The sequence below is a fragment of the Mustela nivalis genome (genome assembly GCF_964662115.1).
Source record: "Mustela nivalis genome assembly, chromosome: 8".
In the NCBI taxonomy this organism is placed as follows: Eukaryota; Metazoa; Chordata; class Mammalia; order Carnivora; family Mustelidae; genus Mustela; species Mustela nivalis.
The window spans coordinates 7,525,472-7,807,963 of NC_139027.1; the positions used below are offsets into that span (position 1 = coordinate 7,525,472).

The 282,492-nt window shown below is 50.5% G+C and overlaps 4 protein-coding genes and 2 long non-coding RNA genes across 23 annotated transcripts in view; 3 read left to right on the top strand and 3 right to left on the bottom strand.

The window, feature by feature from the left end:
• The first annotated feature begins 4,242 nt into the window (after nucleotides 1–4,242).
• LOC309872115 lies at nucleotides 4,243–8,732 on the top strand. Of its 2 annotated transcripts, XR_014315673.1 has the most exons (5): nucleotides 4,243–5,280; nucleotides 5,971–6,130; nucleotides 6,602–7,781; nucleotides 7,972–8,203; nucleotides 8,333–8,732. It is a non-coding gene; the product is annotated as an uncharacterized lncRNA (long non-coding RNA). The 2 variants fall into 2 exon arrangements; XR_014315672.1 differs by having other exon boundaries at nucleotides 7,972–8,732.
• Nucleotides 8,733–9,253: 521 nt separating this feature from the next.
• E2F6 (E2F transcription factor 6) lies at nucleotides 9,254–29,068 on the bottom strand. Its single transcript, XM_082745770.1, has 7 exons — nucleotides 28,663–29,068; nucleotides 21,777–21,831; nucleotides 17,879–18,095; nucleotides 15,706–15,861; nucleotides 14,134–14,248; nucleotides 11,303–11,450; nucleotides 9,254–10,486 (listed from the first exon to the last, which is right to left on the bottom strand). Exons 1-7 carry the CDS (start codon nucleotides 28,768–28,770, stop codon nucleotides 10,437–10,439), a joined length of 849 nt encoding a protein of 282 aa, XP_082601896.1. The 5' UTR covers nucleotides 28,771–29,068; the 3' UTR covers nucleotides 9,254–10,436.
• Nucleotides 29,069–40,037: 10,969 nt separating this feature from the next.
• GREB1 (growth regulating estrogen receptor binding 1) lies at nucleotides 40,038–173,949 on the top strand. 8 transcript variants are annotated; one of them, XM_082744346.1, is made up of 33 exons: nucleotides 40,038–41,089; nucleotides 102,053–102,233; nucleotides 106,944–107,063; nucleotides 109,311–109,487; nucleotides 117,065–117,247; nucleotides 118,587–118,730; nucleotides 119,700–119,828; nucleotides 123,170–123,283; nucleotides 123,719–123,862; nucleotides 126,269–126,454; nucleotides 129,872–130,222; nucleotides 131,126–131,254; nucleotides 131,873–132,001; nucleotides 132,818–133,015; nucleotides 133,720–133,900; nucleotides 135,543–135,738; nucleotides 137,252–137,388; nucleotides 145,390–145,729; nucleotides 146,755–146,870; nucleotides 148,742–148,941; nucleotides 150,423–150,524; nucleotides 153,250–153,878; nucleotides 156,579–156,681; nucleotides 158,986–159,144; nucleotides 160,082–160,224; nucleotides 163,325–163,486; nucleotides 165,209–165,413; nucleotides 165,779–165,953; nucleotides 167,982–168,200; nucleotides 169,108–169,243; nucleotides 170,196–170,396; nucleotides 170,867–171,005; nucleotides 172,133–173,949. In XM_082744346.1, exons 2-33 carry the CDS (start codon nucleotides 102,077–102,079, stop codon nucleotides 172,294–172,296), a joined length of 5,868 nt encoding a protein of 1,955 aa, XP_082600472.1. In that variant the 5' UTR covers nucleotides 40,038–41,089; nucleotides 102,053–102,076; the 3' UTR covers nucleotides 172,297–173,949. The 8 variants fall into 8 exon arrangements, with proteins under 8 accessions (XP_082600472.1, XP_082600471.1, XP_082600470.1 ...); XM_082744345.1 differs by lacking the exon at nucleotides 40,038–41,089 and adding an exon at nucleotides 41,567–41,638; XM_082744344.1 differs by lacking the exon at nucleotides 40,038–41,089 and adding an exon at nucleotides 42,183–42,274.
• LOC309870674 lies at nucleotides 54,324–58,606 on the bottom strand. Its single transcript, XR_014314735.1, has 3 exons — nucleotides 58,289–58,606; nucleotides 56,308–56,682; nucleotides 54,324–55,160 (listed from the first exon to the last, which is right to left on the bottom strand). It is a non-coding gene; the product is annotated as an uncharacterized lncRNA (long non-coding RNA).
• A 4,452-nt stretch (nucleotides 173,950–178,401) lies between the features above and the next one.
• On the bottom strand, nucleotides 178,402–187,206 carry NTSR2 (neurotensin receptor 2). 3 transcript variants are annotated; one of them, XM_082743644.1, is made up of 4 exons: nucleotides 186,564–187,206; nucleotides 181,600–181,756; nucleotides 179,936–180,026; nucleotides 178,402–178,940 (listed from the first exon to the last, which is right to left on the bottom strand). In XM_082743644.1, the coding sequence occupies exons 1-4, from the start codon at nucleotides 187,185–187,187 to the stop codon at nucleotides 178,772–178,774; spliced, it is 1,041 nt and encodes a 346-aa protein (XP_082599770.1). In that variant the 5' UTR covers nucleotides 187,188–187,206; the 3' UTR covers nucleotides 178,402–178,771. The 3 variants fall into 3 exon arrangements, with proteins under 3 accessions (XP_082599770.1, XP_082599769.1, XP_082599771.1); XM_082743643.1 differs by having other exon boundaries at nucleotides 181,600–181,849; XM_082743645.1 differs by lacking the exon at nucleotides 179,936–180,026 and having other exon boundaries at nucleotides 178,818–178,940; nucleotides 181,600–181,849.
• Nucleotides 187,207–195,121: 7,915 nt separating this feature from the next.
• The window catches only part of LPIN1 (lipin 1), a 125,965-nt gene continuing 38,594 nt past the window's right edge, over nucleotides 195,122–282,492 (top strand). For 2 of the 8 annotated variants that reach the window (XM_082745644.1, XM_082745645.1), the window contains exons 1-8: nucleotides 195,122–195,308; nucleotides 227,091–227,147; nucleotides 269,464–269,664; nucleotides 270,540–270,635; nucleotides 273,758–274,065; nucleotides 276,059–276,184; nucleotides 278,457–278,561; nucleotides 281,783–281,912. In XM_082745644.1, coding sequence (XP_082601770.1) covers nucleotides 195,231–195,308; nucleotides 227,091–227,147; nucleotides 269,464–269,664; nucleotides 270,540–270,635; nucleotides 273,758–274,065; nucleotides 276,059–276,184; nucleotides 278,457–278,561; nucleotides 281,783–281,912 — 1,101 coding nt within the window. In that variant the 5' untranslated portion in view covers nucleotides 195,122–195,230. Of the gene's footprint in view, nucleotides 195,309–227,090; nucleotides 227,148–253,393; nucleotides 253,478–253,510; nucleotides 253,555–269,463; nucleotides 269,665–270,539; nucleotides 270,636–273,757; nucleotides 274,066–276,058; nucleotides 276,185–278,456; nucleotides 278,562–281,782; nucleotides 281,913–282,492 lie in introns of those variants that run through there. The other 6 variants (XM_082745648.1, XM_082745646.1, XM_082745649.1 and 3 more) reach the window with 4 other exon arrangements.

Sequence of the window (282,492 nt, forward strand, 5' to 3'; positions counted from 1 at the left end):
GTGGGGAGCCTGTTTCTCCCTTTCCCTCTGTGCTTTCCCTTTCTCTCTCTCTCTCAAATAAATAAAATCTTTAAAAAAAAAAAAAAAAAACCAGCCTTATTTGTGAATTAGAAACCCAAACCCAGAAACCAGCCCTAGTGATTTAGCCCGTGTTGCTTCTCTTCACCTAGGGTCCTGACGCTAGGTGCGTCCATACCCGTGCGGACTGGTCGCGGGAAGAAGAAAGGAACGTGACAGCATGGCTGTCCCAGCTTACTAGCTAGTATTTGCCGCAACTTCTGAAGAGTTGTCCAAAAGTTAACGCATGTTCTGGTAGCTACGGCATGAGCCCAAAGAATTCTAGAACCTCAAATCATGCAGTCTGAGAAGGGGGTCACCTTTGTTTCTAAAGGAAGTCTGGGACTGAATCCTACTGTCTTGGGTCCAAACCCTGACCAGGGCGCTAACTAGCTGTGGAGCCTGGGGTGGACATGTCACTTTCCTGCTGGAACCTTGACTCTCTCACTTCCAAAATGAGGAAATCATCCCCACCTGATAAGATAATGTGGGGACTGAGCTATTTATATCTTGTACTCTAGGGACTGGCATGTGATAAGGGATCAATAAACGTAATTACTAGGAGTAGATAGTGGTTATAAAAGTCATGAAATGTAATATGATTCCTAAATGCATGCCAGATCTGGGTGTGGCCTGGAATTGCTACAATCCGTTATCCAAATAGAGTATTTACCTACAGTCCAATTTTCCTTTGGTGCCGAAATAAATCCAGTAGTGCAAACGAGCAGGATGATTCTTTGGAAGGACTGTAAATACATTTTTGAAGTTAAATATAGCCCGAGAGCCTGCCTATGCACAGCCAAGTTGGCTTGGTTGACATCTTCTACTGAACTTATCATTAGAGGATCCCAAACAATTCTGCAAAGTACTGGACATGATGTTCAGCTTCTCCAGAAAGCTGACAAGTACTCGCCAATATAAATAGCAAGTCAGCGCCCTGACCTCCTCTCGCATTCCCCAGCCTATATGATTTGAATAAGTAACCGTGTGTTCAATGAAACGTTTTTGCAAAGGCTATGAACTAAGCAACATTTCAATGTTCCTTTCAGATCTGATTTTTTCCAACCACATTTTGTCAACCACAGGCTAAGAAATCGCCAATGTGAAAATATTTTCCCAAATGGGAAATCAGTTCAAAGTATGGATTCTTTACACGGGCTATGGCACAGTCCTGGGAGGACGGGGGAAAAGAAGATACTACAGAGACACAGAATTATTAACCACGTTTGTTTTACTCACAGGAAGAGGCAAAGACCTGTTACTTCAAAGTTCTAATTTATACTCTCTCATCTCATAACATATAAGAATTATATAATTTATTTTTCCTCCCCCTTTTTTTGAGGAAAAATGAGATTAGGAAAAAAAAAAAACAAAAACCAATACCATTTTAGTGAAAAGATCATCACACCTGTTTTCTGAGAGACGTGTCCAATCTTGGGCACCCAAGACTGTCTCGATGCTGCTAATCAAACACCCTTCAGTTAAGCAGCCAGCTGGTTTCTGAGTTTATATTTCATTTTTATGTTCTGTATTTGCCATTAGTACAAAATTCATGGCTAAAATGCTTTATTGATAAGCACGTTGCTAGATAAACCAGTTTAACTACTTTAATAACTTTTTTTAAAAGATTTTTTTTTTAGCAATCTCTACACCCAGCCTGGGGCTCGAACTCACAACCGCAAGACAGTCACATACTCTACCAACTGAGCCACACACCCCTAATAGCTTAACTTCCGAGTAGAATCCCTGTGATTAATCTTTGACAATGGGACATCTCTTGATTAAATATTTTACATAATGAAATGTAATTGGTGAAGTTATAATGTATTAACATTATATTACATATTACATATAATATAATGTACTAACATTATATTATATGTTGGGGGGTTGCTATAATAGGCGTTTATAGAATTTTGTTTCATAAATCTTTCCTGGAGACAAAAATGTTCTCTGCGCTGTCCAGGGTCAGAGCTAACTCCCAATTCTGGCCACTGAACACTTCAAATTTTCCAAGTGAGACTCAGGAACTGAATTCTGCATTTTATTTAATTTTAAATTAATTACATTTAGGGGCACCTGAGTGGCTCACCCTGCTAATTATCTGACTCTTGATCTCAGCTCAGGTCTTGATCTCAGAATTGTAAGTTTAAGCCCCATGCTGGGCTCCATGCTGGGCACAGAGCCTACTTAAAAATTAACTAATTAGATAATTAATTAATTACTATTTAGATTTAACTAGCCACATACAGCTAGTGGCTCCTGTATTGGATAGTAAAGGTTTACACAGTAAGGTTTAAAACCTAAATAAAAGTCCTATTTTATAAAAAGCATTCTGTCCTCTATGAATTGGAAATTCAGTCTCTCTCACAGAAATTTGTAACTTTGTAAGAAATACGAGGCCTGCTAAGACCAAAATACTAAAATGATGCAAATCTTACTTTTATCCTAATGTGATATCTGAACAGATTAGGCTAACGAAGAATGTCTTCCTTTTCTGCTCCAAAAGGAAGAGATCACCTAAGTGTAGCTCACATTGCTTTAATTTCCATGTAATTAGCGAATTTATTAATCTTAAACAGCCTGAACAAGATAACCAGGATGTGCTTTGTGTTTGTCACTTATTTCTTTGCAATATTTTATTTCATTTATTAATTTTTATTTAAGTGAGCTCCACACTGGGTGTGGAGCCCAATGCAGGGCTTGAACTCATGACCCTGAGAGATCAAGACCTGAGCGTAGATCAAGAGTCATGCTTAACTGACTCAGCTACCCGGGCGCCCCTATAATTATTTTAAAAATGTGAAGTGTGACTTCTTACATTACTGAGAGAGGGACATTTTCTGAGGATCACAACAAGCCATGAGCTGCACCATCCATTCTTCACTTGATCTTAGCCAAAAAGCTGAGAAGCAATGCACCATCCATTTTTCATGGAAAGTCCACTTTCATCCTTTTCTTCATGAAAATAGACTGCTCTTTTGCATATTTTCTGTCTTACTCTCCATTCCAGGTCCAGAAAAAGCCTTTTGGGAAGGCCTGCTTTGGGTATTATCAAGATGATGACGTGGTAAGCCCCAGGCAGGAGTCTGGCAGTTGGGAGTGACCACACAGTCTCAACTCCTGCCCTTGTGGCTTTGTGGCCAGGTCACTGGACCTTCCCACACCTTTGGGACCACTGTCATGTATGCCTCACACCTCTGCCATTTCTCAACACAGTTACTCAAGGTCAACCGTTAGACGAGAGTGACAGTCTCAAATCCTTATCTGTCATTCCACATCCCGGCTTTCCACTCAGACCTAAGAATCTGTGTTCAGCTCATCTTCTTGACGGACGGCCGGTCTAGGTTTGCTTTGCCTGGTTCTCCTTCCCTAGAAGGTGCACTTTTTCCCCTGGAGATTTCTGTAGGCCATCAACAGGAGCCTTAGCATCCAACAAGGTCCTCCTGGGTCTTGCGGATCGCGGTAACGGAAGCGGTGCACTTCCCCCAAATGTTTGGCCTGCTCCTGAGTCGGCCGGCTGGGAAGCCCGTGAGCCCACACTCTGAACGGGATGGAGAAAGGTTTGGGCATGTTCAGAAGCCTTAACGCAGAGTAGCTGGTGTCCCTCCCTGGCAGGACTGTGGGTACAGCCACAGGAGACTCAGTGCACAGAGAAAGATATGCCCTTGGGGACAGAACGGTCACAGTAAGGTGTACTAATGATCCACAAAACCGGAACCAACCTAGGGACCTCTTGCATATAACGTTAGTTATAAGATGGGCTTAACAGGACTGACTCGCAGATAAGAACAGCTGGTTAGGCTCTTCTGACACGCAGTCTCCAAGACAGAGGCACCTGCTACAGGCTGCAGTCGGAAATTAACAGCAGCTGTACTGCAGTTTTTTTCCTTAAGCGCTACATAAAGCCCATGAATCACCATCCACTTCTCTGGGAGCTGAAACTCATTTGGCTTTTGGCCAGAGCGTTCACCGCAGCAACAGTGTGCATGGAAGGCTGCGGACGGCTCCGCTCGTCACCTGCCTGAGCACACAGGTCAGCTCAGCACCTTGAAAGAAGCTGCAGGCTCCTACCAGGGAAGGAGACCCTCTAATGGCCGATCAAGATTCAAGCATAAATATCCATTCAATTACAGCCTCAGCTAAAAGAGAATTCAGGTCAGCCTCATTTCCATTAGATTTTTTTTTTTTAACAAATCAAATACCTCTATAGCAATGTGCTATGTGCCAGGCCTTGTACATCAAAAATACTGTAAGTACTTAAAAATATTAAGAGGCTCCATGCAAGTCTGGTTCAATCTGAAAATAATTTTTCACCATCCGTTTTATTTTCCTTATTTTTCCATACAGCAGCTGCCTCTGTGAACACCTAGAATAAATTCTAGAAGAAATGTGCAGAGGAACTCGGTTGCCAACCTGACGTAGAGCAAATGGTTTTTCTTTTCTTTCCCCCTACACAGCGCCTCTGCTTCGTGACCAAAATGCTTCAGACTCCCGGCCCCAACCATACACCCACTCCTTTCGCGAGCCTGGGGGTTCTGTGTCAGACCCGTGGGCAGCTTATGGACCAGTGGGCTGCCCCGTCCGCCCCAAATTCCAGGGCCGGGTGAACGGCAGGAGCGGCCACCTTTGTAGACACCGCTCCCAGGTTGTAAACGGGCTGCCAGGGCTTCCTCCCCTCCGCACAGTGCCAGGCTGTCCGGAGACAGAGCTAGGGAGGAGCCCTCCCGCCGCAGCCTGGACCCCGGCAAGAGGCGCAAAGGGCAGGTAAGGGAGCCAGACGTCACTGCTGCAAATCGTGGTCCTGATCACAGGAAAGGATGGTGAAGGGGAGGGAGATGAGCCCGCTGTGGGGTCGGCTCGGACTCACACAGGTCAAAGCACACCACAAAACACACCCACCGAGTGCACATCTCGGAAACATCTCCTGCACGAGCGCCTGCTTGGACTTCGGATCGTCTCGGAATCAGACGCCAACGCAGCAGCACAGCTTCTGTGAGCTACAGAGATGCTGGCAGGGAAGCTACAGAGAAGCCAACCGGAGCGCTGGCCTGCGCTGGAGTTGGCAGAGGGCACAGCCGGGCGGCTCCGGGTCCGCCGGGTGTTTACTCTCCCAGATCCAGGCCCGCCCTCCCATTCTGTTCCTTTGTGCTGGGGCTGGGCTCTGCAAACTCCGTTTCCTGTATCCCTTGCTGGCTGGCTGGGCTCCGAGAAGAAGCAATGGTAAGTGCATGGAGAGCCAGGGCTGGGGGGGTGGGGGGGCATGACTTTCTTCCTCGTTCTGACTGCCGTCAGATATTTGCTACCTCAGTGTACCCCTTTTCTTACTTCAGCCTTCTTGTACTAACTCATCTCTGTTGTAGCTGACAACCAAACCCATCCTGGTTTTCTTACAGGACCTTGACTGACGGACGGTACTTGGTATCAAGAGCTAGTCTGTCTACTACCTTTGGCACACATATGTCTTACACGTGAGCTGTGTGCTGCTTCCTTGATCAACAGGTCCAATATGATGTTCTTTTTTTTTTTTTAAGATTTTATTTATTTATTTATTTGACAAACACAGATCACAAGTAGGCAGAGGAACAGGCAGAGAGAGAGGAGGAAACCGCTTCCCTGCTGAGCAGAGAGCCAGATGTGGGGCTCAATCCCAGGAGCCTGGGATCATGACCTGAGCCAAAGGCAGAGGCTTTAACCCACTGAGCCACCCAGGTGCCCCCAATGTGATATTCTGAGGAGCAGCAGGACAAGCAAGATCTCTGCAGACTCTCTTCTAACAAGGACAGAAAAATGGACGTAGCTCAGATATCATGCCAATTTCTTAAGTTAGCAGCTGTAAATTTCTTCCTTCCAAGCTATTCTATTTAAATGTTAATGCATAAAAATCAGTATCGTGTTCACTTTCTCAACCAGAATGGGACCTGAAAAATTCTTTGTGAAGTCAAAGCCATTCTCTAGCGGCATCTGCTTAATTGAAAGCAAGTGAAGAAATCTGAGCAATGGTTGATTCTCCACTAGATGGCAGTCATTGGGTAACCCCGAGTGGGGCTCCGGGACACCAGCAGCCACAATGGTGAGTTAGTTGTGTTGACTATAAGCAGCTGTCTTCTGTTCACAGCGCTTGATGGCAGTGGTTACGTGTATTCACATTTGGCTCATTTCTAAAAGATACACATTGCTGGGGCACCTGGGCAGCTCAGTGGGTTAGAGTCTCTGTCTTCGGCTCAGGTCATGATCCCAGAATCCTGGGGTCGAGCCCCGAGTCGGGCTCTCTGCTTGGCAGGGAGCCTGCTTCCTCCTCTCTCTCTGCCTGCCTCTCTGCCTTCTTGTGATCTCTGTCAAATAAATAAGTAAAATCTTTTTTTAAAAAATTATTTATTTATTTATAATAATAATAAATTAATAAAATCTTTAAATTTTTTATTTTAATAAATAATCAAATTATTAATAAAATCTCTTTTAAAATTTTATTTATTTATAATAAATAATAATAAAATTATTAATAAAATCTTTTAAAAATTTTATTTATTTATTTATTTGACAGAGATCACAAGTAGGCAGAGAGGCAGGCAGAGAGAGAGAAGAGGAAGCAGACTCCCCATCAAGCACAGGGCCTGACGCGGGGCTCAACCCCAGGATCCTGGGATCACAACCCAAGCCAAAGGCAGAAACTTTAGCCCACTGAGCCGCTCAGGAGCCCCAATAAATAAAAAATCTTAAAAAAAAAAAATACACACTAGTCTTTTCAGGACCATGGTATCCTTTTACAGCTCAGGTATCTCATGACCCATGGTTCTGGGTAGTGTGTCATCACCACCGATCACTCTCAAACCAATACAGAACTTCGACAAACTAACCACCAGGTGAAATAATGGGAATAAACTGCAGTTTATCTAATTTCCTAAATTTTCTATGTTCCGTGCACACTCGCTTTGGAACCTTTCAGAAAGATGAACTTCATTTTTTTCTTAATTTTTAAAATTATTCAAGATTTATTTGAGAGAGAGAAAGGGAGAGCATGCGCAGGAGTCGGGGGGTGGCACAGAAGCAGAGGGGGAGACCCCCAAGCACACTCTCCATGGAGCTCGGAGCCGGACACGGGGCTTGATTCCACAACTGTGAAATCATGACCTGAGACAAAATCAAGAGTCATTCACTCTTGAATGACTGAACCACCCGGGTGCCCCCAAGATAAACTTTATAGACCAAAAAAAGCTTCCCAGACGCTGCCAAATGTCTCCCCGTTCAGTCCCTCCCTCTCCATTTAGAACCACTGCTCTAGCTCCCGCAGGGCTCCCCCAGGGGGAGACCAGGTGCCCACCTCCACAGACAGGAAGAGAGCAAACCCGGGAGGGACTGAGCCCTTCAGGCCCAGCTCCGTTTTCCAGACTCGCTGCCAGAGAAGCCACCGCTTTTCCTCTGAGAGGTGTGATGGGAGAGCAGAAGCCAAGAGTCCTACTTCAATTTCAAGTTCCTCACGCCAATGCCCTTCCCCTGAGAAGCCTTCCTTCTCTCCTTGTTCACTCTGTTTTCTACCTTCTCTCTGCGGAACCCCATTTCTCTGAGCATCCCTGTCCTCCGAAGTCCACCCAAACAGCCCCGTCCACCCGTGAGGACAACAGGGCCTTGGGCGAACGAGCTGCCGGCTCTGTCCCAGTGGTCAGAGCAAGTGACAGAGCCAGAGGGCACCACCTCATCCTTGGCCGCAGGGTCCGCAGGAGCAGGTATGCCAACGGCGGGTGGCATTCAATAGTCAACGCACATTGTGACATGGGACTCCCTTTTAATGACCTAAGTGCCTTTATTCTGGTTTCCGTTTTTAATTTTGGGAGATAATCAAATAGCAGATTTCTGAGGTTTTGAGACATGACTTACCATTCACGCTCCCAAGAGAAGTGCTGGTCCTGTGTTCAGGTCCTCAAGCCTTCAGCGGTGCGACCGTTTACTTGTGCGACCTCCAGCATTGAACGCGACAGCAGCCCACGCGTGTCCCTGGGACCAAAGCCCAGGTCCAAAAGGGCACATACTGGCCTCACATTTCAAGTCCTGATCTCAAAAACAGTGCGCCACACCACAAGGACGTTCGTCTCCTGGGACAAGGGAGAGTTGGGCGGATGTGCCGAAATTTGAACAAAATGCAAAATTGGTAAAATTGTAACTTTTTTTTTCTTCCGGTGAAAATTCAGTTTGTTGGTCTGTGTTTTTGCAAAATCAGGGTTTGTTTTTAAATTCTTGGGTGTTGGGTGGAAGGAAATCAGGTCACTTCTCTTGGCAGACGCGTTGGAGCCCTCCACCCGAGAGCACGCAAGCCCGGCGGAAAAACCGAACGGCCACGGAGGACAGCGGCCACCCCATGCCACGACGGCAGGGAAGCGGAAGGAGGGCTTCCAGTCAGGTCCGGAAAGAAGACAAGAGGAGGACAATTCCAGGCTGAAGGCTTGAGGCAGAGGCACAGGGACCACCACGTGCGCTGTGCGGCTCGGGCGCGGCAAGCGGGCCTTTTTGGTATGGGTTGGGGCTCGTTGGGCAAGTTAACAAGCTTGGAAGCTAGGGCAGGGCCGGCCCAGGGTCGGAGAGTTGGGATGTTGGCCTGAAGGACAGAGGGGACGCCCAGGCTTCGGACCAGGGCTGGGTGGCAGCACGTTGGGCAGAGCCGGGCACACAGGCAGACGGGCCGCCGATCCGTAAAACCGTCGTCACATGACACAGGGGAGGAACCAGCTGCTGCCCAGAAGCGACGCAGGCACTTTTGGGAACGTGGCCTTTGCTGGTTTGGGCGCCCTGCCTTCTTCTCTCCCGGCCCGTAATTCCCGTTCGGGGAAGGCTTTTCCACCTGTATTTTCCCAGAAGCCTAACGGTCACGGGCCTCGCGTCCTCTCCGGCTTACCCGCCCGTTAGCCGGGCTCACCTCCTCGTGCGGGCTCGGCCGTCACGTGCGAGCGGACATCTGCAACCGCCCCCGCGGGCCGCGGAGGAAACAAATCCCAGACACTTAGCAGTATTTTTCAGGATTGTGATTTTTGATTTAAGAATCTTTTTTAACATGGCCTTCGTTTGAAGTTGCTTCAAATCTCTCTCGGAAAACAAGAGAAGCTCAAAACCTGAATCAGAATGATGCTGACGAGAATCCTAGATGGTAGACAAGCCAAGTATCGTGAATCCGGTTTTACAATTCACTCACTCATGCACTCGAGGATTTGTTCAAATATTTATTGAGTACTTCTGATGTGCCAGGCTTGGGGCAAGGCGCTGGGTATAACAATGATTAAGACAACGTCCCTCAAGGAGCTCACAGTCTAACGGTGAACTACTGAGTAAACTGAGGCACAGAGTGGTATGTGACTTACCCATGAGGTAGAGAGCGCTAGGTACTGGAAATGTGGGATCAGAGCTGGAGAGAGGGCAGGGTACAACTAACTCATAAAAAGCAAACCCCTTTGATTGAAAAGCAAGGCTGTATACAGAAACATATTACAAAATCTGCTTGCAAAAAGGTTAAAATAGTTTCCAATTTTCATCATGATTAAATTCATGTCTTGCGATGAATTAAGCCATTCCCTGACAGTATTTCCATACTTGTCCCTAAAGCTTTAGGGCATGGTGCTAGTCTGCTCAGACACAGAAACCCTGTAGGGAGCTTGAAATTAAGAAGTATCAGATTTCAATGTCAGCACTGGGAACCATATTGAAATACTTTAATTAAATCCATGAACTTTAAATGTATAGCGTATTTATGATACTTCTACATGTAGAAATTTGGAAAAAACTTTCCTCTAACCCCCATTCAGAGGATTCTAATAAGTTATAGATACCACAGAAATTAGAGAATTTGTCTGTTACTTTCCATATATACATTATTTTGGCTGTACAAGGGTGAAAAGTTTGACTTAGACATATTACATAAGTAATCTAAACACTATACAGATATATACAAAGGCAGCACATTCAGAGGCCTGCACACACCGGCCCAACGTTTAACAGCTAACTGCAGACGTGAACCCGTGTAAGGCAATTTCTTTTGTGACAATGACACGTGATCCTCAAAGGAAAGGGCAGAGTCTGCGAAGCACTGTCCACTCCAGTCCTGACCGTCTGTCTCTTGTGATTCTCTCCATAGTGAGGTGATTTCAGTAGGCAAGATGTCCATTTCACGGACAAAACACAGTGAATAATTATAAAAAGAGTTTTCTTCAAATGCAGAAACCATAATTATCCAGTAATCAAAGTAGTGGGCTTCTCAAAGCCACTACTGGCCTTGATGCTGCTGTCAGGACCAGAGAATTTCATGGATGATTTATTGCTGAGGATCAAATCTGATGCAGAATTCACCCCCACAGGACGCTCCCCCAAGGACTCAGCCCGCGAATTCCAGAATGCTCTCAGGTGCTCACTTCCAGCAATTCCTCACTTTGCTGTGGAGGATTTTCTTCTGCAAAACAACAAACACGAAGGAGATTCTCCTGAGTGAGGGTTTGAGAGGTCGACAGGTACAGAATGTGGGATTCGAGCGCTTCAAAGAAAGGCTGAAGACCCTGGTCAAGAGCCGTACCAAGAAGCTGAGCGCAGAGTCTGCTGGGAAGTCTCGAGAGGAGACACGGACTCGGGCGCGCCCTGACAGCACCTGCTGGAGGACGCAGGCGGCCTTCTCCACCCGGACACCACACCAGGGGCGCCACCTCAGCACCCACTGTAATTCTTCATTTCTGAGATCAAAACTACATGGAATTTAACTATTAAGTTCTTAGAAAAAGTCTAAACTGTAGTTAAGAATGACCTAGTCATTCTTAAATTCAATTTTGTGGCTAGAAAGTATAAAAATAGCTGTAAGGCCACAGAGCCTGTATCTATCTGTATCTCAAAAATCCAGTAGACTCTTGAACAAAATCTGCTTGCAAAAAGGTTAAAATAGTTTCCAATTTTCATCATGATTAAATTCATGTCTTGCGATGAATTAAGCCATTCCCTGACAGTATTTCCATACTTGTCCCTAAAGCTTTAGGGCATGGTGCTAGTCTGCTCAGACACAGAAACCCTGTAGGGAGCTTGAAATTAAGAAGTATCAGATTTCAATGTCAGCACTGGGAACCATATTGAAATACTTTAATTAAATCCATGAACTTTAAATGTATAGCGTATTTATGATACTTCTACATGTAGAAATTTGGAAAAAACTTTCCTCTAACCCCCATTCAGAGGATTCTAATAACTCGCGCCCGAGTCCCTGATGACCAGATGGGTACAATACCTCTGTCGGGGTGCTCCGGAGACCTGTCTGCAGAGGAAGAGGCGCCTGCCCCTTCGGATGCTTTACTGCCCGAGTGGCTCTGCTCCACCTCACATAAATACACGTCGATGGGGCCTCTGGTGCTCCTTATGTGGACTGTGATTGAGTCCTGGCAAAAGACACATAAAATAGCTTAAAAAAAGACACACAGGATGAATGCGAAAATTCATTAATGACATTGTCTTACTAGATTGACAATGACTTTCCAGAACTTCCAAAGTTTCAATTCAAGCGCTATGTCTGAAAATTTAAGTTCAGGCGGTTTTCTTTCTATTGTGTACTTGAGAGAATCATGTACTTGGCTTTCATTACTCCGGCTTCGGCCACTGAGCTGCCGGCCAACTCATGGCACGGCCCTGGCTCCTGGGTTACCCAGCCAGGACCTCGGGGCCCTGATGTGAACACCTCCACACTGGAGGGCCTGCCTTTCTACACTCAGTGACTTGAGGCCTTCTCGGAGGCTGTACTTGAGAGTCCAAAATCGGTGTTCGCATGACCAAGAAGTCTAAAAGCTCCTGTAGTCTCTCATATGGTTAAGGGTGTGTTTAGCTCTTCGAAACACTGAAGAGGTAGCACAGTAACAGACGGGCAGGTCTCTGTCCGCAGAAAAAGCCAGATGATAGGATCCAGACAAAACACACGTCAGCAACATACAAAATACTCAGAAGAACCGCATATAAACAACTATTAATTATTATTCACATCTTTTGGCTTTGAAGCTTTAAATTTACTCGGAATTAAAATACTTATTTTCTGTAAGATATCAGGAAGTAGGGTGCTTATACTGAGAATTATGCTGAATTCTCTGTGTGTGTGTGTGCGTGCGCTGAAACCTGGGAATGGACCAAGGAATGCTAAATTCTCAAGGAACAGTTCTAGTTATAAATGATTCCTTTGTTTCTCTGACTAGAAGAGGGTTCAAGTATCACAGTCTGTTCTCTGCCCTTCCACGCGGCAAGGCCGGGCGAGGTACAGACGCCGTGCGCCCCCTCCTGCTCGCCACATCTCACTGGGGTCTCACAACAGGGCTCCAGGAGACGCAGCTTATCAGGTCTCAAAACCTCACGTCACCTTCTCTGCTGCTTCCCAGGACCAGACATGCAGGCCAGAGAAGGAGCATCCCTGCTCAGGTTCTGGACTGCCAGGCCAGGTCTGGCTCGAATGGCACAGGTTACACAAGCCAAGACTTATCTCCACACAGAACAAACTCTTGCGGCACTCAGACCTGGCAGCCAACTGAGGACTTCCTATTCCGCCAAATCAGAGCTGACCAGCCTTTCCCGTAAAGGGTGAGATAGTAGACATTTTTGGCTTTGTGGGCCATACAACCCTGTCACCACCACGTAAGTTTGCCATTAGAGAGAGAAAAGCAGCCAGACACAATGTCTAAACAGAAGGACATGTGGCTGTGTGCCGGTGAGACTATGCCTAAAAATCTAGCCAGTCAGATTTGACCTGAGGCCAGTCCAGCCACCCTGGCTCAAGCTTCCCAGATCTCACCCTGGACCTCGGTGGGGGCAGGACGCCCCGAACACCGTGCGCCTGTCTACCACTCCCACTTACTTATGGCTGAGAACGGCTGCCCAAGGGCCCACGTTCACTGGCCTCTGAACTGAACTGTCTTGGGCGTGATCCACAAACTCAGCAGAATTTAGCAACGACAGCCTGAAGCAGCTCACAGCACAGGGGGAACCCAGAACCTCATCAGTCACCGCAGCAGGGGCCGCCACTGGCGTCCCAAAGTAAGGATGTGTTGGAAGATTAGTGGTTCGTTATAAAAAAAAGTTTAAACATCTCTCAAACGACTTCTATCAAGTGTTAACAGTTACTTAGGAAACGTGGAATATATCCAAATCTACATAAAATAACGAGGAAACGTCACCCAGAAGTCAGAACTTGAGTGTGACTGGATAAAAAGCTGTCCCTTAACTGATCTGTAACGCCCTGTGAATTACCAACACGGGAGCTCACTTGGACAGTGGTGTGCTGGGGAGAGAGGAGAGTGGAGAGTACTCCTCACTCTGGGGCAGGGGGTCCCTACGGCAATGCAGAGGACACCGAGGGGTCTATCAGGCTGTCACCACTTCATGATCTGTCCCATGAATGGCCACTTTCCTTGGTTCTGGTTCCATCCTCACCAAGCAACCTTCTGAGGACAATCCTCTTTCAATACAAACTTTCCTGCAAGGGAAGGAGTGTGCTGGCAGCTGGTAGGAGTATTTTCATTCGCACAGTAATTTTACTTTTTATTTTGAATGTACCGGTTAATGTTCTAGTTTATTCCTTAGTCTCTGATGGGCGTGGTTGGGGTCAATTCCCCAGGGCCCTCGCTGCCAGCACACTGTACTTCCGGAACTTCAACAATGAGGCCAATTCTTGGGGAGTCCTCTAAGAGGCACTACAGTGTGCCATTGTCTACTACAGGTTGACACAGGCACTGCGGTGCCATCGAGCACGCACACGTACGGTATGACAGTTAAACACAAACTCTGAAGCCACGCTCTCTGGGTTTGAATTCTGGTGCTTCACTTACTGTGTGATCACAAGAAAGCTATTTTTCTCTGCGCTTCCAACTCCTCCCCTTTAAGAGGATAAGGACTAGTCCATTTGCTCTGTATTTGAAACAAGTTAAACTGTGTCAAGTGCCTGAAGCGGTATCAGGTAGGCAACCAACATGCATGTGGTGGTCACCAAGTGATGGAGTTAACTACGACCGTGACAGAGCATAGCCTAAGCCACTGACCTGCCTCCCACTTTTAAAAAAATCCTCTTAGAAATGCAGGGATACCTACTTCCCTGGGAGCTGGAACATCCAATCTGGTTTCTGCCGGAGCTTTCACGGCAATAACAATCTGTTCGTGGAAGGCCTGGATGCTGTGGATATCTTGATACGTCACATACGCTAGTGTAAACATCAGTCAAGGGTCTAAGCAGAATGCTACTTACTGAGGAGATAATTTCTCTCTTATAATACATGCATACAAGTGTAACATTAGAATCCCTGTAGTTTCTATGGGATACAAGCTCACAATCAAGGAAAGCAATTGGTAAAAAATTAATTCATATATAATTATTGCTATTTCATCAACAATTCCTAAGATTTTACAAAGTGTTTTACAATACTTGTAACTTGAAGCAGCCCTTTAAACTCCAGTGTCGTGATTATAACAGTATCTGGGGAAAAATAGTAATAACGCACACGAAACCACTCCAGTGTCGGTGTTTACCCCCTGCCCCCATTCCCCACTCACTGCTAGATCATATTATGAGGACCTTTGGGGACAAAATATTCAGTTTTGATGACAACCTCCTAAAATACGAGGAGGAAAAAAATTCTGTAAAAGAGTGAAGACAACGTGGAGAATCAGTGTTTCATGGCCATCATGTCCTCGTGGGGTTTCTCACATGCCAAATGCTTTTCCATCTCAGTAGGTGAATTTTTTCATTTTGTTTTTCAGTGTTGCCTGAAATTTTACCAATTACATCATTTACTGGGTTTTCCCGATACTTCTTGCTCACAGATTTTTGGGTAGAGGAATAGCATTTACTTTCCTTCCAGTAACCGGACTACGGAAATAGAGGAGTTTAAGTCTGAAGCATGAACGGCTGGGATCCGTGTTGGCTCACAGAGGCAGCGAGAGCGGAGCAGCAGATGGGCCCGGGAGACCCAGAAGATCGCCACCAAAGACCGGTCTCCCCTGCGGGGCCCAGAGGCGCAGCCGGCTCTAGGAGGCTCCGCGGGCCAGAGCGGCAGCGCAAGTGCCGTTTCAGTGACAACCTCATTCCATTGCAGAAATAAACTACGTCACAATTTAGGGAAAACCTGCATTTCACAAACGCCAAGAGAGATTTTACTATCTTTACAGCATTCTGACTAAGAAAACAAACAAGAGCGCGCCATTTTTATTTTAAATGCAAACATGGATGTTGGTACATGGTCACGAGGCAGCATTTAACCTGAACCAACAGCAAATAAAGAAGCAAAAGGCAATTACTTGTGCACATCTGAGGCTACACGATGAAACCTTTACTGGCTTTTAAAACTTCTAATGGTCTGATTTTGTATTTTGAATATTTGAATATATTACTTAAATCCCCAAGTTGACCCTACTATTTAAAATAACCTGCTTTGGAAGGAGAAATTAAAAAAAAAAAACAACCGTTAACAAACAGGGCTGGTGGAGGCGGGGCTGGGGGTGACGAGGAAGCTGGGGGACAGGCATTAAGGAGACAGGATATGAGTGCTGGGTATTGTATGTAACTAAGGAACCACTGAATTCTACCTCTGAAACTAATGACACAGCTTATGTTAATTAAATTGAATTTAAATAAAACGTTAAAAAAAAGACAGAGTTAAAGGATATCGTTCATTTTCTTTGTCGTCTGTTAGCTCAAACAGCTGCTGAGCGCAATTCTTGATTAACTCATCCAAAGCATCTTCCATTGCTGACAACTTAGAAAGTTCCTCCTGCAGCTTCTTCTGTTGGGGCACAGCTCCAAAGTTGCTAAGATCAGATCCTCTTTAAAAGAAAGGTATTAAAAAACAAACAAAAAAAACCTCACCGTCAGTAACATCTAGGAGATTACAGAGAATGCAAGTCAGATTACTGGAACTCCTCCACCAAATGGTGACACCAACCAGGTATTTTATGAACTGACAAAGCGAGGTACTTATGTCACCCATGACCTCCTTCTACTCTAGACAACCATTATTCTTCCTATACATAAACTGATTTTTGTCCCCATTTCTAGTCATCTTTTTTTTTTTTTAAAAGAAAGATTTATTTGGCAGACAGCACAAGCAGGTGGAGAGGCAGGCAGAGAGGAGGAAGCAGGCTCCCTGCTGAGCAGAGAGCCCGATGCGGGGTTCGATCCCAGGACCCTGGGGTCATGCATGACCTGAGCTGAAGGCAGGGGCTTTAACCCGCTGGGCCACCCAGGCGCCTCCATTTCTAGTCTCTTACACAGGGAATGAAAAAAAAACCAACAAACCATTGTAACTCTATGGAAATTAGGGGTAGTAAGCAAAGCTGATAGACTTCACTGAGCACAGAACAAGAGTCAATAACACTGTTAAGCCTTAGTTCTACAATCTACAGCAGGACTTTTAGTAACTTATAATCTTTTAGTCCCCTACGAAAAAGAAGGAATACAGACTAAAATGATAGTTTTGCTAAAATTCTGAGTATTTTCCCCCTCATGTGCATATTCTACTTGGTTCTACGTGAATGTAATGATTATATCCATTACTTTTAAAAGACTTTTTTTTTTTTTAAGTTATTACTACCTACCATGTCATATTGGTATGATATGAACCAAACCACTGATATTTTTTTTTCTTTTTTATGGAAAATAAAGAGGAAAAATGCTGTGACCACTTTACCTTTGGTTTACTAGTTCTCAAATCTGTTCCAATTACTGATTCAGAATGCAGTTTGATGTTAACCTTGAAAGTGTTAATGTTATTTAGCAAACATGTTCAAATTAGAATTCAATCTGCATTTCTGTACTACTGAAAAAATTAACTTCCTTTAGGAACCACTTTCCTCTACCAGCAAAGTTCATTATTTAGAGCCATTTCATGATCTTTGTTGGTAGATTTTTCATTTGCTTGTAATGAAATGTATTTATATGTACGTATACGCTGCCAACTATTTCTTACTGATCCACAAGATTTGCCTATTGTAAACACAAACAGCTAACTTCTTACGCACACATGCACACACACACCTGTAGAGTAACTTCATCTGTATCAGAAGATCTTTTTTCCACAGTCCTCCCTAATCAAACATGAAGTCTTTGGCAACTTTTTTTTTTTTTTTTTTAAGAGAGCGCGAATGAGCAAAAGCACATGCACGAGTGGGGAGGGGGAGACAGAACCTTAAGGAGGCTTCCACGCTCGAGCTCACCACCCTGAGATCGTGACCTAAGCCAAAATCAAGAGGTGGACACTTAAGTGACTGAGCCACCGAGACACCCCTAGCAATGGCCTTTTAGACACTGTGTACTGATTGTTCCTTACATCCAGAAGAGTGTGTGACCCATAGCCTGACTCATAATCATCTCAGGTAATTAAGAATGTAGATTAGCCTCCTGCCTTTGCCCCAGAAAAATGAATTACAACCCTTGGGGCGGGAAGCCTCTAAGTGTTCGTTACACTGTTTTACAGCCTTAACTAATTTTCTCCTGATATCAATCATCACTGGGGAAAAAAAAAAATCTCCTAACAATCAGACGTCCCCTTCTTATGATCTCGAAAAGCAAAACTCCTAAAATTAATCATTATTCCATTCAACTTTTCCATAATATCTGGATGCTATTCAAGGTCTACGGCTTTCATTTAGTCCTAAATAGGGAAAAAACTATGTATCTTGTGGGATAACGTGAGAAATTCTCATAGAATCCTTTCCTAACAAGAAGCCATCTCTTACTTTGTTTTGTCCTGTCAAAACACTGCTGGTATCTAGTCTGTTTCAAGCACGGTGTTGTCACTTAAGGGGAGCGGGGGAAGCCAGGAGAAGTTCAAAACCAACTCACATCCATCGAATATGGTTCTTAGACTTTTTTTCAACCAGATCGATTCCATCTAAGACATTGGTGATGTCATACACTCTTCGTTTCCGCACTCCCAGTTTTGTGGCAACCTTGTTTAAGTCCAGAATACCCCCAGGAGCAGATCTGACAAGATCCATAAATTTTCGAGTTAAATAAACCAGAGATACATCAAAACGAGGTCTCTTCACTTTTAGAGCTTCTGGGAAACAAAACAAACAAATTTATAAAATTCTCAATAGCACTTCTTTCTCAGCTCATTAAGAAAAGTAATCTATTTCCACAGTAGGCACAGACACCTACAGAAATTCCACACACTGAACACATCCCAGCTAATTTTTATGGAACCGACTGCTCACGCTGGATAAAAATGTAGCAGCCTATCTCAGGTAAACAAAGGCTTTCGTGCTAGAGGATCTGACATATGCAGCCAATTCCCCTGGGCGTGGGAATCTGTAGGAGTCCTAACCGAGGGTCAAGAGTTTGCATTTCTACCCGTACGACTCTCAGGAATAGGGTTAGAAATGGTTCTTAAAATGAAATTTCTTATTGGGCCTTCCAGTTAAGAAATTCTTTATAAAGCGAAGGCAAAGACTTGTCTTTTTCTTCTTAACACTTAAATTGTTCCTACGCATACCACAGTGTAACCCAGCTGGAAGTTTCTGAAAGAGCTCAAATTAGTCTTCTATTAAAACATTAGACCACATCTTGAGGAAAGTGGCATCTCTGTATTGTTTAAAATATGCACCAGCCTATATTAAAAGGTAAGGAAACGAAGGGGGGAAAATCTCTTTAACTCCCTCCCCCCTTCATCCACTATGCTGATTCTGGTTTTTCGTACACACCCTGTCCCCTCAGGACACAGACACACGTAAGTGTCAATATGTACATGTAATGTTCTTTAAATAATTTTTAATTTTTTTCATTAACATATAATGTATTATTAGCCCCAGGGGCACAGGTCTGTGAATCACCAGGCTTACACACTTCACAGCACTTACCATAGCACATACCCTCCCCCATGTCCATAACCCCACTCCCTCTCCCTGCCCCCCTCCCCCCAGCAACCCTCAGTTTGTTTTGTGAGATTAAGAGTCACTTATGGTTTGTCTCCCTCCCGTTCCCATCTTGTTTCATTTATTCCTTTCCTACCCCCCGAAGCCCCCACATTGCCTCTCAACCTCCTCATAACAGGGAGATCATATAATTGTTTTTCTCTGATAGACTTATTTTGCTAAACATAATACCCTCTAGTTCCATCCACGTCATTGCAAATGGCAAGATTTCATTTCTTTTGATGGCTGTGTAGTATTCCATTGTGTATATATACCACATCTTCTTTATCCATTCATCTGTGGATGGACATCTAGGTTCTTTCCATAGTTTGGCTATTGTGGACATTACTGCTAATAAACATTCGGGTGCACGTGCCCCTTTGGATCACCAAATTTGTACCTTTAGAGTAAATACCCAGTATGTACACCTAACTTTTAAAAACAAAAATAACAGGCTGCTTTAATTCAACACTGGGAACAGCCTCACTTGGCTGTGTATTGTATTTCAACATTATTCTTAAGGGCTGCATAATATTTAACTGCAAGGATACTGGCTAAACTTACCCCAATACTGGAAATTTTGACTGTTTCCAACTTTGCTATTTTGCCTGATATTTCAGGAAATCCCCCTGTAGCTAAATTTTTGTGTGCATCTCTGTTTCCTTCAGTTAAGTTCCTTGATTTTGAATTGACAGGTAAAAGGGTATTTTGAGGAATGGCTGTCCTGCTAAACCTACTATCCAGGTGGGGTTTCTATCAATTTTACACAGTGTACGAGAGAGGGGCTCAGTTCATGTGTCTGCCTGAATGGAGTAGTAGTATTCCTTTCACCTTTCTCAACTTGATATTAAAAAACAAGTTCTTATGGTTTGGTGTGTGGAGTAAATAATTTTACAAATAACCCAGCTGTGCTTTCGGTGTGAGCTATATGATCTCTCCTCTTCTCTACTTTCAAAGCATACGACTGCGAGTATGTGTCAAAAGAAATATTCATCTTGTCTTCAATCGGGAAATTCCTATATCCAGAAACTCTACAATGTCACATTCAGTTTAAAGCCCACTGGTGGCTACTCCAAGAACACAAGTACGTATTTTATAATGCACATGTCTTCTCTGTGGAGCCCACTCCTACACTTAATGATCAAACAGGAATAAACAGGAATTAAAATGTTTAATTAGAAGAAAGTCACCATTCTACAAAAAAACTTGGCAGACTACAACAGAGAAATTCTAACTTGAAAAAGCACACATCTAATCACCCTAACTGCTAACACGACAGGGTCTTCTAAGCTCAGGTTTAAGTATATTCCCACCATGTTAGTTACTTTAGAAAGTGACTTGAGAAAGCTATTAACTGAAAACATGTAACCTGACAGTTGCTGACAGAATACAACCATGATTCAAAAGGTTTTCAAACAAAGCTGTTCCCTCATCTAGTAAGGAACGCCATCACACTGTCCTGAGGTCAGTGGCAAGTGAGGTATACAAGCTCCCTGAGCAGAGCTGGACCCTGACTGCAGTGGGAGTAAGGAAATCTTCTTGAAGGGGGTGAGTGGGCGGGGACGGAAAGGTGGAGAGAAAGTGCTTCTCCCCTCACAGAGGGCAGGGGCTTACTGAGACAGAGCCGTGGGTGAGAACGGGTGGGTTCAGGGAGCCCGCAGCTGGCAGAGATGGTGAGGGCAGCGGCTGGAAGGCCAGGCCGCCCGGTGGAGCTGGAGTGACCTGTAAGCGCCCTTTCTGTCCAGCCATTCTCTACTGCCCTGTTTCGTGTAAGGATATGAGGTGGCTCATAAATTTAAGGCAAATAAATAAAACCAAATAAAGGAGGAGTCAGGGTTTTCTCTATTTGCAATAGAACATAGTAGAAGAATTCTGGGTTGAGTGAGATCCCAATCCCAGGACTGTGTTAGGAAATCCCACGGGCAGCAGGGTGCCAGAGCCTGAAAGCAGAGAAGTTACTGCGGAGGCTGTGTATCGCGTCCACTGGAGAGGGCGTGAGAGCCCATGCTGGACGCAGCAGCCCCAGATAGAGGCTGAGACGAGGGGCTCAGGTCTGAGAGCTGTGGGGTGAATCCTGACTGAGGTCTCAGTTTATTCATCTATAAAAAAATGAGTAATAATCCACATTTGTACTTTAAAGGCTGGTGAGATAATCCACGCCAAGAGCTTAACACAGCTCGCGCTGTACAAGCTCAGTGTGCGCCAGACAATACCGCGGGGTGGTGGAGACGGTCAGAGGACACACGTCCCACGCAAAACTGACCAAACCCGGGGACCAGCTATGCAGGAGACTGCGGCAGGGGCTGAGAAGAAATCCAGGGCTGATACTAAGATCTACATGTGGATCTAGGCATGGTCTATTCCTTGTGGTTAGGACCAAATTAAGGGGAAGTCAGGGGTCTACCTACGGTAACAATTTTCAGAAGGATGGGAACCACAGCAGTTGGTACTCCATCTCCTTTCGATGACTCTGCACCCCGGTCCATGGCAGGAAGGGGAGAGAGCAAAGGCAATCGAAGGAAGTCTGGAGGACCAAAGGCAGTTTGTCCTGTTATCAACCGCCTTCAATTCTGCTGATGGCAGCGAGTAACTGATCTCACAGAATTCTGAGAAAAATACCCTTAAACATGGACCACTCCATTTTAAAAATGATTTCTAAAAGCAACAAAGAATCAGCCAGTGTTCATGTACATTATTTAGCCCACAACCTCAACTTTTACTTAAGTTTACCTAAGTTTTCCATAAATTTATGTACATTTAAAATACATCATTTAAATCATATGAAGCTCAAACTAAAAAAACTTAAAACCTATTCAGGATCAACTTACTTCTCATGGAGACATACTGTACATTATCTTCTAAATTAATCCTTATTTTTGATGGCTGGAAAACAGAAAATACAGAAATTTAAATTAGTAATTTAAAGACAATAATGCAAAATGAGCAAAAGCAAATGAAAAGCATTTCCTGGATAACATGAGGGTTTGTATTTTTTTCCACCCTTGGGTAATAATTCAGTTGGGGGAAAGGCAGACCTTCCTGCATACTGTATGTATGCAAGGACAGCTTGCTTTCCCACACACTTTGCCATAAATGCAGCCACACTACATGCTGTCTACACCAAGAGCTATGGAAAAGCAGAGTCCAATGGGCAACCCCCCCCCCTTTTTTTTTTTACCTTTTGACTATGAAAACATGATCTCTTTATCTTGGAAGAGTCCCAACAGTATCCTGGCCCCTCTGGGGCAGGTCCCAGTACGTATAAATCCTATGGGTGAACAATACCGGAGATTTCCAAAGTGTCCATAGTAATGACACATTCATCTCCTTTGTATACAAAATAGTTCTTGGCTTAAGATGGGGGTTTGGGACTACCAGCCACCCGACTTCCTAGATGCCGAGAGATCCTGGCCTTTATCTGTAACACAGTGTGTTGATATCATTTTATTGCCCATTTTCCAAGCTACTATGAAGATTAAAAAGAAATTGTGTCGATGGTAAAATCCTATGCAACCCTAAGAGACTATTATCATTTTGCATTTTGAACCAGAAGAGCACCTGGTACATTCAAGCACTTGGTAAGTATTTGTTAACATGGGAAGTTGAAATAGGATCTTGTCGCAGATAACTTCAACTGTGCAGTAACTCCAAACTCTGAAATGGTGAGTACTTAAGACACAGGACACAGGGTGAAGATTCCCTCCTGTGTACACCATAAATACAGATCCCCGAGAGATTATCAAGCATCATTTTCTGTGCTCTACTACAACATGCATCCTCTTGCTAGATCAGCCTGACATCTGGCAAGCCTTTCCTGCTACTCTAACTTTGGTAAACGGCATTCAACAAGTAGGCCCCAGAAAGGATTAGACAAGACTCCTTTTGAAGTGACTTTAAAATCAGAATAAATGGGAGTGCCTGGGTGCTTCAGTCCGTTAGGCATCTGCCTTCGCGCAGGTCATGGTCTCAGACTCCTGGGATCTAGTACACATCGGGCTCCCTGCTCAGCGGGGGAGTCTGCTTCTCCCTCTCCTTCTGCCGCTCCACTGCCCCGCCTGCACTCACTCTCTCCCTCTAAAATGAATACATAAAATCTGAAAAAATAAAAAAATCAGAATAAATGTTTCCTCACAGAAACGTTAGTGAGCTATTAGGGAGAAGGAAAAAAAAAGTAACTGAAATGCTATCTGTACACTTGGTCCATGTCATTTAGGTCCACTGGATCAGAGCAGTGCACCTCGCCCCTGGAGGAAGCCGACAAGGCTCTCCACTCTGGTACAGACCCCGGTAAGAACCCGCAAGTGCAAACAGGAGATGGAACAGAGGCAGCTCCCACTCGAGGTGAGGAGCCATCAAGGTCCCTCTCGAAAGGAGACTGACTGCGTACACTCCTCTCAGGCACATCCACCTTCTTTTTATTCTGAAATAATCTCAGCTTTCACGAAAGGGACACAAGCAGCACTAAGAAGTGCTACATACCCTTCATCCAAATCCCCCACGTCCTAATGCTTTAGGACATCTGCTCTATCACTTCTCTACACGCGTGTAATTCTTTCCCTTGGAATCACGTGAGGGTACATGGCAGACCCCTACGGAACACAGCGTGTGCCTCAAGGATGTTCCCTTATACGACCACCAAATAATTACCAAGAAGTCTGTGCCAACTCAGCAGTTTCTTTCTTTCTTTTTTTTTTTTTAAAGATTTTTTTATTTATTTGACAGACAGAGATCACAAGTAGGCAGAGAGGCAGGCAGAGAGAGAGGGGGAAGCAGGCTCCCTGCTGAGCAGAGAGTCCAATGTGGGGCCCGATCCCAGGACCCTGAGACCATGACCTGAGCTGAAGGCAGACGCCTTAACCCACTGAGCCACCCAGGCACCCCCAACTCAGCAGTTTCTAAAGAAACGCTCAGCAAAGCCTGGACTTTGAGGGCACTCCAGGGAAGGTTCAAAAGGAAGAGAAGATCATGCTACTAGAAAGCAGAAGAAAGAAGATGTCTGCTATGCTCAGAGAGAACCCTTAGCGACACCGCTGACTGCAGTTAATGCGGGAACTTGACAGTAGTCATGGGTCAGGTAACCTGAGATTTCCACACCAAGTTGACTGCGGCACCTGGTTTCTCTCTGCAGCCTACAGCAAAATGTGTGAGGGAGAACTCAAGAAAGGGATTTTTAAACAAAAAGGAACCTGAATTGAAAGACTTTAAAATTCCCAGCCTTGAGGCGCTTGGGTGGCTCATTTGGATAAGCGTCTGCCTTCAGCTCAGGTCGTGAACCCAGAGTCCCAGGATGGAGCCCTGCAGTGGGCTCCCCACTCAGTACGGAGTCTGCTTCTCCCTCTGCTCCTCCCCCTGCTCACTCACTCTCAAATAAAATCTTAAAAAAAAATTCCCAGCTTCTCCAGAAGCTCAAGTTAAGAAATGACAGCTGAGAAAGACCAAATCCAAGGTGAAATCTAAAGATGACGGTGAAGGGCGCGCGCGTGACTCAGTCGGTTAGGTGTCCAGCTCTTGATTTCAGCTCAGGTCATGATCTCAGGGTCATGAGACTGAGCCCCAAGTCAGGCTCTTCGCTGGGTGTGGAGCCTGCTTGAGATTCTCTCTCGCCCTCTACCCCTCCCCCTCTCCCTGCCCCTCTCTTTCAAAAAAAATGAAGCTGACAGTGAGGGTGTGACGGCACAGCCTCCGAGAAGACCTCAGGTGAATCAAAGATGCTGCCTCAGAGAGCTGTGCAGTCACACAAGAGGCCTTGACGGAGATGAGCCCCACAGATCCTCTAAGTCTCAGCCAGGGCCTCAAAGAGGGCCCAGGGCCCTGTCCACCAGCCACTCCAACAGGAGCCTAAGGCGGAGAAGGGTTCAGCCAGAAGAGAGGTGGGACGCTTGTCTGCGGAGTGAGCCACAACAGGATTCACAGAAGGTCCACACGGTTTTTGGTTTTCAGGAGAACTGTATCAGCGAAAACACTGTCAGCTTGGATGAAAGGGGACACGGTTTAAATTGAAAAAGGTTACTCAATACCCAAAGTTCTACTGCCAGGAAGCAGGCTGATAAAATTACTCAGCTACGAATAGGGATTTCCTCTCATGAGCAAAAAAGGAAGACAGTGGAACAAGCAGCCCAGAGGGTAGAGCTGGCAGCACAGAGAATTGTTCCCTGACACCTAACCAAGAAATTTCTAACACTTAGCAAGCTGATTTTCAGAACTACTCCGGACCATTACCTCCCTGTTACTCCCATTTCCTCCTTTAGGAACAGGAATCTCTAGAGCAGGTATCAGGTCTGTCGCACTAGTGTATGCTGGCTGTGCTGGGGTGGGGGAGAGAGAGGGTCAGATAATGGTCTTTTTAGCGTCACGTGTCTAAAGATCTGGAGGAGCTGGACGGGCTGTACTCGAAGACCTCCATCCGAGGAGCCTGGATGCTTATTTTATTCTCCAAGTATAAAATCTGTTATTGTGAGGCTCGGATTGTCCCAGGTTAGGCCAATGGGGGCCTTTTCAAACTGGTGCCTGTGCAGGACACTTATTTTTTACCTTTTCAGCGTCGTGAGGATAGTAGTCCTCCAATATCTATCGGACTAACCTGCCCGGGTGCCAGCACAGAATGCTGCTTCTAGTGCTGACCACCCACCACTGGGGAAGCTGTCACGGTCTTCAGTCCTTTCGAGGATTCTCACGGGGAGGTTACTCTCTGGTAAATCCCTTGAGGGATGCCAAGGGAGAGCTCAGTAGTAGAGAAACCTCAAGAATGGACTACCTAAGAAAAACTTTCCCTTTCAATCACCCAACTGGTTCTGTGCCCCAACTTGTTCAGGCTTGATACCTAGCCTGTCTGCATTTCCGCTGGGGAGTGCCTGGAGAAGACAGAGGCCGCCAGACTGAAAATCAGTACGATCTCAATGCACACAGCTCTCCAGGAACCAGCAGCTCCTGACAAGCAAGTCTGCACAATGGAAGCAATTTTACGACTGTTCCAAGTCCCGCATCTGAAGACTGCAGAATAAATTATAATTTGAGATCTTAAAGGACAAAGGAGCACTAGGTCAGTGTTAGGGACTAAAACCTTAAGCACTGCCTCTAAGTTGGTGAAACATTTCTCTATGCAGATGTCTCTTTGTTCCGCCTGCCTATTTTGGGGAGTCATATTCCTTTAAGAGCCCTTTGGAAATAGACCCCTGTCCAAGGTGTCTGCATTCTCCTCATTCAAATTTTCCTCATTTTTCAATGTGCAGACTAAGTTCCACCTCCAGCCAATACTACTTCCTCCCTTCTCTAAAATTCGGTTTTCAAGCCATTTACCTGGGGAAACATCTATCACTCAGGCAAATGCATGACTAGACAGTGGACTGATCTTTGCATAGCAACACACTTCATTAAATATCCAGTCACTGGCCAATCAAAAAACACCGAGAGGGCAGTTTAAATCACCATTTCACAAGCAGGAAAATAAACACACATCCAAACATGTACAAGTACCTACTTCAGTCATCCAATAACTACGTGCCAAATGTTTTTGCGAGAGGCACCAAACCACTGCGGATGTAACAGCGAAATGGACAGAGTCACTGCACTCAGGGACCTACGAGCCACATGCCGCAGGCAGGGTAAGTAAGCACAGGGTGCTCTCGGAGCACAGAAGGAGTGCCTAACCTAGTCCTGACGGGTCAGGGAAGGCTTCAGACAAGGAACCTACACACCCAGACCTGAAAACCAGGGGAGGTAACAAGGAAAGGGCTTTTGGGGAAGGTGGAGTATGAATATGAAGGGATCCAAACGAATACAGAAATTTGGAAATCTAGCAACTATAAGCAGTTCAAAAAAAGATAAATCCAGGAACCTGACTATATTAAGAAGTTTCTACTGTGTTCTGAAAGCACTAGGAAACTGCGAAGGATTCTTTAAGTCAAATGACATGGTCAGAAACATGCTTTAAAAAGACCACGATAGTTACTATGTGGAGAGTATCTAGAAGTCTGGGGGCAAGGCCAGAAGCAGGAAAACACTGCAACAATCTAAAAGACGGTGAGAAGTGCCAAGTATTGGTGATTAATTTTCACGAGATCGGGAGGACAGAGGGGGTCAGTTGGGAGAAGGGAGAAGGCAAGGATAATACCCAAGCGACTAGCTTAGGCAATATGGTGGGTGTGGTGCCATTCAGAGAGATAAGAGAGAGCAAAGCTGTTGCGGCTTTGGCAAGAAGATAATGAGTTTAATTATGGATAAGAGTTTGAAATCTAAGAAAAGTCAGCAGACAGTTGGAAAGCTCTGAGCTGGATTTATAGATCTAGGAGTTAGGACACAGTAACAGAAACTGCCCAAGAAGATAAGAATATCTAAGACTTCAACGGATGTGTGTATCTTCTGATGTTAGGTGCAAAATTAACTGGTTCTTCCACAGTTGAGAGTTCAGGGCTTTTATCAAAGCCTCAAAGATTAAGACTACCAACACAGACGGTACCGATAAAGACAATATCAGAAGTCCTAAGAGTGGCGAATGACATCCCACATGAAGCTCGTGTAGAAAGAGTAGAAGAAAACCCGAAATAGCACCAACACGTAAGATATGCGGAGATAAAGAGCAGTAGAGACCAGATGAGTACACGGAGCACCACGAGTATATACGGCCAAAACAGCCATTCAAAGGTGAGTTTCCAACAAAATCAAGTGGTCAGTCGTGTGGAAACTAGAGATAAGGGGTGAAACATCTGACGGAACTGACAAGGCTGTTGGCAAACTTGGTTAGAAGAGCTGTGCGGAGAGCAGAGGTCCCCAGCCCAGCAATGTAATGACAATGGACACAGTGAAAGCAAACAACTTTCTGGAAAAGTCTGGAGGGAAGAAATACAGATGACAGAATATCTAGAATTAAGGGAAGGCTCTTTTAAGGTGAGGAAATATTTAGGATGCAGTTAAAGCGGTCCAGAATTAAACATCAGGGGTCAGACATGGTGAGATTAAATCCAGGCTTCTCCAGGTACTATCTAACCACTGGCAAGCCACTTAACACTTCCAAATCTATCTTGACAACTGGAGAACAAGAATGATAATCTCGCAGGACTGCTAACAGGAATTAAATAAGATTATGCTCGTAAATTATTTTTGAGCACTGAGCCACTATGGTGACGGGGCAATATTAACTTCATGTTTCATTACGGAAGAATCCAGTAGAAAAGAAAATACAGGGAGAAATGGAAAATCATGGACTCATCAAAGCCTCTGAGAACCACGAAGAACAGACTGCATCTAATCTAAAACAAGAATAGATCCTGGCTTCTCTCTCTCCTTAGAGGAAACTAACCTTACGCAGGGAGGGAGCGCGACCTTCCTGGATTTGCCGAAGGGGCAGCCTATGGGGGGGGGGGGTAATGTAGTGTGGGGTTTTAAATGGCTACAGCCAAGTAAGAGAATGGGAGAGGAGGGCGAAGACAAACACAAATAAGTTGCAGAGATACGCGAGGGTCCAGGAGAGGCAGAAAACGCGAAATTGGGCAATTTTCTCCAACAGCGCTCAGAGCACAGGACGGGCAGCTGGGGAGCCAGGGAGACCGGGTGCTCCCGCTGCGAACCAGGCTCAGGGAAAACCCACGACCCGGAGGGCGGTGGGTCCGGCTTCCCAGCGGACGTGAAGAGGCTGCCGGACCTGAGAGCCGCTCCCGCCCCCCCACGCGCCGCGCCAGGGCTCCGGCGCTCCCAGCACAGGCCATCCCCGGGGCTTACCAGCAGGCCCTCCACATTGATGGGGTCGCGGCACCGACGGCGCACCGTCTCCTCCGCCGGGTCCACCAGCAGACTGGGCAGTTTCCGCGCCGGCAGCTGCTGACTCATGCTGCCCAGCCCGCCGTCCCTCGCCTCGCACCCCGCGAGCTCTTCCGCCTTCTCCCGCTCCGGCCGGGCACCGCCCCCAACGCGCCGGGTCCCGGGGGCCGAGCACGAACCGGGCCCGCAGCTTGCTCCGAGGCGCCACTGCCTAGCCCGGCCCGCGAACGAACGCAGCACCGCTCCACGATCTCGGGAGCTACAACGCAGACGGGAAGAGTGCAGGGTGACCCACGGCTCTCAGGACGCCAGGCTCGCCATCTTCCCGCATGCGCAGTGCGCCGCCCCCCCCGTGCGCATGCGTGCCGTTTCCGGAGCGCTCCCACGCACTAACTCTCTCCAGGCGACCGGAGCCCGGGAAAGCCCGGACGCGAAATCCACGGAGAGGATGGCAGAGGAGAGGAAGAGGTGGAGCAGGAATTTCAGAAGAAGGGAACAGAGCCAGAGAAAAGAGGCTTCGGTGGCGGGGGAACGCCATTGTCAACACTGATCACTGAAACTTCTGAGCGTGCGACTGTTAATTAACCTTGAGCTCCCTCCGCACACCGCAGGCATTTGCCCGGTGTTGATGCTTAGTAAATATTGGTAATCAAACTGGTGTGCAATTGTTTATTTATAGGCTTCTTTCTTTTATCTGATGAATAAATTATTGATTATCTGTTGTATTAGATATCGTGGTGGGTACAGGAGATATTCTTTGATATTTGGCACAGACTCAATCTCAAATCCCAATAGAGGAAACGGAACATTTAAAGCTGGAGTCAGAAAGTGTGTTTTCAGATCCTGGCTTCTCTCTCTCCTTATTAAGTTTACAAGACCTTAAGCAAGTTACTTAATCACGGTGTGCCTCAGTTTCTTCATTTGTTAAGTGGGAATAACAACAGTATTTATTTCATAAGGTTGTTGTGAGAATTAAATTATTAAATACTTAGAACAGGGACAAGGGCATGTTTGAAATAAAAACCCAATGCAATGCGGTAAGTTCAGGGTAGAGGGCAGCAAACTGAGCGCTGTGGTAGCTAGACCAGGAGTTTCCACCCAGCCTGAGGTGTGGCAGGGGAGGCTTCTGCTGGAAGTTGGCTCCCACTAGACTATGAATTTTCCAGTGAGAGGCATTCTCTAATCTTTGTAGCTCCAGCATCTAGCACAGTACCTGGCAAATATTAAGAGCTCAGTAAAAGTTTGCTAAATTAATGACTTGAGATAGAGAATAACATATGGGCTAAGTCTCTAGAAGACCGAATTTTGTTGCAGAATGGAGAATTGTCCAGAGTTGTTAAAATATGCCTTCACCAACCAGAGTCCCTGGGAAGGCAAGCTCCAGAGACCAGAAATGAATGTTTTTTTAATAAAAAAATATAATCCATTGTTTGCTACATGTTTGGCATTCTACTAAAGGTTCTGCATAGATTTTTTTTTTTGCATGTAAATCTTATATCAAAACCGAAAGGTGTTTTCCTGTCCAATTTATAGATTAGGAAAATAAAGATTAACAAGATTGCAAAAATTACCCAGGGTCCTGGGTAGGGTGTGGTAGAGACAGGATTTGACTCCACAGCTGATTAGCTACTCTGGTATGCCACTCCTTAAGAAGATTACTGGAGAGTGACTAGATTTTCTCCAGCCAGGGATGGGGTTGGGTGAGCAAAGGAGGGGTGTGGGTGAGATTGAGTGTGGCCGGCACTCCAGGCTGAAGACCGCGTGAACATAGCTGTGGAGAGCTGGAAAAATGGCACGGCCTTCCAGACACGATTCCTGTAACTCGGCTTCCGCCTGAGACTTCATCGTTCACACATTTGAGCATGAACCTGACATAGAGGAGGTGCTGAAGGGGAAGCCAGTTCACTAGGGCCTTACCTTGTGCTCCAACAGCCTCCAGCCTGGGGAGACACATAATTAGAACACAGAAACCCTACTAAAACGTGTATCACATGCTATGGGAACACAGAGGAGGAAGAAAAGAAAGAACTGAATTTGGTGTATTTAAAGATGCTTTTTTTTTTTTTTTTTTTTTTACATAGCTCCCAGTGAGGTAGATATTTCTAGAATATTTTGCGGATTGAATGTAGGACCTGGAAGAGGATAAGAGCCTTGCCTAAGGCCATGTGGGGATCAACAGGGCTTCAGACTCCATATCCTTTGCTTCATCCACCATGCCCCACGGTGGGGCCCAGACAGTTCTCCACACAGAAATTCTGTATTTCCCATCTCCAGTCCTGTTGCTGTGTGTGCTTCCTGGGGCAAAATGGTAGACCTTCAGATTTTATTTAATTTATTTATTTTTAAAGATTTTATGTATTCAGTTGTCAGAGAGGGGAAGAGAGAGAAAGAGAGCACAAGCAGGGAGAGCTGTAGGCAGAGGGAGAAGCAGGCTCCCGGCTGAGCAAGGAGCCCCATACGGGACTCAGTCCCAGTCTCAGTGGGATCCTGACCTGAGCTGAAGGCAGATGGTTAACAACTGAGCAACCCAGGCATCCTGGATCTTTGGATTTTAAAATCAGGGCTGAAACATAGGCCAAGTGCAAATGTGTACATTAGAAATGCCACAAGACCTTACCTGTCAAAGGATGCTTTACTTTCCCTCTGCGGTAAAATTTCTTCCCCATAAGTCTGAGGAAATGGCCATGTCCAAGGGGACTTTCTGTGACAATGGAAATGTTCTGTGCTGTCCAGTATGGCAGCCACTAGCCACATGTGACCCTTGAGCTCTTCAAATACAGCTAGTGTGTCTGAGGAATTGAATTCCAAATGAATGTTTAATTCAAACAGTAAATTAAATAGCCACATAACAGTGGTTACCCTATTGGATAGCACAGGTGAAGAAACTAAAATGTATGGATATCGCCTAGTGCTGTGCTATTTTGTTTGTGTGTGTGTGTGTGTGTGTTTCTGTTTTGTGGGGGAGAGGAAGAGAATGAGCCCAGGGGAGGGGCAGAGGGAGAGGGAGAAGCTTAAGCTGGCTCCATGCTTAGCACGGAGCCGACCTGGGGCTCCATTTGAGGTTGGATCTCAGGTCCCTGAGACCATGACCTGAGCCAGAATCAATAGTTGGCCACTTAACCGACTGAGCCACCCACACAGCCAAGTGCCATGATATTTTGTGGCTGTGGACCTCAGCATCGCCCTCACATGGGATTATTAAGAATGCACATTTTTTGGCCCTAGCCCAGACCTACAGAATCAGAGACTGAGGATTTGGGCATACTCTGCAAGGCACCGGTCTAGCCCTGTCTTTTATTTTGCAGATGAAGAAACTGATCTCCAGCCCCTCTTCAAGTGCCTGATGCCCCAGGCACTGGAAGCAAACTTCAATTTTCTAATCCCGTGCTTTAGGATTGAGGATTTAGAACAAATCCAAAGGTCACCATTGTAACCGAATTATTTGTTAGATGTTACAACTTGCTACATACACCTCTCACTCCAGCATAGACAGAAACAGCAGGAGTCAAACGGGGGGGGGGGGGGGTGGACAGGAGGCCGTCGTAATCACTGACAGGGCAGCTCATGATAGCCTAAACTCTGCCAGTGGTCAGGTCTGTCAGTAAAGATGGAGGAAAGGACAGATTCCAGAGGTGGACGGACAGAGAGCCTGGGGTTGATTGGGTTTAAGGGAAGGATTGGATTGAAGGTGGTGGTCTGGGTCCTTGAAGTCCAGGAATAGAGGAGATTGGCTCAGGGAGCACCAGAGGAAGTGCAAGGCGGGGAGGAGACAGGGCAGGGGGAAGGAGCCAGAGAACATCAGGGGGAAGCTGGCAAATACCATCACAACGGTTTACTTTAAGCGTGTGTTGCTTTCGTTTTTAAACTAAACAACAACACCACTAAGAGAGTAGCCAGGGAGGGGCGCCTGAGTGGCTCAGTTAAATGACTGCCTTAGGCTCCGTTCAGGACCCCGGGGGTCCTGGGATCCCAGGATAGAGCCCCAGGTTGGGCTTCCTGCTCAGCGAGGAGTCTCCTCCCTCTCCCTCTGCAGTCGCCCTCCTGCTCATTCTCTCTCCCTCTCAAATAAATAAAATTAAAAAAAAAAAAAAAAAAAAAGAGGGAGAGAGTAGCCAGGGAGATTGAAGGTGAATGTTTTAGAGATTCGAAGAGTGGCTGTTCCCCCTCTTCCTTCCTTTGTTCTTTTTTCTTTCTTTCTTCTATTTTTTATTTTTTTCCTGTTGTTTCCTTCCTTCCTTCCTTCTTTTTCTCTTTTTTTAAAGTGGGAGAGACTTAAATTTCTCAATCTCGATGAGGAGAAGCTGGGAGGAAGGGAAGGGTTGAAGCCTCCAGCCGTGATGGGGACCGGCCTGAGGGCACGGGGTGGGGGCGGGGTGGAGCACAGGGGGAGGGGGAGGGGGGAGGGGGACAGGACGAAGGAGCCCACGCCCGCAGACAGGACGACTGTGTAGGGACAGAGGCAGACAAGCTTGGAAGGTATTTTTGGCAGGAAGCGGAGGGAGTCCAGGGTGGGCGAAGTCCAGGTCCTGCGTTGGGAGTGAGGGGAGAGGGCGGAACTGCGGACCTGGGAGAGAGGAGGGTCCCAACCACACTATAGAGGATGGAGGGGCGGGTAAGACGCGCTGGAGGACAGGATCCAGGAAACACCACGAGGCTGCGGGTCACACTGGAGACCTCCGCAGCTGTCCACGGTCATCTCGCAGTTTCTCTCCTGGCGGAGGACGAAGGGTGCATAAGAGGGCAGAGGAGAAATGTGCAAGGGAGTGCTGTTCCCCGTGAGTTCTCTGTGTGACCGTCGGAGACCCTTAGAGCAGGAAGCGGTCCCGGGATCCTTTAAGGAAAACCCTCTCCTCTCACCGGCGGGTGGGGCGGGGGCAAACAGAACCGAGAGGTTAAGTGACTTGCCTCCGGTCAAAGGCTGCAGGGCCGCAACTGGCCTTTTCCTCTCCAGATCGGTGCACTCTTACTTAGGAAGGCGACAGGCCCTGGCAGGAGACACACTTGGCAGGTGAGGAGTGTAGACGAGATGGCCAGATGTTGAAAGACAAGGTGGCCTGGAAGAAGGGGCCGGCAGACCTCGGCCCTTGTGGGTCCTGCAACCACCTCGACTAGCCCTCGTCGGTGAGTGACTTGACTTTCAGGACCCTCGGGCTCTACCTTCGGAAGCCAGGGGCGAGCATGCCTGGAGCTCTGTTGTATTGGGGTGCTGCACACCAAGGCTCATCTTGGACCCTGACACGGACTTCACAATTCCACAGGGACTCTTCCAGTCCAGTCTCAAAGCTCCCTGTCCAGGGGCTAAAAATGGTTCTAAAATGACATCAGATGGAACAGAGAGAGGAGCCGTTAACTCTGTCCCGAGGTTTTGTTCAGAATTTGCCAAGCTCTGCAGAGAGCTCCCAAGAGGACGCTAGCCCCGTGGAAGTCCGCATCGGCCCAGCCCCGGGGACTCGGTCCCTCCACTTAGCAACAGTATTTGCCTCCCGCTTCAGAAAGGAAACAAAACAGCAAGCCTGCAGTCCAATCCACCCACAAGGGCAAATCCCCATGAAGGCTTGTCAAAAAGGAGCTGTGAGAAAGATGATCTACTGCCTTTCGCCTCAGTGAGCCCAATGGAAAGCAACAAAGGGGCAGGAATTTCAGCTTTTCCCTCCTGATTCCCCCGCCCCGCTGCCCCCCTCATCACCATTGTTCCGGCCACTATAACGGCTTCCTAATTCACTTCCCCATCTTTCATCTCTCCACCTACAACGGACTCTACACCATCACTGTCAAATGAAACAACCGCCTTTTGGGGGGGGGGGCGGGGGTGACTGTTGACCTCACACTGCTGACCAAATCTTTCTAAGGCACAGATGTGATCTCATCCCTCCTCCGCTGGAATCTGTCAGTGTATTGCTTGTATGACGCTTAGGGTTAGTATTCCCCCCCACACACAAACACACACTGGTCGCTTGCCTGCCTGGCTGTGTTCCCCCCATCACACATGTGGAGGGCAGGACCTGCGCTCCCGCCCCCATTGGGGCCATCCGTGGCGCCACCTTCTCTGGCTACAGCCACAGGGATCTTTGCTCGGTTCCAGGACTCACTGGAAGTCCTCTCACGCGTTGTCTTCTTTTCCTAAAATCTTATCCCTTTGGGGCTTCCTCTAGCAAACTCCTCATCCCCACTGTAAACATTATTTCCTCAAAAGCCTTCCCAGAGCCCCCAGATGAGGCTAGCACCCAGCCTCTTCCCCCGATGTTATCTGTTGAGCCCTGGTCTGGTGTCCTATAACTCTCCATCATCAATAGGTACATTGCACTGTAACATTATAAACATCCAAATAGTACTTGGAAAAAATAACATCTTTACGAGGGATCACTTCAGTGGCTCAGTGGGTTAAGCATCTGCCTTCAGCACCGGTCATGATCCCAGGGTCCTTGAACCAAGTCCCACATTGGCTCCCTGATCAAAGGGGAGTCTGCTTCTCCCTCTGCCTGCTGTTGAGCTCTCTCTCTCTCCCTCTCTCAGACAAATAAATAAAATCTTTTTATAAAAAGATCTTATGATAGCAAAGTTTCACTGGTAATAATTCAGATGAATTTTTTGAATTTTCCTCTTGTATTTTCTTTATGTAGAGATATGTATTATAAATATCCATTTGAATTAATTATATAGAAAAAAGAAATACAATCAACTAGTTTGGAATCTTTTGTTAAGTAGTTAGATACCATTTACATAATGAAAAACATAAAGCCTACCTTCCCTAAAAGAGAAGGAAGTTGTCTAATGTTAAAGACTAATCATATTGGTTTCAGACTTATGATACCAACAATTAAAGAATATTTTTAAATTTTTGAGAAATTTTGGCTGAGGAAAATTAAATTTTTTTTAAAGACGTGAATTTTTTTTTAAAGATTTTATTTATTTATTTGGAAGACAGAGCTCCAAGTAGGCAGAGAGGCAGGTAGAGAGAGAGGAATGAAAGCAAGCTCCCCGTTGAGCAAAGAGCCCGATGTGGGGCTCAATCCCAGGACCCTGGGATCATGACCTGAGCTGAAGGCAGAGGCTTTAACCCACTGAGCCACCCAGGCACCCCAAAGGAAATTAAATTTTTAAAAAATTAATTTTGGGGGGCATTGGGTCCCACAGTCCAACTCTTGGTTTCAGCTCATGTTGTGATCTCAGGGTCATGAGAATTGAGGCCCAGGTCAGGCTCTGCACTCAGAGGAGTCTGCCTGAGATTTTCTCTCCCGTTGCCCCTCCTGCTCGTGCTCTCTCCCTCTCAAAAATAAATAAATCTTTAAAAAAATCAGTTTTTTGAAGAGTTACCTTGATATGGCTCAAACCTCAAAGGTACAAAAGAGTAAACAGTGAAAAATCTCCCTCCCACCCTGTCCTTTCGCAGCAAAGTCCTATCTCTGGAGGCCGTCATTATACCGGGGTTTTTTTTTATGTATTCTTGCAAGCAAGTTTTAGGCACACAGATTCATCTATGCTATTTCCCTTGCCTCTTGTTTGCAAAATAATAATCGTATTATTGATTTTTTTCAACACAGGAAAACATCCTACAGACTGGTCCCTTAGCAAGAGCTAAGGGTGTGAAAAATATGATAAAGCCAGTGCATTTTCACTTGGCCTTTAGGAAATAGCTTTGTTCATTCTGGATTAATACATTTCTCAACAAAGGCATCCTTGTTCTTCTGAATAGAAAGAAGCTATCCATCAAGAAGCTACCAGCTGTCAGATTTTTCTTTGCTGATGCTAGCAAAGGTTTGCCAATCCTCTGACCTGTCAGTGAGATATACATATGAATTTGGGGATACATTACAACAATCGAGGTTTGTTATACATGTTTGTAATGTACATACTGTACTTTATCCCATTACATTCCTACAGGAATCAACTCCCAAGAGGTATTCTTTGGAGAAAAAGAGAATGAAGAAGTTAAGTGTGATGGGTACCGCGATCTACAGTGATGATGTTTACATTCATGGCATTGCCTTCCTTTCTATGTAGTACCGTTCTGTAAATGCCATTAGAGATTTTGAAGGTGGCCTTTTTTCTTTGTTAAAGATTTTATTTATTTATTTGACAGACAGAGATCACAAGTAGGCAGAGAGGCAGACAGACAGAGAGAGAGAAGCAGCCTCCCTGCTGAGCAGAGAGCCTGGACTCGATCCCAGGACCCTGAGATCATGACCTGAGCTGAAGACAGAGGCTTAACCCACTGAGCCACCCAGGCGTCCCTGAAGGTAGTTTTTAAATCTGGCTGCACACCTGGCAGATGCATTTCTATACAAGCACAATTTACTGTGTTTATTCATGTCTTACTGTTAGATGTTTTCTACTTAAATGCACTACACTCATGAAATATATCGGTTGCCCCAACTTTGTTTTGCTCCTGGGACTCTCTTCTTTGTTTATCTATCACTTACTTGACCGTCACCAACCAAGAAGCAGTGGCGTTTCAAGCCATTTTTCAGTTGCTGAAGTGTATCGACTTCACCACCAGGAGGAGCAGTTTCACCTTGCGGAGTCCATAGAACACAAGGACTTCTGAATTTGGGGAGGTCAATATCCCCGTTATAATGAAGGTGGAGAGGAGTAGAGGCCGTGCAGTTGGATCCTTGGATCCGAGTGTAAGGTTTCAAGTGAGCAACTGCCACATCCAGGTTTCAGATGTCCTACTGATCAAGGAAGAATTTGGTATCATTGGTCTGAACCACCAGTAGAAAAGAGTCAAATCATGCTGTTACAGGCTGAATTGTGTTCCTTATCCGTGTCCCCCTCCCGATTCCCAAATTGAGGGGCACCTGGGTGGCTCAGTGGATTAGGCGTCTGACTTCGGCTCGGGTCATGATCTCAGGGTCCTGGGATCAAGCCTGCATGGGGCCCCCTGCTCAGCGGGGAGTCTGTTTTTTCCCTCTCTCTCTCCCCTTCCCCCTGCTTGTGCTTTCTCCGTCTCTCTCTCTCAAATAAATAAACAACAGAGTTAAAAAAAAAATTCAAAAGCTGAAGTCCTAACCCCCAGTACCTCAGAATGTGACCTTATTTGGAGATAAGGTCTCTACAAAGGTAGTTAAACTAAAATAAGTTCATTAAAGTGCGTCCTAGTTCAAGGACTGGTATCCTTAGGAGAAAGGAGATTTGGGCACAGATGCATAGAGGGCGAAGACAGCCATCTACAGATCAAAGTCAGTGCACCGGAAAAGAGTCCCTCACAGCCTTCAGAAGGGACCAGCTCTCCTGACACCTTGACTGTGGACTTCCAGCCTCTAGCACTGTCAGGTGATGGGTTTCTGTGGTTTAAGCCAGCCCATCTGTAGTACTATTTATTACCGCAACCTGAACAAACCAATGCACTTGCCCATTCACATTTTGGGAGAATTGAAGCAAGCTGAATTTAAGCATTTACTATGCCAGAGAAACATTTTCTGTGCAGAAAGTGATAGTCAACACAAACCCCGTTATAGAACTATTACTGGAAGAGAATAGACTTTAAGTACCCTTAAGCCATTGTAAGTGGCATGCTGAAATCAAATGATTCTAAACTGCTTGACATACACAGATGGGGGCTTCTCGAAGGTTCATCGAGTTCCACTCCGCGGCATTTTCCTTAGGCAGCCGTGATGAATGTGATTACAAATGGAAGCGCTTTGTACCAAAGCAGGAAAGGAAGGGGACTGTGTGTGTATCTGCACGCGTGGTGGGATAAGCAAAGATCCACGTATATGAAAATATGTGAGAGAATGATCGTGTATCTGGGCAAAGCTGTGTGAAACTGTGTGTCTGTTAGAACGAGGTCTGAGATGAGCTGGCTGTGCAGGAAACACTCTGCGAGAGGAGAAATGTTTGTGTGACAAGGCGTGTGCGTGTGTGTGAAAGGGAGATAAATATTTGGTGTCTGTGGGAAGAAACACGTGTATGTAGGTATGTGCAAACCACGTGTGCTGTATGCATTCAGGAAAGCAGATATGGGTAGGGAACACATGTGTTAGCATGTGTATACACATGTAACAGGGAAGTGTGTGAGAAGGATAGAAGAATGCACGTGTGTGTGTGTAAGTGTGCGAGAAGTGTATGCATGTAATTCTTTAGGAGAAGGCTGGTCAGAGAAACAAATGTGCCCAGAAGCCATGTCTAATTGCCTTCCTGACCCCGTGGTCTCCTCCAGAACCCTGCTCACACAGTGTGCTTCAGGATTGACAGCTCCTTTGTAAGGCTCACGTTGGCCACCACAGATTTTTATTTTGGTCCCATTCTTGCTGACATTTTAAACGAGGCTGATTCTCCCCATTTAAGAAAATATCTTGAAATTATTTTTTTCAGTCTTTGGTTCAAGTTCAGTAAAGACATGTAAAATAACTGGGCCAGGTTTAGTTCGGGGAAAATAGATCTCATTATTTGTATTTGCGTGCTACTGTTTAAATCAATAAACCAGGAACAGAATCATTTGATTCATTAAGCAGGAGAACAACACACAGTTTTTTCACGGGATCTCATTTCTGGTCTAATTAATTCTTTGTTGGGAGGAGCCCGTGCCTTTCTGAAATTTATTGTAGGTTTTAAGGATAGGATTAAATGGTTTCTCCAAAGTCATTGTATTAATTAGCTAAGGTGGGGGACCACTTTCTAAGAATTTTTCCCTAGCAGTATTATCACATTCACTTTGATTCTTCTCGTGAGCCAAATTATATTTTTGTCTTTATTGAAAGTGACTCCCTTTTTAGTGTTGGTTTTGAAGGAAGGAATTAATTTTTGGAATGACTATATTTTAACAAGAGGTAGGCAAACTGTGGCCCATGGGCCAACTCTACTCACTGTTTTTGTTTGGGTCCTAAAAATTTTTTTATGGTCCTTGAGGTAAATTTTTAAAAAATATTTTTAAAAGGTTATAATTTATAGTACTTATGTAGAAGAATTGCCTAAATTTTGCCTCTCAGCTGGTAAAGCCTAAAATATTTACTTCTGGCCCTTTATGAAAAAAGTTTGCATACCTCCTCTACTCTGCAGGATTTCATTTGCTTGATAAAATGTAAGCTGTCAAAATGTAAGGGGAAAAAAATGACTACCCTAAACCTTACAGCAAACCTAATTGGTTTTGTTAATTCAACAGACCTATCGGTTAATGTTAATTGGTTAATGTTGGTTAATGTTAATTCAACAGAGCTATTCGGTACATGTTTTTATTGGAGAGTTGAAAATGGGCTATACTCTAGAAATATGAATGTGATTTCTAGAATGTCCACTACCGTCTTGTTCATAATCATGAAAAACTGGATCAGCTCCAATATCTATACAGAAGAATGTGTATATAAATTGTGCGAGTCATACCACAGAATACCTTTTAAAGATTTTACTTATTTGAGAGAGACAGAGAGAGCGCATGAGCTAAGAGAGGGAGAAGCGGACTCCCTGTTGAGCAAGGAGCCAGACACAGGCTCCATCTGAGATCATAGTCAGAGCCAAAGGCAGACACTTTATGAGTCACCCATGTGCCCCTAGAATGCTACTGAGCAGTTAAAATACATAAAGTAGTGGGGGGGAATGGGGTCACTGGATGATAGACATGAAGGACAGCCCCTGATGTAATGAGCACTGCGTATTATAAGAGTGATGAATCACTGACCTCTACCTCTGAAACTAATTTAAAAAATGAATAAAGTAGGGCTTTGTGTAGGACTAAAGGGCTCTTACAAACAATATAAAGCCAACCCACCTGGTTACAGAACAAAACAGAATCTAACACACAGAAAGTTGTAGAACTAGTAAAAACACTATACAGAGTTCATGAATGCATTCATAGCAGTAATAGTACAAAAACATGGTTGGGATGTTTTAGACGAGTATGGGGGGTTGTGGAGGGAAGAATTGGGATCAGGGAGGGCTGTCCAGGGGCTTTGACTGTACTGTGATAGTTCTTTTTAACATGAACATTTGAAGCAAGTATGGCAAGATACTAGGACTGGCTGGCTCCTGGGCACACAGGGAGGGTTCGTGATGTTATCTCTCTAGTGAGCATTTGAAATCTTTCCTAATAAGAAGGAAAATGATGGTGCTGTCTTCCTAGCACAGATCTGCCAGGATTCTTCCAGGCAGTTCTCCTACTTTGGACGCAGGGAGCCGGCATTTACCGGAGCTGTTCCCTCACCAGGTCCCTGAACTGTCACTCACCAGTCCCAGAGGACAGTGACTCTTAGGCCCAAGACCTCACCAGCAGGGCGTGCAGGTGAGGGGCAGCGAGGGCACAGAGCAGGTTCTGCAACTCGCAGGTTCCTGAAATCACGGGGGCGACGGCTTTGGCTTCAGGAGGACATCTCCAGTTCTTCTTCTCCTGCCCCGTGCTCACTGCTCTGCTACTGCTGCACCACGCGCCGGCGAGGTCTGCAAAGTCTTCTTTGAGGTTCGTTCTTTTAGTCCTTCCTTCATTCACTCTTTCTTCCCACCGGACACGGGGGCCAGGGCAAAGGTGGCCGGTCCCACCCGCAGGAGCCTGGAGTTCCAGAATCTTCCTCTTCTCTGCTGGCCCCAGGCCGGCCCCCTCGTCGCCGCTTGCCCACTAGGTCTGTCGGGGACCGGGGTCTTCCAGTCCCCGCTGTTTGAGCGGGTCCGCGGCGCTGCGGGTGAGGGAGGCGGGGGGGGGGGGAGGGGCGGGTCCCGCTGGGCGCCCGGGCGACAGCGACCCTCTGCAGGGCTCAGCCTGGAGGCCGGGCGCGGGGTGTGTGTGTGTGTGTGTGTGTGTGTCCCGGGGTCCTGGGCGTGGAGTGACTGGGAGGTCTGGGCTCCTCTCTCGCTGCCCCTTGTCTCCTCCCGGCGCCTGGGTCCCAAGTGACAAAATGACCTCTGTTCTCCGAAGGTTCTTCCCACTTCTTTCCAGACCCCCCGCCCCGCGGACTCCGCTGTGGCTGGAGAGGCTCCAGGACTTGGTCCCACGGAGTGCAGGGGAGGAGGGGTACGTCAGGGTAGGGGGCTCGCGGGCCGCTGCCGGGGGGTGCGGGTGGAATCCCTCGGGGAGAACCGAGAAGAAGGCGACATTTCCTGGGCGCAGGCGGCGCACCGTGGCTGGGAGCTTCGGCTGGGAATTCCCTGGAGACGCGCGGGGGGCGCGGTCCCGCTGGGCGCCCGGCCCACTTGGATCCTCCGCAGGGCTCAGCTCCGGCCCGGCCTGGGGGCCCGGACCCGCGCACCAGGTCGGGGAGACGAGAGGACCGGGTGCCACCGGGGCGAGAACCCCGGCGGGGAGGCGCGGGACTTCGCTCCGGCCGCCTCGCCCCCTCCCCTCGCCGGACACCGCCCTCGCCGCGACCCTTCCCCAGTCGGGTCCCGGGGCGGCCGAGCCCACCGCGCGTCCCTTCCGCGCGGTCGGCCCGAAGACCCGGAGAAGTGGACTGCAGGGGGTGCGGCCGGGGTCAGGGGTCGCGTCCCCGGCGCCGGCCGCGCTCCGCCGATCCGGGCTTTGCCGAGCGCCCCCGGCCCGGCCGGAGCCCGGGAGCTGTGGGTGGGACGGCGGCCGGGAGGCTGGGCTGGCCCTCCGACGGCGGCGGGCGCTCGGGAGCGGGGCTGCGTCGGCGGCAGGACAAAGGCCGAGGTGAGAGCGGCCCCGCCGCCGGGCCGCAGGGCTCCGGAGCCGGGCGCGGGGCCCGGGGCGCAGGGCGCGGGGTCCGGGGCGCAGGGCGCGGGGTCCGGGGCGCAGGGCGCGAGTGGGCGTGGGTGCTCCCCCGGCCGGCGCCAGCGAAGGAGGCGGGGTAGGGTCCGGGTCCGGCCTCGAGGGCACGTGGGACCTGGGTGCCGCGGCCTCGTGTGCGTGCGCGCGCCTGTGTGCGGGAGGTCGGGAAAGTTGGAGAGCGCGCCCTGGGCGCCTGGCACGCGGGGAGCCCTCTGGAGGGGCGAGCTCTAACAGACGACGGTGCCCGCGGTCGTGATTATTTTGGGGGTGTGTGTCTTCGTCTGTGTGTTTGAAGAGCTGGAGTCCGAGGTGGCAGCCACATCCCCCCAGCAAGGGACACCGGAGAAAATGGGGCTTCCTCCCAGAACGGCCTGGGACCGGCTCTAAGGGAGGTCGGGGCTTAGAAACTGGAGCCTAGTTTTGCGTCTTGGGAACAAAGGCTGGTTTCTGTCCGAGAAGTAAGTGTGTGTGTGTGTGTGTGTGTGTGTGTGTGTGTGTGTGGCCGCCGGGGCGCCAGGCTGGGGTGGAAGCCAGGGCGACCCGCCATTCACTGGGAAGGATGCTGGGCCATTTTGCTGTCAACCCGCTTTTGATCCCTGGTCATGAAGACCAGTAGAAAAGAGGGACTCCTGAATTTGCAGACTAAAGCTTTTCTTGACTAAATTCTTACGGAGCTGAGTGTTGCTTCCAGGCGCCAAGGCAGTTTTTAGGAGGCTTTAAAGCGATCAACGTGTACATTTCACTTGAACAAAAACTTTGATTCCCAGTAAAAGCATTTTAATTTTAATTTTAATCTCCCATGGTGTTGTAAGTGTTCATTCTGGTACCACCATCATGTTTGACATTAGAAATCCCCTTTTGAAGAAAATGGTGTTCATTTTGTAGATTCCACATTTGAATTGTTCTATCAGTTTCCTAGCATTCAGAGGCACTTTCCAAAGGAGAGCTAGTAAAAGTTTGAAAAATCAGAATGAGAAGAAGACAGACTATCGTTTAAAGAGAGAGGGAAGTCCCCAGCCCCCTGTGCCTGAGCCCCCCAGTGCCCTTGAGGCATGCTAGGCAGTCGTCAGAATTGAGAGGGACCAGGACATGAAAACACTGGAGGTAAGACCTGGGGAGAGGTGGAGGTCTGGGTAGGGTCTGAGCTTTGTCTTAAAGAAATGTGTTAATGTCATCTTGGTCTGCCGCCCTTTGAAGGAAAATGTAACTGGAGTTTTGAAGGCCATTAGTTTAAAGACATTAGCACCCTACCTCTAACTTTTTGTCAAGAATGTCTTAAATCCCTGGGTAGATTTGAAGAATTCCTTAGAACCAGTTCTTAGAAAAGTTTGTTTCTGGGAAACAAAAACCAAATAAAAAATGTGAAGGGAGGAAATGAAACACAGGTGAGGAAATGTTTCTACATGTCTTTGCATGCTGGAATCTGGCTGGTTTAAAATTTGCAATGTGATCCGTGACAGTTTCCATTCCCCAGAGCAGCGGACGAGGGGCGCTGCTGTTTTCTAGAACAAGTATTCTTTATGGAGTAAGAAGTAAGCTCGGTTGCAGCTGAAATTCTATCCTGCCTTTCTTGTTATTGCAGATGGTTTAAATGGTTTGTTTGTGGTTTAAATGTTTTTAAACACTTTAAATATGTGTATTTTTGTCTTGGGATTTTTTACCAGGAAAGTTTGTGATCTCCTAGAGCCTGTCTAAAGCGTTCTGTGCAAAATGTGAAAGTGACTGTTCTTTCTTTCATTTAGTAAGTAACTTACTGATCTCCCATGGTGTTGTAAGTGTTCATTCTGGTACCACCATCATGTTTGACATTAGAAATCCCCTTTTGAAGAAAATGGTGTTCATTTTGTAGATTCCACATTTGAATTGTTCTATTAGTTTCGTAGCATTCAGAGGCACTTTCCAAAGGAGAGCTAGTAAAAGTTTGAAAAATCAGAATGAGAAGAAGACAGACTATCGTTTAAAGAGAGAGGGAAGTCCCCAGCCCCCTGTGCCTGAGCCCCCCAGTGCCCTTGAGGCATGCTAGGCAGTCGTCAGAATTGAGAGGGACCAGGACATGAAAACAAAAGCTGTGGTATAGGACCCTGCATGCACCAAGAGAGTAAAGGGAGCCTGCTTCTAATAATTGCACCTATCCCTGGCCCCCATGCTTCAGGGGTTCTGTTCCAGACTGGTAAAGGAAGCCTCTTGGGCTTTCATGGGGGCAACTGACCATGAGAGCTGGCTGCGGGCAGCCTCATTTGGTCTTTCTGGAGGGCCCTTATCTCTAATCTCTTCAAAAAGATTCCAGGCAGTTACTCTTCTCAGCTCATACCCTGCTTAATGGGCCCTCTTGGCTTTTTGTTTCAGTTTCTGGATATACAGATAAATTGTAGGACATTAAAGTTAATTACACTTTAAAAAAGCAGGAGATGGAAGGCTATGATGGACATAATGCATATTTATAACATATAATTTAAGAACATACAGAAGAGTTGAAACAAAAGAACACCAGAAATCTATGATGCAGATACAGTTAGTATTAACACTTTAGTGTATTTTTTCTGGTATTAAAACTAAATTTTAGGGTCACCTGGGTGGCTCAGTGGGTTAAGCCTCTGCCTTCAGCTCAGGTCATGATCTCAAGGATCCAGCCCCACATTGGGCTCTTTGATCAGCAGTGTGCCAGCTTCCCACCCCACCCCCCCACCTGCCTCTCTGCCTACTTGTGATCTCTGCCTGTCAAATAAATAAATAAAATCTTAAAAAAAAAAAACAAAAACCCAGGGGCGCCTGGGTGGCTCAGTGGGTTAAGTCGCTGCCTTTGGCTCAGGTCATGATCTCAGGGTCCTGGAATTGAGTCCCGCATTGGACTCTCTGCTCAGCAGGGAGCCTGCTTCCTCCTCTCTCTCTGCCTACTTGTGATCTCTGTCTGTCAAATAAAATAAATAAAATCTTTAAAACAAAACAAAACAAAACACCCAAACCACTAAATTTTATATGCTTCTAAACATTGCTCAAAATTACATGTTCTATAATACATACATTATTAATGTCACTTTGCTTCATTTTTCAGTTAAATGTTATGAATGTGACTTATTTCTTTCCTATTGTCCTTTTAACTAATTTTATAGTCTGTTGTATAAAAAACAGTAATAATACTGTTTCTGTAGCATATATTTTTTTAAGGTTTTATTTATTTATTTGACACAGAGCACAAGTAGGCAGAGAAGCAGGCAGAGAGAGAGGGGGAGAGGCAGGCTCCCTGCTGAGCAGAGAGCCCGATGAGGGCCTCGATCCCAGGACCCTGAGATCACGACCTGAGCTGAAGGCAGCGGCCTAACCCACTGAGCCACCCAGGCGCCCAAATTATGGGCTTCTTGAGGACAGAAGTGTATGTCTTAATTTTCTCTGAATCCCTCTAGCGCTCAGGCAAGGCTTGGCATGTCACAGATGTTCAAAATATTTTGGGGGGAGGCAAGTATATTTCGGGGGCTGCATGAGAACCCTAAGCCTTCTCAGATATGTGCAATGATCAGTCTTGATCCAGCTGATTCCTGTTACCTAGTTTGTTATGGAAAATGTTGAACATGGACAAAAGTGGAAGACAGTAAAACACTTCTTTGTAATCATCACCCAGCCTCGACAATTGTTAATGTTTTGTCAATTTTGAATCGCCTCCCCCACCCGCCCACTGCAACCCTGCTGGACCTCTCTGAGTTCTAAGATGTGATAGCATATCCTACCTCTGTGTTTTTGACAATGAGTTTACCTCCCTATCCACTGAGAAGGGCATGTCTTTGGAGGCTCGGCAGAGGCTTCTCCAGGAGGCTGTGTCACAGAAAGGCCAGTGATCTGAAGGGGAAATGGCCTAACTTGTTCGGTTTTGACCTTGAGAGATTTGGTTCTCCTCTCTGGGCTCATGTCCTATCCCTGTCACCTGAGGAGCCTGACCTAGGTAAGTTTCCTTCCAGCTTTAACTTTGTTCGTGCTAAAGCCTGCCTTTCAGTCTAGTGCGGTCACTCTCAAACTGTGGTCCCGGGCCCAGCAGTTTCAGTGTCCCTACGGAACTTGTACGAAATGCAGATTCTCAGACCCCCTGCCTAGACCAACTCAGAACCCTGGGGGGCGGTGGCCGTGGTTTGTGGTTTAATAAGCCCTCTGGGTGATTTTGATGACCAGCCATTAGAAACACTAATCTGCGAAGGTAGGCCCAGGGTCTATGAACCCTTTTCAAAAGACAGAAACAAAAACCTGCTGGAAATTGTGCCTTTACCCATCATCTGGCCCTGGAAGTCAGTGCAAGGGAGAGGCTTCTTCCCACTGTGCAGACCTCTGTTAACTGGGGAGGGACTGTGGGATCTTTTGTTGTTCAAGAAATCTGGTTGGTAGTTACATGTTCTTGATGAAAAAGATTTGGGAGAGAAATTATGAGATCAAATATTTTTGAACTGGGTTATCTATGTCATTTTCATTAAAAACAAAACAAAACAAAGCAAACAGTTGAGGGGTGCCTGGCTGGCTCATTCAGTAGGGCACGTGACTTTGGATCTCAGAGTTGTGAGTTCAAGCCCCACATTGGGCCTGGAGTCTACTTAAAAAAAAAAAAAAAAAAAAAAAAAGGTTGCAAACCACTTAATGTGACTCACCACGTTTGTAATTACACAAATATTGGTTTAGCATCTTATCTCCCCATGGCACCTTGGTAAGTGCTGTGCACTTACCTTTTGAAAGACAATTGTTACTGCTTTCAAGTAATCAAATGGTGTTCAGTTCAAATTGCCTTTGCTCACTGTCGTGCCTTAGCGCCTGGCACAATGGCTGGCCCGTAGTAGGTGCTCAGTAAATATTTGATGGAGGCACGAGTCTTTGTTCTACAGGACCTTACAGAACTCTGGATAGAGAGCCAAGCCAAATGCTGATAGAATCAGGGAACAATTACAGGTTCCACTTTGAGGTCTCAACCCCAAATGTAGGAGAATTTGAGCCAAAAGTCCAGTTAGTTTCTTATTTGTCGAGTGAAAGTATCTCTCGTTCGCTTAGTTCTATAAATTAGACTCTGGGGAGAAGTGTAAGGACAGTACAAGGGAATGAAATAAGGAGCGGACACATGTGAGAGGGTTTCATTGATTCATAACTACCTTTCATTCCACTGTTCTGTGCTCCCCCACTCCTCTTAGTCTTAATTACCTCCTTTTGGTTCTGTGTCCAAATACAGCAAGGCTGGGAGTTAGGGGTTACGGCTTCGACATATAAATTTGGTGAGGCGTGGGGCACGAGGTTTAGTCGGCAACACACTGCAAAGATTACCCCTGAGGCGAGCATACCCAGTGTTGGATCCTGTAGTTCGAGGAGCGGTTCGTAAGAGCACACAGGGGCTCCCAGTGACGCGGAGGAAGAAGGGCACTCCTCGCCTGGTGGGTAAGGCTTGGAGCACATAGAGGGGACAGCTGGTTCTCGTGCCTCATCAAACGGTGTTGGGTTCTTAAATCTTTAGTAAGATTTAAGAACCCAACACCATTTGATTACTTGAAAGCAGTAACAATTGTCTTTTATTAAAGATATTAATTTCATATGTACAACCTAGGCATTTAGCATCTCTACAAGTCATGCTGTGCTCACCCCGTGGGTAGCTGCTACCTGTCACCGTGCAGTGGGATTCAATACCACTGACTAGTGAAACCGAGTGAATAATGGAATGGTTCCCGCAGAGTTGGCTGAGGGCTCAGTTGTCTTATCGAATTGTAGAAGTTTCAGAGTTTTCATTGTAAGCGTTATAAATTGCTTCCTTTGTGACAGCAGCGTAACATTGCACGCATCTAGTTGGATCCATGGAAGTAATTCTTAAATCACAGAACTCAAGGCCAACAGAGGGAATGAATCCTCTTCCCTTATCAGTGGGAAGGTTACCAGTGGGGCCAAGTTGATGGGAACTGAGAATTACATGGCTACTCTGGGCCAGGTTCCAGATGTAGGGGTATGTCGTTCAGCCCCCTACAACTACCCTGTGAAGAGTGGGCATTACTGTTCCCATTTTATGTGCCCGAAAACCCAAGTCCAGAGACGTTCAGTGACTTGTTCAAGCTCCTATGACAGGTGGATGCTGTACCAGGATTTGAACGCACATCTATCTGACTGTAAAGCTATACACAGACACTCCAGATCTCAGCCTAAGAAAAAGTCTGTGTCCATGCTATGAAATTTTCATCTCTGTTTCAAGTTAATTTCTGCACGGACTTACTTGTCTGCCTTCGGATTCCCCCTTCTGGCCCCGGGGCTGGTCAGAGTAACACGTGTCTCTCGGGACGGATGTTCTGCCCCTTCCCCTCTGTCATCTCCCCTGTTTCTTTCTGAGGACCTGCGTTTTCTCACTGGCGATTATGAAGGGTTCATCTAGAAACTTCTCTGGCCCTCTTTTACTAAGCTATATTCTTGGTTTTGCCTGGAGAATTAATAATGGTGAAAGAATAATGGTGACTTCCGTAGCTCCGAGAGACGTGCTTTGTCCCACTGTGTCTACGATGCTGGCTTGATTTCACCGTTGCCTTCAAATCACAGACTTCCTCCTGTTAATTTTTTTTTTTTTAAGATTTTGTTTATTTATTTGACAGACAGAGATCACAAGCAGGCAGAGAGGCAGGCAGAGAGAGGGGGAGCCGGCTCCCCGCTGAGCAGAGAGCCTGATGCGGGGCTCAATCCCAGGGCCCGGAGATTATGACCTGAGCCGAAGGCAGAGGCTTTAAACCACTGAGCCACCCAGGCACCCCTCCTCCTGTTAATTCTTGACTGTCTACAGCATTCCTTAGACTTTAGCAGAGAGGAAAGGTTCTTGGTTGGGCAGAAAGTGAGAACTACGGTAAGCTCTCATCTCTGAAGGTGTAATTTTTTTCTCAAAATGCTAGTTTGACAGCAAATTCAACCTGTTTGTTTGATTAATAAACCCATATTGAATGCTCACTCTAAGCCAGATTTTGCGGTAGGTGTATGTGGTAGGTGAGGGACAGGACACACAGTGTATAAAAGCCATGGGCCCTGCCCTCATGAGGCAGTCTGTAAACTGTAGAGATAGAAAGTATTGTTGTTTTCCCTACTAATGCCTCCAGACACGCAAAAAGTAGAATTTGGGCTGGTATGTTTGGGGAGGTGGGGAACCTGAATCTGACTGAGAAAAAGTGAGGGATGAGACAGATCGTTACTGACTTTGTCCTGAGCTTAAGTACTTGACATATTTCACCTCCTTTAATCCTTACTTGGTAAAGAGAGTTGTGTTCCCATTGTAAAGTTGGAATAGAGGTGAGAAAAGCCAGTGGACTGGTTATAGGGGCAGCATGTATTGGAGAACCCATTTTTGTCTGGCTCTAAAGTGGTAGTGGGGGCTGGACAGATTCTGGCTGAGAAGATGGGCCTCTGGGTCTGAGTGTACCCCAGCCTGAAGCCATTTTCCCTGACCTCCCTTCCCACAGACCCATGAAGCTTTGGAGCTGTGGGACATGGACCAGCTGTATCAGCATCACTTGGGAAATCGTTAGATGTAAATCGTAAATGTAAATTCTCCGGTCACCCCCCTCCCCGATTTTCTGAATTCAGAGTCCCTGCTGGGGGGGCCCGGGAATTTGTTTTCAGGAGCGCTCCAGATGAGTCTTATCAGTACTAAAGGTGGAGAAGCGCTGCTCTAGAAGCTGCTTTAGAACTGCCTTGGCAAGAGGTCAACGGAAGGGATCTTTGATCTATAAATCTGGAGACCATCCTGGACGCAGCTGCCGACTTCTGGCTTCCTTAGTCGGTCTTGCTTTTAGTTAATGGTCCTACTTCTATGTCAGTGATGGTGAGCTAGGTGCTTACCTAGCACCTAGGTAAGTGGGAGTGTTAAGAGCTGGTTGTCTGGAGTCCTGCAAACCCAGTGTCAAACTTGAGCCCAGCTATACTCGGGCAAGCTGCTGAACCCTCTCTAGGCTTGTTTCTTCATCTGTAGAATGGGGCCATTGGTAATAAATGCCTCACAGGGTGGTTACAAGAATTCAGCATGCTGTGTGTGAGCCAGATGCTGAGGACACCACCTGCAGTCTGTCTTGGGGGATGGCCTTCGAGGTGCTCTTCTGTGGGGGTGCTTAGTTCTGAGAGGTTAAAGAAGTTAAAGCTCCCAAAGGCCATGCAACTCAATTTTGTGCGTCCCTGACTCTGGGTCTGACTGCAGAGCTCTGTCCATCCTTGCCCTCCTATGGTACAGTTGCTGTGGAAATTGTTCTCAGGATCCCCGTTTCTGGGGCGCCTGGTTGGCTCAGTCAGTTAAGCGGCTGCCTTTGGCTCACGTCATGATCCCAGGATCCTGGGATCGAGCCCTGCATCCGGCTCCCAGCTCAGGGGAGAACCTGCTTCTCCCTCTCCCTCTGCCTGCTGCTTTGCCTGCTTATGCTCTCTGTCTCTCTAATAAATAGATAAAATATTTAAGAAATAAAATAAAAAAAATAACGGGAACCCCGTTTCTGCCCAGAAAGTCTCCATGCCTCGCTTTCACACTGGTGAGCCGGGGCTGCAAAAACCTCTCAGACTGAGGCTGGGGTCACCACTAGGGCCTTCTTTCAATTATTTGATCACCATGGAAGGGAACAAAAATGCCTTGTTGCGATTTTAACCCCCTCCACTTATATTTATCTGAGGTCATTTGCATGGGTGAAAAGGAACAGGTTCAGACTTAGCCCTTGGAAGCTCTGTTCCAATCCCCATTTATACTGTGTAAAGCTTGCGAATTCCCAGGGGGCTTCTCACGTGGAGACAAAGGCAAGGGATAACACCGCATCTTCTCCAGCCCCGTGTCTGCACTTGAATATCTAATTCCCAAAGCAGGGCGTCTGGACAAAGCATTCTCTGCTGCTCAGATGCCAGAGTGTTAATGCAAGTCACTAACGAGAAGAATATTTTTTAACAAATGCTGATCAATTGTTATTTTTCATTAACATTTTATTTTGAGATAATTATAGACTCACATGTAGTTGCAAGAGATAATGCAGAGCTCCTATGTACTCTCCCCTCCGTTTCTCCCAGCGGCAGCATCTTGCAAAGCCGTGGTACGGTATCACTCTGATTGTGCCGTCCCTGCACGGAGCCCTCATGTTGCTCTTTCAGGGACCCAGCTGCCCCTTCCCCACTCCTATCCTTCAGTCCCCGAGGCCTGGCAGTCACAGTTCTGTTCTCCAGTTCTGTAACTCGGTTGAGTCACAAATGTTTCACGCACGGGATTCTGCAGGATGTGACCTCTTGAGACGGGCTCCCTCCTCGTCCCCACTTCGCGTCATCCCCTGGAGACTGACATCCGTTGTTTTGAGTGTCCGTCCTTGATTCTGTTTCATTGTTGAGTCTGTGCCGCGCTGTGGATGTACCACGGTGTGCTGAACCATGAACCCATTACAGGATATCTGAATTGCTGCCAGTTTTTGGCTGTTACGAATCAAGCTAGTGTGAACATTTTAGGTTTTTGTGTAAACGTAAGTGTTAGTTTCTGGGGAATAAATATCCAAGGGTCCAGTTGCTGGATCTTATGGTAGTTTGTCTGTTTAATTTGATAAGGAACTGGAGAACAGTTCTCCAGGATGGCTTTACCGCATCACCTCCCACCACTGTTGTGTGAGGGCCCAGTTTCTCTGCATACTCAGCATTTGGCGATGTCGCCCTTTTATGTTTTTGCCAACCTGATGGGTGTCTACTTATATCTTACTGTGGTTTTAATTTGTATTTTCCTGGTGGCCGGTGAGGCTGACCATCTTTTCATGGCTTATTTGCCATGTGTCCTTCTTGTTTGGCAAAATGTCTCTTTATAGTTTAACTGTTGAGTTTTGAGAGTTCAAAAAAAAAAAAAAAAATCCCAGGTATTGGTACTGTGTTGGGCATGTGGTTTGCAAATATCTCCTTCTGTTCTGTAGCTTGTGTTTTCATCTTCTTCTTGGGGTCTTTCTCAGAGTAGAACTTGCCCATTTCGATGAGGTCACGGGTATCGATGTATCATTTTAAGGATGTGCTTATGGCATCAAACCTAAATAGTCGTTGCCTCGCCCTAGATCATGAAGATGTTCAACTGTGAGTGTGTGTTTCTCTTAAAGTTCACTATTTTGTTTTACATATAAGTCTGTGATCCATTTTGAGTTGTATATGGTATAAAGGTTTAGGTCAAGGTTCATTTCTTTGCAGGTGAATTTCCAGTCGTTCCAGCACCATTTGTTGGAAAGGCTGTCTGTCCTGCACCGAACTGCTTTTGCATTGATTTCTTTTAAAATTTTAAGAATTGGTGTTTTTTGGAATAGCATGGAGGACATTAGGAGAAGAAAGGGAAAAATGAAAGGGGGAAAATCAGAGGGGGAGAGGGGCCATGAGAGACTAGGGACTCTGGGAAACAATCTGAGGGTTTCGGTGGGGGTGCGGGGGAATGGGTGAGCCTGGTGTTGGGTATTAAGGAGGGCATGGATTGCATGGAACACTGGGTCTTACATGCAAACAATGAATCATGGAACATGACATCAAAAACGAATGATATACTGTATGGTGACTAACATAACATAAAAGAAAAAGAAAAAAAAAAGAATTGGTGCTTTTTATTACCGAGTCAAATATATTGGGTCACAAAAGGGCCTAAAGTTTGCACAATAAATTTGAGGTGCTCAGATATATACTTTAAGGCTTTAAAGAGATCATAACAGCACAGAGTCACTGTAGGTCAGGACTTGCTGGCACTTAGGTAGGGGTGTGAGGCCTGGTATGGGGAATCTGGGTGGGTTGGGGCGGGGCTGATGTCCTGGTGAATTTTGCTGCTGCTGGGCAGCTGGGCAGCCTTCCCCTCCAGGGAAGCGTGGGTGACCCTGGTGTCGTGGGTCAGTGTGGGGCACACTGACCTTTGGGGTGGAGTTGACCTTGCGGTAGGCATGGGCATGACCTGGTTAGGCTCCCACTTTGTCTCCTCTGTGAGCTGCAGCCCTGCCTGATCTCTGACTGATGTCAGCTGTCAGCTCCCGTGCAGTGTCCCCGCCTCGTCCGTGGCTTCTGGCAGCTGCTGGCCGTTTGGAAACCGGTGTATGGAACACACAGGGCTCGAGTGCAGCCTTGGAAGTCCGAGTTGACATTTTAAAAATTATTGTTTTATTTTAAGATGTGTTCTATTACTCTCTCTCTCGCTCTTGCTCTAAAATAGATAAATAAGTCTTAAAAAAAAAAAAAAGGGGGCACCTGGGCGGCTTAGTAGATTGAACATCCTACCCTTGATTGTGGCTAAGGTTGTGATCTCATGGGCCGTGGGATCGAGCCCTGCGCTGGGCTCCCTGCTCAGGGGAGAGTCTGCTTGAGATTCTGTTCTGCCACTTCCACTTGCTCCATCTCTCTCTCTTTCTCTGAAATAGATAAATGAATGTTTAAAGAGATAAAATGCTTTCTGTTACACAAATGTGTTCATTGGAGAAAAAGGGAGATAACACAGTTAAGCAAAATTTATCTGTAATCCCCATGCCCGAGGATAATCCCTGTAAGCGCACAATTGTTAATTTTGGAAGGAAGAAGAAGAAGATGATGGTGATAAATGCTTGTTTCTTTCATAAACTCTATTCTCCACCTGGGCCATTAAGACACACAGCTGATTTGGGGGGAAAAAAAGGAAAGAAAGAAATTGTTTTCTCATCAGCTGGATGTGGAGAGTTCTGATGTCGCTGACCACATCCGCCATGAGGCCCGTGGTGGTGCCTTGGCCGGCGTGGGGGCACGTACCAGAAGGGGGGAGCAGGTGGGTTGCTGCAGTCAGGACTGCGAGAATGATCTTTTGTTTCCAATGTTCGGCTGTCCAGGATGATGGCCGAGGACATCAAAGACATGTCTAAACACTGTTATCTGGCCCTGTCCTTTGCCCCGAGTGTGTAAGGGGTCTCCCCACAGGGAACCCTGGAGACCAAAGCTTCCATCATGCTATTAATTCCAGGCAAGAACTGATCAATAACATTTGCATTCACCATCTCCAGTGGCCTCTCTGTTTTGTTCTGAGGAAAATTTATTTACTTTGCCGATGAAAAGACTAGAAAACATTTTCTTCACATTTGAAATGTTAGATGTGTGGCACTGCAGAAAAACTCATAAAACACAGAAAAATACAAAAAACTATAATTCCCCCACCTAGAATAAGTTCTTCTTTTTTTTTTTTTTTAAGATTTTATTTATTTATTTGATAGAGATCACAAGCAGGTAGAGAGGCAGGCAGAGAGAGAGGAGGAAACAGGCTCCCTGCTGAGCAGAGGCTCGATCCCAGGACACCGGGATCATGACCCAAGCCGAAGGTAGAGGCTTTAACCCAGGTGCCCCAGTTCTTATTTTTTTTTAAATGTACATGTATAATACACGTTTTACCCAAAATGCCATCGCATTGTATGCATGATTTTTCCGGTAGGTGTGCTAGGAACCTTGAAGGTGTCTTTACTATCAATATTCCACTACGCAAATTTTGGTATCTGTATTCTGTCATAATCCCTTTTTACATAATTACATTCCGTTATAGAATTGTTGCTTTAAAAAATTAAGATGGTATGGCTGCCTTTTTTGATTAGGAAGAGAATTCTTACTGTAGCTAAAATTGTCCGGTTGGCTAACGGGAACATGTCAGAGGTATCATTCAAGTAAATTGTTTCTTGGGGGCACAGTTGCGATTTACTGAGTTTTGTTGAGCGGCTCTAGCGTGGTTCACATCTTCATGCCAGGGAGTGGATACCGGCCAGACTTCTGCCCCTCCCCGGGCGCCTCCCTGGGAGGGAGTCCGAGCATGGGGAACCGCAGGTAGGTCCCTGGCACATTTTCCGAGACCAGCTTTTGGCTGAGAAACAAAGAAGATGAAAAGATAAAGAGAATATTGGCAAGCTACTGCTCGATTTCAGTATTAGCCTGGAGATGTGAGAAAATAGAATAATGTGGGGGAGGCCATGTCCCTCCCCCTGTTCGGTTGTCATGTGACTTGGCTGCCACGGAGAGCTCAGGCTGGAGGTCTTATCTCACAGTCTCAGATCCTGCAGGGACAGCAGCTCTACTTTGTGCTGACCGCACTGTGTTATGGTCACATGTTACCTGTGCCCCCGCCACCCCCTGGCACAGCCTGCCCAGCTCCTGGAGGGCAGGAACCAGGGCTCCCTCCTCCAGGCCCGCACTGGACCTGAGCAGGGTGCCGCAGCCTCCTGGAATTGGTCGGTGAACTTGCTCAGTGTTTCATGAAGGGACGCTGTTTCACCCCGTGCTGTTCCCTGTGGACTCTGCATTTACTCATTTATGTTCTGAGCTCTTCTGAGTAAATTGCTGCGGGGGTGGTGGGGAGCCCGGAGCAGCCCAGGGCAGCCCAGGGGGCACAGGGATGAGCCTTGGGGGGTGGGGCAGGATTCTTTCCATGAGGGGATGTGACGTGTTTTAGACATTTCACGTGAATCTCTATGTTACTGTAACCCAGTTCATTACAGAGAGAACGAGTTTTTGGATTCTATTTTGTGTTCTGCTTTTTAGGAAGATAATTTTGGGCGGTGCCCAACCGCAAACACACGGGAAGTGCCTGCTTCCTGCTAGCTCCTCCTCCTTTCATTTTCAGGAATCATATTCTTAAAGCCCACCCCCCTTTTAAAAAAGATTTTATTTATTTATTTATTTGGGAGAGAGAGCGAGACAGAGTGGAGTGCTGGGGGAGGGGCAGAGGAAGACGGACAAGCAGAGTCCGTAGGGAGCACAGAGCCTGACGCGGGGCTTGATCTCACGACCCACAGCTCGTGACCTGAGCTGAAACCGGGAGATGGACCCTGAACCGACTGAGCCACCCAGGCCCCCTGTAGGGTGCCCTTTTCATGTCTGTCTGGGCTGAACTGATTGTAATTTGGTAGAGCCTGCATTTCCTTTTAAGTGAGCAGAGCCAGTGTGAAGTGGAGCCTGGCTCAGCGCTTGAAGTTGCTCCTTTAGTCCTTTCCCTGAGTCAAGGCAATACTTACCGATATGAAGATGTTTGCTGGCCACAAACCTTGTGCCAGGAGCTGTCTGGATCGCCGCCTGTGTTACTACTGTATCCACAGAATTTCACGTAGTGAAGGACGGTTGGCGGCTGAGTAAGTGCCTGATTATCCGAACTAGCCCACGGGGGAAGTTTCACTATCTTCGTACCTTTGCATGGGAGGCGGAGAAAGCCTCACCGCCGGGATCGTGCAGCTGGTGCGCTGGCAGCGGGCGTCCACACCGGGCGTCCACACCGGGCGTCCACACCGACGCTTGTCTGCTCTCCAGCCTGCGGTTGGTGCCTCTGGGCTATTCCCCTTCCAGGGCGGGAGGGGCAAGCGTCATTCCCGGTGCGGGAAAAGCAGGAGCTCCAGCTGGTGAAAAGAAAAGATTTTCAGGGCCCCTGGGTGGCTCAGTCAGTTAAGCGTCTGCCTTTGGCTCAGGTCATCATCTCAGAGTCTTGGGGTCGAGCCCCGCATCGGGCTCCCTACTCTGTGGGAAGTCGGCTGCTCCCTCTGCCCCTCCTCTCTGCTCGTGCACACACACACACACACACACACACACTCTCTCTCTCTCTCTCAAATAAATACACAAAATTAAAAAAAAAAAAAAAAAAAGGAAAGAGAAAAGAGAAGATTTCCAGAGGATGGTTGTGAGGCCTGAGAGGTGGTACTGGCCCTGCCTCAACCCGGTGTGGATAGGGGTTTCTCATGTGCCTTGGATCATGAGGTGACCTCCCCAGTCTAGATACCCTGAACGGCTTTAAAGTTTCTGGAAGATACCATTTACTCTTTCATTGATTTCCTCAGAAACATTAGTGGTCAATTTGTTGGGGGGGGGGTGGGAAACAGAATTTAAAAAAAGGTGGTGGTGTTTTGGGTGACTTTCAGGATGAGCTGAAAACCAGTGGTAGGAGCTGCTGCTTCTCCCCAGTAGTTCCCGATGTAGCAGAAACAATCCGAGAGCCCCCTTGCAAGCCAGGAAATGTTAGCCAGCAGCCACCGCTACTTACTGTCTTCAAATTTTCTTTACATTTTGATATATTTTAATGGAATGATAATATTTCCTTTCCCGCTTTTAATTTTGATGTGATATAATTTGTACAGTAATTAATTGAAACTATTTCCACATCTTTCTGTTATATTTAATACGTTTAGAGAAAGGTACGTGTGCATCAAGACCATGATGGATAATAGAGCCCCAAAATATTGACTTTGTCCTTGAGGAACTCTGATAATAACAAATTGATAAATTGTAACAAATGATGAAGGTGGTCCGAGTTACTTATAAACAGACACTGGAAGAAAAGCAGTCATAAGGTATGCTGTAATAACTAAGTCCTTAGGGAAGACAGTGGTGCGTAGGGTTGGTGATCCTGCAGGGGTGGTGCAGGGGTGCGGGGAGACGAGTAAGTTACTCACAGTTCTACAATGAAAAAGTGACAGGCTGGCATGAAAGGTGTTACTATTTATTTTTCTTTATTTTTACATTGTATTGGCATATAGGGGACACACAGTGTTAACACTAGTTTCAGGTTGTACAACACAGTGATTCAGCAACTCTGTAATGCTGTGCTGGCCGCAAGTGTAGTGACCACCGGCCCCCATGTGATGTTATTACAACACCATGGACTGGCTTCCCCAGGCTGTACCTTTCATGACCCAGGCCGAAGGCAGAGGTTTAACTGACTGAGCCACCCCCTTGTTTTGTTTTTCAGATTCCACATAGAAGTAAAACCATATGGCATTTGTCTAACTTATTTATTTTTTTTTTACTTCTTTTAAAGATTTTATTTATTTATTGGATACAGAGAGAGAGCAAGCACAAGCAGGGGGAGAAGCCGAGGGAGAGGGAGAAGCAGGCTCCCCACTGAGCAGAGAGCCCGATGCAGGACTCAGTCCCAGAACCCTGGGATCATGACCTGAGCTGAAGGCAGAGGCTTTAACCCACTGAGCCACCCAGGCGCCCTGTCGGACTTACTTTACTTAGCATAACCCCTTCTAGGTCCGTCCACGCCGTCGTGAGCGGCAGGGTCTCACCGTTCCCCAGCCAGGCTGCCGCGGTTGCGGATTGCTGCAACCGGTCCTTTGTTCAGCGCCTGTGGTGGGTCGGGCACTGGGACAGGCTGGTGAGCCAAACACACATGGGCCCCGTGTGTGGGGGGGTTCAGGGAGTGGGCGAGAGAGACAATCTAAGAAGCTCTGCATGGACGAGGGGGAATGCACTCATATGGGTAGAAAGTTCCAGGAGAGCAGAGAGCAAAAAACCCAGTCTAGACTAGGATGAGTTTGCAGAGGGTTGGCGGTAACTGTGAGGCTGTGGGGCGGTCTGTCGTGACCCAGGAAACTGAGCGTCCAAGGCTGACGTGGCAGGTGTCTGCAGGAGGGCGGATGCCAGGAAGGCAGAGGGTGCAGCCAGGGGCCGGCCCGAGTGGACTTTTCAGGGTTTGTTAAAGATGAGAGACTTTAACTTCAAAGCAGTGGGAAGCAGCTGCTGCCCCTGAGGGTGGGGTGCGAGTGGGGTGCAGGGGTCAGTTAGTGGGCTGTCCCCCAACCCTGTGTGCTTCCCAAGCTGCCTCTGAAAACCTGATGCCTCTGTGAAGCTTCCTGCTAGGACGCGGAATGCCCAGGCAGTTGTAGCTGAAGGGGTTGGCGGGCCCAGCCTCTGGCTTTTGAAGCTGGTTGGCAGGTGGCCTTCCTGGGTCCCTCCAGTTGGGATTCAGCCGCATGGATTGGGGGCAGTTGTGAGCTGTTTCAGGCCATAGCCACGACTGGTATCTCCTGCATGCCTTACCTCTACAGACTCCTAGTATTGCAAGAATTTGAGGCACCAGGGACCGTTAATGGGGTGACCTCCCTTCTCTTGCTTATCTGCACAATCCCTGTTTGAAAGCCTGGCAGAGTCCTAGTCTTATAAGAGAGCTTCCCTGTGCTTGCAGATTTCTCTGATGTCTTCTTTCTCCTCCGTTTGAAGCTTACTGTTCACACTACAGAACTGAGGGGAAATTACTTGGAGAAACCCTGGCACAGGCAAGCCCTGAGTCCTTGATGGCAGAGTAGGAAGGGTCTGGTATGCACTCTGTGACTCTGCACACGGTTGTGCACATCTGGAGAGATGCCAACTCCTGCTTCTTCCTTTGCTTTCCTGAACTCAAGGGCTCCCGACTCTAGCATCTTTGATGAGTCGAGGAACCAAACCAGAAGGTCTGACATTCATCGATGCTGAAACTAAATTCAGAATTAAAAAAAAAAAAAAAGATTATATTTATTTATTTTAGAGGGGAAGCGCGAGAGCACGAGTATGAGCACGGGTAGGGCAGAGGGAGAGGAGAGAGAATCCTTACGCAGATTCCCAGTTGAGTGTGGAGCCCCATGTGGGGCTCGATCCCCCAACCCCAAGATCATGACCTGAACTGAGACAAAGAGTTGGAGGCTTAACCCACTGCGCCACCTAAGCACCCCCTAAATTCAGACTTTCTGACTCTCTATCCAGTTTGCCATCGCCTCGGGCAAGAGAGAATGCCCCTTCCCTCCCTGCTTCTTCCCTCTGTTGTGTGAGGAGTGGGGGTTGGGGAGGGGGGGCTTCTGTGCAGTAACCGAGAAAGGGCGGGCTGGGATTCTGTGAGATTCCTTGAGTTACGGGGGCTTGATGTTTGGGTGCACACATCTGCTCAGGACGGTCACATGGGTGCGTAGTTGGAAGACGTCTGCCTGTGTCCTCACCTTTGGGATCCCTTGGTAGATTAAATTTATTGAATCCTGAAAAGGTCAAGCAGGAGAGGTGCGTGTGCTCACACACAACGGCCCCACTGCCTCCACGAGCCTGGGTTGCGCACGGGGCATAGAAAGTAAATAAAACTTTTCCCTTGTGGATGCAAACATGTACGATGTGCATCACATACATATAAGAAAATATTTTCTGAAAATGGAAGCTGAGTGTGTGTGCTGTGGATTTTCTTGCCTATTTGATTCCTTAGTTTGGCAGGGCTGGGACTCTGGGGTTCGGCAGGACTCAGTCACCCACTTCCGGGCTCCTTTGTGGGGGGAGGGAATGGCATCACTTGGCAGATGAAGGATGAGCCTGGGAGATGGGGGTCCCGCTGAGCGATCCCATTCTCTGTGCCCTCGCAGGAGCATTTCCCAGCACAGTGCATCAGCTGGTACTTGAGTGTAGACAGTGTAGACAGCGGGGCTTCCCATCGTGGAGAAGCATGGTTTGAGATGGGGGCTGGACACGTAAGCAGGTGGTTAACTCACAGCTGAGCAGAGCAGAGAGACTGCACAGAAGCTTTCTCTGGCGCAGAGCCTGTGCTGATGGCCCGCGGGCACCAGGCACAGTCAGTCGTCCAGGGAAGGTAACCGCTCAGGCCAGAAATCAAAGCTTCTCTTCTCGTGATCGGTGTCCCTGGCAGTCCTTTCTGCCCATCCTCACTGGATCAGTGTGTCTTGTTAATTGGATGATGGGAAACCCATTGAGGCAAATGGAGAACATTGAGGGTCTAGCTGGTGTGTTTATTATTTTTTTCAAGACCGGATGCCTTTGCAAGTGGCTAGGAATGGGGGTGGCTTTCTCCAAAGGAGATCTAGCTTTCCTCTTCTCTCCTTCCTTCATTTGTTAAAAGTTTGTCATGCTTAAGTGTTGGGACATAGGCCGGGCAGGAAAGAAGAGAATAAGGCCTGGGCTTGCAGGTTGGCTGGTGGTAGAAGGCAGGAAGGTGCCCTGAAGGTGTTCTGGGGATGCAGGAATGTTGAGGAACGCCTTTGGCTGGAAATGTCACGGAGGAGGGTCGTCTTGAGTTCTAGCACTTTGAAGGGACGTGGCAGGAGGTATGTGAAGAAGAGAGGACTTTCCCTCTGGAATGGAAGGAACTGTAGGAGCACAAATTTGGAAGTCAGATATCTTTTCTAAAATTGCATTTTTTTAAGGATCTCCAGTTTAGCATTATGGCATGGATAATGATGGAGTCCTCTGGGGCCTCGTTTCTATTTTTCCGTACAAATGAGGCGGGTAGACTTGGTGATTGTGAAGGTGTCAGCTGAGGGCAGCTTCTGGAGCTCAGACGGGCAGATGGACACATCTGGTTCTTGCTGGGCCCCAGGCAGAGCACTGAGCTCTTTACACCGACTGCTTCTGCTGCCAGCCAAAAACCAACACCCGGCCTTGCCTCGTCCTGTTTTGTGGACAAGGTCGGGGAAGCCTGAGGAAGTCACAAAACTGGCTCATGAGTAGGGGGTGTGTGTAGCCAGGCCTTGCCAGACATCCCACGGGTGGGGGGGGGGCGGGTCATCCCCAACGCTCCAGACCCACGGCGGGTTTATAACTTAACACCTTGGTTTTCAGAACTTTCGGGATCAGAGCTTCACCTACAGTAGCGGTCCTTGTAAATACAAAGTATTTATATCACCTTATGAGTTACGTGAATTAAATATGGTGATTTTGATACAGAATTACAAAATAGTGAATAACTCATCTAACCAAGGCGTTAAAACAATATGTACTAGTTTTGCTCAGCGGGTAATAAGACAAGCACGGACATTTCCTCACGCTGAGCTGGTAGCACTAGCAAGGACAAGACAGTGAAAATACTAACAGCAGCAGTGTGGCTCTCCAGGGACTGTCTACCCTGTCTAGCCACTAGGTCAGATGCTTTATGTTTGATATCAAGAAACAGTAAAAGTGAGCCTGTGTCGTTTTACTTTTTAGTTTGTGACTATTTCAGAGAAGTTGTCCAGAACTTGCTTTTCTGTGCGATGGGCATGATTATTACTGACACGGGAGTCCCAGAGGCATGGGGCTCCCACCAGGACAGGCACAGCCACCTGCTTCTCCGAGTCCCTCCTTCCCTTTGCGGGTCTGGTGGTCCACACCAAGCTTGTCCTTCCGCCCCTGCTCTAGGCTGGGGTCCTGAGATCAGCTGCTACCTTGCTGGCCTTGGAGTGGATGAGAAAAAGGCTATTTCGTGCTTTCCTGAGTTATTCTAAGTCAGGATCCTGGTCTTTCCTCAATTCTTTCCTTTAATTCATCTAATCCTGGGTTGTGTTCCTTTGCAATAACGTATTAAAGAAATGGTCCCAGGAGGGAATCATAGCCTGGAAATCCCAAAACCACATGGTACATAGAATTGTTTTCAGAGGCTCCTAGACAGTCTCTAGCTCACTTCTCCAGTGGTGGAGTCTGCTCTCTCCTTAGAGAGAGAATGAGCGGCTCTTCCAAGTCTGTGCCCACCATGATCCAAATCCTACCTGCCAGGCTATTCTTCTTGTCTGCTTTCCAACCCCAGATCTTCCTTCTCCAGAGATCCTTAGCAGTTGGAATTTCTAATTCTCTCAAGAAAAAAACCCTAGTGCTTACAACGAGGGCTGGCCTTGCCCTCCAGCCGCACGCATGTGGGACTCAGGAGGACGACACTGGAAGACTTCCCAGAGTTCATTTTCCAGGGAGTAGCCGCACCCCCACGGGCTCTGTAGCAGCACAGGCGTTCCGAGTGTGGCCTCCCCTCTGTCCTTTGTGTAGGCCGGGGAAGGTTTGTTTCCCATCCTTCCTGACGTCTTTGGATCGCCTCTCCTGCTTTTAGGAACAAGAACACACACAATCCTTCCAGGAACAAACAGTCATTTTCTAGGACAGTGTAGTCTTAACCTATATTTAGAATGAAACAAAATAAAAGGAAACATTCTTTTGAAGCCAATATAAACCGTAGGGGTTTGGCTTCAACCTTGCTGAAGATGCTGTTTTTTCTAGATCCACACCATATGCTGCCATTGTCCGAGCAGAGTCCCGAGGACCGCTGCCTGCCCAGAGTGCCCTCTCTAGGGTCTTCTGGAGCACACACAACCTGAAAGCAGAGTCCAGACTCCTTTCCTCACCACTGGCTTGCCAGAAATTACCATCTCCCACCCCACTCCCCACTGAGTCCCGACCTTCTAGGGCCAAATTTGCTTTTTCCCTTTTTTCAGTCTTTTGTTGTGGAAAACTTTAAATATACATGAAAGATAGAAGATTATAATGAGCCTCCAGATAGGCATTGCCCATCCTGAGAAATTAGCAATGCATGGAAATCCTGTTTTATCTATCCCATCTCTCCACATACAGTTTTTTTCCTCTGCTGGATTATTTTATTTTATTTATTATTTTGGAAATATATATTTTTTTCTTTTTTAATAACCTTTTCTTAAAGAGGTTTATTTATTGGGGCACCTGGGTGGCTCAGCCGGGTAGGCATCTGCCTTCAGCTTGGGTCATGATCTTTGTGTCCTGGGATTGGGCCCGACGTCGTGGTCTCTGCTCAGCAGGGGGCCTGCTTCTCCTCTCCCTCTGCCTGCCCCCGTCTGTGGCTCTGCCTCCTTGTGCTCTCGATCATATAAATAGAGTCTTTAAAAAAAAAAAGGAGTGACATTTATTTATTTGTTTTGAGAGATCATGAGTGTACATGAGTTGGCGAGGGCAGAGGGGGACGGGGCAGATAGAATCCCAAGCAGACTCCCTGCTGAGTGTGGAGCCCAACATGGGGCACGAACTCAGGACCCTGAGATCATGGTCTGAGCAGAAATCAAGAGTTGGACACTTAACCGATGGAGCCACCCTGGTGCCCCCAGATTTTATTTTCTTTAAGTACTCTCTACGCCCAGCATGGGGCTTGAACTCACAACCCCAAGATCAAGAGTCGCCTGCTGCCCACACTGAGCCAGCCAGGTGCCTCACTGCTGGGTGATTTTAAAGCAAATCCCAGATACATTCAGAAATACTTCTGTGGTGGTGCAGCCTATGGAGTGGAGTCAGTGGCATTATAGTAGTGTTGTATAGGGACAGACGGCGGCCGCACTTGTGAGTATTGTGTGCCGTATCAACTGTTGAGTCAGCTTTTACACCTGAAGCTAAGGTCACATCGTGTGTTAACTATACTTCAATTAAAAAAAAAACCAAAGGGGTGCCTGGGTGGCTCAGTGGGTTAAGCCGCTACCTTCAGCTCAGGTCATGATCTCAGGGTCCTGGGATCGAGTCCTGCATCGGGCTCTCTGCTCAGTGGAGAGCCTGCTTCCCTTCCTCTCTCTCTGCCTGCCTCTCTGCCCACTTGTGATCTCTCTCTGTCAAATAAATAAATAAAATCTTAAAAAAAAAAAAAAAAAAAAACCAAAGTACTTCTGTGGGTATCTCTAAAGATATTCTCTTTAAAGAAGCCAGTGCATCTAAATAAAAAAATAACAGTAATTCCTTATAATCCGACTTATCCAGTGAGCATTCCGTTTCCCCGACGTATCGTTAATATGTTTTCGCGGTTGGTTTGTTTGTTGGAATCAGGATCCAAACGAGGTCTGTATGTTACATTTTTATTGATAACTCTCTTAGGGGCCTTTTGATTTATAGTAGTTCCTCCCCCCACCCCCCTTGCCATTTATTTGTTGAGAACACCAGGTCACTGGTCTCTTGCAACTCCCTACTTTCTGGATTCTCCTGATGGCGTCAGTGGGCCGTTGTTGAATATGTACCTTCCCCCTGTATAGTCAGTAAATTGTAGCTTGATGTAGAGGCTGAAGGTCAGATTCAGGTTCAGTATTTGGCCAGACACATCCGAGTGATTCTTTGTACCTTATATTGTGTCACGGCGGGAGGCTTGTATCTGGTTGTCCCCTCTGTGGTGTTGGGATCAGCCAGTGGGTTCAGGGATCGTGAGCCTGATCTTTCCATGTAAAAATTCCCCACAGTCTTTCAGCTTTGGATGCAGCCACAGCTAATGGTCCCTGCCAACATCCTGATTTCATGAGGGCCTGATACCTTGATTCATAATTTCTTCTTCATGTATTTGCTGGAATCTTACGGAGGACGTTCCCTCATAAGTCTTTGGCTACTCTAAAATAAAATACTTTAAGATACTCTAAAATTCCATGGGAAAGGCAGGGGAAAGGCTTGGCTCTTTGTCCATCAGGTTTCAGATTAATGGGTCATTAATCCCTAGCATCCTTCAAAGCTGGCCGAGAAGTGTTGTTGTATTTTTATAAATGTGTGGACGGTTGGCATATTCACAGTGCTCAGTCAAGTGAAGGCATTGCTGTTTTGGGCACTCCTTTTGCCCACCTCTGTCCAGTGGATGGACCGCTTTCCATCGGCTCCCGGAGGCCGGGCTTGGAGAGGCCCAGGCCCGGCGTGTGGGGCTCATTCCCTCCCACAGTCTCTTTGAGGACGAAGCTTTTCCCTGTGAATGGCCTTGGGGAACCAGATTATGAAGAAGGGGCAGCCGCAGGTCACTCTCTGTTTAAAAGATCAAACAATTCTTTGATCTTTTAAAAGTTTTGGGAAGGGCACCAGGACTAAATTTCTATGAATCAGAATTGAATTTTTGTATTTTCTGTATTTGTTCTTCCCACATGTTTTTCTTCCTGAAGTGGCTGACCGCGCCCTGCTTTGTGCCACCTTGACAAATAGTGTTCTGGCTGCATTAAGAGGCCTCGAGGCCACACTCCCTTTTTTCGGGGTGCCCTGTCAACCACTGACTTCTGGAGAAGGACTCATTTCTTAGAATCATCATCATTTAATTTAGTAGAACTTGAAGAAAGGAATTATAATTTTTATGGAGCTGAAGTAGAAAATCAAAGAGGCAACTCTTTTCCTATAAATAAAAATTAATTCACTCAACAAGTATTTATTGAGTACTTACTATGTGCTATGTCCTGAGTGTTTGGTCACGCACTAGGAAGATGTGACCCCTGCAGGATTTCCTTGAAAACATTTGGGCAAGGGGAGAGGTGCATGTTTTGCTAAGGCTTGAGAAGAAAATGAATCTTGAGCTTGGAGGGCGGTGGGTTGAGGAGCCCCTCCAGTTTTGGTGGAAGGCACAGTGAGCTTGTCCCCGCTGGGATGGAGCAAGCTGATTGGACAGACCTCTTACCTCAAAAGGTGATCAGAAACAAACAAACAGACAAAAAACAAACCTCATAAGTGGGTTTAGCCTCTGCCTTCGGCTCAGGTCATGATTCTCGGGTCCTGGGATGGAGCCCAGCCAGCATTGGGAAAAATCTCTGCTCAGTGGGGAGCCTGCTTCCTCCCCCCTCTCCCTGCCTCTCTGTCTACTTGTGATCTCTGTCAAATTAATAAATAAAATCTTAAAAAACAACAACAACAGGTGCTGGATGACCCAGCACTGGATCTGAAGTATCCTCTCAAGAAAACAATGAAAGAAATGACTCTTCCCAGCAACTCAGGAGACATTTTACGCAGCCTCGCTAGTTTTATGTTTGACTTAAGTGAGTACGATGTAAGATTTATAGACAAAGATGATCAGGTCAAAGTGACCCTCCCTCTGTGGCTGGAGCAGCTCCAGGGAAGGATCCTTCGGTGAAGGAGCCGAGGGAGGGGTTATGTGGGAAGATGATTATGGATTCTTCCTCGCGCCGTCTGCCTGGGACAGGAGAGTTCGATAAAGCCAGATTCTCGGTTCCAGAGCTGAAGAGAACGTTTTAAAACAGGAGGCCTTATTGGGTCTGGTTGTTTTCCTGTTTGTTATTCATATATGGGACCATAAGTAGGCAGGGCTTGGTTCCAGGAACCTCTGCAGATTAATCAAATCTACTCTCTTTGTTCCCAAGGAAGGACATTGCTTCATCTGTTCTGGGGGCGGGGCGTCTGCGGGGGGGCCCATAGCTCATCTCCTGACAGAGAGACGCGGGTGTCTTTACCTTAGTCCCAGTGCGGGAAGAGTGAGGCCCCACCGTGGGATTCTAATCTGAGAACCGAAAGACGGGTTTCTCAGGGAAGGAAGTCTTACACATCTTGGCTGTTGTAATTAATTTATCCAGGAACGACATTGAAGATCTCTGCCATCATTAGACTTCCTGAATCTCTAGCACAGTCCTGGGCTCTTAGGGAACCTCTTAGTTACCCTTCAAGGCCTACATCCTTTAGGAGGTCTTCTCTAATCTTCTTAACCCATAGAATTTTCTCTCTTTTCCGAACTTCTGTAGGCTTAGGTTGGAATTCTATTCTGACTTGTCAGAAACCTAACACGATCGTCCCATTTCCCGATCAGTCTGGTTCCTTGAGAGTCCTCAGTCTTGATCTCAGAAAGCAAGAACATCCACCCATCCATCCATGTGCCCTACACCTACCCAGCCTTTCATCCCTTACCCACCCGTCCACCCGTCCACACCCCCTCCGCCCGGCCGTCCAGTGCTCAGTCTTGTTTTCAGCGTTCTCTGAGTAACAGGCCGTGTGCTGGACATTATGGCCAGTGCTGAGGTACCAGAGCTGGAGTCAGAGGCAGACGGTGCTCCCAGAGAGCTCAGCGTCTGGACGTGGTAAGCGGAAGTGTGGTAGGTACAAAAAAAAAGATGATTGGATGCAGACAATGATATCCCGATGCCTGGGACTCTACAGGAAGATATCAGGTTGTTTCTTTATCGTAAATGGTGCAGATATGAACGAGGCAGCTGCTCTCCACCCTGTTTCCCCTGTGTCTTGGCCTCTGGGAGGTTTCTGCAGGCCCCATCTGGCTCCTCCTCCTGCGGGAAGCCCTCCGGAGGCGCCTGGACAGGGAGGGAGGGAAGGGGGCGCTGACCTGGCAGTTTCAAGGTGGTCACTTTGCCAGCGCCTCCTGCGTCTCCCCGAGAGGAATGCTGCCTAGGAGGACAGAACAACAGATGGTCTCTGGGCAGAGCGATCAGTCATCGGCCCCTCCCCTGGGAACGGGAGGTGACAGCACATTTCTCTGAGAACAGAGGCCAAATTGCTGACGTTAGTCTTGATTCAGCCTGCGAGCGTTCTGTGAAGCACTCCAGACTCCTGGGGCCAATGGACGTTCGTTCCCCTCCTCCGGCCTTTGTGATCAAGGGCCTCGGGCCAAGGTGCTCTGGGAGGCTGATTGGGTTGCGCAGGACAGCCGGTCGGGCAGGCTTCGGAACACCATCCCAAAGAAATCTCTGTAGGGCTCAGCGTTCCCGTGTTTCCAAACTGTCCTGGCAAATGTGCCACCTGGGCATTCAAAGTGGAAAAGTGGAGATGGCCCGTCTTGCCAGACATAATGGGTCTCACACGAGTGACAGGAGCAGGGCTCCCACCGGATCTTCAGCCTGGCGGGGGGGGGGGGGAGTCCCACGCCCGCTGGGGGGCTCCCCAGATGCATCTCCTCCAGAATGCACGCCCATCTTCGGTCTCCCCAGCTTCTCCTGCAGGCTTGGATTCTAGCCGCCTGAACTTGGGCGTCCTTTCTTGTGTCCACAGTCAGGTGATCGCTGGGAGCCGTAGCTTCCCTCGGCAGCCGCTGGGGGGGTGTCGGGGAGGGGAGGGCGTGTGTTCTCGCCTTTCACTGTCCGTGACTGCTCCTCCCAGGGCGGCTGGAACGGGGTCCTGACAGGTCCCCACGGTCGGACACACTCCTACCACGGCAGCCTCCTGCGCCTTCCAAAACACAACTCGGGCCGTGCCACGAGGCTTCGAGCCCTGCTGTGCCTTCCCCTGGGGCTCATCTCTCTTTCCCCTCGTTCAAGCTCCAGTAGGTGGACGAGTTGGACGGAGACGACAGCCTCACCCCAGATCTGCTGAGGACTGTGGTTACTGACTAGCCCAACGGCGTAATTAATACTCCCTGCTCCCTGCAGCCCCAGGCTAGATCTTGGGGGGTCCATCCAAGGGAGAGTTTCACCCTGATGTTACCTAGGAAGCTGGAAAAAAGGGACAGAGTTGCCAGTGCTAATGGGCTTTTTCTGGATAGTTCTGCCTGTTGGAGGGAAGAGCCGTGGCTGCCGTCCCCCGGGTAGTGTGGTGAGGGCTCGGAGGCTGGGAGCCCTGCCCTGGGAAGCCCTTCCACCTGGAACTCTAGGAACAGAGCACAGGGGTTTTCTGGACGTGGCCTGCTAACTCAAGCCAAACTCCTTAGTCATCTGGCTCTGCTTATTTTTCCAATTTCCTTCTCTGCCGATGTGTCTGGGAGGTTCTCTGGTGTGTGCCGTGGCCCCGGGTTACCCGGATGAGCCAGGCTGTGGATGTGGGCATGGGTTTGCGTCCTGCAGTGCCCACCTCCATGCCAGGCTCGCCCCCTTCCTCCCTGCTCCCCTGGCCTACCGTACTTCGCCTTCCCGTGGCACCTGTCTCTTTCTCTTCCGGAGGTGAGGCTGGGTTCTCTCTCCGCCTAAAGGTGCTGCTCCTGCCTTGCCCTGTCTGGCTCGCCTCCCTAAGCCAGGCGCGGGCTCGTTGAGGCCACCTGCTTGACCGCCTCTTTCCCCACTGAGCTGGGGGCCTTTCCCCTAGAGTGTTACTCACTATTGCGCTGGATTTAGTGTGTCTTCCACTAGAGCTGAGGTTCTTTAAGCCAAGATAACATGCCTCTTGCAGTGCTTGATACAGAGACGGCCCCACGCAAACTTTTTGAATAAATGAATGGATCATGTATCCGTTGGGCTCAGGATTTGAAATGAGAGAAGGGCTTGATTGGAAGCGGGATTGAGGTTAGCCGTTAGGAATAGGTGGCTAGATATGGCGTGTGGGAGCCAGAAGGATTAGGAAGAAGGCCTCGCAAAGGTGTGTTCACTGATTGGAAGGGAAGGAACCCACGGGGGTGGGGGGCGTCAGGGTGCTGCAGTTCAGCCTTCCAGACCTCTCTAACTCTTGTTGCTATCCCTGCTCAATGAATTTCATAGCGCCTGCTCTGTTCCTCCTGTTTCAGCGTGCAAGAATTTGTCTGGGCTTGTGTCCCGCCCCCCCCCCCATGTGCTCATCTTGTTTCCTAGGCAGCTCATGAGTATGTGGTCTCTACGCAGTACCGTGACCGAGTACCTTTCCCTCCCTGGACAGTTGCCCCTGACAGGTGTGCCCGCCAGCCCCCATGATATAGAAACATGGGCTACCGCAGTCCCTGGAGGCCACCTCCTCATTCTAGAGCCATCAGAGGGCAGCATGGTGGATCGTGACTGCCTCCAGTGGAATTTTGAACAGTGTTTGCTGAGCGCGGTTCAGTGCCGAGCTCCCGGTCAGGCACCAGACGTGGAAGTGGGCTGAGGAATAGCATCTTCTCTCTGTTCGCCCGTTGCCTGGCAAGTCAGCCGCAGGGGCTCGATGGAGGTACCTCTGAGTGCCCTAGGACACTGCGTATTCTAATTTTGCCTCATTTGGTCAAGAAATAGAGATTCCCCGAAGTCACTGCAAATGAAGGAGCTTGCTGGGAGGGGCAGGGGGGGTGCGTGTGACTGGGTCAGCGGTGGTCACCGGCCGGCTGTGCCCAGGCTGAGACCGAGCGTGTCTGGGTTAAGGCTGTCCTGGGTCCTTGGTGTGGGAGCTTGTGGGACTTGGTCCTCTGCTCTGTCACCACTCTGACCTGGCAGCAAACCGTGTCCCTGCTTTTTCCTGGTCTCCTCCCCTCTGCATCCTTGGGTTCGGCATCCCAACAGAGGGATTTGGTGCAGGTTCTCATTTTGAGTCATTGCATCCAAGGGCCTTCTCCCCACTCTGCAGGGAGTGCACCATCTCTTGTTTGAAAGGGGGAACCCTGTAACAGAAGGCAGGGCAGGGAAACTCCTCTTTCTGGAGGGAGCCTGGAAAGGTCCTCTTGGGGAAGATAAGGCTTAAGTCCTTGCTGCAGACTGAATGTTGGTGTGTCGCCCCATGAAATTCGTATTTTGAAACCCACCCCTCGGTGTGATGGTGACTGGGAGGTGGGTTCCTCGGGAGGTACTAAGGGCATGAGGATAGAGCCCTATAAATGGGATGTATGCCCTTATAAAGGAGACCCTGGGGAGGTCCCACGTCCCTTGTGCCAGACAGAAGGTGGCCGTCTGCAAAACTGGAAGGTGGTCCTCATCAGAGGCCAGCCACACTGGCACCTGATCTCGGACTTGCAGCCTTCAGAACTCAGAGAAATAAATTTGTTGTTACAAGCCACACTGTCTATGGTGTTTTGTTAAAGGAGCCTGAATGAACTAAGATGGTTGAGTAGTGGACTAAGATGTGTTGCATTGGTTTCCTTGGGCTACCATCACCGGGTTCCATACACTGAGTGGCTTACACCACAGAAATGCATTCTTTCCCACTTCTGGAGCCTCAGCGTCCAAGGTCAAAGTGGCAGCAGGACGTGCTGTCTCTGACACGCTAGAGAAGGATCTGTTCCAGGCCCTTCTCCCGGCTTCCAGCGGGTTGTTGGCTCACGATAGCGTTGCTCCCCTGTTTACATGGTGTTCTCCCATGGATGTGTCTGTGTTTAAGTCCCCACCCCCATAAGCACACCAGTCATACTAGATTCAGAGCCCAATCTACTCCAGTATGATCTCAACTACCTATGTCAGCAATGACTGTATTTCCAAATAAAGGGAGTATTCAGAGCTGCTAGGAGTTAGGATTTTAACCAATGAGTTTTGGGGGGCACATATTTAACCCATAACAGTTATGTTCTTGACTTGAAAGGTACTTGGACAGGCAGTGACGTGGGAGGTGGGGGGACACGGGCAGAAGCACAGGGCGGGGGCGGCTTCTATTTCTGCCAAGGCGGTACACACCTTACGTCTGATCTGTGGCTCACGTCACCCTGCTGAGAAGTTAGTTCTTGGGACAGACTTGGGCACTGTAATTACGTATATTGCTTCAGGTCCATGGGACCTCAACCTGCCTCCCCAGCTGACTTAAGGACCTCCCCAAATGATTTCCTCCCCTTTTCATATCGGGGCAGCCCAAAGGTCATTGAAATCATGGTAACTGGGTGACCCATTCACTGGTAGGAGACACTTGGCTTCGGCTTAGATTTTGTGTTGACATCTCAGTTCTGAATAGAGTCACATCCGTCTTAACCAAACCAGAAGGATATATGGTCCAATGCCCATTTTCCTGGGAGCAGATTTCTTAGGAGTGATGTCAGCATGATTGGGGGAATTTGCCTGTATGGATAGTAAGGAAGTCAGTGCAGCTCTTCACTTGTCCCAGCCCACCCCATGCCCTCAGAGTGGACAGCAGGTGGCTCTGGGGGACAGCCTTCTGTGCCTGGTGTGTTCTCTTCCTAGCCTTCCTGGCTCCTGTGGCCACACCTTCCTGCTGTCCTTGTTGGTCTGGTGAACGGACACTCACCTTCCAGCTCGCTCTCTGGTGCTTCCTCAGGACACTCTGCCTTGTTTGTGGGGCTCGACTTGGGGCTCAGGCACTCCTGGTTCTAGTGTCCATTGAACTCTTGGGGGCGCCTGGTAGACTTCAGAATCTTGGTTCCTCTCCTGTAAAATAATCCCCCCTGGTCCACTTTTCTCAGGTGGTGAGGAAGTATGGAGATAACAAGTGGAAGTCACCATCCTTGCTTAATAAACGTGTTCGTGGTTGGGGCACTTGGGTGGCTCAGTCGGTTAAGCCTCCGACTCTTGATTTTGGCTCAGGTCTTGATCTTGGGGTTGTGAGATTGAGTTGGCTCTGTGCTGGGTGTGGAGCCCGCTTGGGATTCTCTCTCTCCTCCCTCTGCCCGTTCCGTCTCCCCTCAACCCCCTAAATAAATAAATGTGTTCATGGCCTTTCCACCAGCCCTGATAGGGGTCACTCTGCCTTCCTGGGGGCCCAGGCTATGCTCACGGGTATCACAAAGCGACATGTACTTTGGAGCAGCAAGGAGTCCTTTACCTTGAAATTGTAAGGAATGACAGCATATTAGCCTATTTGAAAAGTCTGTTCTTTCTCCAAGAAATTATCCTATTAACAAAAATCTATGCATTAACAATTGTTTTCTGATATAATTTATGACCAGCTTTGTTCGAGAGGTGAGTAACTTTTCCAACGACTTCCCTGTTATGTTGGCAAATATTTTCCCATTTCTTGTTTTGGAAATTCCCCCAAAAGTCATGACTCCCTGAAAATGCATAGGAACTATCTGTCGTAACATTTTATTGGAAACTTTCGGGCTTTAGGAAAATGTGCTGTTTGACATTCACGTTCCTCGACATTGCTGTTTTGTGAATTGTTTCCGTGAACGGATAGTGGAATGGCTGTGCCAGGGCAGGGCCCGTGACGCCTGTGTGGTCCTGTAGGGTCGGTCTGTTTCTTCAACTGTAGAAGAGGTGACAGTGACAGCCACTGTGCTCCCTCGGTTACTGAAACCAAAGTAAGGAACTTGGTGTTTCTTCACCCATTCGAAGTTGGCTTCCTGTCCCACAGGCATTGTTCCAGGGGACTTTCCTACAGGTCTATCTCGTTTTAATGTGTTCATGTAATCCTTGTGTCTGCTACATTTTGCAACCGGTGGGGAAACGTTTAGGAGTGATTAGAGGGTGCCGGTAACTTCTAAAGACCCAGGGAGTTTTCCTAAGAGGGCTTGTTGATTTAGTACTAGTTCTTAAAGGGCAGAGGGGAAAAAAGAAGCAGCCACTCTCACAAACGGTCTCTGCATACTCAGTGACCGGCACTACCCAGCTCTCCTCTCCCGCCTGGGGTGGACAACCTGCTGAGGAAACCGGGGGCTTCTCTCCAGATAGGGGTCTCGCGTCAAGGTCACAAGGAACGTATGAACCCTTTCTGGGGGCAACTTATCGCCTCACAATCAGTGAAAGCTGAAAACTAACACATTAAGCATTTTTAGTCCAGGAGAAAGTCATGGTCATTTTCGGTAGATTTGGATTGTCCAGGTAGTGTGACTGTATTTTCTTTTCAGTAGGAGAAGTCATCGTTCCTCCTCCTGGGGCTTCTCATCTGTGTCTCAGACACTGAGTTTTCGAACTCCAGGTGCATCAGATGGGATGAGGTCTTGTCTCTGCTTCCGGGAGGCACTGCTGTGGTTAGGGGCGTGGGGGCCTTGATTCCGGGAGGCACTGCTGTGGTTAGGGAGCGTGGGGGCCTTAATTAATGCAGATCTGTTAGGCCTTCCTGGCCTTGGGCAGGTGGTATACTTAGCCGAGGCTAAAATCTGTGCAAACAACTTACATTATTAGACTCTGATGACATTTTGCTGGCAATTTGAGTATCATGGAGGCAACTTATCTGGGTCTAAACAGGTGAATAGAACGAAATGCAGGAAAAATATAAGCATAAGATAAAAAAAGGTGATTTTTTTTTTTTTTTAACATGAAGGACCCCCTCCCAAGCCTTACCTTATTGGAAGATCTCGTTCAGAAAGTTTTGACAGAAAGACATTAATGATTTGTTTTCCCTTTTAATCAGACCAGTAGTTGAATACAGTTTGAGATAACGTAGTTGGATATAGTCACCTATCGTGTCATAGTAAAGGCTATTTCGATCTTACCATCTGTGGTCTTGTTAACAGAAGGCATTTGGACATGGGCACTGACCGTGTCTGAAGGTCTTTATTAGGTCTCTGTGATGTTGGGAAGTCCGACCAGCTGCGGCTGATGGTCCTGTGTTTTCTCTCTTTGGGCCCTTTCAAAAAAAATTTTTTTTTTAAGATTTATTTATTTGAGAGAGAGAGAGGGAGAGTGAAAGCATGAGCACTGGGGAGGGGCAGAGAGAGGGGGAGAGAGGGAATCCCAAGCAGATTCCTCGTTGGGTACAGAGCCCCTTGTGGAGCTGGATCTCAGGACCCTCAGATCATGACCTGAGCCGAAACCAAGTTGGATGCTTAACTGCTGAGCCATCCAGGCGCTCCTGGCCCTTCTACATTTTATGTAATCACTTGTTTAGTTGTTTTTTATCCTCCCCTACAAGACTGAAGCTCCGTGAAAACATGAACTATATGTATCTTGTTCCCTCTTTAAAAAGATGAGTCCTTTCATGCAAGTCCTGCTTTAAGTGTCTTGCGGATTAAACTCTTCCCGTCCCTACAGCAGCTTTTCATGGTAGGATATGAGTTTCCTGTTGCTCTTGTAACAAAATGTCATGAATTCAGTGGCTTTAAAAGGGGGGGGAAAAAAAAGAGCCCACCTCAGATGTATCTTACGATTCTGGAGGTCTTGGTCTCTGCGGACCAGAATCAAGGTGTCAGCAGGACCCTGTTCCTTTCTGGCTTCTCCAGGAGGAATCTGTGTTTCTTTGCTCACTTAAGTTGTTGGCATAATTTAAGGTGGAGGCTGTCTACTGAGGGCTAGTCCCAGTTTTTTTTTTTTTTTTTATTAAAGATTTTATTTATTTATTTGACAGAGAGAGATCATAGTAGACAGAGAGGCAGGCAGAGAGAGAGAGAGAGAGAGAGGGAAGCAGGCTCCCTGCTGAGCAGAGAGCCCGATGCGGGACTCGATCCCAGGACCCTGGGATCATGACCTGAGCCGAAGGCAGCGGCTTAACCACTGAGCCACCCAGGCACCCGGGCTAGTCCCAGTTTTGATCGTCTTCCTGCTTTTCTCCATCTTCCCTTCCTCCATCTTCAAAACTAGCCACAACTGGTCAAGTCCTTCTGACACTTGGAATCTCTCATTCCCCTTCTAGCCCCCCCAGCTCTCTCCCCCTCCCCCTCCCTTGTCCTCCTCCGCGTCTTCCTCCTCCTCCTCTCTCCCTTCTTTTCTTTGTCTCCTTTCTGACTACAAGACAGAGGTTGCCCTCCTCTAAGGACTCGTAACTGGGCGGAATAGTCAATATCTGGGATCAGCTCCCCATCTCCAAGTCTGTAACTTTAATCACTTCCCTCAGAAGTCCCTTTGCCATGGAAGGTGACATTCCCAGATTCCAGGGAGCAGGCTGAGGCCATCCTTGGAGTGGGGGGGAGGGTGGTATCGTCTTCATTTTACAGGTGGGGGAAACTGCGATACAGAGAGAGTAAGTAATGTTTTCAAGGTCACACAGTCAGCAGGCGGACACCTGGGTCTCAGCCGCGGGAGGTTTGGCTCTAGAACCTGCTGAGGGCGGCAATCGTCTCTGTTGCTGCTCTGCCGTCACAGGAGCCCCGGGCAGGTCGCCGAGGTGCTGCACTCGCCAATCTAGCATGAGTTCACACTGGGCCCTTCTTGGAATGGACTCACATTCCAAGGTGAAGACAAGTTTGCAATATACCAGTCCCTCCAGTTTTGGAAGATAAAACAACGGAGCCCTATGCAGATACCCATCTTTGCCAGTTGACCTTGACTTGCAAAGCTGCCCTGCAGTAAACTCCCTTCTGCTTGCCTCTTGGCTCTGAACCCAGCATGTTTCTCCTGTAGATGCTGAGGGCTAAGAAACGGCGGTGGCTCCAGATACCTCTACTTCAGTTGTCATCCAGGAGCTCGCTCTTACTCAGACCCGACGTTACCATGCCAAGAAGCTACCCACAAACCCAGTGCAAGTCGTGCATGCTGTTTCTTGTTTGCCGCTTTGTGCTGCGAGTAAAGATTTCTCTGCCGCTTTACTTTGCAGACACACTGCTGCAAGGCACTCCATGGAAATGTGATGATCAGGGGCGCCTGGGTGGCTCAGTGGGTTAAGCCTCTGCCTTCAGCTTGGGTCATGATCTCAGGGTCCTGGGATCGAGCCCCATGTCGGGCTCTCTGCTCAGCAGGGAGCCTGCTTGCTTCCCCCTCTCTCTCTGCCTGCCTCTCTGCCTACTTGTGATCTCTGTCAAACAAATAAATAAAATCTTAAAAAAAAATGTGATGATTAGAACCTCCACCCAGATGTAGGCTTCATAATGTGTGTCTTTGTTTGGACACAGTAACTAGGCATCCTGTCCTCAACTCAGAAACCTGCAGAGTTTGCCCTTGGTCATCTTTGGGCAGATGTCAAGTGTCTTGGGCAGAAGTCCCAAAGTTTTGATTCAAAGTCAAACCAGAAGCACAGGAGGCCCTGGGCATAGCTCTGCTGTTTCAGGAATGTCTGGTCGGTCTCCTTCCTGCAGGGAGCATGACCGATCACAGGAGGCTGCCCCCGCGCCTCTGCCCCTGGTTGGCTGTCTTCACAGCCTGTGTACCTCACGGTTTTGGGGTCTCTGTGAATTGTCACTGTCATTTTGACCCATTGGTTCAACGTGCGTGGCTCAGAATGGAGGCTCTCTAAGTACAGACTTGGGCAAGTTTTTTCTTGGGGCTTCTTCAGGCTCCGCTGAAGGACTCTTTATTCCCAGAAAAGGAATAATTTAGTGCCTCCGAGGAAACACTCTCACACAGACCAATAACTTTGCTTTTAAATGTATCAGTGGGCATTTAGGAAATTCAGATATGAAATTCACCCCTCTTTTCCCCCTTCCTCTTGAGAAGTATTAGTTACAGAAGACAATTTGGGCATTACTGGTGAGGCTCAGTGAAGCCCCACACAAGGAGACAGCTTTTGCAAGGCCGTGAGGGGGAGGCGAATCCAGGCCAGACCAGACCAGGCCTAGAGGCAGGGTACACAGCCTGACAGCCGGGGTCGCATCCACTGGAGGCTTGGGTGGCCGGACAGGCAGAAGGGAAGGTTCCCGAGGACAAAGCCAAGGTCTGTGTGAGGGACAGTCAGACCTCTCTGTGGGAGGTGATTGTGACCTGACACTCTGGTCTGGCTCAGTAGCCAGAGGTCTGGGTTGAGCAGAACAGAGTGTGTGTGTGGGGGGTCTTACTCGTCTCTTTAGTCTGGTGTCCAGGATCCAGAAGTTGGAACTGGATAAGAGGAAAAGCGGGGCGGTCAGTGGCTCGCACGTGTGATAGATTTGCATTCAAGTCCTATCTCTGCCTCTCACTAGTAGTATGTCCTTAGGTAAGACACCTCCTTTCTGGCTCTCGTGTTTCCTCTCCTGCTGAGCTCATAGGACTGTGTGGGGCGGGGAGAAGGGACGTGTGAAGTGCCTGGCCAGAGCGTCCTCTGGGGCAGGTCGTGTGCCCTCCCCATCGGGTGGATAGTGCATCCTTAAGATAGCTGCTTCTGCACGATTGCAAAGAGCACTGCGGTATTTTTGCATTTGCCTTGTGGTACCATGTCCTCTCGGAACATCCTCTTCTCCCTAGAAGGTCAGCGTGACCTCGTTGTCTGGGACAGATTTGGCCTTGGTCTGCTCTCATCTTATCATTGCTTTTCATACTGTGCTTTCCAAAACACATCACTCATCTTGTCACTGGCTGAATGGGCACTGGACTTCTGTAGTTCGTGGCAGACAGCTCTGTTCATCGTCAGCTCGGTGTGTCATGTGATGGGCCCCAAACCCGGTCACCATTCAAAGACTCGGTTCTGAACCCCGAGTCTGGATGTCCCCACCACTGACTCCATCTGTGGCATATCTTCCCTGTTCTCTGACTCATGGCACCCTTTGCACACTGCTCTCTGAGGTCCTCCTGGGCGATTCTTGGTTGTGAACTTGACGTACATGGGCTTAAACGCTCTTCCGAGTTTAGCTTGCCCTGGGACCCAGTGACAGTTCCTGTGTGGGGTGCGATGCTTTGAAGGCTTGTCCCAGCATTGTGTAGAGGCAGCAGGCACTTGGTAGTCTTTTATGGGAGGCTTATTCTTATTAAAAAAAAAAAAAAAAAAGAACGGGCACCTGGGTGGCTCAGTGGGTTAAAGCCTCTGCCTTCAGTTCAGGTCATGATCCCAGGGTTCTGGGATCGAGCCCTACATCTGGCTCTCTGCTTGGTGGGGAGCCTGCTTCCCCCACCCCCTCTCTCTGCCTGCCTCTCTGCCTACTTGTGATCTCTCTCTGTCGAATAAATAAATTAAAAAAAAAAAAGCCCATTAGGGACTTGAGTTTATGTGGATTAAGATAGCCCTAGTTTGGGGTGCCTGGGTGGCTCAGTGGGTTGGGGCCTCTGCCTTCGGCTCAGGTCATGATCCCAGGGTCCTGGGATCAAGCCCCGCATCGGGCTCTCTGCTCAGTGGAGAGCCTGCTTCCTCCTCTCTCTCTGCCTGCCTCTCTGCCTACTTGTGATCTGTCTGTCAAATAAATAAATCTTTAAAAAAAAAAAAAAAGATAGCCCTAGTTTTATAAATAGTCTTGAACATTACTCTTCTCTCTTCTTCTTCATCTTTCTCACTTTTTTCCGTTTACATTCATTCTATGGTATTTTACGAGACCATGTGGCTCTAAGCTTTCTTCCTTTGTGTCATTAGTTCCTTTAGTGTAGGAGAGTAGAGAGGGTTAGTAACATAATGGCAAGATCAGGAACTTTAGATTCCAGTCAATCTGCGGTAAGCACTAGCTGCATGATCTTGGTTACTTAATGACTGTGAGCCTTACTTTTCTCATTAGTAAGATAAGAATTTCAGCGAAGGTGAAATAAAGGTGTTGTATGTCCAATATGAAATGCAGTCTTAGTCTGCAGTTACCCACTATTTCATCCCTTTTGTTTTGGGGAGGCAACAACTTTCGATCCTTTCAACTGCTTTTGGTAATTATCTTGACATTTCTAGAAAACATATTTTACTACTTCTTGATTTTTGAATTTGGGGTAATATTTATTAGCTTCTTGATAGGGAAGATAAGGATTTTTCTCTCACACTTGCCCTCTTCTCCACATACAGACACACCCATTTGAGTCTCCATCCCCCCAATGGGCGCATTCGTAGTTTTCGATAACTTGACTCCACGTACAGTCATTACGGCAATGTAACCATTTTGACAGCTGAGCCATGCACATGGTATTAGTACATTAGTACATGTAGTATTAGTTTTCGTTTTTCCCACATAGCTTTCTGTTTTACCTGAAATTAGTAAGTGCCTATTTTTTTATGTGCGCTGATCACTGTGTATCTGGTGGTCAGCACAAAATGGTGAAGTGGTAAGTGCTGGTAGGCGTATTACCTGAACGGGAGAAACGTACCAGTTCTTCAGGGGAAAGAACTTTCTGCTCCTGGCATTAAATTCTCAAAATAATTCCTGTTGTGGGCTTACACGTAAATGATGTATAACACAGTGGACCTAATGTTAGCAGATTCCGAAAGTCACTTCCGAATGACCGTTTTCCACGACAGTGTTGGAAAAAAGGCAGTATTATACTAGTATAGTGAAGCTACCATTAACCTAAGAGGGACCCAGCTAATGGGGTTAAACATATCCTGTGGTGAAACTTGATCGGAGAGTGAACTTGGGCGCCTGGCGGATTAGATGGGACCGTGTGTCTCCTGGACAGTCTTCTCTCTCTAAGTAGCGGGACGGCGCTCATTCATTCAATCAGGAAGTAAATGGAGACGGCCAGCGTGGGCTGGACACTAAGGACTCTGTAATCAACAAAACAGATGTGGTCTTTGCCCTCCTAGAGTTCATGGTCTTGTGGGAAGACAGACATTGAGGCGTGAATTGTTGGTGTGGTGAGTGTTGTAAAGAAGGAGGCAGGCTGGCCTGGGAGGCCGTTTCTTCTTATCCTTGCTCTTCACCTGGTTCTAGGTCTACCAGTAGTTGCACAAGGTCTGTACCTCTGTTGTTCTGCTGATACAGATTCACTGAATTCCTTAACTTCCCTTTCCTTTCACTGTTCTTGTGGCTTCTCTGCTACATTGACAGTCAGGCTGCTGCTGAATGGAAGAAACGTGTGAGATTGCAGAATCAGTCTTTCTGAGGTTGTAAGATCACATTCCTTTAGTAATGAAACTTGCTCAGGGAAACAGGACACCTGAGATTAGGTTGGACACTCCTGGTCTTTCTATCCACACTGGGAAGGGGCCCTGAATTCATGTGTTTGCTGCTGTGTCTGAAGAAAAGATCAGAAAAATCCTGGGGTCAGTGTTGTGGTAGAAGAGAAGACCGAGGACTTGCCAAGGATGGGGACCTTCCTATCACTTTATATCCACTCCAGATTCACGTTTATGTCAAAGCGAGTCAGTGGCAGACCTCTCTTTCAAATCTGTTCACAAACAGCGAAGTTTATAACATGTGAGCACCCTCGTTGAAAGTAGCAGAATTATTTACTTGGATTAAATGTCCTATTCTTTGTCTTTAGAATGATAGAATAGTTTATTGTAAGATGGAGGGTTGGACCAGGTGATAGTTTTGAGTTCTCTTTTGGCTGTAAAATCTATGGTTATGTTTTATAAAGCCCTTTGCCAAGCTGTATTCTTTGAGCATTAAGTGGTACACATTCTGTCTTTTCTAGGAGAAATCCTTAATACCAGTACTCTTATGAAATGATATACATTTGTCAAATTTTACTTTTTTCTTCGTCAGTGATAGATAACTTTTCTAAAAGAATGACCAGATAACTTTTTTAGTTTGGAAGTCATTCAGTAATCGGATTGGATGAAGAATTCACCCTTGACAATTTTTTTCAGCTGACTTGGGCAATTTTCAACATGGCTCAAATGCCCTCCTGGAGTTCATGGCATATTACCAGAAAGGTGTGACTTTGGTCACTAAAGTCATGCCATAACTTTGGTCATTAAAAGTAGAGAACTGTAATGCAGTGTAGTTATTACCTTCAAAAAATAACCAGAAGACTAATTATTTTTATTTTCTCTGGTTTGTATGTTTGGTTTCCATAATGACTTTGAGAATTCCCATTCACCAGGACTCAGAAGATCTTTCTCTTTGGAAAACAATGGGAAGAAATTCTAAAAATAAAGCATTTAAAATAATGAAATGGCCAAATCTGTAGTAAAACCTGTGAAGATGGAGGAGTTCCTCTCACCTCCATTAGGGAAAAACCCATGCAAAACAGTAACTGGAGAATCTAGAATATATTGCTGGTCAGAGGCTAAAAGTATAAGGTAAAAATGAGATATTAATACTCACAGAAGCTTTCTTGGTTTGGTAAGAGAAATCGAAGGGCTAGTTAAGAATTTAGAATGGGGCAAGAGAAGCTTACAAACATGGAGAGACGCTTAACTTCACTAGTCAAGAGGAAAATGCATATTAAAACCACAATGAGATACCATTTCTACTAGACGAGCCAGAATTTGAATGTCTGACAGTATCCAGGGTGGATAAAGACAGGGAAGAACCATGTTCCATGGTTCTTGTTCTCCAGACTCTCGTAGGAACCTAAGTTGGTACAGTAGCCTCTTTGCTCTGGGGGGCGCTGTTTATGCAGCCTACAATGTGAATGGTGCCCCCTGGGGTTGTGTGGCAGCTGTGACCGCTGTGCCTGGAGCAGGAGACACGCGGTGATGTTTATAGAAAGATGGGGAGTTTGGTGTTCGTGGAGGCGGCATCCCAGGTCTCTCTTGGGGCAGAGAAGTTGTGTCCAAGTTCACCCACCCCAGCCCGGACCTCTGTCGACCCCCATGTCCAGTTCCAGAGGAGAAGGCGTCCCGTAGGTGGGTGGGCTAGTGTTGCGGTGAGGGGCAGCTTCGGGCAGGGACTCAGGAGGACGGCTGGCCTGGAGGACAGCTCTGGGGACGTTTTCTTCCCATTTGGCCCCCACTAGGGTGCCCCGTTTACTCCGGGGGGGTTGTCACCTGAGATGCTGAAGTAGATGAGGGGCTGGAGATGAAGGGTGCTGCTAAGAAGACACCCAGCCAGGGCACCCCTTTCCGAGCGGCTCCAGACCTGCCCGGTGCGGGTGGCCATGGTACGTCCGTGTGGCTCCAGCGCTCGCGCCCCTTCACCTTCCCATATTGTGCTGCCCCAAAGTGGACTCACACTTGATGGAATGTTATGATTCGTATCCACCCCCCTGCGGGCCCCCCGAACTTGCTTATACAAACTGCACATGACTACTTGTCAAAAATGTAAAAAATGCAGACAGTGGGCCCCTGGGTGGCTCAATCAGTGAAGCGTCTGCCTTTGGCTCAGGTCATGATCCCAGGGTCCTGGGGTCGAGTCCCCGCTCAGCGGGGTCTGCTTCTCCCTCTACCCCCACCCCCATTGCTCATGATCTCTCTCTGTCTCTCAAAAATAAAAAAAATCTTGAAAAAAAAATACAGAAAATTAGGAAGATTTGTCCATAACCCCCTTTCCCCAAACATCCACTGTTAAAATTGTATATTTCCTTCCAGTCTCTTTTCTGTGCATTTAAACAAATTGCAGTTGTTTCAGGTGCTAGGGATGGGAGTGAGGTAGCTTTCCATCTGTGTGTGTGTTTTCTCCGTCTTCTATTATTCATGCTCCTTTGGGATCCTTAAGTATGTTGTGTTGCATATACAGAAACTCTTCTTGCCAATGAGTCAACATTAGCAAGAAGCAAGTAGAAAATGTCCATTTATTCCTGGAGAGCTTAGCAAATCTCCCACATTTTGGGTCATGACTTCTCTTTCTCCTTACTTTTGCAAAGTTCACCTGTAGTGCGCCGATAGGAGCGCTTCTTCAATAAACACTCTCTTGGTTTTTATTTCACACTGGGTTCTGGGGAAACAGGTTCTAGGAGCTCCCGATTCGGGGTGGGAGGCATCCACGAAGATTATACTTCCGTCTGGTAAAATCCAAGGCCGAGCATGAGTGGCTTCTGTGATTAGACCTTGCTTCTGAGGAGCAGGCGGGCAATGTCCTTGCTCTGAACCAGAGCCACAGAGCAGTTATCTTTTCCTAAGCCTTTGGTTGTTGTTGTTACAAGGTTCACCGCAGACTTTTGCAGTGAAGAAACAGTACAGTAACTGGGTCATTCTGACCTAGAACCAACCAAAATACTTCTAATTACTGCAGCAGACAGTGATGAATCACGCTTAAGCAAGCTTGCTGCCTTTTCAGTCCGATGCGCGCACAGTCAGAGTCCTTGCTCCTCAGCCAGTGAGGCACGTGCTCCAGCAAGTTTGGGTCTATAGGAGGAGAGAGGGCTGCAGACCTTCCCGGCCGGCCCGGGAGCTGCTGGTCCCCCGTGCTAGTGCAACGAAAGGGGGTCTTCATCTTTCTCAGAGTCAAAGCTCCCTGACAGTCCGGCTGTCCGTCATGATTTTCATCACCAGATGCCTGATAAAAGCTCAACTCTTTGTTGAGCACCTACTACATGCCTGGCAGTGAAAAGGTGCTTTCCAGTCCTGGGGTCATGTAAGGCTTCCCACAGCCTTATGATGATAGGTATTATTATCCTCATTTTGCTGAGTAAGCGGAGTGTCTCCGAAATGTAGGGGATACGAGGCGCCTCGCGGATGTCCCGTAAACGAGTGACTGACAGCTTCAAGCTAATTAATGGGAGGGAGAGGCAAAAGGAGAGAACTCGGCCACCATGAGCCTGAAGAGCCGGTCCCAGAAGTTCAGAGGCTTTGTTCCTCTCCGTTATTCCTTTTTTGCAATTTTTAAGCTCCAAATTGGAGGTGAGGTCAGGGAGGGAAGGGGATTTCAGCGTAGGCAGCTAACGTGACACAGAGGAGGGACTAGTTTGTGACTAGCAGGGACATCAGCTGACTAGTTCTAAATAAATAATAAATAAATAAATAGAAAACACTAAGGTGCCAGCCCCTGTACTAAATACTTTATTCCATCGTCTTATTTGATCCTCACAAAACCCCTTTGTTATCTTGGGCTCATGACGGAGGAAACCAGAACTCAGAGGGCCAGGGCGTCTGCCCAGGGCCACATAGTTACCAGGTGGGTGAGCAGCCATGTGGGAACGGCTTCCCTGAGGCGTGGCTACTTTCTTATAAACAAAAGCAAGGAATGGAGATTTCATTATTTATCCGTGGATTTTGTTTTCTATTTGGTGGAAGGAAAAAACAAAACAAAACAAAACGGATGGTATGCGGGTTTCTTGCATGCTAATAAAACCCAACAAATGGCCTTATCTCAGGAACAGATTCCGGCTCGGTCCGTGCGGGGAGAAGGCCAAGCAAAAGATGAAAGTTTTGGGGTCACCAGAAATAACCCACTAGCTGGGGCTGGCATGTGATTCACTGGCAGGGACCACGTATTCCAAACCAGAACCAGCACTCCGTGCTCTTTAATACGATATAATACAGTGCTCTCTAATAGAATGCAGTGTGCCTTTGTCCAAGGATCAGAGAAATTCTAGAAGGTAGTTTGTGTGCAGAAATAACAGTAATACGTCATGGCCGATTTTGCTCTAATGAGACATGCGTTCCTCAAACTCACGGCATCACGCAGAATTGTGTGGTAAGAACCACACGCGTCACGGGAAAATCGGGGTTACAGTACGCACTCAAAAACCTCATCAGTGACACACTGGGGGAAAAAGATACAGTCCTATTAGAAAGGAAAGCACAGTTTTACACATGCAGAATGGCTAGGGAGTACATAACTATTGCTCTAAGTGTAGGACTTGACTGTGAAGTGTGAGGTAAGAGCAATGAAACTTGGCCTGTGGAAGTGGGTGGTGGAGGGGTTGCAGCTCGTGAGTTATTGTGAAGTACGGGAAGGAGGGAGGTGTGGAAGGTATGGAAAGTTCTAGCACCAGCTGTGGACGGGCGTGCCTCATAGCGCGCATGTGGTGATAGAGGTAGCCGTTGGGTGTTGGAATCACTCCTAAGCACATAGAAAATTCATAGATTTATCAGTCTGTTGGTATGAATTTGCGGTGTAGAAACAAGTGTTACAGCAGAACTGACTGTATACGGAACAGTGTAGCAGGATGTCTGAAACTTTCCCATGGAAATGTACGGCTTTCACATCCCCAGCCCGCCCACTCCTTAGCCGTGGGTCCCTGCTGTGGGCTGCTTGGTCGTATCCTCCCCAAATCCACATGTTGAGGGCTAAGCCCCAGTGTGAAGGTGTTCGGGGCTGGGGCTTTGGGAGTTGATTAGGTCCTGGCAGGGGGCTCATGCATAGGATCTGTGCCCTTACAAGAGACCCCAGAGAGCTCCCTTGCCCCTTCCTCCTGTGAGGACACAGTGAGAAGATGGAACTGGAGAGCCACTCCTCATGGTCTCTGAATCTGTGGGCACCTTGATCTTGGACTTCCAGCCTCCAGAACTGTGAGAAAGATATGCTTTTTGTTGAAGCCCCTCTGGGTATGATATTTTTGTTAACAATGACCTGCATGGCCCCAGACCGTCCCTCAGCCCTAAAACCAGGGGACGGTCTGCGTCACCTTGAAGGGCTCCTTCTCTGTAATTTTCGAGTCTCTTGTTGAACGGGCTGCTGACAAAGCATGGCCCTCTGGTCTCTCAGAGGATAATAAAGCCCTTTTTGTTTTATCTTAATTCTCTTTGTCTCTGTGGTTTTTCTCTGATTGTTTTAATGTCTTTTCTTCTCCTGGATGTTCTTTTCATACCTTAGCCCTTCAGCTGCTGTGACCCTCAGATTTCAGGTTGTGTAAGAACGAGAGAGAAGGTCAATCAATTGGGAGTTTTGTGTCCTCAGGGGGAGCTTATGGCCTCGCGGGTGTTGCTTTCCGAGTGCCCAGGACAGAAGCAGCTAGTGTTCCCAAGGCTTCTAAATGCAACGCTGTCTGTATCAGCGGGCCTAGGTCTCCCCGGTCGATTCCATTTATGTCAAGAGGAACCTGGGGTGTTTTGCTGGGTGGTGAAGGCCTCCATGCTGGCATTCTGCATGTGGCCATCGGGTGGGAGTGGAGGGACCAAGCGCTCTGGACACAGCATTTCAAAAAAGCTTCCTATTTTCATGTTGCCTCTCCACTTTACACATGTCAGAGCACTGACTCTCTGATTTTTGGTAAGTCCGTTCAGCTTCCCCCTGGGTGTGCACCGCAGTATCTTTCACTGGCATCAGCCACAGTCCTGTCTCTCGAGTCTGGCTTCTAGAAGTTTGTTCAACCTAAATGAAGAAGTGTAGGGCCCAGGTCTGTTCAGGGAGGTTAGGGCCACCACACAATAGAAGAGATGCCAGAACTGGGTTTTGAAGAATGAGTAGGAGTTCATATCACAAACGAGGGGCAAGGGCTTTCCAGGCAGACAGAACACACAGGATGCACAAAGGACGGGGAGGCATGACAAGACAGGGAGCCTGCCAAAACTGAGCCATCAGTGTTCAGCAGATCTGCTTTACAAACCGTGAGGTGTTGGTATGGCCGCTGCTGCCAAAAGCTGACAGCTTAGTGTCGGCAGTGGCGGCCATCGTAAAGCAGATCTAAAGTGACACGAGAAACTCAGGGAAACCTTTTGTGAGAGCCAGGGCCTATTTATTTGCTAACGGTGTCATCATGATCCAAGGCACTTTGTCGGACAGGTGGAGACTCCTCTACTTTTTGAAGATTGTTGCGTCGAGCCCTTGTGGACAGAAAGAAAAATTTGGCCAGCACATCAGTCTCAAATGTCAGTGTTGGTGGCAGAGAATTCATCTCTGCTCATTGTAGCTTCTGTGCAGGGCATTTGGCTGGAGGAGAAGAGCAATTGAGAGGGAACAGAGAAAGGGCTTTATGGTAGGGAGCTACGCTGGCATTGAGATATATGGGATTTGCCCAGTTCCCTTCGAAGGGAGACTCATACCAGAAACATCCTTCCAGGGCCGGTGTTTTGAGCTCTCTCTTCCTTACATACCTCAGGGCCTTTTCACGTCAAAAGCCCATTTTGACAGCAATGGAAAAGCAGAGTCCATTCAAAGGCATTGGAATTCAGACTTAACAAAGACACATTTTTCTTTGCTACTTTTCTCCTCATGATGGTGACAACTTAATACAGTTTAGAGTTAGCACATCATAGGAAAGCCTACAGAAGCATTACAAAAATCTTGAATTCTTTCTTTTAGAGGCAATCGCTATAGACATTTTTCAATATATAAGCATAAATATAATATACATATATTATATATTGTATGGTATACTTTGTTATATGTAATATATAGTATCACACATATGTTATATAATGTTTAATATATTAATATAATACAATGTTACTAGTATATAAATATAAATTTATATAACATATAGCGTAATATATATTCATAAAATGTGTGCATATACATTTCTCTCTATATATATTTGTATAACAATTTAAAATCTTTTTGTTACTGCATGTTATATCCTAAGTACATCCGGATCATTTAAAAACTTAATGCACATAGCTTTTGTGCACCTGGATATTGGGAGTGCATAAGCACCTGTTTCCTGTTAGACATTCCAGAAGTGTCCAATTTCCCGCCATTGCAGACTCTGCCAGCACCCTGTGCGTGGTCACCAGCCATGGGTCCTCCTCGGACCTGAGGGCCTCCCCAGGTGGACAAAGCCATGGTGCCAGGGGTTTGCTGGGCCTACCAGAGCCTCGCTCAGGCTTAACCACCAGGGGGCGCTGCCCCTGCCCTTGCTGGGAAGGTGGGGGATGCGTGGGGTCTCCTCCAGCCCTTTCTAGGGAGACACTGCTCAGCTGGGGAAGCAGTAGCTCTGTGATGGGGGTTCTTCCTTCCACCCTGGAACCTCTGGTACTTTTGGGAACCTGGCCTAGAAGCAGCTGAGAACTCTCTTTGCTGACTGGAGGGTTAACAAGAATAATCAGGCATTTTGGTCTTTGTCACAGAAGGTAGAGGACGTGAAAACCCCTGGTCATATGCAGGTCATTGCGGGGCCAATAAAAGATCCTGATGAGAAGCTAGAAATAAACATTAAAGGTATTTAGCACAAATAAAGCGAGCTCCTATTCCTTCTTTCCTTTTTCTTTATTAAAGAGTTTATTTGACAGAGCAAGAGAGCTCAAGTGGGGGAAACAGCAGAGGCAGAGGGAGAAGCAGGGCCCCTCTGTCCCCTCCATGCCGTGCTGTGCCCCTTGCACCCCCCCCCCCACCACGTGCCTGACCCGGGGCTCCATCCCAGGACCCTGGGATCATGATCTAAGCCAAAGGCAGATGAGAGGCTTTTAGCCATCCGAGCCACCTAGGTGCCCCTCCTTTTCTTTTTTAATTAGGATTTGATTGGGGTTCCTGGACTTCAGAGTCAGTTACAGCAAGACTGTGCAGAAAGCTCTGGCCAAAAGCTGGTGTTTTCCTTGATTTCCATAGTGGAAATGCTTTAAATAAAAGAAGTTCGAGAATGTGCATCTGTGGCTCTCGGGGGAGGTTTCCCTGTTGGGCTGCGCTCCTGGTGTCCATGGAGATTACATTGGGGGGCACGTGCTTCCCGGGGTCAGGGCGGCACCTGCAGCACACCGGAGAGCCGGCTTTCCGCAGCAAAGCCCATGCTCTTCTCCTGACCCTTTTGTTCTCTGCGCAAGAGTACGTGGTTCCACTCCAAGTACAAAACTTTCATGTTTAAAAAAACTCGGTTTGACCGCGGGCGGTCAGACTGACAGATTGGTATGTACCTGCGCGGAGAGCACTGTGACCCAGCCAAACACTTCAGTGCGAAGACGACAGAGAACCGTGGCGTTGGCCGTCTGACCCAGTGGTGCCTGGGGCAGATGGAGCTCCCCCTGGAAGGTCCGCTGCTGAATTTTTTTTCCCCCTAGTTGTTGTTGTAGCCCCGGGAGCAGATATTGGCTTTGAAACCTTTCCCTTGCTGGCTTGACGCCTCTTCGCCTCTGGGCCGGGGCTGGGGAGTCCGCATGTCAAGCTGACCGAGCATTCCGCCCCGTGGGGCACCAGGGGCTCTCCAGTGATCAAAGGCACAGCTCCCGGGAGGCAGCAGCCTCTGCAGGTGTCCTGCTTTGCTTTGCAGAGCTGAGCCTGCTTTTGGCTGGTTTGTTGATGGGCTGCCCGAAATGACCAGCTTTTTGTAAGGTACGGTGCATTCGACTTGGGGAGTAGAGCACCCCCTTTTGGGGTTGGAAAGGTTTGTGTTGGCTTTTAGCTTATTATAATGACAGCATTCGTCTGTGCAAGGGAGAATGATGGCAAAACATTAGCTTTCAGGAAAGTGCAGGGGAGTGTGGACGAGTCTCCTTATTTTTATTGTTTGCAGTCGTATCTAGAGGGGTTGGGAAGGATCAGTTCTGTACGAGGGGACAGGAAAGCCGCAGTGAGTATGATTATGAATGATATGCCAGAGAGCTCTGCGACCTTTGTGGATCCTGCCGGGTTGTTTCTGAAGAGTTTTCCAGGAGTCTCACCTTCCCTGAAAATCGTCCTGGGCTCTGTTGGGAAGGTGTTCCTCCCCCATTCCGGTTCTCACCGCAGCGGGAGGGGACACACCCACTGCTTTGGATTTCCAGGGGAGAGAGCTTCGGGACCGAGGAAGTGCTCCAGCGGCGTGAGCAGATGTGAACAGATGTCTGCGCGGTGTCTTGGTTGTCGGGCCGCGGCGGGCAGGACAGCCTCCGTTAGAGAGCGGGAGGGTTAGACAGAAGTCAGCCCCTCGCTCCGCTTTTCTTCCTTAAACAGCACCTGTGGAGTTTATGAGTTCCTCCAGGGAAAATCGGAGAAATCTACATTAGAATGCCGTTTCCTGTCCGGAGGACTGTCAAAGACTTTATAGGAGACCATTCTGTGTCTGAATGCATTTATGGCCATATCATATATTCAGGGCGGACCATTCGACACCCCCGTCCTTCACGAGGCATGGCCCCAGCGCACCTGTGGAAGTGACAGAATGGGGCTGAGAACGTCGGCTGGAGAGGGCCGGGCTTCGTTTCTGTTGTTTTGGGATTTTTGTGTGTTTTTTTTTTTTTAACTTCAGACTCACCAGTAATGTCCCCAGGGTTGTGTGGTGGCTGAAGGAGTCTTAAGTTTTGCTTTAAGGAGCTTGGAGGAAAGGGATTTGTGGCAGCTCAGATCGGAGCTGGAGTTTAGGGACGTCCTGGTGTGACCCTGGGGTGGGGGCTGGGGCATGTCTCATCCCTTCCCGTGAGGCCGCCGAAGGGCTGCAGGATACAAAGGGGGAGGCGGTCACCTGCAAGGACTCGGAGGCCAAGGCCAGCGTGTCCAAGGCCTACAGGTGGGCTGTGGGTGTGATTCGGAATTGGAAACAGGTGGCGGAGCGGAGAGAGGAGCCGGGCAGGCCGCTGTGGAAGGGCTTCCTCGCTCGAGGACTTGAACTCCAGAGCGGGGCTGCATTCGTCTCTGTCACAGTCACTGTCCAGTCAAGGATGAGACACAGAGAAGTGGGTGCCAGGCCAAGGGAGACCGGCCAGAGTGAGGCTGGAGGATCCTGGCACTGGGCTCACCAGGTTCCTGTTTTCCTCACGGAAGTCGGCCCGCCTCCCCCATCCTTCATCGTCCATGGCGGGCCGGTCTGGGGTCGCGGTATTTTACGGTGTTGTCCTGTAGACCTTCCCTAGGTAGCCTCCGTGACCTCTGAAGTACGCAGGTCTGTGCAGAGTCCTTTCCTGGTTCTCCGGGGCCGATTCTGAACACGTTGGCAGGACGCGGCCCCAGCTGGCCCTTCGCCACCCTCCTGTCCCTGCTCCCCACCTCTGTCCAGAGCTGTGCCAGTGTCTGGAAGGACCTGCCTTCCCCAGTCAACGACGCCCCCCTGGGTGCATTGCTTCCTTTCCTTCCAGGACGCCCTTTCTTCTCTGCAGCAAACCAATGCTCATCCTTCCTGATTCAGCTTTTCTCCAAGAAGGCCCTCTGAGATTGACCTGAGATGGAAACTTCCACACTTTTCCATATCCCTTGAGCCACCTCCTTGCCTGCGTCCTCACTAAGGCAACCACCACCCTGTACTTTGTGCCAAGGCGTTGACCAGCTCTTCCTACACAAGTGTGTCTTCAGGTCAGGGACACGGCCTGGTTCACTCCTCCCTTAGCTCCAACTGGGAGGGAAGTTATTTCTGCCGTATGTCTCAGTTAAACTATTTAAGTGTTTCATTTTAAAAAACATTCATCTTAAACCATGATCCTGGAAGGGGAGAGTTCACTTTTTCCCAGAGGAGGCCTAGAATGGGCTAGAAGTCATAGATTTGTGGCTTAAGACCAATCCAGCTGCCTCAGGCTGGGGCTGAGACCCAGGAGGCCTTCAGCTGGCTCTTCTCTTCGGGCCTGGCGTGGCTTGGGTGGAGGTCAGAGACCCCCCAAGGGCCTGGGATGATTAGCAGAGACAATGGCCGTCTCTCTGCCAGATCTGCTCTCTGGACTGGGTTGCTGTCTCCAGCAGTTCAAACCCCGGAGGAGGTGGGAGACGCGCACGCACACTGTGTTCTAGGTGGGGAAAACCCCGGCTGAGTGGTTTTTCGTGCTCTCCCTGAGCACGCATTTGGCTTAAGTGGAAGAAGAGGCACAGACAGGGCCCGTGGAGCAGCAGTGTGTTCATGGGGAAAGCACAGAAGTGCACGTCTTGTACTTTGATGTTCAGAAGAGAGGGCTTCCTTCTGACGGCTCTTGGAATCGAGTACAGTGAGGTCAGTTCAGGTGATATCCCGGGGCAGGGGGGCAGGAGCCGGTAGGCTTTCTGGAACTGTGGCAGCAATGGCATCCCCCGGGGGGCCCCCCGGTTAAAATCTCAGGCACATTTCCTTGGTCCAGCTGGGGTATTCGTCCGGCCCCTGAATGCTTCCAGATAGGACCAAGCTCCGTTTTCATATGGTCCTCGTTGTAACCTCCCACGGTCCTCCCCGTCCTCCCTTTTAGGAGGTATTTTCTGGAGGCCTGTGGCGTCCTGGGGAAATGAAGAGGTGATTAGAAGGGTTCCTGCTGTCAGGGAGCTCCAGGCTTTGAGAGGAAGGGGGACAAGAAACGTAGAAATCATGTCTCTGCTTGGGTTAGCACGTTTCAGTTGGTGCCAAAAGTTTTATGATTTCTGCCGGAGTAGAAATTAAGTCAGCGTCTCTGGTTAGCATCTAGAAACTGGAATTCCGAGCAGTTAATTCCACGTTTAGAGAGGAAACTAGAGTTTATGAATCTCTGTGTGCCAGCCGCCCTCCGCATGTTAGTTTATTTGGCCCTTCCTACAACTCCAAAAGGATCTTAGCCTCATGTGATAAATGAGGGGAGGGTGCTTCAGAGAGGTTAGGTAACTTGTCCAAGGCCACACAGCTTGAAAAAGCCTGGTGATGAATTAAGCCCCTGGTGGTCTTAGTCTAAAGGACAGCCTCTTTACCACCTAGCAGGCAGATCATGGATGCTTTGCAAGGTCCAACTTTGAAAAGTTGTTTGAAGTTGGTAAAGTCGAACTTGACCAAGAGGCTGATTATAACTGGAAGGGAGTTGGGAGGCCTCCTCTGAGGGCCCCGCTGGTTTCGATCGAACTGGACACTGTGACGAAGGACTGAAGAGCTTATTCTCAGCTCGTCGTGGGCCTCCGTCTCCCTGCAGAGGGGCTGAGCCTGTGTGTCCTGCGCGTTTGGGAAAAGAGCTGGCTTGGACGAGCGTGCGGCAGGGGAGGGGGTGGCTTTATTTTTATGAGCAGAATGACGCATGTGCAGGTCCCAAGGGTACCCAGAGCTGGGTGTTATCTTGGGAAAGGCCTCCTAGCCCCTTCCGTGAACTCCGGAACTGTTGTCAGATTTGGGCTCTGGGTTTAGGCCGAGGTGCCCCATTCCTTAACTGATAAAAGCAAAGTGAAAAGTGCTCAGAAAGGAACTGGAGAGTAATTGTGGGCCCAGAGGTCAGCTGGACACAAGTCTTCAGATTCCCCAGCAAACGTCTGTGAGCCTTTTAGGATAAACGGATTCTTCTGCCTCTTGGGCAAAACTTTTAATCTTCTATTCAGAAAGAAAGAAAGAAAAGCTCCAAAGTGGCTTTTCAAGGAGAGGCTGAGCTAGAATATTTTTCTTTGAAAGGGCTGGAGTCTGGGTTTCCTGCTTTAATCTCCAGGGAATGGCCAGTCGGGCTGACAGAGAGGCAGACACTGTCCAGGCCTCCCGCCTGCCGGCAGCTGGTTGTTTGCTTTGTGGGCTGCCTCTCGGAGGGGGGGTCGGGCTGCCCCCCTCCTGCCTCCTGCAGACCTGTCTTCAGGCAACATTCTTAGAATGCTCTCGGTCTGTTGTCTGGCTGGAAATGTGTCTTTTTAAATGGGGCTTTCCATTGACAGAGACTTTATTTTCTTAGCCTGGCACCCCCTCCCCTTTGGTAAAGGATCTTTCAGGAAGAGCCCAAGCTGACTTTTTTCTTTTTTCCTAAGCAAAAGTTTGAGCCTGGCTGGACACGTGAACATGATGAGCAAAACCCAGCAACTGAAAAAAACCACTCCCTTTTCTGAAGTCACCGGCATCCTTAAAAGCCAAGACTCTGCTCCTTCGGGCCGTTATTGGGCTGTCTAAAATTGTGCAAAATGTAGGACTTTGGACAAGTCACTTAATCTCCTCCTGCCTCGGTTTACTAAAGTGAAATGAGAGCCGTGCTCTGTGGATTTTAGAGCCACGGTGGGGAGAATCTAAAATGACAAATGGGAGGAAAGGGACCGCCCAGAGTGGTGACACGGATCTCTGCATTTGGATTTTAATGTGTTCTTGGGGCTCGCCTTGCTAGAGGAAATAATAAAGATGTGAAGACAGCACATGCTTTCAATCCCAGGGTCTGTGTGGTCCTCGGCAAAATGAGGACAGTCCTTTTGTCCCAGAGGGTGCTCCCTGCGGGGTGGCGACGAGACAGGTACTGGTTTTCTCTCCCTTCCGCTCAGACTGGGGTCTCTCTCCATGTATGCGTTTGTTTGTTGGTTTACAAATTGTGCACATGGACCGCCGTATATCGTATATATTATTTACGTTCTAAAACAGATGCCCAAAGCTAATGGGAGTTATTCGATGAAATAGCTGTGAACAGAAGTGTTGATGTTTTCTTTTCCTGGGCTCCTCGTGGGTCTGATGCCGAGATCTGTAGGAACTATAACAGGGACCTACCAAGCTCGGTCACGTGGTTCTGTGAGTCTAGGCGGAACCTTCTGTGAGTAAGGGCAGGGGGTGATGGGCTTCCAGAGATGCCAATGGGTGTGCACGCTTTGTCCCCCGGAGGCCGACTTCCTGGCTTTGTCCTTGAGAAGTTTAGAGGAATGCCTTAGCTTTCGGTGAAATTGGGCAATGTCTTGTCACTACTGGAAAAGGTGCGGGAAGAGAACGGTAATCCAGGTTTGGAACCCTTAAGCGGGGCGTCTCAGGTGTTGAAACGGCTCCCTGTGGCCTTGCACAGAAGTCGCTCTTTGCAGGTGGCCTTTCTGTTCCAGAGCGGGCAGCTCCTGTGTGTCGTTAGACACGACTCCCAACCTTTCTGAGCTTCAGTTTTGTCGTCTGTAAAATAGCGATACAGAAAGGATGGCAACAATGGCCAGATCGGATCATCGCGGGGATTAAATCTCCGTCCGCCGGCGGGGCCGTTCTGCTGTGCTTCGGCATGTCTGTCTTTCATGTTTATGCCTGCATTTTATTTATTTTTTAAACATAACCTTCGGTTTTTAATAAGCGTAATGATGAACACAGTCTAAAATAGTCATCATTAGAAGCTTTCAAATGAAAAATACCTATTTCTACTGCCAGTTGAGCTACCCAGGAGGCAACTTTTAACTTTTTAAGTTTTTTAATTCTTTCCTGGAATTTGCAACTTCATATACAAATAACCTATGCTGCATTGTTAATTTCTAGATCATCTTTTCACTTGTACTGTGGCATAGGAGAATTTAGCTTTCTCCCGTCTCCTTCCCTGGTCCCCAAAACACATGCTTGCGCGCACACACCCAGACATACACGTGCACACTCCACTCCATTTCCCCATCCTTCCGAGGTAGTTCTAGCACAAATTAACTATAATTAACTTTAATTTCTAGTTCCTTACATCTTATTTTTCTGCAGCTACTAATTGTCTCTATTTTTTTGTTTACTTGAATTTTTAGGGACATACCAGTAATTCATCCCGATATTCTGATAGAATTGGTAATAAAACTCCTTTCAGCATAGTTCAGCCCATCAGATGATACGATCTGTTACGTTGTCTTCTTGGAGACATCCTTTTCTGAGCTGTTGTCCTTATCTTGTTTAGAACCCCTTTCTCTCCTTGGGCTGGATCCCCTGTCCTGGGTCCCGTGTTTTCAGATTTGTCAATATTTTCTGTTCCCCAGGAGCTTCTGCAGAAAGAAGAGTTGGGAGACAGTTTTGATTTTGTTTTGTTTTGTTTTTAGATCTTGAATTTCTGATAATGGTTTTATTCTACTCATACTTTGGAATATTATTTTAGTTGGGTGTAGAATTCTAGGTAGCACATCACTTTCCCTCAGAATTTCCGAGAGCATCATTTCATTGTTTCCTGGAATCACTGTTGAGAAATCCAAAGTCCTTCTGAGTATTTTCATCTTAAGAACGTGCCTTTTTTTTTTTTTTTTTCCTTTCTGGGTCTTTCTTTGGGATTCTCTCTTGATCCTTGGTGTTCTAAAATCTCCTTCTTATTTATTATGCCGGGCCCTTGGGTGTTTTTAAGTTCAGAAACTTAAGTCCTTTGGTCCTGGAAATTTTTTTGGATTATTTCTTTGGGAATATAATTCCCTCCTTTCTCCTTGTTCTCTTGTCCTGGAACTGTGATTGGAACATGGATCGATCGAATTTTCTTACCTTTCTTCTCCTTTGTGTCTTTATCTTCAGCCCCACTTATCACCACGTTGTCTGTAATTCTCCAGCCTTTTCTGGCTTCAGCCGTGGTTTGAGTTAGTTTGCTTCCTAGAGGATGCCTTAGTTCCTACTCTTTCAAAATCTGTCACCTCTTCTCCTGCATTGCATCTTCCAGATTGTGGGCACATTGTGTCTCCTGTTATTTTATCTCCTCGCTCGTGTGTGTGTGTGTGTGTGTGTGCGCGCGTGCACACACGCGTGTGTACTGACGTAGTCCTCCGTGTCCTCCTAGGGCCCGTTGGGAGGGAATAGAGCGAATGCATGTGCTCCATCTGCCCTCTCTCCCCGGAGCCGCCTCTCTCTCCTTTGTCTCTGCTTGTGACCATCCCTGACCTTCCTGGAAGCGCCTGCCCCACACTTACTGAACTTCACCCAGCCGAGAGCCTGCTGCCCTAACGGAGTGCTTTGAAGGACACAGCTTGACCCACACGTGCTGCAGGAGGAGAACGGCTCGGGCTCGATGTCCCAGCCGCCGAGAGCCGACTGAGATCGCCAGCCTCGGAGACTCCATACTCACCTGGGATCAGTCTGCTTTGTCTGGTCAAGTTCGCGTGTGCTTCTGGGGCCGGATGAGCCAGCGGAGGGGTGGTACTGACCTAGAGCTATATTTGAGGTTGATCTGGTGAAGTCGGCCCCTATCTGATGATCTCCTGTGGGGCGGCCCAGCCCTCCTGGGGCATTCCTAGGTGCAGAGTTTTCTTTTTTTTTTTCTTTTAATTTTAAGATTTTATTTATTTATTTATTTGTCAGAGTGAGAGAGAGAGAGAGAGGGAGAGAGCATACAAGCAGGCAGAGTGGCAGGCAGAGTCAGGGAGAGAAGCAGGCTCCCCGCTGAGCAAGGAACCCGATGTGGGGCTCGATCCTAGGACCCTGGGATCATGATGAGCTGAAGCAGCCGCTTAACAACTGAGCCACCCAGGGACCCTTGTGCTTCCATCTTAAAGGCACTCAGATATACAGAGGTCCCATTAAAACTGCATCCGCTGGGCCCTCTGTTTTGATCCCAAACCCCTCTGTCTGCCTGACCTGCCCAGAACACCGCCTTTATCCCTGGAACCCCTAGCTGGGAAGCTTCCGGGGCTGTTACCTCCTCAAACAGTGTCTGATTTTCACCCTCAGTTGCGATTTTACTCTAGCACAAGGCCAACCTATAAGCCATTTACTACCCCCAAAGACAATCTTCTCCTTTTTCTAGGGCATGTCTGTCTGTCTGTCCTCATGAGCTTTCATTCCTTTGTACTCTTCCCATCCCTTTCTTAAAAACGTTCTTCCAAAGTCTTTCCCAGATACCCGTCTCTTGCTTTCTGGCCCACTTTGAGTTCCTGCGCCCTGGCCCAGGTTCTCCCTGGTTCCCCCAGCGCCCCCACATTGTAGCACTTTGTGTCACTTATCCTTTATGATCTGAAATTCTTCTCAGGCGAATATTCAGACTTGGCCAGAAATAAATGATGTGCGTGCCCTGACCGCCGGGTGCTATGCTGGGCGCTTTCCTCAGTCTCTGCCGCTTTCACGCTCCATCGTGACCGGTCCGCCCTGCAGGAGTGCCCGTTTGACGGATGAGAACACGGAGGCCCAGTGAGTCAGACACTTGGCTCAGGGTCACACAGGCTCTTTCTCCCGCAGCCAGGCTCTCGTGGGAGGCTTGTGGTTCAGGTTCTGGGGTTGAAGAGCGTGGGGCGCCGGCATGAGGGGCAGCGGCCCAGCCTTGGAAGGCAGGCCGTGCGGGGTACTGCGTCAGGGTGTGCAGGAAACCCCCGCAGCTCGTGGGCCTGAATAGCTGTAGCGGGAGGCTAGCAGGGACCTGTGCGGGGGGTTGGGGGGACTCCGAGCTGGGCAGCAGGGGACAGCAGCCCTGGGCCTTCCCAGCGGTGGCCTTCCTTCCACGAGGCCTCAGGGAGGACACTGAAGCCTCCAGGTTGGGCCCTGAGCGAGGCTCTCCTGTTCCCCATCTGACTGGGGCGAGGGCGGGATTCTCAGGCACCCAGAGCCCCAGCGCTGCCCTCCCCTCGCCCAGCCTCTACCCTGGCAGGTGGTTCTGCCTGTGGCCAGAGCTCCGTGTTTCCTTGTTAGGATTTCTGAGGCATCATTGAGTAGGGCGTGGGGCAGTTTTTCTCTGTATTTGCTTTTAGATAGTAAAGCCTCGATGTTTGCTTCAGGTTGTGCCATTTTCCGTCCTTTGAGTGTGCAGACTCTTCTGTGTCTTGGATCCTTTAGTGTTTCTCCTCTCCCTCCCCCGGGCTCCCCCTTGCCCGCCCTGCCCCTTCTCCTCTCCCCATCCCCCCCTTCTCTTTCTTTTCTTTGAACAAGAGTTTCTTCAGGTTACTTATCCTCTCCGAGACTTGAATGTGTCATCTTCAGAACGGCCTTCACAATAGTGCTCACGTGACCCCCGAACGTGGTGGGCAGGGGAGCCCGCGCACAGCCTGGCACGCAGTAGCTGGACGATGAACGTTCGAGTTCTTTCTTCCTCTTACTGCTCCGTCCACCTTAGGCACCGTCTGCTCTAACTGGTGGAGCCCTCTGGGCTCAGGGTGCCCGTCAGCCGTCAGGGGAGCAGAACCGGACCTTGGGAAGGTAGGCTACGGATGCCTCGGTCATTTTCTCTCAGTTGTCAAGCATGATTCTGTAGCGACATCATGTAAAACGGGGTGGACCTCAAGCTCCTTTCTGTGGGCCCTAAGCTCTTCAGACAGAGATCGACAGAAACAGACATTTGTGCTGTTACTAACTTGTGGCAACTTTAAACAGACCACTCTGAACCGAGAGTAACGCAAGCATCCCCAGATGTGGCCAGTGACCCCTCATTTGTGCATCAAGGGGTCAAGGCTTTCTTGTGTCAGATCAAGGAAAAAGGCAGACACGAGGACCCTAGGGGCTCTTCTGACCTGGGTTGTTTGGGGGCTCCCGGCAGCTGACCTCTTTCTCCAGCACCTTCTCTGTGTCAGGCTAATTCCGGAGGCTCATTTCCCCAGGCTGGAAGCAGGGGCCGGCTGAGGAGCCCCACGGCCAGGGATTATTGCTACAAGCAGGAAGTGTGTAATGGTTCTCATTTACTTGTAGTTGGAAGAGGAAAGGCTGGACCTTCCTGACAATAGAGGCAGAAAAACAACGTGACTACTCTGCCCATTTTATGCTCCGGAGGGAAACCAGAGCTCCCTCAGGGCACCAGCAGCCCCGTCTTGAAACGGCTCTGCCACCCAGGCCAGGGAGCCTTTGCTCCCCGAGTCTGAAGCCGGAGCGCCGTGTGAGGAGGCGGCTGGCACAAATGCTGGGCTCATGGCCACTGGGACCGCGTGATCGCCGCAAGGAAGCGGGAGCTACTGCTGCCTGTGGTCACGCTGGCGCTGGCGTCTGCGGGAATTCTTTGCATCAGATGCTACTTTGGCTGTCAGCAGTGGTAGATGAGTTGAGAAATACATCAGAATATAGAGGGCTCTTTGCCTTTCCTCCCTAGAAGAGAGTTGATATGTCTCTTTTCTTTTTTAAAGATTTATTTATTTATTTTTTTATTTGTCAGAAAGAGAGCGAGCACAGGCAGACAGAGTGGAAGGCAGAGTCAGAGGGAGAAGCAGGCTCCCCGCAGAGCAAGGAGCCCGATGCAGGACTCGATCCCAGGACGCGGGGATCATGACCTGAGTCGAAGGCAGCTGCTTAACCAACTGAGCCACCCAGGCGTCCCGATATGTCTCTTTTCTTAACATCGGTAGGCGACTTGTGAAAATCCATCTGGTATCTATCAAAAAGAAACCTATGACATTTTAAAAGTCGAGTTTTTGAGATGGAAATCCTCCTTTTTGATTCTCTCCTTAATTGGCTAATTATTCAGGAATGGATTTTTAATTTCCATCCACAGTCATGATTATAACCCAATAAGAATTAGAAATAAGTAAGACTGGGGCATCTGGACGGGCTCCGTCGGTTAAGTGTCTCACCCTCGATCTCAGCTCAGATCTTGATCTCAGGGTCGTGAGTTCGAGCCCCACTTTGGGGTCCATGCTGGGTGTGGAGCATACTTAAAAAAAAAAAAAAAGGAAGGCTGATCTCCTGCCCCTCAATCTTGACTATTTAGAAATTAAAAATCCATTCCTTAATAATTAGCCAATTAAGGAGAGAATCAAAAAGGAGGATTTCCATCTCAAAAGAAATGGAAAGGAGAGCACTTTATTCCAAGCCTGTGTGCCACGGCGGAAGAGGCATCCAGAGGAAAATAAATAGCCTGAAATAGCTTTATTATTAAAGGAGGTGGGAAATAAGAACGACAAGGAAGGAATCATTTTAAGAAGTTTGGAAAAAGGACAATAGATTAAGCCAGTATGCGACAGAAACACAAAGCTAACTTTAAGGAAATAGAAAATAAACAGAAAACAGTAGGAAGGAATATACATTTCTGTGCTGCTGCTTGGGGAGCGCTAAGCAGGGAGGTTCACCACGTACGATCCGAGGGACGTGTCTGAGCCGGTGTCGTACCTTTCGCTCAGCGGACTATGATGCGGCTGTGACCGTCATTGTAAAAGCGTTTGTAAGAGGACTGAGTGAAATGTTCGTGTGCAGTGCAAAGTGCAGAATCAAAAATTTCATTTACAGAATGATCGTAACTGTGTGAATACAGTCTCCCATTTCTCTCCTATCCCCAAGTTGTGAAGAAAATTAAGTCTGGAAAGAATGCATCATCCTAGCCCAGTGGGGATGAGGTGCTGGTGCTCGAGGACACAGAAGGACCTGGAATACGTTGTTTTTATCTGGAAGAAGCCAGTCACCAAAAGACCATAGACTGTAGGACTCCATTAATAGGAACTTTCCAGAGGACGCAAATCTACAAAGGCAGAAAGTAAATTAGCAGTTGCCAGTGGCTGGGGTGGGTTGGGAGATGCAGTGACAGCGTAAGAATACGAGGTTTCTTTTTGGGGTGATGGAGATGTTCTAGAATTGATTGCGTGAGGGTCGCACGACACTGAGTACACTAAAACCCACTGAGTTGTGTACTTTACCTGGCTAAATGGTATGGGATGTGAAGGGTATCTTAAACTGCTAGCAAAGACATCACAGTGGTTATCTTGGGGGATGGGCATATCAGTGCTTTTTCCTTTTGTTTGTCCACCGTCTTCTGTAATTTCTAGATTTCCACATTTTCCAGATGTAACTCCACATTACTTGGACAATGGAAATGGTAATAACCTACAAAAACACTTTAGGGGAAGAATGTTAACAATAGGTCTTTTAGCAAAAAAGGCAGGGATGGGAAATCTGTGAGCCCACCTTCTGAGAAGGCGTGGGGGGTCTGGTCAGCCTGCAGTCTGGAGCCTAGCTGTCACGGGTGGATCGTGGCATTGCCGGCCGCTGTCGCACGCGTCAAGTGGCACGGGGCTGTTCTTCTGTGAGTCACGGAAAATAAACCATCCTTTGAGCTCTCTTGAGGGCAGGATCCCATCTCAGGGAAAAACGGGGTGGGTGGAGGGGAGGACGGGGCGGGGGGGGGGAGGGCGGTGGGGGGAGTGGTCTGTGAAACCAGGGATGACCGGTTTCTAGGGAAAAATGCGAAGAGGTGTCAGACTCTGCTATCGGAGTGCTAAATTAGAGATAGCTGTTACTTATATAACTTCCTGTAATTGCCGGGCAGGGGCTGTCGCTGACAGCCGCCCTCTGCTTGGATCCAGAGCCCTTCCCTCCTGGCGACCGGCTCACTTCTGCCTTTGGGCTCCGGGCGCAGGGTCAGCCTTTCCAACTGACGCTGAAATGTCATTTTAAACAGCAGCCTCTGCCGCCCTTTCTGAAGATGGGAAACTCTTACGCCGGACAGCTGAAGACGACGCGGTTCGAAGAGGTCTTACACAACTCCATCGAGGCGTCCCTGCGGTCCAGCAGCCTGGTGCCCCGGCCCGTCTTCTCCCAGCTCTATCTGGAAGCCGAGCAGCAGCTCTCTGCCCTGGAAGGTAGGAGATGCGCCGGGCTGGGTCCTGCGTCCGTGCAGCTCCTGTTAGAACAGAACTGGAAACTCCTTCTCCCCTCTGTGTGGAAAACATTGGGTCTAGCAGAAAAGAATTATTAGAAAAGGAAAGATGCACTTACATTTTTCCTGGACTAAGACCGAGCTTCAGCCAAAAGGATGCAAGGAATGTGGTTATTCATTGGCTCACGGGGGAAGGAAGAGGGCTGTGTTGGGACTGTCGTGCCTGGGTTGCTTCTGATGCTTTTGATAGAAGGTTTGATGTTCTCCCTGGATAAGTCAGAAATTTTAACACCCTTTGGCCCTTGGTGATTTTTTTCCGTCTCTGTCCAGGAATTCATGGTCCTATCTTCGCAAAATAGTCTCTAGGTAGTTTCTCTTTGTGACTGCAGATACGAGAGCCCTCTAGAAACTTTGAAACACCAAGATGAAACCCTTATGAATTGAGTGTGTGCCAGGAATAAATGAATCAGTTATATTCAGGCGTGGGGACAACTTTAGGATTTGCTTAATTATCCAGAGGATAAAATGGTTGTTTTCAGTCTTTAGTGTATCTCTTTCATAGCCACGTGTTTTTTATGCCAGAAGTAACCCACAGCAGTCCACGGGATGAGACGGTGACCGTTACCTAAGTTCTTTTGGGCAGTGTATGCCTTCCGCTAGAAGTTCCCTGCAGACTTCACGTAGATATTGAAGGCGAAAAAGGACCATTGTTGAAAAGAAAAATTAATCAATTAAGAAGGCGTGCAGTATGCCTGGTCCTATACTGGGGGTTCGCCATGTGTATGGGTCTGTGTGTGTGTGTGTGTGTGTGTGTGTGTTGGCAGGGTGTGGGGGTCGCACGTAAGAGAAAATGAGGCACAGAGTTGCTTGTGTGGGACCTGATAGTTCCTTATTCTCGCAGGAAGGCGTTCCTTGTGTCCGTCTTTGAAAAGTCCTTACGTTAATTTTGCAAACAGCCACAGTAAGGACCTAAAAGAGCTAGAGGAGGGTCTGGGAGAAACTGGGCTGTGCCCAAAAGCACGGATTAGGAAAACCAAGAATTCTCTGGTATCGAAAGCAGGCACGTTTTCCAGCAGGGGAAGCATCAGTGCAGCACTGGGGGAGATGACGAATGAGTGGAGGATACGGGCTGTGCTTCTGGCTAGCCGACAGACGTTTGTAGAACGTATGCATTAAACAGTCATCCGTAGCTACTTTCGGTACTGAAAGTCTTTGTTGCTAATCATGAATTACTGACGGTGACCATGATGACTTAGTCCACGTGAATGGCACCTTGAAATCTACAAAGTGCTTTCCACCTCCCCCTGCTAAGATGATTAAATCCCACGATTTGGGACCCTGGGAGAGGGCTTTGCTGGCAGGCTGCAGTGTCGAAGGAGTGCCCAAGTCAGGGAGTTGTACTCTTAGCTTTGGTGGCTCTGGGATGGAAAGGGGGCAGACCGGTGGTTAAGTCGGCAGGGGACAGGGGGTGGTTGCTCACCTCGGGGGCAGGAGAGAGGAGCAAGCCCTGGAAGGTTCCCCCACAGCTTTTCCTCCGCCTAAGTTCTCTGCAGACTCCCCAGGAGGCTGCGTCTCGAACACTGACTTCTTAGGATGCCCTCCCCTGCCGATAGGGCATTGGGCAGCTGGCACTTTCCAGGGACAGCTGGAGGCGTCCCCTTCTCATGCCTCCCATGTTGAGTGCTGTAGGCGCCCTGCCTGCTGTTGGTGCAGCACCCCCACACTCCCCACCCCGTACGAAAACCAGAGTGGAACCTCCAGCTTTTCCTGTTCGTCCGCAAACAGAGAAATCCTCCCGAGGTGCAGGAAAGACAAAGAAGGGGTCTGGTGGGACGGGGGAGTCTCTCTTTCTCAGTTGGCTGGACGACACCATGAACAGAACGCGAACAGAACGCACACCTCTGCCCCTGGATTCTCTGTCATAAAACTTGGTGCGGACGGCTTGTCCTGGCCACACTTTGTTTTGTCTGTCTGTCTGCCAGCCAGGGTCTCTTTCTGTTGTCCTTCCTCAATCACATGAGAGGTGGTGTTTATGGCCAGGGTGCCGGCATCCTAAACACCCGGGGTCTGTAACATCTTCTGTGCTCCTGAGTGCCTTTCAGCTGGGGCCTCCGGCTTTGTTCTCCGGATTAGAGATTAGAGGATTTACCACACCTCCTCCCAGGGGAAAAGGCTTTTATGTGCGATTTACTTTCTTTCTTTTTTCTTTTTTCTTTCTTTTTTTTTTTTTTTTGAGAAAGACCAAACAAAACAAATACCACCCCAGTGTTTTGAGATAAGTATTAGTTAATTAAACGAGATGCAGTTAATTCTTGTAACCCCACCCCCTCAAAATGTCATATGGTTTCTTCTCGTGGAAAGAAAGGAAAATCCAGCTCCGCAGAGGGAAGTGCGGCTGCATCTGTGGGCACCTGTGTGTTCTCGTGTTAAGGTCCTCAGCTTCTGATCTGTCTGGTCTGGTGTGACGCCGTGGTAATGCCCTCCTCGCAACGGAGACCTTGGCTAGCAGGCCGGTGGGCTCCGCTCCCTGCTGTGATAAGTCGCCTCTCTGCTGCCTGACTGATCCCATCACTGGCGCTGGGAAGTCTGGGGTGGACCTTTGACCTTTGAGGGCTGCTTTCTCATCCACCGGATTCTGAGCTCTTTCCTTGACTTTCTGAGGCTGAAGGCCCTCATTTTTCATTCTTTTGGGGAGTCTGGGTTCTTTCCTTGGGCTTTAGCAGAGTAACATGCAGACAGGCCCTCCTGTGGGGCTCTGAGTTCTCCAGCCTTCTCTCGCAGATTGTTGGAGTCTCTGCCCTGCCCTCAGGGCCTCTGGAGTCCTGGCTGGGAGAGAAGAGTGGCCGGTCACACAGAACACAAACAGATCTGTGCAGCCCACTCTGCAGGTGGGGGCAGGACAGTCCCAGCCCCCATGGGGACCTGTGCAGCATTGCTGGCGCCTGGGGTCTGGGCGGGACTCCACCCCTTAGGCTAATGGCCCACCGGGCCTGCATTTAATGGCAGGAAGGAGGCATCTGAGGGAGGCTCGGAGCTATCCCCACCCCCTGCGTGTGCTTCCTGGGTAATCTTTTTATGGTCTTCCTGCCACCTCCCTGTTCTCCAGGCTCAGAAAGACAGGGACACCAGGGATTTTTCACTTCCTGCTCTGACCTACCCAAGGTCACGGGCCTGAGTTGGCTTCAGATGTTCAGTTTCTTCTGCCTCTTGTCCCACGGGCACCTTTAAAGTGGCGGCCACCGTAGTAATTAAATCACATCAGGAAGATGCTGCGTGACGCGGATGGCCGACGGGAGCAGCTCAGAGGCCCTGTATAACCACCTCATTTCAAAGATGCAGGGTCTGATGCACAGAGAGGTTAAGTAACTTTCTCCTGGCCACACAGGCAGCGGCAGGCTCGAGAATTGAGAGTTCCCTGATTCCCAGCCCTTCTCTTTCCCCTGCACATGATTTCATCACTCGCCTAGAACCACCGAACCCACTGGATAGATGGAGGGGCAGAGCCGAGAAGAGGAGGCAGGAGAAACGGAACACAGAAAGAGCGCTAAAACTGGAGGCAGAGAAACAAAAAAGAAGAAAAATGGTCTTCCAGCCCAGCCCCTTCCAGGATGCTCGTAATAACCCTATTCCACGAAGAAGTTTGCATGCTAGTTATTAAATGACAGTTAAACCCGGACAAGCTGAGAGAGACTTTTGACCAAAAATGTCTGTTAAAAGGAGTTAGGACGGTACTTCCGTAGCCTGGGAAATTCATTCAGCTGAACCCCCTTCTTGAGCAGTGCTGGGCAAATGGGGCTCGAGGGGCTGTGCCCCCATCGGCTGGGCATGCGTGTCCTGGGCACTGCCTCTGGGGTCACAGAGGTGCGTGAGGGCAGGAGCCCCATTCTCTGTGAGCCGAGAGGCTGCGGGGAATGACCAGAAGCTGTTTCACCACCGCGACAGAGCTCATGAGCAGGGAGCGGGGGGGACTTCAAGACCAATACCTGGCTCTTCCGGCCAGTTCCGTGTTTGCCAGTATGCGACGGCACTTAAAAAAAAAAGTTTCCCCAAGTCATAACCCGCCTGGCCGTGTTCTGGAATGGTGCTTTGTGTGTCTGTGCCAGACTCGGGTGTGTTTGTATTTCTGGTCCTCCCTATGCGTCCATTCCTCCCCTGGGGCTAAACGAACACGGACAGTTTGCCAGTTTGCATGCCGCAGAGAGACCGCTCACACGACGCTTTGTATTCCAAGCCACACAGGACAGTCGAACATCAGCGGGGGCCTCAGGGGACCCTGGGAGCCGGCTGTCACCGGAGCGCTGCAGGACAGCATCGGGTCCCTCTCTGTAAAATGGTCTATACCTGAATCTGTGGCCCCTCCCCCAGAAGGATTCTGGAGGGATTCTCAAAAGTTATGTGTGTGTGGAGCCCTGGTGCGTGAGCAGACGCGTGCAGCTCTGCCTAATGGAAAGAGACGTGAACCTGAATTTGAAGTCACGAGGCCAGGCTGGGAGCCCGAGTCTGTGACCTTGGGAAAGTCCTGTAACCTCAGCTTTCCCCTCGGAACAGAGCCGGGCGGGGGGGTGGGGGGTAAGGGGTGGGGGGTGATGCCCGGCTCCCAGCAGGCCTGTAGGGACTGGTTAATTATTAAATGGCTGAGACTTGCTGACCCCTTGCCTCTGACTGTCTCCTGCCTCCCCTTTGCCACTTGCAGGTGGTAGCCAAGTGGACAATGAGGACGAGGAAGAAGAGGGAGAAGCGGGGCTGGAGCCCACCTGTCCCCCAAATCCCTACCAGATGCACCCTCCGCCCGAAGGCTGCTGTACCATGGATGGTGAGGCTGGCAGCTGGCAGAGTCTGCGGCTGTGCGCCCCGGGTCCCCTGTGCCCCTGGTCCCTGGCTACATCCCCCTCCCGCCCCCGGGGGGCTGTCGGCTCACTGCCCCTTGGCACTCTGTGGACAGCTCGAGTTTACGAGTGGATTTGGATCCGTCCGTTCAGTGGTTGTTTGGAAACTCGGATATTTTCCCAGTTCGGGTCTGCCTGTGAGAATAATCACAGTGAGATTGTGAGAATAATCTTCCGCGATCCCGCTTTACCATCGAGGAAGGGAGACGTGTGTTCTCTCAGGAGCCATGTAGAATCAGTCCGTGGAGGAACCGAGGCACAGGAATGCCGGGGGCGGGGGCACCCTGGTGTGGTGATAAGAGCTTGCACTCTGCCCTCAGAGAAACTTGGGGCTCTGCCACTCACTAGCGGGACAGCCTCTCGGAGTGCTGTGCGTTCATTTGCCGGTCACCACGCCAGTCGAGGGGTGTCACTAGTTAGTCCACTCCTGACTGGGCCCCTCCCCACTCTGGAAATACGGAGATAACAGGTACAGGGGCTCCCAGCTTCGTGGAGCTATGGAGGCAAGCGGACACTTTGCCCACGAGGCGGAAAGTGCTGACAGGGCGGGGTGGGCAAGCACGGGTGCCTGGGAGCTCAGGAAACGTTCCTCCCACAGGCAGAGAGTTTAGGGAAGGCTTCCTGGAGGAGGTGGCCCGTCATCTGGGTTTTGGAGGATTAGCAGGAGTCTGTGAGAAGGTTGGGGGAAACTGTTTCAGACAGAGGAACAGCATGTGCAAAGGCTCAGAAGGGGGAGAGTATAGCCCCTCTGGCAGTGTGTGTAGGTAGGAGTCTGAGGTCTGGCCGGGCAGGGAGTAGTGCTGAGGTCACACGGGGCGTGGAGGTCCCAGGTGCCATGTGTGTGGGCCTGGACTTGGCCTTGCACAGGATGGTGGCAGGAGAGACAGTCAGCTCTCAAGGAGGCTGCTCTTCTAGGGAGAGAGAAACCAGCGCCGTGGCTCTTCAGGACATAGGACTTCTAGTGTCCAGATGTTAAAAGGTCACCTAGTTAAAGAAGGAAACCGTGAACTCTGCAGTGGTCATTACAGAGATTTTCAAAGAATTTCCAAGTCAACGTGGAAACCACGGATTGTCCTTTGCCACTTTTCCTCCAGCTCTTCAGAAGGATGGGCCCAGGCCATGTAGGGAGAAGGCCTGCAGGGTGCTTCACCTCAGCCTCAGGGACTTTGCTGAACTTGCCCCCGACCTGGCCCAGCTCTCAGCAGCTCTGAGCACATCCCGGAACCTCTCTGAGCCTTGATTTCCATCTCTGCAAACTGGGGGCAGAATCACTTTCCCAGGAGAGCTTTGCAGAGCTGTTCCTGGTCCAGTGCCTGGCACACAGTGAGCACTGTCTCCATGCCTGCCAACCCCCCGCCCAGGGCCCCTTCATGACCCTCCCCGGGGGCATATGGGAGACTCTGGACCCATGTGCTGTAGACCCAGCACCTGTGAAGCAGGTGCGTGCCGGAGGGCTCTGTTCGTGTTGTAGAGTCTGGCAGGAAAGCCTTGGGACCATCAGGATCCCATTAACTCTCATTGTTTCAGTTGGTAGCTAAGGATGGAGCAGACGCAGGAGATGGGCCGAGTGTGCCCTCATCCGGAAGACCTCGGAGAGGCCCATCCAAATAAATCTCAGCTGTTTCTCCCCTTTTATTTCTAGACATTTTAGGGCACTTATTTTCCAAATGGGAAATACATTTAAAAGCTCTAAATACAAAATGTTCAAAAGGGTCTAGAGTGCCAGGCTCGCTGACGATCACTCGCCTTGTGTCCCGGTCCCCTCCCCAGGGGCAGCCAGCACCAGGCGGCTCTGGCTCCCTCGTTGTGACATTTCCCTGTTTCTCATACACGTGAAAGGTGCAGGGTGTGGAAAATACCACATTACTCACAGTTTCTTGGGGATCCATCATGTGTACATTGTAGTTGACCCTTGCTCGTCCACCGTTTTTCCTGCTGAGTTTCATTTGTACGTGAATGACGGGGACACCGCGTCTTCAAAGGAATTAACATGCGTCAGGTGTCCCGAGTAACTGTGGTTCTAATTTTATCTCTTGGAAGTAATATTAAAGTCAGCCGCATGCAGAGGTGAGGTTTGCTCCTGACAAGACCTGGAACGTCCTCCCTTGGCCCACGGGGAGCCTGGTTCTGGGGAAGCCCCTTGGCGCGCATGTGAGTCCTGTCCATCCTCGTAGGGTTCTGCCAGGCGGGGAAGGACCTGCGTCTCATCTCCCTTTCCAGTGAGCCCATCGACATCCCCGCAGGCTTTCTCCTCGTGGGGGCCAAGTCCCCCAGCCTGCCGGACCACCTCCTGGTGTGTGCCGTTGACCAAAGGTTCTTGCCTGATGATAACGGACACAACGCTCTTCTTGGTAAGTCCTTCTCTGTGGTTCCACCTGCCTGTGGGGGTGGGGACACGGGAGGCCTTTGGTCGGGGGGTGGGGTGTGGGGGCCTCCTGTGGGGGCCTCTTCTTCAGCAGGCCCTGTGGGCCCGTTTCTGCTTTTCAGTAGGCTCTTCCTGTGTGGAACTGGAAGGTTAATAAGATTTATTTATTTATTTATAATTTTTTAAAATGAGATTTATTTTTAAATGTGATGAACTTCCTATAGAGAACCTGACCTTGAGAATGAACTTTTTAGATGTATGTTCATCAGACCTTTTCTAAGTGCCTTCCCGTGTCAAGAATAGGATAAAGGGGCACCTGAGGGGCTCAGCTGGTTGAGCGACTGCCTTCGGCTCAGGTCATGATCTCAGGGTCCTGGGATCGAGTCCCGCATGGGGCTCAGGGAGTCTGCTTCTCCCTCTTCCACTCTCCCTGCCTGTGCTCTCTCTCACTCTATGTTAAATAAGTAAATAAAATCTTAAAAAACATATAAAGAGGAGGGTAGAGACCTGTTCGAGACGGTTTCAGAAGCCATCAGACAAGAGGCAGAGGGAGAACGGGGCCGAATGTGTGTTCCTGCTTGCAGAACATTCATACCTTGTCCATCAAGTGCGGAGTGATTCCCACACGTGCTCTTGGCCGTTCGGCAATCTGGCCCCTTCGCCGGGCCTGGTGTCTCCTTAGGAGGAGGAGCAGACAGGCAGAAGGGCTTTAATGATGGGGGCCAGACACAGCCCCACAAGCCGTTTTCTCTGTAGAACGGGTACGTTTCCTGCTTGACCCCGCCCTTGAAGCTGAGTAGGTCCGTGTTTGTACATGGGTATTTATAGCACGGTTTATGTCTGAGACACCATGGGAAGGGCCGAGGGGAGGAGAGACGGAGGGGGGGGGGCAGGATGGAGCCGCAGAAAACAAAGACATGGTTCCTGCCTCCAGGCGATGGGTGGGGGGGGGGCGGGTAATGCCAGGAAGCAAGGCAGGTGACGCTGCAGGGGCAGCTCTGGGACAGTGACCAGGGAGAGAGCGGCTCATATTGTACCGAGCTCGTGAAGACAAGAACAATCCCGGAAAATTCCCAAGGAGCTCATGGAGTCCTTCCATCTCAGATTTAGCGTGCTCCTCGAGACCACTCTGGAGGCCACGTGCCGGGAGGACGGCGCGGGTGACTTGGTCCCCGTTTGATCCGGTGGTGGCCGGGGCTGCGGCTGAATTCCCTCACGTTGTGACTGTAAAGGAATGACGAGGGCAGTAAATCAAGGAGGTTCTGGGTCTTGAAAGGTGGAGACAGGAATCTCTCAGTGCATTCACCACCAGCGCCCCCCTCCCCCGACAGCTCCAGCTCCTCAGGTGGTGAGGGCAGAGGAAGTGGGGTCTTTGTTAACTGCTCGCCAAAAAGCCATCGGAGGTCGGTAACGAGGGGCGGTTGGTAATAACCGATGCTTTCTTCTTTTAAAATAACTTTATGCTCTCAGCTTGCACACTTAACACTGTTTGGGTTTCCTGCAATTACCCCTATGGTTGCGCAGGACGAGGGGGCCCCCCAGCCCTCCGGCGGCCCGGGCTCCGTGCTTTTTAGTGATCTATAAAATGGAAGCTCTGCAGGATCTTGGGGGAAGCAATGGCTTTAACTCCTAATTTATAACCCCCCCACCCCCCAGTTTATAATGAAGGGAATCTTGTTTTAGTGACTTTGAATCCACCAAGGGATTTGGTCTGAGAAGATGAAAATCTCGGTGCGTGTTTCCAGGTGTTGACGATAAGTCAGCGAAATGGGCTGACAGCTCAGGTAAAAGAAAACATGGGGCTCCGACGTTCATTTTCCCCCTTTGGTGTAATTGAGTCCTGTGTTCACTCAGCAGGCAGAGCATTAAGCATTTATGGAATGTGTACCCGGATGGGATGTGGACTTCGAGTTCAGTGCCGGGGCCCAAAGTCAAATTCACGGGTCCTTCCCTGGGAGCTTGCCTCTTGGGGCGAAAACTCAGGCAAGCAGGGATTCAGCTCAGAGAGCTGCAGATATCAATGTTTTACTACATCTCTGTGCAGCACGCTGTATGGGGGAGCTGCGGAAGGGCGCACTGAGCCCCAGTGACGGGCGGGGGGTCCCCGAGGGTGTGGTGTTGAGCTGGGCCTTGAAAAACCAGCTGCGTTTTGTCAGCTGGAGAACAGCAACAGCAGCAAAGCACTCAGAGCAGCCCCGTCACGGAGCCCTGACCCTGTGCCCGAAATTGCTCAGAGGGATGGGATAAGCCCGTGAGGTGGGTATGTTATCACCTGGCGCTTATATATGAAGGAACAAAGGCACAGAGAGGTTAGGTGACTTGCTCAGGGTCACCCAGCTAGTAAGTGGCAGGTCTTGAATTTGAATCCAGGTGCTCCGGCCCTAGTCTCATATTCCAGAAGATGGGGTGCTCTCGGGCAGGAGGGGGGCCACATGCAAGGAGGAAGATGGTGTGCTGGAGGAACAGGGGGGAGACCTGGAGTGGGGGCTGCTTGGGCCCTGCCTGGGAAAGGCTCTGGTGCCCCAGAAGTCACTTTTTTTGTTTTTTTCCCTAAAGATTTTATTTATTTAAGGGAGAGAGAGCGAGCAGGTAGGAGCAGAGAGAGAGGCACAAGCAGACTCCAGGCTGAGCAGGGAGCCCGACACGCGGCTTCCATAACCCTGAGGGCATGACCGGAGCTGGAACCAAGAGTTGGATGCTTAACCCACAGAGCCACCCAGGTGCCCCAGGAAGACATTTTCAAACTGTGGAAGTAGGGGGAAGCCTGTGATAGTGTTATGTATCTGTCATGTGTCTGCAGCAGTTACTAAGACACGGTCCGTTGCATTTCACTCCTAACTCTTCCTCTGTCCCTACCCGATTATTTGGAGGCAAATCCCAGATGTGTCATTTCCTCTGTGTGCATTTCACTGTGTATCTCTAAAAAGAAAGGGCTTTTTGTTAAAAACCTAACACCGTTATTGTATCTAAAACATGTAGTAGTCATTTTATAACATCGAATATCTGCTGTGTTCAAATTTTGTCTTACAGTTTTTGTTGGTTGGTTTTACAGTCAAGGTCCAAACAAGATTCTCCCACAGCATTGGTTGACCTGTCACTCATTCTCTCTCCATGTACGGTCCTCTCCGTCCGGTGTTCCCGGAACAGTTTCTGTGTTTGGAAATGTTCAAACTTGGGGATGGCTGTGTTTTTAACTTGCATTTTAGAACAGTCTCTCAGAGGTCACACGAACAAGAGATTTCTCTCTGCCTCTTCCTAAGGAAGAACTAGAGGCAGGGGACCTAGTTCTGAGCCTTCCTGTAGGATTCTAGATAATCCCCGGGTCTTGTTGGGTATGTTCCCAGCCTGCTCACGTACCATCACTGTTTGTTTCATCTTTCCACGCCCATCACCCCCATCTCGTTTCTGTCTCGTCTGAACCCTAACTCAGATCTTAAGGCTTTTCCCGCCTCTCGGGTGTGGGCCTGTGGGACCGCGTGCCTCTCGCCCACTGCCTGGTGGGCGCTCTGGTCTGGGTCCCTCTTCTGAGGCACACCCAGGAGGAAGCAAAGGGAGGTGCGCCTGGAGGCCCATGTTCAGAGACACAAGTAGAAGGGAGATCCCTTCTTTTTTTTTTAAAATTTTTTATTTTTTATAAACATATATTTTTATCCCCAGGGGTACAGGTCTGTGAATCGCCAGGTTTACACACTTCACAGCACTCACCAAAGCACATACCCTCCCCGATGTCCATAACCCACCCCCCTTCTCCCAACCCCCCTCCCCCCAGCAACCCTCAGTTTGTTTTGTGAGATTAAGAGTCACTTATGGTTTGTCTCCCTCCCAATCCCACCTTGTTTCATTTATTCTTCTCCTACCCCCTTAACCCCCATGTTGCATCACCACTTCCTCATATCAGGGAGATCATATGATAGTTGCCTTTCTCTGCTTGACTTATTTCGCTAAGCATGATACGCTCTAGTTCCATCCATGTTGTCGCAAATGGCAAGATTTCATTTCTTTTGATGGCTGCATAGTATTCCATTGTGTATATATACCACATCTTCTTGATCCATTCATCTGTTGTTGGACATCTAGGTTCTTTCCATAGTTTGGCTATTGTGGACCTCACTGCTATAAACATTTGGGTGCACGTGCCCCTTCAGATCACTACGTTTGTATCTTTAGGGTAAATACCCAGTAGTGCAATTGCTGGGTCATAGGGCAGTTCTATTTTCAACATTTTGAGGCACCTCCATGCTGTTGTCCAGAGAGGTTGCCCCAGCCTGCATCCCCACCCACAGTGGAGGAGGGTTCCCTTTCAGGGAGATCCCTTCTGTCCTTCAGTTGGAATTTGGCCAAAATATCAAGGCTGGGGTCCACGGACGTGTTTTTTCCTCATGGTCATGAGGCGGTATTTACCTCCACAAGCAGGATCGTGGCAGGAACCACAGAAGTGAAGCGCGAAGCGGAAGAGGAGGAAACCGCCCACCACGCCGCAGTGACATCTGTTTTACTCGGCCCTTTTTTCTTCTCCATCCACCATCCACGTGGGGCTTTGGATCGGTCTTCACGGCTTGTGTTCACAGCCGGACACAGTGTTCGATGCCGGGTGTTTTCCCTTCGTTTGCTGAAGGAAGCCAGAGGCGATGCTGGTTTTGTCCCGAGTCGCCGTTCATTTTCAGGGAACAGGGGCGCGGCCCCCTGGCTCCCCAGTGTGGCCCGTGCCTGCCTGGGATGGCTCCGTCCTTAAATAGAGCGCGGAGCCCCTCTCCAGGTCTGACCTCGGCTGCACGGCCCTGTTGAGCCCTGCCTTGCCAGGGGGCTGCCCACCGGCGGCAGAGCCTGGCTCTGTGCGCACATGCAGCAGGGCCGTCGGGGCAGACGGACACGGCTAGACAGGGGCCCGTAGGACCAGCGGTCGTGCTGTCGTGTGTGCTCTTGGGAGACTCGGTTTTATGCAGGGGACCCTGCGCCGTAGGCATTGGAGGAACCGTGTCTCTCCACTCTGGGCGTTTGTGCCGCGGAGTCGGAGCACTCGGGCTGCATCCCCGGCTTTCTGTCTTCGCAAGAGATTATTATCAACGCCCCAGTCCTGAGGCAGATTTCCAAAGAGAATGGCTCGTTTTATGCATCCTTGTGAACATTTTTATTGCCTTGCAGACAATTTCCTGAAACGTTAGAATTACCTCATGTGTTCAGTTGGGGTGATTTCATCCATTTCCCTGGTCTCCTGGGACTGGCTGGGAAGCTGTCCTGGGGTGTCCTTGGTCGCCCCCTTCTGGTCCCAGATCACCTCTCTGAAGGGCAGCCTCTTCTCCTGGCCAAAGCAGGAGAGCTGCTTGCCTGCCGGCTCCCTCAATATGTGCTGGACTCAGAAGACCTGGGGTTTCCCCTTCTGAACCACAGGGAGACATTCCTGATGGTCTTTGCTTCCCAGTCCTGCTTCTGAAAGGGAGCCGTGGTCCCGCAGCCCATGTTGCTCATGGGACCAGGACCTGACATCCATGTAGCTGCTTCTGGACGGCAGTGTTGGCCTTGGCACGGTTGGCCTTGGCCTTGGCTCTTAGCATCGCGCGGCCTGGCAGTGGTTCTTGTCCACCCATGTTTTCAACACTTGGGGCCAGAGTCCCTTCCCGAGAGCTTGGAAGGTTTTTTGGGGCCTTATTCTTTGATGGCGGGTGAGCCAGGTTGGAGACAAAGCCATAAATAAAAATCAGATTATTATCTCAAAGTATATGCAGAAATCCCAAAGCGTTCATGGGGATAGTTCCCTTGCTTCTCCCGGCTTCCCACCTGGTGTTTACTGACTGTCTGCCACGTGCCGGGCCCTAGTCTGTGCACAGGAACTTACACGGACACACACAGCCCACACCTACGTGCACTCACACCACGATGCCCGTCCTTTGGAGCATGGGGAGAGTTAATGGGGAAAAAAAGATGCAAATTTCAATAAAAACGGAAGAAGAGGTTACCATGATCCTCTCAGCAGAATAAAGGGCAGTCGAGGGTTGAGAACAGTAAGCTTCAACCCTTTGGGTCAAGGACAGGTCTGAAGAGGTGGACATTTGAGATGGGCATTGAGTGACAGCGGGACACAGGCAGGTGGGGCTTCCATAGGAAGGAGCCTGAGCCTGGTGGGAGTGGGCGGGGGGTCCCGTTGGGGATTCGGCATAGCAGAGTGGGGAACAGGAGCGGAAGCTGGAGGTGGGGGTCGGGTAGGATTCGGGGTGGCCTTGAATGTCGTGTTTGTGGTCGACACTCTGTTCTCAGGCCAGAATGGGGCCACACACTGTCTGCATCCGGCTGGGACTCGTACGTAACCTTTCTTGTTCTCAGACTTCCCCAAAGAAGGTTCTGCTGTCCCGATCAACCAGTTGTTATGTCAATAGAGCTGAGTGATCTGTCTGGGGGACAGCAGATGGCCAGAACGTCCCTGGTTCTCTGGGCACGTTTGTTCCCTTTCTGTCCACAGTAAGTTTCTATAACATAAGTGTCTCGTTTCTCTGTGGACATGTGTTGAACCATCAGGAACATGTTATTTTGGCAGAGTCTCAGGAAGGCCGTGTTTAAACAAGCCAGGCTTACATACGTGGCCGTGTGCCTTTCCTGGGCTAAGTCACAGTGGCCTTTGTAAGCTTGAAGCCACAGACTGTGACAAAATTAGTCAATCTCAGCTTCAGGGGCTTTGCTCCCAAAGGACCTCGTACCGTGGGAAGCCGACGCACCAGTGGGCGAGGCGAGGTCTGAAGGAAGGGTTTCTTGAGATGCTGGGGGTAGAGGCGAGCGGCTGTCGGGCAGAAAAGGCAGAGCGGCCCCTTCCTCCTCTGCGAACCAGCGGTTGTGAGTGTGGTTTGGTTGGACTTGATGGTTTGTAGAAGTCTTCCCACGCATACTCTCTGGATTGTACCTGCTCATAGGGGGTCGTTTTGTCATGGGGCAGCCTTTCTGGAGCCTCACAGCTGGTGGGAACCTCTGACCCTTCCCAGGAAGGCCCATTCGGGCCTCACCAGCGGGACGCTGACACGGTGACAGCCACACTCTCACAGACGGTCTCCGCTCCCCTGGCTGCCGAGCCCCCAGCATTTCCTCACTGCTCTTCTGGCCAAGCACCATGATGCTTTCCTTTCTTTTCAACAACTCCTGGGAGCGGGATGGAAGCTGGGGCTCTCGGGAGGTCCCTCCGTGCATCCTAGTGTCGGTGGTCTGAGGACTTTGCGATTCTGTGATTGGAGATGGGGACGTACAGTCTGTTACAAGCACTTGGTCGGTATAGACAGTCGAACACTCTGTGTCACAGGCGTGAACACTTGCCCCTGGGGCCAGTTCAGTCTTCAGAGTTTGCTGGGAGGTGCGGGGAGGGGGGTGGTGTGGTATGTTCGTGACTGAGTCTTTTTGGTCCCTCTTCTGTTTGAGTCAAGGTCATCCTGACCCCTGGCCCAGCATAAGGTACCAGGGGCCTTTGCCCTGTGGAATCTTCTGGTTGGTGGTACAGAATGTGCATAGAGTTTCCATAAAGTCTGTATTATTTGAAGAGGGTGTTGAAGGTAAGCTAGAGACTTTCGTGGTCGCTTCCTCCCGCAGGTTTCTCTGGGAACTGTGTTGGCTGTGGGAAGAAAGGCTTCTGTTACTTCACGGAATTCTCTAACCACATAAATCTTAAGCTGACCACTCAGCCCAAGAAGCAGAAACACTTGAAGTATTACCTGGTCCGCAACGCACAGGGGGCTCTCACCAAAGGACCTCTCATTTGCTGGAAAGGCTCAGGTGAGCCCTTGGACTTCGGGCGGGGTTGGGTGGGCGAGTGGGGGTCCTCCGAGTGGCCCTGGGGCCAGGCAGCAGGGCTTAGAGGAGAGCAGGCTCCACAGTCTCCGGGAGGCAGGACTGCGGGCCGGGGGCCAGCCCCGTGCCATCGCTGCGCTGCCGTGACTTAGGGGTGTGTCCGGTACCTGCCGAATTGTGCAGGACATTGAAAAGCTGACAGAGGGCCACACTGTGCCGTGCCTGTGCTTGTAGCTGGTGTTTGGGGTAGAGGTTCTCAACCGGGGCTGATTTTGTCCACCATGGGACATTTGGCAGTGCTTGGAGACCTTTATGATCCCCGTGACTGGAGAGTGCTGTCATCCAGCCGGTGTAGACCAGAGACTGCGTAAAACAGCCACCCCACCCTTCTGCAAAGAATTATCCAGTCCAAAATACCAGTGGTGCTAAGGCTGAGGGACCCTGCGTTAGGGGAATAAGGGCTTGAATAATGCCCCACTTTTTCTGCCCCGAACTCTGTGAGCAGAATAGAAAGTCCAGCCTCAGAGTCCTGTCCTTGAGGACATTCCTGGGCTTCCCCCCCCCCCTTCCTATCTCCCCGTATCACCCGTGGCTAAGTCATCTATGGAGGGAAGTGGGGGGATGGGTTTTCAGCCATAGGTGGTCCCTGAGATGCTCCCACTCACCCAGGTCTGGAGGGACATGTCCCAGGAGGGGTCTCAGCAAGAATCTTTGGTCCCTCATTGCCTGCGTCGGCTCCCTTCTGGTCGTCTGGCCTCCCCCAGCCAGCTGCTGTGAAGAGAAGGCGGGCTTCAGGACGGGCTGGCTCTGGGCATTCCTCCCCTGCCCCCTCCTCTTCTCACATCACTCCATAGGTATTTCTTGTGTCAGTCATTTTCTAGGTCCTGGGGGCCAGTGGTTCTTCCACTGTGGGACCCATAAGAGTCTGTGATCACTTGCTATGACCACGCACCTCCCCGGCTGGCCGTGCAGCTGGGGGTCCATCTTTCTGACAGAGGGTGACTTAGGATGGAGGGTGGGGAAGGATGTTGGCGCTTCCTCTCCCTCTGTCTCTTCTTTCCTTGGACTCGAAGGGCAGCGATTGGGTGACTCATCTGTGTCCTCTGTTTTTCTCAAATGCTCATGATGCCTCCCACTCCTGGTCGTCAGAGCTGTCCCCCAGACGGATTCCCCTGGCAAGCCCACTTCCCTCCAGCTACCCTGAAGCAAAGCCAGGAAGGCGTTGGCACCATTTTGGTTATCTAGGTGTCTAGCTCTCTTGTCTAGGAGAGCATTCCAGAATTGGTGCAGAATTGGTTTTGATGCGTGCTTCTTGCTCCCTTAGAGTTCAGAAGCCGGCAGACCTCAGCCAATACTTGCTCCAGTTCCCTCTTCCTGCCCGGGGAGAGCTCCGGGCCCCTGGCGGCCTTCTGCAGCGAACCCGTCCCTGGAGCGACACCGAGCATTTCGATGGCAGCCCAGCAGGCAGGTGAGTGGTGGCGAATGCCAGCCATGCTGCATCCGCGGGCTGGCATGTCCCCAGCATGTCCCCTGCATGTCCCTGGCATGGCAGCTCCATGAGGCAGCCACACATTTTTCAAGATAACTAGAAGGCTTTGCCCGCGCTGTCTGCAGCGCTTTTGTGTTTCATCGTGAATTTGTAGTAGTTTCCGGCACATCTTTAGAAAGATGTCCTGTCTTCCTTCCTGTTGGCAGCAAAACGTGATCTCCTTGTTGGTGGTGTGGGGCATGGGGGTCCCTCTGCACCCACAGTTTGCAGCTTAGAGCTCGCTCTAGAATGGCACCACATCCGTGCTGGGCTGGGGCTCCTGGGAGGGGCAGGTGAGACCAGCTCGTGGCCCGCAGTCCCACGGGCACCTCCTTGAGTCCTAACAGCACTCTGCATGTGGGCTTGAGTTTCTCCGGGGCACCACCCGGGAAGTCGAGGCTGAGCTGGCTTCAGAGCCATGTTCTGGACCCCTCCTCATGCCGCCGCACCCACTGGAAATGGTCTGGGCTGCCCTCGACTCTGGAGGGCCTTCCAGACCATTCTGGCTGATGCAGGCACGTAGGTGTGGTGGTGGGGCTCACGAGACCAGTACCCCCAGTGTCCTCCAGCATCGTCCCCAGGCCCCGCGAGCAGCCCGGAGTGGGCGGCCGCGAGCCTGAGCCGGGCGGAGAAGCGGAGGGAGGCGGAAGAGCCTGCGCCCCCCTGGGGTTCAGGGTTCCCACTGGCTCCCAGGTCTGCCTGGTTCTCCTTTCACGCAGGCCGCGCTCCCTGGGACAGGAGTATGTGTGCATCTGGGCTTGTGTGTTCTCAGTGGGCAGAGTCACTTGTCGGCCAGAAGCTCGTTTATAACTTTATAAAAATGGAAGAAGAGTAATTTCCTGCCACCTGGGCTCACAGGGCATCCTGTGATCTGAGTGTGTGCTCCCTCTTCTCTCTCTCCGCTGCCAGGACCAGCCTCCGAGCACCCCTCGCTAGCGGCCGCTGTGGGTCCAGCTGTTCTCAATGGCAAGGACTCCCCGAAGCACCAGCAGCTGGTGAAGAACGACCTGTCAGCCATGCCGCGGCCCTCGGCGCTTGGTAGTGTTGCTGGTCCTGCCGGGGTGGGGGTTGGTGGTGTCTTGCTTTCCTCTGGGCTGGGCTGTTGGGGGAGTCATGGGGCGACCATGCTGGGGCCCCCGCACCTCCTGGAGTTGGTGTGGCATGGACGGGGAGTTGGGACCGGCCAGCAGGTGCCTCCAGAGTCTGGGGGGCCGTGCCCAGGCCCCGGTACTTGGGGGAACCTGCAGCTCTGGCCACCGACTTGAGTGATGGGCGTCTGCCAGGAAGCAGCGGATGGCTCATCTCCTGTGGGCTCACACATCAGGAGGGCTGTAGAGTTCTGGGCAGCATGGTGGCAGGGGAGGAACGTGGGCTCCCAATTCAGATACCTGTGAATTCGAAACTCAACTGCGGCTCGTATTAGTTGGGGCATCTTGGACAAGCCTTCTGACCAAAGTGCCTCATCTGGAGATGAGAATTCTGCTCTCAGGGCAGCCGAGAGGGTCAGCTGAGGGGCTGTGTGGAAATTCAGGGCACATCTGGCAGCTCACAGGTGGACACCATTAGGCCACCCACATCATCATCATCCCTGAGCTGGTCTTCTCAAGGAGGGCTTCCTGGAGGAGGTGACAGCTGAGCTACAGCTTACAGTTTGGGAAGCATGAGAAATGGTAAGGGAGGAAGCATGGAAGAGGGTGAGGAAGTGAACAAACGGGTTAAGCAGTCCGGGACATGGAGTCTGACCGTGGGCTCTGTGTTTGCCCCTCCGTGCTTGTGGGAGCTGTTTAGGGAGCCAGGCTTTCTTCTCTCTTCCTCCATGCACATAGCTAAGTGGATTTTGGGATCCAAGACCGTTCACTGGAAGAGCCCATAACAACTGTCCAGCCCCACACTCTGGTAGAGGAGGCATGTGAGGCCCAGAGAGGCAGCCCAGCCTTGCGCAGGCTTCTCCGCTTCCGTTACCCGGCCAGCGGAGGACTTCCTGGCGGGAGTCTCCCTCTTAGTTGAAGGACCACTGTGTTTTCTGAATTGGACCTGAGACTCCCCCGTCCTAACCAGCGTGGAATCTGAGGTCAAGCTCTTGTCCCTCCTCTGGCAGGAGGAGTCTCAGGCAGGCCCCCACTTTTCTTCCTCTGACTGGTTCTTCTCAGCGAGGGGCTGAATTTAGGGTGGCCAAGGACCGGGCTTCTGGGACGGCGACAGCAGGCCTGACCTGTGACGCCTGTCCTGCCTGCGGTGCACAGCCAGCCTTTACCCTGGAGAATGGGCCGTGTGGGAAGGAGAAAGCCCCCAGGTCCCCAGTAATGCTCGAGCCCTTCTGGAACCTGCCCCCAGCCAGCCCGTACAATCCCATTATTCCCTGTGGCTTCTGCACTCCAGTGTGGGATGGTTCAGTGCCCCCATGCCTGTCCCCACACCCGGCCACACATCAGGATCTGGAAGCATCTCCCCACCCCACCGCGAACGCACCTTTCAGGGCATAGCTCAGGTGACCCCTCCTACAGGACGGCTCCCTCCCTCCCTGGCACGGCCCAGGGCGCTCTCTCCCTTCTGTGCCCACACCCCCCCCCCCTTCCCGTGTCCTGTAAGCAGTGACATTCCCAAGGGCATTGCCGGTGTCCTCCCCATCTTGGGGCCCCAGGTGCCCAGCTTTCGTGGATGCTGACAGAATGGAGTTGCTTTAACAGCCCAGCCGAAATGCCGGAGGGCCTGCCTGGGCCTTCTGGCTCCCTCAGGGGAGAGAGGAAATCAGTTTTAAGAAACTGTTTCTGAAACTGTGAGAAGTGTTGGATTTGGGCTTGACGGCTGTCGCTCTGTGGGTCTCAGTGGGGAGGTACTGCCCCCTGCTGGGGGCTGTTAGCAGGTGCCCAGGATCCTTCCTTGGTGGTCCCCCACTGGGGGTCGGGGTGCTCTGTGTCCGGCAGTGAGTGGACTGCGTAATGAAGACTTGCTCACCCAGAGTGCCAAGTAGTGACCCCTTCCTCCAGTATCAGGAGCCACTACGGGAAATGGTCCACGCTGGGAGCACAGGGACAGCTCCCGGTGACATCACTTTGGGACATCACACTAGGGTTGGCTAGAGCTTGCGTCCCAAAGGGGAAAATATTTGTAGACCTTCCGTCCTCAGTGTTGAGGCCGAACTCCTCTTTGGTAGTTTAATGTGGTTTTTAGGGGCGCGGGTGTCTTTGTATCTGTAGGAGCGCCTCTGTTGGCACCCGAGGACAGATGTCCCGGCAGTAGAAGCAGTGGTCTACACGGAGCAGCCGTTATCCTGTCTGCCTCCCACGCTGCTGGGGGGCTGGGGGTTGAAGGAGCCCATCTGCTTGAAAGCTCTGTGTGAACAAAGTACCTTGTATTTTACCTTTTATTCACTTTATTCATTTTTGGTCAGTCTAGGGAGGACCTGAGAATAACTTTATGACTTTTAAGTGGCTCTAGAACCGCAGTGCCCTTAGGCGTAGCCAGCGTGCCTGGGAATAAATCTCTTGCTTCCAGAGATCCGGTTCTAGAGGTCAAGGCAGGCCCAGGAGCGGGCTGTTGTAACAAGCCTCTGCCGCGTCTCTCCAGCTCCTTCTCAGACCAAATGTACAGAAATGTTGCTCTAAACTATGGTTCTCAGTCCTGCTTGTGACTGAGTCACCCGGAGCTCGGGGCCTCACGATGCCCGGGCTCTGCCCGGGGCTGGGCTTGGTTTACTTGGGATGCGCTGGCGTCCAGGCACTCAAGAGTTTTAAGGGTGTCCGGGTGACTTTAACGTGCATGGTTGAATGCATAGCTCTCAACGTCGGGGAAATTTTGGGTTGGATTGCTCAGAAAAGCAGGGTAACCGGTTCCTGATGTTTTGAATAACCCAGGAACATACCCCGAGTCACGCACATGCTGCTGTTGTCTAGAAAACCAGCACAGCGGCGGGTACCGGCTGCGGTTCCCCGGGACTTCTCTGGTCGGCCCCGGGTGGCCAAGGCTCCGGTGGGAGCAGGTGGAGCAGTGCTGCCCCCCAGCGGCGAGGCTGTGACGGTGGCGTCAGAAGAGGAGCTGGAAGGAGCTGGGATCTTGGGGGCTGCCAGTCCGCGGGCCAGACTCTGCTTTATGCGCATGCTCCTTAGTCTTTCTCAAACCACCGCGCTTGGTTCATGATCCCGTGTTAAAGACTGGGGTTCCGAGGCTCAGAGATAAGCCTCTCCGTCCTGGGCTGGTCTGGAATGAGATGTTCACTGAAAGGGACGGGACGTTTCTTCATGCCCATCACATGCTTCAGTAGACAGTGGGGAACCGTCGTGAAGCTCTGAGGTTTAAAACTGACACGTGTTCTCCAAATTGGGGATGTTTTAAAGCTCGTCCTTTGTGGCAGCCTCATCTATACTCTGCATGTTGTCCAGGTATCCTGTCAAACGCCGGGCCCCCCAAAAAGCGCCACAAAGGGTGGTCTCCGGAATCCCCCTCCGCTGCAGACGCTGGCTACTCCCAGGGTGGCGGGAACAGAGCTAAGTACGGTAAGTGACAGCAGCCTCGCCTGCAGTAGGACTCGGCACCCGCGGTGCGCGCGCGCACGTGTGCACTGTGTGAGTGTGTGTGCACTGGGGAGGATGGCCCGGGGGCAGACTTCGGTATCACTGAGGGGTCTCCTATGGAGGAGCTGCACAGCGGAGCCCAAGGTCCTTGCACAGCAGTGACTTAGCTCCTGGACCCTAAAGAAATTTAAAAGGGGCTTTCCTGTCACGTGGCTGTGTTGTTTGGGGGGGAAGGTTGGGTGAAGTGACCTTAAAGGTACTTTGACCTCAGGGATCTGTGATTCCAGGACGGGGGTATTCCTGTAGGTGGGGGTTCGCGTCAGCTGTAGCAGGTGTGCAGGCCGGCCTGACATCAGGTCTGCTGGAGAGGGAGGCTCCGTTCCGTGTGTCTTCCTAACACCCTCGGCGTGTTTCCAGAGAGCGCAGGCATGTCCTGCGTGCCCCAGGTTGGCTTGGTGGGACCAGCTTCGGTCACGTTTCCTGCTGTGGCCTCTGGGGAACCGGTGTCCGTTCCTGACAACTTGCTGCAAATATGCAAGGCCAAGCCGGTGATATTTAAAGGCAAGTACAACAGTGGGACGGGAGTGGGGGCGGGGGGCTGGGGGAGTCCGCACGGAGCAGGCCATGGGCTGACGCACGGGTGTCCCCCGAGAGACCTCGGAGGCCCCGTCCAGGCCGGTGAAGGAACGAAGCCGACCGTCACTGCTGTAGCCCCTGCTCAGATGCCGAGTTCTCCAGCGGGTCACCGGCGGGTCTGGAGTGGGTCACGATTTTCCACAAGGAGCCCGGGTGAAACGAAGTGGTTCTGCCGTGTCCTTGTGTTCATTTATGCACGTGTGCATTCGTTCAGCCTCACTGAGCAGCTGCCCTGGGAACAGGCCCAGTGCAAAGCCCAGCGCTCGGACAGCCCGAGCCATCGGCCCCCTGCTTTGAGGACCCCTGATGGGGCAGGTGGTTCTCGTGTCACCCTGGGCCCCTGGTATATTTTGGCTCTGGAATCTGACTTTAGGCAAGGATGGTGACGGGTGCCACGTGAAAGCATAAAAGACAAGATTCGATCTGTTTTGTGACCGTAGGCTGATGTATGCCACGTGGGGGAGGTGTTCGGTCAACTGACGAGGTCCCTCTTCAGTTGACGCAGGAGGTCTTGAAATGGGAAGCTCGGGTGGGACTTGTCTGAGGATGGTTTTCGCTGGTCCCGCACGCTGACCTGTAACAACACGCGCACACACACGTGTGCACATGCGTGCACAGATACACACGTGCCTTCAGATTCTTCATGAAGTTAATGCTGCATTCGGTATCGTGTTCGTAGGAATAGAGGAGCGAGGGGGTAGGGGAGCGGGAGAGAGGCCTTCCTGGCAGTTAAGAACTAAGAGGGGCACTCCTGTTTCCTAAAAAACCGAAAGTGAACGGGATATTTAGGAAGAAGGGTGCAGGTCTGGGTTTTGAACAAGGCATGGGACAGAGCCGATATCCCATTGGGCCTATTAGCTGACAAGGCAGAGGTCAGCACGCGGCCGCGTTACCTGTGTCCTGCACATGGCTATCGCGGGACTGCGGCAGGCCCCGAAAGTGCAGTGATGGGAAGGCAGAGCACGCGGATATGGGTTGGACCTGCACCTGCTCCTCCCCCGAGCCGGAAGCCCCAGGAAAGTTGGGGTGAGGGTCCCACAGACCTGTCTATGGCTAGCGACCTCAGATGGAGGCCGTCCTTGTTCCTCAAGTTCATGGCACTTCCCAGTGAGGCTGCTCTGCCCCAGCCGTGGGCTCTTCCTAAGCTACTTGCTTCCCTGGCTGTCCCCTCCCGCCCCCACAGTGCAGGTCCCGACCACTTCTGTGCCTTCTCCGCGAGGCTGCCTTACCTTCTTATACACTCCACGCAGTTTGAATCAATGTTGGTAAGCAGTGGTACCCCAGCTGTGCTCCCTAGCCAGAGGACCAGCCCCCTCCAGGATCTCTTAGAGGCGTGAACTCCCAGGAACATCCCAGCATCACAGGCCCTATTCCTCAGCTGGACGCTGTGCAGTAGGGCCCAGCAGTCTGTCTGAGGCTGCCTTTCAGGGGATCCTCCCGCATCACAGGTTTGAGAAGCAGTTCCTTGAGGGCGTGAACCGTCTCACTCATCAGGTTCTCCCTGGAGCCAAGCGTGATGCCTGCACATGGCATACAGCAGGCGTTCAGTAAGTGCATGTTTGGTGCATAAGTGAGGACCATCTGAATGCAGGACGCCACACAGGCATTTAGCACAGCCGATCATCTCAGCAGCCCCATGGGGACTGCATGTGTTCCCCCCCCCACCCCGGCATTGTACAGATGTGAAGACTGAGGCTTAGGAATGTCGGACTTCCTGCCCAGGGTGCCCCAGCTGCTGCATGGTGCCGAGGAGAGTCCAGCATAGCCAGGCTCTTCTGCCTCTGGGGGTTGTCACTGGAGTGAATCTAGAACGTGTGCTAAAGTGTTGGTCAAGTTCCGTTAGGACCTGGAGCCTCGTTTGTAGCGTGGTTTATTTTCCTAACCCAGCTTGTTCTCCAGCTTGCTGGAGAGCCCTGGGAGAACGTGAATCAGCATCCCATGTTGGTGGGGGGGGGGGCGGTTGGGGACAGTGCAGGCTGGCGGGAGAGAGCCAGAAGGTGGTGCTTCCACAGGGCGTCCTGTGGTCGGAGCTGCGGGGCAGCTGAGGCGACGCTTCCACTCGGGGCGCATTCCTGGGCTGTAGCTCACTCGCGGGGGGGACGAGGCACTGACCACCTGCCACAGCACCGGTCCGGGATCAGAGCTGCCAGGGCAGTGTGCAAGGGCCAGATGTCCGAGGTCTCCCCGGAAAGGGGCACGAGAGTTACCCCAGTGGCTCTGGCCTGCACGCTGGCGCCCCATCCCCGGATTGGGAGACCCCGCACCGGGGTGGGGGGGCACACACTGCGCCTGCAGGCGGCCGCCAAGCGCGTGCGGTTTCCTGTTCCGCAGGCCACGGGAACTTCCCCTACCTCTGTGGGAACCTGAACGACGTCATCGTGAGCCCCCTCCTGTACACGTGCTACCAGAACTCGCAGTCCATCTCGCGGGCCTACGAGCAGTGCGGCGCCTCCGCCATCCAGCCCATCTCCGAGGAGATGCAGCTGCTGCTCACCGTCTACTACCTCGTGCAGCTGGGTGAGTGTCCCGCCGCGGCCTGGGAGTCGCCGGTAGAACACCCCGCGAGAGGGGACGTGCGGGAGCCTCGATCCTAGCCTGGCCCTCGGAGCCCCTGTGAAGCCCCGGGGCCGGTGGGATGGCAGCCCGGGAAACGTGAGGACGCCGCAGTCAGGTCACCGCTGGACGGCCTGGGCGTGGCTCGAAGTGGGTCAGAACCACTGGAGATAATCCAAAAACCCTGCGGCTGCCATTCCAGAAGCACAGAGGGACCAGGACAGAGACCCGGGAGAGGAGGCGTGATCGGGGAGAGGGGGCCCTGGGGCAGGGCGGGTTGGGGCACGGTGATTCAGCCTCACGGAGGAAGGCCTCTGAGATGATGCTCGAGTGGGGAGAAGCTGCGCTGTGAGGAGGTGGGGGAGGCAAGGGAGACGCGGGCCAGGCCTGGTGGTTACAGCCCAGTGGGGGAGGGGGTGCCCGCGGAGGGGCGGGGCCTCCGGGTGCAGCCAGGACTTTGCACTTCAGACAGGGCTGAGCAGCAGCTCGGACTGGTCAGCTGCGGCCACTTCCCGCTCCACAGCAGAGCCAGCCCCGGGGGCTTAGACCACAGACGTTTCTGTCTCAGGGCTCTGGAGGCTGGAAGCCCACATCCAGGGTGCCAGCCGGGTTCTGGGGAGGCCTCCCTTCCTGGCTGGCAGAGAGCCCCTGTCTGTGCTCACGGGGCCTTTCCTGAGCGCACGCGTTTGGGGAGAGGGACAGAGGACTCTGCTGTGTCTGTTCATGCCGGCACCAGAGCGGCTGGACCAGGGCCTCACCGGTGACCTCACTTCACATTAATCCCTCTTTAAAGGCTTTGCCTCCAAAGACATCACAGTGAGGGTTGTGGTATCCACAGACGAACTGGGAGGAGGAACGCACAGTTCGGTCTGCAGCAGCTCTGGAATGGTTTGAGGCAACGCGTGGATAGGATCTGACCTTGGCTTCCAGGAGCCGGCAGTGGCTGCTGTGTGGGCCTGGCTTGTGCAGGGGCCGTGTTGTCCCAGTTGAAGTGGGAGGTGGCTCTGACCACGGAGGGTCACGGGAGGGAGAGGCTGGGTTTATTCTGAAGGGGTAAGGGCGGTAGGCTGGCTGTCTGAGGGAGGGGAGGGGGCGGGCAGCCCGGCTTCTGCCCTGAGCCCCCAGGTGGATGCTGGAGCCAGAGGGCGGGTGCAAGTCCTGTCTTGGCTGTTTCGAGTTTGAGAGGCCCATGAGGCCTCCAAGGGGCTGATTCCAGGATGTGGCCGGACAGGGCTTGAGCCCCAGGGAGAAGGTGCAGCTGCTGGTGCCAGATTGGGGAACATTGGGGCCCAGTAATGAGCTGTACCGAAGCTGGGAGATTGGACAAGAGTCCCAGGGAGAAAGGCCCTGGTGCATGACCCCCCGGGCACCCCAGCAGTCAGAGAGCTGGAGGACGAGTGGATGGAGCAGCCAGGGAGGCACACGCTTGGGCAGAACTTGGAGAATGTTGCCTGAAATGGGGAGAAATCTGGGGAAACGGGCGTGTGTCTTGCTCTTTCTCACGACCCACATCCCATGCACTGGTAAGCCCTGGATTGTCCCCGACCCACCCTTGCCCAGCCTCCCCACCGTGCCTTCCTCGCCAGGGCACTGCTCTTGCCCCGCTCTGCACGTCTGTTACAGTTGTGAGTCTGCTCATATCGGTTCCCTGCTGGAGCCTACCACGGCTTCCTAGCACACGCTCAACCCACCTCCGTTCCAGGGGCCACGTGACTGGCCTGCCTCCTGCAGCTGCTTGCTTTGCTCCAGCCCTGCTGTGCCCTGGGGCACCCCAGTCCCCCCGTGCCTGCTGTTCCTTCCCCGAGAAACGCTCCTGCCCAGGACGTTTGCACGGCTACTGCTTTGTGGCCTCTGGGTTTTGGTTCCCATGTCATCTAGAGAGGCCTTCTCATCACTGTATCTAAGACAGCACCCCTCCCCTGGCCCCTGGGGTTCTAGCTCCTCTTTATCTTGTGTTTGGAACACCAACATTCCCGGGAATTACACGCCTGTGTATTTGTTTACTTCAGGTGCATGTCCCCTGGGGAGGGTGTCAGGGCTGTGAGATCAGGAATGTCGACTTCATTCATGGCTGCGTGTCGGGGAGCACCTGAAGGGTAACGTTGGTGCTCACCCAGCACGTGTTGAAGGAACAGTCAACAGACGCAGAGTCCAATGAAAGCATTTCAAGAGGGACCTGTCCCCTGAGTCAGGCTGAGAGCAGAGTGAGGGCTCGCGGTTAGCCATTGGGTCTGGGTGTATGGAAGCGATCGGCAGCGTCCGTGGTGAGTCCGAGGAATGTGGGGACGGAACCCGCCTGCTGCATGGCCTGGGGACAGGAGCTGAAGAAATAGGCGGGTGAGGGTAGACACTCTCCCAAGACCTTTGCTTCGTGACAGTGATTCCAGAAGAGGGTGTGGGCTCAGGGGAAGGTTTGAAAGATGGGAGGGCTAACAGCTAACCTCATAAAATCGTGGCCCAGCCAGTCGAGGGGGTGGTGTGATCCCCATCTTTCCGGTCAGGAGCCGGTGTCCTCGGACAGCTAGCGCTTGGCCGGAGCGGGGGCTGGGTGGAGCCGGGAGAGAGTGTGACTTCTGAGCTCCGGCAGGCTGCCCTACCCTCCAGCTCACCCAACTCTAAAATTTGGACAAATACACCAGAAAATGTCTGTAGGAAAGAAAGGCTAGAAGTATTCAGTGTCACTAGGCATCAGAGAGGCACAAATGAACAAATCGAGTAATATTTTCTAGTGAAATTAACACAAGCGATGGTATCCGTGGCACTAAGGGTGCAGTAAAAGCAGGGTCCTCGTCTGCCCTTAGTGTCGTGGCAGGTTGGTGCAGTTGGACCCCTGAAAACAGCCTGATCACATGTATTAGTTAGCTCCAGAAGCCCAGTTCTGAGAATTTAGAAAGTAGGTTCTATCCATAAAGACATGTGTCGAGGAGGTTATTTATCTCACTGGTTATTTGGAAGCACTAGGAAGATCAACAGTGGAGCCCCTGCTGAGTAAGTGGCGGTGCCTTCCTTGTAGGGACCTGATGTGCCCAGCAAGAGCACTGGCTGTGTAGACTGCAGACAGTGTGACCCCTGGCTCCACATGACCGTAGGGGAAAGGAGACAAGCCCTGAAGTTGGAGGCTTCAGTCCTTACAGCGATTTAAAACCTGTCGCTGAAAACCATACTGAGAAATGGGTGGAAAGCATTGTGGCTCGGTGAGGCTGGGGAGTGGTGGCTGCTCGTGTGCCCGCCCGGTGCTTGCAGCCCAGCATCCATAAGACGATGGACCCCGAACGATGCCCACGGCTATCTCTCAGGCTCGACTGCACGTGTTGCCCCGGAGCCGCACTCTGTGCTTGTGGGCAGACGCTGAAGCCTCTCCCGCCATCCTGTCGTTGCCAGCAGCCGACCAGGTGCCCCTGATGGAGGACCTGGAGCAGATCTTCCTGCGCTCGTGGCGTGAGTCGCACCTGACGGAGATCCGGCAGTACCAGCAGGCGCCGCCGCAGCCCTGCACGCCCGTGCCCAGCGCCGTGGCCCCGGTGACCTCGGCGCAGCTGCCCTGGCTGGCCGGCCTGGCCGCCAGCTCATGCAACGACAGCGTACACGTCATCGAGTGCACCTACTCGCTGGCCGAGGGCCTCTCGGAGATGTTCCGGCTGCTCATCGAGGGCAAGCTTGCCAAGACCAACTACGTGGTGATCGTCCGCGCCTGCCGCAGCCCCGCCATCGACTCCTGCGTCGCCGTCACCGGTGAGCCTGGCGGCTGCGGGAAAACCAGCTGTGTCCTCTCCCACTGCGCGCCTTGCCTCTCGCGGCCAGCTTTGTGGCAGCTGTTGGTTTGTGACCGCGGTTAGGGCCCTCCTGGGGTGAGAGGCGCGTGCCTGGGCTGGCGTGCGGGTTCCGAGTCGTTCCTCCTCTGCGGGGAAGGCGAGCGTTCCCATCTCCCCCTAGAGAGCCTGGCCAGCTCTGGAGGCCGGACGGACGGGGTCGAAAACCTGGCTCCGTGCACCCGGTGATGTGACCTGACCGGTCGCCTCCTGACTCTGGCGGTCCGTTCTTCAGCTCAGTCGTGTAGAACAGGAACGACAAAAAAGCCACAACAGCGATCTTTTATTGTGTAGATTAATGAGTCAATTAACTCTTCAGTTACACAATACTCACATAGTATTGCATAGATTAATGCGTCACTTATATAGTTACTTGTTGAAGCCCAACTATGCGCAGGCACCGTTCTAAGGGCTGGGGACGCAGGCACGAAGACAACAAGGTCCCCGCTTTCCTGGAGCAGACGCCAAACGCCGAGCCGGACAGCTCTGGTGGGAGGGCCCTGGGATGGGGATCCCGTTCGGGACGCAGGCTGTTAGGAGGGTCAGGAGAACCTCTCTGCAGAGGGGACGTTAGAGAGGGGTTGGTGAGAGACAGAGGAGGCAGGCGAGGTTGCCACTGGGGACAGCTGTGCCCCCCCCCCCCGCCCCAAGACCACGTGGCAGCACTCTGTAGGGAAGCAGGAGGCCGGGGCAGAGCATGGGACGAGGCCATTGTCGGGGGTTAGGGAGAGAGAGACAGAGTGATGAGCACAGACTCTGCCACCGAGGGGCTCGCATGCAAATTCTAAGTGGGGGAGCCCAGTGAAAGGTGTTGTTGTTTCTCCAGGAAAATACCAGGCCCGAATTCTTTCGGAGAGCCTTCTCACCCCCGCGGAGTACCAGAAAGAAGTCAGTTATGAGCTGGTGACGGGGAAGGTGGACTCCTTGGGGGCCTTTTTCAGCACCCTCTGTCCAGGTAGGTCTGTAGGGAGACAGCTGTGAATTCCCAAGTGGGAGGGACAGGCCTCTCGGAGCCCGTTCCCCAGAGCCTGCTGAGGCCGACCTGGGTTCGGGTGGGCAGGGGGACGCCTTCGTTCTCTGTGTTAGCCTTTACAACCCTTTCCCTGGGGTCTCTGGTGGGCTGTCTTCCCCCGCTGGCGGGGGGTTCTCCTAGGTCCTGTGCCTCTTCCCCAGTGCCCGGTGGCTCCCTGCCTCTGCCTCCGAATCACTTGAGTCCGTGTGTTCTAGGCTGGGAGTTCTCTGCCCGGCTCCCTTCTTTGCCTGTTTCCTCAACCCAGGTCCTCCCAGGAGCTCCTGCTGGCCTTTCCTTCTCTAGGATGGGCTCGGACCCCTTTCTCTTGGCCTTTAGCGTCTGGCTCTTCCTTCTGTCCCGTCACCTGCCACCTCACAGTGTGGTTCTCTCTGATGTGTTTGCCTTCCGTACTGGGCTGCGGGCTCCTCGACCGAATGGGCTGTGTCTTCCCTAGTTCCATTACCCTAGGCCCAGGACAGTGCCTCGTACGCAGGTGAGGCGTGGAGGTTTGCTGGGCTTCACTGGGATGGAAAACCCATTTTTCTGTTCTGTTTTGGGCAGAGGGTGACATTGACACTCTGCTGGACAAATTCCATCAGGAAAATCAAGGCCATATTCCGTCCTCACTCGCTGCGTCCTCTGTCCCCAAATCCGCATCCTCGGATGTTGGCGGAGCTCCAGCGTGCACAAGTGAGTGATGCTGGGAGCCAGCAGCCAGGGTCTGGGCTGGTGAGACAGCACCCCGGGGTGTGGGGGGTGGCTAAGAGGCATCTTCTTAGCATCAAAGTTTACTAATATATAATTTTTATTTTAGTCCTTAAAACACTAGTAGTCTTGGGGCGCCTGGGTGGCTCAGTGGGTCAAAGCCTCTGCCTTCGTCTTGGGTCATGATCTCAGGGTCCTGGGATCAAGCCCCACATTGGGCTCTCTGCTCAGCAGGGATCCTGCTTCCTCCTCTCTCTCTGCCTGCCTCTCTGCCTACTTGTGATCTCTGTCTGCCAAATAAATAAATAAAATCTTAAAAAAAAACAAAAAGAAAATACTAGTAGTCTCATCCAAGCCTGAAATGGGTGCTTGTATACTTTTCCTGAGGTGATACATTTCTCGGTGTAAATTTCCAGCTTATCAGTGCATCGCTGTAACATTTCATGTATCCTGAGTTCCCAGAGAGCTGTGATGGTCACCCTCCCTTCCAGACAACTCACAGTCTCTTCCGAAGTCCTGTCTCAGGGTCGGCTTCCCTGCGATGCTGTCTTTGTCCTCTTCGGGTACAGTAGGTCACTGCCTCTGTGCTCCCTGAGCACTGTTCATCCTTTTATTACGAAATTCCAAAAAGCGTGAAGTGTACACAGCTCAGAGTAGGTACTCGATAAATGTTGGTGTGACTCCCCTTTGGTCCCTCTGCACACTAGACAGGGCCCTACTGCACAGTTTCCTGGCAGATGTCAAGGGTTTGGGCTCTCTGCTCTTGGGTGCATCTCACCTTTTGGGGGGCTCTGGTTCCAGGTTACAATTTGGAGCCCCACCATATCCGGCCCTTCCAGCTGGCCGTGGCCCAGAAGCTCCTCTCCCATGTGTGTTCCATTGCGGATTCCAGCACCCAAAATTTGGACTTAGGATCCTTCGAGAAGGTGGACTTTCTGATTTGTATTCCCCCTTCAGAAGTCACCTATCAGCAGACCCTGTTCCATGTCTGGCAATCAGGTACGGGGCATCTCGGGGGCAAGTTGTGACGTCTGCATGGGAGAAGCTTTGGTTCCCTTAAATTCAGATTTGGCATCTAAACATCAGTCTTTCCGTCTCAAGTAGGGGGGGGCGAGGATTAATACTCCCATTTTATAGATCATGAAACAGATGCTCAGAGATAGCAAATTGCCCCAAATTTTATAATCTGTTAAAGCTTGAACCATGACTTGAGTTCCCCCTCCGTCCCACTCAGGTCCACAACCAGCGTGTTGTAACGTGCTTCAGCTTCATGTATTTTCCATGTACTTTCAAGGGGCTGAGATATGAAATACACAAAGAGTCAATGTCTTAACTCAGAGGATTTATTCTAGAGTTCTGGAACCTCCAGCTCCCCGGCCTTCAGGTTGGGGGATGGTTTGCGGGGGATGGCAGGGAGGTGGGACCTGACGCTTCCCTCCCGTCACACCGAGCCTGGGATCACCAGCTTCCTGAAGCCAGCTTGGCTGTCCTCCTTGGCTGGCCGCTGTGCACACACCTCGCTAGGAAATGGGCCATCTCTTTGCCCCGACCCCCATATCTCACACATGCCCGTAGGCTCGGGGCCGGCCAGAACGCCGGCCAGACAGCAGGCGCTCACCAGGGGTCTGTTGAGTGAGTGAGAAACTCGGGGCAAGGGTTGTCCTTGCCATGGATTACTTGGGATGTATTTTTACACATTACAGGGGTTTTGCTGGAGCTTGGCTTGGAAAAGGAGCACATGACCAAGCAGAGGGTCGAACAGTACGTTTTGAAGCTTGATGCGGAAGCACAGACGAAATTTAAGTCCTTTCTGCAAAACTCCTTTCAGAACCCACATACGCTCTTTGTCCTCATCCACGACCATGCCCACTGGGATCTCGTGAGGTGAGAGGGGGTTTGGCCTACCCAGGCTTGGTGGGTTCCTTCCTTGAATTACTACGTGGGTGATACTCGGGACTCTGGGTACGAGCCTTGACGAGATGAATGATGCTGGGGTTTCGGCATCTGTAAGCAGATGTCATGGATGTATTCCAGAACCGTAGAACGGGAGATTATCTCAGGAGACATCCAGTAGAGCCTCTGACAGGTACCATCATGGAAACAGGCTCAGGGTCTCAGGGTTGGGTGGGGGCAGGGAAGATTAGTGCCAAGCTGGCCTTGACCTAGGGCCTCCTTTTTTGTACCCCACTCAGTGAGAAGATGCCCCCTGGTCAGAAGATGACCCTGACCGGAATAGGTCCTTTCCTAATGGCGGGCCCATTGGCTTCAGCACCGAGGGCCATAGCTGGTGCCACCCTTCTGTAGGGGCCATTTGATGGACTCAGTTCAAGTGAACGTAAATCCAGATGCATTTTATTTTATTATTTTTTAAAGATTTTATTTATTTATTTGACAGAAATCACACGTAGGCAGAGAGGTAGGCAGAGAGAGAGGAGGAAGCAGGCTCCCTGCTGAGCAGAGAGCCCGATGTGGGGCTTGATCCCAGGACCCTGGGATCATGACCTGAGCCGAAAGCAGAGGCTTTAACCCACTGAGCCACCCAGATGCCCTAGATACATTTTAGATGCTGTCAGGCTCTGAGTCTGGCAAGATTTCTGATTTACCAGGGCCGTCACCTCCGTAGACTGGCCTGGGGACTGTGCATTTAGACACTGCCGCTGACTGGGTGAGGAGGGAAGGGAGATACCAGGTCAGATCGCCGAGAAAGGCTTTGATTTTGCACGGATGCAGGCGTGTAGGGCTAGGCAGGACCTCAGAGATCACCTGTAGGCAGGGCATATGATTTAAGGTCCCTGCTTAGGCTGGGAGGGATTTGAATACCCTGAATTCTAAGAAAGGCTAGCTTGTGCATATTCACTGGGCAGGGGGTGGGTTCTCAGAGTAGCCTCCTGCCACCCAAAAGCCCGAGAGTTTTCTATTCTGCTGGGTTCCCAGGAGAGAAGGCTGAGGCCATGGTCCACAGGGAAGAGCTGAGCTGCGCTTTTCTCCTGGGCCCCTTGCCCAAAATGCCTCCCCTTCCTGGTCCCAAACCTTTAAATTTAATATAGAATGTACCGTTTTATATCCTCTGAGGATCCTTTCAGGCCGGTAGGAATTTAGGGGGAAAGAATTTGAGACAAGTACACCGTCAGATGAGGCAGAAGGAGCACTTGCGGGTGAGAATTCCTGCTCTGGAGGACTGGGTGGATTGTGTGTCCCCCAAGCAATCCTCCATAAATACTGGTCCCCCGGCTAAGTTTTTAATAAGCAGTGAGTATCCGGGGAGTCCCTGGCAGGTGCTTGCAGTGCGGTCATTTTTTTTTTTTTTTCTTAAATTTTTCTCATCATGGGCAGAGCCAGAAGCTTTGATCACTTGCACACTTTGGGGCAGGGCTTGTTAGAAATATAATGTGGGCGGGGCTAGTTAGAGAAATGTAATGTGGGCGGGGCTAGTTAGAAGTGTATTCAACCGCTTGATCCTTGTAAAATTACCAAGCAGGATTCATCTTCCCACTGACTGCGTCTTCTCCCCCCTTTCCTCCCCCAGTGGCACTGTTCATAATCTCTATGCCCAAAGTGACCCGGCCGTGGGATTGGTGGACAGACTGCTCAATTGCAGGGAGGTGAAGGAGGCTCCCAACATCGTGACGCTCCACGTGACGTCCTTCCCCTACGCGCTGCAGACACAACATACCCTCATCAGCCCTTACAACGAGATCCACTGGCCTGCCTCCTATAGCAACGTGAGTGCCTCTGGGCTCCCTTGCCTGGTGTCCCGATGGCCCTTGAGTCAGGAGAAATTCTGCTCGGTACAAGTCTTGATTAACTGGTGTAGTTGGGGGTCACATGGGTCCCCAGTTTCTTGGATCTTTGATTTGACCCAGAATTAGATTTAAACTCTTCCTTGCCAAAGGACATTAGTTGGCTTCCCCATCTGAGGACATGTAATGTTTAGTCTAGAAGCCTTGGAAAGGTTCCTGCTTTTCCTATGCCCACATCCTTAAGCAGCAGGCCTTAAAATCTCCTTCCGAATGGAACCCACATCCGTAAAACCTGGTGAGGTTGTGCTTTATTCCCTGCCTTTTCTCACCAAAACAGAATGCTCCAACTGATCGTCTGAGAATTCTGAGAATAATTGGAGAGTTCTGGGTGGTTGGATTCTAGTTAATGGTTCAAGTAACAAGCAAACCTCAAATTCTAGACTTCTTTGGGGCATCCTGGAGTCATCTGAGGAACTTATAAAGATACTGATGCTTGGTGTCAGTCCGTTAGTGTTGGAGTCAGTGGTAGGGATACCGAGTGTTTCTGTGGCACTTTGGTGAGCTAGGGAAGCACTGTCCTGCGCGGCTTATTGTATGACCTCCTATTAGATGCAGGGGCTAGGATGGTTGCTCATTTATAGAAGGAGAAAATGAGGCAAAAGGAGGTTTGAGCTACTTGCCTAAAGGGCCGTGCAGTCGGAGAGCGGTGAGCCTGGCTGGGACCCCGTCCTGCTGGCTGTGGCCCTCACAGAACCTTGGTGCGTGAGGGCAAGTTCATGGCTTTGCAATTTTATTAACCTCTCCAACTCTGACATTTGAGCAGCTCCGGTGTTAGTCTGGGAGGAATGTTATGTCCATGGGGGTGAAATTGATTAGATAAATGCATTTCTTTCTGCAGGTTTTAGTAGCAGGCCAAACACAGGATAACTATTGGCCTGTTCCTAGAACTAGCTTAAGATTGTCGGAAAGAAGCCATTTCACCCAAGAACGTTGTGAGTTTAAAAAACAAGGCCAATGTTGTTCCTGGCAAAGACACCAGGTCAGACGAAGGGAAAAGTCTTGACTGACATGGATGCGGCCTCTTTTAATCAGAGAGTGCTCTGTGCTCTGAGTCTGCAGAGGCTAGTCGTCTGCGGGACTGCAGACTCAGTGCAATTCATTTTTATTTTTTAAAAAAGATTTTTTATTTATTAGAGAGAGCATGCATGTGCGTGCACATGCCACGAGCTGGGGAGGGGCCGAGGAAAAGGGAGACAGAGTCTTAAGGGCTCCAAGATGACCGTGGAGCCCGATGCGGACTCGATCTCATAACCCTGAGACGGTGACTGAGCCAAGGTCCAGAGTCGGACGTTTCACTGGCTGAGCCATCGAGGCAGCGCCCGTCAGCACAATGTAGATCAAGATGCCTGTGCCAGCCATCTGGGTGGCCAGCGTGTGACTCTCTCCGTCCCCGCCAATGCCGTGTTCGTGTGACTGATGCTCTTCTCTGTTTCAGGGGGTCGACTTATACCCTGAGAATAAGAAGTACTTCGGGCTGTCAGAGTTCATTGAGTCCACGCTCTCGGGACACAGCCTCCCTTTGCTCAGATATGACAGCTCCTTCGAGGCCATGGTCACGGCATTAGGAAAAAGGTACACGGCTCAGCTGGGAGTTTCCAAAACACTCAGGAGTCACGCGTGTGCTGAAGAGTGTGCAGCCCAAGGATTCCAGAAGGGGCCACCGCCCTCCTTTCCTGGGTGACACCGTCCCTCTGCTAAAGGGACCTGGTTTATTTCTTGCCCTGCCTGTGGGGCTACTGATACCTGTCGTGCTGTTGTTCTAGAATATTTTAGAGATGAGAATGGGCAGCAGCATGTTGGAATGTGGCATGTTGGAGGGCTGTGTTTGCGATGCAGGCAAGTAGAGAAAGTGGGAGGAGGTAAGACACGAAGGATTTGAAGGCCATGAGAGTGACAGGCCTAGTTGACTTCGTGTTTCGTGTCCCGTGTGTATCACCTGTCGAGAGTGTATTTTATGCTGTTTGCTGTTCTAAGGGCCTCACCATCTCTCCTGGCCAGTTGCTGCTATTATCTCCATTTTGCAAGTAAACTGAGGCTCTGAGAGACCCCAGCGACTTCCCTGGGCCGCACATCTGGCCACTGATAGAACCAGCTGTGAAGCCACAGTCAGCCCCACTCTACAGCTTGGGTTCTGACCCGGGCCGCGGCGGACCGCGGAGGCAGGTGTCAATGCTGCCATTTCTCAGATGAGGAAACCGAGGCCTGGGAGGATAAGTGATGTCCATAAAGCCAGGCCAGGGTTTACAGACTGGCTACTGCAAAGCAGAATGAGCAGCTCTGCCCCGGACTGTCCGTGTCGAGCCGGGTCTGCCACCTTCCCTCGTGGAGCCCCACTCTTGTGCCAACAAAGGGATTGCGTTACACGTGGGCTCCTCACGCTGTGCTCCAAGCTATACTGCTTGGGCAGGATGCAAATAGCTCTTAGGCCTAAAGGGGTGCCTTGGTCAAGAAACCTGACATTCAAGGTCTTCCTTTCCACTAGAGTTCTCCGAGCCTTCCCTTGCCACGCGTGCTCTCAGTCCCGTGGAGGCTAGAATGTGCGGCATCTCCGGTGTGTGTCATGGAATCCGTGTTCCCCAGTATGTCCTTGGAGAAGCTAAGTCCCTTTGGGTGTGGGATGCTGAGGGATGTCATCTGCTCTCCCCCCCACACGTGGGCCGCTGAGGGCTCGAACACCTGTTGAAGGAAGGAGTCCTGCCTCTCTCTCCTCACACGGCTCCTTCCGTCGGGTGCTCAGTGAACTGTCACTTCGGGTCCAGTGCTCTGTGTTTATTGCCGAAAATATCCTCACAGTGGAATAGGTCCTGTTATCCCTGTGTGGCAGAGGAGGGAACGGACTTAAGTTGGGTCACCTGCCCTAGATCACATGGGTTTGTAGTGAGGCTAGACCTGATCCTTGTCACTTGACTCCAAAATAGTAGAACCTAAGCCATATGGGGCGAGGGCTCATGGCTAGAAGGCCAGACTGACCGCAGACCATATGTTCTGGCTTAAACATGAGTTTTAACCGTTGGCAAATCACAGAACCTCTCTGAACTTCCGTAACGTCATCTGTGAACAACTCTACTTTTCTAGTGGCTTCTTATGAGAGTTGGATGAAGCAAGAACATGGGCCGACTCAGGAACAGCTGTGTGCTGAGAGCTGCAGCTCCAGAGTCACACTTCCAGGGTTCGAGGCCTGGGTCTGCCACTTACTAGCCCTGAGACTTTAGGGATGCCTCTCCGTCCTCTGTGGGGAGAAGAATGCCTACCAGATGGGGATGTTCTGAGGACTAAATGAATTAATACATACAGAACATTAGAGCATGACTGGGGCACATTACATGCTCTTGGTAGCTGCAGCCAACACTGTCATGGCTTTGTCCCCACCGTCACCACTGTTACCATCATGGTCACCACCATCACCACCATTGTCAACACCACCATCAACACCGCTGTTACTGTCACATCCCATGATCACGATCACTACCACTGTGACAACCACTGTCATCATCATCACCGTCACTGCTGTCACCATTGTTATTACTGAGAACATCATCCTCACTGTCACCACCATCAGTACTAGTGTCACTGTCACTGCTGTCACCACCATTATTACCAAGAACATCACCAGCACTGTCACCACCATCACCACTGTCACCGTCACCATCCCATCATCATGTCACTGCTGTTACCACCATTTCCAAGATCATCAGCATCACTGCCACCACCATCAACACCAGTGTCACCGTCACTGTCCCATCATCACCGTCACTGCTGTCACCACCATTATTAATGACATCATCACCATCATTGTCACCATCATCCGCACCCCTATCACCATCACTGTTCCATCATCACTGTCACTGCTGTCACCACCATTATTACTGAGAACATCACCATCACTGTCCCCACCGTCAGCACCAGTGTCACCATCACTGGACCATCATTACCATCATGATGCACCTCACCACTGTGGTCATTGCTGCCATTACCATCAGCACCGTTACTGTAACCACGACCGTCACTGTCATCCTCACCACCATCCTCTTCCTTTCTCTCCTCTCTCCCCCTCTGCTGAACCGGAAGTGTTTCACAGAGATTAAATTTCACTACATGAGAAGAGAATAGAAAACTCTGGAATGTTGAGTTATGGAGAATCATAGGACTGCCTAGGAATCATTTAACCCAACCACCCCACCCCATCTTATAATTGTGGGAATTGAGACCCAGACAGGGGAAGTGATTTTCTCAGGGTCTCACATCCTGTTTGGGGCACCCTGGATTATAGCCAGGTTTGGTGTTCTTTCCACCATGCCCTGCTGCCGTTTCTAGGAATCCACTGTCTGGGTATCTCTTTGAAACAGGCAACTTGGACAGAAGGCACTGAAGGTAAGAACACATTGGTTACTGCCTCTTGCCACCATGTGCACGGCCAGCCTGTTGATATGCCCTGTGCTGCACACAGACCCCAGCCTGTGGCTGGGAAGTCCGCTTGCAAGACCACACACTCATTGGTCCTTAAGAGATTTAGACATTTAATGACTCCTGTTTTCATTCCAGTATGTTTTCTGTGGCGCTTCCTTCCTATGGGGCCAACCACAAAGGCTTAGGGGCAGGCATGTCCTACATGTACCTACTGTTTGGAGCTGGGCTAGTTCCTGCCTCCCACATGGTAGTTCTTTTTTTCTTTTCTTTTCTTTTTTTTTTTTTTTTTTTAAATAATAGCTTTCATGAGGACTGACTGGCCTACAGTAAACTGCAGATATTTGAAATGTTTGATTTCGTGAGTTTTGACATATGTAAACCCTGGCAAACCCTTTACCACAATTAAGCTAACAAACAAGAGATTCCTTCTCCCCATTGCTAATTATTCCTTCCTTTCCCTTTCTCACTGTAGACTATGCATTTTCTAGTGTTTTATATGAATGAAATTACACAGTATTTGTCAAAACTTCATTCGTTTCTCCAGTTTACTGATAATGTTGCACATCTTTTCATGTGTTTGTCACTTGTATGTCATTTTTGGTAAAGTGTCTCCTGATGAATTGACTCTTTTATCATATGAAAGGACCCAAAGGATATAATTCTTTGTTCCAAAATCTACTTTTGCTGATATTATATAGCTGCTCCAGCTTTCCTTTGGTTAATGTCAGCATAGTTTATAGTTTTCCATGTTTTCACTTTTAACCAACTTGTGTCTTTATATTTAAGGTTTTCATGTAGATAGCTTATCGTTGGGTCTTACTTGTTTATTGCATCTGGCAGTCTGTGACTTTCAGTTGAGGTGTTTAGACCATTTACATTAAGTTGAGTTGTTTAGACCATTTACATTTAATTATTGATGCGGTTGTACTTAAATCTACCATCTTACCACTTTGCTCTTTGTTTTATCTGTGGTATGGACTCCCTTTTTCTGTCTCTTGGATGAACTGAGCATTTATGGTTTCATTCCCTCCTCCACTTGCTTATTAGCTGTAATTCTTATGTCCTTTTAGGTGTTGCATTAGACTTTACAGTGTATATTTTTAAGCTACTTTCTCCTTTCAGGTAATATTATACCACTTCATTGATAAGAACCTTACAGCAGTGTATCTATATCTCACCTGCTAGGCTTTGTACATCTGTGTTCAGACATTTTACTAATATATGTTATAAACTTCACAATAAATTACTTTTGCTTTAGATAGCCAATTATCTTTTAGAGATATTTAAATAATAACTTTTTAAAAACATTTTTTGTATTTATGCACGTAGTTACTATTTGCAGTGCTTTTCATTTCTTTGTGTGGATTTATCTGGTTCTGTTATCCTTTCTCAAGGACTTTTTTTTTTTTAATTTTTTTTTTAAGATTTTATTTATTTATTTGACAGAGAGAGATCACAAGTAGGCAGAGAGGCAGGCAGAGAGAGAGAGGAGGAAGCAGGCTCCCTGCTGAGCAGAGAGCCCGATGCGGGACTCGATCCCAGGACCCTGAGATCATGACCTGAGCCGAAGGCAGCGCCTTAACCCACTGAGCCACCCAGGCGCCCTCAAGGACTTTTTAATCAACATTTTTAAGGAAGGTCTGCTGGTGATGCAGTCTTTATGCTTTTGTGTGTCTTTATTTTTACTAATTTTTAAAAGATATTTCCCTAGGTATAAAATTTAGGTAGTTTTCTTTTTCAGTGCATTGAAGATGTTGCCCTACAATCTTCCGACTTGCATTGTTTCAAACAAAATCTGTTGCCATCACCTTTGTTTCTCTCTATAATGTGCCCTCCCCTCCCAGGTCCTTCCATCCAGTGACCAAGCCACTTTAAAATTTTTAAAAATTTGTTACTGGTTTTAAGTAATTTAAGATATGCTTTGTTAATAATTTTCGTCATGTTTCTTGTACTTAAGTTAATTGAATTTTCATTATGTTTGAGAAAAAAATCAGTTATTATTTCTTCAAATATATTTTTCTACATTCCCCTTCTGTCTTTTAGAGTAATCCAATAACATACATTAAGCTGCTTGAATTTGCTCCGTAACTGTCTGGTGCTGTAGTCATTGTTTATTGTTTCCCCTTGTTTCATCTTAAATAGTTTCTATTACTGTGTTTTTACATTTGTTAATCTTTTTTCCTGCTGTCAGTCACATCTCGATTGTTTCTTTATGTATATGTGTGTGTGTGTGTATTTTTTTTTTTTTAATAAAGGCAAAGGAGTCTTGTATAACAAGACACCTAAGAGAGAAGGTGTCCTCTAAGAAAAGAAGAAAAAAATTTTAGGTAGCACATGCATGAATGTACATACACGTTGATGGATGGATGTTAAACAGTTACTTGTGTTGTTTATTAATCAGAACTCTTCTTTGCAAGTGACAGAAACTCAACTTGAACTACCTTAAGAAAAGGAGAGACATGTATTGAGTCATGAAATAAAAGGAGAGGTTGAATAAATGAACCACTGAATGTCAGAGATGCAGCTGGTTTCAGAAGGAACTTACATTAGGTATTAAACACTGTAGAGACTGTGTTGTCTTGTTTTTGGTATCTCTCTTTGTGTTGTCTGTATTGTATCTCAGTGCACAGTGGCTTCTTCCATGAAAACATCACCTCTCATTGCTGCTGAATTACACAGTCTTCAGCTTCTAGAGGGTGGCTGATTTTTTTAAACAGTTTGAAAAATTCCGAGAAAAGACTGATGACCTATCCTGGGTTAGGTACCCATCCCTGAATGCATTATCACTGGCTGGGCAGGGCAAGTCCACATACCAAGATGGCAGCTCCCATGAGAATTCAGGATCCAGCTTCATCTTCTTTATGAGGGTTTTTAGTTTTGATCTCTCGAATTGGAGTCTTTTTTTTTTTCTTTTAATCTCTAACAATCTCAATCTTTTGTTTTTTAAATGGATAGAATTTAATTACAATAATTGATTTAATGTTCTTATCTACTAATTCTATCATGTGTGTCATTTCTGAGTCAGTTTCTATTGATTGATTTTTCTGCCTCCTTATTGTGGGTTGTAATTATCATCTTTAAATATCTGGTAATTTTTGAGAGGATTCCAGACATTGTAAATCTCACCTTGTTGGGGCTGGATATATTTGTATTCCTATAAATGTTCTTCAGCTATGTTCAGGGATGTAGTTAAGTTACTTGGAGATGGTTTAATCCTTTTAGGTCTGACTTTAAGCTTTGAGCTTTGTTAGACAGGACCAGTTTAGTCCAGGGCTGTCCCTACTAAGGCAAAACCCTCTAAGTAGTCTATAATGTTCCATGAATTCTGAGGTCTTCCATGCTGTTAGTGGGAACAGGAACTATTCTAAAACCTGTGTGAACTTGAGGCATTGTTCCCTTTAATTCTCTTTCTTGGCCTTGAGTAGTTTCCTCATCTAATACACTGATCACTCCTCAGCTGATGACTTGGGGGACCCTCTGTAGTTCTCCTGAGTTCTCTATTTGTGCGGCTTACTCCTTTCTGGTTCTTCCCCTGTGAACTCTTGATACCTTGATTTCCCTGGACTCCAATGCTGTTCTTCAAGTCAGGGAGAACAATGATGCTTTGCCATTCCAGAAACTTCTTCCAGGAAGAAGCTGGGAGCTCACCCAATTTGGTTCCCATTTCTGAGGATCACTGTCTTTCACTTCCTGGTGCCCAATGTCTTGAAACACTCTTGTTTCATATATTTGTCCAGTTTTTTGGTCATTTCAGATGGATAAATATGGTTCCTGTTCTGACTCTGCTTGTCCTTTGAACAGAGTTGAATGCAGGTGCTTCCCACCACATCAGAGTTGGGGAAGAAGAATGCTTCCTCCCAAATGACTCCTGCCCTTCTTCATTCCCCTTCATCCCACCTTGCTCAGGGTGACATGGGGCCACCACAGCTGGGACAGTGCTGTAGGACAGGGGAGACCACAGCAGGTGCGTTTTCCACCCTGCTCTCTGCTTTGCTTCTTAAGCACTGTTTGGCCAGTGTACCAGGGGTAGGGCAAGGCAGTCCTTGGAGGGCTGACTCCCCTCTGTTCCAGAGTCTGCAGATCAGTCGTGCCTTCCTGAGAGAGCAGGCACGTGGTAGTGTTCAGTTTGCCAAGCCAGCTCTCCAATGTCTAGAACTCCCGGCGTAGTTGAAATGCTAAGGACAAAGAATGAAGACAAGGAGAATAGTAGATGAGGGAAGACCTCAGAAACTCTGTGGAAGGTGACTGATTGTTCTGGTAGAGCTCTCAGGGTGGCATGGCCTTGCTAAGGGTCCGATCTTTGTAGGTCCAGAAACTTCTCTATCTTTGCTCCAAAAAGCCCCTGTGTCAGGAGATGCTTTCCAGTGAAATAAACCCACAAGAACATCATTGATTGGTAAAGCAGATGTCGACTTGTTCCTACTGAGAAACACGGTGGCCTACAGGTGTGGGGTTTTCTGCTGGGGCTCTGGGTCTGTTTCTGATGTGCGGGTCACAAGACCGTTAACAGGGCATGTGGTCATGGTGGGGTTGCCACCTTTGTGTGTAAACACAGATGGTAACAGTTTCTGAAGCCCAAACTGGGATCGGTTTGACTGAATGTGTTCTGATTTGTAATTCATGTCAAATCACATTTAGGTACCTTTTTGGTTACTCATTGGCCTTGAAATGAAGGCCGAGGTGTGCCTTCAGGATGGCCGCCCTCAATCTGGGGAAGGTGACAGCCGCGCTTATGTGCTGAGCCTGGTGGTTCTATTTTTAGGGGGAATGGGGGCAGATTGCAAATTAAGCTGATGAGAGACGGAACAATCATTTGTTTCCTTCATGCCTCTTTGCTCATTGCACAGTATTTATTGAGCCGCTCCTGTGCACCAGGGCTGGAAAGTGCCGAGAAATAGCGGACCCGTGCCCTTGTTTCCTAGCTGGAAGTGCCCGAGCAATTTTCGATTCGACCTCTAAGGAAGCCTTCCCTTTCAGGTTGGAATCGACCAGCTTTGGAAGGAAACACAAGCTGCGTGCAACCTGGGAGCCGCCGTGCCTGCATCGGTGGCTGTGCTGGGTTCCCTGCTGGCTGGGCACCAGCCCCGCTACTCCTCCCGGAGCGCTCCGGGCGTCCCCGAGGTGGCCGGCAGCCCGGTCACGGCCCCGTCTCTCCGTTTGTTGCAGGTTCCCCCGCCTGCACAGCGCGGTGATCAGGACCTTTGTTCTCGTGCAGCACTACGCGGCCGCGATGATGGCCGTGAGCGGCCTCTCGCAGATGAAGGACTACACGTCAGTGGAGACGCTGGAGATCACTCAGAACCTCATCAACGCCCCCAGACAGTGCCCCTGCGGCCACGGGCTCATGGTCCTGCTGCGGGTGCCCTGCTTGCCGCTGGCGGCCGTGGCCTACGAGCGACTGGCCCATGTGCGGGCGCGCCTGGCCCTAGAGGAGCACTTCGAGATCATCCTGGGCAGCCCCAGCTCTGGCATCACCGTCGGGAAGCACTTCGTGAAGCAGCTCAAGGTGGGTGCTGCGGGGAGGGGCGGGACGGGTGACAGAATGGCAGCAGACACCTCAGCTAGCCTGTCTGTCATGCCCCCTCCATGGCGGGCCACCCCTCTGGCTGCCTCTCTTGTCCTGTCCCTGCCTACTGGACCGAATTACTTATAAATGTTGCCCCCCAATGCTTTGTCTTGCTCTTTTTTTTTTTTTTTAAGATTTTACTCATTTGAGAAAAAGGGGGAGAAAGAGTCAGTGAGCCAGAGTTGGGGGAGGGACAGAGGGAGAAGCAGACCCCCCGCTGAGTGGGGAACCTGACACAGGACTCGATCCCAGGACCCTGAGATCATGACCTGAGCCGAAGGCAGCGGCTTAACCGACTGAGCCACCCAGGCGCCCCCGTCTTGCTCTTTCAGACTTCCGGGCTGCCGTGTGCCTTTCCTTCTTCCTGCGAGTGCTTTTCTCCTCCTCCTTGGTTTAGCGAACGGTTTAGCCTGTAAACTCAGCTGCTGCCTTTTCCTCTCTCGGGAAGCTGCCCCTCCCTGCCCGTTGGTTCTCCTCTGCATGGAGGCAGGGGCTGGCGTGGTGCTGCCTGTCCTCTGGCTCTTTCCCCAGGCGGTGGAGGGCAGGGACCACCCGCACAGCTCAGCGCCCCCAGACTAGCGCAGTGCCCGGCCCCGAGCTCCTCACTGAGCCCGCAGAGAGGGAGGGAAAATGCGGGAGAGTCACACAGATTCCCGAGGGAAGAGTCGAGCAGCAGCTGCGAGGGAGAGGCCCGGTTAAGGAAGCTCCGTGCAAGCGGTAGACACAACTGCGAACGCACAACTTGGTCCCGGGGACGCGGCCGCAGATGGCCCGTCACAGCCGACACGGGCCATCCCGTGCGGCTGGGAGTACGGCCGGGAAGCCGACGACACGCTTTCTTGTCCTGCGAAGAACCGTCCTTTTCACGAAACGCTTGCGGTCAGGAGGACGCCGTAGAGCGGTCAGAGCTGGGCCAGTCCGGACGGGAGGAGGCTCGCCCGCCTCACTGCTTTCCCTTCCCGCAGACGTGGCAGAAGATCGAGGCCGCGGAGTGGCGGCCTCAGACTTACCTGGAGCTGGAGGGCCTGCCGTGCATCCTCATCTTCAGCGGGACGGACCCGCACGGGGAGTCCTTACCGAGGTGAGCCGAGGGGCTGTGGCTGCCCGTGCCTGCGGCTCTGGGGGGCGGTCAGGCCGGCCTGCCGGTGCCCGACCAGGTGGAGTCTTCACGTTCACGGTCACCACGGAGTTGTGTGTTTATCTGACAGTTTTCTGCCTGTGGCGGTGGAACGTGTCTGAGGTCTGGGCACCATTCCCTCATTTGCAGACAGGTCCCTTTTGGGCTCCCTGGGCGGGAGGGTGGCTGTTGCTGGGCCCGTGGGTGAAGGCCTTCCAGCTGGGGTAGGGTCGATGCCTCTCTTGGTATCGCCCCCCGAGGATCACCGTGTGCATTGGGGAAGGCTCTTCTGTTTAGGAAAGAATCTGATCATCTTGGGGGTCAAAGCTTCATTTCTCCCGGGGTGTCGCTGCTGGGATAGTGGGGCCCTCCCGGTGGAAGAGGCGTTCTGGGAAAAGGGGAGGTGGCGGATGCCCCTCAGGAGGGGCTGGTTTCCATACACAGAGCTGACTGTCTCAAAGGCTGTCTTCCGTTGGAGACCACAGCCACACGGGTCAGCTGTGAACCCACTCAGTGTCTCCCGGGGTCTCTGGGCCGTCACACGGACAAGTAGACACTCAGGACAGAAGGTCACTGAGTCTCCAGTAAGGCAGTTGCTTGAATGAGTGGCAACAGTTTGGCTCCTAAAGGTTTACTTAATACCGTGGCGAGGGGAGGCAGCCACACACTCTTCCCTGTAGAACAAAACAGTACGAGGGGACGCTTCCTGAGCTCCTGTCTCGTGCCGGCACTGTACCAGATTCTTCTCATTGTGCTGTAGTTCATTTTACCCTCACTACTCTAGCCCTGGGGGGAGGTCATATTTCACTGTCCCCTTTGAGCAGTGAGGGAATGGGACTTAGAGATTAAGTGTGGGGGGAAAACCACGGACTCCAGGCTGCCCACCTCCAAAGCTGGGGTTCCTTCCCCTGGGCCACCCCCACATACACGAGGGCTACTGCACACCGCGTCCTCGCAGGCCAGGTAAAGGGGGCTCTAAAACATTTAACCTTGGTTGTTGCATTTCACACGGATTATTTCTTCCATCCCTCAACTCCCTAAGAACTAAGACAATGCCTTAAGCCATCTTAAATTTGAGCAAGCACTTACTGAGCACCTTCTCTGTATCAGGCCCAGTGTCGACTTTCCATAGAGAATTTAGTCTTTGCAAGGATAGCATCACTGTCCCGTTTTGTAGATGAACAAATGAAAGGCCATTTGCCTGAGGTTGTAGAGCGTGACTGGAACCGCATTTCCTCTCTCCAGGTGTGTTGGGGTTTCCACCCCACAGCCCGAGCCCGAGTTGGCCTGACCTCCGTGCCCACTCCTCTGCCTCTCTCATTGCTTGTTGGGGTCTTCCCAGACAGACTCCTTTCTCATATGGCAGTGACTTGATTGTCAATCTGTCCCTAGCATCTAGCACCGTCCTGGCACATTTTAAATGCTGATTGACTCATTAAATGTCCACCGACTGCATACAGTCCTCAAACAGTGCACTTAGATGGCTGTTAATTAATTCTTATCTTTGAGATGAGAATCTGAGCCTGTAGGAAGTTCCCCTGCTTGAGAAACATTCTGGCCCTAGAAAGTAGCAGAGCTGGGGTTCAGTCCTGCTTTTCTTCTGGCCTGCAGATGCTCTTTCGATGACAGGACGGGGCTGAATCCATGGCAGGTGCCCCCAAGACGGTTACTTTTCAACTGACCTGGTTGCCAAAGGCTCACCATCTGGTGATCTGTTTGCACAAGTCCGAGGCCCTAACGAGCGGCAGGGGCTGGTCCTGATCCCCGTTCCCTCCAGCTCTGGGAGAGGGCCTCACTGTACAAGACACTCAAAAGATACTCTCTGTTTCCTCCAGGTCTCTGAGGTACTGCGACCTGCGTCTGATCAACTCCTCGTGCCTGGTGAGGACGGCGCTAGAGCAGGAGCTGGGCCTGGCTGCGTACTTTGTGAACAACGAGCTTCCCTTGGAGAAGGGGGCCCGGCACGAGCCCTTAGAGAGCGACGCAGAAAAGCTGAGCAGCACGGACAACGAGGATGAGGAGCCCGTGACGGAGGGTGAGGGGTGGTGGGTCTGCCTCGCCTTCACATCTTGGGGGGAGCCTGCCCTTGTGCGGCCCTGGGGCTCGTCTCGTGGGCAGCAGCTCTGATGAGCGCGGTCTGGAGAGGTCTTTGCAGGAGATGGCAGGTCCCTTGTTGCATTCAGATTTTGCTTCCTGCCCCTCTTTCTGGAGGTACAAGAAAATGGAAATCCCAACTGTGTTCTCCCGAGCTCCAGAATTCTTAGAGACTAGGAAGGGAAATCGCGATTTCTCAGGACTCTGTTTCCTGCTCTGTGTGACTTGGCGGTGGCATTCCTGCCCCAGATGAGCTTTCCTTTGTGTGAGTCAGCGGGATGGATCAATTATGGGGATTGATGATAAAAGGCCGGTTTCATTCAAAGACATGAAAATCCAACACTCTATTTTAATAGGGCCCGTGCATCGGAGCAGGGCTTGGATTCAGACTTGTCAATAGCACAGCAAGAGAAAAGACACAGCTGTTTATACAAACATGGGAAGCATTTGTGGGGTGTGATGCGGGGTCTTCCCGCTGACTGTGTGACTTGGAACACCTCCTGCTTCCTTTCCTGGCTTCAGATTGCTCATCTGTAAGACAGGCTAGAAGACCCCCTGGACAGACTCTGCTGGGGCTGTAAGGACCTTGCACAAACATGATTGTGACCCTGACATTAAGATGCCTCAGTCTCCCTGTTGTCCATGGGATGAATGCGCATTCCTGGCATTTTACAGCCTGCCTCTCTAGTCTCTCTGTTCATGCTTCTCACACTGTCCCCTGTGCTGTGGGTCTCACTCAGCTCATCGGGGTTCCCTGGCTGTTCCCTGCTCTTGTTACTCTGGGCCACACAGAGGCTCTCCTGTGACTTTGAGCTCCCTCTCCTCTGTGCTTTACCTGGAAACCCCTGCCAGCCCTTCAGGGCTCAGGTCGGGTCACTCCTTCCAAGAAGTCACCTGCTCCTGTTTTCCCGTTCTGGGCGGGAGCCTGGCTCCGGGGTGTCTCTGTGCTCCTTACATCTGTACCTGTGGGTCCTGAGAAGGAGTCTGCGTCAGCCGGGAGCACCTGAGTGGCCTACGTTCCCCACTTCTGTCTCCTCGGGGCTCTGTCAGAGGCGGGTGCCTGCAAGATGGTAGCTGGGTCAGCAGATGGATGGACGGATGCATGAACAGATGGTTGGACCCATGGATGGATGGATGGATTCATGAATGGATGGTTGGACCCATGGATGGATGGATGGATTCATGAATGGATGGTTGGACCCATGGATGGATGGATGGATTCATGAATGGATGGTTGGACCCATGGATGGATGGATGGATTCATGAATGGATGGTTGGACCCATGGATGGATGGATGGATTCATGAATGGATGGTTGGATGCACGGGTGGATGCTAGGTGTGAACACACTCTGCAAACTCAAGTGCTGGGCGAACACAGATGATGATCACGAGTCATGTTCAGCACGTGTGTCTTGAAACAGGCTCCACCTCGGAGAAGAGGAGCCCCGTGAAGAGGGAGAGGTCCCGCTCCCACGATTCCGCGTCTTCGTCTCTGTCCTCTAAAGCGTCCAGTAAGTCTCCAGGTGGGGCACAGTGCACTTCTGCGTGTTTCTTTTGGACATTAGAGAATGAGAAGAGATCTTTATTTTCCCCTAGAACTGGGAAGAGAAGGGGATCTTTGAAAACCAGAGTTTCTTCGGGAGTGATTGTGTTTCTGGATTCGGGTCTGGGACGTGAGGAGTTTGGGCAGGAACTCCGAGTTCCTGGGAGAAGACCGTGGACTCTGTCCCCCTCAGTGGCCTGTGCTGGGTGGTGTCCCCTTGCTGCTTCCCAGGCAGTTGTTGGTTTAGGGAATGAGTTGCCCCGAGGGAGGAGGAGGGCTGGGGTGAGGTGTTCTTGTCGAGTCTGAAGGCAGAGAGAAGTGCACCCAGATTTCCCTGGGGGAAAAGCAACAGAAGGCAGCAGGTGTCCCCTGAGCCCTGGACCCAGACCGCAGGGAACTGTAGGGAAAATGCCCAGTCTCTGCCTAAGGGAGGCTCGGCGTCCGGGAGCAGTCAGGACTGGCCACATGAGACGGTATCGCCTGTCTTCCTGTTGTGACCGTTACCGAGAACCCACTCTGTATCTGAGTCCGGGTGGAAAGACGGGTGAGGTACAGCCCGCTTTCGGGGATCCCGTGGTCCCTCGCCAGTGTGTGATGTGCCGCAGAGGCCTCCTTGTGGTCTATGCGCACACTCACGCGCGTGAATTGGGACAGGCGTGTGGGTGAAGAGGTAGTTTTGCCTCAGTTGGGGGCAGATTTAGGGGTCGGGTTTGGCCCCTGCAGGTTTCAGGAGCAGCTGGCCTGTGTGTCTCGGAGGAGAAGATAGTCAGGAGGGAGGAGGCTTCAGCGGTGGAGGCGCGTGTGGGGTTGGGGCCCAGGACGCGGTCACGTGGGCTGCAGCTCTGTGCTGACGGGCGGACGGGCGCCTGGCTGGGGTCAGGGCGCAGCTGTGGGGTCAGAGTGCACCAGGGGGTTTCGGGTCAGTCAGAAAGCCAAGTGCTGTAGCCTCTGGTGTCCTCTGCCCCAAGCAGTGTAGGGCACCCAGGGCCCCGGGGTGGAGCTGGCGAATGGCTGGGTGGGTGACTCTGCTATTCCGATAGCCGGGAATGGGGCTTTGTTCTTCCCCAGTCCTGATGGGATTGCTTTTTAGAAGGTTGTGGGGACACTGCTCTGTGCAGTGTCTCCAGGAGTAGAATGCCCAGGCTACGAGCCAGGCTCTCTCCATCTGGAGTTCTTCTGTTAGTGAGGTGACTTTCATACTTACCTGGCAGGGGAGGTACCCTGGTCATTGAGGTGACTTTCTTAGCCGGGACTCTTCAGAAGGGCCTGAGATCCTTAGGGGTCTCTGACGAGGTATTTCTCCTGGCGTTGGCTACTGTAGATTTCAGAGATGAGGGGACGGAGGCCCAGGGAATTGAGATTTGGCCAGAGCCACATGAGTTGGGGTGGGGACCTGGGTGTCCCTGGGTCTCATCTTTATAGACTGGCAGTTCCCCTGGATTCAACTGGGGACAGACCAGTGGAGGTCTGGGGTTGACGGAAAGAAACATCTGTGTGGGCATCGGTCCTCAGGGTCCCGCCAGGCCGGGGCTCACGACCTAGAGAAGCGGATGAAGGCACCGGGGTTCCCTTGGTCTGCTTTTGGGATCTTGTGCCTCTTTGATGTCCTTCAGGCCCATCTGTCCCCTTGCCCTGGGCCAGGACACAGGTCCGGGTCCCTCACAGCCTCCCCATAGCTGCTCTTCTGCTGTCACTGTTTCAGGGGCCTTGCCCGAGGGCGAGGTGTCAGCCGGAGCCTTCAGCGGAGGGGGCCGGCCAGTGCCGTATTTCCTCCTCCCGTGGTTCCGAAGCATCTAGAAGGGCAGGCTGGCCGCGCAGGCCTTTGGGGAGTGGCGGGACCCCTGCTGGGGAGCTCGGATCCACAGGGGAGGTTGCCTGAGCAGTGTGGTGTGTGGGGTACGGGCTGAGCCAGGGGCAGGGGGGCGGGAAGGCCTTTCTGCGGAGGGTGGTGTGGGGCTGTCGGCCTCCCTGGGTCTGTCTCCCGGGGAAGGACAGAGTGAAGGCTGCGGTGCAGCATCCTCTCTGCCCTGCTTTCTGCGGGGCCTGCGGTCTGCAGGGCTGGCGCGAGCCGGTACGCGAGGCCTGGGGTGTGAGGCTGGGGTGGTATGAAGACAGCTGGGTGCTGCCCGGTGGGGGCCCCCGCTCAGCCAGGTCTCAGCGAGGTGCACTGGGGGAGGGGCAGCAGGAGGGCCCTTTGTGGGGGGCTGCTGTGCCTGCTGCCCCTCCTCTCCCGATCCTTCGGAAAGTTGGGGAATTCTAGCGTTTGATTGAAGCTGCTGAGTCCTGCGAGTCTCACCGGCAGTTTGAGCTCGAAGCTGTGGCTGTGCTGGTGCAGAGGCAAGACGAGCGGCAGGAGGGACGGCAGGGAGGGGTGCTCCCGGGAGCACTGCACAGGGTGTGGGGGGCGCTCGAGCCCGCGAGGCAGGGGCTTGTGGAGCAGATTGGGTCAGGGGTTGCAACGGGGCGGCTTTTGAGGCCGTGCGCCGGGTGCTGGGGTGGGTGTGGGGTGACGCCGGCTCTCTCTTCGGCGAGCCATGGCTCTGTCAGAAGACAAGAGAGTTTCTGTTGACCCAGAGGGGGATTTTGTTCGTGAAAGTTCCCGGTGGTTGTGAGGAACGGGTAGTTTGTGTCGCGGGAACAGGAGTGGTGGGTGCTTCGGCGAGGGTCCTTCCTGGGGCGTGACTGACAGGCGCGTCCCTCCCCAGGCTCGGCGCTGTGTGGCGAGTCCTCGGCTCCGCCCGGGGCACCCTCGCAGGGGGAGCGGGCCAGATCGCCACAGCCCTGCGGCCCCTCGGAGGAGGCCAGGGCCCCCGGGGAGAGACAGAGGCCCCAAGCGAGTCGGGGGCCGCCGTCGGTCAGCAGCAGGCACAGCCCTGGGCTGGCCTCCCGGCCGGACCCTGGCCCGAGAGCCGGCCAGAAGAGCGTCCAGGTGTCGGTCACCCCGTCGTCCTCCCAGCTGTCCTCCTCGGGCTCCTCGCCCTCGTCTGTGGCCCCCGCGGCCGGCACGCTCCTCCCGCAGGCCTCTCAGTGCTCCATGACCAAGGCCTGCCGGCAGCCCCCCGTCGTCTTCCTGCCCAAGCTGGTGTACGACATGGTCACGGCCACCGACAGCAGCGGCCTGCCCAAGGCTGCCTCGCTCCTGCCCTCCCACTCGGTCATGTGGGCCAGCTCCTTCCGCCCCCTGCTCAGCAAGACGATGACGTCCACGGAGCAGTCCCTCTACTACCGGCAGTGGACGGTGCCGCGGCCCAGCCACATGGACTACGGCAACCGCGCCGAGGGCCGCGCGGACGGCTTCCACCCGCGCAGGCTGCTGCTCAGCGGGCCCCCTCAGGTGGGTGCTGCCCCGCGGGGCCCTGGGCTGCGTGGGGGTCCTCGTGTTCATGCCTGCGGGGCAGGTTTGGGGCCGACAACATCCCCTTGGTCACATCCTGCCGTTCCCATGGCAGACCCTGCAGTGGGCGGGGGGGGGCGGAGGTCGGGACCTGCTGCCGCCCACGGCTGGCTGACGTCCAGGCTCGGGCCTCATGTTCCTGCCTGCATGATGTGGGGGCGGAGAGCTTCTCGGGGGGTGCTTCTCCTTCCCACGGCCAGTCTGTGCCAGTTAGAAACCCCCCACCCCGCCCGCACCCCTGCCCAGGGTTCTGCACCGGAAGGTTTTGGTACGTTACTGGGAGGCAGGAGGCCCGTCCCGGTCCCAGCCTCTCACCTCACTGTGTTTTCCTAACAACGAAAGACTGTCGCCGTTGTCAGAATGGCAGCCTCTGCCACGTGCTGGGAGTGTGTGAAGATGACCGTGTCCGGTCCTGGAAGGTGCTTTGTCAAGACAGTGCAGAGGTGGGAGCTGGGCTCCGGAGTGGGCTCGGATTCTGGCTCAGACAATACCTGGCACCCTGGGCAGGAGCCAGCCTTCTTCGTGCCCCAGTGTCCTCTCTGAGAATGAGGATAAGCGCGGCACCTGAGTCGGAGACGGGAGCATTAAACGAGAGAGTAACCCCAGGGCATCTGGAGGACCGCCTGACTGTGGGGGGCACATGGGGTCAGTTACTGCTCTCTTCACCCTTGTCGGCACCGTCCTGTCCCGCGCCGGGATGTGGTGCCTCCAGACTCAGCCTGTTCTTTATAGTCTGGTCCAAGAAATACAAACCCGCAAAAATGTGTATAAGAGTGCTCATTTTAGGGGCACCTGGGTGGCTCAATTAAGCCTCTGCCTTCAGCTCAGGTCATGATCTCAGGGTTCTGGGATCGAGCCCCGCATCGGGCTCTCTGCTCAGCGGGGAGCCTGCTTCCTCCTCTCTCTCTGCCTGCCTCTCTGCCTACTTGTGATCTCTGCCTGTCAAATAGATAAATAAAATCTTAAAAAAAAAAAAAAAGGAAAAAAGATTGCTCATTTTAAAATTATTTACAATAGTAAAACAAACTGGGAACAGCCAAAGTTCCGTTGGTCAAGGTTGGTTGAAGAACTTCAGGTACAACTGTATCTTGAAGTTCGGCCATTGAAAGTTGGAGATCGATCTCTTGATGCTGACATGAAAATTTCTCTAAGATTTAAACTGAAAAAGTTGAAATCAAAATTGAAAAAAATCAAGTTACAGGGTAATACATACACGGTGTAATATCAATTAGGAAAGTAAGCATCGGTGTGTATGTATACATCTCTGTGTGTGAAAATACCAAAAACCTCCGGCAGAATCGCCACTGAGGAGGGAGTGGAATTTGTAAACTTTCTTCTTCATCGTCACTCTGTATTTCTTGAATTTTTTAATGGGTGAGCATATATGAACTTTCTGTAAATTTGAAAAAAGGGGATCCTGGTTTCTTCCTGCTGTCATGTTATTGGATGGTATCTTAAAAAATTTCACCCATTTGATAGGTGAAAAATAGTATATTATAGTCTTGTTAAGGTTGAATATATTTTTATATATTTATGGATCACTGCTATGACTTTCACAGTGATTTTTCCAATGTGTTTCTCTTGTTTATTTTTCCTGTAGGCATTTGACCTTTTCCTGTTGCTTTGCAGGAACTCTTTACAGGTTACAGATGTTAATCCTTTGTCTGTTACTTGTATGGCAAATACTTTTCTCTGAAGGTTCACCTGGTGGTATTTCATATTTTTTCCTAAAGTTAGTTATTTCTGTTCATCTACATTTGTTGACTACGGACTGTGAGCCAGGCACTGAGCTGAGACCTTTGAAAGCGCATTCCCAGAGCAACAGGGTAGGAGGTTAGCCCACAGGCGCCTGTTTAACCACCTGCGACCAAAGTGAACGAGGTCTCCTAGTGTCCTAGCCTGGTGTGGGGCAGATGGCGTGAGGGACTCTGTGATAGAAGAAGGAAGACCAGGAGGAGAAAACTCTTTTCCTTTTCCTGGCCTTAGGAGAAGAAAAATGAGATGCCAGACTTTAAAGTCTTAACACAACAGAGTTTATTCTTTTATTAGAGACCTATCAATGAACACAAATAGCAATCTAATTATGCAAGATTTTTTTTTTTTTTTTGAGAGCGTGTACAAGTGCATGGGGTAGGGGCAGCAGGAGAGGGAGAGAGCAAATCTCAAGTAGGCTCCACACCCAGCGCGGAGCCCAATCTCACGGCTCGATCTCACGACCCTGAGATCATGACCTGAACCGAAATCAAGAGTTGGACGCTTCACTGGCTCCCCAACCGAAGATCTTTTTGTGACATTATTACGCTTTGTATCGGCAGTTCATCTTTCAAAGCAACCTTTCTTCAGTATCCGATTCAAGTCCTATTTCAAATAGCTTAGAAAGTGTGGCCGGTTAGAAGCAGAAGTGCGCTGCCATGATTTATAAGCGGGCAGGTCTGCTGCTACGGGAGTCTCTCTGTGGCCTGCTGTCCTTCTTTAGGACCCATGTCCCCTCAGATGGCTTTGCACACCCCCGGCTCCCGCTTTAACGAGGTGGGGTCTTTGACGGGGACAGGTGACACAAAGTGTGTCCGGTGCTCCAGCCAGTGCCTGCTTGTGGACGGGGCGTACTGAGCACCAGCTCCAGTTTTAATGTCTTCACAGATTGGGAAGACAGGTGCCTACCTGCAGTTCCTCAGCATTTTGTCCAGAATGCTCATTCGGCTGACGGAAGTGGATGTTTATGATGAAGAAGAGATCAACATCCGTGAGTTTTGCGTGGGTGACCCTTGGGCTTGGAATCCTCTTCAGTCCGTTTCTCGGGTGACCGCGTGTCCTCTACCCTCTAGATGCAATTCTCAGATCCACGATCCCACTCATCCCAGGGGCCTTGAGGGCTGCTTTTCTCTCTCCCTTGTTTGCCGTCATTTTGCTCAATATCAGAGCGGCGCCTGGGACGCCTTTGTGGAGATAAAATCACCACACTAAAAATAACCGCTGTTCGCTGCGTATCTTCCTCGTGTGCAGCCCTGTGCTGGACCCTTTCCATAAATCGCTACATTTAACTTCCGGCACATCCCAATGAGAATAACGACTTATTGGCTGGTAAGTAACTCGCTCAGGCGCCCAGCTGGGAGGCGGCAGAGCTGGAGCTGAGCCGGGTTAGGCGGCTGACCCTAGCGGCTGACCCTAGAAGGCAGGGCTGTCCTTCCGGGAGGGACCCACTCAGGCAGCTGAGCGCAAAGGTCTGTGTCTTAGGACAGAATGGAAGTATATCATTTCTCCTTACTCAGGAAACAGAATTTGCCCAGAGGAAGGTAAGACGGCTGTCTTCTGCTCCCTACCTCACCTCCTCACTCGTTCCTCCAATAGCTCATCCACTTGGTCTGGTAAATGGATCTGATGCCTTGGGAATTAAAATTTGCGTGAGACGTCCTGTCTGTAGGCAAAGAAAGGGGGACCAGTATGTTGCCCTGACGTCAAAAGAGCACTTCTTTTTTTTTTTTTTTTTTAAGATTTCATTTATTTATTTGCGAGAGAGAGAATGAGAGAGAGCATGAGAGGAGAGAAGGAGGGAGATGCAGAGTCCCCACGGAGCAGGGAGCCCGATGCGGGACTCAATCCCAGGACCCTGAGATCATGACCTGAGCCGAAGGCAGTCGCTTAACCAACTGAGCCACCCAGGCACCCTGAGTCACACTTCTTTTTATTCATTTTTATTGTATACATTGAAGTGTACAAATGATGATTCGATACACATATGCATTGTGAAATCACCACTACGACGAAGCTAATGGACATGTTCCTAGCTGCCATGCTCCCTGCAGTGTTATTCACCACAGGCAAAACACAAGAGCCACCGTATGTTGTCGGTCGATGGGTAAATGTCTATCAGCAGATGGATGGATAAAGAAAAGTGTGGTATATACAAGTAATGGAATATCATTCAGCCTTAAAAGAGAATAAAATCCCACCATTCCCAAACACACTTCTTTAGATGCTCCTGACTGTGTTTGAGTTTTGACTTGGAGAAAATTTGGAACCAAGGAAGCTCATCCATCCCTTAGTCTTTCCTTTGAAGGAAAGAGGAGGGAAGCTCTTCATCCAAGCTCTGAGCTTTCACACATCCCCCCTCACAGTTTAGAACTGAATTTCAGATGAAAATCAGCAGACCTGTTGAGTGTCTGTGTCCTCACTTTCTTGGCTGTCCCCATGATAAGGACAGGATTTAAACCCAATTTGTTAAACTTCAAAGCCCATTTCTTCAGAAACTCTCTTATTGCCTTGGTTTTTCTCTTTGGGGAAGCATGGATAATTGCTGTTTAAGGGGTTTGTGAAGATTAAGTTACATATAAAGCAGGGAGCGTCTGTTCCACATGCAGGAAACATGCCTCTCGTCTTCTTTGTTTCTTCTCTTGTGGACATGCACTCTGCCCCTGTGTACATAGCATGGATATAAAAATCAATATATTACATAATTTGTGTTGGACCATCTAGATTTTTTTTCTTTTTTAGCCAAGAAGCATTGAGTGAGCATCACAGATTACCCCAGTTATGATGTAAAATATAAGATAGAATTTGGGCCATGAATGGTGTTGGCATTCCGAAAGGAGAAACCAGTGGCCTTGAATGCTGAGGAGCTACAGTGGTAGGAGTTGGCCATATTAGCTCTGTAGCATTTAGACAGAAGACAAGAACAGGAACTATGTTAGGTTCCGTTGGCGGTGGGAACCAGTGTGCTACATATGGGGGTGGGGAATGGTGCTGGGGGGGAAGTGCAAAAGGAGCAGTAGGTATATTGGGAGGGGCTGAAGTCAGCATGGGAGCCAGAAATGCAGGAAACATGGCACAGACCATGGATAAAAGGTAGACCCAAAGGCACTTCTTGCTTCCTTACAGCAATCCTGAAAATGCGATGTGTTCCAGGAGCCTTTGAGTTACAGTAGCGTCCCCCAGGAACCCAGAGACTCAAGGACAGCTCTACCGCAAGCATCATCCTTACACACATTCAAAAATCAGTCATTCTCACTTCCTAGTTAGTCACTTGTCTGTGTTTCTACCAATCTTACAGATCTCCGAGAGGAATCAGATTGGCATTACCTCCAGCTCAGTGACCCCTGGCCAGACCTGGAGCTGTTCAAGAAGTTGCCTTTTGACTACATTATTCATGACCCGAAGTATGAAGACGCCAGTCTGATTTGTTCCCACCTCCGGAGCATAAAAAGTGAAGGTCAGCCTTACAAAACTCCCGCGCCACGTTCTTCCGGAGTACGTAGTGAGAGCCTCTGAAAGAGCTGAACTGTGTTGGCGATGAGCTCAGTTGTCTGGGGGTGGGAATTAACCAGCAGCGTCTGGGAGAGAAGCGAGGTCACTGCCTCAGTGGACAAGGAAGGGCTCTTCCCGTGAAGGTGGGCTGGCGGCTCCGCACGTGCAGACAGCGATGGGTGCGCTCCTGGGGGGTGTCATGGTCAGGACATGCTCGAGGTTCTGGTTCACAGGGGACACAAGACACAGATGCTAATGTATGAATGGGGGTTGTCCTAATGAAATGCACATACCTCCCTCTCTAGCCTCTGTGTCTTGTTCCCCCTCCTCCTTCAGGGACCACCGACTGTCACGGTATTAGGACCCCATAGGGTTTTAGGGTCACCATCAGCAGACATTGGATATTAGTGGGCCAGTATGGTTTTTAGCACAGACTGGGAGAGTTGGATGAGTGGAAAGGGAAGGAGGAGACTCACCCGCCTCCGTGTCACACCAGGAATTCTCTCTTCTGTCTCTCTGAATGAAGCATTTTCACCGACCAGTCCTTCCCATAGACCAGTCTCTAGCTCAGGTTTGGGGTTAAAATCTCCATCTCGCCAAGTCGTTCGGCAAACCAGAAGCCGTTCATCGGCAGTATGGCATCTGCATATGAAGCTGGCAGTCCGTTTGCGTTGCCCGGGAGCGAATCCTTGAATCTGTGTTTACAGCCGTAGGTCCGTTAGTAAGACCCGCGGCGACCACGGTTTGTTGACTCCTCCCGCCGAGTCATGCTGGGCCCAGACAGACGCGGTCCCCCCAGATCCCAGCACGGAGTCTCGGTCCGCTGCATTCTGAGCGGGCAGCGGAGGGCGCAACGGCTGTGCCCGCGGCCGCTCGGTGACCGTGACCGGTGTTTCCTGCAGACGGGGGCGTGTCCCGGAAGCCCGAGGAGCTGCACGCGCGGCGGCAGACGGCGCGGATGAGGCTGTCCAAGTACGCGGCGTACAACACGTACCACCACTGCGAGCAGTGCCACCAGTACCTGGGCTTCCACCCCCGCTGCCAGGTGGGCTGCGCTCCCGCCTGGCTCCCTTGGGCGCACACCGTCGGTTCTCTGTTCCGCCGAGTTTCAGTTTTCCAGAGCGGGATGTGGAGGGTTCTGGAAGCCTCTGCCTCTTGGTCCACGTGTATCTCCAGTTCCCTGCAGTGATCTGCGCAGTGACTGCTGACGCCACAGAAGCGCCTCTCCCGGGGTTACACATTTGCTAGTGACTGTGCATGTCTGCATTTTCTTTATGTTCTGGCAACTTCCAAAGTGAGTTCAGGGCAGCAGACTGAGTGCTGATGGACCAGCCACAGAGATGAATAAACTCTGTCCCCATAGTCAAAACACACAGTCTAGGGATGGGAGAGATGCCCATGGAGAGAACAGTGAACAGAGAACAGTGAAAAGCTGGCAGGAAAGGCAGTAAGGGGAAGCAGAGAAATTATGCAGAGAAGGAGAGCCGTTTGCACTTACCGAGCACCTACTGCGTGCCAGGCCACGTGCTGGGCACTTCTGATGTGTCGGTACTTCCTCTAACCTTTTTACGTAATAGAGAGTGATGCTTACTTTAGACGCTGGGGTAAATGGGTAAGGCTGCCGATGCGGGGCCCTGGCTGGTCACCTGGATGTGTCCGTGTTTAAGCTACCCCTGTTATCCACTCAACACGCGCTGGAGAGGAAACGCTCCCGTCTGGTTTCTTACTTCATTCTCCCTAAAATCTTGCAAGGCAACAACATTATCTCCATTTTGTAAGTGAAGGTACCGTCTTGGGTGGGGGACAGAGGAGAGAGTTTTGACGAATCGGTAAGGATTTGCCAAGGAGCCTAGGCACACAGGAAGAAAGGGAACCCGTCTGCAGGGGAGGGGAGACATGAGGTCTTTGGGGGAATTAGAAGTGATTTTAGTCAGGCCTCACTGGACGTTAAAGTGCAAGGGGAGGGTGGTCCCAGGAGAGGACCCTGGGAAGGGGGTGGGCAGAGAGTCTGCCACAGAAGGCATCAGGTTCCGTCAGGACAAATACCATAGGATCTCACTCATCTGTGGAATTTAAGAAAACAACAGAGGAGCACAGCAGGAGAAGGGAAAGAAAAATAAGATAAAAACGGAGAGGGAGGCAAACCATAAGAGACTCTTAACTCTAGGGAACAAACGGAGGGTGGGTGGGGGGCTGGGGTAGCTGGGGGATGGGCATTAAGGAGGTCACGTGACGTCATGAGCACTGGGTGTTGTGCGCAACGGGTAAATGACTAAATTCTACCCCCAAGACGAATACTACATTCTATATGTTAACTAAGTTAAAATTAAATAAAACATTTTAAGGAAAGGCATCAGGTGCTGCACGGAGGGTGGAACTGGGACCTCTCCAGGGAGATCTACAAGGGGCGGCCTGATGTGGGCAGAGCTGCATTTTGCATAGTCTGTTAGCATTCGTGGGTGAGTTCATGGAGGGCCTGTGAGCCTGGTCCTGAAGAAGGGGCAGGCAGGATTTTAGATGTAGTGTTTCGTTTTAGACCTCGGTAAGGGAAAGGGGAGGAAGGAGTAGCTGGGGCAGCTGGAGGTGGTGGGAGCCAGGTCACCTGCGAGGCCCACAGGGGTGTGCAGGATAGCTCATGCCCTTGACTGCTTCCAGAAGGTTCTGCAGCAGCCTGAGCATGGGCTTGCCAGCTCTGTCCCTTTTGCAGAGGGAAACAGCAGACAGTGGCTTTAATTCTCCCAAGTCTGCCCAGCCTTCAGCTATCCCTGAAGTAGCATCAAGACTGATTTTTTTTTAAACTATTCAATTTTACTGGAGACAAAATTGGAGAATGCAGATGAGCAGTTTTTTAAAGAATTAAAAATAGTAATTCTATTTGCTCCAGATAAGCTGTCCTAACATTTCCTCCTTGGAGATGAAATTTTTCTTTCAAAGCAGAGAAAATACAAGTGGAAATGTTCCCTTAATTTTGAAATTTAAAGAACCGGAGGAGACTCACGGGTTTTAGTCATGGTCACATCAGTTAGTGTCTGCAGAGAATTAACAGAACTGAGGTCCGGAGACCCTGGGCTCCAGCTGGACTGTGCCCCTGTGTCCAAGGGTGCTCGGGTCTGGGGGCTGCAGTCACAGCGGACTTAGAACCAGGCCACGTGAGAATTGCTGAGGGACTGCTCCCTCCTGGCCTCTCCAGCCTCAGTTCCCCCCGCTCTTTCCCTCTCTCTCAAACCTCCCTGCTCTTTTTCATAAACCTTCCTCAGCTGCATCCCCCACGTCAAAATCTATTTCTGTCTCATCTCTGCTCCCAGAGGGCTCTGCGGTTCTAGTGGAGCCACGGTAGGCGTGTACGGCCGCTGTGTCCTGCCTGGCCCGCCGTCTCTGGGCCCTGGGGATTCTCAGGAGTGCGGGGCACATGCCAGCTGCCAGTCTGGGGAGGGGCTGTCCGCTGGAGGCCGAGAGGGGTCAGGGAATGAGGCTTGGGTAGAGCCATGTAGCACCGTGGCCTGGGCAGGAGTCACACAAGGGGGCGGTGCAGGCAGATGAGGGGTGAGGGGCCGTGAGGCTAGGCCTGGGGACGGGAGCAAGCCTAGGACCTCTGAGTGTCAGTCCCCATGTCCACACGGGGACGGGGACGGTACCACCTCATAGGATTGCCCCTGACGGCACCGGAGGGATGGAAGGGGGCGCAGACACAGTGAGTGTGACAGAAGTGTGTAAGCATAAGCACTTAGTGACACGGTTTATTACTGTGTTGTTACGCGTCATGCCTATGATGGAAAAATGCATTCATTAGAGTTAAAAAGTGAGGTGTGGTGTGAAAGCCTTTGGGGGTAACCTAGCGCACCTCGGGGTCAAATCCAGGGTCCAGAAGGCGTCGGTGCCTAGAAGGGTGTCGCTGGGTGAAGCATGATCCGAATTAAAGATGGGGAGGCATCCGGCCGAGTGGGGGTGCGCTCGCGTGTGTCGGCCCAGGAGCAAGACCTGGGGGTCCACACTTCGTACCGGAGCCGGTCTGCGGGCGGGTTTCTCGAGCTGCGGGGCAGGTGGTACCGAGCTTTGCGTTGTCATGCCCGGGACGGGCCTGGGTTCTTCCAAGCGGTGGCGGCGGGCTCTGCTGACAGGCTCTGTCCTTTCCCGCCACACCTCAGCTCTATGAGTCCACGCTGCACGCCTTCGCCTTCTCCTACTCCGCGCTGGGGGCGGAGGTCCGGCTGCACTTCATCATCCCCAAGTCCAAGGAGCACCACTTCGTCTTCAGGCAGCCTGGGGGCCAGCTGGAGAGCATGCGGCTGCCGCTCGTCACCGACAAGGTACTGGCGCCCGGGCGGGGCGGAGCGGGGGGACGGGCATCCTCGTGGCTGCAAGGGACCATTGCGCTGGCGACCTGGAGACCATGGCCGCTTCATGAGTCAGGGCAGGGGGGGATGGGCACGGTGGCTGAACGTGGAGGAGGCCGGGGGCGCTGGGGCTTTGGGTCACTCCGACGGCACTTTGAGCCTCGCTCTGCCGCTCTCGAGTTGTGTCATTGGGACCTGGCTCTGAATATTGCTGAGCCCCTGTTCCCTCACCCATGAACCTGGGCCGTAGTAAGTCCTGCAGGAGCTTCCCGTGAGCTTGGTTTGGGACGACTGAGGGAAGACACCTGCGCGGACCCTGGACGATGACAGGTGCTCCCTACATGTTTGTCCCTTCCCCATCTTGCCTCTGCTGCCGTTAAACAGAACAGTTGAAACTGTCCGAGGCAGTAGAATCATGCAGTGACTGGCCCCCTGCCCCCGGGGCCTGTTACCTGGACACAGTGACTGGTGTCTCACAGCCAGCCTCGATCTGTCTGTCCTCCTCCTCTGCCTTCCTCTGGTATTCGGAAGCAAATCCCAGATGGGGCATCACATCACCCATAAAACATGCATTTTCTCTCTTTTCAAGAGGCTGTTCTTCCTGATTCACTGTCTCTGTGACCGGCCTCCTTAGGGGCGCTGCTCCCGGGGACACCTGCTCTGTCGGATGAGCCCGACCCCGCAGGGTCAGCTTGCTGCCCTCCCGCCAGCCCCAGCCGGCGTCAGCCTGCTGTGGAACGCTGCTTTTCCTTCTCCGGGTGACGGGGCCGGGATGATAGGGTTGAACAGCCTTTCAGGCCCGACAGGCTTTCACCGAGCATTAAAAACATTAGTGAAGAACCAGTGGGACCTTTATTATGGGGTGTCTCGTACCCCGCGGGCTGGGGTAGGCTGTTGCCCCGGAGGAGGATTTCTCTGTTACCCGGCTCACTTCTCCAGCCGGAGCCCACCAGAACTTCTGGGCGCCAGCTACAGCACAGCCGTACAGCAGGTCCTCTGAGAACCTCTGAAGAAGTACAAGACCTAGCTCAGCCAAAGTGGAAGAAAACATAGCTATTTATGTGAAAGATTCACACCCCAAGTGGATCAGGAGCTAGGCTGTATGGATAAGGCATTGAAGGACTTGCAGACATCCAGAAGAGCATGGACTCGGCACACAGCTGATGCTAATTGGGCAGGGTCATGCATTTGGGTCATCGGGAGATGCTAGTTGGGGTTGTGTAAGAAGACCATTTCCAAACAAGCACTGACTTCGCTTCTGATTTTCTGGGCCAGCAGCTGGGGCTTGGTCCTGGTGTGTGGGGACGCTGGCTTGGATGCACTCACTCATGTCTGCGCTTAGCCACCGGGTGGGCTGGGGGCTGGCGCATTAAGGGTGGTCGCCGTGGGAGGCCCGTCCCCGCTCTGCTCCCTGTGGTGTGTCCTCCTCCAGCCAGCAGCCCTGGCTCATGCCTGAGAGGGTCTGAGAGAGGGAGCATGTGTCCGTCCTCTGGAGGCCAGCCTCGGAACTGGCATAACCATCATTTTCACTGTTTTGTGGGTAAAAACAAGGTCCCAGGGCTAAGCTGGATTGCGTGAGTGTGGGGTGGGCTCCATCTTCTGATGGAAGGTGCTGCAGGGTGACCTTTCAGAGGGAGGGGAGTGACTGTGACCATCTTTACAAACACTTCCCCTCATCATTCTTACGTTTTCCAGAGTCACGAATATATAAAAAGTCCGACATTCACACCAACCACCGGCCGTCACGAACACGGACTCTTCAACCTGTTCCACGCCATGGATGGTGCCAGCCATTTGCACGTGCTGGTTGTCAAGGAGTATGAAATGGCCATTTACAAGAAATACTGGCCCAACCACATCATGCTGGTACTCCCGAGTATCTTCAACAGCGCCGGAGTCGGTAGGTTGTTTACCTTGCCCTACTCGCTAAAATTTCTGAGACTGGGGACTTGGAAGAATATTCTAGAGATGAATGTGCTTAACATTTTTCATCAAGCTTTTTGATTTTTAAAGCTGTGTTCATCTGCTGGAATATTCTTCTTTGATGTTTGGTTATTGATTTAGTTCACATTCTCCGTGATTAGCAAGGATAAGCTGACCCGTGTGTGTGCGGGTTGGTGATGGAGGTGAGGACCCGACCATCGGGAGCTGGCTGGTCGCAGGGTGGGCCTTGATGAGCTGCTCTAATTCTGACAGGGGCTTTGCCCCCAGGCGGGTGTCCACAGAGCAGAGACCCGAGAGTGGGAGTGGTTTGGGCCCTTTCAGGTGCCGCCCATTTCCTGATCAAGGAGCTGTCCTACCACAACCTGGAGCTCGAGCGGAACCGGCAGGAGGAGCTGGGGATCAAGCCGCAGGACATCTGGCCTTTCATCGTGATCTCCGACGACTCCTGCGTGATGTGGAACGTGGTGGACGTCGACTGCGGCGGGGAGAGAAGCAGGTGAGCCACCTGCCCCGACCCTGTCCCCTTTCAGCCGGGGATTTTCAGCCGCCGTCTGAGGACCACAGGGGACACCTCATCTTAGAAGGCTTGGCGTGTGGTGGACAGGGCCCTGCCCAGGACAGCCTCCTGTTCCAAGCCCAGCTTTATTTTGAGTTTTAAATTTGTTAAAATTGTACTGATGTCTAATCCATACGGAAAATCACAATATGTATAGTTTAGTACAGAATGTCTATGGGGGCATCTGGGGAGCTCTGTCGGTTAAGCCTCCAGCTCTTTGATTTTAGCTCAGGTCATGATCTCAGGGTCGTGAGATCGAGCCCTGCAACGGGCTTCCTTTTCAGCCGGGAGGCTTCTCTCCCTCTCCCTCGCTCCTTCCTCCCGTTCAGGCTTGTACACACACTCTCTCTCTCTCAAATTAACAAATAAATCTTGGGAAAAAAATGAAGCATCCACAAAAAAAGGCAGCATGAAACATATCCGGAAGTCTTCACACACTGAACTTCCGCTTAACCAACTCCTGTGTGAAGAAATGGAGCCTCACGAGTGCCCCAGAATTTCCCTCCTGTGGGCTTCCAGCGCCGGCCCCTCGCCCCCAGCCTAACTCCTAACGCCCAGGTGTGTTTTCATTTGCTGTGCCACATTAGGGTAACAACGGAAATCTTTCTGGGTCCTCGTTTGTTCTTCTTTTGAAGGAACACTAAGACCTGTGCTGGAGGTCCGTCGTGAGGGTCACTTAGACTCCGAGTGGCCTGCAGGTGGCTGTGAGAGCAGCACCAGGTGGAAGAGGCTCGCTGGACACAGACGCCCAGCGTCACTGGGAAAATCGTTCCTTTTGTGATCTGCCTCGGGAGTGTTTCGGTTTAGGGTTGCCTGGTTATTTTTGGCTTGTTTTTAATTTAAAAATTTAAAAAAGATTTTATTTATTTGAGAGAGAGAGAGAGCACATGCATGCGTGAGCTGGGGGTGGGCAGGGAGAGGGAGAAGCAGGCTTCCCGCTGAGCAGGGAGCCAGATGTGAGGCTCGAACCCAGGACCCTAAGATCGTGACCTGAACTGAAGGCAGACAGACCCTTAACCAACTGAGCCACACAGGTGCCCTTTCTTTGTTTTTTTAAAGAGACACGATGTTCATTTACTTCTTTTATGTGAGTGATATCCTGGAGAAATAATGACCGTTGATCAGTGTTTTTCCAGAAAAACATTTTCTGAACGATAGAGCTGCCCGTGACTTATGGGAGCAGTGATTCCGCTTTGCTTGCCGTATTCGCCCAGACGCTCTTCCAAAGGGTAGAGCGTGGCCAAGAGCTGAGACTGGGAGAAAGCTGGCTCTTATTCTACCTTCCTGAAGTCCATTCTGAAGCAGCAGTTAACGTCCTGGGTTGCTGGGACTGGCCAGGGTCCTGGGGGTTTACTGAAGCCCCGTGGAGTGGGGAGGAAGCTGGGGTCCAGCAGAGTTGAGCTGTGGGCCTGCGCTCAGCTGCTCGCTCCGGAGTCCCTGCTTTCAGCCCCCTCCTTGGTCATCAGGTGTCCCTGTCGTCTTCACAGACAGCAGGTGCCGGCAGCCGGGCTGGGGGCTGGGGCTTATATGCCATCTTCCTCCTTCCCATCCCCTCACTGGAATTCACGGCCGGAAGCTTCCTGCTTTCCCTGCCACTTTAACTTCAGCTCTGCAAACCAGAAATGCCAAGTGTTTTAGCACCGGACGGGAAGAAGGGCTTTGGAGACACACAGCACTTGAATCCAAGCCCTGTTGAGTCACATCGGGCAAGTTACTCGGAGCCTTTTTTCCCTCCTTGGTAAAACGGGGGTGACGTGTCCGTGGCATGAGAGTGCCGTGAGGACAAGTGACCGTACAGTGACGTGCCCAGCGTGGTGCCTGGCACTCAGGGAGGGTCGTGGCGGTTTCCACCCACGGCCACCCTACCCGCCGGCATGTGAGCTCCCGTTGGAAGGCGGCCCCCGGGCCGGAGGGCCTTGCTGCTGTTGCGCCTCCGCCCAGGGATGTCAATCTTCCTCTTTCGAGCAGGGAATTTTCCTGGTCAGAACGAAATGTGTCTTTGAAGCATGTGATGCAGCACATCGAGGCGTCCCCCAACATCACCCACTACGCCCTGATTGGCATGCGGAAGTGGTCCAGCAAGACCGGGCGCGGCGAGGTGCGCGAGCCCTTCTCCCGCTGCCACGTGCACGACTTCATCGTCCTGAACGTGGACCTGACCCAGAACGTGCAGTACAACCAGAATCGGTGAGTCCTGCCGGCGGAGGGGCAGTCAGCACCGCCCATGGGCCCAGGGCCCTCCTCTGCCCGTAGCATTGCTCCGACCCTGCTTTCAGTCTTCAGGTTTTAAAAAAGAATTTACATCATATGATTTCGTGGAGGGGAGATTCACATGAGATTATTCCGCTGGCTTCCCCCATCTGTGTGCTGCTTTACTTAGTGACTGATGTATGCACCACATTACTTAGTGATTGATGTATGCGCCGCAGTACTTAGTGACTGATGTATGCGCCACATTGTTTCTCTGGCTTTTGGTCTCCTTGCAACACATTGCTTTAAAGCTAAAAAGTAACTTCCATGTGATACTCTCTCCTGGTCTAGCCACAGAAGTGCTCACAACTCAAGAATAATCCACTGGCCAGTGGTTACCGGGCCTCTGTGGAGGCCGGGCAGTGGGCACACGGCCAAGATGGCCCTCCTAGGAGCCTCGATCTGGAAACCAGGCTGCCTGGCTGGGAATCTGGGTTCTGCCATTTAATGTCTTTGCATTTGAGGCGCAGGCTTCCATCTCTGAACCTTGTTTTCCCCGCTGTAGAAAGCGGCTCCTGTTTTTATTCTGGGCAGTTTTCACTCTGATCAGTAGATAAAAAGGTGTTTGCGGGGTCCCTCACGCAGCACCTGTAGATGGGTTCGCCCATGGGAGTGTTTCTGTGGTGTTCACCTTGGGTGTGCTCTGCCTGCCTGGTACAGACACCCTACAGCTGGGCCTGCCCTCCTTGTTTGTTTTGCCTTATTCACATGCCTCTGTAAGGTGGGAAGGAGCCTACCCCGCCTCCAAAGTAGGGGCGCCCCCTCCACATGGCTGGTGGGGGCGTGCTGGGGGGTGGGGCGGGGCCGCCTCCGGTCCTGTGTTCTATCCTCTGCTTCCGTGCAGGTTCATGTGCGATGATGTGGACTTCAACCTGCGCGTGCACAGCGCCGGCCTCCTGCTCTGCCGATTCAACCGCTTTAGCGTGATGAAGAAGCAGATCGCGGTGGGCGGGCACAGGTCCTTCCACATCACGTCCAAGGTGAGTGCGCCCGCCAAGTCCGCTGCCGGGGGCTGTGTGGGCTGCAGACTGGGAGCTGGGCGGAGCCGGGTTTGCGGGGCGGCCCGGGAGTTTACAGCCTTGCAACCCCGGGCAGATGGGCCTTCGGTAGCCAAGTGTCCTTGCGACAAGCACCACTAGAGTGATGCATGTCACAGAGACCTAACCGTGCGAAGGGCGGAAGTGGGAGTCTGCATGAGTGTCCCTGAGAAAGTGACATTAAAGTGGAGACCTGGGGGTCGAGAAACATCTTCATATCCAGGTTTGGGGAAGGATCTGGGTAGAGGAGCCGAGCAGGTGGGAGGGAGGAGGTGAGTATGGAAGAAGTGTACCAGGCAGGGAAAGAGCCAGAGATGGGCTGGAGGGAGAGGCGGAACCTTAACATCCATGGGAACATTCCAGACTCTCCCTCGGAGTAATGAGAAGCTGCTGTTGGGTGTCCTCTGGAGGAACCTATAAGCTTTATTTAGGTCAGCAGTATCTCTGGCTAAGGTTTGGGAATCGCGTTGGCTCTGGAGTAAGAGGCGGTGGGAGAGGAAGGTTAGGGGTCAGTGGGAAGGGCCGTGGGGGTGGGTGCGAGGTGGACAGGATCTGGGGGCAGGAGAGGCTGACCCTTCCCGGAGATTCACATTCTTGGATTTGTGGGGGAGAATCCCTAAGGCCCACAGGTTCTCTTGATTTTTCTAGACCAGACAGCCAGTTTTCTGATGGAATGCTCAATGTCACACTTCTTCCCGATCTCATTCATTAATTTCACACATCTCACTTGGGAAAAACCCCAGTTTTTCTGAACAGAGAATTTTATGGTTGAAGGTTGGGTTCTTCACTGCCAGCCCTACCATGTGACAGAGTCTTTTGGGCCAGGGCCACTCCCCGCAGAAGCCTGGCTGGGGGTAATGGCTGGGAGCGTCTGACACCTCGCCTCCCCACGCAGGTGTCCGACAACCCCGTGGCCATCGTGCCCGCCCAGTACATCTGCGCCCCGGACAGCAAACACACGTTCCTCGCGGCCCCCGCGCAGCTCCTGCTGGAGAAGTTTCTACAGCACCACAGTCACCGCTTCTTCCCACTCTCCCTGAAGAACCACAGCCACCCCGTGCTCTCGGTCGACTGCTACCTTAACCTGGGATCTCAGGTGACTTTCAGAGGGGGCCCCGCTGAGCCCTCGAGTCAGCAGAATTCCGAAAACAGATGCGCCGCCGTCCTGGACTAGCACTTTTCGCGGCTACTTGGCCCCTTTGCCTCAGGTGTTTGCCTCTCTGTGCAGATGAGAGAGCTTGAACGCTCTGGCCCGATGCCGTAAGTTAGGGATGAAAGCCGACTCGGAGGCCAAATCGCTTCTGACTCTCAGATGAATCAATGAGTAGATGAATCGGGACAAACTTCCTGGAATTGATTTTTAGGATTTAGATTTGGAAATGACACTAAATATCGTCCTTATCCGCACCCCCCCCCCCCCGCCCCGCAACACCCTGCCCCACCCGGCCCCAGCCTTGAGCTTGATCTAGTTGTTAGTATTTGCTAGATGGAAAGCCCTAGCTTAGCATCATGTGGTTGAGGATTTCGGGGAAAATGATGGTTTCTCTTGGATTTCTTCTTTTTCAGATTTCTGTGTGTTATGTGAGCTCCAGGCCCCACTCTCGGAACATCAGCTGCTCTGACTTCACGTTTAGTGGGCTCCTGCTATACCTCTGTGATTCTTTCGTGGGAGCCAGCTTCTTGAAAAAGTTTCATTTTCTGAAAGGTACCTGCTGATACATTTTACTCTGGATCTCGATTTGAATGCCTTTCCTCACCCAGTGCATCCGAGGAGGTGACTTCTGGCCCTTGTCCTTATTGGCCAGGGGGTATACTGAGGTTCAGAGAGGAAACAGGACTGCCCCGTTATCCCGGAAAGTCCAAGGAGGCTGATGCAATCCCAGGGCGGCTCTTGCTTCCTAGTACCTGTCTGGAGAGTCAAGACACATCCCCTTTCTCTGAGGCAAAGGGATAATTTCGACTTCGTGTTCCTTTTCAGCCCAAGTTCTTAACATCAGCACCTGGGTCCCTCCTCCTGGTGCCTGAGCTCTTCCTCCTCGTCTTTGCCCTTCACTCTGACCTTCCTCCTTCTGTAGCTGTTGTTGTGCTAGAGTGGCTGAGAGTGACAGACATTCATCCTGTAGGGCATAAAAAAACGGGCTTCCAGCCAGCTGGGCTCCCTCACCGATCTTCATGTAACATTGGGTGTCTTCACTTTGACCTTCTGGAGCAGGTGTTTCCTGAGCACCAGCACTCTATAAGGCTTGGCAATAGTAAGAGGTTTCTAACACCGTCTGCCTTTGGGAAACATTTTGTGTGACGGGAGGACAGGACACGTGGGTAGGAGGGAGGCGGACCAACAGCAACCCCGGGTGATGGGCTGACGAGGCGAGGAGTGGAGAGGACGGAGAATCCCCCAGGCTGGGCGGGGAGGGGCTGCTGCGCCGGGCCTGGGTGCAGGCAGCTTGCGCGGGATGAGAAGGTACGGCCCCGCCGGGAGGTGGCCTAGCACGGGGCAGTTCCCACAGAGCTGCAGCTGGGAACACTTGGTTTGCAATTAGACCCACAGTGTGTCTGCTTCCGGTTCTCCTCCCTTTGTTCCTCCACTTCTTTCTGGACCTTTCTTCTGGCCTCCCTGTTGTCTCACCTGCCAGATCTCCCGCTCACCGTTGCGCTGTGCATGCTGCTAAGATAATGCAGCGTTCCGAAAGTCGCAGGAGGCCCCTGGACGTCTGGTCCTTCCCTCCCAAGTAGCATCCCGTTGCCTTACTGCAAGTAAATGCAGGCAGTCGCTCGCCTTTGGAGAAACTCACCTGTTTTCCTCAATGCCTCTGCCCTCGCCCGTGCATGCAGGTGCCACCCTGTGCGTCATCTGTCGGGACCGGAGCTCGCTGCGGCAGACGGTGGTCCGCCTCGAGCTGGAGGACGAATGGCAGTTCCGGCTGCGGGATGAGTTCCAGACGGCCAACGCCCAGGAAGACCGGCCGCTCTTCTTCCTGACAGGGCGGCACATTTGAGGGTGACAGAGGCGGGTTTTCTGCAAGGCCGGAGCCTTCAGAACCTCATGCGCTCGAGGCTAAAGGAAATCCGAGATCCCTGGGGGCTGGACCAGGAGCGGCCCCAAGATTGGTGTGCCGCCCCCTCGTGCTGTACGTGGGGGACCCCGGGCCCGGAGGCGCACGGAGTCTTAGCGAGAGCAACGAGGAGGAGTTGGCGGCAGGCCGGAGGGCACACCCCTGCCTCGCGGGTTCCGGGCCAGGCCACGTGGCCCTGGGCTCTGTTGAAACCTGTTTCATGATGAACGAATTGTCGCCTGCTGTCATGTCACCCATGTGCTTCCACGGACAGACTTGACTTTTCTCTTAGTGCTAAAGGATCGCTCTTGGATTTTCTCGTAGAGGTGCCAGTATCCTGGGCGAAGGGCAGGATTTGGGCTATGTGGGTTTCCTTATCACCTACTACAAAGCAATATTCCAGAAGGACATTTTAAGTACAACGGCAGGACACAGGAAGAAACTAACATCATTTCCCAAAAATTATGTCATTGCCTACAAGTTTGCTCTTCTAGAAGCTAGCCCAAAGGCATCGACGCTGATAAAGTAAAGCAAGTGGTTTGACGTCAGAGCACATAAGATTCTATTAAAATAATATAGTAGAAGGTCAGTACCCTACCTCTTAGAAAGGGCAAAAGTGAAAAGACGCTTTCTTTACAACAAAAAAGCATTTCAGAAAGAAAATTAGGGTTGCTGAGGTTGACCTGAAGAGACAGACTTTGCCTTACAAAGGAAAGAGGACCAAATCGCTTGCTTTGAAACAACAAACACAACCAAAGTGACATAGAAAAGAGTTGGTAAGAACTAAACTTTTGACTAATTTATTGAAGCTGAGTTTTTGGTTCCTTAAATAGCTTGTTTTCCCTTATGAGTGCTTGGCCCCGATCAGAGTGGAAGGGGACAGAGCAGAGAAGACAGCAGGAATGTTCCATGATGCTCCCGGTCCATCTGTCTGATGGGATGTGTATCAAGCCAGCGTGTGAGAGCACCACCCACAGGCCAGGCGTTGGACCATGTGCTTTTCTAGTTCGGGTCCTGGTTAGTCCTTCCAGCAGCCCACATGGGGACAATTATCCTCCACTTGGAAGACGAGAAGGTTCACATACAGAGAGTCTACACCTCTCTGAGATCACAGTTCAGGAGGGGAGCAGAGGGATGGGCAAGTAGACTTCTGCATCCCGGACCAGAGTCTGTCTTGCCCTGGCACCACGGTGCTTTCGGAGTGTCTCTAACTCAAGGAAGAATTTAAAGATACTCAGAAAAGAGCCATCAGAATGCATTCCAACACATCCATGTCAGACTCTTACAAGCACTCTGACGGATAACAGTCCAAGAAGAAATTATTTTAAAAGATGATGCCAAAGAGTTAATCCTTTTTCCCCCCGAAGAAAAAAGAGCCCATGACTATAAAAGATTTGTTCAATGTTTATAAAATGATCACTTTGTATATGCCATTATTCCTGTCTTGGAATAAAAATTTACCTTCTTTAGTTATATTTGTTTTTTGTAAATAGCAGCTTCTGTGCTATTCTTCCCATTTTATTAGTTAATTTAAACTTGAAAAAAGTCCCAGACGTTCCTCTTTGTTCCAGCCTTATAAATAAAACATAGAGTGCACTTATGGTTTCTTTGATGAGTATTAATTGCATTATTTTGAGAGGGAATAGTATGGTCAGTGATCTCCAGGGGCTCCCTGCTTAAAATCTCAGAAAAAGGCAGTTTTGGAAAGGAAATTGATAAATCCATAAAAACAAACATATATTAACATGTGGAGGAATCCCTGAAAGAGGAAAGCAGACAAATTTAGGTGTACAGAACAGGAATGAAGCAAAGCATGGCTCAGACCATGCAAAGAAATGCGCGCAGGCAGTTGGGTCACTGTGCTGTGTGCTTCATAGCGGCTAAGGAAGCTGGAAAGGGGGCCTGGAGCAATTGTCAGGGCGATGATAGTGTGGAGCAACTGGGCTATCCAGTTCCTTCCAGCTCTTCTGCAACACTTAGAGATGCCACCAGCCTGGGCTAAGCAGGTGGCCATTGCTAGGGCAGAGTGTGGAGCAGACTGTGGAGCTTCGAGGAGGAGGGCACAGGGTTCCAGCAAACAGTAGTGCTTGTGCCCATTGATCGACTCTTTTCTGTCTTAGGTACTTCCAACATGAGAGCTGGGGGTAGGAGTGGCTTGTGATGTGGCTTGTGATGGAGGAACTGACAAGGAGTGAAATTGAACTAAAATTCTGGATTTAATGGGGCAGGAGTGATTAACATGTTAGCAGAAAAGGAACATATAAATATATGTTAAAACAACAGTAATCTCGGGATGTCCAACTTCTAAACAGTAAAGGGAATGCAGCACCAAAAACAAACAAAAAAACCCAGTGTATGTGGTGTAAGGGAAGAAAAAGCTGGGGAAGGGAGAGAGAAGCAGCGTGGTAAAGGAAGAAAATGGCAGAAACACATTGAAATGGATCCCTCCTTACAATAAACATAAATGGATTAAATTCACCTAACAGCAGATTGAGGCTGTCAGACCTGGTTAAGAGAGCTAACAGACTGGGATTCAAAATTTTAGAAAGTTAATGGACAAAGAGATACTTTTCAAAGTTAAATCCAGAGGGATTATAATGGTCACAAAACTCTGTAGATATGCCAGCACTACCGTGAAATCTAGGAAGCCAGAACAGGAAAATAATAGGGTAATGATGGGATATTTGCATGACCATGATTGGAGACTAGTACATCTCTCCAGAAATACAGGCAGAAGACCAATAGAAATGAGAGTCAACTGACACAGTAACACGTTTGATTTAAAGTCATTAACCTCCAAAGAGGAGAGAGTTCTTGTGGAATAGAAATTCCAGGAAACATTCTGTAACTAGACAGAGGCAATGTTTGCATTACACTGTGGATGTGCTAAATTACACTAATGGTAAATTTAGGTGTATTTGCCATAATGAAATTAAAACTATTCCAGAGCATTGGAAGGTATGGAAATCTGTACTTTTGCAAGACCAGAAATAGCAATCACCCTCAAACCAGAGAAGAGTACTAAATACACAGATGGTGACTCTTTTTCCCTGAGTACTTACAGCAATTTGAGAATTCTTGCAGTAAAGGAAGAGAAACTGGGCTGTATGAACAATGTTCACATGGATGTCAGGGTTCTCCCAACAGATGTGGCAGCAGAGAGAGCATGGAATGTGAAACTCAGAGACTTGGTTTCATGCCTTGATTCCTTTACCAGGTCACTTGGCCCCCTGGAGAATGTGTTAGCTATGAAATGAGCAACAGTTAGTAGCAAACATTTTTGAGCACCTAATAGGTGCCAGGAATTTAACTGGGTGACTGATTGCCTATTATTTAATCAACTCAACTATACTCTGAAGTAGATACCATTGGGACCATCTTACAGATGAAAAGCTGTGGCTCAGCGAGTTTGCATGACTTGTCTAAGATCACACATCTATCAAGAGACAGAACAAATCTAGATTCATGTTGCAGTCGTAAGCATAGTTCCACTAACATCTCTGCTGCTTTCCATCTTGAGTAATTGACTGCCACCAAATGTCACATATTAGAAAGGCACTATTGGCTCCAAAGGCTCTCTATACGATTAAAGTCCGGATCCAAAATTCTTTCACTGGGAGAGATGTATTGGGTCACCTGTGGGAGATAATGCTGGACGCCAGCATATAGCAAATACATTACATTGTATATCATCCTGAGTCTGGGCAATCCCAGCATTGATGTTCAGAAACCCTTTTAATAACAAGATTTGCATTATACTTCCCAGATCTGGCTTCAGAGTCTGCAGACAGCTCTTTCAGTGAAGGCTATGAAACAAGGGCACGTCCAATGTCGACGGCTTTCATTTCTTTTTCAGTCTACTTGCTTAGGCAGACTTCCCAGCTCAGAAGGAATTAGCATTTTAATTAACAAAACAGTTGGAAAGCCAGTGCAGAGTTTTCAAGCCCTTCATGTCTAGAGAAGAAACAAGAATCCATGACTACATTTGTCATTCACTGAATATACTGTCCCAGTTTCCCTTTGCCTTTCTTTCTTTAACTCTGACGAGCACTAATTTCTCTCTCTTGGGATCCCTGGCTACTCTAACTCTGGTTCCTGCTCTATAAAAGGATCTTTCCCAAGGGAGGCAACCCACCCTATTAAGAAGGGTGGGTTTGGTTGCTGTTTTGGGTTGAATCACATCCCCGAAAATATATCTAGGTCCTAACCCCGGATACTTAAGAATGTGATCTTATTTGGAAATAAGGTTGTTGCTCATGTAATTAGTTGAGATGAAGTCATACTGGAATAGTGGGCTCCTAATCCAGTATAGCTGGTGTCTTGAGAAGAGAGGGAGTAGCAGAGGAAGGCTTGCCATGTGACCATCAAGACAGAGATCGGAATGATGAACCAACAAGCCAAGGATTGCTGGGAACCACGAGAAGCTGGAAGAGAAAAAGTAGGATGCTTTCTTTAGCCTTTGGGGAACATGGCCCTGCTGACACCTTGATTTTGAACTTGTAGCTTTAAAAATTATGAGAAAATAGATTTCTGTTGTTTTAAGCCACATACTCTGTGGTGCTTTCTTATGACAACCCCAGGAAACTCATACAGTGGACAACGCACCCTTCATCTCTCAAGGTTTGGTGGAAGCTTCCTAAAATTCTGGCCCTGGATGAAGTCATGGCTGTAGGACTCAGGCTGATGAAAGGAACAATTTTGGGGTCTTTTGATCTTAACTAAAGAGGCCAGTGGTCCAGGCAACCACACAAATAGACCTTAAGAGGTTTAGAGAATTAGGAAGATAATTTGCATTTGGTAACCAAGATACTCCTTTATAGTAATGACCGCTGCTACTAACCGAGCTCTCTTTGGTGCTTTTTCCATATCTATGATGCCATTTAATTCTTAAAGCCCAGGGGACAATTGTTACAATGTCTGTTTCACAGATCTGACACGAGGCCCAAACAGGTGAAGGAACTTAAGTCACACGGCTGATAAGTGACAGAGGGAGGATCCGCCCCACAGTCCGGGCTCTGCGGCCACTGCTGGTGCTGCCCGTGGGATGATAGGGGAACTTAATTTCTATTTGAAATTTGTTATTTAGATGTCATACAAACAATACTATACCAGCAGATGAGAAGGAAACAAGCCAGGTTTCCTCATCCTTCCCCAGACATCTGTCTGCTGCCTGCCAAGGGTCACTAGGCCCAGATCCTGACGTGAAGGAAACAGAAACCACCCCAGTCCTAGGGTCACTCTTGCCTCCTTAACAAACCCATCATTTTCACTAAGGGCTTCATTCTAGACCTTTTCTCTGTATCTGGATGATTTCTACATATCATCCTCATGTAATTTTGTATCGTGTTCTTTTTGAATAGTACAACCCCAATGTTTTTGTTGCTGAGTGAGATTTATTCTTATTATTTAATGGTGGCCTGATAAGTGGGATTTGGGTGGACTGAGTGGTTGATCATGATTCACTCAGTTCCTTCATGGTGAGCCTTTCTTTTCTGTTGTTCTTTGGCCATGAGACTCTTGGGAAGATGCAGGAGGCATCTTGCTGCTCTCTCCTGAGCCCAAGCTTTGGTCCCTGAGTTGCTAAGCAGTGGGAGAAGGACCTTCCCTAACTTCTCTTTGCTTTTGTTGTCCCCATGTAGAAGATGGCAGTGGTCATGAGCGAATATCTAGGATCTCCATAATAAATAGTAGTTTGACACCCTGCCACTTCTGGGTCGGTCACACAACTGTCCTCTGCCCACGCCCGCCCCCTGCTCCTGGCCCTGCATGCCTGGCATCAGGCAATCTCTCCAGCCAGAGGCCAGGGGAGAGGAGTGGGTGGCCCCAGGGCTTCCCACAGCTCATGGAGTCCTACTGGGCAGACTGGAGAAGGTTGTTACTACAGCTCATGGGATGTGACAATATGGTAAGCTTCTGGAACACCATCCTGTCATTGGTGGAAATTCTTAGGACATCTGAGCCTAACCCGATGAGCACGTAGCTACAGGAGAATGTGGCTGACTTCCAGGAGAGCAACAAACAGCAATAATAACACAACGATGACAAACGTATGCCAGCCAACGTTTATTATTTATTATGTACTAGGCACCGTGCTAAGCACTTTAATCTTCGAACAACTCTAAGAGCTGGGTACTGTTCATCTCCATCACACAGATGGGAAGGCCAAGGCTCTGCGTGGAAGCGACTCGCCTGCAGACACACAGCTGGTAAGTGGTGGGGCCAGGGGTCCAGGTGAGTGCATCTGACTACAGAGCCTGAGTTACTTGTGAGAACATCACTCGTCAGAGTGCTAGGTGACCGAGCTGTCAGTCACTGTTTGCTCCGTTCAGTCTTCTGTTTCATCCGGGTGGGCGTGTCTGGGGGGATCCCCGGAGCCCAGAGCTGGGTCCATTCAGAGGGTCCCTGGAGCTCCGAGGGGTCACGGTTCCATGTGGTGGTTCTCTCGACACAGGGAGCCGAGGGCTTTCAGGAAGAGTTTTCTGAAGGAGGAGGACACGACGTTGTACAGGACAGGGGTCACCGCTGAACTAACGTAGAAAAGTGTGTTTGTCACCAGGTAGAAATAGTGATAGAAATTGTAGAGTGCCCTGGAAGAGAAACCCGGGAGGGCGTGTTAGAAGACCTGCACCTCCTCACCGCGCCCACCCCTTTCTTCTGGAGAAGCCATCTCCCCTCCGAAGGGCAGGTGAGGAAGGCTCATTTTCTGCTACCAGGAGCTGTGGCAGAATTCGATAAATGGTCCATCAACAGCTGCCCTTGGCAGGTGCGCTCCACCTGGCCTCCGAGTCCCTGTTCCCCATGTAGTTCCTGGCCCCCTGCACAGTGAAAAGGGCACGTGCCGACTCTCAGGGGCCACTGCTGAGCCCACGGAGATGCTGAGGGCCTCCTGCTGTTGGGTGAGGTCCAGGAGATGTGGCTTCCCTAAGTGAACGCCTTTCTGAGAAGCCACACGCTTCGCTACCAGGATTCTCAGCCGTGGGAAGGGCTTTGCATGTGCATCTGTGTGTAAGGGGAGGTGGAAGCTCTTGAGGATGCAGCTTCTGTTGGCACAGCCATTTCCTTGGAGGCTGCATGGATCTCTCTTTTCCTGGATGTTTGCTTTCCACTTAGGATCAGGGGCACAGTGATATCCCAAAGGAAGACAGTAGATTCTCTCCTCTTTTCCAGTTGGGACCCAAAAGACGTATATGGTCTGTCTCTGTCTCTGTCTAAGGGGCCCTTTAGCTCATGGACTCAGGGAGGCTCTGAGGCCTCCTGCCCTCCCTTTGCAGTAGCAAGGTCTTCTCCCTGCTCCCCCCACCTGTGGGCTGCTCCATCCTGTGGTCAGGATGCCCAAAGCCTTGATCACCATTAAGACCTTTCCGTCACGTGACCATATCAGTTCAGTGAAGTTGCTAGAAAATGCCCTGTTCCGGACCCCCAGCTCAGAGGGTTTGAGGGCACAGACTGGGCAGGACCAGCTAGAGGGGAGGCCAGAGTTCCAAAAGATCCAGCAACTGGGAATCCCTGTGGAGAGCATAGAAAGTCCCAGGCCCCCCCAGTGGCCCTTCCCTACACGCTTGGGTCCCTCTGCTGCACCTACCCAGTCCACCCGTCATCGGAAACGTAGCAGTACATGAGCCTGCGGACGTGGTACGGCATCCAGCAGACGACATGCACACCCACAATGGCTCCTGCAGAACAGGTGGGGAAGGACAGAGCGACAGGGAGCAAACGCTCCCAGTTACGCCATCTCCAGGAAGATGCCGAGCTGACCACAGCATTTCACTGGAACTTGTTCCCGGAATCCAGGGGTTGGGAGGGAACGTTGTGGCTATCGGACACATCCTTATCTGGATCTGCAGCCAAACCTGATGGCACCCTGATGTCTGGGTGAATACCCACTTTAACCCCACCTGGACACTGACATGATTCTGGAAACTTCTATAACCTCTATAACCTCCTCCTGACTACCAGAATATACTCTCAAACCAGGACTAGATGTTCCCACCTGATTGTCTAACTGCAGAGACAACTGAACTTAAATGTCATAAGCCTCTTCTGTTCCTTTTGCGGATTGACTGGTACTCCACCATCCGTCTAGTGTTCAACCCTTAAGCCAGATTGTCGGTTGATCATTCCATTACCCCCAGATCCAAACTACTAAAAAGCTCTTTCCTTGCATCTCTCCATTGCTCCCTCCTCACCTCTACTGTCCCACCCAAGGGCTCCTGTCTCCCCTCCACCAGACGGTGAGAGCAGTCTCCCAATTCACCCCTTTGTCCCTAACCTCCTAGCCCTTCCATCCCCTCCTCTACACCTGCCATGACCGGTAAATCCATTTGGTTGTCCTGTGTGTCTTCTGGACCAGGACATAGACATCAACTGGGAGCTTGGTAGAAATGCAGAGTCTCGGGCCCACCCAGAGCTACGGAATCAGAATCTCTGGATTGGGGCCCGGCAGCCTGTGTTTTATAACACTCCACACTGTTCTCACACGCACGGAAGCTGGAGAAGCGTCGCCTACACTCCAGAGACTGCAGAGTAAAACCTATCTCCAAAGCCAACCTCCGTGCATTCTTGGACGTTGAGTCTCTGTGCTACCCGTTGTCTATGGAAGAAAGTCCAGGCACATCATGGGCTGCCTCTATTCTTGTCACCTCACATGACACTTAGCTTTTGCACTGCTGTCCTGCGGACAACACTGGGGACATTGAAGAGAGCAGACCCTGACCTCATTCAGTCTTTCCAGACCTTAGTGAGCACCTGCATTACTGCAGATGTTGGGAAAGACTTGTTTCCTGTGCCTCTTAATGTCTGCCCTAGAGGCCAAGTTGACCTAGAGACTTAGAAAAACCAACCAACAATCAATGTTGTATCAAGGAAAGCAAGGAGTTGGTGGGGAAGTAGGCCGGGGACCCAGCTGGCCTGCGTTTTCCACTCCCAGACTGTCCCTGAACATTGCTGCTTCTTATATTCATCCATAGGCTGGACTCCCTGAAAACCAACTGGGAATCTGCTTGTCTTTATGCGTTACTCCCTGGAGCAGATGGGGGTTTCATGTACAGAATTTGCATTCTAGCCTTTAGTCATACCACCAAACCTTCTGGAAGCCTGTTGGCGATCATACAGTTTCCCTAAGGCGTAGAGAAAAAGTGAGCCTGGAGAGAGGTAGCAACTTGCTCAAGGTCACTTGGACAGGGGTTAGGGGAGACATCCCTGGGGCCCCTGCACCTCCGCTCAGGACAGTGTTACTGAGTACTTAACTGAGAACCTGGACGCTGTGCTGGAGACGGCGGAGACGGCTGGAGTCCTTGTGTCGCACCAGGCTGGCCCGGCCCCCCGGGGGGAGCGTCCTCCTCGCCTCACTCGTTAGCTCCATGTGGCTGGGGGTGGGGCTGGCTGGGGTAGACGTGGACGGCACCTGGGAGCAGAGGGCCACCAGGTGGCTCACAGTGACCCCGTTCAGGAAGGCAGTTAATGCCAAGGGGAGCACGAAGGATACCAGCACATTCACCTGTAAAGGTAATTCCATGGCTTATGGTGGTGGCCCCAAGGCTCTGTGATGCTCTGGCCATCAGGCTGTGCCCAGGGCCCAGGAATCTGCAGCAGCAGGAGTGGGGTGGGGGGGACGACAGCAGGGCTACAAGATAAGGTTGAGACGCTTCTCAGAAAGATGGGAAAGTACAATAAAAATAGGAGAGACAACAAGAACATTTGGGATTAGTTGAGGACACTCATGGTCTAAGTAACAGTGGGTTCCAGAAAGCAAATAGAGAAAACAAAGGGGAGGAAATAATTTTTTAAAATAAACCACATTGAAGAAAATTTTTCTAAGAGTGAAGGACATAAGCTTCCAGATTAAAAGGCTGCCTGAGGGCCCAAGGATGAAAATAAGTCCACATCAAGGCATGTTCTTGGGACTTTGAGCATGCTGTGAGTAAAGAAGACCTTGAAAACTTCCAGAAGGATAAGACAGAGCGCATACAAAGGTGGGAAACCAGAATGGCACTGGACTTCTTTAAGGCAGCCGTGGGAGCTGGAAAACAGTGGAGTGATGCTTTACAACTTGTGAGGAATTCTCTGCCTGGCCATAATCTGGAACATTTTCAGACATGCAGAATTGCACTTTTTTTTTCTTCTGTGGACCTTTTCTCAGGTCACAGGAGGTTACGAGAGCATGTGTTCCATCAAAATAAGGTTGTAAACCAATAAAGAGATACCCAGGATCCAAAAATAGGGTCCGTGGCAGAAGGGCAGAGTGAGGGGAGATGCGGCCGCACATCCAGCTAGATTGGAGCAGGAGCGGGGGCTCCAGGGGCGGCCGGAGGATGCGACTGACAGTTGCCCGAATGGGTCTGGACGTACTGAGATAGTATTTATACTTCTAGTAGATGAGTAAAACATGCACGAGAAATAGATCACAGGAAACTAAGCCAATTGAAAAAAGACCATTGATGGTGGCAGGGAAGCAAACGTGACGTGGGGAAGGAACTATAAGGAACGGTTAGCATAGCTCCAGTACGCAAGTACTGAGCGTAAGACGAAGCTTATTATACCCTGCCGTAATTGCCCTGGAGGAGCGGTGAGAAGTGTGTGTGGATGCGGGACGAGGAGGGGAGGGTGGCCGTGTGACAGACAGCAGGATGCTTGTTCTCTCCAGTGAGAAGACACTGCATAAAATGAGAAAACTGCGAAGTCAAGCAGGCGTGTTCTTTAGAACTATGTAGGCAAAGAGCAGCTAGAGCTAAGGGGAACAGAAGCTGCCCCTCAACAAGAGAATAGAAACCAGAGTGTGAAGGGGCCGTAAGGGGAACAGATGTTTTATGTTACAAGCCTTGTAACATAGTTACTAGTTGATATTTTTTGACTTATGGAAAACAAGCTTATTATATAATACCTTGGTTTTTTTTTTATGTTTAATTTTTAAAATTCAAGGTTTATGGGGCACCTGGATGGTTCAGTTGGTGGAAGGTCTGATTCTCAATTTCAGCTCCGGTCATGATCTTGGGGTCGTGGGATTGGGTCCCATGTCAGGTTCTGCACAGAGAGCAGAGTCTGCCTGAGTTTCTTTCCCCTCTGTTCTTCCCCGTGCTTGTGCTCTCTCCCTCTCTCTCAAATAAATAAATGAACAAAATCTTAAAAAAAAAAAATTTAAAGTGTATGTGTTGTAGGGTTTTTCCTCATTGGTTCTGTGTGAAAAATTTGTTTTAAACTGAACACTTTAAGATATTATTATTTTTTAAAGATCTATTTATTGGGATGCCTGGGTGGCTCAGTTGGTTAAGCAGCTGCCTTAGGCTCAGGTCATGATCCCATCATCCTGGGATCGAGTCCCACATCGGGCTCCTTGCTGGGCTGGGAGCCTGCTTCTCCCTCTGCCTCTGCCTGCCACTCTGTCTGCCTGTGCTCGCTCTCTCTCCCTCTCTCTCTCTCTGATAAATAAATAAAAAAAAATCTTAAAAAAAAAATAAAGATCTATTTATTTATTTTGATGGGGACGGAAGGGGAGTGGGAAAGAAAGAATCCTCAAGCAGATTTTTGAGCTGAGTATAGGGTCCCACAGGAAGCTTGATCCCAGAACCCCAGGATCACGACCTGAGCTGAAATGGACAGTCCAACCCTTAATCATCTGAGCCAGCCAGGTACCCCTAAACTGAACATTATGTTCTTTTTACTTTTTTTCTGTTAAAAAAAATATTTGTTTGAGAGAGTGTGCGAGTGAGAGAAGGAACAGGGGGAGAGGGAGGGAGAAGCAGGTTCTCCGCTGAGCAGGGAGCCCGATGCGGGGCTCAATCTCAGGACTCCGGGATCATGACCGAGCTGAAGGCAGACACTGAAACATTTTAATAACATTTTAAAGCGTTTAATAACACTTAATAACACTTCAAAATTGGTGGAAAATATCTGGGTTGGGTGCTGTAGCTTTTTAAGGAGTTATCACTCATGCTCTTATGTGTGCCCACAAATCAGCAGCACGAAGAGATAAATAAAACACTGAGTGACAGTCATTTTAGTTTGTTGCAAAACCAAGCAGGGGTTTTAGCAGCAGCAACATGCTTATTATCAAATTGTAACTTTAATAGCAGTCAAGACAGAAATCGAAGGTAAAAAATATATTCATCAGTTAGTAATTAATCTTTGGGAGCTTTGAAGTACTATACAGTTTTTTGTACTTTCAATAACTATGAGCAATTTTTTTTTTTTTTTTTTTTTTTGGTGGTCAAAAAGCACACAGATAAGGACCGTGAGCGATAAGGCACTGAAAAAGAAGGTGCACCGAAATAATCCTAATTTGAGTTTGGTTACCTTGTTGTGTTAACATAGACTGTATGTCTCAGGTTAAACATTTTAAAAATTTATTTATAAATATAAATATTTATAAAGAATATTTTATAAATATAAATATTAATATATAAGAATATAAATATTCTTCATATAAAAATATTTTATAAATATTAATATTATATAAGAATGTAAAGATTCTTCAAATAAAAAATATTTTATAAATATTAATATTAATATATAAGAATATAAATATTATTCAAATAAAAATATTTTATAAATATTAATATTATATAAGAATGTAAAGATTCTTCAAATAAAATATTTTATAAATATTAATATTATATAAGAATATAAATATTCTTCATATAAAAATATTTTATAAATATTAATATTATATAAGAATATAAATATTCTTCAAATAAAATATTCTATAAATGTTAATATTATATATGAATATAAATATTCTTCAAATAAAAATATTTTATAAATATTAATATTATATAAAAATATAAATATTCTTCAATGTTTGTTACTGTTACTGTGAAGGAATTCGCTACATATGTCAAAAACTTGCCCCTGGTGCATTTCAGTTTCTATTGCATTAGTTTGCACCACATAAAGTAAACTATGAAAGCTGCATATTCACAGCACAGACCTTGCTAGGCTCTCTCCCTACCCTAAGCCCGACTCCAAAATAGGTGCAGCCTGGAAGCTACCACCATAGTCTGTGAAGACTGGTGGGCCTTGGCTCCCAAGCCTTTTGAGCAGGTGGTTGCTGGTTCATTGCCACGGCCACACCAGGGTGCAGAAGGGAGCTGCACAGTCAGACCTTAGGCAGGAGCTGTGGGGCTCCGACTGTTCAGCTAGATCATTCTGCTGCAGCTCAGAATCTGTGTAGAGGCTGCTGGGAGGTCGATGGGTGCTCTGGCTATGTGGTTCTGTGGCGGTGATGTGCTTGGGCTGGCATGGGGGAACAATGTGTGGACTGGACCCATGAGGTCTCAGGTCATGACTAGTTGACCTGATGTGCTAGGAGGAGCAGCTCCCACTATTTCACTTTTTAAAAATTTTTAAAAATATTTTATTTCTTTATTTGACAGATAACACAAGTAGGCAGAGAGGCAAGCAGAGAGGGAGAGGAGGAAGCAGGCTCCCCACGGAGCAGAGAGCCCGATGCGAGCTCCCACTATTTCAATGGGTCCCCTCCTTCTGACTGCTGTCTGGAGTCCCCGCAAGACGAGTTTCCTTAGTGTCATTACTGTTCTGCCTGCTGTGTGTTTGCTTTTGTTCCTGTCTTTTTTATCATCATGTCCAGATTTGGGTAAAGAATTTGACAACCCACGAACATGTCTGATATACGAAGTGGATTTTTAAAAATTAGGGATTCTACCTTGCGGCTTCTGAGTAATTCCCCGTAGTGACCCTAGTCAGCAACTTCTGAAGCCAACTGGAAAGTTTTCTATCAGGTTTAACTTAAAATTTTCCAAATTCTTGCTAAGGCTGCAATTAATACATGTATTTCTTCTGAAATCCTTCATTAATATTGAATATTCAGGCCTGTCTTTTGTATCTCCACAAAAATCTCTTTAAGCTGGATATTCTGCAGTGAGGCTGAATAAAGATGGTTAGTTTTGATGATTAAAAAAAAAAGTAGAAAGCTGGAATGGGTCATGAAATCTATATTTTTACAGTCTCCCCTCCCCCACAATTATTTTGCCTAGTGATGTTTGGTCACTACTTCTGTAACACTGGGAAGAACGCGGACTTTCAGAGTTAGTTTTTTGAATTCAAATCTGAACTTCTCTTAGTGCCTCATCTTTGCCAAGCCCCGTCCCGGTCCTTCCTAAAATGGGGCAGTGAGACCCAAATTTCCGGGGTGGGGGGCGGTCGCGAATATTGGAAGTGAAAACACAGGCCCGTTAGCCTCCCCCTCCCCCCCTTACCTGAATGAAAACCTGGAGCGTGGCGCGGCTCACCAGCACGGTGCACACGCGCGAGGCGGGCTCGGGCTCCCCGCCAGCCGTCTCCACCTCGTACTTCTGCCCCATGATGATTGCCATGGGCAGGGCGAGGCCGAGCGAGACGGCCCAGATGAGCGACAGCAGGCGGCGGGTCCGACGCGGGGACAGCAGGCGGCGGGCGCGCAAGGGCTGGCACACAGCCAGGCAGCGCTCGGCGCTCAGGCCGGCTACGCTCAGCACGGTGGTGTAGGCGCACAGCTCGCGCACGAAGTAGTAAGCGCGGCAGCCCAGGTCGCCGAACACCCAGGGGTAGTGGAACCACACGAAGTTGTAGAGCTCCATGGGCACGCTGACCAGCAGCAGCAGCAGCCCGGAGAGCGCCAGGCTGAGCACGTGGTAGCGCAGGCGCCCCGGGGGCCCGGCGCGCCCCTTCAGCACCACGTGCACGGACAGCGCATTGCCCGCCGTGCCCAGGGCGAAGATGAGCGAGTAGAGCGCGGTGAACAGCACCTTGGCCCAGAGGCGCGTGTCCACGCCCAGCCGGGCGTCCAGGCTCAGCGCGGGATCCGAGCTGGGCCTCGGGGGCCGCGGGCTGCTGCTCTCCATCCCGCTCCCGCGGCCGGCGCTCCCTCCCTCTCACTGGGCGCAGACTGGGCGAGCTGCCCAGGGAGGAGAGCGAGCGCCTCCTCCTCTCCTGGAACCTCCAGAATGGGAGGACCCGCCCCCCCGGGAGGGTGCCCCTGAGCAAACTCCCTGGCGGGACAGGACAGAGAGTGTAAGCCCGGCTGCTGCGTTTACATTTCTCTCGGTTCAGTTCAACCCCCGGGAGCACTGGGTGCTGGGTGGGAGGGATACAGAGGGGTTGGGCCTGACTTACCAGCTGTGTGAAGTTGGGCAAGTTTTCTAACTTCTCAATCCATTTCTGCATTGAAGAAAATATTATCTACACTGCCGAATCTCCGTGAAGATTAAATGAGCCATGGGGCACCTGGGTGGCTCAGTGGTTTGGGCTGCTGCCTTCCGCTCGGGTCATGATCTCAGGGTCCTGGGATCGAGCCCCGCATCGGGCTCTCTGCTCTGCAGGAAGCCTGCTTCCCTCTCTCTCTCTCTCTGCCTGCCTCTCTGCGTACTTGTGATCTCTGTCTGTCAAATAAATAAATAAAATCTTTAAAAAAAACAAAAAAGATTAAATGAGCCAATCTGTGAGAAAGCTCCAAACCTTCAGCCTAAAGAGGCATCCCTCGGGTCCCCTGCACCTGACTGGGTCCTGCTGTGCTGCTGTGTGTGTGGAGTCCCAGAGACAGCTGCCCAAGGCCTTGCCCGAACTTGGCCGCTGTGCAGCTGGTACTCTTCTTGCTGAAGGGCTGTTTGAGCACCCCACGAACATGCTCCAGGGATTCCCTGGTCACCGATAGATGTGTCCTTAGGGTATCAGGCTTTCCTGGGGTTTTAGGATGTTGTTCCCATGGAGCAGGGTGAGGAAGTAAAGTGTGCTTTAACATGCTTTAAAACCTTTCATTGGTCTCTCTCCTTAACCCTTGTAAATGCCAGAACTTTAGAGTTAAAAGGCCCTTAATTATCTTGTACTTAAGACCCCTAGTACTTCCTAGAGCCAAACCCAGGTCTCCTGATTTTTTTGTCTTCGGCAAAGTCGCCATGTTCCACTGACGGTTTAATCTTCCATCCAGATAGATAATCTTACAGTCCCATTGTGGGCTAAGGAGGCAACAAGTGGATTTTGGGGGGGGCATGATTCAGTCCACAACAAGGATTCCATTCATGAGTTTTAGACAAATTTTCTTTGAAGCAAGAGATGTGTATTAATAAATTTGTAACTCTTTACTGGGTTTCGTGTAACTCAGTAAGTCCTGTAGGATTTGGAAAAAGACGAGCTCCTGCTTCCCTTCGGAGAACTTCTCCAAGTACTCCGTCTCCCAAGGTCTAGGATGGAACAGTGGAGAGGACAGTGGTTTTGGGATCAGGACAGGTGTCTAGGATCAGGACAGGTGTCTAGGAGTCTCAGCACTGCTGTTCACTATGTATGTCTCTGGCGAGCCATCAGCCTCTTGCTCCTGTGTGTTAGAGCACTGAGCAGACAGCAGTCTTCAGGACTGGGGTCCCCGGGCTGTCCCTATGGGAGTCCAACCTTGACTCCTACATGTTAGAGAAGCTCAAAGACAAAGGGAGCGGTTCTTGGGTTTTCACTTGTGGCACTGGTGGGGCTATCCAGGAGGTGAACGAGGTATTGCCGCCATTTTAGGACCGCTCTAGGTAAGCGTTCTCTGTCATGTAGAAAGAGGAGAGTTTCCTCGGTGTCTTTGATGGTTGAGACCCTCCAGTCAGGTCAGAGGCAGCCTGCAAAATGCAGTTAATGTGGAAGTGAGGAGGAATCAGCCCCGTTGACTCCCCCGTGGGTTCCCCTTGTGGCCATGTCAGAGTGCTCACAATTTTTCTCTTCACCCAGGGGACCACAGCAGAGTGACCGACGTGCCCTCTGTTTGTATATCTCATTTGCGGTCCTTCTAACCTGAAACTCTCCTCAGAGAGTGTATCTGTGTGTGGATGCTCTGGGCCTAGAGCTTGCTTCTTCCATCCCCATATGAACCTAACTTAGCCTCGGAATAGAAACAAAACATCATTTGTGTTAAGACTGGTTTTGTATCCTCCGTGCCAATGTTAGAATCAAAATCTTGGCTCTCCCGTTGGGCCCCAGGCCAGGCTAAATGACTTCACCTCGAACTATGCAGCCAGTAACTCAGAACCAGTCAGTGCTAGAGAGACCCACCAGGTTGCAGAAGGTCAGCACTTCTGAGCCCAGGGACACCAGAGATGGAGAGATGATGTTTTGGGCTGTCAGGTCAATCATGTAAAGTATTAACAAGGCTTCCTGGCCAGAACCTAGGGTATCTGAGGCCAAGACCCTTTGCTTGCTTTATGTGCCCAGATTCCTGAATTTCTTGCCTGTTATAAGCAAGATACAATCAAAAGGGCTTCTGCTATGTAATACTTTATGACCCCCTACCCCCAATTCATATGCTGAAGCCTATGCCCCAGTGTGACTGTATTAGGAGTAAGGAAGTATTTAGGGTTAAATGAGGTCAGAAGGGTGGGGCCCTGCTCCCATAGGATTAGTGTCCTTGCAAGCGGTGGTACCAGAGAGCTCCCTCTCTCTCCGCCATCTGAGGACACAGTGAGATGCTCGCCAGGGAGAGAGTTCTCAGCAGGAGCCGAATCAGTTGGCACCTTCATCACTTCCAGCCTCCAGAACTGTGAGCAATTGAATTTCTGTTATTGGAGCCTCTCAGTTTGTAGTACTTCACTGTGCTAACATAGCTTCCAGTCCCTATGCAGCTTTGGGTCCTAGCACCAACTGATGACCTGGAGAGATTATTTGCTACTTGAACCTTAAAAAAGAAGAGTTAATGCCTGTTTCCCTCACTCCAGGATTGAGTCATGGTGTGATTTTCTGACTTGGAGAAACAGAGTTTATCTTCACAGCAACCACAGAGTGTGTGGGTAAGAGAGAGAGCTAGGCAGGCACGTACACACACACACACACACACACACACACACACACACACACACATCTCTTTCATTATGCATTCCCATATCTGTTTTTCATTCTTCTCAGCTCTGCCCTGAGTTCTCTGGCTTCCTCTTGGGTTCAGCACATGGTGACAATGAGAAAGTGGAAGGAGAGAGATGAAAGTATTGTTCTATTCACCCCTCCCCCCGGATTACCACGCACTGGCCCCCACCCTTGGCACCCTCCACCCAAACCCCTGCAGGGTTCTCCTCCAGCTACTTTGTGTGCTCGCCTTCCATGTCTGCCGTCAGGTGGCTTCAGACGATGCAAAGTAAGTGTCTCGCAGTTCAGTAGATCAGAAATACAGGTCTGATGGGGCTACCATCAAGGTGTTGGCAGGGTAGGGTATGTTCCTTCTGGAACCTGTGTCCTTGCCTTCCGGTTGCTGCAAGCTGCCGGCGCCATTGACTTGTGGTCTCCTCCTTCTCCAAGTCAGTAAGGTCATGCCAGATCGCTCCTATGCTGCTGTTTCTGCCTCTTTCCTGCCTCCCCCTTCTTCTTTTAAAGACCCTGTGATTATACTGGACCCACCTCATATACACAACAAGGATAGAGATTTCGGTGACAGGCAGTGGTAACAGGTGTGTTCCAAGCTCTGCAGTGGCAAAGCTAGAGGACGGTCTGGGGCGACTACTCAGGTGATTGTTTGGAGATAATCATCCCCATTTTAAGCCCAGCCAACCAGCAACCTTAATTTCTCTTTGCCATGTAATGTGACCTCCAGGGTGTTACATAGACACAGGTTCTGGGGATTAGGATGTGGACGCTTTTGGGGGTGATCCCCTGCAATCTACACCTGGGCTCAGGCCCCGCCCCCTTCTCCTTTCCCCAGCCCAGGCTGGCCTTGGCCCCTCCTCCAGCTGGTGCTGGTCTTCTCACTGCCCCCTGGCGGTCTTCCTCAGGTCTGCCCATATCTTGTCAACAGTCTCCTGGACGGGCTTCCATAAGGACTCAGCTCAAGCGTCCTGTCTGTTTTCTCCTGGAACCTTGATGGATCTAGCGTATGTATATAATAAAGGACTCTTATCCAAAATATGCACAGAACCCTTCAAGCTCAACTATAAGAAAACCAACAACTCAGTTAAAAAATGGCCCAAAGACCTTTGCACCTCAGCAAAGAAGACACACAAGCAAACATAGGAGAAGATGCTCCACATCCTAAGGAATCAGGGAGATGCAAATTACAATCACCACGAGGTACCACGACATCTCTGATAGGACGGCGAACGTCTGGAACCCTGACAGTGCCCCAGGCTGACGAGGCTGGGAGCAGCAGGAATGTTCGTGCACCACTGGGGGATGCAGAATGGTGCAGCCACTTTGGAAGACAGTTTGGCAGTTTCTTACAAAGCTGAACATACTCTTACCATATAATCCAGAAATTATGCTCCTTGGTCTTTACCCAAAGGAGTTGGAAACTTATGCCTACACACAAACCTTACGTGCATACCGAGGATGGTAGCAGCTGTAGTCAGAACTGCCCAAACTTGGGAGCAACTCAGACATCCTTCCATGAGGAATGGATGAACAGGCTGTGGTCCTTCCAGATGACGGAATAGCAGTCAGCGCTAGAAAGAGAGGAGCTCTCAGACCAGGGAAAGACACGGAGGGCAGGAGGGATGAACAGGTGGGGGTCCAGAGGATTTTTAGGGCAGTGAAACACTCTGTGTGCTACTGAAGAGGTAGAAACCACAGACCACACCACACCAGTAATGAACCCTCATGTCAACAGTGGACTTGGGGTGACAGTGATGTCCGTGTAGGTTCACCAGCTCTAAGAATTGTGCTGATCAGGTGCCGGGACAATGATTGTGGAGAAGGTGTGTCTATATGGGAACACAGTATATGAGAACTCTCTGTACTTTCAGATCAAATTTGCAGATCAACCTAAACTACTCTAGAAAAATTAAGTTTATTAATGAAAAAAAAAAACCCACCTGATGTGACTTTTTCCCCAGGCTTTGTCCTTGCCAATGTGTAGTCGAAGAGGAGCCAAGAGGAGAAAGTTCTGTCCGGAGGGGTCCCCACCGTGGCTGGGGTGACGTGAGGCAGACTCACAGGTAAGCCCCCTCCCTGTCACGCTCTGCGTGTTAGAGGAGGGGACTTTCTCCACTTCCTCCTGGCCACGGGACCCTCCCTGAGCTTGTCTTCTCTTCTGGGAAAGAGCAAACCTTGAAGATTAGAGAAGGCATGTGTGAGCAAACACTAGGCCCATGGAAGGGGCTCAGGAATGTCCGTTTTGACCTCATCCTTTCCCTTAAATGCCAAAGGATGGAAGACTCACGATGGGGTGCCCAGATCTGGGCTCCCTGGAGGAAGGAGGGCTGACGTGGGCCCAGAGAGTAGACAGATTTGAAAAGGAGGAGAGAATGGGAAGGGTGTTCCAGGAAGAGAGCAGGGCGTGAGCTAAGGGAGAACGGGAATGGGAAGATCCAGTGTTCTTGGGGGGTCAGCGAGTGCCCTCGCCGACTCTGGCCTGGCAGCCGGGGGATTCTTCACAGCTGGGGGCACGCGGCCGGGGAGGTGTCTCAGGGGAAATTCAGCTGGTCCTGGCCATGGCCCCTTGCGGCACTGATGGAGAGTCAGGAGCTGACAGGAGTCCTCAAGAGACACAGGCTCAGTTTCTTCATCTGTAAAATGGGGCTATTAATGCCTACATCAAAGTTATTGTGAGGATTGATAGTTGCTGCTTCTTTTTGAGAGTCCAACCCACCCCAGGTAGGCATTGTGTCAAACACTCTGCACAGGGCCTCAAGTGTCCCCACAACAACCCAAAGAGGAGAGGCTCTATTTTTGTCCCTGTTTCCCAGATAAGGAAACAAAGGCCCTTAGGGGCTGAGGGAATTGCCTTGAGACACAACTGCTGCTCAGGGGAGGGTGAGAGCCAGAGCCCAGGTCTGTGTGACTCAGGCTGTGAGGTCTATGCGTCACCCGTGGCTTCTGGGCGCCCTGTCAGCGCTCACGTCCCCGCTTCTAGGTGAACTGGCCAGACCAGTGCTGGCTCTCAACAGCCTGACTTTGCAACAAGACACATGTCAGCCGGAACTCCGGCCTCGGAGCAGCACTGCCAGCAGCCAGGGCGTGAGCTCGGAGCTCCCAGGACCCCGCCCTGGCTCCTTCCTCCCGGAGTGTCCGCAGGGCTGCGTCCTTCTAACCAACGTTGTGACACAGACCTGCCGTGTTCAGAGTAGCTCCTGCCTGTCGCAGATTTCTGGCTAAATGCTAAACATGACCAGGTATAATTACTCACAGTCTTATCCTTTGTTGGTCATGAGGTTCTTAAAATATCTCGACAGCATGAATTAAAAATAGTAAGAGTGGTGGTGACCCAGCTCAGGAGAAGTGGCTCAAAGTGCTATTTTCTCCCCTATAGCTAACCGACAGACACTCGGGGCGTTCAGACTATGGGAGGGGGTCAGACTATGGTGTGGGGCGGGGGGATCCTGGCCCTGAAGTTGTGCACTTTGCTCCCTTGGGAGCACTCTCTGTGCTTCTCCGGGGGAGCAGGGCCAGGGGCAGCAGGGGGGCCAGGACCACGGGGCCCCGGATGCAGGAAGCCTGGGATTGAATCCTGTCCTGCAGCTCCCCAGAGGCAGCCCCCAGGGAAGCCACTGCCCCCAGAGCCCATAAAGGGAGGGGCGCTTTCACCCCTGGCATTAGATAGGACACACCTGTCCTGTGTTCTGAACCTCACTCTCCCCACCAGCCCCCGGTGGGCTCTGTCGGGTCAGGTCCTCTCCCGAGGGAAGGAGAAGGAGCCGGGAAGCGTGAAAGCAGAGAAGGCACGGCCTGGCAGGGGTTGCAGAAGCGGGGCTCGGAGACATCAGCCTGAGGGCTGGGAGACATCAGGAGGTGGTTGGCCTCAGTGTCAGGGTCACCCGTCACCCGTTGCAGGGACACGAGGACACGAGCAGAGCCTGGAGGGGGAGGCCCTCTCTGGTAAGAGCTGAGTCAAGGAACCCGAGTTGTCGTTATTCTAAAGCCCCTTCTTTTACTCCGCTGTGCTCTCGGGGGCCACCCTCTCCCTCTGGGTGGGATCTCGGGGCCCTGGTCAAACTAGGTCAGAGCCCCTGCACCTGTCTCTGCGGCGCACCCTCCACCCCTGTCTTGCTCAGGAACGGCCCCCATTACAGCCCGCCCTCGCACCCTGCGGCAGGTAGGTTCCTCGGAGCCCGGGGCTCACGTGAGCCCAGCCCATCCCCATGAACCCAAGGCTCCTGGGAGGTTTCCAGGACTGTATTTGAAGTCCGCCTGGCCCTGCTTTGCCACTTCCTGCTTTGTGACCCAAGGCCATTCTTCAAGTTCCCCTGTGATGTCTGTAACCTTATAGGGTGGGTGTGGACGTATAGCAGAACCCGGTTGGAGTACTCCGCTTGGGGGGTATTCGAAACAGGTGAGCTGTTGCTGTGCCTGCTGCTGCTGCGTGGGAGAGAGGGGACAGCGGTGGCCTCTAGGGGAGGGTTCCAGGTACCCAGGCTTCCTGACTCCCCCAGGTGTGTCCAGGCAACTCACAGAAGCAGGATTGGAGGAACCTAGAGAAAGGATCCCTGGGGCGGTGGTGGGAACCAGGGTGGAGGGGAATGTGAACCGGCTGCTTCCGAACAGCGGGAGCTGGTCCCTCCCACGCCTGCTGCTCTCAGCTCCCCCTCCCCCGCCACCCACCTCTGCCCTTCAGAGCTGCGTGCCCTAGGGAAGTTAGTCCATCTAACTGGAACCAGGGCGCACAGGTGGCCTCCGGCAGGGGTCATGGCCCCCACCCCGGTTCCACCAAGTTCACACAAACTGGCGAATCTCCGCATCCTCCAGGAAACAGGAGGTGTCTGGTGGTTTGCTAGCCAGTCCCCAGGTGGGAGAGGATTTGCAATTCAACACTCTGCTCTTTTCCTGAACCTTGTGACTTGGCCCTGCTCCTGGCTGTAAAGGGAAGCCGCCTGCTCTGGGCTCCGTCTGCGCCCCCCCCCCCCTCCGCCAGCCTCCGGAGAGAGGCTGAAATCAGCTGCTGCGTTGGGTCACTGATCTCCGGAGCTGGGTGAGGAGACAGCCGGCATCCTGCGGGCCAGGCCATGGAGGAGCAGGATCGTGGCGAGTCTACCTGGGAGCCCCCGCGGGGCAAGAGCTCCCCGGATTCACCTTGGTCGTGGGTAAGTGCCAGGGCTTGGCATGCTGGCACTGCAACCCCCACTGGGAGTGCTGGTGGGGCTGTGGGGACCGGCTGTGCCCAGAGGCACTCACTTAGGATTGAGGCAATCACATTTCTCCAAATAAGAGGTGCGGCCAGCTGTTCCCCAGGGGCTCCTGTGACGTGGAGACCACATTTATAGAGGAGGTTTTAGAATTTACTCAAGAATTTAAAGGATTTTTTTTTTCTCTGCCTTGGATGGAAAATGAACAGTGATTGCTTCGATCATCAAGGCAGGGGTGCAGGGTGTTTTGAGGCCTTCCTGCCTGCCAGGCAGAGAGCTGGACAGTCATGCTGTCTTCGGAGTGCATGTGGGCAAGGAGAGGCCCCGAGTGTTGATGTGACCTGCCCTTGTGCAGTCATTTGGTGACGTGGAGCTGTGTTATGTGTGTGCTGTAGGCCTCCACCGGCCTCCAAAGCCAGAGATGGTGCCGTCCTGCCCTCTTGGAGCTCACACTAGATGCCAGGGCTTCGGTTCAGAAGTTTAAGCCTCTACGCAGGAGCAGGTGGTGCTCAGATAACCCCAAGTGGAAGGAGGCACTGGGCTGTGTCTTCGCTTAGAATTCATGACTTGCTGTTTCTTCCAGAGGACTGGGGATTTGGTTGCCGTGAGGATAATGTGTGAACCTCCCCACCCCCAACCAGTGGTCTCTGGCCATGACGCTCTGCTTCTTATCCTTAGCGGCACAGGCTGGGGTTGTGCTGGACGTTTCCACATGCCTTGGAAGCAGAGCGAGCTGGGGCTTTCTGCCTCCGAGGGAAATAGAGTTAGGGGTGTGGCATCCATGAGGCTGCTGGTTCCCCGAAGCACCTGTCCCTGTCACTCTGGGCACGTACATCCTCAGGGTGGTTCCTTCCCCTCCAGGGGCAACAAGTCCTGCTGGGAACTTGCTGTGGGTGCTCAGGCTGAAGTGCAGTGGGGGTGCTCGACCAGGAAATGGGGCACGGCTTCTGCTCCTGACTCAGCCACCATTTGCCAATGGCCCCTTGAGAGTATTTTCCACCCAGTTGTGGACAGATGCCGACAGAAGAGTTACCCGAGGCTGGCTGCTGACCCTCTCCCCATGGACAGGCTGAGGACAGGAACGGGGCCACTCTCAAGGAGTGCTGTGTAGACCAAAAGCTCCCACACTCGGATTAAATAGACTGGGTGTGGGGGTAGTTGGAGATTAAGACAGCCGTGTCTTGTTGCCACTCCTGGAACGTCTCTCTCACCCAGAGCAGCCCCGTCTTCTGCGAGAGCTTCGCTGCTCCCCCATAATGCTCTCCCACATCCATGATGGAGACCCCTGGTCTCCGCCCGCCCCCCCCCCCCGCCCCGGCTTGTTACTGTGAGATCTCTTGTACAGCCCATGGAGACTCTGTCATTCCCATCTGACAGTCGAGGAAACCGGCTGTGAGGCTGGGACTTGCCCACAGGAGCCCGGGGGCCGCTGGGAGGTGGGGACAGGAAGCCGGTCCCCTGGGGCCAGCACAGCGCTCTTCTTGCATCCCGGGCACTCTACAGACATTGTGATCTGAGGACGCTCTGACAGTATCCGTTCATTGCTTATATGTTTTGGTTATTAGTTATATCTTCTGATTATAAAAGCATGTTCATTATAGGAGATCTAGAATATTTAGCAAGGTGCAGATAAGATAGTGAAATGTCAGTCATTCCCTGCTCACGGAGCCTGGGGACTTTGTAAAACAGAGGTCACACTTCAGTTCCCTAAGGCTCATTCTACTTAAGCCACAGAAAGAATTTCAAATCCACTTCTTGTCCTTTTTTATCCCGTACCCCCTTAGCCCCCACCCTGCCCTGAGCGCTTGATGTCAAAGCCCTGAGCTGCCTAGCGCCTGCTGTGTGACTTTCTGCCTGCGACGTGGGGAGCTGGGGAGGCCTCTCTGGCAGGAGACGGTGACAGGCCCGGAGGACCCTGGAGCTGCTGTCCTGGCTCCCGCAGGGTCTCCGCCCCCAGAGGCAGGGTCTGCAGGGGCCCCAAGCCCAGGTTTCTGTAGTGTCTGGAAGAACTGGACCTGCTGTGCCGAGGGCCGTTGCAGCGCGGGGATGCCAGGAGCCCAGCCGGCGGTGCCAGTGAGAGGCCTGGCCTCCTTCTGCTGCTGGGGACCTGGAGTCCCGGACTAGCCTCTGGACGGCAGGGAAGGCCAAGTCCAAAGTCAGGCTGCCGCAAAGCAGAACTGGAACGCAGAGCAGGAAGCTGAGGCAGACACTCAGGTGGACCGGCGGCCGTGCGGGAGGCGGGGCGGAGGCTGCAGTCTGCAGAGCCGGCCGAGCGGGGCGGGAGAGGCGGGGGTTGCGGCTGCCAGGGCCGGGAGCCCAGGCTGGGCTGGCTGCTTCTGGGAAGGGTAAAAGTGCCCCAGCCATAGTGGGGTGCTTTCATTCCTGGGGCCGGGGAGGGGCAGCTGATAGAGCCCTGAGTCCTCAGGGACACCTGTTAACTTGGCGCCATCGACCTGTGGCATTGGCCGTAAGCATTCCCAGGGCTGTGGGCTTCATCCCCAGGCGCCGAGCATATGCAGAGCTCTGCGGGGCCCAGGGGGATGGGGGCGACCTGGTCTCGACCAGCAGGAGGTCAAGGCAGAATGTGAGTGGGTGGGCCTGCTCTCTGCCGGCTGCCAAGTTCACAAGAGCACAGATCAGGAGCAACTCCAACTGGCAGGGCCAGGGAAGGCGTCTCAGAAGCTGGCATCGGAGCCAAGCCTTGGAGGAGAGTAGGGTTTCAATAAACAGAGCACAGGGGGTGGGGTGGGAGGGCCAGGGGCATTGGAGCCTTCTAGACTGAGGGCTCAGCGTGAAAGAAGGCTGCCTTTTGAGAGGACAGGGCATGCTCCTCAAGCTAAGTCTGCAGGTTTTGTTCCTCCGGCCATTGGGGGGAGTTTTATTCTTCTGAGCGGGGGGAATGCGTGGGGCTTCTCATCTTGGTCAGGCACCCAGGCTGTGAATGCAAGCAGCAGTGGCCAAATATGTGGGACCCGATGTGAAACTGCGTGTGTGTGTGTGTGTGTGTGTTCAGGAGCCATAGGGTCTGGGCTCAAGCCCCAGTTTTGTCACTTTCAAGTTTTGATTTCCTGGAGCTGTAATTTTCTCCTCTATATGATGGGGCGTACGAGCCCTAAGAATATAGTACTCGTCGGTACGTAGTAGGTGGAACTATTACAAGTAATGACACGAAACCTGAACTCAGGTGGCCTGTAGTTGCAGGTTGGGCTGCAGATATCCCGTTGAAGAGACATCAGGTCATCAACGCTGGGATCACTCGTCATAGTAAGCAACGTAGGAGGAAGTACACAAAAGTATACTGGACCCCCGGGTCTCCTCCTGTGGAGGAGAATTTAGACTGTGGTCTTCAGCCAGCTGTTTTAGCTCGGCATTCAAGGCTTCTCCAGAGCTGGCCTCCCCTTCCTTCTCTTGGCTCTGTTCTCTGTTCTCAAGGGCTGCTCATCGAGCCCCTTCCTCCCGAGGTGCCGAGCCAGTCGGCTGAGCTGGGTGTTCAGGGAGGTGATCATCAGGAACCCAGACCCATCCCGCCACCTCCAGGCCCTATAGACTTGGGGCTGGGATCTGGGTGTCAACTGCCCACAGCATGTTTGCTGCCTGGACTCTGTCGACAACGCTGACTGGAGGTCCAGGCAGAGGCCAGACAGTACCCCCTAGGGCCCCTTTTTTTTCTGGGACTTCTGGGGCCCCAGCCTCCGACAGTGCTGAGGGCATAGAAAGATGGACTCAGGCAGAGGGTCCACCTCTCCCCAAAGCCCCAGCTGACCTGAAATCCCTGTTAGCCCACTCAAGAGCCTCGGTGGGCCCGATCCCTCCCAGTCCAGTGTGTGTCGGTGGGGGACAGAGGCAGAGAGAAAAACCATAGGAAGCAATCCTCTTAGCCCTCCCTCCCGGGAAGCAGAGCTCTGGCGGCCTCGCTCCGCTCAGCGTCCGGCCCCCGCCCCCACCCCGGGTCAGGTGGAGCGGTAGGGGGTGCAGAGTGCCCTCTGGAGGCGCTGCTCTGCCATTGCAAGCAGCGAAACCACCGACCAACCCGTCAGCCCCGCCTGTGGCCCATGGGACTCTCACTAGTGAAGATTCAGAAGTTAAAAAGAACCTCGGTGGTGCCCAAACAAAGCCAGCCATCACTGGGTCCAATCTGAATTCCTCATCATCGTATTTTCTCGGCGCACTGCTGTCCCGCTCGTCCTTGGAGACCCCTTTCCAATGCCACCATCTTTGCAAAATTTCATGGAGCCGTTGAGGTGCGTGAGGTAGCACCTGCATTTTATTCACTCCGTGTTTCTGATGGACACTGATTTGTTTTCCTTTTATGAAATCGGATTTGCAGGGGGAAAAGCCCCAGATACCGCTTTTAAAATCTGAGTGCAGCTAGCACCTTGTGCTCTCTGCCTGCTCTGTTCAATCCTTACTCACCTGTATCCTCTTTCCCGCTGAGCTGGGAGCTCCCGAGGGCTGCGAGGATGTCTTCGTCTTGGTGTCCCCACAACACGGAGTGCAGAGCCATGTTGGTCTGAGTCAGTCGGGTCTGCCTCTGTCGTCCTGATATAATTATGTCTCATACCCCCTTTTGCTCTCAGAAGCGTCTGGAATGGAATGATCACCCTACCTGTCATGTACCTTTCAGGACACATCTGTGCCTGGCTTTGGAGCAGTCCCCTAACCCCCAGCTTGTTCCCAAAAGTCCTTGCTCACTGTCACTCAGGGATCCCAGGCGCCTCCCCTACCCCTCCGGTCAGGGCTGGAGCTGGGTGAGAGCTTTGTATGGTGGTGATGTGTTTCATGGAAAGATTAGGATCTCAGGTCAGTGCGACAGGCAGAAACTGTGCGTGGCCCTAGTCTGTGAGGATGCGGGTCCACGTCAGCCACCGTTCCTGGGCACGTCAGCAATGATGGTTGGGGGAGGAGGTTAAACTGACTCCCTGTTGGGGTTCACAGCCAAGCTCTCGAGCCTCCTGGCCGGTGACGGACCTTCCATAGCCTCATTTCTTCATCTGCAAAATGGATTTCCCGAGACTAAGTGGGTTAAAATCCGTGAAGCATTCGGTATGCACGGAACTGGTGTTGCCTCAGAGGCGACATGGACCTGATTTCTGGGGCCTTGGAGCAGATTTCTGTTCCTTCTGCAAGGCCTGGCACTGGGGCTTTCTGGCACAATGTGATCTCTGTCCTTGAGCGTTATACTCATAAGGCGGGGTGAGCTGTTTACTCCATGAGACCCGCCGACGAAGTGAGAGAGTTGGGAAAACGGCAGCTCTGTACTTTCCGTTCGAGAACTTTCTGGGGAGTTACCTCCTGGAGTGAAAACAGCAAGAGGACCTGCACACTTGAAATTATTACTATTTTTATTTCCCTCCTTGTCTGTTTTACCAACAGTATATATAACTGAATGCATTTAAATTGTAAGTATGGATATAACGAGGGCTCCACTCTTTGCCAACGAGAAACGTATTTTTTTTTGGCCCATGTGTTGGCACAATTGAGAAGCAATATGCTGAGATGTTCAAGAGCCGTAGACTCAGAGTGTGGAAGCCGGGGTGCAGCCCTGCCATTCCAAATGACTGGGTATGTGACCTTGAAGAAGGTCACTTCGCTGAGAGACTAAGTTTCCCTGCCTCGTCCTGTGAGGCTCGAATGAGTTACGTGAGTCACAGAACTTTGCAAACCGTGGAGCCCCTCCAGATGCAGTTTAATTCTGGGGTGTCTGCGGTGCGTGCTCTCGGCCCTGTGCGCGCCATAGAAGGAAAGCAGATGGGGTCGAATTTAAAGGAGAGGCAGCAAGCTGAAAACTGCACGAACTAATGTGTATCCTGTGATGGAAATCACATTGATTTTTGTGTTCTGATAGTCTAAAACGTGAAACGATGTGGCCAAAGCCCGGGAGAAGGGGCTGAGCGGGCGCGCTCCGCACGGGGAGGTGGGGACACGGACGGCTGGTGCGTGCAGAGCGCAGACCCCCACCCCCACCCCAGCGAGGCATCCCAGGAGGCCGGCTTGCGGTGAGGGGGGCCTGGAGCTGAGCCACAGGGTGAGAAAGGGGGCTGGGAAGAAAGAAGGTGAGAACAAGCGGTCTGGGCTGACGGATGATTTGGAGAGCCACAGGTGCACACGGCCGGCTCTGCGGACGGGGGCAAGACCTGGGCAGGGCGGCCCCTCCAAGGGCGCCCGGCACCTGCTCCAACAGCTGCTTCTGACCTTGACGAAGCTGCTCCCAGCCTCCCTGGTCATCCCGGAGCCCCCACCTGCTCCAGCCCTGGCCAGAGAGGGAGGAGGGACCACAGGCTCCCCTAAGCGGCCATGAGCAAGGACCTCTGGGAACAGAAGGTTCTTCGTTTTTACCCTTGGCTGACAACCCTGCTTTGCCAAGCTTATTGTGTGGGTAGAAGGGGTGGGGTGTGCACCATAGTCGTTTTCTCTCAGCAGCTGCATGACAAAGGTGTTGGAAGGATCTCTGCAGAAAACATAAATGCACTGACAACCCTGTGGGGATGGTGGAGTTTGTGAGCTGCAGGCTGCTGTCATGCAGGCCCTCGGTGACCGGAGGGGTGGCCCTGGGTGTGAGCTGGCTTACTGAGCTGGAGCTCCTGCCTTTTTCCAGAACCAAGAATGCTCTGATGTCAGCAGGCACGTCTGTGGGAGTGAGGGCCAGTCGGGGCACATGGCCGTCTTGTCTTTTTGTTCAGGGAGGAGGCACCGAGACACTGAGCTGGGGTGCGGGGGCAGAGCTGGGGTGGGACGGGGCTGGCGCCAAAGTCTTCAGGGATCCTGGTGGGGAGGGGAGTGGGGGAAGAGCGGAGCGGTGTTGGGTGGCATGTATGCGATGTGACCTTGCCCTGGAAAAGATTATTCTTAATCGTGAGAGAATGCATTTCCCATTTGAGGGACGTTAAAATATTTTCTTTTATGAAAAAGATTATAAGTATATGCACTTTCCTTTCTTCCTTCGTTTTTGTTTTTGTGGAGAGAGAGAGAGAGAGCAGGGGGTGGTGCAGAGGGAGAGGGAGAGAGCAACTCTCCAGCAGGCTCCATGCCCAGTGCGGAGCCCGATGCAGGGCTCGATCTCATGGCCCTAAGATTATGGCTTGAGCTGAGATCCAGAGTCGGACTTTTAGCCGACTGAGCCACCCAGGTGCCCCTCCTTCCTTCCTTCTTAAGATTAAGAAGTTGACAACTTTTTGTCCGTTGCCACTGACATTTACCACTATGCTCCCTGGAACAAAAAGAGCAAAAGATTCTTGTCTTTTCATTTCTTTGTTCCTTCTGGTGATGAATACTTGCTAGTTTCTGCTATGTGGCAGGTGTCCTCTGGGCACTGGAGGGGGAGCAGCGGTTGAGTCAAAAAGTATCCCGCGCTCCTAGAGCTGACATTGCAGGCAGCGGAGAAGAGAATGAGCAAATGAGTAAGTAGACCTTGTGCCAGGTGGAGAAGGGGCTGCCTGGGGGACTTGAGCAGGGGGAGCGGGACAAGATGGGTGAAGGACATGGCTTGAAGGGAGAGGTCAGGGCAGACCTCCCCGGGAAGGTGACACTTGAGCACAGCCTAGGAGCAGGCGAGGAAGTGAGTAGAGCACATGGGAGGTGTCTAGGCCCTGGGGCCAAAGCTTCCAGGCTTTGAAACTGCAGGAAAGGCAGTGTGGTGGGAACAGAGAGAACAGGGGAAGAGAAGGAGGTGACGTCAGAGCCCCCCACTAGCGCTCCCTGCCGCCGCATGGTCAGTGCGTTGGCCTTGACCCAATGAGACAGGAGGGTCGTCGCGAGGAACTTGGGGTTGCGTACTGCACCCATGATGGGGACTAGGCTTCTGACCCTTGGCTGGTGGGACCAATTCAGAGGCTGTTGTGGTAATCCCCGTGGTGGCAGGGGAGGGGTGAGGAGTGTTTCGAGTGGAAGCCAGGGAAGGCCTCGGCTAGAAATGTAACTTCAGTCTCTGAGGTAGAGGTTAAGAACCCCAGACCTGATGCAGCCTCTCATTTCACAGGTGGGGAGACTGAGTCCCCCTGAGGGCCCTTGGCATGTTTTCTAAGACTCCACATCCTAGTTTGCTGACCTTTCATGCAGGAAAAGTACATAAATTCTCTTTGAACTTCTCTTTGCCCTTGTAATGGGGACACACTTGGTCTTGCTGCTTTTTCCAGATGTTTCCCTCTGTTTCTCTTCTCTTTTCTCCTTTTGTTCCTTAAGCTTTCTCCTTGTACCTCTGCTTATCCAAGCTCGTTTCTTCTTTCACAGTTTATGCTCAGCTACTAGAGAACCTGGGGGAGGGATCGCCACCACTGGTGGCCTGCTGACCTGTCAAGGTCTTGTCCAAATGCAGCTTTGCTTTGAAATCCCAGCTGGGAGTGAGGCCTCCATTCCCAACCATCAACGTCCTTTGGGAACTTGCATGCACTGACTTTCACCGGAGTTAAGACCGGTCTGCCCACCCCTGGCACACAGCAAGTGGTTGGCATTCGTGGAAGGAAGGTGAAACAATGAAATGACAAGGTGAGCGCATCTGCGTTCTCATCTGATGGTGAGTTTTGGCCTGGTCTGGTCTTCACCGATGTGCCCAGACCCCCACCTCGTCCCATTTTAGCTCTGAGATTGTCCACAGCCTTCAGGCTGTCCTTTGGGGACACACCGCCCATTGTGGGTGGGATGCACTTGGAGAAGGAGGAACCACACTTCACATAGGCCCCAGGAGCAGTCTAGAGATGGCTCTGGAGTAAGTCCCCCATGGGAGCTGAAGACCGGAGCGCTAGGACAGATCGACTCTGGGAAAGAGGCAGACTGGTGCCAGGGTGTCTGGCCCGGATGGCTTACTCCCGAATGCCTGAGGCTGGTGGATATTGGCCGGAGGACAAGTGGTGTGTGGTGTGTTTTATGGGTGAGCTGGTCTGATTTAAAGGCCACAGGATTGGGGTGGACGGTCACCGCCCAGGCCCTGAGCAGAGCGCATGCCCTCTGGGAAGAGCATACCCCTCCCTTGCGGGCGAAGGAGACGATGCCTATGCTTGAGGCCCCGTGGGCTCCGACGCTGTCCTCCTGTTACTGTCTCCCCACGCGGGGCCCCACGGATACGTGTGTCACGGGGTGTGCGGCTGGGAGGTGCGTCTGCAGGGGTGCAGGGATCCGGCTCCTGGAGCAGAGAGCCCGTTTCTCATCTCTCCCCCTTGGCCGGGCGGGGAGAGGGTGGGGGCGGGTAGGTCAGAGTTTCCTTCAGGGCTCATCTGCTGGCTAAGGCCGAGTCCAGATTTCAGGACCAATTCTCTGTTCCCTCCCTCCCTTCCAAATCCTGCTCTGTTGCACCGCTTTTGATCTGTTTTCAAACACTTCTATTACCTGGTGTGTTTTTCTTTCTAAGCTGCTTGAGATCCTTTTTGGATTTGATAAGAAATATAAGCCGTTCATAAGCAGAAGTTTGGAACACAATTACCTATTCAAAAAATATCATTTAGACAAGACTGACACGAGAACTTGACGTTACGGGGATGTGACTGCTGATGTTGCTTCTTGGGGGTCTGTAGCTGGGGTTTGGGGGGATGCAGAAGGAAGTGACTCTCCTGCTACCTCCTGTAGCAGCCCCAGCCAGGAGGGGGTTGCCTTTGAACTTCTGAAGAATTCGTCGTTCCTGGAATGAAGACAGGGTGGAATCGTATTCAGCAGGAGAAGAGCACGGAGAATTTGAACGGGCCGGGGGTCTGGGTTCCAGGCTCACCGTGAGGCTCTGGGCAGGGCTACTCTCATGTTGGGGCCAACCACCCCCCATGCCCCCCGGGGCTGTCCGCAGGACACACGAGCCGCTGCGTGGGCAATCGCAGGCATGGGGTGCCCGCTCGAAGGCAGCCTCTCCGACTGTCGTTTGGTTGGGAGGTGGAGCTGTATTCATCAGGCAGTTTTGGAAAACCAGGGTGAGGCAGGGCTGCTGCAGGGTAACCGGAGGCCTGTGGGCTGTCCGGAGCACCGGCTGAGGGGCTCGTGGGGGCCGAAAGCCAACCTACACTTCGCTCCCCAAACCCGTGGGGCTCTGGAACTGAGGCTGGCTGGCACCATCGGCAGGAAGGACACCTTTGTGAAATCTGTTCATCCAGAGGGGTCCTTCTCATTCACTCCGCCGAGCGGCTCTGGGGCCACCTGTGGCCCCAGGGAAGCAGCTTGACCATGCTTTCCAGCACCTGCACTCCCCCAGCGGGAACGCCGGCGGGCAGTGAGAACGTCCGCAGACCGCTCCCTGTACTTGGAACAAGCATGTGGCACCTGGTGAGGCTGCAGAGATGGTGAGCTCGGGGGTGGGGTGGGGTGGGGTGCCCATCTTAGGCTCCCTGGCTTCTCCCCAGCCAACTGCCTCCTGCTCAACCCCAACCTCCCTCTCTCTCTTCATGCCCTGCCCCCACACCCGGGGCTCCATGCCCTGGAGGCCCACTTGACCCTTGGAATCACAAGCTGCAATTTTTTTGTTTTAACTCCAGTGCAAGGCTCAAACTCAAAATGATCAAGAGTCGGTTGCTTAACTGACTGAGCCAGCAGGCACCCAGCACAGGCCAGAATTCTCTCTGGAGCGACACAGAGTGGTGGTGTCCCGCCTCAGATTGGTGGGTTGAGCCTCGCTGTATGGCCGTGGCTGGGAGGACCCTATTCCCATGCCATCTGCATCCTTCAGGCCCTGCTTGTTCCTGGGTTACCCCCCAAAGAGCAGCCCTTTGGAGGGAGCCTTGAATTACTCTCAGCTGGTGGCCCGGAAAGAGCCCGCCCCACCCCCAGAGGGCGCTGTCACACTGGGGTTTCAGGCCCGGCTCTTGGGCAAAGATCAGGCCTCCCCTGCCCCGTGCAAGTGGGGGGTCAAATGAGAAAGGGCTTACTATATCAAACATTTTCTGCCAGCAGTGGGAGAGTTCTGCGGAAATTCCCGAGTGAATCCTCTTCATCTAAAGACATGGTGATTTGAATTTCAAAGTCACTCAAAATAAAGGCAACAGGGACTTGGCGAGTGGGTGTTTTCCCTTGATTTGACCTAAGCAGAAATTGAGTTTATTAATAGCTGTTTGATAGACACTTCACCGTTAATGGTGAAGCAAGACGGCATCAGGTTTCTGGGTTTTATCCAGTTAGAAATGCCCAATGGGTTAGAGGTGACCAGATGGAAAGAGAGAGAACAGTTAGTCTTACATGGTGAACCCTGAGCAGCTCTCCGGTGTAACGGCATTTTGCAAACATATGACTTATTCCTGGTTTATAGATAGAAGAAAGTGCGTTCGCAGTGTCAGTGTCCAGGAGCAACGTTGTTGTACCTGAGTACTTTCAGATGCTCGGCTCCCCTGACGCATTGTCTCTTTTGTCTTATCAACCCTCCTAAGAACTGCGTCAGTAGTCTTAGCCTCAGTTTACACACAGGGGAGCTTAGAGACATGATAGCCAGCAGCGAAACCGAAATTCCAGCACGGGCTCCCTGCTAATAAGACCCCTGTCTCTCCACCAGGAAGGCTGCCTTCCCAGGTTTCTGGGGAGAGCATCTGTAGGAATGAACTCCGACCGTCCCGGGAACCAGTTTTCCCAGCTCTGCGTGTCTCTGCTTAGCCCTGATGTCCGGCTGGAGAGTGAGAGAGGGACCATCTCCCTCGAAGGCTGGTCACTTTCCAACGACTCCTGGTGCCCGGTGTCTCTTAAACGTGTTGGCGGATGGGGTGGGGAGCAGCAGTAAGACAGCGCTCTCCATGGGCCCTGCCCTTGGAAACTTTTTGATGAAGGAAAAGCCTCGAATGTTGGTTTGGAGGAGGCCTTGCTGGTGGGTCATCTGATGTAGCCTCACACGCAGAGTTGGCTCCACAGGAGTCTTGTTGCCCCCGGGCTCAGACATTAGAGTCACAGACTTCCCAAACAGTCCAGAATCCAAAAAACAACCAGGCTGGGCCCAGGCATCTCTGTTTTTCTCAGAAGTTCTGCTGGAGGGGCACCTGGGTGGCTCATTGGGTTAAGCCTCTGCCTTCGGTTCAGGTCATGATCTCAGGGTCCTGGGATCGAGCCCCAGGTCGGGCTCTCTGCTCAGCGGGGAGCCTGCTTCCTCCTCTCTCTCTCGCTTGCCTCTCTGCCTGCTTGTGATCTCTGTCGGTCAAATAAATAAAATCTAAAAAGAAAAAAAAAAGTTCTGCTGGTAATTGAGCTGGGGTCTAAGACATAATTCCCATCACGCTGGGCTCCTCCAGCTCTTTGTTCAGTGAGTTTTTCCTTGTCCTTCAAGGCCCAATGTCCTCTTCTGTCTTTGGAGACCCGAGGAATTCCACCTCCCTCCGGGGTCTGTGGTCATCGGTGGCCGTCAGTCTGCGCGTCTGCTTACTTCGTTGTACTGACGGCTTCTGGGCTGACTGGACTGACAGTTGTTTTGCGTCTGTATTTTAAAAAATACTAGTCTTCTGTGAGACTTTTTAGAAGTTTCTTCGTTGCCTTTTATGTTCTGCCGTGTGACTATAGTGGGTGTAGAATTATTTTTATCTGTCCTTCTCAGTGCTCAGAGTCTAGTGTCTCTCATCACTCAGGTTTTTCATCAGTTTTTTTTTTTATTTTTGATTTTTTATAAACATATATTTATTTTTATCCCCAGGGGTACAGGTCTGTGAATCGCCAGGTTTACACACTTCACAGCACTCACCAAAGCGCATACCCTCCCCCATGTCCATAACCCCACCCCCTTCCTCCAACCCCCCTCCCCCCAGCAACCCTCAGTTTGTTTTGTGAGATTAAGAGTCACTTATGGCTTGTCTCCCTCCCAATCCCATCTTGTTTCATTGATTTTTCTCCTACCCACTTAAGCCCCCATGTTGCATCACCACTTCCTCATATTTTCATCAGTTTTGAATGGAAGTCGGACATCTCTTCCAAAGCCTCTCCTCTGGGATTTCCTTATTCTGTTTTCCGGAGCACTTCTTAGACACAAACTGTTTCCTGGAGCACGTCTTAGACACAAACGGTAGCTTCTCACTGTATCCTCCATCCCTTTCCTGCTCTTTTGTTTCTTTCTTGTTCTCTTTGATGTGTGGTGCTGGTTGAGTTCTTCCTTACTATATTCTAATTCCTTATTTTCCTCTTTTACTGGTTTTTTTTTTTTTTTTTTAAAGATTTTTAAAAATTTATTTGTCAGAGAGAGAGAGCGAGCACAGGCAGGCAGGGTGGCAGCAGAGGCAGAGGGAGAAGCAGGCTCCCCGCTGAGCAAGGAGCCCGATGTGGGACTCGATCCCAGGACGCTGGGATCATGACCTGAGCTGAAGGCAGCCGCTCAGCCAACTGAGCCACCCAGGCACTCCCCCCCTTTTTTTTAAAAAAAAAAGATTAATTTTTGAGAGAGAGAGTGTAAGTTGTGGGGAGGAAGAGGGGGAGAGAGAGAATCATGAGCTGACTCCCGGCTGAACGCGGACCCCAACTCGGAGCTCCATCTCGGGACCTGAGGTCATGACCTGAGTGGAAACCCAGAGTCTGATGCTTAACCAACCACACCACGCGGGCACTTCTTTTAATTTAATTTCAATGACTGTATTTTTCATTTCCAAGACTTCTAACTGGTCCTAGCTACTGGCTTTAGTTTAATTTTCATATCTTCCTGTTTCATAATTTCTCTTTTCAATGCAAGCTATTCCTCAACTGGAATCTTTAAGTTTTCTGCTTATTGAAAGTCAGCGTGAGACTGTTCAATGAAATGAATTTGGTGTGGGGCTCAATTTGAATGACTACATTTTAAAATGTGTTGTTTTCTTTCCTCTCACACCCGCCGCACTCCCGTTGCTTATTCTCCATCATCAGGGCTGGGGAATTTGAGAGACACATCCTCAGTCTGGCGCCCTGGACACACCCTTAACTGGTTTTCTCCCCAGCCCCGAGGGCACAGTCCAGAGTCACGCCTCATAGCAGCCCTGCAGAGCTCCTTTCTTACGGTGCGACTGGGGACGTTTTAGACGGAGGCCGAGCTAGACAGCCATTCACTTTATTCCTGTTTGAAAAGTTACGTCATCATCCTCCCACTGCCCTTTTAACCTTGGCCCAAAGCAGGGGGGCTACAGATGTTGAAAAAAAGATGTTGAACAAATCTCTTTTGCCAGCAGCGGGGACCGAGTCCCAGGACAGGCTTCAGTGTGGAGCCTGTGTCCCATCTCATGTGACCCTTTGCAGGGGCTGGCCACACCTTCTGTGTCAGGACCAGCCCTTCGTGGACCTGCAGTTTTCCATTTTCATCTGGGTATGATTTTTGGAAGCACTTTCCGTGTTTTTGAGCCTCCCTGTGTGATTTTGCTTTAATCTTTTTATGTACTTGGGTTTGGATTGGAGCAGTTGGTCATTCGGAGTACAAATTCACCATACTATCTTGACTATAAGCCGCAGACAAGCTTTCTCTCTCAACCCAACATCGATACAGTGTTTAAGAAGGAAAGGGCAAGTCTAGACCCAGGGGCACGACATCCGAGGTCTCCATCCAAGCTGATTTCAACATCCTTAGGAATGTTAGTGTAAGGAGCTGTACGTAATTAAGATATTAATCAACCCATGTTATCCAACCTATCCTTTAGGGTGTCATGAAAGATTTAATCAAATGTGTGTGTGTGTGTGTGTGTGTGTGTGTGCCACCCTAACTATCCTATGGAAAATATTTTCTTCACCAGCATTGTTCCCTGGGAATTCTGGTGGTGGCTGCCACTGTCTTTCAAGTTGTCTATGTCCCTGGCTTCCCAACACTCGAGAGTGACTCACTTGGAGCACACAAGGTCAAGTCCACACGGTGAACATGCCCTAAATGGGAACATTGCCTCACTGTGTATGCCAAAGAAACACTGGCATATTCAAAGTAAAACGTCACCAGCTACTACTCCCCCCTGCCCACTGGGATTTAGAATATTTTTACTTCCTATGAAAATGCCACTGGAAAGTTGGGTCCTAGTTCCTTCTCTTTGCTTTTGCTCTGGCGCCTACTGGCCGTGTGACGTGATTCAGTAAGTCCCTTGTACCTGAGTGGCCCGCTGGGAGGGCAGTGCAGGGCTTCCCAAATGCCCTGATCCCCAGGGAGTTCTGAAGAGTTCCTCAGTCCCTTCTCTAGGGATTCTGACTCATTAAGGTTGGGTGGGGCCTGGGACCAAGTAATGTTAGTGAGCTCCCCATTCGACTCTGATCAGCAAGCAGGCTTAGATCCTGAGTAGTAATGTATGCAAAGTGCTCAGTGGACAGCTCTTGGAGCACAGCCAAGTACGCAGCACCTGGGCGCTGTAGACCTTGGTGGGGAGGAGGGGGTGGGGATGTGGGAAAAGGGAAGCCACAGGGAGGCCCCCCAGGTGCTGCATACTTGGTGTCCCAGAGGAAAGCCACAGGACAGCTGGTTAAAATTGCTCTCTTCCGGATGTTTTTCTTTGATAAAAATAGGGGAAAGGACAGTGCTTAACGCAAAGTTTTCATTTAAATTCTACGACTACTGATTTGGTCTATATTCTGTACCCTTTATGAAGCTCCATGATATACAGACAAGTACGATTCTGGGTCTCCCCTGGAGATCTTGGGATTATACTGCAGCCTGAAAAATGTAAGGCATCGAGTCTAGCTAACGTGGGAGAGAAATCTTATTTATATTTAATTTGATTTACTTAATTTTATTCTACTTTATTTTATTATTTTATCCTATTTTGAGAAGTCTTATTTTGGGTCAGGGCCCAGCCTTTCTTATACACTTGGACCCAAACCCCAGAGGCTTTCTCCGGACTAGCGTCCAGCTGTGGATGAAGTCAAAATGGGTACAGTAGGTGGAGCTAGAGAGTCAGAGAACTGGAGAATGCAGGGAGCCTGTCCTGGGGCTGCTCAGGGAGACCGGGTAGGCATCCTCCAAAAGGGCTGTGCACCAGAATCCCTGAGAAATTTGTTTAAAAACAAACAAACAAACAAGCAAGCACGACTACAGAATTCCAGATCCTATCCCTATGACATAACATTTCTGGAATTGAGCCTTGGTCATGCTTAACACGTTGTTCATCTGATGTGCAGTCAGGTTGGGGAAGCACTGATCTAGAGATTCTAGAATAATCCAGATGTGAGCCAGGCTCTCTGCTGAATGATTTGGTCAGCGGGCTGAGCTGTTTTGACTCTGTAGTCCTGTGCTTTTCGAAGTGAGGTCCTCAGACCAGATTCTACATCAGCATCCCCTGGGAGCTATTCACAGATGCAAACTTTCAGACCCCACTCGAGACTATCAAATCAGAATCTGCATTCTTTATTTTTAAAGGTTTTATTTATCTGAGAGAAGGAGAGAGAGAGAGAGAGAGAGAAAGCAGGCATAGGGCCAGAGGGAGAGAGAGAATCTCGAGCAGACTCTGGGGCTTGATCCCAACATGGGGCTCGATCCCATGACCCTGAGATCATGACCTGGGCTGAGACCAAAAGTCAGACACTTTTGTGACTGAGCCACCCCGTGCCCCAGAATCTACATTCTTTACAAGCGCCTCTGGCTGACTCAGAGGCGATTGAGAGTGATAGAGGTCATGAGATCTGTGCCTCTTGTTCGCGAGGGTTCCATCCCCGGAATGGGAGCTCCAGCTCCCCGAGGCAGGGGTTGTGTTTGATCCCTGGCCCCTCTCTGAGTCTGTTTCCTCCTCTTTGCTGTATTTCCTTCTCAAGGTTGTTAGAGGAAATCATGTCCGACTCCCATATTAGATTGTGAATTCTTTGAGGCCAAGGGCCATATAGTTTTAAAATTTCTGTGTGCCCAATGCCTAGCATTGAATGAATTTGCCATTTTGGCACAGAGAATTATCGACCCTGAAGCAGAAAAGACTTGATAGATTGTAGATTGTAGATTCCCCTAATGAACGGGTGAAGAAATTATGGTCAAGTGTCGTTATGAAGTCTGATGCTCTGTTATCCTCACATGAGCCTAAATGAGGGGTTCAGGCGAGGATTCAGAGAGAGTACCCCATCACAGCTCCCATCCCCCCTGAGGTCCTTCTCCCCTTGGGGTTGAGTTGTGACGGTCCTTCAGCCCCTCTGACCACAGCCATCCCCGTGTCCTCTGAGCTTCCACACCAGCCAGCGTGTGCATCACTCGTCTGACCCGAAGCCTGGACTGGCTTCCTCCCGCGTTCCATGCTTGCTGTGGATTGTTCTAGGGGTTCCGGTGTGCTCACACCGTACATATCAGGCTCTCGGAAGACAGAACCACGGCTCTCTGTGCTCCCCATCTGCTTCCCAGCCCAACACCTGACTGAGGCTGAGCACATGACAAGAACGGTTCACTTTTTGAATATTGATTAATTTTTTAAAAAAAATAGGCCCCTTTTATATATACAAAAGTTACGGGGATTACTGTAATGAAGACCGGCATCCGTCCTACTGCCTTCACCAAAAAACAGATGATCAGAGTTGAAACGCGCCAGGTCATTTTCTCAGCCTCTCCAGATTTCCGCTGCCCTTGGTGTCACCACGGGGCTTCCTCGTTCCGTGTTCCTGCCCATACAATACGGCTCCTAAAACCAAGGTGCAAGGCAGTCATGACGCTGTAATTCATTCAGCTGGTCGCTCCGGACTTACCGAGAGCCGATTGTATGGCAAGTGCTGCCTGGAAACGTGGGATGCATCAGTGAACCAATCTGACCCAAACAAAGCAAATAAAAAAAATAAATAAATAAAGCCCCGGCCTCCTGGGGTTCACATTCTGCACAGTCCATCAACAAGAAGTATAACAAATATGTAAGTTACATAATGTGTTCGAGGTTAAAAGAGCGATGAAGCCGGGTGCGAGGCCCGGGGATGGCGACGTAGGAGGGCAGGCTGTGGTCAGGATGGCCTTGGTGGGAAGGTACTAGCTGAGCCAAGATTGGAAGGTGTCGAGGAGCTGGGCGTTTGGTTTGGAAGGAAAAGTGTTCAGGGTAGAGTGATAACCAGCCAGGGCAGGGACCCTAAGAGAGAGCATGTGGGGACTAGCAAGGAGAGCGGTGTGGCTGGAAGGGGCGCCAGGCGAGGCAGAGGGCACGAAGCTGGGGAGCGAGGCAGCAAAGAGGGCTCTGCCAGCCGCGGCGAAGACTCTGGCTTATCCTTTGAGCCCTTGCAGGGTGGTGCGCCGAACAGTGGTGTTTTTTGACCTCTTTGGCTGCGGTGTGGAGAGTAAGTTATAAGAGGAGAAGCAGGGAGTCCAGCTGGGAGTAAACCGAGAAGTAAATTGCAGTGAACCCGGAGAGAGAGGAGAGGGTTTACGGCGATGGGAGCTGGTGAGCCAGTCAGCCTGGGTCAGCCTAACGTGAGAACCAGGGCACGGGGTGAACAGTGGCCAGATGCTGGACGCGTCCTGAAGAGAGAGCCATCAGGATTTCCTGAGGATTTAGACGTTGGTGTGAGAGAAGGAGCAAGTTTACTCCAAGGTTTTTGGCCTGAGCGTCTGGAAGGATAGAGTTACCATCAACCACGATGGGGTGGGGGGGCGGGGTACCCTGCAGGTAGAAGAGTGGGGGGTCAGCTGAGGTTTGCACTTACTGAGTTTGAGACACCCGCCAGATATCATAAATGGAGATGTCAAGTAGGCCTTGGGGTACATGACTCTGGAATTCGGAGAGAAATCACACACATTTCGTGTCCTGGAAACCATGTGAAAAACGTACAGAAATAGGGAGTGAGAAATCGAGTCAGTGTTGTTGATGGACCGAAGCAAGATTGTAGGCTGAGGATTTCCTACTGGATCGAGCAACACGGATGCTGTTGGTGACGTTGCTGGGGACCGTGCTGGTGGAGTGGCAGGGGCGGGGGTAGAGCCCCGACTCAGTGGGTTCAAGAGGGAGTGAGAAGAGTGGAATTGAAGAAGTGAAATCGAGCAGATGACCCTCTAGAGGAGATTGCTGGAAAGGCAAACAGGCAGGCCAGGGGATCAGGTCAGGAGAAGGTCTGGCATATGCAACCAGGGAAATAAAGCAAGAGGGCTTTGTGGTCGATGGCACCGGTCCGGTAGCGGTGGGAGAATCGGTGCTGTGTTGAGGGACCGGCAGCCACCAACGGACAGAGTGCTTCGCTCCATGCCTCGTGCTGGGAAGGCAGGCTCAACTGCTAAGTCGTGATATGCAGACTCCAGCAGACCAGAGGCTTCCAGGCCAAAGGAGGGAGAAGGAGGACCAAGGCCGACTTCTAGCTTTATCCACACCACCATTAGTCCCGAGCGGCCCGAGGGTGCTTCTTCTTGGCCTGTCATCAGGTCACAGGCCTCTGGGAGCTGCTGGTCTGAGCTTGGACACCCGGAGGCCCCCTCTCTGGCGACGGGGGTGCCTTCCCTGGGCAGCCTCCAGAATCCAGATTCACTTTCACAACTGAGCTCAGCTGTGCTCCCCTGCCTGTGCTCCTGCCACGCTGTGCTCCCTTTCCCGAGGTTCTTCAGGTCAGCATCTCCAGCTCCCGACCTGGAGAAGGGGTTTGCTCCTAAGAATGGAGTGTCTCTCGGGAACATCTGCAGAGGCCCCTAGGCCACAAGAAGGATGATGTCCATTTTTGTGGTGCTCTGGCTTATCCCTTCTTTGTTTTTAAGCAGTGCTGTCATTCACTTGGGCAGTGCTAAAACCGGAGGTCGGCCTCCTGCCTCTTCCAGAAAGCTTGCCTCGCTCATGTGTTTGCCGCAGCCCAGAGCCCTGAGCCCTGCTCCAAGCCAGGCTGGAGCAGCTGCAGCCCCCGGAGGTCTGTGGCTGTCGCAGGGGGCAGGCGGGAGCACCCCCTGACCACTCTGGCCTAGTAGAGGCTTTGGCTCCTGCTTCCTCCAGCTTTGGCCAGAAAGCCCGCGGCCTGCCGGGGTCTGTGTATCACGACTCAGGAATTCATCTGCCTTCCCAGTCCTGGTGAGCTGTGTTTGCTGAACCTTGGCGACCTGCTGTTTCCTTCCTTGCCTGCTGAGGCCTGGGGACAAGGAGAGGCCACTGTTCAGGGGTGGGGTGAGCAGAGCAGGGTTTGGTTGGCTGCCATGGTTGCTGAAAACCCGACTGCCACCTCATTAGGTCGGCCTTGCTGCTGTGGGCGCCGGCATACCGAGGCGCCGAGGCCCCCCTCCGCAGGCCAGGAGCAAGCACCCCGTCATGCCACGAGGCAGTGGGACAAGAGGGCAGGCCTGGCTTGTCATGCTTTCCTCCGCTCTGGGCGATTTGCCAACCCTGTGGCTCCTGGCTTTGCTTGCTGTCCTGGCTGGCCGAAGGCAGGCCAGTGGTGGTCAGAGGGTGTCACTGTGTTCAGCACTGACCATGGTATCATTTTCTTCCAAACAACAGACAACCTGTCCCTCTCGTGCCCCTCCCCATGGCCCTGACTCTGTGTGAACGTGGCTGGAGGTGGCCCGGTCAGCTGAACTCCGTCCAGGGCATTGGGGCGAGCCTCGGGGCATGGGGGCACACGGTGTCCTGCCGGTCCTGACTCCACTGAGGTCACAGCCTCTTGTTTGTGGCCTGATCTCCGACTTGGCCAGGGTCCAGCTTCATGGTAGCCCTCAGGAGACCAGACGCTTTCGTAGAAGGGACTGGATGTACTCAAGGTCAGGGGCTTCCTCAGTTCTTTATTTAAAAGTCCCTCCCAGAATCCAGGGCGCTGGGACTGGTTCCCAGACACGGTCCTCTTCCGGGAACTGAGAGGGCGCCGTCGTGTGGGTCGGATGTCTCCAGAGACAGCCGTTTCCTCATGTTCTAGGTTGTTGTTTCTGCAGCGACCCCCCCGCCCCCACATCGGGGCCGATATCTGTGCTCGACGTGCCTGACGCGCACCTCCGAAGTCGGGAAGGGGCAGAATTCCTTTCCCCTCCTGTTCGGGGACGCCCTGCGCTCTCCAGTGAGATGGCTGCTGGCTCTTCCTAGACGAAATAAACCTTGTTTATGAGGATCCTTCTCTCTTGAAGCTGGTATTCGGGGCACGGCCAAGGCTTTGCACATTTTGCAAGCAGAGCTTTGTCACGAAGACTATAAATCCTGTAGATAAATCCTGTAGATAAACCCTGTAGATAAACCCTCTACATTTGGAGAGTCAGCTACGTGCCTGAGGCCACTGCTCGGGTCCACGGCCCATGTCCGCACCCTCGCCTCACGCTCTGAGCCTCCTCCGAGTCACATTCGTGGACTAGGTGGTGCCCAGGCTTCTCTGAATCCTCATGTCCATGCAAAATATTGTGTTGTCTGTATCTTTTTTTTTTTTTTAAAAAAAAACGCATCCCCATAAACACCTTTTTAAGGAAAACTTTTTTCCTGAGACTAAGTCGTTATATGTCATTGAAAAGAGAGAGGTGTGTTATTATTTTTTTTTTTTAAGATTTCTATTTATTTGTTTGACAGACAGAGATCACAAGTAGGCAGAGAGGCAGGCAGAGAGAGAGGGGGACGCAGGCTCCCCGCTGAGCAGAGAGCCCGATGTGGGGCTCGATCCCAGGACCCTGGGATCATGACCTGAGCTGAGGCTTTAACCCACTGAGGCACCCAGGTGCCCTGAGAGGTGTGTTATTCTACCAAGTTCAGCTTGGTGTGAATTAAGGTTTGACTTAGTGGCCCGTGTGGCTGCCGAGCCTTTGGGGAAGTCCTGTCAAGGCTGGACCACACCGCAGCCTCAGTCACCTTCTGACGTCAGGGGTTCTGAGGTCCCTGCAGGGTGTTCAGGAGAAAGACGGCAGCACAGGGAGGAAGCAATCCAGACCTTCACGCCCTCCAGTGTCCCTGTCAGACACGTTGAGAAACTGTAGGTTTCTGTAGGTCTGTAAGCCCAAAGTGTCGTCAGTCTAACCGCTCGCTGCTCACCGGTTCCGTCATTCACGCACCTGTCATTCAGCCGCTGGTCACTGAGTGGCCCCAGTGTGCCAGGCTCAGAAGAACAGGAAGAATAAGGCTGGTGGCCGCTCTTGGGGGATCCCCTAGTGGGGCGGGGGCCAGGCCGGCCAGGCCGTGGGATGAGTGTCAGCGCGGAGGTGTGAGCCAGGTGCTGCGAGATGCTGAGGAGGACGTGAGTGGTCACACCTGCGGGAGGTGGCCAGGCATCATGACCAGGATGTGGGGGTGAGTGGGCGTTGGGAGCCAAGTGAGGGTTTGGGGTGGAAAGAGCATGTCAGCTGTGTGGCTTTGGAAAAATTTCTCAGCCTTTTGGACCTCAGTGTCTCCAGTACAAACCAGGACCGTGATACCCACAGAGACGGGAGAAGAATGATGGGGATTGAACAGGGGAGCTCTGGGCACACGACAGGTATGTTTTCTTGTTCCACGCTGGGGAGACTGAAGGTGTGGCCACTATCACCTTGGCACAGGTTGAAGTCCTCTAAGTGTAGCTTCTAAGGGTCACCATGTATCGGGGTGACTTGAGTGCTGGGGGCTTGGTGTCTTGAGGTCACAGTCACCTGTGGTTCAATTCACTCTCCCCCCAAGTGTGGCCCCCAGCGTCTGCCCAAGGGTGGAAACATAGCTCTCCATTGGGGAGCCCCTTTAGGCTTGACCAGTCAGGCAGCACAGTGCCGGGGTGGGGGGGTCTCCCCCTGCTCGTGTGGCCTTCCCAGGCTCTCCTCCTGACCTCTGCCCATTGTGTGCTCTCTCCGGTGTGGCCCACTGCCGCCCGTTCATGGGCCACAGCAGCAGCCCCCTGCCCCTCTGGAGGCACTTGGTAGGGAGGAAGAGCAGAGGCTTTGGGGCTGCACAGACGCGGGCCCATTCACCCCTTGGCACTGCCACCGCATGTGACCTTGGATAGGTCAGAGAAAGCTGGTTGGAGCCTCAGCTTCTTCATTTCTGGTTGATGCTGATGAAACTCTCTCGGGGAGCTGGGGAGGCTTCTAGAGACATGCAGGTGGGCGCCCGGTGTGGCTCTCAGCGCGAGGTGGGCACGGGCTGGGGTGTCGGTCCTTGGGGCAGACACCCCGATCCCAGAGCTGCTGCACCTTCCTGGGCATCCGGGCTGATCCTCTGTGGGCTTGGCTGGTCTCACGTGGTCACTTCAGGCTCAGGGACACGCTGTCTCCCTCCGTGGCCGTCCTCAGCGCCTCTTCCTGAATCCCAGAGTCGTCTCTGTTCTTAGCTCGGCTCTCGGCGCTCACTGTGCTCCCGTCTCCTCACTGGCTTACAGCGACCCCAGGACCTGTGGGTCCGTCCATGCTGCCTGCGGCTTTGTTCCCGCTTGCCGCCCCCCCCCCCCCCCGTTGGCCTTGAGAGCTCCTACTTGGTAGTCAGCACCCAGCCCTCCTGCGAGGACTCCCCCGAACCGCCCTCTCCTTCCCTGGGAGATTGTCCTCCCTTGGGGCTTCCCCCTCACTTGGTTTCTGCCTCCACGGTGGCACCCATCAGGCCGGATTATTCAGCTGTGTTGCTGCACCTGTTTTTCCTGCCAGACTGTGAATGACTCAGGTGATGAGGTCTTGGTCATCTTTGTAATTGCTCCAGGGATGAGCTCAGGACTAAGCACAGGGCACAGCGTGGAGGGGGAGTTTAATTCATTGACTAATCCAGTGCTCGCTGGTTTCTCTACATTCAAGGTTGTCCAGAGCACCTGGCCCAGGTGGCACATGGTGGACTCTTAGCAAGAATGAGTAAGTAGCTGCAGGGCGCCTGGGGGCCTCAGTGCATTAAGCATCTGCCTTTGGCTCAGGTCGTGATCCCAGGGTCCTGCGATCGAGTCCCGCATCGGGCTCCCTGCTTGGTTGGGAGCCTGCTTCTCCCTCTGCCTGCCTCTCCCCAGCTTGTGCGCTCATGCTCTCTTTCTGACAAAAAAATAAAACAAAATCTTAAAAAAAAAAAGCGAGTAACTGCATCATACCTTTAGTTACACCATGTGCTTGGATGTTGTAGTAGTAATAAAAATAATGATAATAATAATAAAATACGGCATTTATTGAATGCATAGCATATAAAGGTTTCTGTGCTCAGTGGTTTAACTTCATCCATATTCCACTCTCATAATTACAGTACATTCTGATCTTCATTTTACAGCTGAAAAACCTGAAGGACATAAAAGGTAAATGACTAGATTTAAAAAAAAAAAAAAAAAAAAAAAAAAGACTAGATCCGGGCCACACCTGTCGTTTGTGAGGGTCTAGGATTTGAGCTCAAGCCTGTCATCTTCGAGAGTCTGTATTGTGGTCCCCGTATCACTCCTCAGGGCACCCGGGGCTGATGTGGCTGTCTGCTTTCGTCAGCGGCTTTGCTAAAGCTGTTCCTTAACCATTTTGGGTAACGTCCCCCTCCCTCACCTCTACCCCCCCCCCCCGACCCCGGGGTGTCAAGGCCTTGAGGTTCTCAGGGGCTGTTTCTGCTGCGTTTCATTCTCTGGTCTTGCGGCATCAGGATGACCAGTGTTTTCAGGGCACCCAAGAGCTGTTTGGCTCTGGTATCGTAAGACGCACAGACACAGAGGTGACAAGCATGAAGGGAGAATTTGAGGATAGTCCGAGCAGGAAGGGTGACACTCTGCACACGGGGCCACCTGTGGAAGCCCCAGGGGGGTGAAGAAGCAGAGAGAGGAGGGAGAAAAATGTAGGCAGGAGCCTTTCTGTGGTTTCCAAGGGAAGGGATGGGCAGGCCGCGTGAGTGGACGTAGGACTGGCCAGTGTGAGTGATTTTTGCAGGCTCCGGGCCTTCGGGCTGTTTCCGGTGGTCTGGAAGCTGGCCCTGCCGTGATCGGGGCAGGTGGCTGGCCACCGAGGGGGTGAGCGGTTGGGGTGGTTGCGTTATGGGCTCTGGGTTGGTTGGTTTGCGTGGGAAAGGCTTTCTCATAAATGTCATCAAGCTCTGGGACCCAAAGAAGCCGGTTGTGGAGAGCTGGATTTTAACCGAGTCACTAGTTAAGAGTTTTTAAATTTTATTTTATTTTTAAGATTTATTTATTTCAGAGAGAGAGAGAGAGAGCGAGAGCGTGTGCACGTGCACACATGAGTGGGGGGAGGGGCCAGGGGAGAGGAAGAGGGAGACAACGTCAAGCCGACTCTGTTGAGCCACTGTGGGGCTCCATCTCGTCACCCTGAGATCACGACCTGAGGCAAAACCAAGCGTCAGATGCTGAGCCGACGGTACCTGCCCCCCAGGTGCTCCCAGAGGATTTATATTCTTAAGAAAATAAATACATATTGTGCTGAGAAGCTCTGAAGGAAGGTGGACAGGTGCGTTTTCCAGGACACTTTCCGGGGTGTGCTCCAAGTCTGGCGTCACAGACCATACCCTGGATGCCCAGGAGAACACAGAACGTCAGAGCAGGAAAGGGACATACTCTGTCCACTCCAGCCCCTCATGGTACACACAGGGATACTGAGGCCAATGGAAGGGGCCAAACTGGTCTTGGTCATGCAGTTGGGATCCCGTAGTCCTGGGTCCTTGCCACTGCAGGCCTGTAATCCAGGCGGTTCCCCCACTGGGGCCCCCGGGGCTGAGCACCCTTCGGAGCTAGGTGTACTTCTGGGTCAGATGTCCGGAGGACACTAGGCCTGGGACGGGGCAGCCACTGCTGGTCAGTGGTGAGGTCTGGGGGGGCTCAGCTCTCACACACGTGGCCAGGAGGACGTGCCAGGAACAGGGGAGAGCTTCCCCTTAGTGGTTGAAGACATGAAGCCACCAGAGAGCCGCTGGGACCAACACCACCTTCCTCTTTCCTTTAGGAAAAGTACAAAAATCAGGCTGTGCATAGCCCCTGGCCACACCAGTAGCCTGAAATGTGGATAGAGTGAGTCATGGCTTTGAAGTCAGTCAAAGCTGGGTCACATCCCAGCTTACATACCCCTGTTTGCCGGCTCTGTGACCCTGACTAAGTCCCTTGAACTTCTGAGTTCCAGTGTCTTCACGTGTCTATGGAGAAAATCATACTTTTATTCTTCCATTCAGCAAGTGTTTATTGAATAGCTACTATGTGCCAGACACTGCTGGGGATACAACAATAAGGACAACAGGCACTGTCCCTTATGGAGGAAGCTGTTGTCAGCTGAACAGTTAAGCAAAGGAACGTAACTTTGCTAACTGTGGTAAATGTTACAGAGGAGTGATAGGGCACTGTGAGGGGGTGCAGTTATGGTGTGACCAAGTTGAGGCGGCCAGGGACATCCTCTCTGAGGTGACACTTGGCTGTTGTATGGTCTGGCAATGAGTAGTAGCTAACCAGCTGAAATGTGTCTCAGGCAGAGGAAATGGTATGTGCAAAGGCCCTGTGGCTGGAGGGAGTGGGTTGAATAGGAGGCATTAAAAGGCCAGTGTGACTGGGTCAGAGAGATCACAAGGAGCAAGTGGGAGATGAGACTGGACAGGTGGGTGGGAAATTTGTTCACTGAGTTAAGGAAGGGTTTGAAGCATTGTATACATTTTAGGTATTTACTTAAATTACTTTAAGGGACACAATCAGATTGCCAACAAGATGACCATGGTGGTAGCATGGAGATCGAACGGCTGGATTACAAACAGGGATGTGGGCGACCCCATTAGGAGGCTGTGCCTGGCAGAATAACAGTGGTCCCTTGAAGATATCCATGTCCTAAGCCTTGGAACCGTGAAGCTATTATTTACATGGAGAAAAAGAACTGAGGTTGCAGATGGAATCAAGGTTACTCAACACTGACCTTAAAATAGGGAGATTATCCTGGATGATCCAAGAAGGCACAGTATAATCCCATGAGCTCAGAGAGTGGGTCAGAGACCGGGACTTTGGAAGCACTTGACATGCCCTTGCTACTCTGGAGGTAGAGGAAGTATTCTTTCCCTCACTTTGTCATTGAAGAAAAGGAATTTTGAAGACATGAAGTGATCTACTCCAATATCCAGGGCTTAGATCCAATTCCCTTGGCTACAGACACTCTTAGCATTTCTGGGGGATCTGGGGAACTCAGCGGGGTTCAGGGGGACCGATGTTGGGGCTTGGCTTATTCTAATTTCGGCCCCACCTGTAGTGTCTTCCACTTCATCCTCCCCCAACCAGAAAAAACTGACCCTTACCATCTTTTACTTCAAGTTGTATTGAGCAAGAAAAGGAGATTTTGTCACTGGAATTATGATGTAGGAGGACATGCACATTTAGACCGACAGGATTTTGGAGATACAAAAGGAGTCATTTAGTGCAACTTCATCTTCTGCCTGCTGGAAAAATTGAGACCCAGAGAAGGGAATTATCTCACCCAAGCCTACCTGATCTCCCCCCCGGCAAGTGAGAAACAGAACTAAAGTCGGAATTGCCTGATCCCAGAGAAATCATCCTTCTGTTGTATCCTGGATGGGCCCCTGTGTTCCTGGAAACTTCAGTTGGAGTTTGAATGAATTTTCCCATAAAAGTAGGCTTTCTTCACGGAACTTGGTCCCCTTATGACTCTAGCTGTAAGGTGAGCTGTGGATTCCTCTGCCTTCCCTTCCCAGGAAAAGTGAACTCACTTGGATAGAACCATTTCAGGATGAAAATGTTATTCTTTACTCCAAAGTAAGTTTGCAAATGAACTTCAGCGTGCTCCGTCTGTAAACTGGGAGCAGCTGGAGCCACCGCTGTGGACTCTCCCCCTGGTAACCGAGAAGCATTTCTTTTTTCTTTTTTTTTTTTTTTTTTTAAAGATTTTATTTATTTGACAGACAGAGATCACAAGTAGGCAGAGAGGCAGGCAGATAGAGAGTGAGAGAAGGAAGCAGGCTCCCTGCTGAGCAGAGAGCCCGACGTGGGACTCGATCCCAGGACCCTGAGATCATGACCTGAGCCGAAGGCAGCGGCTTAACCCACTGAGCCACCCAGGCGCCCCCGAGAAGCATTTCTATCTGAAGCCTCTCTCCCTTTCGGCTCTGAGCTTGTGGGAGCCTACTGTCCAAATGTTTGTCCATCAGTGCAAGTACCTCTGGAGCCACATAGAGCTGAAGTTGAACTTGGGCCCGGGTCCCACGTGTGTGAACTCGGGCGAGTGGTGGGCTATGGGTGAAGCCATGAGCCAGGACCTGGATCTCGCTCTTCACAAAGATGTGGCTTCTCTGAATCCGTGCAGGTCACTTCCAAGGACACTTCTGAGTAGACTCTCCTGGCAGCCCTGGGGGAGGTAGCCCCATGTCGGTACTTTCTTGTTTTCTTTTTTTTGTAAGGATCTTAATTATTTATTTAAGAGAGAAAGAGAGAGTGAGCTAGAAGGAGAGGGAGAGAGGATGTGAAGCAGACTCCGTGCCGAGTGCAGAGCCTGACGTGGGGCTCGGTCTCCAGACCTGAGATCACGACCTGAGTCAAAATCAGGAGTTGGACATTCAACCAACTGAGTGGGCACCCCCACGTTGGCTCTTTAGAAGAGGAAACTTCCCGTATGATTCCACTCTAACTAGCAGAGGCCCCAACCACGCCATGACCAATCTTTATGGTTCTCTTTCGAGTGCTCAATACTCCGTATCCATCAGTGTGGTCACGCAAGCAAGCAACACACCCCAGCATAAAGTGAAAGACAGCAGGAAAGTGTCTTCCTATTTTCCGTCTGTTCATCTGTCCACACTTAACTGTGTTCATTCCCCAAGCGTTTTCCCATTTTTCTTCATCTATTTGTCTACCTATTTAATCTTTTTGTTTTTTTTTACCTATTTAATCTTTGAGTCACGCAGATGACTTCTTTTGTTGTACATAACTATGGACACGGGATGGTTCGAAACACAACAGGTTCTTTGTCCATAGGCTCAGACTACTATAACAAGAACTGGCTGTGTGCCTTGCACGACAGACATTTATTTCTTGGAGCTCTGGAAGGCTGGTTGTCCAAGATTGGGGTGCCAGTGGGATTGGGTTTTGTTGGGAGCCCATTTCTTGGCTTGTAGACCACCACCTTCCTGATGTGTGCTCACACATTGGAGAGACATCTCTCTGCTGTCTCTTCTTTGAAGGCACTGACCCCCTTCACAAGGGTTCTACCCTGATAACCTTATTACATGGCATTATCTCTTGATTCTTTTTTCAGCTCTGGGGTAACCATTTTATTGTTTTCCTCTCTTTATAGATGAGAATACTGAGGTTTACAAAGGTAGAATTCCATGCTGAAGACCACGCAGCTCTTAGGGGAAGAACAGGGGTTCAAACCCAAGTTTATTTCCAGCATCTATGACTGCTCCCTGCTTGGTGCGTGGGCTCTGGAGGCTAGGCTTCAAATTCTGTGTTAAGAATTTTGAATGACAATGGACAAATCGTTGTGGGGTGGAATGGGATTATTTTCTTCTTGATTTCGAGAGAAATTCTTGTTGCAATACACAAGTTCACCATTCTGGTGTTCTTGTTTTTCTGTTTAATCTCTGAAATCAAACCAAACATTTGGAGGGTTCAGAGTTCCCCTGGCAGGAACATACATTTGGCATTTGATTTGAAACTTTATTTTTAATTGGGATCAAATGTAAGCATTGTGGATTTAAATCGCTGCTGGCCTTCCTAGCCTGCCTCGTGAATGTGAAATGAGTACAGCCATTGTACCCAGTGCGTGCTCGTGCCCCGGGAGGAATTTGAGTTGGATGGTCTAGAACATCTGTATCCAAGCCACATGATTTTTTTTTTATAGCATGCTAATATTCCACAGGAGCTGAAATGGGGGTAGTAACTAGATTCTAAGAAGTGCTTTAGGGGCACCTGGGTGGCTCAGTGGGTTGAGCCGTTGCCTTCGGCTCAGGTCATGATCTCAGGGTCCTGGAATCGAGTCCTGCATCGGGCTCTCTGCTCAGCAGGGAGCCTACTTCCCCCCCCCTCTCTCTCTCTGCCTGCCTCTCTGTCTACTGTGATCTCTCTCTGTCAAATAAATAAATAAAATCTTAAAAAAAAAAAAAGAAGTGCTTTAAATGCATCATTCAGTTGAACCAGGACTGAATTAGTGGCCATACCAAGCAGTTCATAGATGAACAACCTGGTCTCTGCCACTTTCCCAACAACAATTCAGACTTGGGTGGGATCCCTTGGCTCACCTCTGCTGCCTTTCCAGGGCCTGTTGGAGGAGACCCTATCCAGCTTATCCCGACGTGGGTCCAGCATACTAGAACGGTCCTCCTGGAATTTATCCTTCCGGTTTTCCTCATTTGGTTAATGATAGCATCATCTACCCTGTGGCGCGGGCCGCAGACTGCAGTCGCCCTCAACATGTCTCTCTTCCCCCACCCAGCCCGTCCCCGTCCCTCACCACGCCCCGGCGATTCCACCACGAGGAGCTGCCCTCAGCCGCCCCTTCCTCCTCAGCCCCCCTGTTCCCGCCTTGGCTCACTTCCTGACCACCCTTTCCTGGAACAGCCTTTAAATTCACTCCTCGGCCCCCAATACCAGACGTCGGAATGATCTTATAAAACACGGGTGCCTTCATCCCACTCCTCTGTACCCCCCGCCGTGCCCAGAGACTGTTCTCAGACTCTGTTCTCTGGAAGCTCGGGTTCTGCAGCCAACACCGGACCTGGGGCCTCTTCCCTGATGTTAGTTCCTCTTGTGTTTATTTACATGAGGCCTCCTAAAAGATCTTGTTTGAGGAGGGCATTTTTCTGAAGAAGAAAAGGGCCCCACTTTACCCACATCTCCTGACAATGCCCCTCGCAATGGTCCCTCCCACTGTTCTCTGGTCACGGTCATGGGGCCCTCTGTGCTGTGCTCCAAATACACATGTGATGCCTTTGTTTCTTTGGAAACACTCTCTTTTCTGCTTGGAAAGGCCCCTCTCCCTCCTCTTCTCCCCGAGAGCTTCGTCCTTCAGAAGCAGCTTAGACATCCCCTTCTGTGGACGGCACAGAATGCCTTGTACTCCCTGCCGGAAAGCGGCCGGCTCCTCCTGTGCTCCCTCCTGTGCTCCCTCCTGTGCTCCCTCCTGTGCTCCCAGGTGGCCTCGGGCATGTCTCAGAGGTCGTCCAGGGAATGACAGACTTGTCTACCTGTCTTCCCGCTCGGCTGTGAGTGACTCAAGGGCAGACTTTGCATTTCCCCAACTATGCTTTCCCACTACCCCCCTGAGCACCTGATCCCTGAGAGAGAAACTCAGTAAATGGTGATTCAAAGTAACAAGTTAACTAATCACCAGCATGGGCTGGAAAAGCCACACGTGTCCGATGTGCAGCAGGTAGGGCAACAGGCCAAGGGGGTGACGGGACAAGGGAAACAGGCACAGGGGGCTTCAAAGTTTGTCCCTTCTGGGCTGCCGTGGCTGAACCTGGAACATACATGTTTTTGAGTCTAACTTAGGGAGAATTTGAGACCTACAAAAACTCAGCATGTCCCTGGCTACACCAGCGTGTGACTGGCATTCCGGGGGCTCTACCTAGGGCACCTGTAGGAAAAGCAATGGCGCGGTCCCCCCCGGCTCGGGGTGGGGGCCACACCAGCAGTCTGACTGGCTCATCTGCGTGCTGGGCTCTGCCCTTCCCCGAATGGACTCCGTCAATGCTCACACCGCGCCTGTCATCTCTGGGGTGGCTGTTACACCCATTTTGCAGCTAAGAAAACAAGCCTTGTGCAGCCACAGCTAAGAAGCTGTGGAGGCCGCACTAGAAGGCATGACTTCTGACTCCAAGTCCCATGGTTTTGGCACGTTGCCGCGCGTGTGCCTTGGGAAGGAGAGAAGTGGAGGTGGGCAGGGATGGGGGCAGGGCCGATTTATGACTTCGTATTGTGTCCCGTGTAACCCAGGCCTCACACCCTCCATAAACACGCTCAGAGAAAACTCAGCACGTCCTCTTCTTATTTAATTTCTTTTCTTTGAGCTATAAATATGTACCACACAATCCTCCGTGTTCGAGGGTATGGCCTAGTGGGGTGTCCTATCTTCACAAGGTTGTGTGCTGTCCTGACGACTGTCTGTTTCCACAACATTTCCATTCATTAATTTCTCCTGTTTTTCTTTTTCAGATTCCAATGATGAGGGACCCTGGCTGGATTAGAAACGTGTGGCCTTCGAACATTAATGTGAGTGATGTTGCCGTGAACGTACCGCTTGACCTTTACATTTCCAGGGGGGAGCAAGGGCTCTGATGAAGCCTGGGTTCTGCTGTGGATACAAGCCATCTCCCAACCAGGACCCCGCCCCTCCCCCATGCTGGCTGAATTGGCTCAAGGCTCTTCCTTAAGGCTTGAGGAGCCCAGGATGAGCTAAGAACATTTTGGCTAATTTCTAACCTCTTCTCCCTGGATCCTTACACCCCCCAGGCACAGAAATGATTTTGCTGCCTCCCAGATTTGAAAAGCTTTCCATGGCTCCCTAGTGCCCACAGGAAAAGGTTCATATTGGTACTCAAGTATTTGCTGGTTGCCCCTGGTGGGCCGCCCTTACAGGGCTGTGGTCGAATGTACCTAACAAAAGCCCCCACGGCTCTCAAATCCCTTCTGCAGACTCTGCTTCCTCCTCCTATGCACTTTGGTTCCTTTGTCCTGCGTCAGTCCCCCTGCCCCGTGTGGTCTGCAAGCCTTGCGCCAGGCCCTGCTGATGTTTCCTGTGACCGTATTTAGTGCTTTGCAGACCACGGACCCTTCCTTTGGGAACTCCTGAGACTCCATGTCCCGCAGATTGAGGGCCAGCGCCGTCCTCCGCCCCTTGCCCATTCTGGCTTCTGGACTCGTCCTGGATATGGCCCTCGGAGCCTCCGTGGCTGGGGGTGGGGTGGGGGAGATTCTGCTGCAGCACTTGGGCAGTGGGGCCACGCTTCATCTCCAGTTTCTGTCTCGTAGTGTCCTCGCCTTGCCCCGGAACTGTACCTTAGGCTTCAGCAACATCATACGACCAGCTGTATACCTCCGTGGGTCTTAAACCTGAGCTCTTTTCCTGCGGAGGATGGACTTGCGGAGATAAGTTAGGGGGTGGTGAGGCTCAAGGAAAGGCTTTTGGAATGATCCGTTGAGGAAGAGAGAAAGCCTGAACACTCATTTGTCCCTCTGTGGGCTGTCCTAAGCCTTGGAGATCAGAGTGAGGGTGGCATATAGTCTCTGCTCGCAAAGAGCTCCCAGTCTGGCGAGCCTGGAGAGCCAGGAAAAGAATGCGGAACAGAGGATTTGCCGGGGATTCGAGAAGCCGGGTGTGGTGCTGGCCAGAGGGAGAGGTTCTCCAGGGAGATGATTCCACAGGCTTCAGTTGAATGAGTGAAGAAGGCAGCTGAGGGAGGCCTTGTCCCAGGGACTCAGTGAGGAGCAGGTCTGTTTCCGAGGGGATTGGCAGGGACGGGGCCCAATCAGAGGCCAGGAATCCGGACCAGCAGGCGGTTAGTGGCAGTTAAGGCCGGAGCGAGGGGAGCCCCCCACCAAGGAGGAGAGTGGAGGTGGGAAGTCCCGGTGAGTGAGCCTCTCCTCCTGGCCGTGGGCTTGCAGGCTGGTGGTCATGAGGCCGTGAGGCTGCTTCCCAGGGTCGAGTCCCCATTCCGTAGCCCGGGGGTGGGAGCCCATGGCCACCAGGTTTCCAGCCCCAGCCTCTGGCCATGCATGGTGCAGTGGCTACAGTGTACAAGAAAGGGAGGCCAGGAGGGGGGATAGGCGGGGCTTCTCCCGCACACCCTGCTCTGCCCCTCGCACGGCTCATCTAGAAACACGATCAGAAGCAATGGACAGGAGATGCCAAGTAGGAAGTTTCTGTCTCGAGGGTGGAGTGACAGGAAGTCTTGACTGTCTAAGGCAGGAGAACTGGATTAGGAGGACACGTCCTGGCCCGGGCCCCTGAGCCCTGCCACTTAAGAGTATGTGTGTCACCGAGCACGTTTGCTTGCTTCTCTGAGCTTCGGCGCCTCGTGCGCACATGGGGGTTCATGCAATTGTGAGCGGAAGGTGCTTGCCGTCCAGCACAAGGCATCGTGCAGAAGAGAAGCGGGGTTTGGAACTCAGCTCGGATGGGTGGAGAATTTAGAAGCAATTCATTAAAAAAGGCTTCCAAGACAAAGCTGAGTCTTGTGCAGAGTCTTGAAAGAGCCGTAAGTTAGCCAGGCCTGGAGGTGTTCTAGAATAACACTCTGAGTCCAGGCACCTGGGGCTTGTGGCAGGACCAGGTGAGTAGCAGGAGATGACAGTGGAGGAGAGCAGGAAGCAGGGGCCCTGATGGCACGGATGGGGGGGCTGCGTCTACCTTCCTGAGGACCTTAGACTTTACTCTAGTGGTAATGGTAATGGGGATGGGTGGCCTGGAAAGTCCTAAAGCAGGTGACGCCCCCTCAGATCTGTAGCCTCATTAGAGACCAGTCATGGGGTGGGATTGGAGGCAGGGAGACCAGTCAGGAGTTCACGTCGGCCTCCTTGAGGATGAAGTGTTTGTGGACCGTCTGGAGGTGTCCAGGAGGTAGTTGGATGTAAGGCCTGGAGCCGGGGGCAAGGTCTGAACTGGAAATACGGAACTGTGTATGGCTGCCGTCTCCAAGGGGAGGCTCTCTACGTCTGCCCTGTCTCTGCAGCTCTGGCTCCGTCCTCATTGCTGTGCAGATGGGCTGGGTACCCAGGAGTCGGTGATGAGTGTGTCATGGTTTTGCTTTTCGTTCCAGGGCTCACCAGTCATTAGACGAAGTAGCAGAGTACAAAATGGCACAGTGACAATGTTTTGTGACATGTTTCATCATGGGCTTACATGTGGTTCATTAGGACAGAGAAGCCAGTGACCGATTTTTCATGGATTTCAGGGACGTCCGAGCAAAGCTTTCCCCACAAGGTCTAGCTCTCTGTTTGGATGCTGTAGCTCTGGGGAACAGAAACCCAAAGAAAAACTCACGCCCAGACCGCCCCTGCCTCCATTCCCACACATGCGTGCGTACACACACACACACACACACACACACACACACACACACAGATTCATTCAAGACAGACAGCCCTGAATTCCGGAGGGACACTCAAGCAATGAAGTATTCACCCAAGCTCCTTAACCCATGTTGCTCTGGGAGGGGAGAGAACGTGCTGTGCTGTTTTACGTGGAGCCTGGCACCTCTTTCCTGCTGTGCTCCTCATGACCTGCACTTGCGTGGAAAAGCCTCCCTCTTGGCCGGCCAGTGCTTGGATTGCAACATTTCTTGTAAAAGCAGCGATTCTCAGAATTCTGGGTTGTCCTGCTCTAGTTGCTTGAAACTTGTTGCTTTAGGCTTGAAAAGTTTGTTTTCCTCGCTGGTTTTAAGTTGCAAAAGGACTGGATTTAAAATGTAGCCTTCTTGGAAGGAGCTCGCTCTGGCAGGAGGGTGGGTGGGTGGGAAGTGATTCTGTTTAGATTTAAATTTATTTTTGAAACATTTCATCAAAGTGCTCCATGTGCCTGGCTTCTAGAAAATCGGCTGGGAAATACCAGCCGTGGTGCGTAGCCGCGGTCTCCTGGTCCTTCCTCTGATCCGTTTTCCCGTCCCCTTCGCACATTATCCTGGAATTCTGCTCTGCTGCAGGAGAATGTAGCTGGTTCTCGCAGAGCGGTAGGACAAATGCATTCTCCTTTCTTATACTCTGCATTTGTGTATAATCTCACCCTGTTTTAGTTGGTTCTGTGCTCAGACTCTGCCCTTCTTATATAGGGAGCATTTCCTCCAAGGTGTTCTTCCTGGGGCAGGTGTGTTTTTTCCCGGCGGGCTTTTCCTTGTCATGGGGAGGAACAGACGCTTCCCATTCTCTGCACCCCCTCCCCATACTGTCCTTAAGCTTTTCCCTTAGTCTGCCACTTGGAAACCCTCACATTCATTATGCTTAAGCCCTTACTTACTTAAAAATGTATCTAATGTATTCCCTAAAAAGTACATTTTAATAGGTACTTAAAATGTATTTATATTATAAATCTAAATTTTAAATTTGTATAAATGTTATTTATTTTAAAAAGTTCAAACCATTTTAAACATATCTCAAACTGTTTTAAACATATTTTGAAACAGGAACTTGCTTTAATTGGAATCTGTCTTTTCTAACTGGATGGCCATGATTTTCATATAGTCGTTGGTTTTCCTATGTGATGGGTTCTTGTCTAAAAGCGTTATATATGTTCCTCCTCCCGGCAGCTCTGTAAGTCGGTTCTATTACTGTCCCTGAGGGATGTGGCAGCTGTGAGGTTGAGCTGCTTGCGCAGGTCATACAGCCCATAAGGCCCGGGGTTAGGATTTGAACCCATACCTGTTAGCTCCAGAGACTGTTCGTAAGCACTATAGAATGCTGCCTCCGGTAAAAGGTTCTCTGTTGAGCACTTTCAAACTCTTGTCATTGATTCCTTGCATTTAGTACCTTTGGCTGTGTCTGGCTCCCCAGACACTCAGCTGTGTGCAGGTGCACTATTCGCCCCTCTCTCTGCGAGACTTCCCTCCTCCCACTTGCTCTTATGTCCTGCGTTGGAGCTGTGACATCAGGGGCCCTCACGAGGTCCACTGCTACCCAGACAAACATGCATTTATTTTCCCTTTACTTCCAGATGTCGCATTCAATTTCAAGGAACAGAACTCAGAAACTTACAACAGTGCAGAAAACAGGAGGGGCTTCTCCGGTGGAAAAGCTATGTAATCAGATTTGGAAGGCAGGAACGAAGGGAAAGGTGGCCTGCAGAACTAACACAGAGCAAGCTGTCCCCTGCACCACCTGGAAAGGCCACTGTGGCCCAGGGAGGGGCCACCAGCCCAGTAGAACCTCCAACAGGCGCTGGAGCCACACAGGCATCCCCCTTTTTAAAAAAGATGTTTACCCCCCACCATCGTACCTTGCACACAGTAAACGCTCAGAAATAGCTTGTTCCATGAGTATATTCTTTGTGACTTCCCTCCTGCTTGATTCTTGATAAGGCCACTGGTATTTTTAACATTAGTACTCGTGTACTTACTTTATTTTTATTAGGATATTTATTTTTGTTAGAGCTGGTTTTTTTTTTTTTTTGTCATTTTTACTATGATGAATATATATTTGCAGCCAGGCATTATGATCCATGATATGACATTTAAGCATTCATTTTAAAAGAGGTATTGTGGGGGCGCCTGGGTGGCTCAGTGGGTTAGGGCCTCTGTTTTCGGCTCGGGTCATGATCCCAGGGTCCTGGGATCGGGCCCCGCATCGGGCTCTCTGCTCAGCGGGGAGCCTGCTTCCTCCTCTCCCTCTGCCTGCCTCTTTGCCTACTTGTGATCTCTCTCTGTCAAATAAATAAATAAAATCTTTAAAAAAAAATAGGTATTGCACAACTACTATGTTACTATGCCAGGCCCCGTGCTAGATACTTAAACAGAAATGGTCTTTTCCTTCCTGCAGACTCTGTCTCCTGAATAGAGATTTTACAATAATTGCACACACAACTGGAAAATTTGAACTATAACAAACACTTCAAATAAATGATACATAGAATAGTTAGAATGTCTAGCAGGGAGAATTGATATAGTAGTGATGGGGAGGGTGGCGATGGTTGAACTAAGGTTGAAGAATGAATGGAAGGTAATCAGGTAAAGAGGGGATAGGATTCCAAGGAGAGGGAGGAGCACATCCAAAGGCCCTGTGGTAGAAGGGAACAGGACAAGCATAATGAAATGGAAATGGTCCAGTGTGGCTTGAACTTGGACTCCATGAGAAACAGTGGAACCAGAGCAGTGGTGACCCTTGATATGTAATCAGATGTTTGATGCTGGTGCTGGAGGAGCATATGTGTGCACGTGCGTGCATATGTGTGTGTGTGAGGGTACATGCGTATGTGTGTTAGGGTGATGTGCCCTCATTCTGAAGCTCTCTAGCTGATTGCTCTGTCTCCTGGTCTCCCGAGCACCCCAGGGCCAGGTGGAGCATTGCCTGAGTCAGATCATGCTGCTGTGGGTTCAATGTTACAAAGCAGGGGGATAAAACTGAACGGTATTGGCTCAGGGATGGATGCTCGTCTGCCCACCCCCACCCCTGGCCTCCATCCCTCCCTCCTATTTGAAATTCAAGAAGCTCAGAATGTCCTGTGATTCAGTTCATGAGCCCAGACCTTCACTCACACTTTCCCAGGGGAGGGAGCAGGGGGAGGAGAAAGTATTGGGCACGATGTTACCTGTTTTAAAATTCAAGTGAATTTGCATCAGTTTCTTCTTTTGAAACTATCCCAGTATCCTTTGACATGATTAGAGATGCCTAGCGGTGCCATGGGGTGCTGGATGGACAGCGAAGCCTATGTGTGTTTGGGGGGGACGGACAGGGCTGCTGTACCCCCATGAAGTCGCATCACAGACAGGTCAGAGCTCATGAACGTCTGTCCCCACTTCCTTGTTCTCCAATGTGGAGATTGAGGTCTTGAGGTGGCACATGCAGGGTCTCGTAAGTGACAGAGCGCAGAAGGGAAACCAGGTCCCTTTCCCAGAGCCGCACTCTGCCCGGGACACACCGGATTCCACAAAGAGCTATGAGATTTTTTTTTTTTTTTTTTTTAAATATCCTCACTGTTCTGGGAGGAAAAGATAAGAATTTCCCTCTGGGGACTTGGGATACTTACAGACAGAATCTGGGATCTGGCTCAGGGGCAGATCTGGAACTCTTCTGAGGCCAGTTTATTCTCAGGAGCCTTTTGTTTTTTGAGAGAGGAGAGGGGCAGAAAGAGAATATTTTTTTAAATATTTTTTTCAGACTTTTAAATTATTATTCATTTGAGACAGATGCAGAGAGAGAGAGAGAGGACAAGCAAGGGGAGAGGCAGAGGGCGAGGGAGAAGCAGACTCCTCGCTGAGCAGAGAGCCTGACATGGGGCTCGATCCCAGACCTGGAGATCATGACCTGAGCCAAAGGCAGAGGCTTAACCATCTGAGCCACCCAGACGTCCCGCAGAAAGACACTCTTGAACAGGCTCCACGCCCACATGGAGCCTGATGTGGGGCTTGATCTCATGACACGGAGATCATGACCTGAGCGGAAATCTAGAGTCAGACATTTAACTGACTGAGCCACCCAGGACCTCTCGGGACCCCTTTAGACATAGTTCTCTTGTCTTTCCTTTCCTCTTGGGGCAGAAGCCTCCGTGGCCTTCTCTGCTCCCAGACACCCCGGTCATCTTTGAGGGGAGCGTGTGTGTGTGTGTGTGTGAGGGCGAACAGCTAAGCCCAATCCAGCAGAATCCGAGGGCGGCGTTCCCACTGCAGCTTGCCCGTCTCCACACAGACCGCCACTCCTCTCTGTGTTACCTGAGCCAGAATTCTTTTATTTTTTTCATTAAGGTATGTGTGTTTATTTTTCACTCTATTTATTACTAAGTTTTTAATTTTAATCCCAGTGTAGTTAATGAAAAGTGTTATATTAGTTTCAGGTGTACAATATAGTGCTCAGCAAATCTGCAGGTTACTTAGTGCTCATCACAACAAGTGTCCGCCTTCATTCCCGTCACCTACTCCCCCATCCCTCCACCTGCCGCCCCTCTAGAAACCATCAGTCTGTTCTCTGTTGTTAAGAGTTTTTTCTTTGTGCGTCCCTCTCTGGTTTTTTTTTTTTTTTGCTCATCTGCTCATTTGTTTCTTAAAGTCCATGTATGCATGAAATCATAAGATATTTGTCTTTCTCGGACTCACTTTTTTTCCTTATACTCTCTAGATCCATGTTGATGCAAATGGTGGGATTTTCTTCTTTTTTACGGATGAGTAATATTCCATTATGTAGACATACCACATCTTCTTTATCCATTCGTCTATCTGTGGACACTTGGCGGCTTCTGTAATTGGGCTATGGCCGAGAATGCTGCTAGAAACCGAGGGGTGGCTGTATCCTCTGGAATTAGGGTTTTTGTATTTCTTTGCTAGCCTAGAATTCTCCCATTGGTTTTATAAAAGACAAAGCTGTTCTTTCTGGAAGACAGGGAGAAGGAGAGCGCTAATTCGTCGAGTCAGGGCTGGGAGAAGCAGTGGAAATTCTAGTTCAACTTGTTGCCTTATGTTTGGGAAAACTTGCACAGCCCCTTTCTGACTGGGGGTCCAGCTGGGAACTCCTGGGTTCCAGACAGCAACGGTTGCCTGCACCGTTCTGACCTGTCTCTCTAGGTCTTTTTCATTACGATCACAAAGTCTCCGGAATCTACAGACAAATGTCATCATGTTCTTCCACGTCAGCCCTTGACATTAGGGCTCCGTTCTGTCTGCATTCCTCCAGTCCCACTCCCTACACGAGGCTTTTCTGTAGGTCACACGGCTTCGGTTATTATTAAACACATGGAGAGTGGTTCAGCCTTTCCTTTCATGCTGGATCGTCTTCTTGCAGATGGGCCTGCTGCCGTCCTTACGGCCTTCAGGTCTGATGGTCACACTGATGTGGTTTTGCAGGTGTGGTCTGACCCGTGGAGAAGACTAGCAAAAATTACTTCCTTTTTTTAGGCTAAAGGACATATATCCATGCAGCCTGATATCACAGGGTTGGGAAAATGCAAAGCTACATGATCTCATTGTCTGGAGGTTGACAGGTTGTTGTTACAGGAGCTGGAGTTTCGGGGACCGTTGAACATGCTGGCTTCAGTAACATCCATAGCTTCTGGTCTCCATAGCCTATCGCACACGGGTGTACACTTTTGAAGAGGAGAATCACAAATTAAGAAGCAAGTGAATATTTTTTAGCCTCCAAATTTTCATAAGGGAGGGTTGACAAGATCTGGAGAAACTAGAGAAAAGACCAGTAAAATAAAATAAAATGATAAAAAGGAGAAAAGCCTAGTATTTAGTGGAAAGGATCTGTAGATCTTCTAGGTACTGCTGTTTCCGTTTGCATACTGTTACCCAGGACAGCTGAATGTGCTACATTTGCACGCTCTACTGAACGGTGCTGTGTTGAGTAATGACAAGTCAACAAAACAATGTACAAATCCCAGGCAGTTACTGGAACCTACCACCCAGCCTTTTGACATTAGAGCATTCTTTTTAGGACTCTGCAGTGACCACGAATCTATCCAAGGCAGCATGAGCTAGAGACGAAAGATAAAAAAAAATTCTCTTCCTTATAAGAACTTGTTTTTCAAATGTACCTTTTCCATGGGGATTCAAAATCACCATCCGAAGATGTGGGAAGGGAATCGATATTTCGTGTGTCTGGAAGACCGAGGGCTGGCTCCAGTTCTGGATTTGCCCAAAGAATGAGGTGGCCCGTGGTTCGTGAATGGGTATTTTGAAATTTCACCTTCTACTCTGATGCATAGCATTTGGTAGTAAGCATTCTCACCGTGTCCCAAAACTGCTTGTGAGAGGACAAGCCCACTCCATTCTTGGGCTCCCAGGGTCACATCTGAGCATACTTTATTTATTTTTTTTTGAAGATTTTATTTATTTATTCTTTGAGAGAGGGATTGTGTGCATGGGCCTGCAAGCGAGCATGAGCAGGGGCAAGGGAGGGAGGGAAAGAGAAGGAGGGGGAGAGAATCTTAAGCAGACTCCCCACTGGGTGTCGACCCCTTCCCCCACAACGTGGGGTTCGCTCTCATGACCTTGCGGACATGACCTGAGCCGAAATCAAGAGTAGGATGCTCAAGCAACTGAGCTACCCAGGTGTCCCCTGAGCAAAGACTTTAGATGTTTGTACAGAAGTAACTGTCTTATTTTTTAAAATATTTTATTTATTTGACAGAGAGAGAGATATCCCAAGTAGGCACAGAAGCAGGCAGAGAGAGAGGAGGAAGCAGGCTCCCTGCCGAGCAGAGAGCCCGATGCAGGGCTCGATTCCAGGACCCTGGGATCATGACCTGAGCTGAAGGCAGAGGCTTAACCCACTGAGCCACCCAGGCGCCCCAGTAACTGTCTTATTTTAAAGGATTCCATTCTGACCGTAGAATAAACTTTCATTCGTATCACCAGTTTAAATCTATTTTTAGTTGACTGGACAACAATTTAGTGATTGTATCTTGTAACTATTCATTTCCCCCTGTGACTTAGGCTTCATATGACTTAAGAGTTCATATGTAGCCTTAAATTTCTTGGAATTGACGCTTTTTGGGTAATTACATCAATTATAGAAATCTCTTAATAATAGAAACAGTACCTAACACCAAATTTCCATGGCTTGGTAAAAAAATGGGTAAGTCAGTTTCCACCCTCAACATTTCTTCAGTTTGTTGGAGGGCAGCTTTCTGAATTAAAAGTCCCCTCCAGTTAGCCTGTTGTGAATTCAGAAATCCACAAGACAAAATCCAACTTTGTGAAGGGATCTGGTCATGCTCTACTCTAAGCTTCCTCTTGGCCCCACTGTGGACCAGACTCAGCTCTGAATCCAGTGCTGGGCTCAAATTAGCCCAGTGCAGCAGCCTTACTAAGTCCTCATTCATTTTTTTTTTCTCTCTCTGGGCACCATCATGTGCTGACATCACAAGCCCAGGAGGGTGGTCACAATGCTGCCACCCAACAATGAGCTTTTCCTAGAGCCCCTGCAGGGGAAAGGATGATGAGAAAGGAGAGAAAATGGGAGGGGGGGTGCTGAGGGGCAAGACCAAGAGAAAGAGAGAAGGGCAAGACCAGGAAGGAAGCAGCCATGCCTAGTCTCATGACAGTCAGTAAGTGGTGGCCAAGCCAACTAAGAACCAGACAACCCGGAGAATGAGGAAGGTCGACCAGCAGGCCAAAGCTCCCGTGAAGAGGGACTCCCCTCTGAAGTTAATGGAAGGTGAAAGGGTTTCCGACAATATGCCCTCCAAGTGGGGGAGACCAGGCTTTCCTTCGGCGGCTGAGGTAAATGTCAGGCAGGGAGCGTGGAGCGCAATGAGGTTTCAAATGCTTCCCCCGTGTTATATGTCAGAATCTCCCCATGTTGGCTTCTCAGGCACAGATCTCACTGGAGAATGGAATTGATGGCTGACATTTGGGGATGCAAAAGCCTATGACGAGGCTCTGGGAGTTTTGATTCCATCTTCTGTTAGTTGGTTTGCTCTGGGCTTTTATACAAGCCTCTTCATCTATGAAGTGTCATTGATTGTCTTCTTGTGGAGTTCTTTTAAGAATGCTGAACCTGGCCATAAATGGTCATATTACAAAATTCTAATTTATACAAATGATCTTTTCCCAATATTTTGCCTCATTAACATGGAAAATGCAAGAGAAATGCCATTTAGATGCGTGCGCAAGCAACTGACATTGAGCATGTTTTCAGGGAATTCTCCAAGTTCGTGCCCAACCGGAATCTCCAGAGTCTGATTCCCGTTAGAAGGACAAGAGGCAGGAGGGACGGGAATTTCCATTCCCAAACCACGATCCAAGGAGCCCACAGCACCCTTGTGAAGCAGGTGAAATTCACCCTTGGCTCCCCGCTCTGGTCCCCTGCCCTCCTGCCCGCCCTACCCCCTACCAGTTCCCTCCTCTTTCCTTCTTCTGTTCCGCAGAGCAGAGGTATCTGTAGAACCGAGAGTAATTACTCATGCAATAGTAATTAGCAAACATTTAAAGGAAGTTCAATTTCATTGGGATTTTAAGACCATCTTTTTTTCCCTTGTTTTGTTTCTGAATTGGGATGGGGTGGGAGTCAGACCGCTCCAAGCAGCCAGTCTCTATAGACAGAGGCTCACACCAGTGCCCCTGGCAGGGAGACCTGTGATGGTGGTTCCCAAAGCACTTTTTTCTTCCTGGCTCTCTGGCCCTTCTTTAATGGTTAGTTGGGGAAACAAATAAGCAATCAGTTTTCCCACAACCAAAGGGGACTTAACTGAGGGGGAGTTATAGGGACTCACATTTCATAGCATGGAGTCAGCCCTGCAGAGACGCTGCTGCTACACCTCACCTTGAACCTGCGTGGTGACTGGTGGTATTATTGCCAGAGCTCTCCATTTACATGGACTTAGAAATGGGTGAATTTGGAAATGTGTTGCCCCTTTATCAATTCTCCATGACAGTCAGCTCCCAATTACAGCTTAACCCTCCAACTGGATATGTAGACTATCATACAAATTGTCTACCTTAATTGTCTTCTGCTTCTCACCCCATGTGGTCTGCCCATCATGGCCAAGTTCAATTTCGTAAAATGGAGATTTCATAATGTTTCAACCCTTACTTATAAAAGTTTTTGTTGGCTCTCTGGGACCTTAGGATAAAGCACTAACTTCTTAGGTTGCCATTTGAGGCCATGATGTGTTAGTCTCAGCCTGCCTTTCCTACTAACCACTTAACAAACCCATAAGGGTATTTTCCCTTTGGCAACCTGCACAGTGAATACCGAACACATTTTGGACTTTACCACTGCCAAATTTTTTACAAACTTGCTGCTCCACCACCTCTACCCCCAGACCCGACCCCAGATCTCTACTGTACTCATTTCTGTTGGTTGTCATTGACAATCCTTCAAGGTCCGGATCAGAACCACCCTCCCAACTTCCTTTTTTTTTTTTTAAATGTAAATCTTTTTTTTTTTAAGATTATTTATTTATTTATTTGACACAGAGAGATGATAAGCAGGCAGAGAGGCAGGCAGAGAGAGGGGAGGAAGCAGGCTCCCTGCTGAGCAGAGAGCCCGATGCGGGGCTCGATCCCAGGACACTGGGATCATGACCTGAGCTAAAAGGCATAGGCTTTAACCCCCTGAGCCACACAGGCTCCTCTCCCAACTTCTTAAATAAAGAATGTATCCTCTTTTTCTATCTAGAACTCACTGTGCTCTTTCTCCCAGACTCCTTGGGCCTTTGGGTCTTTATTAATCACTTGATACTAAGAGTGGGTGACGATGTTGAACGAGTGATCCAGTGTTTCAAAACTTCGCTGGAAAATTTATTCAGATTCCACCAGTTTTTCTACCAATTCCTTTTCCTGTTCCAGGATTCTCAGTGGCATTGAGTTGAGGTCTCCTTCGTCTCCTCCAGTCTGCGACTGTTTCTCAGTCCCCTTTCTTTCACGATCTCAACACTGTTGAAGAGCTGTCCTTTGATTTGGGTTTGTCTAATGTTTTTTCATGATCACACTGCAGTTGTTACGGTATTGAGAAAGAGGCAACTGAGCTGGTGTGCCTCCCTGGTGCTTCCTATGGGGGTGGGAGGTGTCACTGTGCATCCCCAAGATGTTAGCCTTAATGGTCTGGTTAAGGCCATGTCTGCCAGGACTTTCCACTCTGACTTCCCTTTGTTAGTACTAAATGTTTTGAAACCTTGGAAATAGTCTGTTTCTGCTTTTGCCCTTGTGCACTGACCTCAGCTTCCATCAGTAGATCCTGCCGTGATAATCCCTGCGGGTATTGTAACGCTGATTCTTCCGCCTCCCTCATTCTTTCTCGACTTCTTCATTGGACTTCTTCAAGGAAGAGTTGCATCTTCATTATTCACTGCTTTATTAGGTTATCATTTATAGCCATATAGATTTATGAATTGTTTTGAGTTATTTGGGTCGTCATCTGAAAATGCTATTTTGCTGGACAAGTTCCAACTTTGGCCCTTGGGGGATATCTCAGTTCAGCTCCTGTAGTCTTTGAACATGCTTCTCCATTTTCCTTCCTTCCTTCCTTTCTTCCTTTTTCTCCTCCTCCTCCCTTTTCCCCTCCCACTCCTCCTCTCCTCCCCCTCTTCCTCCGTCTTTTTTCTCCTTTTTCTTCTTCTCTTCCCCCCACCTCCTCCTCCTCCTTCTAACTCTTCTGCACTTCTTTACTTTCTGCTACCACTCAGTACCTCTGAGTTCATCTGGTACTTTCCTTGCTTAGGCCCTGGAATCAGTTCTCCAGTGAACCCTAGTTTCCTTTATTGGAAAATAACATTTAAAATCCAAGACCCAGGGGTACCTGGGTGGCTCAGTGGGTTAAAACCTCTGCCTTCAGCTCAGGTCATGATCCCAGGGTCCTGGGATCCAGCCCCACATTGGGCTCTCTGCTCAGCAGGGAACCTGCTTCCTCCTCTCTGCCTCTTTGCCTACTTGTGATCTCTGTCTGCCAAAGAAATAAATAAAATCTTAAAAAAAATAATAAAATCCAAGACCTGGGTGTGCGTGTGTGTCTGTGTTCACTGCTGCTGGAGTGTCACTGTTTTTAGTCCCTCAGTGAAAAGAGATAAACATATATGTACGTATAGTAACCTATGCATAGGGCACACATATATGTTGATCGATCTATCATCTCTCATCTATCTATCTACATCTATCTACTCACCCATCCATCAGTCTCAATCATGAGCTCATATCTGACTCCAGTTCAGACCACAAGATACATTCTAACATTCCCCCCCACCCCACTTTCAGATAAAATCTTTCTGAACAGCAAGAAACCTCATTCCTATTATCTGCAATTTATTTACTTATATTTTCATTTCTGGTATCCCAATAAAGCAGTTTCAATATTATCAATCCATGCCCCTGTGAGAAATTCATGTATCAGCTGGAGGACAGGGTTTGTGTTTGGTCTGTGGTGACGTTAGCCTCATGCTACCCAGTCAAAACACTTGCTGCCAGAGTTAGGTCAGTTGTTTTCTTCTCCGTCCTCTTCAGTGTGATTCTGTGATTTGTTTACAATACAGTTAGTTAGACTCATTTGTCACCACCTGCACTGTGTCTTCACTCCTGCATCATGTTTGACTTTTGAAACTTACCTAGAATGGTGTTCTTTGCACGGTACTGTTCTCTGAGTACTGACCAATGCGTACAGTCCTATATCCACCATCCAGGTTCCTTGCCCGGTAGATTTCTTGTAGACAGTATATAGCTAGGTCGTGCTGTTATATTCAGTCTGACAATCTTATCAAAAGATAAGACTGGTGTATTTCATGTGATTTTTTAAAAAAGATTTTATTTATTTATTTGATAGATAGAGATCACAAGTAGAGAGGCAGGCAGGGAGAGAGGAGGAAGTAGGCTCCCTGATGAGCAGAGAGCCTGATGCGGGGCTCGATTCCAGGACCCTGAGATCATGACCTGAGCTGAAGGTAGAGGCTTTAACCCACTGAGCCACCCAGGTTCCCCTGATGTGATTTTGATATGGCTGCATTTAAATCCACCATCTGATCAGCTGTTTTCTCTTTGTGCCGTCTGCCCTTTGTTTTTTTTTTTTTTCCCTCCTCTTCTGCCTTCACTTATGTTCATTGAACATTTTTTGTGACTCTGTTTTATCTCCTTATTGACTTGTTATTGGTATTTAAAAATTTTTTTGAAATTTCTGAAATGCTTGCAATTCACATCTCCAACTGGACTTTCCCTTAAAATAATAGCACTGCATGTGTCGGGCAAGGACCTTGCAACAGCACCTCCCTAAGTGTTCCCTCCCGTCCTCTGTGCTTTCACTTTCACATTAGTGCACAGAACATCGCTATGATGCTTGCGTTAGACCAGGGCTGATACGCTGTGTCACGTGGGCCATATCTTGTTCACCCCCTGCTATAAAAATGATGTTTTATTGGACAAACTCATGCCCCTTTGTTTACATGTTGTCCATAATTGTTTTTGTGCTATGAGGGCAGAATTTTGCTACAACAGAGATTATGTGACTCGGCAAAGTCTACACGTTACTCTCTCTTGCATGGTTTCTGATGAGAAGTCTGCTGTCACGCTTTTCTTGTTCCTCTGCGTGATGTGTCTTTTCTCTGGCCGTCTTTGAGATTTTCTCTTTGCCTTAATTCTCAGTAGTTCAAGTGTGACAAGCCTGTGTGCACGTGCATGTTTATATGTGTGTGTTAGGGCTGGTATTCATCCTGCTCGTTTGCTTGGTGTTTTGAGACTCTTGGATCTGCAGTTTGCTGTCTGTCAGCAATTTGGAAAATTCTAGGCCATTATTGTTATTATTTTTTTAATATTTCTTTGCCCTGCTTTCTCCCTCTTTTCTCTTTCTGGGAATCCATTACATAAATTTTAGACTGTTTGATAAGCTCTTAGATGTCCTGTTCTTTTTTTTTTTCTCCCTGTCTCGTTCTTTTTTTCTCTTTGCATTTTGGTTTAGATAATCCCTAATTAACTTACTTCAGCTTCACTAATTCTTTCCTCACTATGTGGAGTCAACTGATAAGCTCACGGGAGGTGTTCTTCATCTTCAGTAGGGTACTTTTCATTTCTAGCATCTTCATTGGAGTCTTACAGTTCCCATCTCTCCTGTGAAATTACACATCTGATCCTGCATAATGTGTACCTTATGCATTAAAGACTTCAACCTATTAATTAGTTAAAAAAAAGTCCCTATCAGGTAGTTCCGACATCCGTGTCTACCTGAGTCTGGGTCTCAACGATTGCCGTCTGTCTCCTGGGAGCGTGGTGCTTTTTCTTCTTGCCTTCTCATTTGCGTCAATTTTTTTTCCTTGAAAAGTGGACATCTGGGTAGAACTGTAGAAACATAGACAACTTGTTTTTCTCTCCAGAAGGGGACCTGCTTTTCCTCCTGGTAGGCCTGCCGTGTGGAGGCATGAGCTATTGCTCTGTTTACCTTCCTTGCACCAGACCTGTCAAGTTCCTGCTGATACACTTGTGTTTTTTGGTGGGGGTGGGTTTAGCAGAGCAATGTCTGCTTGACTCTCATCTGTAGAACTTTCCCTGGCGCTGAACCTCTGAGAGGGTTCCTCTGCATGTTATTTTTCCTCTCTGTGCTGCTCTTGTTTTCCCCTGGTTCTTGTTCTTGACAGCCTGACCATGTGAGGTTTGGTTAGAAGTTTCTGTTATTTGACGAAGGCCCCGGGGAGGCTAGCTGCCTGTTCCTGGCCCTTAGAAGCCTGACTTCCTCCTTTCTCCTGTCCCTGTGCAGCAGATCTAATAGCAGCCGTAATTTTGATGTAGTAATGAACGTGTATAATATTTTGCAGTATCTGCCACAACTTTGAGGGGGCAAGGAAATACTTGTGCTTTTTTTTTTTTTGGCTGGTGTTGGTGTTGGTCACAGGTCCCGTTACTACTATTGTATTTTGTTTCCAGCATTCATAACAGAAGGATATACTCCTAAATCTGAGTTAGCAGTCAGTGAAATGAAGATTTAATTTTTCCACATTAAGTTCATAGATTGGGGCTTTCTATCCATGGGTCCTTCGGAGTCCCAAATAACCTGACTTTGAGAGAGAATTCACAGGATGAGTGATGGAAGGGAGTAATAGCAACTTGCCCTGTAGCCAGAATCAGGTTCCTAGTGCTTCTCTCTTGAATTAACATGAGCACTCCCCCCCGCCCCGCCCCCAACCACCATACTGTCAGCTTTTGGCTTGGCTCACTGAACAGAAGGTCAGGAAAAGCCTATGTCCTGAGGACAGCTGGGCCAGTGTTGGGGATGCATCATGAAAAACAAAATCTCCTTCTCCCCCAGAAAACCTCTCCACCAAAGGAGAAGAGAAAGAAAATGTTTACCGAATAAGCATCAGACCAGGACGTGAGGTGCATACAGGGTACTGGCTAAGAGACTTCAGTGACAGAAAGAAGTTTCATCCCTTTCTAGAGTCAGGCTGACACACCACACTGCATAGTGTTTTCAAGTTCAACGACTCCTTGTCCTCAAGCAGGAGGGACCAGACAACACCATTTGTCGGCAAACTTCGTCCTAGCTTACCTGTGAGTGGAGTGGCCGTCTTGTGTTGCAGTTGAAGGCCTCTAGCCAAAGAGAAAATGAAACTTCTAGCATCCCTTAGGATAGGATCTAGTTCCACACCCTGGAGTGAGCATGGCACCTGCCGAAGTTAGATGGTGCCCACCTTCTGAGGAATCCTGGGAGGGAGCGTGAGGGGTTTACCTTTCAAAGAGATGGTTTCCATGGGGAGTGGTACATGGGTTGTACAGGTGCTTCTAGTTGAGGCTTATTCAGTCTTTAAGAAGATTTACCTTCATCTCCAAAGGGCAGAGAAGGGATTTCTAATAAGTGTGGTGTCGTAAATGCTCTAAGAAAAGAGAGGGAAGGTCATCTCTCTCCCTTAGTGTACCAGGGAGGACTGGGAGGATTGTGTTTTTTCTCGATTTGGATTGATCCTTGCACCAGAAAAGAGCAAACGGGCCACAGCTGGGCGGCGCCTCTCGAAAGATGCTGAGGACGCGCTCTCACGGAGGCCCCCGCCGCTCTAGGGAGGGGGACCCTGCCCAGGAGGGGTCCCGCCGCTCTACCATCTCCCGTGTTCCTTGCAGGCGCCTGTCATTTTCCTTACGTGAGATATTCACATTCTGCCTTGGGTGAAATGGAAATTCAATTTAGCTCTCCCGGGTCCAGGGGACATGTGTTTTAATCCAGGAAATTGACTCTCATTCTCCTAAGCGGGTGATTGCTTCCTGTGCTAAGTGAATCCGGCCGATCCATTCATCCGTGACTCAGCATGTCCTCTGAGACCTCCCCGTGGGCCCAGCACACACTGGACAACGGAGAAAAGAGGAGAAAACACAAGTCTGTTCTCGCACGCAAATTGGGGAGTTGCTCCCACAGTTGCGACACATGACCTGCGAGCTCACCGAGCCTCATGCCCCTTTACTGTGGCTTCCGTGTGCTGTTCCTTCCGCCGGCGATGCCCCGGCCTGCAACACGGTTCATCTGTCAAAAGTCTTCTCCCTCCTGAAGGCCCGCACCCGATACTGTGTTTGTTAGTGGGCTCCCAAGGGTTCGTAGTACATACGAATGATGAGTTATCATGATCGGTATCAGGCTCACAGAGTGGACTGTGTATATTGTACCAGACATTGCAGCAAGTGCTTTAGGTCGTGTATCCTCTAAACAAACCCATAAGACAGGCATTTGTACCCCAATCTAGTAGAAAAGGAAACTGAGGGTCACAGAGGTCAAGTGTGCCTTCCTTCGATCCCATAACTAGCAAGAAAATCAAAAGCCCGGCTGAGAACCCTTTCTCTGGGTGGCTCCTAGGCCTCTGTGTGGACCCTGCTTCTTCGCTTTTCCACAGCACCGCACTCCTCTTCTGAAAAATCACTTGCTCACTTCAGGACTGTGATTTCTGGCAGATTTAAGAAGGCCTAGGAGGAAGCCATGGTACCTGGCTCATGGCGCCTATCTTCTCCAGCATTTAACATTGTGTCTGGGGTGCACTGGGTGAAGGAAAAGGGGCTGTGAGCAGAACAGGGAGCTCTGAACCAGGGAGGGACACGTGACCTGAAGGTGGCCATCCCTAGGATGTCAGCGACGTAAGACTGTGTGTAACTGGGTGAGAGGGTGACCTGGGTTGATGGGACTTTTCTCTTGGAATGTTGGAGACAGAGGATCTGCAGGGAATGGTGTGTGGAGGGGAGAGGCGCATGACAGGCTGTGGGGTGGCCAGACCAATGAAGGACGAGAATCTGGAGTTGGGGGAGCCGAGGAAACGGGCTGGGGTTGAGAGGGGGTGGAGTTATCCCCGGGTGAAGGGACTGAGTACCAGAGAAAACCACCAGAGATCAAGGCCCATGTCCGGAATCCCTGACTCCTTTGAATACATCATGCTCTACACACACACACACACACACACACTCTTTGCTTGAGCTGGCTTGTATGGGTTCCATTGTATGGACACTTAGAAGAAATATGTGATATGGTGGCCCTTGGCATGGGGGGCTGGGAGAGGGGAAGATGGGCTTTGAGAGAGACCACAGTGGCCAGGATACAGGCTAAAGGGAAGTGGACTCTGGGAACACTGGTTCTTGGAAGTGACTGGACCCGGGAATCTGACGGGGAGTTTTGCAACACACTGGTGCTGGGCCTTACCCTGAGAAACTGTGCTTGATCGATGGATGTGGACTATAGTCTGGGCATTGAGAGTTTTGTTGTTGTTGTTTAAGAGAGAGAGAAAGAGCGAGCGAGAGTGAGCATGAGCGGGGGAGGGGCAGAGCGAAAAGGAGGGAGAGAGTCCTCGAATCCTCAAGCAGCTGAGCAGAGCCAACTCCTGGCTCCATCCCAGGATCCTGAGATCGGGACCTGAGCCGAAAGCAAGAGCTGGACGCTCACCTGACTGAGCTGCCCAGGTGCCCCTGGGCACTGAGAGTTGTGACAGTTTCCCAAGTGATTCTAATATGTGGCACATCTTGGTGGGAAGCACGACTTACAATATTAGGGGTGGGTGAAATGTCCAGTTCTGGAATGATTTTGTTTATTGTAAGAACAAGAGATGATGAGCTAGAGGAGTTGAAATCCTCACAGTGTAGAGTTACTTCCCCCCACCAGCCCAGGTTCTAGGTCAATAACAATTAAAGAGGTTGTATTTAGGCTGAAGACAGCAAGCAGGTGCCAGCGTGGATGGCTGTAGGCAAGCAGCCCGCAGCATTTAAATTCTGCACGTTAACAGGTGTTGTAATTTGTTGGCAGATCCAGTCCTTCTCTGCTTCCTGAATTTTTTTTTTTTTTTTTTTTTTTAGAGCTGACAAAGGATCGCATTACGAAGGAAACATTGATTTTTATCTTAACTGGTAGCAAAGTTCCATCGGCCAAAAAGCCTAGTAGCTGAGCAAGAACCTTGAGGCTGGCCCAGAGCCCACAGCCCTGTAGTAGGCTCCTGGTGTCTTTGCAGGAACCAGATTTTATTGGAGTCAGCTTTCCCCACTGAGGTCAGAGGTAGAATCCCTATGCTTAGCTCTGACGTCCAGGTTGCTGGAAGAGCCCCATCTTCATGACCTCAACTAGGCCTAACCACCTCCCCATCTCCAAATGCCGTCACCTTGGAAATTGGGGCTTCAACATATAAATGGGGGGCGGGGGTCAGGAACCTCACCATGCATTTCTCAGTTAACTCTGAGTATGTTTTCTTTTGGGGTAGATCCAGCTAGAGTCCACTAATATGGCCTCAGCAATGGTTAAAATATTAGAAATTTAGAAACACGAATTACTAGTCATTGTCCCAAGTTCCCTAAGTGGCCTCACTCCTGTCACCTCACGCGTTCTCCCCCTTCCCCTCCTGACCTCCATAATCCAGCTGGTCCCGCTCCGCTGTGCCCGGTGTCCATTCTGATTGGCAAATGCTCAGGCCATTCCAGATGGGGTGATGATCAGTCTGGGACTGGCAGAGACAACTGTTTACCGAAAGCTTGGGGACAAGCTGGGAAGGGTCAAGCCTATAAAGTAAACTGAGACACACCGATCTGGGGCTCACATTGTAGGACACATCCTCCAAGGTGTGTGGGCTGTTTTGCAGAGTTAAAAAAAAAAAAACATAATGCAATTTTGTTTATGAAACATGAAATATGAAAATCTACTTGGCTTTATTAAGTCATGATGAATCAGGTAGCATCCCATCTGCAGGGTGACAGGGGAGCTCAGAGGAGTGGTATAAAATACAAAGTTTTTATGGAAAGGAGTGTGGGGCAAGAAATTAGCAAAAGAGAAGAAAGGATTGTTTCAGGCCAGGTCAGCTTCCCCTAGGGAGAAGGATAGGAATTCTTTATTTTATTTTATTTTATTTTATTTTATTTTATTATCTGACACAGAGAGAGAGAGACAGCAAGAGAGGGAACACAAGCAGGGAGGGTGGGAGAGGGAGAAGCAGGCTTCCTGTTGAGCAGGGAGCCGGAGGCAGGGCTCCATCCCAGGACCCTGGGATCATGACCTGAGCTGAAGGCAGCTGTTTATGACTAAGCCACCCAGGTGCCCTGGACAGGGGTTCTTACTGGGTGGATTACCTCATCTTGCTTTATGAGATGGAGAAGTCTGTGTGATAGATCACCTCTTTGGGTCTGACCAGAAAATGCCAGATTTATCAGCTTTGAAGTCCACTCCTGGGGACACCTGGTGGCTCAGTCAGTTGGAAGTCTATCTTTGGCTCGAGTCATGATCCCAGGGTCCTGGAATCAAGTGCCACATGAGGTTCTTTGCTCAGCGGGGAGCCTGCTGCTCCCCCTGCTCGTACTCCCGTTTTCTCTCTCCCCTGTGCTCTCTCTCTGGCAATTAAAAAAAAAAATCTTAAAAAAAAAAAGATATTATGTGAATTCCACTCCTGAAATTACAAGAGTTTTCCTCATGGTTTTCTTACTCTGGGGGCAAGGGATTCCTTCACCTTGGGCCAGTGGCTTTTGTTTTAACAGCGGAGGCCTGGGTCCTGCAGGCCCAGAGTGCACTGGGAAGAAGAACCCAAGTTCGGGTCCCAGCAAAAATCTCTTTTTTACCTTGCCTGGGTCCTTAAGAACCTTCTCCGGAGGAGAAAGGGTGTCCCAGCATCTCCTAATCCCCGGGGACAGAGGCTGGGAGCTCTGCCGGGGCAGTCATGGACTTGCTGTGGTCTCCCTCACCCCATCGGAGGCCAGCCAGCACCTTCCTTCACCCCTGCACACACCAGACTGCTCTGCATGGGAGGTTCCCACGCCCACAGCTCCGTTCCTCCACACCTGTCCTAGATTAGCCTAGATGAGGGCCTGCGCAGGGCACCAAGGTCGTCAGACCCCTCCTCCTCGGGGCAGGAGCCTTCAGGTCATGGCAGTCCTGGCGTGGGTACTGGGGGGGGGGGATAGTTCTGTACGTGTGTTGGTGCGATTGGTCCTGATTCCGACCCCAGACCGTGTACTCACTGCGGTCATGTGCTGAGTCTGGTCTGCTCCCGGGGGCAGCTCCCAGCGCTCCTGTCCTAGAGGGAGGCTGGTGTGGGCCCAGCAGTCACTGTCCCAGAGCAGGACCCCTGGGTCAGGCACAGCTCCCTGTGCCCCAAGCCTGGGGGTTTCCTTGCCTCGTGGCTGCATCATGGACACAGCTCCTGTGTGTCCTTGTCCTCGGCTGCTTGGCGTGTGCTCAGGGAGGATATTCGGGGCTGTCTATTCCACGTAACTGTTAGGGGGAGTTAGGTGGCGTGTCCTCCAGCTGTAGCCCACCATCAGCCCCTCCCCTTTATCTCCCTGGGACTTCTTTTGCTCTCTTGGATGCCTCAGTCCTAATGGACATCCTCTTTCCAGTTTGGGGGTGGGCCTCTGTGCTTTGGTTGCCCAGTTTCCCAGGCCCAACCTCCTCCTCCTCCTCCTCTCCTTGTAGGGCCCAGTGTCTCCCACACCTTCCTCCCCTCCCCTGAAACTTGCTTTGGTCAGCCCACTCACCTGCACCCAGGGGACCCACTCTGTCTCTGGCTGCTTTCCGGGCTGCTCTGTCCCCCACCCTTTGAGGGGGTGAGATGGCACCAGGTTCCCACCTGATTTTCGGAGATCCCCGAGCTGAAGTCACCTACTTCACCAGGGGCCCGTGCTGACGAAGGACTGGCTCTGGATCCCGAGGAGGTTCCCTCCCTTCCCGAGAGCCCAAGTCATCAATCATCCCTACCAGAGATCAAGGGCAGCCCTCTGAGGGAAAATTCACTGTTTTTTTTTTTTTTTTTAGTGTCCTTCCTTTCCCTGGGACATTTACAGAGCTGAGCATGGATGCCCCTCCTCGGAGGTGTCAGGAGACCAGCCATCCATAGCCCTACTGACAGTGCGTCCTGGAGTCCCGTGAAGAGGGGCATTCACCCCTCCTGTCCCCCCCTCCTCCACCCCATGCAAAGCCCTTTCCATTGTGTGGGTAATACATCTGGAAAAGTCCAGAGTTCCCAGGATATTGCAGTTATAATCCCTGCTAAAAAGGGGGAGGTTTCCAGTTCAAATAGGGCTGCTTTTACAACCCTCCTCGCTGTATGCACAGAATGGTTGGGGCAGTTGGAGAATTGTCATTGTTTGGGGAGGGGGGCTCAGGGGGGATCTCTGGGCTCTCCTGGGAGGGGGCTCGGGGGCCTGCTGTGTCCTGGAGCTCAGTGAGCCCAGTGGTCCCTCTCCGGATCACAGTGGGGCTAAGTACAGGACACATCCTTCTGGGAGTCGCCGCTTCCTAATGTAGGGGGGTTTTAGAATTCAGAAATCTTTCAAGTCAGCCACTGTGCCATGACTTTTACGTGGTGGACTTTTCCATCCTCACAGTGGATCTGCCTCCCATTTTCTAGATTGTGAAACTGACTTTAGAATCAAGGATGTGTGTGCTGCTCTGCCGGGCTCCATTCAGCCCTTCCTTCCTCCTCCTGCTGGAGACTAGAGCAAGTTTACTTATCTCTGCGGTCCCTGGTCCCTTCTCATCTTCCGAGTTGGGCTGAAGACGGCAGGTGCAGGGATTGGCCAAGGGGATCACCTCAGCTCTCCGGGCTGAGTCATAGCCTTGTCACCAGCCTAGTAGCTGACTGCACAGAAAGGGCCCTCCCAGGGGGACTCCAGACAGGGCAGGATCAGAAAGCGAAACGTAATCTAGAGCATGTTCTCTCCTGGAGACTTGTCTGAAAAAATGTCCCCCTTCAGCATCTGGCCCTGTGTAGATATGGTGGCAGGAATGGGGAGAGCAGGAGAAGCTCCTCCCCTGAGGTGACAGGCTAAGCTTGGCAGCCATCAGACCTCACTTGGGGTGACCTGGGGTGAACCTCAACCCCATTCTGCCCCACATTCATCATTCATAGATGAGTGCTTCGGACTGGATTTTCGTCTGTGTTTAGACCTCTAGTCTACAAATTTTAATAATTCAAGATCTATTTTAAGCAAAGTCTTCACTTAAGTGGCCTGAAGTTGGACTTTCCTTCCAGAAAGCCTTTCCATTAGGGTAGCCTTGCTTCTTGACTCCGAGGCCAAATACTGCCTAGGAGAGTGGGGAGCATAAGAATGTTTCCTTCTGGGGCCCTGCAATCTGCTGGCCGCAGTGGTAACCTTTTCTCTGTGGTCTCAGAGACGCATCCCTGTGGAGGAATGTCACTCATTATTGATGATTTGATTGGTAGCCCCCCTCCTCCCAAGTGCCAATGGGAAGGGGTCACCTGCTTTTCTGGGCACAGGCTGCCTCCATGGCAGTCACCCCAAGACCAGCTTGAACACACCCAACGATGGCCAGCTGGAAGGAGACACATCACCTGGGCAAAGTGCCCGGGGAAATGACCCCTGTCTTCTATAGCGAGCCAGGCCTGCTTCTCTAAAGATGCTTCCCGACATCTCCTCTGGGATGGCTGAAAAGCATCTCAAAGTGGCCCAGACTGCACTCCTGAGTTTTCTTCCAAGCCTGCTTCTTCTTCCTTCTGGCTCAGTCACCAGCACCCTTGTCTCTCTGTTGTTCAAGCTCCATATGGGGATTTAACCCTGGATTCACCATATCCAACCCACCCATACATCCACCAATCCATGGGTTTTACCTCCAAAATATATTCGAGGTCTATCCACTTCTCACAACCGCCTCACCTCTCCCATCAGAGCCGTATCATCTCCTCTGGTTTTCTGTAGTGCTGTGTGCTTTTCCACTCTGGCCCGCTACGACCCTCCCTCCATTTTCCATATAAAAGAGAACTGGTTTTGAAAAAATTAAAGTTAGGGACGCCTCGGTGGCTCAGTCCATTAAGCATCGCCTTCAGCTCAGGTCATGATCCCAGGCTCCTGGGATCGAGCCCTGCATTGGGCTCACTGCTTAGCAGGAAGCCTGCTTCTTCCTCTCTCACTCCCCGGTGTGTGTTCCCTCTCTCGTGGTGTCTCTCTCTGCCAAATAAATAAAATCTTAAAAAAAAAGTAAATTGGATCATATAATTCTCAGGCTTGAAATCCTTCTCGGAATATCTAAACTTCTTAGTTGGCCTACAAGATCCCCCCAAATCTGGTCCCTGCTACCCTTCCAGCTACCGCCTGTCTCCAGCCGCTCACAGAGGACCACCTCAGGACCTTTACACCTACTGTTTCTGCTCTCTAAAAAGCTCTGCCCCCAAATCTTTGTAGGACTCCAGTGTTTCTTGTCATTTAGGATTTCCGTTCAGACGTGACGGCCTGTGATCATCGATCTCCACCAGGTAGCCGTATATTGTTTCCTTCATTATTTGTCCCTTGCCTGTCTGCTTGCTGGAGAATGGAAGCTCCAAAGGAGCAGGTCCCGTCTCTCGTTCTTAGTGTTCAGAGCAGAGCCTGACAAGTATTTGCTTAATGAGTGGACGAGGTAGGAGTGCTTGGGCGTTTGAATAAAGGGGAAGGTGAACCAATGTTGAAAAGGTAGGTGTAAATTGCAATTTGGCTAACAAGGCTGCCTGCCACCACATGGTTAGAGACACCAAGGCCCTGGGTCAGTAACGTTAAGGGACTTGCCTGGGTCCCACCGCTCTTGAAGAGTAGGGCCCCGGTGGCAGCCCGTCAGGCCCTGGGGGGTTTCGGAGCGCTTTGCCCCGCTGCCCTGCGGCCGAGGTTGCCAGTCCCCTGAATTCAGAGGCTTCCCGCAGCATGTCAGCTCAGCCTGGAGAATTAAATAAATGACTTCAGCTTTGGGTATGATAATCAGAAATGTGGCCTAAGGTGCCAGGCCCAACAGGAAAGCTGAGGTGGGCGGTGAAGAAAGGGCAAGCGGACTGGACGGAGCCTTCCTAGGGTGGAGGCTCGGCTGCCACCGGCCAGGAGGGCCTTGAAAGCCGCGGAGCGGCTCGCGCCTCGCGGAGGCCCTCGCGCGGCCCCGCTCGCCCCGCCTCCGCCCCGCCCTCGCCCCGCCCCCGCCCCGCCCCCGCCGCCGGGGGCAGTAGGCGCTGACAGCGGGCGCGCGGCGGACGGAGTGTTTGCATACAAAGGCGGCCACGCGCGCGGCGCCGCACGGTGAGTGGACGCTTCCGCGCCGCCCGCCGCTCGCCGAGCCCCAGACCGAGCCGCGGGGGGACCCCGGCCGCTACCAGGCAGGGGCCGCAGCCTCGGCGAGGCCGGGCGGGGCGGGGAGAGCCCCAAGAGCTGGGGGCGCGCGGTGGGGCCGGGGCGGTAGCGGAGCCGGGGCCGGGGCCGGGGCCGGGGCTGACCCGACGCGGGAGGACGGAGCTCGGTCCCCGCGGCCCTCTCGGGGGAAGTGCTGCGGCGACGGAGGCGGAGAAGCAGGCCCCAGCTCCGGCTCCTCCGGGCCGTGTCGCCAGCATCCCTCGGGCCTTCCCTTTCGGGGCGCACGCCGGGCTGACCTTGACCCGCCTGGTGGAGCCCGGGGGGCTGCCGCGGGTCCCTGGGACGGCGGGACGGGCTCCATCCAGCGGGCACGGGTGCGTTCCGGCGGTGCAGCGGGCAGTTCCTGCGGTGCGCCCGGAACTTTTGTGAAAATGTGCCCCGAGGCTTAGGATTTTTGCCCTGCAGTGGAGGAAACTGAGGCCCAGGGAGGCTGACCTACGTGAGCAAGGTCACACGCCGGCAGGTTGACCAGGGTTGGAATCCGGTTCTCAGATGACCCTTGTTTTCTCCCCTGCCGGGCCTCCGTGCATCTTTCCTGCGGCCGAGTGGGTGCTAGGCCTGGTCAGTGCCATCCCGTGCCCTTGCGAAGAATTTTGGGGAGGGCCAGGAAAATGTAGGATGAAAAGTAGTGGTTTGGAAATAACTCAAGTGCCATAGCGCTGCGGTGTAGGTAACGGGCGGCTAATTTACGTGGAGCGTAGTCGCTGGAGAAAGTAGAAGTCAACCCAGCGTTTGACCACCAAACAGGAAACTCGAACTAAAGAACCCGGCAGATTAACTCAGAGAGTTTTTTTTTAGCACTCAGTAGTATCCCCAGGATAGTAGGAGTATTTTGGAAAAGATAAGAGTTTGTAAGGTTTGTTTGTTTGTTTTTTTTTTTATCTGAGGAATGGCATGATTGTGGATTTTTATCTGTTCTATAATTCAGGTCTTATGAATTAAAGGAAGCGGTTGAGGAATGGGTAGTGATTGAGAAATAAACACACACTCCTCCCTCCCCCCATGTTGGGAGATCTGAGTTTGACTTATGGTTCTGTGTTTTGATAATTCTTCCTATTTGTCAACATTTGTATTATTATTTGGCATGTTTATTTCTGGATGTGCATTTGGGAGCTTTTCTTCCTGTTTGTAGGTAGGGCTGTGTAGTGTTGTGGAGCTGGGCTTGGCCAGAGTCTTGAACGTGAACTTAGCTCTTCCTGAGCTTTCTGGAGGCTCCTGGGCAAGTGTGCTCCCCCCTCAGATCTCGTTTATCAAAATCTCCTCACTCTAGAAGAGAACACACTGCAAGACACAAACCTACCTGCTGAGTCTAGTTCTGTGGGACAGAACTTGAGGGTTCATGGGAGGGCCTTAAGGATCTCTGTGTCCTTGGGGGACCTCGGGAATGGCTGGGGAGAGTTTTTCCCAGATGGGGTGAGGATGGCCAGACTGGCCCTACCAGAGGGAGGTCTATGGGCCCAGCCCTTTCCCAGTGAGCTGAACTCAGAGCCCTGGACCCAGAGGGAAGGGGAAGCCAGGAGATGGAAAGATAGTTCGAAGAGGCCACCATGGGCCTGTGGGGTGCTGGGGCTAGCGCTTTGCAGTTACACTGTATGACTTGGGCCAAAGACTTAAATTCTCTGAACCTTGGTTTCTTCATCCGTGAGATGTAGAGATAACCATACCTATTCAGGAGATTACTGTAAAAATGAACTGAGATATACAAGAGACAGAATAGAGGGGCCGGGACTCACTGCGGAGGTTATTATTTTCGGGAGGAACACGGGGTACCAGTGAGGAGGACTGTTTGTAGGGCTGAGGCAGTTCTGGCCAACGCTGGCCCCTGGGCTGCAGATCATCACTGTGGGGGACCCCCCCCCCCCAGAGGTCTCCTATTGGGAGTTGGCCTCTCCTGGGTCCTCTCACTGGGTTCAAGGTACACAAGACAAACTGATGTGGGGAGCATTCAGATGGGTGTGGGTGAGGGTTGCCAGCAGCTTCTTGGAGGGGAGGGTTGGGGATGGGTGGGGGGGTGGTATTGCCGCAATTGGAGTGGCTTTTGGAGCATTTTAGAGAAACACTAAGAAGACTGCAATCCTTGTGGGACACGGAGGCTAATGCCGGGACCTGTTTGCACGACAGCTTCCTAGTGTGACTGGGTTGGGGGCATTCGGAGCTGTTGAGGTCCTGAGGCGGAAGACAGGAGGTTCAGACAGATCAGTGGCGTGCTGTCAGCATTGGGCGGGCCCCCTGTGAAGGGTGATGTCACACTGTACATTTTATTGAATACTACCGCAGGTTATTATGGGGTAAGCCCACTCAAAATTGGAATGGAATTTGTGAAAAGAGTTAGGCAGGGCCCAGCTTAATTCTTCATGTATGGAAGGCTCCAGGGGCCTATTAGCTGGTCATTTCGGAAATGGGAACTTTCTAAGCTGTGAGTGAGGAGCCCAATACCTGCTTTAGCTCCTGGCAGCTCCTGCTTGGGGAAGTGGAGGGGGGGCGGCTGGCTGAAGGTGCCCCTGCTGTCCTGATGTCCTGCATTGGCCTGCCCTCTCCTTCCTGTGTCCTCCCCACTTCCCTGTGCACCTCTTCCTCTTCCTCCATCCTAGCCCTCCCCTCTCCCCACCTTTTATTCAGCAAACTGAGAAGTAAGAAGTGAGCCGGCAGAGGCTGGGCCAGGCTGGGCTGTGGGCAGGCTGGAGTATCAGCTGCAGAGTGAGTGTCTCGAGGAGGAAGAGGTCAGCTCTGCACAGAGTTCTGAGTCTAGGCATAGGTCAGTATTTGTCGCAGTGCATGCACTGTGGGACCTCCTGGTCAGTTTTGTTGGCCTACAGACATTTTAAAAAAGTGAAATAGAAAAGGAGAAACCAGATAATGCTTTGTGGAACTTGTTTTAGCCCATGATATGCGTGTGTGTGTGCGTGTGTGTGTGTGCGTGCGTGTGTGTGTGTATGAGATTGCACACCCCCGTGGAGGGAGGGCAGGCGGGTGTGTGAGGAAGAGTACATGGGTGTGTGGGGAGGGCGAGCCGCACAACCTTGCGAATGGACAGGGCTCAGGCTGGAGACAGCAGGGAGCTTTTCAGGCTGGCGAGCATGGCCACATCTTTTAACCCTCCGACCAAGCTGTGTGAGTCCTTCAACAACTTAGATTTTTGCTGGTACTGAATGCCAGGGCTTTCCAGAACAAAGCTACAGCTGTTAGGACATTCAGGGCTCTGTGTCAACCATCTGTTTGCTCCTAGTGCGATGTTCTCTACCTTGCTCGAGGAGCTATGGACCCTGTGATCAAGATACACCTGTTTTCTAGAGGCTTCTGGGACACTGTGAGCACATTTACCCCATGTGCCTTATTCCCAGAGGTCCCTCTGTCTCCTTGGATACGTGTACTTTCTCTTTCTGGCAAAATCTTTCTGCGTTCACGGGTCTCACTAGTCATACCCTTTGATTTGCAAAAGACAACATACAAGCAGCAAAGGTCATGGGATAACAGGGCACCATGGCCCAACGAGACGTTCTCCTTGGCAACCACTTCTGCCAAAGAATTTCCTGCTGGGGAGTTCTGCCTAATCTCAGAATGCTGCCCAATCTGGGGGTTTGCCCTTTTGAACAAAGGTATTATCACCCTATGGTAATAGAAACATAGCCTTCTAATATTTCTGCGTTAATTTTAACCTATGATATTCCCCGCCGTTCTCTTTCTGGGAAGGTGCAATTTAAATTTGTTAAGGCCAGAGCCTTCATTTGGAGTCTGGGAGCCGTTTGTGAGCATGGGATTGGCACGTGGCTTGCATTGGGTGCACGTACTTGGAAAAATACTTTACATACCTCCAGTCCTGTGAGGCGGACGGTGTTCACCCCTTTTACAGATATGAAACTGAGGCTTAGGTTAGTCATTGACGCGTGGTCACAGGCTAGTGGGTGGCAGAGCTGGGATCGGAACGCCAGCCCCGTGCCTCCAGGAGAGTGTGCATTCTCATCCCCTGAGCTGTAGGCAGCGCTCTCGAACATCAGGGGATACGGCCCTCCGTGAGCTGCGGGGGTGGAGTGGGCGGGGGTCACATGGAAGCGGAAGTCACAGAAGGAGGACATTCCTCGCGACCACGATGCACATGTGGAGGGAGGGCCCGTGCAGCTGTGCAGAGAGGATGCCGAGGCAGGCCCTGTGCTCCGTTCGTGAGTGGGTTAAGTAGTTAAGAGCCAGAGGACTGGGGTCTCAACCTGGAGGGGTTTGGCCCGGCGCACTGGCCGCCCTGCGGTGTGGATCTCGGTGTCCTCTACTCCCGTCCAGGCCTCCTGTGCTCCTTGGCGGGGACCCGAGAACTCTCATCACATGGGATTATAAGATCCGAGCGTTGTGAAATCCCAACGCCGGAGGAGCTGAGTGGTCACCCTCTGACCTTTCTGACCAACACAGAATCCCCCTGTCACCCCTTCTTGTCCCAGCAGTTTCACTGGCCACTGAGTGGGCCAGAGTTTTCCATGCCTCAGCCAGTTCTCTGAGGCCATTCGAAGTTACTGTTCAAATAATACGTACGCATGGAAAAACCAAAAGTACGTACGCATGGAAAAAACAAAAGTCAGAACCAACGCTGTGGATATGAAAATGGTGAAAGCAAAGGTCTTGTTTCCACGACCTGGTCCCCAGGGCTCAGCCTGTGACCTTGTTTGGTATGTGAGTCAGCCCCAAATTATTTATTTATTTATTTGTGCACCTCAGACTGTGTGTAAAAGTAATGCTTAAATTGATTCATTTTATCAATATTTGTATACCCTTTCACTCAATAGATACCTTTGTCGATTTAGTATTTGTGGGACTACCTCTCCCTGGGTTTTGTTTTTTTTTTTAGTCAGGTTTATGATGATCTGTTAACATGGTTTATTTAACCAGTCCTATAGACATTTAAATTGTTTCCAGTTTTCCCTATTACAGTCAATGCACAATTACAGTTTTGGACACGGATCTTATAGCAGTAGGAATGCTGGCGAAGTATTTGCCAAAAACGAATGTACCCCAGGGCTCATCCCGTTTCTTACCCACCAGTAGGGGGTGATGACTTGGTTTCTCCTGCTGTCACCAGCTCTGCAGTTTTTTACAAGGTGCTCTGAGTTTAGACTGTCTGAGAGGCCTCCTTTGTGTATCTTAACTGATGAATGGGGTTGAGTATCCCGTGTATCACAGACTGAATGGGCTTCTCTCTCTGCGACCCCGCTCTGTATTCTGCCCATTTTTTCCTACTGGGTCAGTGTGAGGCCGTCTTAAACGGACTTCCATCGCGTGGAGACGGGTGGAGGTAGCAGACACTGCCGGGTCATGAGTGCTGTGGCCAGGGTTTTGAATTTTGGCAGAACTTCCAAGAAAGCAGAGTTTCTTGGCAATTTGTGAAGTTCAGAGTGTCTGTCGATTTGGGGTGAAAAGCTGATTTTTCTGATGTAATAACTAGGCAAGAAGTTATGAGACCTCCAGTCCCGCCTCTTCCAGTGCCTCGCTTCTGGAACCACTCAAGATTGCGCTAACTGATGCTCGAGCATCTGCCTTGTGCCAGGAATCATACAGATTCGTTCCAGCAAGGGGCGTTCCTGCCCCTAATTGTGGGGGTGGGGGCTTGAAGGAGAAGGAAACTTCCCAGGCCTTTGCTCTTTGTCCTGAGTGGTAGGTAACAGTCTCCTCCCCAAGGGACACTCTCTCCACACCTCCGCCTGTACCATCATCTGGGAGCTGGCTCGCCCTTCCCCCGGTCCTGAAACTGAGCCGTGATGAGCGCGAATTCTGTGTTCTCCGCCTGCTTTACCCAGGGCTTTGGTGGGGGAAGCTCGGGCCGGCTGGGTTTTCTGCTCTATCACTTCTGCAGGAAGTGTCAGTCTGACCTGCATGGTTTCTAGAAGCATCTCAAGCTTTCCCCAAGGACTCTACCCTTCATTTAAGCAGCTTGTCTTAGCACCGTGTTGAGGACTGGGGAGCTAGTTGGGGTAGCCGGCCAGAGGGAAGGAAGTGTGCCCCCCCGCCCCCCGGTGTGGCAGGCCAGGGAGGAAACCGAGGTATCTTGATTCTCAGGGGGGGTGTTCTTCTCTCTGCCTCTTGCTGCAACCATGTCATACTTCCTTTTTTTGTCATTTATGTGTAACTGATCACTTCTACCGATGGATAAGTCAGTTTGCAAGGCTCTGAAGAAGGACTTATTTGCTGTTAATATGAATTACAAAAGGAAGACACACTTCTTATAAACCAGTGTAATTTTCTTGCAAGTCTTCTTAGTCATTAGGCCATTCAGGGGATTTCTTAGAAATTGTCTTTTTGTTGTTTCTGTTTTTCAATGCTTTGGCTGAATACCAGCACTTACCTCATAACCTCCCAGGTGAACGCAACTTGGCCGGCCCTGGGAGCAGCGTGCTATTTGTGCTCTCACTTAGACTTCTTGGTCAGGTGTGCATCCTAGACGTGGAGACACAGAGTGTGATCTGGGGAGAACAGTGTTGAGGTGGTGAGTGGAGGCCCCCCTCATCTTTCTGAGCCCAGCGTGTTCCATGCCTGTTAGGGTACCAGGGGCCATCACTTAGCTGTCCTCTGATGGCCTCAGGACAACCGGAGACTGCAGGATGAGACCTCCTGGGCCTTGAAGGACCTGTGGGGAGAACTCGGAGGAGGCAGCCTTTGTTGTATTTTTGAGGAAGAACTGTCCTGACTAAAAGCCCAGTGGTTAAAATATTCCTAGTGACAGGGTACTCACTCTCCAAGGCAAATTCTGCCCTTTTCGGGAAAGTTATAAATGGACCTCAATATTCAGTTGTTGATAACTGAGCCAATTAAGATAGGAGACTTCCTGTTTCTCAAGGCCAGGAACACACCCTCCCTGGGGCCATACCCACAGCCAGGTGCAGGGTGAGAGTCTGTGCAGTCTTTGCTGCATGAAGGGGGGAATGATAGGGGCAGAAAGCGGGGGGGGGGCACGGTGGTCTGTCACCTGTCCTCAGAGGCAGGAAGGGGGGCGCGGTGGTCTGTCACCTGTCCTCAGAGGCAGGAGGGGGGGGCGCGGTGGTGGTCTGTCACCTGTCCTCAGAGGCAGGAAGGGGGGCGCGGTGGTCTGTCACCTGTCCTCAGAGGCAGGAGGGGGGGGGCGCGGTGGTGGTCTGTCACCTGTCCTCAGAGGCAGGAAGGGGGGGGCGCGGTGGTCTGTCACCTGTCCTCAGAGACAACCTCCGGGTATTTACTGTAGATCGGGATAAAAAGAGGATGGGGTGATTTGATCCCCGAGTATTCAGACTTTACTAGCAAAATCTCTGCCCTTTCTCCTCTTCTTCTTCTTCTTCTTTTTTTTTTTTTAAGAATTTTTATATATTTGACAGAGCGTACAAGCAGATGGCGTAGCAGGGAGAGGGAGAGGGAGAATCAGGCTCCCCACTTAGCAAGGAGCCAGGTGTCGGGGATCATGACCTGAGCCGAAGGCAGATGCTCAACCCCCTGAGTCCCCCAGGGGCCTCTGCCCTTTCTCTTCTTTAACTGCGAAGGAATGAGCCCCTTTCAGGCCTCCTCTTTCCCTGTGTGCCATCTGGAGATGGCAGAGGCGAGGCTGGCCAGTCACTCTGGGACCGACTGGCACGCACAGGTGGATCTCCGGGGCAAGCAGACCCATTTCCAAACCAGACACTAGCTTAGGAAAAAGAAAGAGAGCTATTCACACGTACCTCTTGAGGCTGATGTTGGCGTCAGCAAAGATATTTGCACGTCCTGGGTATTACACTTTCCTGCATATGGAATTTGAAGCCTGTATGTGCCGCCCTGCACATAGATTGGAGCGTCCAGTCATACGGAAGGGTTGTAGGATCGTCACAATGCTGGATACAGACTAAACCTGGATTCCGGTGCTGTTCTGTCCCTTCCCTGCCCCGGGACCCTGAGCAAGTGACGTCAGGTCTAGAGCTCGGTTTCCTTCTAGGCAAGATGGGAAAATTCTATCCTTTGCATCGTTATGGTAAACAATTAAGTAGTTTAAACTCTGTTACTGTCCCCACCAGGGCATTGTCCCACCTTCCGTGGTGGGTGAGAACAGGCAGTGGTTTGTGTCACGCTGGTTTGCTGCTCTATCATCTTTGCCTGGTGTTGCTGGAAAAGTCTGCATGTTTAGAAGCCTCTCAGATGCGCTCCTCTAACCGAAGCAGCTGGAAGGCTGGGACCCCAGGGTGAAATTGGTCAAAGTCTGCTGGCCCTGGAGGGCAGCTTGCTGTGTAGCCGGGTGTGTCCCTGCTGCTGATAACAGGAACACAAAGTTGGGGGTGTGCTCACCCCAGGCTGACATGGGGCTGGGAGCTCCCCAGATGTACCATAAAACCAGATGCCCCAGGTGTTCCCTAAGCATCTGCCGTGAGAGCGGGGAGCGGGGAGCGGGGCAGAATGCATGTGCTCGGAGGCGGGCTGGTTCCAGGAAGTGATGAGTCATTCTGAGGATGAAAGAGCCAGAAGAGTCTCCCGACACAAAGGAGGCCGTTTTGACCTTTTCATCCTTGAGTTTTGATTAACCTCCCTGGCCCCCCACCCCAGGTGCTTGTGAAAATACCGCCTCGAGAGCCAGTGGCCGAGTCTGCTCGGTCTAGTCACTTAGGGGAGGTGAGGACGCTGGTAGTGTTTGCCCCCAGCGTTCCAAGGACAGAGACCTTTCCTAGGGCATCGTTTTGTGTTGCGCTCACGACGACAGCTGGTGAGGTCCCATCAGAGGCACAGTGTTCGTCGTTCCTTGCTCCCGTGCACAGCGCTCACAAAGTTGGGAGGAGGACGGTCTCATCCTGGCCTTCTGACCCCAAGTTTTGTGCAGTTTCTGTGTTCCAGACTCTTACCCTTTGTGTTTCATGGCCTGGATTTTTGGCAAGAAAAGCCTGACGAGCCTGTTACTTAAACCGTGTCTGTAGGGAATTTCATCTGGGGTGTTACCCTCATGAACTTGACGTGGCTGGGAGAGAACAAATGCTGTTCTTCATTTCTTCTAGATTTTACATCACAGCACTTGCCCCCCTCATTCCCGGAATTGCCAGGCTGCTCGAAGGGTGGCTGGTACACCTTGTGGTCTCCACCTCTGGACTGTTGTTGTGATGGGACAAAAATCCCTAAACAAACCCCTTCCTCCCACTACCCTTGGTTTCTTGCTTGGGATGAAGGCTTGATTTCATGTTGCTCTGGCCAGGTCACAGGGTCATGAACTTAGACCACCACCAGGTTCTTGAATTCCCTCCACAACCTTTTGGCGGGAGGGTGGTTCAGACTCCTCGATGAGACCACCCTCGATGGAGCGCTCACTCCCTCTAATGAGTCGACTCCCCCTGGAAGCTTGATCTCCTGGACTGTGCTTTGGCCACTGGCTCTGGAACGTCCTGTCTGCAATTCTGACTCTAATTCCAGTCTGTGATCATCTCTGTAGCACTGGACACCCTGTCCACATGGGCTGAACATTCTGACATTCGGATCTAAGTCATTGCCATCTGTTGTGCTAAAGGCTGACTTTCTTTGACGAGGTGGCACCCATTACCAGTTTGTCATGCACCGAGATGGGGGACGGCTCCATGCAGTGGAGAACGGGGGAGTCTCGGGGTTCCACCTGGGCTCCTGCCCTTGTCCCGTTACTGGTCCCGCCACTCTGAATGTCATGCAGACCTGGCACCCCGGTTCCTCCTCAGAGAGGGGGCAGTAACGGGGGATTTGAGTGCAGCACGGGTTGCTTAGATCTTAGCATGCGAGCTTGCTCATGGGAAGGTTTTCGGTGCCTCACGAAGTCTGTACAAATGGAACATGGAGGTTTGTGTGGCCCCTTTCCTGGGATTTCCTGAGAACTGCAGATGAATTAAAATCACTTTTATCCACTTGTGGATCAAATGAGTAGAAGAAGCAGTTTCTGAACTGACAGCTAAGAGCCTTCGTCTGGAGTAATTCAAATCTTCAAATTTAATAGTCGATGTAGTTCAGGTTGAACACACTGTTTATTTTTAATGTTGTGAGCAGAATCCCAGGTGGACCTATGGTTTTGGATTTTTATGTTCCTCAGTGTTTTATCTGCCTGTTTCTAATATAAGAACTGTAGAGTTTCCAACTCAGGGAGGATTCTCTGAAAAGAGGGTATTTCCGTGAGATGGAACAGCCTCAGAAAATTAGCCTCAAAGAGTGTTCTGGAAAGCCAGAAGATACCACACTAAAAACCCTGCATATAATCATATATCAATTATAATATAAATACATTATATTTATGTTATATATTAATTATAATTATGTACCACACTATATATTACATTATATATCATAAAATACATTATATATATTATATATATTATATATATTACATTCATCCCAAGCAATACATTATATATGTTGTACATATGATATAATATACAATTAAATTATACACAATAATTATATGATATTTAATATTTGATAAATATTTCACATATATGTATAATATCTAATAATTTTAATGTAATACAATAGATAATTAATATTAATATCAATATTAGTATTAGTATTAATATAATAATATATAATGGTATATAATTATATGGTATATAATTATAATAGTGATATACTAACATATTAATAATTAAAATAAATATATTAATTATATATGTGTTTGTGTATATATATGTGTGTATATATGTGTGTGTATATATATATATATATATATATATATATATATATACATGTGTTTACGTTTCCTAATTTCAGAACTGCTCTGATAATTCACAGTACCTTTTAGAGAACCCTCGTTTGGCCAGAAGGAGGTGTTTGTGAGGTTTGGCTCATCTGTCCTTGAAAAGCTGGAATAAGTAGAGGAATCCTGTTTCATGAGGCCCTGTCGGGGAAGCAGCCATTGCTTGCCCAATGTGGAGACTGAAATCAGCAGATCTGGAAGTAATTTGGTTCGGGGTGAATGCAGAGGCGGGACCTCAGAGCTGTTCACCTGGATGTGGAAGCGTTTTGTTTTGTTCTTTTCAGGTCGTACTTTGGTGACTCTGTAGGCAGTTAAGATGCTTTCTGCTTCCCAGTGCTGCCCTCCCTGCGCATCCTGTGTCTGTGAGCGCGGGAGACACGGCAGTCGTGGGATTAAGGGGCAGGTGCAGGGAGTGTGCATCTGAGGCTGGCTTGTCCGGCTTCTTTAGGTACATCCGATTAGCTTCTTCCTTGAGCCTTTTCCTCCCGACGGAACTGAGCCAGTGAACTGGGAGCTGGTGTCCAGCCGGTCTCGTCTTGTATTCGTCCAGCTTTTGCCCAGCGCTTCTTTAGAAAACATCCTGAAGAGCGGAGATGAAGACGAGCCATGCTTGCCCCCAACTTGCCTGCACCCCTCAGCCGAGCAGGTGCCGGGGCTGAACTGGTGCCCCCTTCCCTGAAAGCCTGTCTCAGGCCTCCTGGCCCAAGCAAACAGTAGTCGCCTTCCTGAAATCAGTTCTGGTTAGTTCAGCGTCCACCCTCACCCCCTCCCCAACGGTGGTCACACACACGTAACATAAATGGTTACTGTCTTACTCATTTGTAAGTGCACATTTCAGTACACTTTGTGTGAGCGCAGTTCCTGCTGTTGCTGGCCTGCCACCTTCGGGCTCCAGCTTCTGTTTCCTCTCCCCAGTGAAGCTCTAACCCATTAACCCCTTCCTTCCTCCCCGCGGTCCCTGGTAATCTCAGATCCACTCCTGGTTTCTAGGGGTTTACATAGGAAAATCCTACATCTGGTATTAATCCTTTTGTGACTGTCTTATTGGTCTTAGCATGGTATCCTCTGGGTTTATCCCTGTTGCATATGTAATGTATATCAGAATTTCCTTCCTCTTTAAGGCTGACTCTTGGCCCGTGGTGTGTCTGTACCACATTTTATTTCTCAGTTCGTCCATCGATGAGCACTTGGGTGGTTTCTACCTTTTGGCCGTTGTGAGAACGCTTCTGTGATCAGGGGTGTGCAGATATCTTTTTGAGACCCTGCTTTTGCTTTTCTTGGATATATATTTAGAAGTGGAATGGTTGGGTCATATGGTAATTCTATTTTTGATCTTCGGAAGAACTGTGTTCTGTACTGTTCCATACATAGAGCCGCACCATTTTTGCATTCCTACCAACAGTCCGCTAAAAACCCTGCATATGGGTTCCAATTTCTTCCGAGCCCTGCCAACCCTTCCTGCCTCTTCCTGTGCTTGAGAGAGTGCTGTCCAGGTGGTCAGTTAGAGCAGCCGCTGCTGGTGCTGAGGACAGTTTCTGGGACTATAGTGCCAGGTGGGGCTGTGACCCTGTCATCCTTTGTTAAGAATTTTGGAACAGATGCCCTGCCTCTAAGTTGCTCAACAGAGGGAGTAGCTAAAGATAATCAAAACAACTTTCAGTTATTCGTGGTGGGAGAACCACAGCAGGCTGGCCCCGTGGCACGCACGGAGGGAAGATCGCAGGACCAGGAACTGGGAAGTCAGAGTCCATCTGTGCAAGGGGGGAGCGCTGCCTGTCACTTCCCATTTCTGGCCTTATTCCTTTCAAACGAGGCTTTCAGAATAACAACCCAGGGTCATGCCCCTTTGAAATCAGATTCTGTGCAATAACCCGAATTTGATCACTGATGAGGAGAGGGACACTTTGCTGTGAGGACAAGGGTGCAGAGCCCCATTTAGCTTGAATTTATTAAAGATGCCCCTTCAGGCTTTATCTCGGGCCGGTCGGAGCTGGAATTGGATCTTGTGGGTCATCACGCTAACGTCCTCGTCTTACAGATGAGCGGCTGGGACGCGGACACGTGGTCACACTCTCCAGTCACGAGCTTGCTTTCGGCTGTGACTACAGTATGCTGGCCAGTGGGTCCTCGGGGCTGCGTGAGCAGAGGCAAGGGTGTGGGCACGGGTTCGAGCCTCGCTGCAGGAGGCGGTCACCTGTCACTCAGGGACCAGTGTGGCCCACAGCTGAGGGTCGCGAAGCAGGAGGGGGGCTGTGGAACCAAAACAGAGGTGGCTTCGGGCCCAGCCTGTGCCCTTGGGTATTGTCCTCCTTGCACTTTTGCTTGTCCTTTAGTTCACTGGTGTGAAAGGCCTCGTACCTACAGTGTTGTGACAATCAAGGAGCACAAGGTCACGAGGAAGGAATCTACAAAAATATTGTTCCTACCGCCGTGCTTTGCCGCAGGGTTAGAGGCTGACCCCTGTCGGTAAGCACCGGAGGTTAAGATCTACATTGAACATTGATGTGACAATTTTTTTTTTTTTCTTGTAAAATGATTCTCTGTTAGAAGTGTCAGGGTTCCTGGCGCCTGGCAGACTCAGACAGTAGGACACACCATGCTTGATGTTGGGGTCATGAGTTCAAGCCCCACATTGGGCATAAAGCTTTCCAAAAAAAAAAAAATCACAAAAACCCCAAACAAAAAAGGAGTATCAGGGTCGTAGGAATCTTTTTTTGCGTTGTTCTTCTTTTCGGAACTGTCTCCTGTCCCGTTTGCCTGAATTAGTTAGCTTGCTCACAGATGCAGAAGTTGCGTGATTTTCTGATCTTGCCTCCCTGTGACTTGCGTTCGTGGTGGGAGAAAGAGCACCGGGCGCAAGTCTGTCCAAGGGCGACTGGCCCGGGCGCATCTGTGCTGGTGTTCACGGAGGGTCTGCTTGTCGCTCGTCCCAGGGAGACGGGTCCATCAATCCACGGAGGGTCATTTAAGATTGTAAAATGAGCCATGAGGGCTTTCTTGGGTTCTTTGTAGGTTTTGTCATTGCTTTTAGGGCTCCGGCCGCTTCTAATTTAGCCTTGAATCAGCGGTTCATGTTTGGGCATGGTGTGCAGGGCTCGTGACCAACCACCTGGGAGCCTCGGTTTTCTTATTGTGAAGTGGGGATGCTAACTCACTGCTGCTTATGTCACAGGGGTTGAGGTGAGGCTGATGAAAAGTAGTTTTCGGTTTTTTAACTGACAAAGGCAAGTCTTGATCGTCGGCCTCAAGGACAACCTGGCTTCGCCAAGTGACAGGGAAACCACACGGCGAAATAGAGACACATCCAAGCGAGAAAGTGCACAGAACCGAACTGTGCCGACAGGTCAGGGACAGTGTGCACAGCAAGGAGGTGGCCGCTGGGATCGCTGTAAGGGACCCGCGGTGAGTGGGGTCAGCAGGGTCCCTCGCGGCCCCATGTCGGGTAGCTGGTGACCTTGAAGAATCAGGGCGTGATGGTTGGGAGAGAGGGTGAGGTCTTGGGATCCAGCGACTGGAAGTCACAGCGCGCAGACCTTTCATGCTCAGACGGTGGACCTCAGGAGGCCACCGAAGTGTTAAGCGCACCGAGAGGAGAGCGGCGCAGCTTTGCCTGGGCCAACCTGTGGGGTCAGCTAAACTGGGCTGGCAAGGAGGCAGCCCCAAGCGAGCTGCACCCTGAGGCAGTCACCCCGAGTGAGGGCAGACACTTCTGAGGACAGGCACCTCCCAAGGCAGGTCGCCTGAGCACTGGTCCCTTGAAGACAGGTCCCCTGAGGACAGGCTCCTCCCAGGGCAGAAGGCCCAGTGAGGCAGAGCAAGGAGGAGCGAGTGGCAGAGGAAGGCTTCAGGGTTGACCCTTCTGGGCTGCGGGCCACTCTGAGGTGTCCGAGTCTCATTGCGGCACGTGACAGGGCCAGACCATGGAGCCAGAGAGTGGGGTCTACCGGGGTGGACAGTGGGGCAGGGAAGGATGGTCACCAAGGCGGTCGTGGGAGCCGGAGCTGTGGAAAGAGGGCCAGAGCGTGGCGCCAGCTCACTGGGTCCTCTGGCCCCAAGCATCTCTCCAGCTGTCTCTCCACCTCCCTCTTTCTGCCTCCTCGCGGGCTGGCGTCTTCTCATCGGCACCATCGCCAACAGCCGCCGCTTAGTCTTCCGGCTTTCTTTCCCTTCTTGCCGGTCTGTACGCTTTTGCCGCGAGGCATTTTTGAGCTCATGGGTCAAATCATCATTTTGTTGTTCCCGAGTCTGCAGTGGCTTCACGTTGCTCCTTAGAAACGTCCGGGCCTCCCAACGTGGCGCGAACTCCATCCTTCCCTGCTTGTCCGTGGCAGGCACAGCCCCCAGCCGGGCTCCTGGGCACCGTCCCCGCGGGCGTCTGCCCCCTCCTCGCCCGCTGGAGCCCCTTCCATGCGCTGTCCGCCTCCCTCGGCTGTGGCCCCTCCTGTCGGCATAGAACAGACGCAGCCCCACGGACGTGGACTTCACTTCCCCGTGTTTTACTTCTGTCTCCTTCACGAGCCTGCGAGTCCCGTCAGAGGCCAGGGATGCCGTCTTACTGATCTCGGCGTGGCCAGTACCAGGCTGGGTGGAGAGTAGATGCCGGATGTTTGCTGACCGGCCCTTGGTTGCGTAGCCGGACAGACACACGGTTAGCCGGACAGACACATGGAAGCAGAGCCCGTGTTTCCCCTGGAGCCGCCGTGGGGCAGAATCTGATTAGGCAGACCGAGACCAGGATGGAAATTGTTCCAGATAAGACTCAGTTTTTCTCCTTCTCAAGTGGAACTACCCATTTTTTTCCAGTTACTGTTTTTGAATGCCGACTCTATTTGGCATGGTGGGGGCTAGAGCCCAAGAGGTATAAAGTGTGTCTCTTCTCACGAGTCTTCAGATTTAGCTGTAAAACCTGCACGCGACGACAGAGCAGGGCACGGCTGAGCAGGGGCCGGGGCCGCGGAGGGGAAGAGCCCAGCGCCCTCCGGGATGAGGCTTCCTGGCGTCGACAGGGTGGGGGTTGGTGGGCTGGCTGACGGGGTGGGGGTAGACGGGTGGTGGGGGTGGGCGTCGTGGAGCCCATCCCCGTGGAGCAGTAGGGTCTGAACGAGGTGTGGCCGTCGAGCGAGTGTGACGACGGCAAGTTCATCAGGACTGGCTCCGGACAGACGGCCTTCCTGGAATTAACCGACGGTGGGTCTGTCTCTCTTTCTAGACTCAAACCATGAATTACGTGGGGCAGCTGGCGGGCCAGGTGTTCGTCACCGTGAAGGAACTCTACAAGGGGCTGAATCCTGCCACCCTGTCCGGATGCATCGATATCATCGTCGTCCGCCAGCCCAACGGGAGCCTCCAGTGCTCGCCCTTCCACGTGCGCTTTGGGAAGATGGGGGTCCTGCGCTCCCGAGAGAAAGTGGTGAGAGCGTAGGACCCTGCGGCCTGGGGGGCCAGGCTCTCTCTCTAAAACCTAAAATCATCGTGTTTCTGCCTTTGAAGATTTATTTATTTGACACAGAGAGAGAGGTCACAGTAGGCAGAGCCGCAGGCAGAGAGAGAGGGGAAGCAGGCTCCCCGCTGAGCAGGGAGCCCGAGGTGGGGCTCGATCCCAGGACCTCGAGATTGTGCCCTGAGCCAAAGTCAGATGCTTTGCTGACTGAGCCCCTCAGACGCCCCTCATGTTTCTGTCTTTGGACAGAGCTTCAGGCCTCCTGAACTGTGGCTTCACCCTGGGAAGGACTGGTCACCGAATTGATAAGTACTAACTCGAATTGTGTTAAATTATTCCAAGACATGGGGCAAAAATCAGCTAGTTATTAAGCTTGTGATTTGTGTGAGTCAGACATTCAGACCAAGGGCGGCAGAGCTTGTTTGTCTCTGCCCGTTGCCCTCTGGAGCCTCGGCCAGAAGACCTGTCCAAAGATGCTGTCCCTCGCTGGCCTGGGGTCTCCTGGCTGGGCTGTCACCTGAGGCTCGTGGCCATGACGCCTACACATGGCGCGTCCGTGTGGCCTGAGTAGCTCCACAACATAGCTGCTGGATGCGGGGTGACCCTCTCCAGGGGAAAGGAGCCGTGTCCTGACCTGGGTGCAGACGTTCCAGGAGCCGGTCCTGCACGGGGCACCTCTGCGCGGGGTCGGCGCTGGGGCAGGTAGACGCCGTTTCTGATGGCTTGCCTCACTGAGACGGGGAACTGTGCCATCGTTTGGGGCATTTGTGGGTAAAGGAGATGTGTACAAAGGCAGGGCACCCCCTCGAGGTTTCCTGTTTGAGTCAAGTGTGTTTTTCCTTCAGGTTGACATAGAAATCAATGGGGAGTCCGTGGATTTGCACATGAAATTGGGAGATAATGGAGAAGCATTTTTTGTTCAAGAGACCGATAATGATCAGGTAAGGACGGCCGGCGGCCACTGGGACTTCCTAGTTTTTGAGTTTTGAGCGATGCTTCTCTAGAGGGCCCAGCGGAAGTTTGTGTGGAGAAGTGACACTGGTGCGGGGCCGTGTAGACCGTCGCAGCAGAGAAGCGTGGCTGCTGACCTGTACCGGGGATCTGGGAGCCCCACGGGGTGGGTGCGAGCCGTGTCCAAGACCCCGCCGTCCTGGCCTGCTTCCTCGTGCCGTCTCCGAGGAGACGGGAACCGGATCACGCCGAGCTGTCGTCCAAAACACCCAGGTTACTCTGGCATGTCAGGTCTCAGAGGGCTGAACGTTCTAATTTTTGTGTAGTGTGTAACCACATCACTTTCATTTTTTGTAATTTAAAACAATTTTAACAGCTCTACTAAGATACAGTTTGTGTACTGTACGCTTTCTCTGTTGCAAATGTACAGTTTGGGGGTTTTCAGGTGTCTCCAAAGAGATGTCGCACGGTCAATTTTAGGACATTTTCATCGGCCCAAGAAGAAACCCTGTGCCCTATAGCTGTCGCTTCCCTGTATCCCCAAGCCCCCGCCCCGTCACCTTCCTGTGCCCTCAGCAACCTCTCCTTCACTTTCTGTTTCTCTCAGTTTCCCTGTTCCGAGCTTCCCCACGAACGCAGTCCCAAGTGTGTTGTCATCGCGCCTGGCTCCCTTCCCTTCTCATGGAGCTTTCGGGGCTCGCCCATCCCGTCGCCGGGCTCCGGGCTTCATCCCTCTGTGGGGCTGCGTCATCGCCCGTGGTGTCCGCGCACCACACTGGTTTGCCCTTTCATGGGCTCGTGGACATCTGGGTCGTGTCCACCTTTTGGCTGTCAGGAAGGATGCCGCTGTGAGCGTTCCTGCGCAAGTTTTTGCGTGGACAAATGGCTTTGTTTCTCTTGGGTCCGCACCCAGGAGCAGAAGCTCCCGTCACATGCTAGCGGTGTGTTCCATGTTCGAGGAACGGCCGCTCCGTTTGACGTGCCCACAAGCAGGGCATTGGCTTCGCGCTTGTCCACATTCTCATGGCCACCTGCCCTGGGACCGCGGGTCTAGCTGTCCTGGGGGCGAGCAGGGACGTCTCATCGGGGCGCTGCCGTGCGTCTCCCTGATGACTGGTGAGCCGAGCATCTTTTCACAGGCTGGCTGGCCGTTTGTATTTGTTCTTTGGAGAAAAATCTATTCAGATCTTTTTGTGATAGGTTTTTGTCTTTTTATGATTAGTTTGTTGTGGATGTCTTTGCTTGCTTGATGATATTCCTTGAAACATAAAACTTTTACATTTTGATGAAGTCCAGTTTTTTTTTTTTTTTTTTTAATCCTTTTGTGGCTTCTGCCCTTGGCATTCTGCCGAAGAATCCTTTGCCAAATCCAAGGTCATGAAGATTTATCCCGATGTTTTCTTCTTAGAGAAACCGCTTTTTCACTCTTACCTTCTTCGAGAAAATGTGGAAGGGATGCTGTGTTGGGATTTCTCAAGAAAGTCCACTTAGACTAGTTCTTTTACGGGAAGATAGCGTGATGCCAAAGGAACAGCTAAAAAGCTCCAGGGTCAAAAGAATGCACATGGTTTCAGTTTCAGAATAAAATGGTCCCAGGCTCCTCCTCTTTTTGGTCTCCTCAAAGGTGTGATGTAACGGGAGGACCAGCATCCTCGGCCTGTGCCCCTGACTTCTGTAATTATGTCCCTGTCCGCAGGCCCGGCTCTGAGAGTCACTCATTCGTAATTATTAATTCTTGCCATCTCAGATGGATGCTTGCTTTCCAAATTTCTGTTGTCCCTTAGCTTGGACAGATTTTACACTGTGGGAGTTGAAGAAGCTTTTGGGCCAGGCTTCCATGGAAGCTGCAGGGGCTGGAGCCTGCTCTGCTGGCCTGAAGGGTGCCTGGGGGCGGGGCGGGGCTTCGGGGGGCGGGGCTGGGTATGTTCTGCCCCTTAGGGATGGCCTTGGCTACCCTGGAAGGCTGCTGCAAGTCGGAGAAGCCTGTGTTCCTCATCACCTGAGTGCCCCAGGATCCAGGCCCCCTCTGCCTATGGAGCTTTGCCCCTTCCCTGCCCATGTGGAGACCTTTCTTTGCTTTTAACCTCGTGTCGGCACTGTCGGCCTTTCTTCTGGGTTTGGCCCATTGAGCAGCTGGTAGAGATGACCTCTCACCTCCCAGCCCAAGGCTTGGTCTCAGATGTTCTCTGCACACCTGTAGCACCTCGAGTGTTCTCGAACCTGCTGTAAGGGGTTAGCAGGGGGGTTCTGTTTCTCTCTTCTCCTTTGTATATGTTCTTTCCTTCTTGTTACCAAGTGTCTCCTAATAAATAAACCAATAATAAAAATGATTAATAATAATTATTACCTATAATTATGAACTGTAATTATTAATATAAATAGTAATAATAATAATAAAATGATTGTTATAGTTTTTAGATGATTATTATGCCTTATTAAACAACTTATATGGTAAATCATTATTAAACAACTTAAATGGACCTGCCATGTATTTTTTCCTTTAGTTTTTAAGAGGAGAGTCGGTATCGAATTGACTAACGGCCGAATACCTGGATGGCTCTGGTGTAGGCAGGCACTTGGGGTGGGGGGTGTCAGCTGTATTTTTGTTTTTAATTACTATCATCTTAATTCAGTGCATATTAAAAAATGTATACACATTCTCTCTTTTACATGCAAACATGTGCAGGCACGTACACATACCCACACACGCCACCATATACACTCACCCCCTTCCCTTCCCCTGCACTGAAATGCAAAGTTGAGCCCAGTTCCCAGGTAATGTGATGATTCAAAGCTTATTTTTCTCTCTTTACTGTGGATACTTCAAACACTTTGGGTGCCCTGAAATCACTCATTACCTCGCTTTGCTATAATTACAAAAATGTGGGACTCGATACAAAATGCCGTAGAGTGCATTGCTGATTCGTGGTTGGCTATCCGGATCTGGCGCTGCCTCCAGCCCGCGGTGGCCATGACCGCTGGTCCCGCCACCCCACATAGCCCTCCCCGAGGGCGCTCGCTCTCCTGAAGGAACACTGGCCAGCCTTTGGCACCCCTTGCCCCTTAAACCCAAATTAATAAGGCTCTTTGAAGTCTTTCTTCTGCCCTTCAGGAGGTGATCCCCACGTACCTGGCCACCTCCCCCATCCTGTCGGAGGGGGCCTCGCGCATGGAGAGTCAGCTGAAGAGGAACTCTATAGACAGGATCAGAAGCCTGGACCCCAGCACGTCCGCCCAGGCCTTGCCTCCCAGTGAGGCCGCTTCGAGCAGCTCTTTAGTGAAGAAGAGAAGGAAACGGAGGAGAAAGTCGCAGCTGGACACCCTGAAAAGAGACGACAACACGAACACGTCTGAGGACGAGGACATGTTTCCCCTAGAGATGAGCTCGGATGACCAGGCTGACCCCCTGGACAGTAGCAGGTAAACGTGCGTGAAAGCTGGGGCCTGTGTGGGGTCAGGCGCGTTTGTTCTCTGAGATGATTCTCACAACTTGTTTTTCGCCCCAGTATTCCTTATTCTTTTTTTTCTTTTTTTAAAGATTTTATTTATTTATTAGAGAGAGAGAGAGAGGGCAAGCGTGAGCAGGGGGAGGGGCAATGGGAGGGAGGGGGAGAAGCAGGCTCCCCGCTGAGCAGGGCCTGACCCCCGGGGTCGATCCCAGGACCCTGGGACGTGACCTAAGCTGAAGGTAAAGGCTTACTGATTGAGCCCCCCAGGTGCCCAGTGTTCCTTATTCTTATGTGAATGCATCTTAGACTGAGTGTTAGAACTCTGTGGCCCCAACCTCCAGGGGCAGAAACATCTGAGCTGGCTTACAGCTGCAAGGTGGTCGGTCCTCGTCTGGCCGCCTCAGCATCTAGGACGGAACCGAGGGACAGAGAAGCGAGCAAACGAATCCTTCATGCACGAAACCCTGTTTCAGAGCCTGCTTGCTCTTATTTGGGCCCTGACTGAAGTCCCGGCCTTTGGGGTGATGTGTGGCTGGGGACTAATCTGTGACAGCTTTCAGGTTATAAGGATGTGCAGAACGTGACCAGTTGTCTCTCCAAGCAGACTTTTCCTTTCCAGTTCTGACTAGGCTCGAGGTTTCATGGTCGTCTTTGCTTTTACCTGGGTGGTGAAATTCGGTTTCTGTGTATTACTATTTTAGTGAAAATGGCCAATTTTAAGACAAAACTCATTTGTAAAGTATATTTGATATTTCAGATCTTTATGTAATTCAGTTTTTTTTTTTGTTTGTTTGTTTTTTTTAATGGGGGTGTTGTTGAGGGAGAGAGAGACTGTCAGGCAGACTTCCTGCTGAGCGCAGAGCCTGACGCAGGGCTCAATCTCACGGCCCTGAGATCACGACTTGAGCCGAAATCAAGAGTAGGAAACTTCACTGACTGAGCCACTCAGGCGCCCCTAAAATTCAGTATAATTTTTGATAGTTATTTTGTATCTTGTTAACATGAAAAAGGGATAAGGAACATCAGGACTGTCCCTCTGCTTCATTATTCAGATTAGGACTTTTTTCCCCACTCTGGCTAAAAATATAGGCAAACTGGCAGTGACACGTTTCCTCACTATAGCCTCTAATCTGCTATAGGCTCAGAAACTAGTGGTTGGGCTTATTATAGTTGTAGTCCCTGCATGGCTTTTAGTTCCAGAACTTAGTGAGGGATATTTCAGGAAACATCAGAAGTACGGACCGACAGCCACTGTGTGACTGCAAGAGGTAATTATATTTTTGTTATTAGTGCATTCTACCTGAAACAAGGTAGCTTTGCAGTCGTTTTGTCATTATTAGAGTCATTTGGTTTATATCATTTATTTGTTCTGCTAGGTGAAGGATTGTCTCTGTGTGGTCATTCACTTGGCAGCCTCCTGTGCCAGCAAGACTTTTCAGCCTCCTGGGTCCGTTTCGGGGCCGCGGTGTAACATGACCAGCAGGGTCACCTTTACACACGTCTGTCAGCCCAGAGACTTGAATAGAGTCTTTTTTTTTTTTTTTTAAAGATTTTATTTATTTATTTGATAGAGATTACAAATAGGCAGAGAGTCAGAGAGAAACAGGCCCCCTGCTGAGCAGAGAGCCCGATGTGGGGCTTGATCCCAGGACCCTGAGATCATGACTTGAGCTGAGGCAGAGGCTTAACCCACTGAGCCACCCAGGCACCCCGAATGCAGTCGTTTTAATGAGCTTTATAATCCAACCAAAGCACAAACACATTGACGCGTGCCTGTGTGTCATGTTTTCCCTCCTTACTGCCTCCAGTATGCCTGGGTGGGTCAGAAAGAGATCGTGTTCATTGACAAAGAACTTAGCTAATCAAGATAAAAGGGAAACTTGCCTTCATTATGAATCTGTCGCACATAATCACTAATAATTCTTTGACTTTAGTCTTTTTCTTCTTTTTTTTTTCCCCTCCAGAACTCTTCCTAATGATATACCTGTATTCCAAGAAGATGTTTCTAAGGAAAGCCCTTCCCCAATCATGACTTACCCTCAGTCAGCATCGTACCCTAATTCTGATAGAGAGTGGTCACCCAGCGCCAGGTGAGTTGCTGGGGGACGTGTCTAATAATAGTGAAATATAAGTAAAAAGTGAAAAAATGCGGGTTAGAGTAGGAGGTATAGATTCGGATTGAAAAAGGACACATGCAGACCATAAACTTCTGATGTCATAATCAAGCTGTAAATCTGGCTCTTCACTCCCCGCAGGTGACCTTGAAAGAAAAGCCTCTCCAGTTCCTTAGTGCTGATTGTCAGCAGGAGAAAACAGGTGGCTGAGCCTTTCTTGACACTTAGCCCTCCAGTACGATTCCAGAGCCACCAAGATGGTTCTGAGCTGTTAGAATGACGCCTTCTCCCCGTGCTTAACCCCTTCTGCTGAAACCAGGAATATTTCCCTGAAAAAAACTCTGACGATGCCCTAGAGTTGGGGTAGAAACTTGGAGAATCAGACCTGCTCAGGCTGTGGATTGCTATCCCAAAGACCCAGGGACTGGTAGTCAGTGAGACTTCTGAGAATATGTGAGCCCTTCTCAGAAGAACCAGGAAGGGGGCAGATCTAAACCGGGTGTCCTCAGCAGGGGCTGTATCACCCCCATTAGGGCAAAAATTGGCTCTTGGGCAGCAGAGAGTTCTTAGGTATTATAATGGCTTGTGGCTCCCCTGGGGCCTCACACGTAAGCAAATACGGAGTCCATCTGTGGTATTAAAGGGTCACAGTGGAGGGAGGACCATGATAGGGAAAAAGCCTCAGCTGTCTGGGGGTATGCGAACAATGGAAAGAAGTTGAGAAACCCCGATCTTAGTGACAGGGACATCCTTGGATTCTTCGTCTTCTTTTTTTTTTTTTTTTTTTAAGATTTTATTTATTTGAGAGAGAGAAAGAACAATGAGCAGTGGGGAGGGGCAGAGCAAGAGGGGGAAGCAGACTCCCCACTGAGCTGGAGCCCGATGTGAGGCTCAATCCCAGAACCTTGGGATCATGACCAGAGCCAAAGGCAGATGCTTAACCCACTGAGCCTGCCCAGGTGCCCCAGGCTTGGATCATTCTTATTCCTTATGTTGTAGATGTACTTGTGGTTTGTAGTGGAAGTGTGGGAACCCTGCTGCAAAGGCTCCCTGCCGAAAGCCAGAGTCCTCCCAACAGCCCTGCTTCATTCCAGTTCCACCAGAGCGATCTCGTCAGTCGAACAGCACAGTGAGCAGGACGTGCTGGAGTCCGGGTCCCAGAGAACTAGATCAGTCCCGAGCCTGGGTCCAGGACAGCCGGTGTCGGTCTGCCCCAGTGGGGCTAGAGGCCTGCGGGGTGTCCTCGTGGAGGTCTGTCTGCAGACCTAGCCCGTGCTGTAGAAACAGAACGCTAGCTACCCAGGATGTTTACAGTTTCCAGCAGCCATCGTTAGAGGGTGAAAAGAAACTGAGAAAGTTACCTTTGATGATTGAGTTCCTTTGACCCAGCATGTCCAAAATTCCATCAAGTCGTTTCCACGAAGTTCTTAATGAGATTTTCACATTCTTGTTTTTATACTAAGTCTTTGAGATCATTGTGAATTCACATGGAAAGACCACCTTGGTGTGGACGTGTCACACTTCATGTGCTTGATAGTCATGTGCAGCTGGTGGCTGTCATATGGACAGTGCAGATATTAGACCTTCCTGGAACCTCTCTCATCATCTCCCGAGGTCTGTGGAAATGCACCCTAAGGAGGGAAAAAGATGGCATTTTAGGAAGAAAATTAGGTAGGATGGTTAGAAACCACTGTTAGGTTGGAAAATCTGTTCAGACACTCTACCTTAATTTTGAGTTTCAAATAAATGTTTAAAAAGCAACCGTGGGTATGTTCTCCCGTCTTCCATGATTTGCCTTATGAATCCAGAAGAGCGGCTGTGTCAGATCCTGCAGGTCTGACTGCTGTCATATGCAGCGACAAATTAGGATAAATAGATACATTTCCATACTTGGAAGTACGTCTTTTCTTTGAAGAGACAACTGGCAGCAGAAATGATCAACTCTTTGGAGACTGCAGTTTGATTAAGCACCAAATTCTGACCAGAGAATAACAATCTTTTACGGCCATATGGATGAAATAGAAAGTGAAATGAGTCTTTTGGCAGTTTCCTGTTCTTGTGTTCAAAAAATTCATGTTGATTTCTGAGTGATTTCAACAGAGTCATTTCTGCTGCTGTCAGATGCCTAAGTATGTTCATTTGCTCGCAAATGTTATTGTGGAGAGGAGTCAAATAATTTATATGAAGTTTAATTGAATTGACCTGTGATTTTTCTTTCTCTTAATGTGTATCACGTGGTGCCCGGTAGCCCGATAGATTGCCAAAGGACTGGCCCCCGCCTGGCAGTTGCAGCCGAGGGAGGTCTTTCTAGCTCTTGCCCTCCACAGTCTTCCCACTTCCATGCTTCGGAAAGGTAGAGGGGCTTTTTCCCCACTTGGATGTCTTCGATAATCAGAATTGTGATCTAACCCGTACAAGCCTGTTTACCATTGACCAAATTACTTACGCAGACAATGCATAGACTGCGTAAATGAAACTTTTGATCTAACTCTTACAAATCTACTTGACTAACCAAATTACTTATGAAGAAAATACATAGAGATGTTTTTTTTTCCCTTTGATTAAGCATTTGTAGATTATTAGATTTTTTTCCATGACTAAATTGGATTCTCTGGAAATTATGGCTAAGCATATAGTTCTTCCAAATTTTATGGAGCGCTTTGCAAATCAGAACAATGAAACAAAAATCGGTAATATGATTTTTGCTTTGTGTCTAAGGGTTGTTCAACATACAAGTTTATAAGATCTTTTGTGTAAGGGGAGTTATTATAACTCTTTAAGTTGCTGATTAGACTGTCTGAATAATGGAATCCTATTTCCAAGGCATTTCTAGAATGGAATTTTGGAAAGTAGCATAGGTTTAGGATCATAGGTTTGTATTTTCCTCAGATGCCATGGTCTGAGGTTCTTGCCTCCATTCCTTCCATGGTGTCCACACTCCAAGCTGCGTGGTGGACCTATATGGTTTCTAAATGTTAACAAATGAAGCTCTGACTGACTTCTACACGAGAAATGTTTTCCTTTTTGATTAAAGAATCAAGTCTCAGGATATGCTTCGTTTGGAAAGTTTCATGTACAGAGGAAAGGCCATTTTGAAAGGAGGAAAACTAAGCTGTGAACAGTTAGAACTCACTTGCCCAAGCGGGACTGGCAAAATCCTCAAAACTGTTCCGTGGTTAATAAATGCATTATTTACGAAAGCCAATCACAGATCTTGTAAGCTTATTTTTTTGAACAACCCTTGACCTTAAAAGACTAAGATTTGATAATGGGAAATCTTGGACCCACCATCTTCCTTGTGAATCACACCCAGAACTGGGAGCCTTTCCCCGACTCACCTTCTGTCAGCCTGAATTCCACAGACCGTGCGCGGGTATTTGCGTGCAGGATCCTCTGAGGGAGGCTGGTGTTGCCGCCATTTATGGTGGTGGCCGGCCGGGTGCCGGAGGTGGCGCTCCTAGCTCAGGGCTCGCTTCTCTGTGGATGAGTTTGCAAACCTGATACCTCTGTGGAGACCTAGGGCTTGTGGGGTTGGCCAGGGGTCGGAATAGCAGGAATTCTGGAGTTGGCACCACAAGACACTCGTGTTCAGCATTTGCCTTCTTCTAGAGCAGGGGCTGGCTAAGGACGGCCGGTGGGCCAGCCGTGGCCCCCCATCCGTCCTCGTGGTTCTGTGGGACTGCGGCTTACTCACGTATCGTCAAGGGCCGCTTTTGTGCAGCTGCGACAGAATTGTGCGCTCTGACAAAGGTTGCGTGACTCACAAAACTTGACGAAGTTCGCTGACCCCCCGGCTCCAGAGCAAGCTCTGTCTAAAGGGCTCTGCTGACTTCAGTGCAGGGGGTACAACCATTCCTTGTTCCACAAAACATCACTCGTGTTTTATGTGGTGAAATAGAACAGCAGGAGCTGTTGGAGGGATTGGAGGTTCGGATGCCGCGCTGCGGAGGACAGGAAGCCAGTCACAGTGGACCTTTTCTGTGATGACTCTGGAGACAAACTGGATGCTGGTCACGGTTGTAGGTGCACTGGAGGCCATGACGCCCCCTCCGGACCTGGCGCTGATGTCGAATATATAATATGGACATGCTGGTGCCAGGGAGGCAGTGACCCTTTGGAGAAAAGTGTAATTACAGGACTAGAAGGAGCAAGAGAGGTTGGGAGGTGATGGACACCTTACCATCTAGATGTGTGTGCGCGCAGCCTTCCTCCTGTGGGACCACTTCCTATGGGGTGGAAGAGGGGGGGTGTGTCCGTGTGTTGGGAGACATGTCCCATCGTATACGCTCCCACGACACCCTGTCTCACGGTCCTCCTCCACACATGGTGAAATAGAGCGTGAGGGCCACACTATAGCCACGTACCACGTGGGTGGTTTGGTGGACGGTGGGTACCATGGGCGATGAACCAGCCTCTGAGCCTTTTGGTTTGAAATGGAGGGTAGAGAGAGAGAAAGAGAGAGCGGTGAGTCTCTTTGGTTCAAATGGTCAGACTGAAGAGATCTGGGACCAGTTTAGCCATTTAAGGGTCCCTGTTGGTTTGATAGGTTCCATCTGTGACTGCTCCTTGTCCTGACAGGAAGCTGTATTCTGCGGGAGTTGACGTCTAACTCAGGTTTGTGAGGCCCGGAGGGGACTCAGGAGAGTGTGAGGGCTGTGGAAGAAGGTGCAGAAGGAAAACATGGCGGCTTCATGTAACACCGTTGTCTTGCTCTGGGGGAATTGATGCAGGAGAAGGCAGGGAGAGGTGAAATGGATATATTTTTTCATCCAGATGTTGTTTAGGATACTGTGAGAAGTTTGTAGACAAGGTGATGATTCTGGGCTGGTCACTCTGGCTGGACAGAGGGAAAACTTTGTTCAGGTCTCAAGAGGAGAAATAGGAAACATTATAGAGACAAGAACACAAGTTACAACCACTTAAAAACTGGCCTGAGAATTAAGCCATATGATATGTTGTTACAGAGCAAGCTTTAGCCAACAGGTGGATTTTGAACTATTCCTGGAAGATATTTAATGAAATCTCAACACAGAGGCTCCTGGCGTGTTAGGAAGTTTGAGTTTATTCTTGGCATTTGGAATTTGTGGCAAAATTAGCACGTGATACAGTTTCCCTGTTTTCGAAGCCAGTGCAGATTCATAAACCTTTAAAAATTGAGTATAATGGGTACGTATCTGAGATGGGCAGGACCCCCTTTGCAGCCGAGAGCCGACAGACGCAGTTTGGGAGTTGAGACCACAGGAGTGGGGAGCTCAGGGTGAGGTGGAGAGAGACAGATGGTTTTGAGAGGAGAACACACTTTTCCATTCTACTTTCTTCTCTCTTTTCTTCAGTTTTTCCTTTCTAAATGTCTCTTCTCATCTTTTCTTGGAACTGGGGGGCAGGTTGGGATAGGTTCCCCAAAAGGGGAGCGTCTTCCTCCTGGCTGTGTGTTCTGTGGACCCCTGGTGGCCAGAGAGGGGAATGTCATGAAACTTGTGTGCATTTTCTGGGCTGAACCATAGAATTCTGGACCAAAAAAATCTAACAAAGTTTCCCTTCCCAGTTTAATCATGGATTTGTGTTTTTCTTAAGTCCTTCAGGTTCTCGACCTTCAACACCTAAAAGCGATTCAGAATTGGTCAATAAGGCCACCGACAGGACGATGCAGAAGAGTAACCTAGAAATGCTCTGGCTTTGGGGAGAATTACCACAAGCAGCAAAGGTAAGCCCCCCCACCCCCATTTCTGCCAAATATCGAAGATGGTTTCCAAAAACATGAAACGCATGATCTTTTCTTTGAAGAAATTTCATTTCATATTCCAGTCTATTAAAAGCATCTCGAATATTTTACTATAACATTTTTTTTTTTTTTTAAATATTGTAAAGCTTCTAGAAGATGCTACAACTTCTTGTATCCCCAGTAGAGGGTTGTAATATGAATGAGTGAATGAGTAAACATGGAAAGCATTCCTATGGAGAATCCAGATGGGCAACTTTTTGGAGGGAATGTCTGTTGAGGTAGAGCTGTGGGTTCTTTCTTTTTCTGGGTTATATTTAGCTTTCATGGAAAACGCGGATTTCTCTGCCTGCGTGCTGTAGCGCCGACTGAACCAGCCATCTTTTCAAACTCATGGCATTTGTCACTGGAGAAGTGGCGTGGAAGTGCTAATGCATCACTTCTTCTGGCAAAAGGCTTCCAACCACAGACGTGCTGTAGCGTTTTCTTGTTGTGCGAGAAGCTGTGAGATCGGGTACAGGAACCGGCACTTTCCCTTTCCCTCCAACCCATAAATTGCATTCTT

Bases quoted from the DNA above. Each gene is read 5' to 3' on its own strand.
- E2F6 (XM_082745770.1), bottom strand. From the start codon at position 28,770: ATGAGTCAGCAGCTGCCGGCGCGGAAACTGCCCAGTCTGCTGGTGGAC. The intron at 14,249-15,705 runs ATATCCTTTAAC...ACTGATGTTTAC, and splicing joins GACGACAAAGAAAATGAACG to ACTAGCGTATGTGACGTATC. The intron at 11,451-14,133 runs GTAGGTATCCCT...GTCTTTTGCCAG, and splicing joins ATGTTCCAGCTCCCAGGGAA to GACTCAATCACAGTCCACAT.
- NTSR2 (XM_082743643.1), bottom strand. From the start codon at position 187,187: ATGGAGAGCAGCAGCCCGCGGCCCCCGAGGCCCAGCTCGGATCCCGCG. The intron at 181,850-186,563 runs GTAAGGGGGGGA...TTACCTTTACAG, and splicing joins CGCTCCAGGTTTTCATTCAG to GTGAATGTGCTGGTATCCTT. The intron at 178,941-179,935 runs GTAGGTGCAGCA...TTTCTCTTCCAG, and splicing joins TCCGATGACGGGTGGACTGG to GGCACTCTACAATTTCTATC.
- GREB1 (XM_082744346.1), top strand. From the start codon at position 102,077: ATGGGAAACTCTTACGCCGGACAGCTGAAGACGACGCGGTTCGAAGAG. The intron at 117,248-118,586 runs GTGAGCCCTTGG...TTGCTCCCTTAG, and splicing joins CATTTGCTGGAAAGGCTCAG to AGTTCAGAAGCCGGCAGACC. The intron at 131,255-131,872 runs GTAGGTCTGTAG...TGTTTTGGGCAG, and splicing joins TTTCAGCACCCTCTGTCCAG to AGGGTGACATTGACACTCTG.